At 38.4% G+C, this 279,064-nt stretch overlaps 1 protein-coding gene across 1 annotated transcript; it reads left to right on the top strand.

Annotated features, from left to right (window-relative positions):
* Positions 1 to 46,290: 46,290 nt before the first annotated feature.
* Positions 46,291 to 238,609, top strand: HMCN1 (hemicentin 1; the record flags this gene model as incomplete). The annotated part of the gene is made up of 107 exons (XM_080622289.1): positions 46,291 to 46,558; positions 78,243 to 78,313; positions 82,343 to 82,501; positions 84,349 to 84,471; positions 95,334 to 95,505; positions 97,171 to 97,277; positions 101,717 to 101,837; positions 102,396 to 102,659; positions 102,927 to 103,071; positions 106,806 to 106,927; positions 111,078 to 111,353; positions 121,726 to 121,867; positions 122,567 to 122,694; positions 123,412 to 123,525; positions 124,763 to 124,921; positions 125,638 to 125,832; positions 126,691 to 126,789; positions 128,252 to 128,379; positions 130,276 to 130,420; positions 131,918 to 132,030; positions 132,642 to 132,801; positions 133,587 to 133,761; positions 136,219 to 136,346; positions 138,734 to 139,006; positions 140,058 to 140,153; positions 140,559 to 140,753; positions 141,806 to 141,936; positions 142,613 to 142,760; positions 143,328 to 143,454; positions 144,317 to 144,471; positions 147,070 to 147,348; positions 147,919 to 148,200; positions 149,540 to 149,648; positions 150,273 to 150,442; positions 150,656 to 150,810; positions 151,580 to 151,703; positions 153,049 to 153,150; positions 155,296 to 155,472; positions 157,908 to 158,062; positions 158,830 to 158,953; positions 163,318 to 163,493; positions 163,803 to 163,899; positions 165,958 to 166,080; positions 167,760 to 167,921; positions 168,655 to 168,936; positions 170,180 to 170,347; positions 174,053 to 174,166; positions 177,651 to 177,737; positions 178,109 to 178,300; positions 179,047 to 179,220; positions 182,441 to 182,554; positions 183,938 to 184,083; positions 185,992 to 186,142; positions 187,593 to 187,796; positions 188,451 to 188,564; positions 189,576 to 189,763; positions 190,259 to 190,355; positions 193,328 to 193,489; positions 194,527 to 194,640; positions 194,773 to 194,975; positions 195,210 to 195,291; positions 195,422 to 195,553; positions 195,773 to 195,922; positions 197,306 to 197,465; positions 198,042 to 198,166; positions 199,919 to 200,102; positions 200,267 to 200,364; positions 200,759 to 201,037; positions 201,686 to 201,876; positions 203,051 to 203,132; positions 203,898 to 204,034; positions 207,366 to 207,507; positions 208,560 to 208,704; positions 209,531 to 209,658; positions 210,051 to 210,207; positions 210,382 to 210,503; positions 210,704 to 210,868; positions 211,049 to 211,156; positions 211,540 to 211,677; positions 211,842 to 211,976; positions 212,246 to 212,515; positions 212,873 to 213,063; positions 213,415 to 213,628; positions 214,195 to 214,329; positions 214,812 to 215,002; positions 215,923 to 216,004; positions 216,837 to 217,106; positions 217,914 to 218,084; positions 218,290 to 218,460; positions 219,466 to 219,636; positions 220,860 to 221,030; positions 221,608 to 221,778; positions 223,412 to 223,582; positions 224,035 to 224,184; positions 224,517 to 224,654; positions 224,982 to 225,103; positions 226,590 to 226,827; positions 227,697 to 227,759; positions 228,807 to 228,926; positions 229,172 to 229,306; positions 229,764 to 229,877; positions 230,147 to 230,272; positions 231,074 to 231,202; positions 233,643 to 233,993; positions 236,271 to 236,390; positions 237,023 to 237,149; positions 238,243 to 238,609. The coding sequence occupies 107 exons, from the start codon at positions 46,291 to 46,293 to the stop codon at positions 238,607 to 238,609; spliced, it is 16,923 nt and encodes a 5,640-aa protein (XP_080478415.1).
* Positions 238,610 to 279,064: the final 40,455 nt, after the last annotated feature.

Consider the following 279,064-nt stretch of genomic DNA (forward strand, 5'->3'; position numbering starts at 1 on the left):
ATGGTTGGCTTTCTGAGTTGTGAGTGCTCACTGCCAGCTCATGTCCATTTTCTCATTGAGCAACACCCCCAAGTCCTTCTCCGCAGGGCTGCTCTGAATCTCTTCTCCACTCAACCTGTAGCTGTGCCTGGGATTGCTCCAACCCAGGTGGAGGACCTTGCACTTGACATGCTTAAACTTCATAAGGTTGGCATCAGCCCACCTCACAAGCGTGTCAAGGTCCCTCTGGATGGCATCCCTTCCCTCCAGCGTATCAACCGAACCACACAGCTTGGTGTCATCGGCAAACTTGCTGAGGGTGCACTCAATTCCACTGTCCATGTCACCGACAAAGATGTTGAACAAGACCGGTCCCAACACCAGTCCCTGAGGGACACCACTCGTTACTGGTCTCCAGCCAGACATCGAGCCATTGACCATAACTCTTTGCGTGTCGTCCCCCAGCCAGTTCTTCATCCACCGAGTGGTCCACTCATCAAGCTGATGTCTCTCCAGTTTGGAGACAAGGATGTCATGTGGGACAGTGTCGAAGGCTTTGCACAAGTCCAGGTAGATGACATCAACTGCTCTGCCCCTGTCCATCAGTTCCGTAGCCCCATCATAGAAGGCCACCAAATTGGTCAGGCAGAATTTCCCCTTAGTGAAGCCATGCCATGCTGGCTGTCACCAACCACCTCCTTGTTTTTCATGTGCCTTAACATGCCTTCCAGGAGAATCTGCTCCAAGATTTTGCCAGGCACAGAGGTGAGACTGACTGCTCTGTAATTCCCCGGGTCATCCATTTTTCCCTTCTTGAAAATGGGGGTTATATTTCCCTTTTTCGAGTCATCGGGAACTTCATTTGACTGCCATGATTTTTCAAATATGATGGCCAGTGGCTTAGCAACTTCATTTGCCAGCTCCTTCAGGACCCGCAGATGGGTTTCTTCAGGTCCCATGGACTTGTGTATGTTTAGGTATTTAAGATGGTCTTGAACCAGATCCTCTCCTACAGTGGGTCTAGGGTCTTCATTCTTACAGTCCCTGCGTTCGCCTTCCAAGACTTGGGTGGTGCGGTCAGAGCCTTTGTCAGTGAAGACCGAGGCAAAGAAGTCATTAAGTAGCTCAGCCTTCTCCAAATCCAGGGTAGCCAGTTCTCCCGATATCTTCCGAAGGGGGCCTATGTTGTCCCTAGTCTGTCTTTTATTTGCTACGTACCTATAGAATCCTTTCCTGCTATCCTTAACATCCCTAGCCTTTTTCCTCTGTTAATTAGCAGACCTAGACCAGCTCTGAAGGCATGAATTGGGAAAGATGGTTACATGACTTGTTTGCAGCACAGAATCTGAATTGGCTTAAGTCATGGGTAGATAGCGCACCTATTATAACCTCACATTAGTGTCACACCTTGTAATGTTCCCCTTTTTAAAGAAAACAGTGTCCACAGGAAAATACCTCCTTTCAGGTGCAGTCACAATGCCTAGCTCAGAAATCAGCTTGTGTTTATTCCCTACATGAAGGAGAAAGACTTCTACATCCTATTGGTGATAGTTACGGCTGCTAAGTCAACAACAATGTAATTCTGATGCCTTTCTATGTTGTTATTTTCAAACTCATGTCTTCAAAAGTGAGGCTACAATAACTTTTTTCTTTTCAATGTAAATTACGATTCTGTGTCCGAAAAGCTGGGAGCAGGTGAAAAGCCGGAAAGACTGGAGTAGCTACAAGATGTACTAACACTAGGGTGTTGTAATACTGCTTGTAGAATGTGAGGAGGAGGGCGTTGTGACACGCAAGTGGAAAAGACAGACTTTGTCTTGCTGAAAGCAATAGACAGGCCTGGCGTATAGCATAGCCAACACTTTAGAGCAACTTTGTCAGGGTGGAAATAGGCTGCCTTTCTTAATATCTTGCAATTACATGGGCTTTGTATTCCACTGTAGTCTGGTTGTGGAAAGGAGTTTGATAAAGAAATTAGCACCTAAATGAACAACCTGATTACTTTTAAAAAATAATAAGTGAACTGCAAAATTGCTGTATATGTGAAATGCATAAAACCTTGGGAGATATACTTGGTTCCTTCTACCTCCCCCAGTATTTGTCTTGAGAAATTTACTCTATTCTGCTGCTGTTTTCTAAGGTTTTGTGAGCCAAAAGCTGAGTAATGATGGCTTAAGGCATGTCTTTGAGTCCTTGGAAGTTAGCATCGTGTCAGCGGGAAGGAGTGCAAGATGTAGATTTGCAAAGGTCTCAAAAAAGCTATCCCTCCTTGGGCTGTGTTGGCTTTCTGATGACCTTAAGCCATGCTCTACCTATCTATGAAGTAACCTGTTTCTGAGTTATTTGCTTGGATGTCAGTTTAAGTAATATCCTGGTGGGTTATTTCTCTACTTCTAGTAACTTAATGACAAATAAAGAGATTTGTTCAGATAACTCAAGAGGATTTTACTAGTATAGTGCTTATAATAGTGTTTTTACAGAAAAGGAAGGAGGTAGCCTAAGTCAGAGCTGCGCCAGGGTCACCCAGATCTCTTTCTCTTGAGGTTATAAGTACAGTGTTAATGAATGTGTATGTCTATTCTCTAGGGGAAATCAGTACAATTTTTCATGGGTTTAGGGTATCATTTTCTTGAGGTGAAAAGAGACATATCTGCATATGTATTTTTGGCAGATCTAGGCTACTTAGTGCATCTCCTAATAATAATGCATATCACTTTGTTTTAGGAGAGAACTAGAGCATGGTTCATCTGCTTTTGTCTTTGTATTTGCAGTGTCCTCCTAGATAGTGTTGGTTAGGTGTTTGTCACGGATTGTGCAATTACAATGCAGCACATCTTTGTCTATAACGACCTAGAGCATTATGGAGCATTGCTGTACTCTTTAAAATGAATCTACATGCTCTGGAGACTATTCCTGGAGCACTAACTGTCCTCATTGTGTTACACGTACGTGCTCTGAAACATTGCTTGCTTTTGGTCTTGAAGCTACAAAGAAACATCTGATCATTTTGAAGTGGTGAACTGCACCTTGAGGGTTGTGGAATTGTACCATTGTTAGTGTAAGTCATGGATGAAAGGGCTGGCAGAAGTAAGGCTATAACTCTTAAAACTGTGCAATGGCCAAGACCGTAATTTTTCCCTGAGGGTAATTCAAAAAAAAAAAAAAAAAAAAAAAAGAAAAAGAAAAGAAAAAAAAAAAAAAAAAGATAAATGTTTGTGGTGGCTTTGAAATGCTTCAGTCTGGTCCCAAATGCCTGATTTCCTATAAACAAAATGGAAATATGCCAACACCTCACTGAAAAACAGCTATCCTCCAAATGTGCTAGTACCAGCCAGTTTGCCTGAATACATACAAATGATAAATAAAAAAGAGCCTCATGTCTGGCTGAATAACAGAACAATTAGGAACCTTGAATGAACATTTGCAGATGCTGGCTTTGCAATTTATGGTTTGCACATTCCTGTTCCTACACTTTCTGAAGACTAAATGAGAGTATTAGACCAATGAGGGCTGTCAGCGTATCCTAGTTGCCTTGATATCCTTACTTCTAGCTATTTTTAGTTCTATCTTTAGTACATGTTTAAAAAACAAAAGAAAGGGATTCCACACCTTGAAGCGTCCTGTTGTTTTTCATTTCAGTTATTTGCATCTAGGGCTTTTTTCTCCCCAACACTTCACTCTAAGATGCCATAAATCCAGCTAAGAGTCATGCCAAACAAAAGAAGACATGATGATATGAATTTAAAAAGCCCTTGAACTTGTGTTTCTCGACTTATATTCCCTATATTACCTTTTCCTCTTGCTCCTGTTGCCTCTGCTCTTCCCTCTCTGACCTGAAATGTTTCTTCTTTCCTTCTGTTCTGAAGGCTGCCAGGCAGTAGATATGTTTCTGCTAATCAGTCCTGCTTTCAAATGTGGTAGCTCATGGCAACTTTTCTTGTAAGTCTACTTGTTGTAAGTAACAAATGGCCATGAATTTCTGTTCTGCCCTAACAGACTGGGGTAAACAGTGGGCAGAGAAAATGTTAATTGGAGTATTGTCCTCTTTAGCTTATTGGAAGTGAAGAGAATTAAAGTGCAAGTGGAGAAGTGTCTTCTGAACTGTGCTTTCTCTTAATACTGGTGCAAAGGAATTCAGGATGTCTGTTGTCTATGACATGTAACGGCTGCCAGCATGTTGAGGAAGGACTCTGAATTGGGCTTCCAATTGGATACCTTCCTACTGTAGGGTGAAGGAGATGTCAAACCAAAGACGAAGAAACATAATATAACCCTAAAATGTGGCTTTCGTCTCCCCACAGAAAGCTGTATCACTGGAGAAGTATTTCATCATTTAGGGCAGCAGCTGACTATAAGTAGCACGACTGCTATGGCCTTGCTGGTTTATTTACAGCTAGGCTGCTGCACTGGAAGGCAGGGAGTGGGGGGTGTAGGGCAGGATCTTCCTCCACTTTTGTATCTATTCCCAGTAGCAGGATCAGTAGTCCAACTCTTAAGTCTTTCTGTCTGGTTTTCCATACCACCTCCCTCTCCAAATCTTATGGTAGAAGCGTTCAGCCTTTGAATACCAAAATCCAATTCTTACTACTCTTCTGGAGCGGAAATAAGGCTGTCAGCAAAGGCTGCACAAAGGGCCCAAAGCACAAAGAACTCCCAGCAGTAACAAAGGCAAATCTGGCAGTGTGGCTCCAAGACCTGGAGGAATGCAGACATGTGCATTGCACAACAGCTCCGCTACTTGAAATTGAAAGTCAGCTCTTCAGCTGGGCTGGATTTGCAAGAGCAAAATGCTCACAAGCACATGTTTTTTGCATACTTTCACACACTACTTCTAGCAAAACACAGAGAAGCTCATTTGTGGGTGTAGGAGTTCTGTTTGAGTCTCTCTGATCTCTTTGTACCCGAGAATCAAGGTTAGTGTACCAAGTGTGCGATCACACAACTATGGGACAGTGTCAAGCTCGGAGTCCCCCTGACTGGCATAAAGAACTTCTATGAAGTTCCATATAATGTAGCTGCCTCTGCAATAGATGAAATCTTTGCCTTATGATAGTTATGCAAACAACCAGATGTGTCCCATAGCTATACAGGAGGCTATTAAGATACTTCACCAAATTTCCTTTTCCTCTGGCAGCGAGAGTGTATTTGCAACTGTTCATATCAATAAGAATAGGAAACAGTAAGGTGCTGCATACGTATCCTGGTAAAAATATTATTTGAAACCAGGTGGATGAAAGGAGAAATACCAAATGCAGACACTGTCTGGCATTTGAAGCTCATCTTCCATTGAGATGAAACTCGTGCCATTGAAAATCCCTCTAGAGTAGATGTAGCACATAAAACTCTTTTTAAACTTGCCTCCTGTATTTGCAATTGTAGCAAAATGATATAAGATTTAATGAGTTGTTTTGAAATGCAAATACATCTACCTTCAAAAAAAATAGAGCCAAAGCATCACCCCAGCAAAATCTCTAACCTCATTTACTAAGAAAACTTTTGTTTTAAAGATGAGGTGATTTGTACCTGACTTTAGATATATAAGAAATGTTTATTTATGTAAGGATGATAAGTAGCTTTTCAAATAGTGTGCCATGAACATGAGCAACACCCCCATTCTTCTCACTTGGAAGTGAGGTGTTTGTCTACAATGTGTTATCTGTATGTGTTATGGTATTATTTCAAATGTATTGGAATAAGTCCTATGGTGTTTGCCTAATCAAATATATTAGTAAGTAAGGAAAGGAAAGGGGGATTTCCCTTTCCATGGTACATCACCACAGTCTGCTACCTGACTGGGTAAGTCAAACAATCTCTTTTTTCAAGTTTGATATTCTGATGAAAATAAACAGGTCCTGGGGGAAACAGGGACTGACAAAACATTTTCTACTGATTTCCTTCACAACTTAGCATATCTGAGAGACTGGTTATAAACCAAATTATATGGGTATATGGCAGTCATGACACAGACTTTCCCTTTTTCTTTAGGTTTTCACCAATTTTTCTAGTACTGCTTGCTCTATTTACAGCTGATCTTGAAAATACGCCAATTGATTCATCAAATAAAGTCCCCCTCCACCCTCTGCCCCCCCCCCAAAAAAAAAGGCTATGTATGTATCATTTTCTCAAGCAAATGATTTTTCATCATAATGTCTTGAACTCTTCCATATCACCACAGTGTAAAATCAGCTGCACCAACTGTATTAAATACTGCCAAAACCAGTACTGAGATTTTTCTGTTGAAATCAGTACTGAGAATTTTTACTTCACGGAACAGGCATACTGAGGACATTTGCACATCTGAATAATTCCAATGTCCTTTGCCTGGCATCTTCCAGAATATGCTAAAAAATGAAATGAAACTTTTTTATGTTACATGAAAAAGTAAATTGTTCATTGAAACACAGAATAGGAGCTAAAGTCTATCCAACTGGTTGTCCATCCATCTGAAAGAGTAGTTAGATAATCAGATTCACAGGGATATAGTGAATAGATGGTTCTTTACACAAAGGCTGATAAAAAGTGGAGTACCACAGATACGTGCCATTGGATCTGTCCAGGACAGGAAGGAAGCTATGGAAAGCAGGTCTCATCAAGTTTTTAAGTGGCATCAAACTGGGGGTACCAGGTGACAGCCTGAGAGCAGGGCTGTCAATCAGAGCAAGCTAGACAGCATGGAAGGATGGGCTGAAAAGAAGCTTATGGAATTCAGTTCACCGCAAAGCCCTGTCCCTGGGAAAGCAGTCTTTGGCAACAATCCAGTCTGAGCCTGCCTGGCTGGGCAGCTCTACAGGAAAGGTGCTGGAGCCTGGGGGCATCAAACAGAGGGAGCCCATAGTGGCCTGGCAGCACTGAGGGCAGCATCATGAACAGGGGCATGGTCAGCAGATAAAGGTGGGGATTATCCCCTCTCTTCTCAGCACTCAGTGTATCACATCCAGATACTGTGTCCAGTTTGGGGTTTCTCGTACAGGAAAGACTGAAAGCTGAATTGAGTTCAGTGGAAGACCATCACCAAGATGCTCAGGGCTAGAGCACTTGCCATGTGAGGGGGAGATGAGGAAATAGAGGTTGCTAAGTTTGGGGAAGAGACAGCTTTGGGGGGATGTCACGGCAGTCTTCAGTATCTACGATGAGGTTACTGAGAAGCTGGAGTTCTTCACAGAAGAGCAGGGTGGGAGGAGCATAACTTAAACATGAGAGGTGCAGACCGGATATAAGGAATAACTTTTCCACCATGAGAATTTTCAAACCTTGGATGTTGTGCAGTCTCCATCCTTTGACATTTTCAAAGCCCCAAACAGTCTGGTCTGACCTCAGAGCTGACCCTGCTTTGAATAGGAGCTTGGACATCCCAAGGTTCCTTACAACCTGAATGATCCTATGAAAATTTCAAATTGGAAGGATCTCTGGAGGTCCGCTGGTCAAAACAAGGTGAGTTTAGATAAGGTTCAGTTGAGCTCTTAGTATTTCCAAGCATGGAGACTCCATCAGCCTTGCAAGTCGATTTTTTTGCCTACTCTCAAGCATGACAAGACTCTTTAAGCAATTGGGATATAACACATACTTCATGTCTTTAAATAAAAGGTTTGGTAATATAAGGTCAAGGTGGGGTCAATATGGATAGGTAGGGTAGGTAGTATCAGTATAGATAATGTGGCACAAAACCTCAAGATACTCTTAAGAAGTGAAATAAGATTATAAGTTTGCATATTGCTGATATTATAATTGCTGATCTGATAGATTGTCTTTTTTTCATGTATTTAGATGCATTGTCATAGTGCACTTCTTGTTTTCTGTATTCATTTCCTACAAAGTCCATGTTCATGTAAAGCCACTAACATAGTGGATTCATGGTGGATCTGCAGCTCAGGGAGTTGTCAGAAGTGATTAAAGTCTGTGCAAGCAAATGTTTTCTTCAGTTAGCAGTTTTCTTTGTGTTGGAGTTGGTATACACTTATTGGGCATGAAGAAAGACTGGAGGAATTTATATTACCTCAAATGGTGCTACACCGGTGCAGGACAGTAGGACTGAGTGCCAAGGGTGTTTGGCATGTCGAAGAGTTTTTGTGTTGGAAGCAGTACGTACATCTGGAAGATTTTATGTCCCACTCTGCATTGTGTTACAAATATCTTTTCTATTATAAAGCTAACACGTAGTTTAATAAATCATTATGTGGTATCTGGGCGGAAAACTGGTCAGTGTAAATAGAGAGGTTGAAGATCATTTCCATAATCTTCATTAATTCTTTCCTTTGAAGTAAAAATATTTCAAATGGCAGTAAATGTCCTTACAGCATTTTGGCACTAGCAGCCAGCCTGTGGTGTCTTGAAATTCATTGCTCCATATGAATAGATGTGAATGAGCAATTTAGAGTAGGGTGTTATAGTTCCATAGGGACAACAAATAAGAAAGCAAAACAATGGCTTTGCGTGACAGCCCACTAAAATCCTGTAAGAGTTTTTCTATAAATAGTGTGTGTTGTTTTCCTCAAGCACTTTTGAGAAAATATTAAATCCATCAGGGCTGGTGTATAAAATCCTACCTTTGGAAAATTATAAATGTTGTTTCTTTCTAAAGAGATACTAGAAAGTGGCATAAATGTAATTAAGGTAATATAAGGGTTGTCACTGATCTGTGAGAATATGAGAGGTAATGTGTCGTGATGTACAGTTTGCATGTTTTGAATGACATTAGGAGATTCCAGTGTGGGAAAGAAATCACAGCAGGAGAGTACCTTTTTGCATCCACTGTGTTCATGATTTAGTAGCAGTGCTGTCATGCCTGCAAGGAAAGGCAAGCAAGATGTGAAGGTAGAGTCAATATTCCCTAGGAGACCAATTACTGTAATTGGAGAAAAACAAGCAAAGGTTTGGTCAGACGTGCAGTTCTTGAGGTTTTGATGAGGCAGTGCTGCTGATTGTTTTTAGCTCATTTAAAGCATTAGCAGGCAAGAGGTACTTCAGAGTTAAGCAATTTTCATTCAGGTTTGACAGTTTGGGCCTGTGAACAGTGCATAGAAAAATGCAAAAAGTCTTATCTAAAGCCCATGGAATATGTGGGAATAAATAGATCAGTTGGTATATCTATGGTCTGGTGGTGGCACATGAGGTTTATGAGTGCTATTACTGACAAGCTGAAAAAGAAGAGCAGGTTCTCAGAGAAGATGTGTGAATCCCTTGCTAATAGAGTTAACCTGAGGTAGACTTGAGTTTGCATGTGTCTGAAGTTTTGTCCTCTAAAGATAAAAAAACAATCTACGTGAACTGGTTGTTGAGACAGAATGGAAATTCAGGCTAGTCTGGTTTTTTTTGGTAAGAACCTGGAGACTGCATTTTCCTTCACCCTCTTATTACAGAACACAATTAGTGTATTTATACATACCTCTAACTTCCATTCTCCCCTGAATTCCCAGGCTGGCTGCAGAGAACCTTCAACAAGGTATGTTTACTAACCAGATCTAAAAATACCTTCCCTTTTGATAATTTTGAGTAATTTTACCAAAAACAACAGGGGTTTGCCCATAGCAGCCTGAAAGGTTTCTTTGATGCACTATGCTGAACAGATTTCAAAGTTAAAATGTTACAAAACAGATGGAGAAAGACCACTTAAATGCAAAGCCTTCTTTCTTTTGGTCAATTAACATTGGTGAGATTTAGGACTCCTTCAAGGTGCAAGCTGGTTCTGGGACGCATTCAAGGTAATGCTGATGAGTGAATCTCTAAACTTCCAGATACTCATAGAGTTTGGATAATCACCACAAAGTCTGGATGTTTATCTGAACAATATTCAAGCCATTCCAATCCCTTGGGTCTGCAAATTTAGGTTGGAAATCTTTTACGTAAGGCTCCTGGTATTTCCTGTTTCTGACAATGCCAGATATGCTTAAGTGTCTCTTTGAGGTGATATTGTCTCCTGTTTTTACTATCATTTCAAGGTTATCAGGTCACCATTCTTGGATTCAGGTTCAGGAAAAGACTTCAACATGTTCTTGGTTTTAAGTATAAAGCAAAACAACAAAGACTAGAAAATGTGATTTAAAGGAATGAAGGAATGAGATAGACAATACAAAAATATATCAGAGACAGAAAGAAGTTATGACAGCTGGGGTGCATGTGACTGCTTTGAGACAGCAGACATCTATAGATCATGAGCCTTTCATTAGTTAGTGGGAGAAGATAAAAGCTGCTTATAAAAGATAAACGAAAAAATTAAGAATATAAATGAACATGAAAAAGTGCATTTATGTTAAACTTATGGTTTTCATTAAACTTTACCAAGAAAGGAGGAATGCAAATATTCTGAACAAAACTATAGAAAATGATTAAAAACTGCATTCACCTTTGTTGGACTTTAGAAAGAAATAAATCTAAACTTACAGTACAAAAACGCAGGAGTTGTAAGGCTACATGTTTGTTACTCTCTGCTCTCAAATGAGTTTGTCATCTTAATCAGGGCTCGGAGTTCAGGCTTGTGGTTACTGATAGTATGTTTTCTGGGATTTCTAAAATTACAGGTTAGGACATAATTTATGTAGGACTTATCCAGAGTCAAATTGCTAAGGAGTCAGAAGAGCAAGCATGTCTAATCATTCCCCAAGATTTTAGGAAGTGCCTTGAGCAAGGACATTGGCATCTGAACTCCTAATGCAACAATCCTGGCTGAGGCTTTGTGGAAGAAAGATGCAGTTGTAGGGCAAAATATTAATCTCAGCCAAACTGAGAACAAAGAGGAAAGAAGTTCTCTTTGTAAATCTAATAAAGGTTTTAAAACAAGCTAACTATTGAAGAAGTATTTGAAATTTGCCTTTGAACTAGAGTAGCTTTCATGTAAACTCAAGTCTTCTATGTGATAAAGCAAATAACTTTTTACTAAATAGATACTATTTTAATCTTTGTCCTTGAAGTTAACAAATTAACTTTCTCTGTGATTTGCCCATTTGTGACAGCCTCTGGCTGTGTTTTTAATGCCGTAACAGCTTCTGGCAGACTGTGTGTCTCTCACATTCACTACAAAGTAAACAGGAATTTTTTCCAAGGGTAACTGGCTGGCCTCCAGTGGAAGAATGCAAGTTATTCATAAGTTCTGGTAGGTTCATTTCTGCTTAATAAGGTCTGGTTTTATTGTGGATTTTATGAAGAGAAAAAGTAGTTGTGATTTTTTTTTTTAATTCCCCTGGGATTATTTTCTTCAAACATGTGGGAAATCACCTACCCCCTAGCCCCTCAGCGCAGAATTACATTGCTATTTATCCTGACCATATTAATCTTTTTTCCACCTTTGGGCACAAGAGGATGCCAGAAGGTTACCAAGATGCAGCTAGGACATGTCATACTATTCTGAGGACATAATTACTGCTGCAGACAGCAATCCATCACAATTCTGGTGAAGGTCTGCTGGAGTGCCGGCAGCATTGTCTGCCTTGCAGATTTTGCTTCCCAAGCACAGGCAGCAGCAGTAGGAAGGGGTTTCTTTATGCCTGACGTAACTCTGTCAGAAAAGGGAGAAAAGTACTTTAGAGGTTCAACAGATTCAATATTAATGACACAGACCAGGGTCAGACAAACCCTGCTCAGTGAACTGTCTTTTGCTGACTATGGCACCAGCAGGTCCCAGGTACCCATGCAGCAAAACTTAGTTACTGTGTTTTTCCTGCTTAAGTCTGTTTTGATCTCTAGAGCTGCTAGGTTTATTTTGTGGTTCTTTCTGTTCAAACAAGCTGAGCAACCCTTTGGTGATTTCCTAGGGACTTACTGGGAGTACATGGGATCATTCTTCTCTATGGATAGAGCTGGGGCAGGGTACATACCAGTGGCGGAAAAGCTCTAAAGCCGAAGGCAGATGTTGACATAAGAACAAAAGGATATGAATTGTCCAAGCATAAGCTGGAAGTTGGATGGAGGCTTCTAAACAGAGTAATGAAGTTCTTAGAAGATTTCCTAGTAGGTAGAGTGAGGGATTAAGAAAGGGACTATATGATACTTTTATAGAAATACTGTTTGTGGCAAAATTGGATGAACAGGGAGGTCCATTTCGATCCTGGAACTAGACTATAATTGAGGACTATCAACACTTTGTTGACTTGGCAAAATGGGTGGGTTGTTAAGCCAAGTGAAAGTGTTACCATAACTCTAGCCTACATACTGGATAAATCAGCTAATTGTAATTGGAAACAGCACTACACTCTAGTCAAAGCAGTTTACATGTTAATGGGTGTAGAATTCAGAACAACATTTCATTAAAACCAATAATAAATTGAGTATTTCACTTTAATATTGGTAATGTTTCTGTAAGACTTTTTAGTTTGAAATTTCAAGCTGCTTTACTATCAATACTGACTTAAATATTGCAAAAATCAGTATATAAAATGTATTTTATCTGGTTTTGTGTATAAGAAATTCACAAAAAATGTTATTTCTCTGAAGTTACTCCTGGAGAGCTATACAAGGGAAGCCACAGAATATTTTAATGTTGGATTTTTCAGTGGAAGTCATCCTATAGAAACTGCATGCAATGAATGATGAGCATCAAACTTAGCACGCAATTGGTCAGGGCCTGATGGTAAGCTTCATGGGATATTTTAGAGTATGGAACTCTGTCTGGGGACGGGTGAGCAGTCGACAGAGAGTTTGTGGGTCAGGGTTAAAGGGAGAACAGCTATGGGGGACATTACTGTGGGGATCTGTTACAGACCACCTGATCAAGAGGAATCTGTGAATGAAGCGCTCTATAGACAGAGAGGAACAGCCTCACGCTTGCAGGCCCTTATTCTCATGGGGGACTTCAACCACCCTGACATCTGTTGGAGTGAAGGTACAGCCCAGCATAAGCAATCCAGGAGGTTCCTTGATTGTGTGGAAGACAACTTCCTTCTGCAAGTAATAGAGGAACCAACAAGCAGAGGTGCTATGCTTGACCTGGTGCTCACCAACAGGGAAGGGCTCGTTGGAAATGTGACGCTCCAGGGCAGCCTTGGATGCAGCGATCATGAGATGGTCGAATTTGAGATCCTCAGGCCAGTGAGAAGAGCGTGCAGCAAGCTCACTGCCCTGGACTTCAAGAGAGCAGACTTTGGCCTCTTCAGGAACCTGCTTAGTAAGGTTCCATGGGATATAGCCCTAGAGGGCAGGGGGGCCCAAGACTCTGGGTTGATATTCAAGGATCACCTGCTACAAGCTCAGGAGTGTTGCATCCCAACTAGAAGGAAGTGCAGCAGGAGGGCCAGGAGACCTCCTTGGATGGATAAGGAGCTGCTCAGGAAAATTCAAAGGAAAAAAGAGGCTTATAGAAGGTGGGAGCAGGGACAGATGGCCTGGGAAGAATACAGAGATGTTGTCCGGGAAGCTAAGGCCCAGTTAGAATTGAACTTGGCTAGGCATGTTAAGGATAACAGGGATAACAGGAAGGGATTCTATAGGTACGTAGCAAATAAAAGGCAGACTAGGGACAACATAGGCCCCCTCCGGAAGATGTCGGGAGAACTGGCTACCCTGGATTTGGTTCTTAATGACTTCTTTGCCTTGGTCTTCACTGGCAAAGGCTCTGACCACACCACCCAAGTCTTGGAAGGCGAACGCAGGGACTGTGAGAATGAAGACCCTAGACCCACTGTAGGAGAGAATCTGGTCCGAGACCATCTTAAATACCTAAACATACACAAGTCCATGGGACCTGAAGAAACCCATCTGCGGGTCCTGAAGGAGCTGGCAAATGAAGTTGCTAAGCCACTGGCCATCATATTTGAAAAATCATGGCAGTCAAATGAAGTTCCCGATGACTCGAAAAAGGGAAATATAACCCCCATTTTCAAGAAGGGAAAAATGGATGACCCGGGGAATTACAGAGCAGTCAGTCTCACCTCTGTGCCTGGCAAAATCTTGGAGCAAATTCTCCTGGAAGGCATGTTAAGGCACATGAAAAACAAGGAGGTGCTTGGTGACAGCCAGCATGGCTTCACTAATGGGAAAATCTGCCTGACCAATTTGGTGGCCTTCTATGATGGGGCTATGAAACTGATGGACAGGGGCAGAGCAGTTGATGTCATCTACCTGGACTTCTGCAAAGCCTTCGACACTGTCCCACATGACATCCTTGTCTCTAAATTGGAGAGACATCAATTTGATGGGTGCACCACTCGGTGGATGAAGAACTGGCTGGGGGACGACACGCAAAGAGTTATGGTCAATGGCTCGATGTCTGGCTGGAGACCGGTAACGAGTGGTGTCCCTCAGGGACTGGTGTTGGGACCGGTCTTGTTCAACATCTTTGTCGGTGACATGGACAGTGGAATTGAGTGCATTCTCAGCAAGTTTGCCAATGACACCAAGCTGTGTGGTTCGGTTGATACGCTGGAGGGAAGGGATGCCATCCAGAGGGACCTTGACACGCTTGTGAGGTGGGCTGATGCCAACCTTATGAAGTTTAAGCATGTCAAGTGCAAGGTCCTCCACCTGGGTTGGAGCAATCCCAGGCACAGCTACAGGTTGAGTGGAGAAGAGATTCAGAGCAGCCCTGCGGAGAAGGACTTGGGGGTGTTGCTCAATGAGAAAATGGACATGAGCTGGCAGTGAGCACTCACAGCTCAGAAAGCCAACCATATCTTGAACTGCATCAAGAGAAGCGTGACCAGCAGGTTGAAGGAGGTGATCCTGCCCCTCTACTCTGCTCTTGTGAGATCTCACTTGGAGTATTGTGTGCAGTTTTGGTTTCCTTAACATAAAAAGGACATGGAACTGTTGGAAGAAGTGCAGAGGAGGGCCACGAGGATGATCAGGGGGCTGGAGCACCTCATGTATGAAGACAGGCTGAGAAAGTTGGGGCTGTTGAGCCTGGAGAAGAGGAGGGACTATTCATCAGGGACTGTAGTGACAGGACAAGGGGTAACGGGTTCAAACTTAAACAGGGGAAGTTTAGATTGGATCTAAGGAAGAAATTCTTTACTGTGAGGGTGGTGAGGCACTGGAATGGGTTGCCCAAGGAAGTTGTGAATGCTCCATCCTTGGCAGTGTTCAAGGCCAGGTTGGATGAGGCCTTGGGTGGCATGGTTTAGTGTGAGGTGTCCCTGCCCATGGCAGGGGGTTTGGAACTACATGATCTTAAGGTCCTTTCCAACCCTAGCTATTCTATGATTCTATTCTATGATTCTATGATTTTGTGGCTAGCAGAGAAATGTGGCTGAGCAGAAAATGTTTTTCTTCATCTGCCCTTTGGTTAGAGTTGAGCAGACAGGTTAACTCAGTCCAATCTGTTCCAATCACCTCTCTTCTCATTTTTTGTTTTTCCTTTGACTGTCCTGCTGCCTGTCTTTTGTTTCAACTAATGCTCAAAGTGGAGGCTTAATTTCACATGAAAGAACATACTGATGTGTAATGCCAGGGATTTATACCAGCATTGCTGACATACTCAGCTCTGTATTTTGGCTGCCTGTATGTATTTGGAAATTGGAGGATTAAAAAGAAAGGGGAGACTATTCATAATAATGCTTAGCATTACATGGCTCTTCTAAATGTTCAAAGCACTGTCCAGACATAGTCTAAATAATCTCATGATCTTTCCAGGGAACAGGAATGTAAACAAAGTTTATCTCCTTGTCTGACACTGAAGTAAATTGATCCCCTTCTCCTATCACTGCCTTCCTTCTAAAATCATGTACAAATACACCTCTTCAGGATTGGCATGGACAGTAGAATGAACAAGGGAGGGTTGTTAGGGAGGAAGGCAAGGCGCAAGCAACTCAGAGATCCAAGTTCCTTTTGGCTGCATGTGTGATAGATCAAACTTTTTAATACATATAAAAGACTGCTAATTAATGCTAAGCAAGCCTTCTTCTTGATGCCTTTCTTAATCACAATTTGAGTTGAGAGGAAGTAGACCCATATGTTCTCTTCACTGAATGGAAGGAGTATGACCAATTATGTAAAGTGTTCATGATACACAGCTGGAGAAAACAAGAAGAGGTAGTCAAGAGAGCAGATGTACTCAACCCATTGGCCTAAATGGAGAGCAATATTTAATTTCTTTTCAGAGAGAAAAACAGAGAAGCCAACTTTATGACACAGATACATTATTTCTAGATATCAGTGCAACTCCTGTATCCCCCAAAACTGAAGGGATTCCCTCTATTAACAAACTGTGTGTGTATTTATTTACTTTTTAAGACTGAAGAATAGGTATGCCATTCAATTTAACATTTCTGCATGAAAACTGTAAAATGAATGTATCTTGATTGCAGACGTTGTTTATGAATAGAGTACTGAGTCTGCCTGAGAAGTAATGCTACATCATGTCTGCTCCTAAATGAGAGAACAGTGAAAAGCATGTCTTCAGGCACCAGGATTTTCATGCCAGAAAGCTTTATCCAAAGGTGGTCACAGGTCAAGCAATATTTTATTTCCTCTCCTTCACTTTGTAAAGAATAGCAGATGGGGGGAAGTATTCCTACATGGAAGATATTCTCTTTATAAGGTTTTGGGAAACAAAAATATTTTTGAGGCAAGCTATACCAAAGATGTGTTTAATTAAGGATGAAAGTAAACTTCTTTTCTTCTCATTAAAATGGAGATATATGACATTGCATCTGGATGAAAAACACCCTTTCTAATAATTTCAGTAAAAAATGGGGATACAGTGTGGTGTGTACCACGTGATGAGATTACAAATCCAAGTAGGTTGGCTAGTGTTTGGGGTTTTTTTCAACCTATACATTTGAGGTAGAATCAACATGTTGAATTTTGAAGTTCACTTAGGCTTGACTTTTCAGATTAGTTAGAAATGAAGGTCTTGATGAAATTGGTGGGGAAACCCACCAAACCTTCAGAATCAACTCCACTTTGCCATCAGGCTGCTTTTAACCTGTCTCAATTCTGTGTGCCCCCAAAGAGTACTGTTTTTTTTTATCCTGGTTTGTATATAAGCCTCTCAAAATGCTGGTTTTGGTTCAATGCTGTGACTAGACTATGACATTCTTTGAAAGGGTTTTGAAGGGTTTTAAACATTTTCTCTTCACTTACTTTTCTATTGTTCTCTCATGGATGTTCATTCTTTTTCTCTTCAGCTAGAGAAGAACTAATAGTCAAATATAAGGCAGATTTAAGCCTTCCTGCTGCTTGGATACAGCCCATCTCATTTTATTTTATTTTTTTTTTAATATTGAAAATAAATTTTAATTCCACAGAAGTAATACAAAAAGTCACTGGATTGCTTCTCTTTAAAACTGTCCTGCTCTGCCTCTCTCTCTGCTTCTCTTCCTCCTCCCACGACTTTCTTTTAAAATAATTTCCTTTATTTGCTCTGGGTGTTTTCATCCACTTGTGAAATTCACTAATGAATCATTTGTGTAAGTATTAGCCTGATCATTCAAGCCATAAATGGGAATAGAAAAAATTACAAAGCCAGAGCTCAGGTTTCTGTATTTCATACAAAACAGTTAGTAACATAATATTTAAAGCACAGCATTTTCTTGCATCTGCTTTATTGTTACTTAGGTGTTGCTGAAACTACAGCTTTATATTAAGCTGTTGGCAGACATAGGTCTCTCCAGCAGGAAGTTCAGACATGAGGAAGGTGTAACAAAAGATGAAGTAATGGCTCATTTTTAACCATTTAACCATCTCAAAACCTTAGTGTATGTTGATAGTCCGTCCATTTGGGTGAGGAAGTTTTCAACTCTTCTTCTGTCTTCCATTCAGACCACACAGGCTTAAAACATTTCCCACTTGCATGGATTTAAAACTGTAAAATTTAATGAAGTAATTATTTATTTACCAGATAGATAGCAGGATTCTTTTATACCAATGGTACAGTGCTGTCATGGTTATGAAATTTCTGGTCATAGCAAGAATTAAAGAAGGATTTTTAAAGGTGGCTTCTTCCAGAAAACTCAGAAAGCGCCTCACATTCAGCAAGTTGGCCATTCTCTCAGAATCAGTGCCTTGGTACTTAATCATTTTGATAATCCTTTCAGAAAAAAAACAATGACCACAAAATTCACTTCCCCTTCAGGAAGATTTTTTATAAATAACTTCTTTTAATTCCTAGAAAGTACATTTTTCCTGTCTGAGGCACGGGAAATACAGCCCCTTCTAAATAATAACATCATCTGTATATTTAATATTTTGATGTAAAAGTAGCAGCTCTATGTTTGAGAAAGGACCTAGTGCCTAGGTCAGCCCTAGCCATCTATGGCTAATATACGTGCTCCTGTGGTTTCTCAGCCATTATTACCAATCGATGCCTAAAACCAGATCAGATACGTTTATTCATGCAACAGTGCACAATACTTTGTAGCACACATATAAACCAGGGATGAGAAACAAAAGATGTAACACCAAAGTAGAAGAGTTTGGCAAAATTGGTCTGCGTAGCACATAAAATCCAGTCATTTTGGAGCTCTAACAATTATCCAATGCAGATTGCAAAAAATTTAATGTGACCTTAAAATGGCCATTATACAGCAAAACAGTTTTATTGCACAAGAGAAGAAAAAAAGTTTTCCCCTCTAAGTATTGCCTGTGAATATATAGTTGCTTCTCCTTAAGAAAATTGTGAGAAGACTAGGTTTCTTCTGCAATGCAAAAGGCTTATAGAGTTACTTTATAAAATATTTCCTAAATATTTGCTGATAGAGTCTTCATTGTACCAGTGAATTTCCTGGATATTGAAAGGCAAATTTCCTAAGTTTCTCAAGGAGAATAACTTTTGGATTGTTCTTGTTATTTAAATCAAGTTAGAGTTTAAAACAAAACAAAAAAAAACCCCAAAACAACAGCAAGAAATCCCACTTGGGAGCATCATAAACACACTTGTTTAGTTTCTTGGAGTTTTTTTATACAAAAGATAGACACAACAGAAGATAGTGGTGTTTGGTTTTAAGCAATTTTTGCACACTTGCTGAATGTTTCATTCCCTGCTTCCCTGGGTATGCCATGAAAGAGCAGTTCCCAGAGAGATTTCAGTTCCTGTTTGGCCTCTATTTCATTAATATTTATGTACACAACCATACTGACATGCAAAACAATAGATCTTTGCATAGTGCACTAACGCACATAGGCGTATGTGCTGCCAGCATATTGTTTTCTACATGGCAGGAAATAATTGCTAAGCAATTTGCAGTTAGCTGGGAAGAAATGAAAAGTTATAAATTCTGCTGCTTATCCCTATGTGGAGTCAGGAAGATATTTCTTACTTGTTTTACTGGATAAGTTCATCACTGGGCATGGCGATTATGAGCGGGAATGGTAGGACTTTGCTGCTAGTATTGGCTACTAAAATACATAGACTTTCAAATAGGATTGAGGTCTGATTTGTTTCCATGTTTTGATAGCCCATGTTCCTTTTCTTTAAACAGTTCTCACCTGAGGAAGGACTGGAGTCACAGCAGCCAGATTCCCCTCTGGTTTCCTCACAGTAAGTGTAGCTTTTCATAGGACAGTATTCTCTTTGTTCAATACAAAATTTTAAAGTTAAATTCATAATTGTGACAACTAATTGTCATTCTCTCTTTGAGCCATTAAAGGTTGAAGTTTCACAGATAAAGTGGTCTGGTCAACTTTTGTTAGGTTTGATGTACTTGTCTTCCCTCTGTAAATGGCACAAGTTCCTTGTGTTGTTCCTTGGGATGTAGATCAGTTTTTGTAGAATCCAGGTGTTTCTGTTGCATTTGCACTAATCTGGCTGTGCTAAAGAGCTTGTGGAATGCGAACATACCTGCTTCTTTGAAAGCTTCCCATGCCACACACCTCCTGCCTAAAGGACAGATACCTACTTCTAATTGAGAAAAATAATAAAGTAAAATAAAAGACTGGATAATACCCTAAAGTTTCTTGCAGGTATTGGGAGTAGTGAAGAGTGAAACCTTTTCATTGTGTCTGGGTGTCTTGCTTTTCCTAAGTTCCTAGGAGCTGGACCTTGGGTTCGGCTCAGTATTGATGTTACCTTCCAACCACCAGAAAGGCTGGATAGAGAAAGATAGCAGAACCTGCCTGTGCTGACAAGGACTGTTTTACTTAAAGGCCCCTTTTCACACTTCCCCTCTCCCTCCGTTTCTCATTTTCCTCCATTGAACCAATGCCTGGTTGGTTCATTCATCTCAGAGAGGATGTAAAGTAGCATTAGTGTGAAAAAAGTCTGCATTTCAGTTTGACCTGCTCTATCAATGGGACAACTTTATCATCTGGAACTATCAAGCTAGTAGCTTTTAACAGGAGGTCTGAAGTAACTAAGGAGGGGAAGAAATAAAACTGTCACTGAATTGTGAGCCAATCTTCCTATAAACTAAGCTAAGTTATTCAAATATCATCTAACCTCAGGCAAAATAACTCTAAAAGCAGAATGAGTTTGAAAGGATGAGGAAGCACAAACAGAAACTGGAGAGAGGAAATGTCTCCGCTAAGCCACCCCCACGTTCACCCTCAATGTTTGCTGTCTCACATTTTAATTACTTGATGCAAATGGGAATTAAAAATATGCTAGGCATGCTGACAATCATGGAAAGCAGAGTTGTGTCCTTTCTGTGTATAGAGCTTACAATGTAGATATTCGAGACATATATCTCATTTTGGAATGAAAAGGATTTAGTGAACTTTTGGGAATATCCCCAATTCTTTCTCTTCCTTAATACTAACAATACTCTTTGGATATAAAAGTGTAACTCTGCTGTGAATATAGAAGTGCAGATAATCTGTCTTTATTAGCTGCTGGTGGTTGGCTCTTTGTCTCCACAATTCGAATTTTACTGAGTTTCTCTTCCATTTCTTTCAGCAAGAACTATTTGCTACTTTACAATAATTCCAGGTGTGCAGTGGTTTTCAGAGTACAACACACTTTACACTGTAAAAAGACTAAGTTTTGACCTTAGAAGTTAGAGTGGCATAGGCAGACTTTGAAAGGCTATGTACTGAGGGAGGGTTTTGAGAAACATTCTGCCTACAGGTGAGAAGAGATGGCAAGAACACTTCTAGGGGAGCAAAGCAGGAATAAAGCTACTCCACTAACAGAGTAACATTTTCTGAGACTGTAGTCTGGAAAGCTGCCTGACCCCTTGCTGACTGAGCATATTCACTCTTATTCCACTTGCATTCCAAACCAACAACCATCCAAAAGTTTTTCCTTCAGGCATTTTTGCCATCTAAAAGTTGAGGCAGATACTTGTATAAGAGGAGGAGTAGGCTGAGTAGCAGGGAATTGCATATACCGAACTCTGTTTCAACATCGAACTGCAAATTGTGACTCTGGTGAGCTCTTGGACTGCTGGTTTGGTTTTTTTTTTGTTCAGTATCTTCATGAATAAAATGTGCTTTGGGATCTCTAAATGAAACAAGTTACATAATAGATTGAATTTCAGGAAAGAAGAGACAATGGAGACTATTTTAACATAAATGTACTATCTCAGAGCAATGAAACTGTTAGGATATAAAATGAACACTGCACCTTAATTCAAGCAAATGAACAAGTCTGTCTTCTCTATTGTTTAATGAAGTGGATCTTTTTTATTTTTATTTTCATTATTGTTTAACTAGGTTTGAAAGGTAATTGAAACAACTCTTCAGGAAAATAACACCTAAAACATACACAGTAAAATTGTGTGAGCTGGGGCTTCTTGCCAGAAACTAGGTAATACCAGTGTAAGAACACAAAATGGCCTAGCTCACAAAATTTAGTACTGTATTTGGAGGTCATTGGAGTATGAGTATCCTTGGGCTTATGGCTGCTTGCAAATATATCTGGATTCCCACTTAATTTTATATTCAGAATACTACTTGATGATATGGAGTAGGAAAATGAACTATGCTATTCAAAAGGTAATGAATTAATCACTGTTAAAGTACAGAAGTTGAATTTACCTTGGATGTGTTCCTGGAGAAGATTGAGCTTGGCATTTGGCAAAAGTATAGGAAAAAGGCCTAGGGAAAAGAGAAAGGTGGTATGTCGGCACAAACTACCTTTTCCTGCTTTTTTGGTTCCTGGAATGTTCATCTAAGAATAAAAAAATAATTGTAAGTTAATCACAGAATAATTTACTGGAAGGGACCTCTAGAGGACATTTAGGTCCCACTTTCTGCTCAGAGAAGATCCAGTTAGGTCTGTTTACTCCAGGCCTTGTCCAGTCTAGGTCTGATTATCTGCAGTAACACGGATTTCACATACTTTAGAGTTTTTTGCCACTATTGTGAAAAAGACTTTGCTTGCATGTGACTGGAATTTCCCATATTCCAGCTTGTGTCCTTTGCCTCTTGCTATATCACTATGCACTTTCAGAGAAAGTCTGTCTTCATTGCCACAGGTCCAAGGCTGAAACCAGTACACAGAAATCTTGAATTTCAGTAGTTGTCCTGTAGTCTGTCTTAGGAAATTCTTCACAAAATAAACTTTCAGTGGAAGTGGTCACTTGTTATTACATTGCTAGATCAGTTTTTAGGTCTGTCTTTACCAAAAGGATGGCTAGATTGATAAGATTATCAGTAAACCACATGCTAATACTTTGCAAAGAAAATAATCTTACTTAAGCAATCAAAGTTGCAAAAGTACATGAAACACAGAGGCTGACTATAGTGAAATGCCTGCGTACCACCTGCGGCCAGCGAACACATACCTTGTTAACTTGAAAATATCCTTTGGTTAGAGCAGCATGATGCTCTGGCTTTGACAAAGCAGCAATGTATCCATTCTTGATCAGTGTGTACCATGAAAAGAACTGCTATGTTGTGTAAGAAGCTTTTGTAACAAGATGAGCTACATAAAAATCAGAAGCTTTATAGATTTAACAGGGTATTAAAGTGGGTTGACTGACAAAGCAGAGGGACAAAAGATAGCTCTGAATGGAATTGTTAAAATTTGAACAATAGGCTTACATACCACTGGGTTTAGTGCACAGTAGATGGGTATGAGTCACTGTTTTCAGATTTATTTAGATTTGTGTTGCATAAGGAAGGATCTGAGTAATTAAGAGAAAAGTTGTATGGTTGTAATTATTCATACTTAATCTCTAATCCCAGTGATGATTAAGTCATATGGCAGGCTGCTGATCTTGTCTTGTTATTTAACTCTTGCAGTGGAATTCTTTCAGGCAGTTCCTGAAAAAAAAAATCTCCTGAATTATCTTTGAGAATAAAAGATAACGTTTCTTCAGAAAAGGGAACTCTGTTTTACTCTGTGCCCACTGTGTTTAACCTGATAAATTGATAAATTCATAGTGAGATATACAAGTGTTCATGGTTCTTGAACTAAAGTTGAAAATGCCTGAAATATTCTTACTGCCAGAACCTAGAAATGGAGAACTAAGAACAAAAAAGATCAACTTTTTTTTTGCTGATTTTTGTTTTGTTGCTATGTGTTACAGTGTCTGTGCAAGGAAAACTCTCATCTGAATGTAGTCTCTTGACATTTTTTGAGTCGGACATAGCTCCTCCTGGTCTTCGTATGTATACTGCGTAAAACCTATGCTATAGAAATTCTTCTTTTGCTGAAACCGTTGAAGTCTAATGGTTTGAGTTGTGTGTTCATGCCCTGCCTACCAGTCCAGATGTCCATGATAAGTGACACTTGTCTTGTCAAGCTATATAGATTTGTTTTGAAAGGAACTTCACAAGGGATGAATCTGAAGCTTGGGTATTGCGCTATTATTCCTAGTGCGTGAGTCAGAAAGAAATCAAATGTACCTTCCTGTTTTAGGCATAATCATATCCACCTTCATACCAAAACTCATTTTTAAATGGATCTTTTGTGACTGCCTTCATGACCTGTCAGTATTCTCAATAGCCTCTACCTTAAAGAAGGATTTCATTCCTTCAGTCCAGTAGTTCTGCATCTGACAGTATGCAAGGGCAATCTGTGGATTTTTTTGCCATTCAGTTTCATCTGTTTCTTACAAGTTTCAGCATAAACTATAAAAAAAAAAAAAATCCAGAAATTACCTGCAGACCTAAAATGTCCATTTGTCCACTGAATGATCAGCTCAGAGTTCAGTTTAGTACCAACTGTACTTACCTGGGACCAGCTGGTTGGCTTCCTGCATACTTGGCTTGGGTTTGTTTTTCCTTTTTTTTTTACTAATTTTTCCAATGTAAATAAGCTGCCTTCTTTTGTGATCTTTCTTGAAGACTTCTGCTGTACTTGCTTTCATTTGGAACATTTTTTGTAAGTTTATATGACCAAAATGAAGTCTCACAGTGTCAGTACAATGGTATTAGTACTTCTGTGGTTTTAATGGAAAGCTGCTTCTAACATGGCAACATTTGGATTTGCTTTTTTCTTTTTTATTTTTTTTTTTATTAGACATTTTTTTTCAGATTAATGCATTTAAATACATTTATTTATATGTTTATTATTACCAGCTGGAAATTTACATCTTGAAGTTTTGTAACTGCTTCTCAGGTGTGTGTGCGTGACTTTGTATTGTGAAATGTAATTCCTTTTGTACTATAATATCCTGAGCCATCCAGTTCTTGCTAAAAAATACTCTGATACTCCCCAGACCTAGAAATTTACTGCATCTTAACTCTATCTATGTCATCACTGTATCGCTAACTGAATCAATATTTTCATTTATTTTTAAGGGTTATATCTACGTCACACTTAACTCCAATTCCATTCTTGTTGAACAGTAGAAAGAGATTCTCAGTCTTTTAAAAGGAATTACTTAGACTTTCTGGGGAAAAACCAAAATATATGAATGCAGTTCATGCTGTATTTTTTCATTTACGAACAGCTAAAAATTAACCTAAATAGTTTCATTTGTTACTCTGTTTTCCTCTGTTTTACTTGTTTGTTTACTTGCAAGTGCGGGAATGTGTGTATGAGTTTGTTTTCCTGTGTTGTCATTTTGAGACTATTTGTTGATATGCTGAGGAACACTAATGGACCACAGGTTGAGCAGCAGTGATAGAAGAGATCTGTATTTCTTTTAACCAATATTTTAATATATTTATTTTTATAGCTTTTATTTTAAAACTTTAATTTTAAATCTTTCATTTTCATTTCATTTGCTAGGTCTAACTCTACTTCACATAAGTAATTTGTAATATACCATACACCAGGTCTCGAAGACTTGTTTATTGTCCCCATTCCTTTTCTTTTATGCTTGCATTTAATACTATGCAATCCTTTGCTCCTTTGATTAAAATAAACCCTAAGACTTGTACATATTAAAGCTCCTGACCTTATCAGTTCCTGACTTTAGTATGTGGTACATGTATGAAACCAGTCATTGAAAAAGATAAACTGTATGTTTAGAATACAGAAGTGTGTTGTACATAAAACTAATTGTAAAGGGAGGTGAATTAGTTGAGTAGAAACATGTGACTTGCTGCTGTTGCAAGGCAGGCTTTGTGGAATAAGGTTTGCCTTTGGTTTATTAAATCTATACACCCAGCATTCAGGAAAATAGTACTTTACCTAGGCAGAAGACCACCTGCCTAACCACACAAGCAGCGTTGTGTATGGCCACCCATTATTTCCTTTCTGTTTTCCTATTCATTTTTGTTTGTACTTACATAAGGAGACATTGTACATGGGGAAGGCTCAAGAATCCAAGAATTATACAGTCATCTTGTCTTGTATAATGTCAAAAGGCAGTACTAGAAATTGAATGTCTTTCTCTATGGGGTGTATGGGTGTATTTAGTCTTGACAACATATATACAAGCAGATTGCACATTGGCTCACTCTGTCTTAGCTTTAATGTCCTTCAAGCTGATTCTGTAGAGACATCCACAAAATTGAAATATTCCAGATCAACCAGTCATTGAATACTTTATGAAGGCCGTGTCTCAGCATAAGCTTTATACAACATTTAGGTTTTGATGTAAAACATGCTCCTCTGTAGCTGAATTTATGGATTCCTTTTCTGCTTGCTAGTCATGAGATAGTCCTTGCTTTCTATAGCAAGTAGGTGAGGACTTGTTCATGTATGAATATAGATCTAGTACAACTTCTGTTAAGAGTGATACTTTGCAGTTATTATGATCATGTAGCAATGTAGAAAAGTTAATTAGCGAAGTTAATGTAAAAAAGCTGGCTAGAACTTGCTTTTCCTATAGATGACATATTTTTGCATTATCTTTGAAGTGAAAATATTACTTTCCTATCTCTTTCTAGGTATATAGATGCGTCTTATTGGAGGTAAATGAATGCAAAGCTAATCTATAAGAATTAACATTTTGTATTGAAAAACACTTCAGCTAAGTAAACAGAAGACATAAATCCAAAACAGCTTCTGTAAGGAGCTAAGTAACTATTTCTTGCAGTTCTTATCATAATATTCAGCAATACAGAAAGGTTTGTGCCTTTAAAGGACACAAGAGATGTTCTATTAATTACTTGTCTATCTCTATAATTGTGCAAGATTTTAATCTTAAACAGTAGTCTTGAGATTATCTTTTAATGAGCACATTTGGATTGATTAAAGAAATTGGCATTACAGCCTTCGATTTATCTGTTAGGGAAATATAAGACAATGAATGGAAATGAACATTCTCGATTGCTTTCTGCTGCAGGTGCCTTCAAGGTGATTCAGAAGGACAGTGTCTCAGAGAGGGAGCGGCTGCATTTGTATCCCATGATTTATCAGTTGTAAGTATGCAAGAAACAAATAAGAGACACAAATGTTTAAATTGTAAATTTTGTGGTGGCTTTTTTTGAATTTTTTTCTTAGCTGGGTGGGGAAGGGCGTCTTTGTAGGACTGGCTTTTTGTGTAGCCATATAGATGCTCTCAAGGTGGGTGGTCTTCATAGTTTTGACTCCTTTTTTATTTATGGAAGTTTTAATTTTTACATGTCAGCTAGATCTGTGATCTGGGACTTGTTACAAAACATACTGAGACTTGGTAACTCTGTAAGTGTTTGATCAGCTATTGCTAGGTGTGTTAAATAGCACCTGATGGTGGTGGTGGGGTTTATTTGTAAAGAACAATAGGTTATTCATGAAAGAATGGGGCATGGAGGGGATATTGCCTTTATGGATGTGATAGTACTGAAGAATTCACAGTATGATTTCTGGTTTGGGTTTTTTTAGGTTTTTTGTTTGGTTGATTGGTTGGTTTGGGGTTTTTTGTTTTTGTTTTTGTTTTTTTTTTTTACATAAACAATACATCTTGTGTCTGTATTTCATATATATTGCTATATATATAAAGTGCTATATATTTCATAGCACTTTACAGTCAGCTAATAGTAGTTATCTCTTTTTTTTGCCAATTTGTAGACCACTTACGTTGAAGGACATTATTCCTCCTGAAGGGAACACTTTCTGTGTTTAATCAGATTATAGCGCAAAGATCTTTAGCCCTAATTTTTTTCCCAAATGCTGTGAAAAAATATTGTTTCCCACTACATTAATATACTTAATTCTAGAGTCTGCAATTATATGCATATCCTCCTACTTCCTATATATAGACTATTTATAATCCCAGCTAGTGGAATAATGGTTGATTCAATGTCAAAGCAAAAAATCAAACACAAGTGTACTAAATTTAATTTTCTGTTCTTCATGTAAAGTTCTTCTGCTAAGACAAAAATACAGTGTAATTCAAACCACTGGCGAAAAAGTGGGGGAAGTTGAAACAATTAGGTCTAGTTCAGATGTTTTCAATTTTACCAATTTCCTTCTGAAATTCCTCAGAAATGTTGGTGTTAACTGTTAACAAAGCCTGAAGAAAAAGGGGAAAATATTAATAGTTTGGAGGTTTGCAATATACTTTAAGTATTTAAAAAAGGTTAAAAAGATGACCCAGAAGACTACTGGACTATTTACTTGGTGTCAGTTCTGATGACAGTCATAGGACAGCTAATTCAAGACTGCATCAGTGAAGAATTTGAGGCTAAAAATACAGTTAATGCCAGCCAGCCAGTTTCATGGAAGGTAGGTCTTGTTATAAGAAACATAATGCCATTTTTTGGAAGAATGGTGGGATTGGTTGGCTTAATGTTGTACGGCATTGTGAAAGGGAAAAACTGCACTGGGCAGAATAAAGAGGCTGAATATTAGAGAAACTAAAACCTGCCTTACTGCAAATGTTTGATTATTACCAAGGCAGTGAACCAGGGAATGTCACTTGGGATCACATTTGTTGTCTTCATTCTGCAGTCTCCTTCTGACATTGTCAAAATCTGAAAGCATCTCTACAGTTCCTACCTAGAGCAAAAACTTGGGTAGGATTCCCTCAAATTCTAGTGAGGCCCTCGGTGATAACAACTCAAATTAAAAATCTGATGCTTAGTCTGTCACAGCTCTTCCTTTAAACCCAAGTTGTCAGGCATCGCTGACTCGAACTGCTGGTACTTATTCAGACCTAAAGTGTCTCTGTTAACGACTGCTGTGGAATGAAAAGGGACATGCCAGTCTGTCATCTTTCATAAGCATCTAATTTATATTTTTCCATACAATGTTACTAATATTGTTTTCACATTTTATCATGTTAGTGTTCTTTTTAAGTTTCTCTATACAAGACAAACAAGAATTTGACTAAACTTGTTGTTATACCAGCTATTTTTGCCAGTCTTGGGTTATGAACAATAACAACCTCAAATCTTATGCAAAACTTGTTCTGCCCATAGTCAGGTATTCTTTGGTTCATCACCACCTACCCCCCTTAAAGAGTTCAAGGAGGGCAGATGAAAGAGGTTTGGACAAAGGTGACATCTTGCAGTATGTCCTATTGTTTCTATTTAAGAGTAGGTAAAAGAAATAACAATGTTAATCCTCAACATTTTTAAACCTTGAAGGAAAAATCCTTTAAAATAATTTGTAACATAGCAAAGTATAGTACGATACCTGATTTACTGCTTGAAAAAAACACAGGTTTAAGTTATTTTTTCAAAGCCAAAAAATAAGTCTATTTTGGAAGCAGTAGTTTCTAGCTAACAATTCTCTTTTATAGTCACATTTTCCTGCCTCCACATTTTTTACTAGTTAAGGCAAAAGCATAGGAATAAAAACCTATAAAATAGTATGAATGGATATTTTCAAGAGCAAATCTTTAAGACCCAAGACACCTCTGCCAAAAAACAGAAAAATATTCCAGAAACACAGACACAAATGTAATGATTCTCCTCTACTAGTCAGATTACTCTTTGTGGCACAGAATGTCCCTTTCAAGCTAGCAATTACTTGGCAGAGAAGTACCACTCTTGCATGCTTTGTGTGCTGTGTGTGACTCTCAACTGGAGAACGTAGCACCTGATACAGCATTTCCCTATGCTAAGCTCTTAACACCAGCATTACAGGAGAAATTGCTCTTAGGCACAGATGCTAGCAACCCCAACTTCTGATTAGCAGGTGTGCATATTCACAGCAGCAATTACTGTTTGGACTAATCTGTTGTAAAGGTCTCCACCTTGTGGCTGCTGCTGTAAAATGCGCAGCCTTTTGAACCGTATGCCCCGTTAAAATCCTTTAATTCAAAACTTAAAATCAACCTCTACGCTTTGCAATCGTTTTCTTAGCTAAACAGCCTTCTGCAGTCCTTAAAAAAATACAGTAATGTGAAAGATGGCTTCAAAGTGGTGGTCTCCTGGGTTTTAGACTGTGCTCCATTTGCACAGCCAATTAGTTTCACACCTGCTGATTACCCCAAAACTGTAGAGAGTAATTAAAATACAATGAGACCTGCAAGCCCTTATTTCCAGGATGATTTGCAAAAAGAAAAGGTCCTGTGATTGGATTATAGAGCTGACAAGCAGAAAAGTTGTCTATGAGTATAGTTGGGATCCAGTAAGGGACAGTACACAAGCTGTGAATAATGCTATTAATATAGTCACTTTTTTAAGTGGATCCTGAGTGAAAAAAATTGCAGAAAAGGATAAACCATCTGCACAGAAATTGTCACTGAAATAGCTAACTTAAATTAAAACTTTGCTGGTTTAGATGAAGTCTGTGGTTGGTTCCTGCTGGTGGGTACTGAGACATAGCCTCATACCATTAGAATACTAAAACAGAAGAGTTATTTCCAGGACGGTGTGTGTAGAGCTGTGCTCAGAGGATGCTGTATCCAAACAGCCTGGTATTCATGATTAAATCTGCTATCATGTGCTTTTTTCTTTAGAGATGAGGATAAGAATGAGTTCAGTTAGAACAATACTAATCTACCTAATGACAAGCCAAGTGGCTGTATAAACCGGGCAGGCAAGTCATCCACTCTCATGAATAAGAAAATAAAAATATCCACCATATAACATGGAGCAACTTCCTTTCCACTTTCTAATTGTCCACATAAGTTACTGTCCTGGCTTCACCACTAGTAGGTTTTAGAAGCCATTGTTATAACACTTTGTTTCTATTTTGCCACTAAACACTGATGGTGGATGCTATAAAAGACTATAGTTTTAAATAGACCTAAGGTTTTGACTCAAATTATTGTGTTATATGGAATTCTTCTTTCTTGTTGATAGGGTTTTGTTAGAGATCACCTTGTAAACAATTTTGCCAGTTTTTCCCATTTGCAAGTGTTAAAGGAAAAAAAGGCGGTGGCTTTAAGACAGAGCAACTGTCTTCAAAGGCAGAGCATCATTTCACATCAATCTTTTCTGTGGTACTCCTACTGAGAGCTAAGGGATGCACCACAATGTTGGTTGCCCACTTAAGAACAGAAAGAAGCTACTGTGCTGCTGTTTAACGGACAGCACTGTGCTGTTTACAAGCAGTGGGTTGTCAAAGCACTTGGTGTTCAATGAAATGCCGCAGACTGGAAGCTCTACTGAACTTTTTGCTGAAAAATAATGCCACTGAGATATTTTGACATTTGGAGTTTCCAGTCACAATGGGCACACCTGTCAGTTCCCTGTCATGCTTATAGAGGGGATTGAAAAGAAGAGGAGGATGTTTGCATTACTTTGCATTGTTTTGCACACTTTACTTAACCTTTAGCAGACCTGTGGAGACATCAGTCTGGACTGGACATGCTGATGTGCTTTGTGATCCTATGTCTGTACCTAATTAGGCATCTCGTAAGTGTAGATTAGGACTGTAAATCACCAACTGCAGAAAAGAAGATGCTATGGTGGGGCAAAAGGAAAAGCTGCTGAGGAGTACTGGGGGAAAATACTTCAGATGGCAGAAGAGAGCTAAGATAATAGGACAGATTTTGCATATGGTTGTTGGCTAAGAGATGACATAGAATCATAGAATCATAGAATAGTTAGGGTTGGAAAGGACCTTAAGATCATTTAGTTCCAACCCCCCTGCCATGGGCAGGGACACCTCCCACTAAACCATGTCACCCAAGGCTCTGTCCAACCTGGCCTTGTAGAAACCTTTTGACTAGATAGTCAAAACTTGGTTGACCAAGTTTAGAAGTTAGACTAGACTAGACTAGATTAGAGTAGACTAGACTGAAATATTTCAGTCAGAAGGGACCTACGATTCAGGGCTGCACAAAACGTAAAGCATGTTAAGGGCATTGTCCAAATGCCTTTTAAACACTGAGAGGCATGGAGTATTGACCACCTCTCTAGGAAGCCTATTCCAGTGTTTAACTACCCTCTTGGTAAAGAATTGCTCCCTAATGTTCAGTGTGAACCTCTCCTGGCACAGCTTTGGACCATTCCCATATGCCTTATCACTGGATCCCAGGGGAAACAGATCAGCACCTCAGCCTCCACTTCCCCTCTTCAGGAAGCTGTAGAGAACAATTTTCTCTTATCTCCAAACTAAACAAACCCCTTTAAGACTTAAACAAAAGTTTTTTTTAAGACTTTAAAAAGTTTTTTTTTTTAAGACTTTAAACAAAACTTTAAAAGACTTAAACAAGTCTTTAGCTGCTCCTCATATGACATGCCTTCCAGCCCGGCTTGTCATGCTGTGTCTAATGCACCCCAGGATGCAGTTTTCTTCCTGGGCTGCCAGGGCACACTGCACTGCTGACTTCTATTGAGCCTGCTCCTGACCAGCAGCCCCGGATTCCTTTCTGCATGGCTGCTCTCCAGCCACTCCTCTCCCAATTTATACTTGTGTATGGTTATAATACCTCATGAAAGGACAGTGGAAACTGTGGTAGTACTAGATAATTATTCAATATTCCAGTTGTCATATCATGTAATTATTAGTGTAATATATAAGATGAAGAAAACTCATACCTAAAACAAGTTCTAAATGCTTTCAGAAAACATGTACTACTCTGACTTCAGAGCAGTCTTCTTTCCAGTATTTTAAGCAAGATTAAGACCACCTAATGACAGAGAGAGCAGCCTGAGCCAGAGGATGACTGAATCCCTGCTTCCTCTCCCAAACCCCGATTAGCCTGGCCTTCTGAAGCAGTTATGCTGTGTCCCAGATGTACTGTTTCAGAGAGAGGCAAACACAACTGTGGTGTTTTAGGCCACACTTTTTAAGCAGAACTTGTTCTTTCATTCTCACCTCCTCCATCTCTGGCCCCTGTCCCCAGGGAAATATGAGCTGATTCTCAGTACAGGACTTTATACAGCTGTGTTTTAAACAGTTGTGTTTGATCATGAAAGTTGGTATTCTACCGAGATTTGTATTAATTCTAGCTTCCTACTTAATGAGGTCTTTGAATATATTCTGAAAAGAGAGCTTTGTTTAAAAAATAAAATAAAATTGATCTTTGGAAGTCCCAAGGTATCCTGATCACTGAATATTCTCAAGTTCTATGCATTTTCTTGCTCTCTAAAAGAAAAAAATACACAAGCTTCATCAAGACTCTAACTAGGTTTAGAGGCATAAAACCCAAATAGATCCTCTTTCTTTGCCAAGTTAATTTAAAAAAAGGTGACAAATCTAAATTCTACAATTATTGATATTAAAAATAATCAGTGTGTCACTTCTAGATTTCATCCATCTAAACCTTCAGCAAGTCATGTTTGTTTCGGTATTACATTTCTGCAGAAATACAGTGAGAATATAACAATATGAAAATCTATGTAACTTTCATTTTTGTACAGATAATCCCCCTTATCTTCCCAGGTGTCAACTGTCTGTCAAAATTGCACTGGACTGAAAATGGCCACATCCCATTCTTTACCCACTGTTCCCAATTTGGTGCTCAGAGGAATATAAGTTCCAGTATCTTAATAATTGAGTGGCTGTGCCTTTTGGTTTTTGCAAATGTTACCTTGTTCTAGACCACAAGATGCAGGAAACATCTTTGCATTAGGTCGTATATCTAATCTATACCCTTGTTGTTATATCCTGGCCCAAGAGATACTCTGCATAGAAAGCAGAGTTGTAAAGGTGTTATGTAAGCAATATTTGTTGCAGCAGCTTCTGATTGGTTCATAAAAATGTAGCTTGATAATTTAGACAGCTATTAGTCATTGCAGCTGTATGACTTCAAGATATTACTTCAAAATCTGAACATGAGGTAACAAGAAACTTTAAAGCCCAAACATGAAAGCAAAGGCATACTGGAGAAATAACATGACTTTGTTAAGAGGTCAATTGTCTTGAGAGCTCAGTACACCCAAATTCCACTCAATATATAGAGAAAACAGATCTAATCACCAAAACAAAATTTTTAGTGGTGCCAGTGCACAATTTATATCTGATGTCTTGGCCGGACAATTTCTGTCTGGCTATTTCTGAAAGCTGTTTTGTTAGATAAATAGTTCAAAATGGTTCAGAACAAACTCAGAATCAGTGAAATAAATGCCTTTGTATAAAACCAACTACTGAAATCTTTGGATATTTTTTTTGCAAGAAATGGTAAACCTTCTGTTTCCAGATGGACTTTTTAATGGACGATGTGCAAGAATAGTCTCTCAATGAGACCATCTATGGTAGATCTTGCTCTAAAATGCATTTTAGATATTGCATACTAGTATTTATTAATCTACAAAGAAGATCCATTCCCAGATCCTTGAGTTACTAAGCCTGTGCTGGAAAAGTTACAATATGCACATTGTAGTGTGACAAATAACAGAAAGGGTTAGATGGATGTTAAGTGTTGCAATTTAGCTGTATATCATTTCTGTTATTGAGAGTATTGAAAGTAAATTTTCATGTTATTGAAAGTAAACTCTCATCGAGGTTGTTTGCCTTCCCAAAGACAAGAGTGTGTCTCTGCTCAGACATTGTGCTGTCATCTGAATGTGTGGATAGCAGGGTCTTGGCCCTAGGACCTCGGTCTGCAATTGCTCACAGATTCTAGCCTCTGTCACGGCCTAGGTGCTTCATGAGATGTCTCCATTCTCCCCATCTCACCATCATACAACCATGCAGGAGGAAGATTAAAGCTTGATTCCCTCTTGAAGCTCTGAGGGTGAAGAAAACCGTTGTTCAGGGAAGTAGGGAAGAATTGAAGTTCTTAATCAAGTATTGTGCCTGTGGTCTCCACATTTCTTGAGACCTCATCAAGATTTCACTATTTTCTTACTGTCAACGCTTCTGAATGGGTGTAGGCCATGGAAAACAGCAATGCTTTTAGTGCTGCTTTTTGTCTATGTTTATAAGTATGGATGATCTTCTTCACCATTCTGTGTATGTTGTCCTGGATATAATACATGTTTTCATCTTCCCTCATCTATACTGTACCTTAAAAAAAAAAATCTCTAAAAGTTTAGACAGCAATGAAAAAGTGAGGGGTCTTTCAAGCTGAAGATCAAATAGAATTAATGCAGTTATACTGAAAGATTAAGAAACACAACATAATGGGGCGTATTTTTGCCCCTCTTTCCTGTCAAGATCCTTCTCTCCCATTAATAAATTTATTGTACACACACTAAAGTTTATATTTGAAAAAGTTTATATTTAAAATGTGAAGATCTTACAAATCTTTGCAACAGCTCAGGAAGCCTCAGCAAATAGAATGTGTGTATTTTACGGACACTTGAAATGTGGGCAGCAATTAAATTTTGTTTGCTACATTGAAAAAGAAAAACAAAAAAAGAGGGTAAATGAAAGAGAAAGTTTAATAGCAGTAGTGACTTTTCTTTTGAAGTAAAATCCTTTTTGTGACTGTTAAAATTCACTTTCATTTAGACAAAATGTAGCTGACAGATGTGTAAATGACATTTTCATAGTCATTAAATTGTAGACTGGTTTGTGCTGGAAGGGACCTTTAAGATCATGTAGTTCCAACACTCCTGCCAAAGGCAGGGCCATCTTCCAGTAGAGCAGGTTGCTCAAAGCCACTTCCAACCTGTCCTTGAATACTTCCAGGGATGGGACAGCCACAGATTCGCTGGACAACCTCTTCCAATGCCTCATCACCCTCATATAGTGAAGAACTTCTTCCTAATATCTAATCTAAATCTACCTTCTTTCAGTTTAAAGCCATTACTCTTGTCCTATCACTATTTGATCTTATAAGAAGTCCCTCTCCAGCTTTCTTGTAGGCCCCCTTTAAGTACTGGAAGGCTGCTCTAAGGTCTCCCTGGAGCCTTCTCTTCTCCAGGCTGAACAAGCCTAACTCTCTCAGCCTGTCTGCATAGGAGAGGTTCTCTAGTCCCTGGAGGATCTTCATGGCCCTCCTCTGGACTCCCTACAACAGGTTCATGTCCCTCCTTTGTTGGAGCCACAGAGCTGAGTGCAGTACTCCAGGTGAAGTCTCATGTGAGCAGAGTAGAGGGGGAGAATCACCTCTCTTGACCTGCTGGACATGCTCCTTTTGATGCAGTCTAGCACACAGTTGGCTTTCTTGGCTGCAAGTGCACACTGCCAGCTCATGTTGAGCTTCTCATCAGCCAACACCCCCAAGTCCTGCTTCCGATGACTGCTCTCAGTCCATTCTCTGCCCAGCCTATATTTGTGCTTGGGATTGCCCCAACCCAGGAGCAAGACCATTGCACTTGGCCTTGTTGAACTTAATGAGGTTTGCATGGGTCCATCTCTCAAGCTTGTCAAGGTCTCTCTGCATGGTATTCCTTCTCTCCAGCATGTCGAACATACCACATAGCTTGGTGTTGTCAGAAAACTTGCTGAGGGCATGCTTAATCTCACTGTCCATGTCAGTGACAAAGATGTTGAACAGCACTGGTCCTAATACCCCATTCCCTGAGGAATGACATTTGTCACTGTTCTCAACTTAAACATCGTGTTGCTGACCACAACTCTTTGAGTGCTACCATCCTGCCAATTCCTTACCCACCAAGTGATCCATCTGTCAAATCCATGCCTCTCCAGTTTAGAGACAAGGATGTCATGCAGGACAGTGTTAAATGCCTTGCACAAGTGCAGGTAGATGATGTCAACCGCTCTTCTGTTACCCACCAACACCATAGCCCCATTATAGAAGGCCCTCAAATTTGTCAGGCATAATTGGCACTTAGTGAAGCCATGTTGGCTTTCACCAATCATCCCCTTACTTTCCATGCATCTTCACGTATTTTCCTGGCACATCTTCCCTCAGCAGGACTTTCCCTCAACTTTTACTAGTCTTCAAGCTTTGGAAAAGGGAGTTGTCTATATGTTTTACTGACTGGATTCTAAAACTCATGAAAATGATCATGTTTATTAGTGGGCACAGAAAGAGGCTGAAAGAACTCATACAGAGCTTTAACAGTGTACCTATGGACTTAAGCAGCAGTCCTACTAATCTATTCCCCACATCTTCTGAATTATTATATATGAAAACATACATAGCATCCTAATCAGTGGATATAGAAAACATAATAATGAATATTAAATGCACAAAGGGGAGAAATGGGAAAGTTTATTAGACTACTTCAAGTCTGTTGTGTAGTCTTTCATGCAGTCTCTCGTACTGAAGTAGCAGCTTGTTCTGAGTACGATCACATTGCCTGTATAAAAAACAATGATCTGATCCAAAGTTGGCTGAAAATGAAGAAGCCTGCTAATCTCAGTCAGTTTCAGTTCAAGCCATTAATGAGTTACTGTTTATATTTAACTGTAATCAACATTATTTCTGATGCCTTTCTACATAACAGCCTTTTGCTTTTAGACTCTTAGAAGCAAGAACTTGAACACACAAGGTAAACCTAACTGGAGTAGATAACCACATGACAAGAGTGGAAAATTTAAATAAGAATTTGTCTTCTTATGCATAGCCACAATAGTTCTCTTGCAGAAACTCAGAAACTCTTTTTTTGTGTATAGGCCAGCAGATGTAATTGCAGGAACAATTAGTTCTCCTGGCTCAGCTAATGTTAGTTATTCAGGATGTAAACTTATAAAGATCTACTGGACTTCTTAACAAAGGGCTTGTCATCAAGTTATACAAAGTAAGGAAAGGAAAATATGTAGCTAACTCTTTTGGATCAGGGACAAACCACAAGCAATGACCAAAGCGTCACTTGATGCTCTATTGAGTTAGGGTAGAATGGGCTTTCTTGTCTCGCATGCCACTGTGGTTTGGCTTTGAATCAAGTTTTTTTCTTGCAAGTTAGATTTTGTAAGAGATGTTTAGCCTGTGACATGGCACTGGCAAATCTCATTTTAAACCGAGACTTTGAACTAGTGACAGCAACCACTGCTGTGCTTTGACAGCGGCCAAGGGATTCAGTGACCACAGGAAAATTACTGTTGCTGCTTGTGACTGGCTTTAATCACTACATTGTTAGTACATGGAGGTTTTTGTCATGCTGTATCAATCTCGTGAGGGCCATATGGGACCTCATTTTACACTTACTATAGTTGCAGACAAGTTTGTTGGCTTCACTAAGTATTTTGTAAGGTAAAGCTGAAAAGCCTGCAAGGGCTGTGTAGACCAGCTGCAGCTGTAGGCATTTATGCAAACAATTAGGTTTTCTTGAGTCTTAGAAAAGGAGCTTGAAACATTGCCAACATAAATTGATTTATAACTTTTCAGATAACTCCTGTTTTTAGTTAGTCTGGAAACTTTGTATGTACAGAGCTTTTTAAGGGTACCAGGACTGGACTTCAGTTCTGATGAAATGCAGAAGCTGAGAAGCAAGCAGAGAGCAGGAGGAATGGAAGGAAGAGCTGCCTGACAGCTCTGAGCTGCACGGAGAAGTCTGGCTTCTACATGTCACAGCATCTTAATGAGTAGGTATGGCTATAAACTGAATGTAGAGTTTGTCAGGTAATTCTTTTTCATTCATCTGGAGCTTTGTGTGGCAAACCAGGTCCATTGGTTCAGTTTTCATTTAGGAAGTACTGCATCATTCCTCCCTGAGTACTTTCTGTAGTCTTTGTGAACTAACAGACTCAGTCTGAGCATCCTTACCTCTGGAATCATAAAAAGAAAAAAACCCCAACAACAACAACAAAAAACACTCTTTCTCATATTAACAGCTTTTACAATTACAGATTTGGTCACTAAACACAGTATATGATACCATTCTTTTTTTTTTTTTTTTTTTTTCTCCTATCCATGCCTGTTTAAACAGCTGTGTGTCATAAAAAGAACACCAAATTCTTCTAGTTGTGTATAGAGGAAAAGGTTTCTCTCCAGAGTGGTAGACTAGTAGGTGACTACTAAATAATATAATCTGATCCTTAATGCATCAAAATATATGCTTTAAAGGACACTTGAATGCTGAAATAGCATTGATCTGATAAGGGTAGTTGTTTCTATGCATCGTAGCACCCCAGTAAAGATGATGTGTGGTATTTGTTGCACAGGAGTTATCAAGAGTATGAAATGATGCATATGATAAAGTGTTGTATACAAGAAGACCTGTGACCATGAGACCTGTGGCTCATGATCTCCAGCTTTTATAGCTGGAGGGCTGTATGTCACTCTGGCTTCTTTTGTTGAAGCAGACATTTCTTGTGCTTCTCATAGTGCCCAAATGAAAGAAAATCTGAGCCACAGTTCTGAGTGGTAAGACATATTTTTATGTCCCTCCAGGGGGAGGGACGGAAGTATCTGACTGGTGGCAAATACAGAGCCTTGTAGAACTTACTAAATTTAAAGATTTTAGCCTGACTAAAGAATTCAATTTTCAAAAAAGTAAAATCCCAGCTCCTAATGACAGGGACCCGATTGCTAAGACTGCTCAGCTGATTCAAGAAGGTCAGGATCAGGGCTGCATGCCTGGATGTACTGCTGCAGTCTGGATGATGCTATTAGCTCCAGGCTGAGCACCTCACCCAGTACTGATCTGAGTCCTACTCTGGAGCACGGGTTGGGTTCTTGTCTGAGGCTACCCTGCAACCAAACAGCAGACATGATGAGAGTGGTATCAATCCACTTGTGCTGGCTCAGAAGTCTGTATTCTTTCCATCTTGGATGCAGAGGTCCTGGTACTGTTAATTCATACTTTGGGCACCATTTGACTCCCCACATTGTGCCTAAGTGTACTTTCAAAATCCATTCGGGAAAGGGTACAGATGATCTTATCTGGGGCAGTGAGTGCTCTTGGAAACACCGGAGTTCTTTTGGTTGAAGAACAACAAAGTTACCTCAAAGCAGGCATTTTTGCTGGAAAATTTCAGACCAGATCATGAATCTAACAAAAAAAACAGAGGCCTGAAAACAGGGTTGTAATGGAAACTGCTAAAATGGAAACTTGACAAACAATGAATTAGCCTAGCCATTTTTGTATGTAGTGTGTGCATGCATATAACAACTGGGTTTTGTAAGGGTAAGACTTTTTTATCATCCTTCCCTATGAAAAGCTTTTTATTCTTATTGTGAAAAAAAGCCCAAGCCCATTCTTATTTAACTCATACCTTTAATCCTAGAAAATTGTATGCCTGGCAGGAGTCCTTTGTTTCCCAGTAGAAGGAGCATCAGACAATAATGAAAAAAAAAAAAAACCGTGAAAACTTTGAAGTTTTAAGAACTTCTCCGTTATGCCAAGAAGAGTGTGACTGTGGAGAATATAGTCCATTTTGGTAGAAAAGCTAGCTCTCCACTACTTAGAGTTCTTGGGAAGTTATACTTGGTAACTACTGGTGAGGTACTAATTTACAATCTGGCAGGATTTAGAAGGATGCTTACATCTTTCTGGGCTTACATGCAAAAACTGAAACTGCAGACTATAAAAAAAAATCACTCAGAAATGATGATCTTATAAATTGGGTGACCTTGGTTTCTTCATGTTTCTTCTGGTTTCTTCATGTGCCTTAAGATATTAGTGTTGTCTTGCTAAAGACATTTAGAGGAGGATATTTAATAGTGTGAGAAATATTTAAATAGGCCAAGTCTACAAAAAAAAAAAAAAAAAAAAAAAAATTGGAACTGTGAGTTAATTTCTTTAACACTTTCATGGGGACGAGGATAGGTAGTGGGAAAAGTGCCATATAGTTTTCATCATAGCCTTAGCTTGTATAGACAGATGCCAGGAATCTGGACTTACTTTTTTTTTTTTTTACAAAATAAATATCTGTCATACTTAAAAGAAGCAAAGCATATAAATCTGGAGAAGTAAACATTTATTTTCTTATTTTCTTCTTTGTTATATGAATGGCACTAACACCTGAATGCATTTGTTGTTTAAGGGAGTAGTTCTTTTCATGATTTATGATTAAGGAAGTCTAGATCTCCCTTGCTACCACTTTGTTAGAATACAGCTCTAGGGCAGTTCTGTCAGAAAGATCTAGGCCTTTCTGTCATGAAGTGTTAATACAATACTGTACCTTAACTAACTCCTCCTGAGAAATTGATTAAAGAGTACATTCCAAGGCATGAGGTGTAGTAATTAAGCTCATGGGCTTTAATCCTCCAACTGCATTCCAGAGGATAGCTCCTAGTATGAAAGGAATGGGATGCTTTTTGATGTTATCTATTATTTAAGTATCTATCATTGGCTCCAAAATAAGCTTAAACCTGTGGACCGAAGTAGCAATGCAACTGACCTTCGTAACAGAGGTTTATGATACCTGAAGTAATTTCCTCTTCTTTGGGGAATTTATTCTGGTTGTCAGCCAGGAAATATTGCTGCTTGCCTGCAAGATAAAAGATTGAAGAGCTATATTGCTAGACTAATTCTGTTAGAACTGTATCAAATATCTAATCTAAGGTTTTTCTTCACTGTGTATGACTTGCTTATAACAAGATAATTGAGAATAGTTCTTCACACTGAAAGTTGCTGTTTGCATGTTATAGGCTGTAATGTGATGGAGTTCTGTAGTTTTTCAAGATTCTGTTGTAAATAATTCAAAAATATTAAAAAGACAATACAAAACTACTAACAAATGGTAGATTTTTCTCTGGTCAAGTAATTAAACCAATGTATCATTGGGCCAGCTTCGTAAAAATATGCCCTAAATTTTTTTTTTAAATATAACCAGTACAATTGTTTTTTGAATTCCCATATCACTAGACTTTCTCTGTGCAGCTAAACTTACTTTTCAGAAAAGCTTTCCTGTAGAAGAGATTTGTGTAAATGTTATGTACTAGACATTTGGATATCAGGATGGTGTACACGTGTGTGTTTCTGTTAAATTCTGCTGATATTTCAAGATTGTTTTCAACCTTAACTGTGAAAATTAATTTCGTGTTATATCCCCTAACCTTATTAAGGGTAAAAATCCACACTTTTCATAACCTCTTGTCAAAACATTTCAGTGTAATTTACCAGTAGAGGGAGATGGTGTTCTTGAAGCTCAACCTAAAGTTGCTATTTTCGCAAGGCAGCAAGGGTATGTTATTGTTTGTAAACTCCATTAGAAATCCTGATTTGGCCAATAGAATACGTTGATATTCTTGAGAATAAAGTCATTGCCAAGGACAAAATTTTAAGAATACATTATAATAATGCTGCAGGATTTTTGCAAGCAGTGAAAAAAGAAATGTGTTGTAACATTAAATTATCTATTTTGTTACATCTAAACATCTAGGTCTCTATAAATTTGATTTTGATGAAAAGTTCATGAGTTCAATTTACTGTACATACATGGGCATTTCTTGGAGAAATCAAATGGGTGACTTGGTGATTCATCTCATTGAGACAGAAGATCTCCACTGTATTATGTTGCATGCCTCTGTTGTGGTAGTCTCTGTTTTCTCTTATAGTTGCTATGAAACCATCTAGTACCACTTCATGGAAACCTAAGTTGGAAAAGATTTGGAAAAGTTATTTTTAAAAAGACCTTCAGGCAAAAATACTGAAATGCTTTATAAAACCCTGTATCAAAAGTTTACATTAAAACTCAGAAATGAAGAGATCTGTAAGTAAAACAGGAGGGACACATACAGTGGCATAGAACTGTTACTGTATGGGTGGCGTTCCTCACCCATATGCTAGATGTAGTTATCTGCTGCGTAAGTATCTCTATCTGAACTGGTCACCTCTGACTCCTTATTAACAATAAATTAAGGCCTAGCTGCCATTCACTATATTGACCTGATCCTGATGGACTGGAAAAGGTGCTTAGGCTGGATGTGGAGATACTTACATTTTAGGTGTGATGAGGCCCACACTGCCTCATGCACCATATTTAACCACAGTATACACCATATACAACCAAAAGTAAGACGATAATAAGACTGGGTACAAATAGTTCATAATAATGGATAATTAGCATGTATTTCTTGTATGGAGAAATTAAAAAAAATCAAGTATAAGATTTGTTTTCATAAGGAAATACATTAGCTTTCCCATTAGTCATTTAATATTTTGAAATGATAGAGATTCATTCAGTCTGATATTCTTTAATCTGATAGAGATTAAAAAGAAGTATATTCCTTAGTAGATCTTCAGGCATGGTGTAGTTATTTCTAAAACTGGCAACATTTGGACTGCAGTTAAAAGCCAGAAGTGATTGTGAGTATGGGAACTTAGTCAACAGAATGCCACCAAAACACCTCTCAAATAATAAGGAGAAGTTTAGTTTGTGGTAGAAACTAAGCTATAAAACATTTTTCAAAGAAACTAGGAAAACTTATGAAACTTTACAATGGAAAAACGTTAGTGAAATATAGAATGTTTTCACTTTCAAGGCCATCTCTACATCAAATAACAGGTGTTTTTATTTTGCTGGTGTTTCTCTTCCTGCAAAAATTCAAGGCAGAAAGAGATGTATAATCCCCTTTTAGTACCAAAGAATTGTGAGTTACAGAGAAAGGAGAAAAATGATCTCAAGTGAAGTGAAATTTAGGTCTGTTTTCCTCACTATTTCTGCTACAGATTTCCTGTGTGACTTTCAGCAAGTTATTTAGTCCTTCTCTGCTTTCATTCCTCATTTGTATGATGGAACTATAGAGCTCAAGGTTAGGAAACCCAAAGATTTTGTAAGGACATGGTGATACAAATGTGTTTGTGCTAAAGAGTGCCTAAGCTATAATGCAGAGAATAAAGATTGATAAAGATCAAGACTGCTTTATCCAGTAGGTACAGGCCTCATACTTTTGATTATTCTCTTTTTTCATTCATCATTTTATCTACTCTTTTTTTTTTTTTTTTTTTTCCCTCAGCAGAGCAGTTCATAACTTGGTCGTGGTCTTGAAGCGTAACTGTATTAATAAAGGCAGCAAGTATGCTTCTCAGCCAGAAACAAAACTTTTGGCCCCTAACTTTTATTTCTATGTCATAATCACAGGATGACCTGTTCTATGAAACTAATGTTTTATAACCAAAACCAAAGTGATTTCATCTTGCAGATGGGAGATGATTCAGTCCTGTAGCAGGGTGAAATGGTCTCTTGGCTCAGGCGCATGGTTTATTAAACAAACTACTCCAGTTGCTACAGCTACTTACTGCTTGTGTCTAGCTCTTTTTCATTATTATGTGACTTTTGAAATGTGTTGAATTGTAAATCAAACTAACATTTATATTTAAACAAACTCCTGTGAAACATAGAAAGAAGATTGAAAATGGCAAAAGATTATCTCTGTGGGACTTCTAGGTTCTTTACAATGTAAAACATAGCATCTTAAAAAGATCTCGGTTTTATGACATTTTCCATTAAAAGCTGTCTGTTATCTAGAAATGTTTGCAGAACACATAGAAATGCTAACATTCACCTGTCTGCTCTGATTTTACTATAAAGCATTAATTGTTGAATCCATGAAAATTACCAGCGTTGCTATGCTCATGATGCAGACTTGAGTTTAAAAAGGAAGCAGTAACCATAAAATACAGGATGGCCAGAATTCAGCCAGAAATTTTTATAGATGTGGACAGTTCAAAATACAATTCTGTTTCCGGCTTATCTCTTTTCACTGAAGGGTGGGAGTAGGGAATATAGCTCATAGCTTGATTTCAGATTTAAACAAGCCTTTTGGAAAACTAAAGATCAGAAACTTGCAGTTCTTCAGAATATGGATTATCTATTGAAATCATCAATTCCTACAGAGAGGTAATCATACTGAAAACCCGGGGTTTGTTTTCTTAACAAACCCAGGTGGTTTCTAGTCGTATGGATTTTGGAGAAAACTTACAGTACATGACTCCTGTGAAGACTCAGAAGCCAGAAGTCAAACAAAACTTACATACATGATATTTTTATATTAAATCATAGGTTTTGCATTGTTGGCAAAGGTATCTCACAGGAAGATGTGTATTTACTGTGACTAAAACACTATGAGATTATTTGGTATAAAGACTATCTTATTCTGTCTTCAGAACAGCTTTTAGCTGTATCAAGCAAAGTGCCTTGGTCACAGAGAGGAAAGACGAGTACTGAAAGCATACTGTCAAAATTTAAGAGCAGCTGCACAGTGGAAAAATAAAAGTCACTGGTTGGAAAAAGGTCAGTGTTTACTTATCACTTCAGAGTTTGAATTCTCATCATATAACAGCATTTGTGTGACAAAATCTTCCCCCAAAAGTAGTGTTCGTCTTTTCATGGTCTTTGTAGATGAATGTGAAGATTTTGCCACATCTAACCAAAGATTAATCTATCAGTCCCTTCTTTTTTCTGCCACATGTTTATCTTTCCTTGCAGATCTTAGTAGCAGCTCTAGTGAGCTGGCTCCCCAGCATACCTGCTAATTCCTGTTGTAGCATTTCTCTCCTAGGATGGTATTTTAACCCTGTCATTCCCAAAAGCAATAGTTCTACACACTACTTCAAAGCACAAGATTTGAGACCCAAACAATATTTTCAGTTTTGCAGTAGTAAATGGCTTTGATAAATACAAAGTTGTATCTCTCAAATGAAGGACTAGAGTGCCTATATATATAAAATACAAAGACAGGACTAAGAACTAGCTAAGAAAATGGTCTGTGTACTGGAGAGACCTTACAAAACAGTATCTGTACTTCTCACAGAGAGAGACAAAGCCAGATACCTGAAACAAATAGTAACAATTCCCTCTTTTTCCACAACAATTAATCAAGTTCAAACAAAGAGAAGAAAAAAGGGATGAAAGGGACTTTGAGGAGGATTGGGAATAAAAGCTTTAAATGTGTACAGAGTTCTAGTGGAAAAACATATTGTCAAATGTCTGTGACAAAACAGTTCAGAGTATCTGGTATACGTGCAGAACTTGCTGACCAGAAAAGAGGTGTCGTGAGAAAGAGCTCTACTAGATGCAGCCTGCTGAGAGTGGTCCATGGGATACCAGGAAGAGAATCTGTTTTGGTATCAGCAGTTTGCTCTGTAATTAGAGAGTAGCATCAGCTTTAAAAACAATCACTTTGATATTCTCCTTCAGATGGAAACTTCAGGTTTTGAAGTGCATGCTTCTTTACTATATACAAGAATGAAGTTGGCAGCTTTTTTTTTCATTGGGAGCCATTGAATAGTATTTTTTTAGCTGCAAATTACAAAATGCAGCAGATTTGCACACAAGACCAAGGGGTGAAAAGTACTTTATTTCCTTCCCAATATTCTAAACAGCCTAGCCTAGCCTAGCCTAGCCTAAAGCTGAGGAAAACATTCTGGAAGGGGCCTTCAGGAGGTACAGTCTCTGGTTTTCACGTAGTGGTTTTGGAAGCATCACCGAAGCGAGAGGAAAACCAGGGCATCAGTACGCGTAGGAGCGATTTCAGTCTCGTATCAAGTGTTCTTAACAATGTAACAATAAATATACTCCTTTGTCCTCCTAGGGACAAAGTCAAGTCAGCACCTCCGTTTTCTCTTTCCTTGCCAGGAGTTGCACAGACCGCGGTCCGTGATGGGCGAAGCGGGGAGGCAGCAGGCAGCCAGGTATGGGGAGCGGCACCGGCCCAAGAGCTGCCCACTACCAGCCGCCGAGGAGCGGGCCTTAAGGTGAGGGGAGTGTCCGCTGCTGGACGAGGGAGGCGGGGCCGGGGTGTGTACCGCCTCTGTCCCTAGCCGGAGCTTCGGAGGTGGCAGTCGCAGCCGTGCCGGCAGCAGCTCACGCACCCCGCGGCATGTACGGGGCTCAGCTTTCTCCCTCGGGACGGCGCTGCCTCAGTCCTGCCCGATAGGAAAGGCGGAGCGAAGCAGCAGCCGCGCTCAGACAAAAGCTGCCGCGCTTCCTGCCCTTCGTGCTGAGGGGAGAGGGAGGTGGGCGCCAGTGTCCGTGCTCCTCCGGGAGGGGCGTTCGAGTGCCTTTCTTGGCCGCCTCAGGAGCTGCGCAGGCTGCCGGGGAAAATGGCTTTCAGCGGGAGCATCGGAGCTTGGGTAGCAGGTCTGGATGCGGTGCTGCTGCTCGCCTTGTGCCCCCAAGCAGCACCCGAGCTCGGTGGCGACGCGGTGCCGGAGGGAGCCTCCACCCTGGCATTCGTGTTTGATGTGACCGGATCCATGTATGACGACCTAGTACAAGTTATCGAGGGGGCATCCAAGATCCTTGAGACATCGTTGAAAAGACCGAAGAGACCGCTTTACAACTTCGCGTTGGTGCCTTTCCACGATCCAGGTAGGGATGTCTCCCTGGAGGGTACGGGCGGGATGCGGGCAGGGAAGAGGGGGCTTCGCCGCCTTTTCTCGAAGGACAAAGGTGGGCTGGGGACGGAATGGGCAGCTCGGGAGTCCACTGAGGGTCAGCGGAGGAGCGACGGTCCTGCTGAGGGCTGGCCTATATGGACGGAAGGCTGAGTTTCCTGCTGTTCTAGGGAAGAGTGAGTATTTTTGTCGCATCTTAGCCCTCCTTGCCACACGCGTCTCCGCTGTCCTCCTTGGTGAGCTTGCCAGGAGCGAGTAACACTTTTTGCACCCCCACCCTGTCTCCTTGTGGGCAAATACCAGCAGACCTTCCAAGAGCCTTCAGGATAAACTGAAGGGGACTCTAGCCGCACTGTATGCACAAAAGAGTAGTTTAGGGAGCCGAATACACCACATAATAATTCTAATATGAACTGAAGTGGCTTCTGTGACTGTCTCTCTTAGTAGAGAACATGTATACTAGTAATGAAGCTACTGGGTTTTTTTTAGTGTTATTCTATGGGAGCACACTCACATACTTAATACAGTTGTACTTTTCCTCCAATCTTGCCCCATGTTTACATTCAGAAACTTGCACTGAAATTATTTACATAGTTGTGTTTTTCAGTTTGGGTTCTTACTTCTTTACCTCACTTTAGGTCTTTTCTATGGATTTTTTTCTTCCTTTCTTTATGCTGTGCATTATGTGTTCCTGTCTTTCAGCATCTGTTTTCTATTCCCTTCCTATCCCTTTTCTCTGGCTTTCTTCCTCCTTCCTTGTCAAATATCTTCTGGTGACTTGAAGAGGAAATAGGATCAGAATACTCCAGGCCGGTGATGCATGCTGTACTATCCAGTAAAACCTCCTTAAGATAAAAAAAAAAAAAAAAAAGAAAAAAAGAAAAAAAAGAAAACACAAAGAGTGGGGAAAAGCCCTTGGAAATTACCTTTGTGGTTCTACTTTCCATGGGATATCTCAGAATATGATATTCCAGAAGTTAATTCTTAAGAATTCCATTTTGCAGGGATGTAATCATATGAAGACTGATACATCTTCTATGTTCCCTTAGTCATAGATACTTCTGCTTACAAGATATGTGTTTGCTATTGTTATAAATACCTTAAACAAAATGCTTGGAAAATTCGAGAAAAACTTGTCTTCACAAATTTTGCCATTTTGCAATCTGTAAGCTTCTATACGTCTTCTAAGGTTTTTTTTTTCCTCATAAAGAATCCATCATTGTGGTATCACAGTGTCTTGTCACAAAAGGGTCTGTTTATATACCTTACTGTTTTCACCTTTGGTGTTTATGGAACAAACAATTATGGGACTTAAAAAGCATCATACCACAGAAGTAAGCAATAAGGAAGAGATTTTGGTCAAGTGCAGAGCCTAGAACTCTTATATCCTTTTGGAAAACCAAGCTGAGTGTTCTCCTTGGAACTCTTTCTCCATGGATGGGGCAGCAAAATCTATATGTTGGTTTGGGGGTGTTTTGGTTTTATTTTCTCCACAGTCGCTTTATGCATCTTCCCTTTTTGTTCCTAATGTGATTCACTGTAAGAACTGATAGACCTCTTTATTTTAGGGGGCTTAGTTATCTATACCAACCATAAAAGTGTGGTGCACTTCTAGTTTTCAGGTTTGTCTGGATGGTGCTTTTTCTTGCGCATCATCAGTAGAAAGTTCCAGCTTTTATATCACAAATAGTTCCAGTGCCTAGGTTACAACATGGGCCACTTTCAAACCCTTTGTTTCAAAAGCCACTTTTTTCTTTCTTATCCCACATGTACTCTCTTCCTCATTCAGTTTTTCACCTGCACATTTTCTCCATTTAATTCATTGTCTCCCATCTCCTTGACCCTCTTGGGCTCTTCACGATCCTTGCTTCTGTTACAGGTCAATTCCTTTAATCATGCTTTGCTGTAGCACCACCTGCTTGCTCTGCACATACCTCACTAGCAGCAAATCCACTGCCACTTTCCTCTGCTTGATTCACACTTTTTCCTTTCAGTCTTCTTGCGTCCTTGCTTCTTCCCTCATTCGCACTCTTTCCACAGAAGATCCCTTTCTCTGGCAAATGTTAGATTTCATTCAGTAGAGTAACTGAAACTTAAACCTGCAGAGTGCTGACCTATACAGCAAAGAACTGCTGGCAAACATGTATTGGTGTATCCTGTTACATGTCTCTATATGGAAGTCCAATTTCCCTGCACAGCCAGAGGGGGCCTTACTTTTTAGCACGATGAGTAACTTTAGAGGGCATAAATGTGTTTGAAAGCAGAGAACGTATACTTTTAACTTCACTTTGTCTTAGTTCCTGAAGACTATTTCTTTCTATGTCCTTCTTAGAGTTAGAAGACACACTACAGTCTAGTGTCTTGAATTTTATGGGTGTAGCAGTTCAGACTGCTGGTAATCTGGTATCTTGCATCTGATGATGACCAAGCCTACACACTTGAAAAGAAACTGCAAAAACCACTGTTGTGACCATTTCTTTAACATCTTTGTTTAATCTATAGAGAAGTAACTTTTCTCAAAAATCTAATAAAAAATATTGCTTGGATTATATTTCATACCATCCATTTAATTTGCCTGGTGATGTTCTTTCTGAAGACTGCTCCACTATATCAATAAACATGATATCATAGTTTCTTGTTGTTTGGTTTACACACACACCCCCCCCCCCCGCCAAGTTGTCTGGTTATTTGCTGAACTGATCATTTTTCTTCAGAAAAGAGTGTTGTATATAGCTGCCACACAGACAAATTTTCTTAATGTTTTTGTAGGGTATCGTGCCCCATGAGGCAAATCAGACACTACAAGGAGTGCAACATATAGTTGGATCTCAGATCCAGGGACCTTCTTTTTTTGTAAAGCTGCCCTGACCCAGATACACTCTTTATTGAGAGGTAATTGTCCTGGGTTCAGCAGTAGCAGTCATTTTTTTCTCCTTCTTAGTAGCTGGTGCAGTGCTGTGTTTTTGACTTTCGGCCTGGAAACAGCACTGATAAAACCAATGTTTTTAGTTGCTGATCAGAATGTTTAGTCTGACCAAGGACTTTCTGAGTCTCATGCTCTGCCAGGGAGGAGGGGAAGCCAGGAGGAAGCAGAGACAGGACACCTGACCCAAACTAGCCAAAGAGGTATTCCATACCACAGGACGTCATGCCCAGGATGCAACTGGGAGTTACCCGGAAGGGCTAGATCACTGCTGGGTGGGGGGCAAGGTATCGATCGGCGGGTGGTGAGCGGTTGTATTCTCTTCCCTTGTTATTTCCCTTATCATTATTGTTACTGGTGGTAGCAGTAGTGATTTGTGTTATACCTTAGTTACTGGACTGTTCTTATCTCAACCTGTGGAAGTTACATTCTTTCAATTCTCCTTCCCATCTCTCCAGGAGTGGGGGGAGGAAGGGGAGGAGTGAGTGAATGAGCTGCCTGGTTGGGTTTAAACCACGACAGTAATTAAAATATAACATTGGTGTGGATTTGGCTTTTAACTCTACTGTTTTCCTAATCTATGTTGCACAGAGTATGCTGAACATTGCCTCAGTCACTCATCTTGCAGTACTGCTTGATTTGTACTGATTAGTGAAACAGCTCAAGTGCTCTCTGAGCACCATGAAGAAAGAGTTGTTGACAAGGAGAGTGTATTCAACAAAATTGTGTATTCAACAAAACCGTGCAAGAATTTGTCTTGGAAGTGTACTTGACATCATAAAGTATGACTGAACTAAAAATTATTTGAGTTATTTAAAAATCCTCCTATATTCTACTATTCTACTGGACTACATTGTTACCAAAGTGCTGCATATTAATGCTGCGTTGTGATACACCAACATACTGTGGTCTTTGATGGTAGATTTAAATGTAGTGTTATGACTATTGCTATGGTATTTTGGTAAGAGTAATAATTAACAAGTATATTTAGTACCAAACCGGAGGGTTTTGGCATAGAATTGCAGCCTACAGGAAAAAAATTATAATGGGTTTCACATTCTGATACTGCTGTACCATCTGGTGGTATGCTGAGATCTCCATTTTGAAACAGCCTTTTGTTTTGGATTCCGCTTCATGTGGAAGCATGTGCAATGCTTTAACACATTGCAGGAATTTTTTATTGTGTTTTTTCAATGCCTAAACATGACCGCAGAAGTTTTGTAGATAGTGAAAGGCGCTGTTGACAAAGAAATCTTTTGCCAGACTTGTGTTCAATGGAAAAACTGGAGAGGGAAAAAAAATGTCCCAAATTAAGAAGAGTTGGCAAAGGAAAATTTTGAATTGGAGCTAAAGCTTAAGATCAGCAAATGCTTTTGTAGTTGCGTGTTGTGGATCCTGATCTCCTACTAACTCCCTTTGTATCCTGTGGAAACAGGATTGGACTTGGAATGTCTTTATTTAACATCCGTGGCCAGCTTTTTTTTCTTTTTCTTTTTTTTTTTTTTTTTTTTCTTTATGCCATTAAGGAATTTTGGAATGGAAAATAAGCCGAAGTGGACAAATTCTTCTCTAGTATTTTTCTGTAAAACGATTGGACTTGTACCAGTAATAACCGATTTTGCATGATTTCATCAAGCATGTCTTTAGTGTGAATGACTATTTTATAGACCAAACTCAGTAATTAATTTTAATTACAACAAAAATGAAGGTAATATATTATCTCTGGACTTCCTACTGGAAGTCCACTTCTGGCACAGGAGGATGTTTGCCTGTTAATACTCTGTCTGTATGGGTGACATACCAGTTTGGAACAAGTTCAGAAGGCCACATGAAAGGTCTGAGAACTCTGCTTTTTGCAGGTTTGATAGTTGTTTTTTAGAAGCTATAATGAAGAAGAAATTATGTTTTTTCCAGAGGAGAAAAGTAAGAAATTAAAATTGGGCTATTATTGGAATTAAGAATTTTCATACTTCCTGACTAAAAAGCATTGTGATTATACAAATGGATAATAAAGGGAGATGGAAAGCTGTGTGCGGAAATGGAGAAGTAAAGTTTTCTGCCTTGAAATACTCACTTGCAAGTGAAGAAGAATAAAATTGTCCTCTGAGGGTAGCATTAAAACTTCTACCCCTGCTCAGCTGAAATTCTGCCTGAAATTCAACTGCAGTGGCTGCATGGCCAGCCTTCCCAATATGAACCACCACTCTGTCTTACTGTATCTGTAAGTAATCAGTATCACTGCCTCTTCACTGCCCAGCAGATTTCTTACATCAGACTCTTCTTGATAGCTTTTCTCTAACATGATGCCCTACACTTAGTATTTTGCATTCTTCTGTCACATGAGGTTTTCAGCCTCAGGCTTCACCCTCAGTTATAAATCAGTTGTCTAAAACCTTTTTCCATTCAGGAAAGCTGAATGTTCCATTTGGTGTAGCCTGAAGAAGGTGGTCAGTGTCTTCAGCATTCCCTCTGCTTTCTTTGGGTGGAAGAAGAAATGCTTCAATACTTGATATTATTTTTACTAAAGAACAGGCATATGGCTGTGGAGTAACTGTGTGGCAATAGTTTTCAAAGCAGGGAGGATAAGTTTAAGGGAAATGTGGTATTTTGTATTGGTATCTGAGTTTGTCCGCTCCACAAGTGGCATTTGTACAAGGCATGGGGGCAGCATGAGTAAAGTCTAGGAGCTTCTTTGGTGTGCCTTTCCTTTGTAATTCTCATTCTGGGGGTCATGTAGACCTGTTGATGTCATTGCATTTTTGGATAAGTAATAGCACTTATTTGAGGTTGGTTTGTTATCAGCTAGGTTGTGGTGTGGTATAAACTTCTTTAGTACTTGGTGGGTGATATTCAGCATTATGTGATGTAATATAGTGGGGTTTAATTGTGTTTTGAGTACACTGTGATGGAATTGGAGAGATTAGAGAAGTGGTGGGGGAGAGATGTTTACCAGTGTTTTACAGTGTATCCTTTGATTAGTAAAGAGAAAGATTCAGTGGGTTGTTGCTGTGTGTGTGTGTTCTGGACAGACCTCATGTGAGTCTGTTGCATTCTACAGGCTACATAGATGAATTGGGAATTTCTGCCCATCAAAAATTGAGGACTTGGTAGAGTCTGGGTAGGTCTGCTTGTCTCTGGGTAATAACTCTTTCTGCCCACATTCAGTGGGTCTTCTTACTTTTATTGGTAAGTAAAACAGTTTTAAAGCTACTAGAAAAATTATAAAGTTGACAAGGAGGAATAAACTGCTTGCCGATTAAGCTCCTGTAGGCAACTGTTTTGCAAACACTGTGTACTTAACAAATTCCCATAGTTTTTATAGGAACCAAAGAGAAGAGTTGCCCCCACTCTGTTTGGCAAGAGTAAGGTCAGAGGCAAAGAAATTTATTCCCTCCACTTAATTCTAGAAGTCCTCTTATTTTGAGAGTTTCATATTTAAGTGGGTTTCATATTATTTCCAAAATCCAAGGTGTGCAGGGAGGGATATGGTGGTGGAAATGTGCTAACTTAACAAATCTGATCTCCATGTGCTGGTGCAGTAGCTCTACTGATGCATCCCAGAATATCAGGTTATAGTTATCATGGTTGATCTTTCAAGACTAGTGTTCTTTGGTGGCCCCAGGAATTTCGGAACACCCTATCTGAAAAAGTCAAGTTAGGTAAGTTGTTATTTTCTGGGGGGAGGAGATTAGGGGATGGGATTGGTTTATTTTGGAATTCCTTAGCTATACAGTGACAGCAATAACGAGTGCATGTTCAAGTTGTGACTTTTTTTTCATGTTTTAAGAGATACAATATAAATTTATAACTGTTCAGTGCTGTCTTCATATCTGAAGACAACCAGGACTGGGCATAATAATTGTTAAATCTGCTCTTTTGTGCCATAACTGTTGAAGTGCCACTATTACTTGTTATTTTACCATTTACAATTTTGTCAGGAAATACTCCATTTCCTTAAAGCCTAATTTCTGTGTCTATGTTGTTGTTTCTGCTATGAAGTTTTATTGCTGTTGTTGTCAGTTGAATGACAGTCACCAATACTGTGACTATACAATAGCAAACAAGTCCAAGTTGGTAAGGATAAAGTGTAAAGCACTTACAGATATTTTCTATCTCTGTGACTTCTGTGAAAACCATACTGATCATATACAAAATTATTATTTTGAAACCTTATAGTCATCCTTAATGGAGCCTTCTCTGGAAGGATTTGTTTAGGGTCCCTCTAAAAGTAGCTGTTGTAGATTACAGAAGATAGTATTGCCAGTACCAGAAGTTAAAAATCTGTGAAACAGTCAGAATGTTGTAACATCATCCAAAAACCTACTAGAGCATCACTTTAAACATTTTTCTACTGTCTTAACTCTGTCTCTCCAGCCCCTAAAGTATGTACAAGAGTAAACTTCCCCTCAGTTTCTTGAATATTTTTTTTGCAAGGGAAAGGATTTTTATCCCTGTTTTTACTTGAAGATACAATGGTGATTGTAATTTCCTTTAGGAAAAAAGTGATAATGCCTCAAATCTGCTATTCTTTTCTGCTTTTCATTATGATTTATTTTTCATGTCCCATTTGAAATTGTTGGCTACTGAATTTATGCAGAAGCTACTTGTTCTATTTTGTTTTGCTGTCCCCAGCTCCAAGTGGTGACAATTACATGAACAGCTCTGTAGCTCATTAGTAATGCATCCCAATGTTATTCTGTCCCAGTAATTATTACTGAGGTTGTTCAGCAAATGAGGCTTGCTGTTTAGCTCTGTATGCCTGTTCTTCATAGCTTCTGGAGTTTGCATAAAGAATACTTGACGCATTGTGTCACAAATGGCAGTAGCTATCACAGTGCCATTGCCAACTCAAACATTAGATATGCAACAATGTAGCAAACAATTTTACAGAGTTTTAAATTAACTCCTGAATATGGTGTTTTTCAATGGGAGAGCTTTCTGTCTGTTGCCTTAAAATTTTTACTATTATCCATCCTGAACAACTTTAACTTCTCAGAATGGTAGGTTTTCCTTCGTACCACTTACTATCAGTAGATGGCAAAATGTGGACTTCAGAGGATCACATAGCTTGCTGAGAAGGGAAGGGTGATGTGTAGGTTCTGTAATCTCTCCTCCAGGTAAAATTGTGTCTTTAGATCATCTACAGGGAACTGAACCTGTTGAGAAACCACTGGTCACTGTTCCTGGGGACATGGGTATAGAAGTGTAGGCATACATCACAAAATACACATTTGAAGAGCAGCACAAACCCGCACAGTGACAGAATGAAGCTGTGGTTGGTCTTTCAGCTGCTGCTGTTCTGTGCAAAGAGATTTGTTCCTGCCTTCCCATTAGAGGCTGCTGCCCTATTATTTCTGCTACTTTAACTATTTGCTGATTGATCTCAAAGTAAATATCACACAATACTGAACCAGATTAGAAAGCGATTAAGCTGGTGTCAGTTAAATTGAAACAGTGAAGCCTTGTCCCGGATAAAAAATGGCTGTGTAGTATATTTCATCATGTCCTGAATTACCCCAGAAGTGAGTATGGTTTAATCACTCTGAAATGCAGTGTGGAAGGAGGACCTCTGCCAGTCTGACTCTCTGCCTGCCTGGCCAGCTGACGACTGTGCTTTCTTCTTCTTGTAAAATAGGAAATGATACTCTTACCTAAGGTTGCAGTGTCTGATAACCAGAAGCAGTGGGGAGAAGGTAGATACCAATGGTGTAAGAGTCTTCTGACTGCTCCCATCCTCCTTCTTCCCTTTTTCCCCCCACTTTGAATTTATTTCTCAAAAGTTACAATAGTTTTTTTCCACACAGTTGTGTATAGAAGCCAAGTTAGTACTATCCATCTCATTAATTGTTAAACTGTAGGCCATGTTGGCTACAAGTATTGATGGGAGCTCTAAGGTATGGCAAGAAAAGAGAAATTTCTGATGATGTATGCATCTACTGAATTGGTTTAAGTATCCACACATCAAATTTCTAATGATTTATAAAAAGCAGGTGTTTAATGCAAATCCTCAATTGCTTTTAAGCCATGATTAAGGCTGTCTGTGAGATTGATATATTGTCTCTCATCTGGAGAAAACAGTTATTAAATTAACAAGGAGGCATAAATATCGTATAAATCTTTAGCTCACTTTAACTGAGGCAATAGTGCTCATTGTAAGATGAATTGTCAGTGAAATATACAGAGGGAAGTTGACAAGGAGGCTAACAAAAACATATCTGACTTTTGAACTGACAACCTTGTTCTTTTAAATTGCAAATGCTAGAAGATCATGGAAAACAATGCCTTCTGTGATGTGGAGTTAATAGTGAATGCCTTTACTGAAGAGGGGAGTCTGAATTCTTAGAGAAGAAGGAAGAGAAAAACACCCAACAAACATAAGAACGGAAGGCTGCTGAAAGTGAGACTAACCCTTAATCCTTGCTGAGTGCATATTCACATGCCTTTTGAAAGTTCTATACTATGTGAAACAGAGCTGGGGCACATGTTAACTGCAAGGGGTAAACAATATTTGTCCTATATAGGGGTACATGGAGTGATGGGACTCCGTTTGCTGGTACAAATTATGTTTGAACTTGTCTTAACCAACGGTGATCAAAATGAGCTTATATTGGGTTGGTACTTTGCCGTGTGACTGGGACATTCTTTGTCCTGCCATACCAACTTGTTAGGAACCTTGGAGCTACTTTTCTGCTGCATAGACCTGAAGTATGTGTCTTTGTAGTCTTCTGATTGTGCTTTACAAGCTTTTTTTTTTTTTTTTTTTGTGTGTGTGTGTGTATTGAAGGCTGCTTGGAATTTATACTAGAGGGCATTCAATTCAGTCAGTTGAGGATCTGGATAAGCTGGATTAAGGAGTATGGAAAAGGAACACATATTTAATTTAGTTAATAAATTTTGAATGTGGCCTAAAGAATGAAAGGAGGAACCCTTTAGACAGTGAAAGCCCTCAGATGCCAGTTAGTATATGTTTTCCTGTCAATGATTTGATTTTTGGCATATGCTGTCGATGCATACATCAGAGAAAATATTGAGAACATATGTTTTTCAGTTTGCAAATGGCAAAACAATTTCTCTGTTGAAAGAGACTGATGGTGTGACTTGATTGGCCTGCCATGCCTTGATTGATCTGCCATGCCTTGATACATTTTGTTAGAAGAAATAGGATGGATTTAATGAAATGTGTTCTTGGCTGTCTGCTTCATTTTCTTTCCTTACTACTGCCAGTGAGAATGTGTTTTACCCCTTAAATACATTGTTGAATATAGCGAATTTTTTATAACATTTGCCAGTGTTCAGGATTTCCCGTTGTAAGTGTGTTACACTCAGGTCTGATTATGAGATCTTTCAGTTCTGCCTATTGTGAATTCATGCTGTGCAGTTGTTGTTGGGTGAACTCTGGGTCCAAGATTTGCATTTTGTATAAGGATAGTTTGCAATGTTACATTTTTAAGCAGGATCAGAGTGGTTTAGGTCACGCATATGCCCTTGTGGTCTATGGTTAAACTTCTTGTTGCTTTTTTAAGAACATGTGAAACCTATTCTATGGTAACTGTAGATGTGAACTGAGCTTTTCCGTGTTTCTTGCCAGAGGAGAAGCACAATGACCTCATGTTCCTAAAGTACTTAAGTGGGATCATGTCAAGATACATAAACCCATGATACAGAGGACAGGATTAATCCCATCCATCAAGCACTTAACTGAAGAACCTTTGCTGAGAGCCTAGATACCCAAAGGTTCCTTCTATAACTGACAAAAAGAAACTGGCACTTTTGTGTGGCAGTTCATTGCTTGTGAATCTTTAAATACTCTTCGGATGTCTCATTTGGTTTTGCCAGCTGCAGAGGGAACAAAAGTTAGTTCAGCTGAAGACCTGAAAATAGGAGGCATGAAGTCAAGTGAGAGGCTTTCTCACTTTTTCTTGCTCTGGAGCTGACTGTCCAAATAATAGCACCTGAGATTTGATTCAGACTGTTTTTCATCCTGCCACATCAATACTGAGTGCTCAGATGAGACTAGATCACTGGGAGAATAAGTAGTGTTTGCACTGTGATGTCTTCCCTGGTTCTTCAGTCCAGCTGAAGAACTTTCCTTGGCAGGGCATTTTGAGCTAAAACTGAGTGACAACCTGTGAAGTCAGCTCTAGCATGAACTGAGGCACTCCTGCAAGTCTGTTTTGCCAATGGTGTTGGTGGATGCCTAGTGATGTGGCTAATCAGAATGTCTTACACCTCATTTGCCCTTACTGCATGTTGTCAGCAGTTTGAACATTGGGTGTTCAGCAGAGACCATTCTGTGTAAGCCAAGGGAGTAATACTAGTAGCTAAGAGGCTGATAATCATTGTGGGGAGAAGCCACAAATGGGGTCCATGGTGCACACTGTTAACGTGTATTGCAAATGCAAGCAGGCTGTGTGTATTTATAAAGATATGTTAAATTTTTGTTCTGTATCCTATGTACCCTTCCATCTTGATATTCTTTGGTACACCTCTTCACAGAGACAGTGTGTGCAGTTTTCAAGCTCTGCTCAAGTTGTAGCCCTTTTCCTAAAATATACTTTGCCTCAGATTTCAGTCTACAAGACACTAGTGGTAAAATATATGCATATTTAAAATTACATATTCCCAGACACCAGGCCAACAAGCTGCATACATCACATGCAACAAAATATAGTTGAAAGTGTTAAATTTGTTTTTAGTAATGTATCCCTATTAGCAGTCTCATCTGTTCACTCTGGAACAGTGGCTTCCTTACCATATGCTCTTGGTAATACAACAGTTAGTGTGTGATGTTAGATACAATGAATCAAGTATATAAGTGTTCAAAGCCTGGGTATAACATAAAGGGACTCCCAAAATAAACTTGGATGTATGAGCACTGTGCAGAGAGAATTTTAAATTATTCTTTTGAGGTGCCTTCATAAGCCAGCTATTACAAAAGACAGCTGGACCCTTCATGGTGCGGAGCCTGTGTAGAATTGCAATTGAGAGAGTAAATTTTATCTCAGTGTTTTCATGGGAGCTGTAATGCTTCCTTCCTCTGTTTGTTGTTTGTTTTTTGTTTTTTTTTCCCAGCCATAGGACTACAAAATACGAAGACAACTTTAAAAGACAGTTTCACGTAGCCTGATATACAGTAGAGCCAAAATCCCAGTATCAGCTTTAGGACTACAGGATAAATTACAACCAGTAGAGCTTTTTCTGCAATGAGATGTAACTAAAAGCAGAATGGGCCTCCAGGTTTCAAAATGGAAAAACCCTGCTAAAGTGGAGTGAGTGGGGGTGGGTTTGCATAGTTAAGTGAAAATGAAGGAATGTCTTGTGTTACTATAGTCCCAGCTAAATGTAGGGTCTGTTTGCTCAGGATAGCAGCTCTAATCTATGACTATAGGTTACTGCTGGATTCCTGCCATCTTGTTTAAATTACATCCATAGCCTGGGGGAGGTAGGGGGTGTAAGCAGGAAGCCATTGTAATTTTCATGCTTTGGACACCCGTGTATTTTCATGAGCTGAAGCAAAGTGTCTCTGGGGATGCTGAATATCACTGAAACATTTCCTGAGTTCTCTTTAGCTGTACAATGGTATGTCCGAGTCTGTTTTCCAAAGGACAGAGCTTTTTTGTTTTGTTAGTAAGGTCTTAGTTCACTGAATTAATATGCTTTCGCACTTATAATTTATTGAGAAACGGAAGAAGATTAAAGTTGTGCAGGAAAAATGAAGTCTTCTGCCTTAGAACAGCTAGGAATACTGTGGTTTCTTTTATGTCCCCATGTTCCTTTATATTTCTGCTTAATAAAATCCTCAAAAGGTTGTGTCTTTATAGCTACTGTGTCAGACCTAGTTTTTTGGACTGTAAATAAGTGAAATTGGTAGGCAAGCACGTGCTTTTAGGTAAAAGACCAATAGCTGAAGTACCCAGTTAGAAGAAATTGGTTGCTGCCAGTCTTTGGGCAAATCGCTTTGCATTATGGCACTTCTTTTCCATTTGATGTTGCTTAGCTTGTAGAGCACCAACACAATAGTAGTGTGGTTTTAATTAGAGATCTTTATCATCACTGTGCACACACTAACCACTGTCTTTTGCCAGTTTGGGTATAAGAAGTACTGCTAGCTGCCAGCAAGTGGCAAGGGCAAAACCAAACATCACCCCTGGCAGACGGCTGAAGTGACACATGATGTGCAGTGGTTGGTATAACGTTTTATCTGCTTTTCTACAGCATTTGAAGAGCATAGTATGGTGCTTAGGCAGCGGTGCTTGTCCAGGATTGTTCCTTCCTGATTTAACAGCATAATACTTAAAAATCTACATCTTCATGGTTTCTTTTTGTATCTGTGGGTGTGTTAGGGTTGTGTGGTTTTGTTTGTTTTGGTTTTGTTTTGGTCATGTCTTCCCCTTTTAGATTTTACATAAACTAAATCAAAGTACAGAGAATTCATGTGACTTACTCCTGAGTCACAGACCTCTGTGTTGACCACAAACCCTTCAATCACTTACTTGTCCCTGTAATGTTTACTCCTCTTTTTCCTTTCTTTCCTAATCTTTCAAACTCCCACATCTTTTTATCTTTTTCATCTCTGCCTTCAGCCCATCCCTTCCTCAAATTTTCCATTGACACGTTTCTCTCAGAGGTTCAGTGTTCCTTCTTAGTGCTCCCTTTATCTCAAGATATTTTGGCAGTCTGGAGTATCTTTCACATATGCAGACTGTATCCTAGTGATGAAATATGTTGGTGCTAAAGGCAATATATTCTTGCTCTGAAAGAAGTGCTGTGTTAGCTACAAAGAGGTTTATGCAGGAGATGATGGAGAAATCTTTCTCTTGCTGCTTTCAGTGTGTCTGATGGCTGATGCTTGCCTATGCATGAATGAGGGTGGTAGCAAGGACTTGTATTATTCTCACTTTTCATATTGGCCTTGCAAGTAAGTACTTCTCTAGAGTTTGTTCTGGGTATGAACTGGACTGACTGACTCCGACATTTTGTTCTCTGAGACTTTGGCTGAATTTGTGGGCATACATTTTCTTAAATGTGTCTCTGTATTCGAAAAAATTACTGCTCTGCACTGCTATCTGCTTCCCTCTTTGAGGTTATGGCCTTTTCTGATCCCCAGCCATGAGGGCTTCTTCTGAATTCCAGGTTCATTCCAAAATGGTCCAGGTTATAAGCTTGCTAGCTTGATTACGAAGAGTGCATGAGCAACTTTGCTGCCCAGTGGAGGACGTGATAACTTGTGTTAGGGCTGTTCTGGATAGCAGGGCTGGTAGTTTGTTCAACTGGCATAGCTGTAGTGAGAAGGGAATGAATGTCCCTAGTGCTAATGAACTGAATTGAACTGGAAAGATTGAACTACACAGGAGCACTGTTTATGTAAATCTAGATTGTCAGCATTCACAGAGACTATGGGAGAAAAAAATTGTGTGCTTTATGTATCAAGCTTTGTTCTAAATATTGTTACTGTAGCTCATGCCTAGAGTGTGAAAGGTGGAGATCATGTCATTACTGCAAAAACTCAGCCCTTTCCCCATTCTTGAAAGTCTAATTGTAGTGTCTGTTACCTGAAATGAATGATGCTATATGAAGACAAAAATAATGCGCATTGGCTAAATTGCATATTAAGGAATTTGGCAGTTTTATCACTTCAAGTGAATCTTTTAAGCTCCTGGTGGTTTTGCATAGCCACTTATACTGACATGTACCCATATTTTTTCTTTTGGAAGGGAAGCACAGAATGCCAAGCTAGTAGAAGTGTGTGATAGCTTATGGAGATGGAGCTCTAGTTTAGAAAGTGGTATAAGAGGATAATTTTTTTTCTGTAAAGTTCATGTGGGAAGAAACTTCAGATTTCCTGTTGTATGCCTATTTTACAGGGATGAGTCTTTTTCCATCTCACTCCATACCCTTTGCAAAACCATTAAGAAAAGCCCTAAATAAGTGAAGCATATTTTATATTAACAGTTTAATTTGCATTAAGCTTGTGTAGAGGCAGATATGAAATACATAAAACCTTTCAAAGCTTAGAAATTTTTGCTGTAGATAGTTACGTGATAACTCAAGCACATCTCACTTCTTGTTTTGTAACTACCTAGCATTAAACAGTTTCTTAGTTGCAAGGAAATGTCCCATTGTGTAGCTATAAAAGTCATTTTCCCACTTCATTTTTGTCTCATTGAATGGGTTTTGATCTCAGTTAAATGGTGTAAATCCAGCGTAATTCCATTACAGTAAGTGATGTTAGTTTGGACTTACATCAGTATAACTGAGGTCAAAGTCTGGCTATATTAATTTGCTATGTATTACATATGTCCCAAATACCATAGAATCGTAGAATCATAGAATGGTTTGGGTTGGAAAGGACCTTAAGATTATCTAGCTCCAACCTCCCTGCTGTGAGCAGGGACAACTTACACTAGACCAAATCACTCAAGGCCTTGTTCAGCCTGGCCTTGAGCACTGATAGAAACGGAGCATTCACAACTTCCTTGCTCAACCTGTTCCAGTGCCTCACCACCCTCACAGTAAAGAACTTCTTCCTTTTATCTAACTTGAACTTCCGCTGTTCAAGTTTAAACCCAAAGCTATCCTTTCACATCTCCTCTTCAAACCTTACTGGCTTTTCCTACTTCCCCAAATTCCAAGTGTAACAAGGTAGGTGAAATTTACTTGATGAAGAACTGTTTATGCAGGGTCTGTTTTTATTAGTTCAGCTGGTTTTGATTCTTTTCAGCACTGTTTGAAGTTTCATTGTACTCTGGATAGGATCTGAATTCATCATGCTTTTCCTACCTGACTCAATTTTGTCAGAAGTATGGTGTTTTAAATTATAGAGTGCTCTCTCACGTTATCATTAAGATTTGTATGCCTTGGTGATATTTCAAAGCAGTTCTTAAAAGATTAGAAAAGGTTGTGCCCTAAGATATTATTGTTAATCAGCAACATAATATGTTTGAAAGAGCTTAGTAAATGCAAAATGTGACTTTGGAGAATGAGATGAATTAATTTTTCCCTGTTTTTGTTTATATTTCCTGACATGATGCTATCTCCGTAGAAGTGTACTCTGCACTTTATTACAGAGTATTGTAATTCACCATGTGTGAGACACATCTGGAAGTTTGTCTGTTCTGTTAGCTAAGTTTGGATTATTGTTGAAGTTTAGATGTTTGGACAGTTTTATCTGTGTTTATATAGTTTTAGCTGATACTCTGGGGTCTTGGTCTATATAGTTGGACCAGAAATGAACCCATAATTTCTGCATTAAACTCTTTACAGTTGGTCTTCTACTGGTAGAGTGTCTCTGCCTTCACATGATGATAAAAATCCTGGCCAGAATATTCAGCTAGGGACGAAGAATGGATGGGACATGGGAAACACCATGTCCCTCACAGTTTGAAGACCCTGGCCACAAAGAAACTGTCTGTAGTTAAGCAAAGCAGGAGGGACAGTGGCAGATTTAAACCGGTCATTGCTGGCTACCAAAGGTCATTTACCGAGGTGAGTAGCTCCAGAGAGGATGCCTTCAACACCAGTGTGAGGGGAAATACAGTGTCCAGAATAACAGAAAGGGCTTCTATAGGTATGCAGCAAACAAAAGACAGACTATGGATAATGTAGGCCTTCTCCACAAGTTGTAGAGAGAACTGGCTACCATGGATTTGGAGAAGGCTGAGGTTCTCCATGACTTCTTTGCCTCAGTCTTCACTTGCAGATGCTCTGATCACACCACGCAAGTCTTGAAAGGCAGATGCAGGGACTGTGAGAATGAAGACCTTAGGCCCACTGCAGGAGAGGATCACGTTCAAGATCATCTTAAGAACCCAAATGTGCACAAGTCCAATGAGATCTGATGAAATCCATCCACAGGTCCTGAAGGAGCTGGTTTGAATGAAGTTGCTAAGCTACTGTCCATCCTATTTGAGACATCATGCAGTCAGGTGAAGTTCCCAAGAAGTGGAAAAAGGGAAATATAATCTTCGTTTTCAAGAAGGGAAAAATGGATGACCCGGGGAATTACAGACCAGTCAGTCTCACCTCTGTGTCTGGCAAAACCTTGGAGCAGATTCTCCTGGAAGGCATGCTAAGGCACATGAAAAGCAACAAGGTGCTTGATGACAGCCAGCATGGCTTCACTAAGGGGAAATCCTGCCTGACCAATTTGGTGGCCTTCTATGATGGGGCTACAGAACTGACGGATAGGGGCAAAGCAGTTGATGTCATCTACCTGGACTTGAGCAAAACGTTCAACACTGTCCTGTACAACATCCTTGTCTATAAACTGGAGAGACATCAACTTGATAGATGGAACACTCAGTGGATAAAGCATTGGCTGGATGGCTGCATGCCATCTTTTTGTTTTGTTTTTTGTTGGTGTTTTTTTTTTAGCACTATTGGAATGTTGTCAAGCTCTCATAGCATATAATATTGACTGAATTTAAAAGGTAAACTTTCACTTTGCTCTGAAGAGCTGAGGAGTGCTCACTAATATGCCAGTAGTTATGAACTACTTGAGTTAGTTGCTACACTAACATTTAGGACAACTGCTACTGTTTAGTAAAACTCTTAGGTCTTAATGATATTGGAAGATTACACACTTTGTGTCAGTCCAAAAAAAGAATGAGAGATGAGAAGCCCATGGAGAAAATATAAAATAAAGAAGCACTGAAACCATGTCCCTAGGCATTTCATTCTTTGATAGCACAAATAGAGTGGGGAAATTTTGATAACACTGAAAACGGCATCAATTGAGAGCAAACTTCAGCTGATGCAATCAGGCTGTAAGCAGCTGTATTTCTACTCAACAGCAATAGTGAATGACATATTTCAGGTTGCATTAAAACTACACTGTTGGTGTTCACCATGGCATCCTTAGCTAACGTACTTGGCTGCCAGCTGCAGCAACTAAGAAATTAGCACCTACGTTTCACTTGTGCTGACTTGCAAGGGGAGTGGTTACCACTTAAAATATTTTCATGGTGGTTTCTTGTTTGTTTGAGTTTTTCTCTCCCGAGGTCTGGGTTGTGCCTGGACCTACATTAACAGTACAAGTCAGGCTGCAGCACTGATTTTTGGGAGCTCGGTGGCTTCAAGGCCACAGATCCAAATTCTCCAAAGAAGAAAGCTTTGTGCTTTGTGTGGTACAAACAGGCTAAACAATTTAGCAAAAACAATCATGGTAAATGATTCCATTTTCTAAATTTAATACTTCTTTCAAATTTGGTAATTATGTAGTGATTCATCTATTTAATTTCCATGTGAGAATTCCATGTTTTTCCAGCAGTCACCTGAGTACATTCCAGGTAGTTTTTGGCTCAGCCATGTACAAGGTGAAATTGGGAAATATATGGGAGAAAGGCAAAGAAGTTTAAGCTAATTTCTGTCTAACATAAATAGTGGCATTAATTTGGGCAATTTTAAAAATATAGCAAATAGAAAACAATGTTTCTGCATAATATATTCCTGTTCAATCAATTTAAGTTATCCTCATGAAAAATGAAAAATACTGTTTTGTTTAGGATGAAAAAGTTAGTGTTCTCATATTTATTTATTTTTTTTCTTTAACTTTTCCCTCCCTCCTCACATCTGCTTTCTCTATTAGTTTGGAGCATGCTTGCATATTTTTACCAGTAACGCTCAGTGGAATTTAATAATCTACAGACAATATTTAATGTTACTCTTTACTTCCACAGCTTTCTGAAACTACTGAACACTCAAACCTGCATCAAGAGCAGAAATATTCTCATGACTTCTCTTTCTTCTTCCAAAGCCATGGAACAGCTTTTCTAAAGCCATAAACCTCCTGTTCTGTTCAGATGTCCCACTGCACATTTGGATATATAATGTCATGGTCCCCGCAGTCAGTGCCGGGGCAATGAGCCTTTTTCAAAGGGGTAATAGAAATCTGCACAGAACATGGTTTGGCTCCTGCCAATGCTGCTAATCATAGCCAATTGCACTGAACTGTGGTGTGTTGATAGGTGTGGTGTGGGTAAATCTGGATGGATTAGTAGCTACTCAATTAAGCTCTCATGAATCTTGCTGTAATGAGCTGCCTAGAATTACTGCTTGAGTAGAAAAGTTGGCAAAATGCGAAATACAAAATGTATTTGTGATCTGCCAGTAAGGAAGAAACAAATGCCACTTCTGGGACTCAGATGGCATCTCGGTTCTAATGCAGGCCAAGTGGCAGGGCCCTGTACCCTACATGTTATTTTTGAGCCATGCTCTATGGTCTTAAAGTTAGTTTCTTATTAAACACTTCTAGTGGCTTAACTCTGAGTTTATCCGAAGCCAAACCTACAGGCCTTCTTGAGCTGGTAGCTGCTTACCCAGTGAGGGAAGACATTGCACCATAGTACTGCTAGTGGTTAGCAAAGGCTATTCCTATACCTGCTCAGAGGGTGGAAAGGAGTAACAGCCAAAGCTGACAATCCGTTTATTTTTTTGCTGTGGAGTCCAAAGCATTGATAGTCTATTCAGCTTTAAGCTATACAATTTATGAAAACCTCGTGTTTATCTTTTCTGTGGAGACACCTGTAATATCCTTCAGCTTAGTAGGGCAGCATCATCTACTTCAAAAACTTCTCATACTCCATAGATTTTTAGGTAGTCTGAAAGATGATGAATAAAGTGTCTGATGACCTTTTAGGGTGCTGACTCCTGAATGGAGCTAGCTCATACTGAGATAGTGGCATGCTCCGCCACTGCATGGCTGAGTTCTTAATGACGAAATCCTGGAGCTGCTGTTCTACAGCTGAAGAAACAAGCTGAAATTGGTGCTGTCTGAACGAGTGCATGACTCTTTTCCACCTTTGGTTTTCTTCTGGTCTTAGTTGATTTTTAAAATAATTTTTTTTATTATGTTTTGCTTGCTGAGATCTCAATGTTAGACAATGAATTATTGTCAGTAGAAATGATGGACAGACATAAATTGGGGAATTGTTTATGTACCATGGAGCTTACATCAGGTCAGTGAATTTGCAGATTATCTTTCCAAAGTTAACAGTAAACATGTCTGGCTTGCAAACAAATCCTCAGCAGTGCAGTCAGAATCAGACACTTCTGTGCAACAGGAATTGTTTAACAAATATCCTCAGATTAATTGTGTGACTCTGGGGGGGGGGGGGGGGGGCAAGTTCTAGCTTTTGATTCTTCCACCAGATTAAAAGGATGAAGTAAGTGCAGTGCTACAGAGGGGAGAAAAATATTTTGTTACTCCCATGTGGTTGTTAAATGGCTCCCAGCTGCTAAAGTCATGGGAACTGCAATATGCCAGTTGGGAGAGTTGACTGTGTGGCTGGTCCTCCCCTGTGCAGCCTGCACTGCTGTCACAGAGCCATTTGTGCATTGCTGTTCCAGGTCGAGAAATGGGGAGAACCGGAAGCTACACTGGCAGATGTTTTCTCAGGTTTGGACTACAGACAGCAACAACATGCATGGGACCCTTGTCACCACCAAGCTGTGTGGAGAAACTCCACAGCCCAGCCATGTGACTCCTTACTCTTTACCCTGAGGTTGTGGTGGCCATTCAGGTTCCTTAGGCTTGATTCCCTGTAGTTCTGCAGTAAGTTTATCCCTTACAGAATGATACATGTTGCTTAAAAATGCTTGGTGCCTTTTAGAAAATTACACAATGTCGTGGTTTAAGCCCAGGCCGTAAATCAGAACCACGCAGTCTACTTCCCCCCGCGCCTTTCTTCCCTCCGCTCCTGGAGGGACAGGGAGGAGAATCGAAAGAATGCAACTTCCATGGGTTGAGATAAGAACAGTTTAATAACTAAGGTATAACACAAACCACTACTGCTACCACCAATAATAATAATGATAAAGGAAATAACAAGGAAAAGAGTACAACCACTCACCGACCGGTACCTCACCCCCACCCTGCAGTGATCTAGCCCTTCCAGGAACTCTCAGTTCTACATCCTGGGCATGACGTGCTATGGTATGGAATACCTCTTTGGCTAGTTTGGGTCAGGTGTCCTATCCCTGCTTCCTCCCAGCTTCTCCTCCCCCCTGGCAGAGCATGAGACTCACAAAGTCCTTGGTCAGTCTAAACATCGGTGTTATCAGCCCTGTTCCCAGGCTGAAAGTCAAAAACACAGTGCTGCAACAGCTACTAAGAAGAAGAAAAAATGACTGCTACTGCTGAACCCAGGACACACAATTACAAATGGTGCAGGCAGAAGTTAAAGAATGGGGGAGAGCTGCTTCCAGCTGATCTGCCAGTTACCAAAGTAAACAGTGCTTTAATGAAGATTTTGAGAGTTTTGTTTGGCCATGAAAAACTTGCAGTGTCTTTCTCTGTAAGTTGTCATTTAAATCCAAACCACGTTATTTTCAAAAATAGAAGTAAAATGTTTCAGTATTCTCTTCTGCCCAGATTGGCTCTGTCAGATACCCAGTCTTGTGGTCATGTTTTCTGCAGCTTTTTTCCATTGCTTTCTTGTGCAATAGACTTCTACTACAGCCCAGGTTGAAAGAGACCTTGAAAAATCATCTGACCCACCTATGAAACAGAGCCTCACCAGGAGTAAGAAATGTGTCTGTTAAGTAGAAAATGAATTATTTAAAAATCTTCACTGTTAAAATTAACAATGGTATTTTTAAAAGGACCAAAAAGTTCACTTTAATCTGGTACACCAGTAACTGACCTTCTGCTAACATCTCTAAATAAGTGCTTTAACTTAAAGTAACTGATGCTTCTTTATTCATAATGGTATTTGAGGCACCACTGAACCATTGCTAAAGCCCTGGGGGTACTATTCAAAACTGGGTATTGTCAGAGTGAATAATCAGTGTACACAAACAGTGTTATTTTTGTTATGCTTGGAAATATCCATCCTCAAAGGATGGCAACTGGATACATTGTAAAGCATTTTTTAATATTAAAATGAATATGTTCATGCATGTGTGTGTATATATATATACATACACGCATGCACATACACAAGACGTCATCTTGTAGATGTTTGCTTTTATTCTCCTAGAATCTTCTTAAAGATTGTTTTCTTTTTCCTCTGTACCTTTATGTGAGACATGTGGCTTGGTATGAAAACTGGAGAAAACTTTAGTTGTGTTTTAATCACGCAAGTGTAGGTAGGTCTGTGGTTAGTATCACCTCTTCTCTTTGTTTAGGGCTAATTGACTAATTATGTGGTTTGATAATTTGCAGAGCAGAATTTATTTAAGTATCTTTTAAAGGATTGTGCCTGGCATCTGGAGGGATTTTAGATCAGCCTTTTTTCTTTTGTTTCTCTTATCCTCTATGAAGGGGAGAAGAAAAAACCCAAACCATGAAACTTACTGTGCTGTGTAAGAGCTTTGTATCTAACAGTTGTGCTGTTCTGTTTTGTCCCATGTCCTGTAACTCCTTCTTGTCAAAGAAACCCCCAGACCCATATAAGTTTGATACACCATATTCCACCCCTGCTTCTCTGATTTATATATATCTTCTCTCTCTCTCTCTCTCTTTTTTTTTTTTTTTTTTTTTTTTTTTTTTTTTTTTTTTGTCTGGTGCTACATGAAGGCATTACCACAGCATAAGCCTGTTAAAGAACAACATTGTATCAGTATGGTAACTTTCACTGGAAAGTCCTTGTTTTCATGGTCTCTTGATGGTTTTAAGCACCAACAGATTAGTGCTGTGACCTCCATAAAGTTTAGTAGAAGAATGGCTTCATGAAAGCACTGACTCCCAGTTTATTAACAATTAGGTAGTAATTACACATTAAGTACTGCTCCTGACTTGGGTTATTGCTATTTTGTAGGAAATGTGACTGTGGAGTATTTCTCATCATGACAGTACTGGGTTGTCCTTCTCTTGGGATGCTCAAGTTGTTGTTGGTAACTTTATTTGCTGAAGTGGTGTGTTTTTATGTAGATGTGGGTGCTGAGTGTGTTAGTAATTCTATACCCTTCATGAAAGCAATGTGGCTGCAGTTTCAGCAGGAAAGAGCCAGTTTCTTTTTCAGTTTTGATTATGTCTCATGATCAAAAAGCTGACTTGGCTATAGTAAGGTAGCCTTCTCCAAGGATCTTCCAAGTCTCTTTGAAGGAAGCAATCTGTGAATATAATCTTCAAAGCAGCAGAAGTTTTTAATTAGATTTCATAATTGGATTTATCTGTTCTGAAAAATAAAAGAAGCTGTGACTTTTTGCCGATCAGCCTGTGGACCCCTCCTAGGGTGACATACATCTGGGGACATGGTGGGAACCAGATTATAGTGAAGAAAGAGACGGAGCGTTATGGGCAAGCTTGCGGTAGCCTGCAGTGCCAAGAGGCTCCCGATGGTGGAGCTCGGATATTCCCAGCCGGCAGCCCAGCATCCAGCGGTGTGGGCAGCAGCTCAAAATGAATCTTTGCTAGATGTTGCAGTAAATAAGTTAATTTTGTAATGCAATGCCAACCATAATTTTTAATTAAAATTTGAGTTTTAAATAGTATTTCACTTGAATCCAGCTTGTTAAGGCTATTAATCACAAAACAGCACTGTAAAATTTGTAGTTACATTCATTCCTGCCCTTTTCTTTAGTGCAAGCTCTTTATCCAGTGCTGTTACAAGTGTTGAAGGAGTATTGCCAAAATACACAGATCAAGAGATGAGACAGAAATAGACCTGGACTGAACTGGAATTCAGTCTGGAGAAAGAATTTAAAGAGCATTATGAACTGAATTGTGCTCAGTTCAGATTGTTGTTAACAAGGGGAAATAAACAAAACCAGAAAGTAATCTGATGACCTTTTCAGATGTTCAGCGGGAGCTGAAAGCTCAGGCCAGCTTCAGTAACTGGTTGCTGCTCCTATGCTGTACAGTAAGGAAGCTGTGGTTGCAGTCCTTATCAGCTGTTTATTCTTTACTGTAGACTGAGGGAAGCACATTAGTCAAGCTTGCATGCTGTATAGTGTCAGCAGATGTTGTCTGTTGTTCCCCCTTCCCTTGTGTCTCCTGGTGCTTTGTCATCTTTGAAAAGAAGCAACATTAACTTCTGTACTATTTGCAGTACTGGACAGGCAAGCATAATAGAAGAGATGCATGAGAGTATGAGCAACAGTTCTGTATGCACTTAGCTCACTGGGACAGCTCAAGGCTTGAATGTAAGGGACCACCTAGTTGTATGACACTCATAATCTCCATGGCCTTTCCAGTCCTTTGGCCTCTTAAGGACTCTTAGCTGAGATGCCAGCTGTGGCTGTGTGTTTTGTGATTTGGGCAGTCATCCACTAAAAGCTAGCTGGAGGCAGATGAAGTCATTTCAGAAATGAGGGCTGCTGGCCCCCTGATGAGAACGGGCCTCCGGGGTTGTTCACATAACCAGGGGAAGGGAGGAGGAAGGTAGGTCTCCTGCAGATGCCAGGATTACAGAATCTGTATGCTTCCTTGCCACCAGAAGTGTGTGTGTGTGTGGAATAAAATTTGCTGTTTGTAATCTGTTTACACTTGGGACCTTACGTAGCCACTGGCATGACTCCGTGTGGTTAAATTTTAGAGTAGAGTTTTCTGTTGTCTTTGCCTCTTATTTGTATACCAGCTATAGGCAAAATCTTCTGGCCTGCAAGTGGAAGCAGAGAGGGGGTGTTCAAGTTGATTGTTTCCTTGGAACAATAATCAACCCATAGATCTATTTAATTCAAGCTTTCTTCTTATTATTATTCCTAGGAAGATGGTGGTTCCATGGAGTGTGTGATGTAGTACTATTTGTGCAAGGGTTTTGCAAAGCTCTAAGGCTGTTTTGTGCATCACCCATTCAAGATAGAATTTGTAGGGAACAAATTTTTTTAATGGTTGCTGGGTAGAAGGGGTTACTCTGCACATTCTGCTGGTTTATTACTGTAGCCTTTTAGAAGCTGGAATTAGCAGTGCGCTGGTGGTTACTGTGCTGGGCAAATCTGCATCTGATTTTTGTATTTTGTTACAGCATTTTGTTATAATTTTTAGACAACTGCACTTCAGATCCATAAGCTAAACTTAGCACTCATTGTAGACAAAAGATGGTAATGGATTTTATCTGCTGTAGGTCTCCAAGCTAGCTTTGCTTTTCCAAGAAATGTAAACATATATAGTGCCTTTTTTTTTTTTTAACCCTTGTTATCACCCCTTATTATTATTTTTTTCTTTAAAGACACAGGCTCATGAATCTTATAACAATGGGAAACAACGGTACAAACGCGGTATTTACGGAAGCACGTTTTTAATAAAACTTCTGTCAAATCTTTGGTCTCTGAGTTTCATTCGGGCTTTGATCACTGCTCTGAGGTGATGGGTGAAGAATTTGCAGAAGCATGCTGAACATTGCATCCATGAGAATGGAACTTCAGTAGTGCTCTCTTAATGCTAGGTTAGGCAGCTTAGCAGCGCTTTGCAGTTTGTGGTGTGGACTATCTTTCTGGTTTTTATTTGAAAAGCAAACTACAGAAAAACTGTAGACAGTCAGACTCCTTCCAGTGCATTGATCTCTTAAGCTGATTTCTGCATATTAAAGTGAATTGTTTAAGTCATGAAGCTGAAAAAATTATTTAAAGGGGAACAAAAAAGTGGTTACACTAAGGAAACATGAGCTTGCTGGGGCTGTTTGGCTTTTTTTTCTATCTGATTAAGAATTTGATGAAAGTTGCTCACTGCAGTCCTTGGGCTCTTAAAAAAATTAATTATTCCCAGGTTAGAGTTTGAAAACTAAAAGCAACAGGGTTGTGAGGGAATACAATTTAGGAAAAAACTTTAAATAGCTTATTACATGTTCTAGTGCTAAGCACTCTTCCACTGGGAGGGTCTTTCTAGTGGCGTGTGTGTTAGCCTTGGTTGACTTATGATTGTAGGCAGCATCTCCAATGCTGCTTGTTCTTCTAGAAAAAATTAGCAAGGAGTTTATCCTCTCAGCTCTCATTATGTTTAGTGTAAGTTGAGGGTGTTCTTTACTTCAGAGCAGAAGACGTTATGTTTTGTTTGATTTTCTTAGAGGGTGGTTAGTAATACCTGTCTAGCTTATATTTTCAGAATCAGTGCTTGGTTTTGGTAATCTACTATGGAAATGTGCTATCACTTAGAAATGAAAAAGCATTTTAGTTGCTTTAATGTTTAAAACAACAGTAAAATATATTCTGAATGTATGCGTATGACAGCTGTCTGAGGAATAAAAATGTTTGCTGTAAATTCACATGGGAATTTAAAGTATTTTTCATTTAGTTGCACCTGTGAGTGATACTCTGGTGTTAAAAAGGATGAGAGAGCACTGTGAAACATTTTTGATGGCTGCTCATGAGTGATCTGTAGTGGGGTGAATTCCTGGTGTGTAGGACTCAACTTGCTATTAGAAAATTAAAGGTTTCTGTTTATGTGCCCTTAGGACAGAAAGCTGGCTGGAGGCTGTTTAAGAGTAACAGTGTCATTATACTTATTTTCTTAATTCTTCACAGGTAGATACTCCTAAAAGTCTTCAGAAGACTTATAAGTAAAGGTTTACAATGTGTTGGAGACTTATAAGTAAAGGTTTACAATGTGTTGGATACAGCGAAGGAAGCTTGAGAATTGAGCATTAAATCAAATCAAGCTCAATGCTCAGCACTGCTAATAAACAGCTCTTATGGAATAGTTGCTCACAAACTTTTTTGGCAGCAGTCTTGTCTTAAGCGTTTCAGCTGTCCCAGCTGATCGTTCTAAATCCTTTATCATATCTTCACTTCATGGTGATAGAAGTACTTGAGAATACTTGAGGAAACAAGACTGGAAGGCAGATCTGATATAAATAAAATATGGACAGGCAGGGGTGTGTATGTATATATGAAACCCATGTTAGCCTTCTGATCTCAAAAACTATCAAAACTGCTGTAGCTGGGAAGCAATACTCAGATGGAAAGGGAAGATGGGAACTGCTTAAACTGGCTCTAGTCCTGAAATGAATGTAGGTAATCATGCCCGGGGTGTGATTTTTAAATTTTTTTTTTTGATTTTTTTTCCTCACTCTCAGACATCCATCTCAAAAGGCAAGTCCTGATGTATGTTAGAAATGTATGCTAGGGTGCCTCCACTGGGTTACCTGAATCAAACAATTCAGTGTTCTGAGTGGATGAGAGGTGGGCAAATGGCTTTTGTATTCCTTTGTTAGACCTCCTAAACCATCCAGCTCTCCAGGACAGATAGTTGGTGCAGACATCTTACATGGTCAGGATTAAGGGAGTGCCAAATTTGTTATTACTGTAAGTATTAATTATGTGTGGTTGTATGTAATTGGGTAATTTGTGGTTTTATAAATGTGCTTGCTGTTCAGCCTGTATATAAACATGTAGCCATGTGACATGTGGCAGAAAGTCATGGAGAAATGTCACGGCCTTTCAGAATGGAGAGTTTCTCACGTTACTAGGGAGTTTTCTCCTTATTTACAAAGGAGATCTTTTTTAACAGATTTTCCCCAGAAAACAATTATCAAGGTTCTTAATCTCTATCAAATGGACTGGTACTCAGCTTTGTTGTCATAATTGTTTAATTACTTATGTGCAAAGTACATATGCTCAAATACCATAGTGGTTATGTTGAATGCTGTGATTTCAGTTTAGGAAGTCAGGGCTTTGTTCAGTAAAGTGCAGCCATTCTTTTAAACTATGTTCCCTTTCTTATGTTATCAGTTTTGTGTGTATGCAAATCGTCCTGAAAGAACAGACATTTATGTTATATTTTTGAGACAAGAGAGTTTAGTTGCTGCCTAACAAAGACAAGCTGTCTTACTGTGTCAGCACTAAGTTTTTTTAGCTTTTTCAGTCTAGAGGACTAGGGACAGCTTTGGACTAGTGAGCAATTGAGAGACCTCCATAAAGAACTAGTCCTGAATATTCCTATATCGGTGCCTGAGAAGGGATTAATATTTCACCATCAGAACAGACATATTCTATTAGAGTATTTCATGTGCCAGCCTTTTTGCCTAAAGAACTTCTGCATTCCTGGGCATGTTTGCAGGATCTAGTTTCTGAGTAAATATTCTGTCTTTAGAATGATACATTTGTAGCGATACATGTGATACATTTGTAGCAATACATGTGATACATTTGTAGCAATACATGTGATACATTTGTAGTGATACATTTTTAAGGATACATTTGTAGAGATACATTTGTAGCGACACACTTGATACATTTGTAGCGACACACTTGATACATTCATAGATACATTTGTAACATGCTCATTTGAGGAATGTTGGTTGTGTGATTGCGCACTTGATTTCTACATGCAGTTATTGATGCTGGTCAAATTTGGATGTGGATAAATATTCAATTAGACCTATGAGTTTACTGGCTATGTGTGTGCCATTAAAGATGCACAAAAGAACAAAGTTATGCTATTCCTGCTTTTCTTAGACACCATAAGCTATTTTGAGTACCACCAGCACATCAGTCTTCTTTTTGCAATTTCTACTATTTTCTGTTAACTTGGCTGGATGCTCTTTTGATGTCTTAGTGTAGTTTAATATCACAAAGCTTTTCAGCATTGTTTAGATGAAAGCTCCTACACAAGGTGAACTTTTACACAAGGTGAACTTTTACAGTGTGGTACTGTAAAACTGTTAAACCCTTTAGAGTTCCTTCAGAACTTTTCAGGTTGGACAGGGCTTTGAGAAACTTGAGCTAGTGGATGGTGTCCCTGCAAGTGGCAGGGGGGCTGGAACTAGATGATCTTTAAGGTCCCCTTGAACCCAAACCATTCTGTGAAATTCTGCCTGATCTTATGCTTCCTGGTTAGCATCATGAAAGTGCTAAGAACAATTCTCCATCATGGTCTTCATAATTCTTTAACAGTGCTGTAGTTTAGCATTACACAGACATTAGTGTTTCAACTACACTGAATCTCAGATCTGTCTCTCTTCTTCAGAACCAAGACCATATTGATGACTGAAGCTTGATTTATACTTCAGTTTTTTAGGTTCTTACTGTATCAGTAGTTTAACCTTCTATAATAGCTTTCTGTGGTCATTTGTGAGATCTTGCCATTCTTTCTTGAAGTCCTTTTTAGAAATAGTTCCTCTTATCACTTTAATCTATTTTTGAATGCTTTGAAGGCCTGTGTTTACCTGAATTGATGAAATGGTCTTGCTTGGGGTGCACTTTAAGGCAGCAGAAAGAGTATATAAGGAAACGAACTTGGTGAATGCTATTACTGCTTTTTTGGCAAGGGGATCATATAAGCTGGAGGCCCAGCAACATGTAAAAGGTAGTAGATGCTCGCATTTTTGGTACAAGTTGGTGAGCATTCAGATGGTGTGAATCAGGTAGGTCATCATTTGGACTTTGAACAGTGGCCTTGTGAGCTACATGGGAAAAGTACTGAATAACCTTCATACAGCTGAGAGAAGATCAGATTATGTAGACAGGGAAGTGATGTTAGCCCAGAGTTGGATGGTTATTGCCATTGCAGACACCTGTATCAGTAGCCAATTAGCTTAGTGCTGACAAACTGACTGTACCTGTGGTAAGTTTACATGAAGTACTAGCATCATTGCTTACAACTGGAAGTATTCCTTATGTCCCTCAAATAAGAGCTCATTGTAGAGTGACATGGTTGCTGTCCTACACAGGGAGTGTTATTGTTATTCATGTTGCTGCTGTTTGTTCCTTACAGATTGTTATTGCCGAAGCTGTGAATGACTGTTCACTCCTTCTGGGGCTTTGCTCAACCTCAGCGGAAGTTGATGAACTCTGACCTTCTGCAGAACTCGCTGGAGAGATCTGCCCTCTTTATGACCCTTGTGAAGTTCTCAGTTCTGTCCTGACAACAGAGAACTCCCTATTTGAGGCTGAGTAGGCCATATTCCCTCTCTAATCTTTAATCTAGGTGCCATTTAAAATAAATGGCTCTTATGTGAGTTTACACCAGAGGGCGGCCAGAGCTTTGGTGTGATCCTGCTGGCAAGGGCTTGGGTTTGGCATCCATGTGTGCTACCTGCGGAGAAACAAGGCAAAATTCTCATCCAATCTAAACTGGATGTGCTGTTTGAGCCTCCCTGAAGTGATGTTGCTTTTCAGACCTTTATTTTATAGTGGAAGAAAGCCTTTCCAAGGGATTTACTGCTCTAGAATTGAAAAATGTAATCCCTCAACTGACAGGGAATAATGGAGCTAGTGGCTTCACTGTATGTATAAACCCCATTCTGTTAATGCTTTAGAACAGTGGTTGGGAAGGGATAGATTTGAAGCAAAACAATTTGGAGATAGCTTTATTACAGGCATTTATTTCAAAGAATACTTAAAGGAGGATAGTATCGGATGAAGTGGTAGGAGCAGGGGCATGGCATGATGAAGTATGTGGAGGAATGGCAAATCCCTTATAATAGTTCTTTCAATGACAGTGTAACACTTCAGTAAATAACATTCACAGATAAATTACTTGAAACCATACCCTACCCTGGCCTGCTTTCCTTAAAACCTTCACCCTTCCTTAAAACCTTCACCCTTCCTTAAAACCTTCACCCTTCCTTAAAACCTTCAACAGTTTAATATTCTTAAAACAGTTTAATATTCTAAGAAAGATTTTGTGTGATATCTTGGGTGACTCTCAAATAAATTAGAACATACACTTAGCAAAAGGCACTCAAAAATAGTGGCCCCCAAGCAAATGCATGTGAGATTATAGTAGACTTCAGGGCTGGCTGTTACTCAAATACTAGTGAAATAAAAATGTGGACTGTTCAAAAAAGAAAAATGTCTAGATTATATGGAATATAATTACATATTACTTTTAGAGAGCTTGGAAAGCATTGTATGGTCGCCTAAGGCAGCAATTCCATGTAAGCTGCAGCTGTATTAAATTGGTATCACTGCAGTTTTATGACAGCATAATTGTACCCCATTTTATGTGTTGGTACTCAGCTGATCTCTGAGTGGTTTGGAGGCACTAAGCCGGCAAAAATCTATTCACTTTTTTCTTTTTGTATCTATTTATTTATTTATTTTTGGCTTAGTACCCTAATCCAGCTTGCTGAGTGAGATGAATGCCATTACTGGCACAAGGACAGGGCAGGAATGCCTGCCCAGGACAGGGAAAGAATGAAGTGTGTGAGTGCCAAGACAGATTAACGTTAACTGTCAGGAAATCACAGCCATAGGAAAACAGCTGGTTAGAATTGCGTTTGATACCAATTAGGAAGGCAATTGTTGAAGGGGCAGAGGGAGGGCTTGTGGTACAACTAGTGTGACTGGGAAATGCTCAAATATGTGCTGCCGTTACACACCCTGGTCCACAGCCCAGTCAATTTCAGTTTAATGTCCTGGTGTTTCTCAATATGCAAACACATGGCAAACACCACAAATAAAGTTGATTTTGCTTCAGCTTTCTGGAAAGTGCTGCTAGATATGCTGAGGTTGGGCACTGGGCTCGCACCAGGCTTTTCCAGTTAAAGCGTATGTTTTCTGGAAAAATATATGATTTTTTGGTTTGGGGATTTTTGTTCCCTTCTGCTTACTAAGAGCAGTTAAATGATTGGTCAAAATCAAATGCAAAAGAAACACAACACAATGCTTTATTGCTTTATGTGCCTGTAGATGTTTAAGACATCTAGAAACTGGTAATACTGGAATGACGTTATGGTTACTAGATTTGGAATTACAGACTCTAGTGCTGGGTCTATCATTCTCAATTACTTCTTTCTGTTAAATGCTTTTTTGACTACCAGATTTTTATGAATCTGAAACAGCTCTTTACTTGAAGTTGACTTTGTGTTTTTCACATAATTTTTCTTTCCTTTTTTTTTTTTTTTCCCCATCCTAGAAATTGGCCCAGTGACAATAACCACAGATCCCAAGAAATTTCAATTTGAACTTAGGGAACTTTATGTTCAGGTGAGTAACCTCTTTGCTCTCCACATGTTTCTAGCAAAGGCCCTGTTTCCTTCCTCTAGTCTTTTATTTTATATTGATGTTCTTGCTATGTTTTTTCAGGACATAGACCATTTATATCCGTCATTTTACCTGCACAAACTGTCATTTTCCTGTTCTCTGATCGCCTTAATTTATCGTTATGATCAATATCTTTGTCTTAGTTTACATCATTGTATGGGGACTCAGTTCAATAACTCAAGAAAGAATAGTTAGATAATGCTAATATTTATTTTGCATTTTAGTTAGTCCTGCCACTTGTTCAAACACTTATGAACTGTTTTACTGTGTTCTGGAACTCGTTTCCCATGAAAACCCTTCATTAGCTGTAATTAACTAATTTATGTACAAAATGACTGTAAGACTCAGCAAGTATTACTTTAGTACTGCCTTGACTGCCATGCATTACTTAGCACTTACTGATTCAAAGGTATCGAGTTGACTTGGAAATTCTTGTCTTATTCAAACCCTGTGAATTTTTTCCATAGCTGTGCTCAGGAGACAAGTGGCAGTTTTTGTACTAGCACACCGGCCTGTCTCACTTGTTGGATTTTCTCTATGTGAGAATGAACCACAAATGACACCTGGACCACGTGATGGAAAGAAGGGGATGCATTGCAGTGGCATTACGCTTAATGAAAGGAAACATGATCCTATTGTCTTTTCATCAAGCAAAGTGCTCCTGACCTGTGGAGAACCTTGCTAGAGTCAGAGCTAGGCAGGCTCTCCCTTTGAAACTGGCACATGGTGTAAACCCTGTAGTAAAAGATTGCTTGAGAGCTAATAGTGCTAGTTTGTGAAGAACACATGGCTCAAAATTTGGTATAAAGATTGAAATTCAGAGAAAACAATAGTCAATTTTCAAGGAGGCAGAAAATGCCAGCTGTTGTGCTTTTCTCTTTCACAGAGAAATTTAAATTTTAAAAATCCTTCCAGTCTTCATTTTTTGTTTTTCTAAATAGCCATACTGCAAAATAATTGCAGCTATTTGTAAAAGGTATATGATTTAGATGGAGCTTTCATTTACAAGCAAGTTGTTTAGAAGTTAATGAATTTAAGGTTTTTTTTTCTCTAATCCTGATTGATGGCATATTTTGTAATTACTTTCAACATGTGCTCGTTCAGCTAAATTAAGATATTCACTGTCTTGCATTTGTTCATTATATTGGTGAAGGGCCAAAATATAAATCTAAAAAATAGTTAGAGCAGGACCGATGGGTCATCTTCCAGAAGTTCTCCCAGAAAATGTGAACACTTTGTACATGCTTGTTGTTAGTATTTTTCCTAGAAAGCCAGTTAAAAGATACAGGGATTAATATTGTGGAGGTAAAGGAAATTTTAAGGTAAATTCACTTTGAAAAAGTGCGTAGAGTAAATATTAATGAACACATATGTAAGAGTTCTTGAAATAAAACATATTAGATCAAAATATGCTTTCAAAGAACATGGCAAAACTTGTCCTCCATGGATGTCATGATAAGTCCAGCTCTTGTTTTCCAACAAAGTCCATCTGGTTGCAGAACAACTGGCAGGGTCTGTACATGACATTAGAAGTAGGCTTTTGGCTGGCATTTGACATGAGGTAAAAATTAGTCTGTATGCATCTCACTGAAGAATCTAGGCTCTGCTTCTTCTGCATTCAAAGTAGCGAAGAAAGTATTCCTTTGACACCTCATAAGTTGATCCTATATTGCCTAGGTTTCATCTGTAACTAACCTTGAATCATTCTTATGGACAGCATGACAATAACTCGTACTTGGGTAGCAGTGGCTTGTTAGTGGCCTTTTTTTTTTTTTTTCCTTTTATTAAATACAGTTTTTACAATGGACACCTATTTGCATAAGCAATATACTTAAATCTTGTCTCCATAAAAATCTTTTAAAATATATTCACATAGTTTGGGTGTTACATGATCCTATAATACAGATGCCAATACTCTTGCATCAACAGTTATGGAAAGGCCTTATTTGAGTATATCTTGGTATAAAAATGACAATGAAAGTAGTATTCTGTAAGAGTTGTTGATAACACTTTCTGAATTGGATACTAAGCTTATCTTTTTGTAACTGGATGCAATGCCATTTAAGTGGACACTTATATGGATATTTAAATTTAGACATAAGAGATGTGAATAGTACAGATGAGCTCAGCTAACAACCTAAATTTTTGCGTGCCTGTCCAAACTGAATGGAGAATGAGACTTGCTGAGCTTTACTCACCTCTGTCTTGCCAGAAAACTTCACAAGGTAATTGTAACCATATTTAACTGCAATTTAGAGAGAAGGACAGGAAACATCTAAAAGAAATTTTTATTCTTTTTTTAATAAAGCTAATACATTTCTGTTCCATAGCTCTACTTAACTGCATTTTCAGAATACCCTTCCTCTACTTTATGAAAATAAAGAAAGTTCATGCTTGTTTTCTGAATAACATTTAGCTCAGCAGTGCTATTTGTAGAAAATAGATTATGTCATATAGAATATTACATGAGACAATAATGTAGTAGACTTAAAGTAGGAATATAGATTTTCTTGTTCCAAGTAGATATCTGTAAAAATTAGCTATTATCTTGATTTTGCTTACAAATTAAAGCTTTCTGTGGAAGAGTCTTTTGCTAAATATGATGTTCCCTTTGCAAAAGCAGGAAAGAAATAACTTGGATATACTGATCTGTCCCATAGGATTGTTCAAACACTGCCAAGGTAAAGTTCTGATGTGTCAAAAATGTTTTTGGAGAGCTATCTCTTGAATTTCAGGCTGTCTGAAGTCGACCACTTGCTTTTCCCATACAAATAAGACTACATTTAGAAAGAATCAACTTACAGAAAGAACAATGGTGATGTACCTATCCTTTAACATAGATGAGAAGTTTATTGTTATTCTTGCTTTGAAATGGGATTAAAGATACTGATGAATTAAAAGTCATTACTGACATGAACATTTCATTGGGGACAGATGAAGTTCTTAAGGGCTGGAGACTGTGGAAGGCCAGGTATTTGGTTTATGTATCTGTGTGAATGTATATTTCAAAACAATTTTTGATGGCATCTCAAGAATTAAAATCAGATGCAACAATTGCATTATCTTTTTTCTTCCTTCCCAGGATTTGTATATTAGAAATAAAAGAAATAACTTTCATATTTAAACTTGAAAGTGCAGAAATCTCTTGCTGTTTGCTGGGGCAGGTTTTACAGTTTCTATTCAGCTCTTTAGAAAGTTCTGTCTTCAATATGCCAAGTTAATTTTTCTGTAAGTTACAGCGTAAGTTATGTAAGTTTCATTTAACAATGTTTTCCTCTAATTCTTAATTTAGGAAGAGATCCTTTTACATAAAGTTGAATAAAGGCATTCTTGGAAGCATTTTGATTGAACACATGGTCTGAAAAATCTCCAGCTATGTAGCTGTCTACTTAGCAACACAGGTCATAGGGAGCAACTCACCTGTGCCCTCTCTGCTAATCTTCCTGCACTGGCTCCCCACAGTATGAAATCTAGGTCAAGTTCTTACTGTTCTGGTATCTAAAGGTCCTCTTGGAGCTTGGTTGGTTGAGAACTGCTTGGTTGTGATCATTTCCCATCTGCTTCTATGACCATGACCTCCTGTGACTGCTGCATACTACAAGAGCAATTAAATTGTCAGCCAGGAAGGGAGCGTGTGATTATAGGAAATGGAGCTGTCACAAGAGCTGCAACTAACCAAAACACGGTACTCCCAAAGATAGGACTGATTACAACACCAAGCATTTTCAGGGCTGACCACAAAGCTTCCTTTGACTTTTATTTCCTCTAAGGAACTGTTGCAGTTGCTGCTTGTGAGTGTGAGTCTTGACAGCAGTCTGCAGAAACTATACAATGCTTAGGATAAAAAAGGTGAATAGGTTATTAGAAGCTGAGAAAGTATTTATGTAGTAACTTATTTGGTATGTCCTTTTTCTTTTTTTTTTTTTTTTTTCTTAAAAAAAAAAGCTTTGTTTTTCTTCTAATTTTGAACAGGGTGGTGGAGACTGTCCAGAGATGAGCATTGGGGCTATAAAGATCGCTCTAGAAATTTCCCTTCCTGGTTCTTTCATCTATGTATTTACTGATGCACGATCCAAAGATTACAGACTTACCCATGAAGTACTTCAACTCATTCAACAGAAACAATCACAGGTACAGGAGTGGTTTACATTTTGAGCTGGTTCATATATTTAATGCCCTGTTTTCTTAATATTGAAGGGTAAAATTTTTCTTATGTGAGACTCGGTGAAACCTTTTTACAGAACAGACCAAAATACTACTGGTTTTGGATTTATTTATTACTGACAATTATTTAATTAATAATTATTAATAATTTAAAAATATAAAATCATAAAAAATATAAAAATATAAATATTTAAAAATATTTAAATTAATTATTAATAATTAATTAATAATTATTTAATTAATTTATTAATTAATCTATTTATTATCGCTACTGGATTTATTTATTTATTTATTTACTTATATTTTTTAATCGAGAATTAACAGATCTGGTTAAGAAAAAGCTTGAAGGAATATTCCTTTTAATAATGTGAATTAAATAGGGAAGGGAAAATGTGGGCCCTCTCCTTAAGGAAACTGGGAAACCTGGTTGGCTGGGATATGGAGAAGGCTGAGATACTCAATGTTTTTGCCTTGGTCTTCACTGGCAAGAGTTCCAGCCATACTGCCTAAGTTGCAGAAGGCAAAGGCAGGGACTTGGAGAATGGAGAGCTGCCCACTGTAGGAGAAGATGAGTTTTGAGATCATCCAAGGAATCTGATGGTGTGCAAGCCCATGGAATCTGATGAGATGCAGGGTCCTGACAGAACTGGTGGATGAAGTTGCCAAGCCATTATCCATCATGTTTGAGAAGTCATGGCAGTCTTGTGAAGACCCCACTGACTGGAAAAGGGGAAACATGACCCCATTTTTAAAAAGGAAAGAAAGGAAGACCCAAGGTACTACAGACCAGTCAGTCTTAATTCAGTGCCTGGCAGGATCATGGAGAAGGTCCTCTGAGAAACTATGCTAAAGCACATGGACAGTAAACGGGTGATAGGTGACAACCAATATGGCTTCACTAAGGGAAAATCATGCATGATCAGCAGGTCATGGAAGGTGATTCTTCCCCTCTACTCCACTCTCGTGAGACCCCACCTGGAGTACTGCTTCCAGCTTGGCGCCCCCCAGTATAAGATCAATGTGGACATGCTCAATTGAGTCAAAAGGAGGGCCACAAAGGCAGGCTGAGAGAGCCGGGTTTGTTCAGTGTGGAGAAAAAAAGGCTGTCTAAAGATCTTCTAGCAGCCTCCTGATACCTAAAGAGGGCCTACTAGAAATATGGAGAGGGACATCTTATAAGAGGAAGTAGCGATAGGATAAGGGGGAACTGCTTTAGACTGAAAGAAGGTAGATTTAGATTAGATATTGGGAAGAGGTTCTTCACTGTGAGAGTGGTGAGATACTGGCTCAGATTGCCCAGAGAAGTTCTGGGTGCCCCATCCCTGGAAGTGTCCAAGTCAAGTTGGATGGGGCTTTGAGTAACCCTCTCCAGTGCAAGATGTCCCTTCCTGTGGCAGGGGGTTGGAACTAGATGAGCTTTAAGGTCCCTTCCTACCCAAACCATTCTATGATTCTAAGTAGTGTAACTGAGCGTACTACCTGTGTATTCTTGGCCAGCTTACCCCTTTTATGTATGTTTTTATGGTGTTCTGAAATAGGTATTCTGTGAAGTACAAGTACAGATAGATCAGTGTTACTTCTAAAGCAATTCTTGTCAGTTTTTCTTCATTGCTGTTTCCTTCAGTAGTGAGTGCAATATGGCTGTCCTTCCTGCAAAGTAATATGAACCCATGTCAAGGGATACAATTCTTTTGTCATGCCTTAATGTTGTCTTTGCAATGTTTTTGCAATGTTTTCCTGAAGTTTGCACGATATACCAAATGATATTTTTGTTGGTGGTTTGGGTTTTTTTGTTTGTTTGTTTTTCAATGTAGGTTGTATTTGTGCTGACTGGAGACTGTGATGACAGAGATCATATTGGCTACAAAGTCTATGAAGAAATTGCCTCGACAAGTTCTGGTCAAGTTTTTCACTTGGACAAAAAACAAGTTAATGAGGTAACTTTGCTTGATTTCTTTAATATATAGAGAATATAAGGTAGAGGCTTATACTCTAAATCTTTAAATGACCTGATCTTGGGTTAGGAAGCATAAAGGGAAATTCTATGTGTACTACTGTTGGTGTGTGGACTCTGATTCACCTTTCTCTTCCTTCTTTTTTATCTATTATATCACAATGTAATTCTGTGAATTTTATTTATGTTAAGCAAGTGTAAACTGCCATATCTGAACAGAACCACATCAACTCCCCTTTGCCTATGCCAGAAGGCTTCCAGGAGGACAGCCTTTAGAATAAGGAGCAGTTCTGTGCTCTGAGTAGTTCTGTGGGAGTGCAGTATTGGCTTAACGAGCATTTTGTTAGCAAGGAAAGAATTACTAATGAGCCTGGACAAAAGTGGTCCTCACATCATGAACAGATAGGTGTGAGCTAGCATGTTTCCACTGTTCACAAAGTGACTGTGGTAACTTTTTAATTGAGCTTATTGTTTTAATACTTTTGACAGCTCTGCTGACCTACTGGTAATCTTGATTGCTGACCCGTAGCCTTGAATTACTATTTTCTTTGAAAACTCCAATGAATCGTAGAGGCAGAAATGAAATTTCAATAGCTCATGAGAAAATAATTTGGAGAGAGATGAAATCACATGTTAGTTATCTGGGGAGCTGGAATTGTTTATAAGTGTTGTAAATATTTTTCCTTTGACTTCCTGGTATAAGGCAATAACTAGATGAGATTTTTTTACTAAAAAGTTACTTCAGTTTGTTCTTTTTCTTTTCTTTCCTGGAATTTGAACAATGAGAGATAAATTTGAACGAATGCTGGAGATAAATTGCAGTTTTCTACTGTTGTTGTCTAGAAATATTGAAGTTCTTATTGGGGATATTATACGGTATTGGCAATGATGATCAAAATGAGGAACTTCCCAAAGGATTTATCCTCCAAAAGTTAGTCTGAAGAAAAGAAATTAGTGATTGGAATTATGTAGTTCCTGACCTGCATTTTGCTCTTATTTGTGTACAAAGGGTAAAATATGTCTCTATGAGACTCCATGAAATCACTTTTTACAGAAGGGATACTGCCAATGGGAAATGCTCCTTGCCAGGATTGAAGTTTTAGGATAAAGTTTTTATTTGATTGCTCTGTTTTTGTTTTCTTCTGGTGTTCAGAGGAGAAAGGGAGCAGAAAAAGCCACTTGTAGGTGGTAGGCAACTTCATGTTCTTAAGTGTTGCTGACATGAACTGTGATGTTGCTGCCTATCGCTGGCTTCTGAATTTCTTGGCACTTTCCTGTTTCCAAAAAAACCAGCTTCTGCTTGAATGGTTTAGTCTGCCTTTGAGTAAGGTTTTAAGCAGAGGATTCCAGTAGCCACTTTCCCCTCCTGCCTGTCTTATCTTGTCATTTCCTTTGAGCAAATAATGGACTCCTCATCTGCATGCTAGATGGCCCGTGGTCTGCACAAGAGCCAGAGACTGTTATCAACAAGTGATGATGGCAGTAGGTGCTAATTCTCACAAGGATTTTTGAGGGAGAGGGAAGAACACACTGTTCCATGTAATTGTATCTTTTTTCAGTGGTGTGTAACAGATCGCCTAGGTAAAAAACTCCTCTAAATCACTTTCAGAAGTCTTTCACAATAACTGCTGAACAATTTGCATTAAAAACAAAACCAAAAGACTCTGAAATAATTTTAGTGATCATGGATCTTACATAAAGCTGTGTCTGGCCTAAGGGACTGTGAAAATGGGTTGACTAAAACACTCATCCCAAATAAGACCTTTGCTGCAGATTTCAGTTCTGGATCAGAAATCCTACTTCCAAGGAGCATCTCCACCAACAAGTGGATGAAAATGAACAGAAGATGTAGTAATCTGCATCAGCTGTTCATGCTATATCCTTCAGACAAGATTCAACAGAAACAAACCCTGCCCTCCTTTTTATCTGATTAGTCAAAATGGTGTGTAAAGACTGAAGTTTATAAATGCTAAAACATATTCACTGTTTTGGGCCTAGAGACAGCTAATGCCGAATTGTAAATTAGGAAAGATCTATAAAGTCACTGACTGAATATCCTGCCAAACCAGTGTCTTGTTTTGTTAAAACATTCTTGATTGCTCTACCCTAGAAAAACCCCAAACAAAGCTATTTTTAGCATATAAAGTTTCAAACCATTGCTTTCATGCTTGCCCTTTGTGCTTTAAGTGATGAATGAAGCAATATATGCTACAAGGGACACAACGAAACAATACCTGATACTTACCCAATGCCTGTGTTATCGAGAAGACTAAGACAGCTTATTGCCTTTTTTTCACTTCTGACAATGATGTTATGATCTCAAATATTACAATTAACTTGGTCACTATTATTGTCAATCGGGAAAGTTGTATTGGGTTCGTTCCACCAAAGCGTGTATATATGAAGATAGAAGTATCTTCATTTATTCGCTGAAGCTCTTCTAACAGTATGAGAGGAAGGTCATATTTTGACAAACTTAACCATGGTTTCTGTGCATTAGATTCATAGAATATTCTTAAAGTCCAAAACACAATTTTTGTTTTTATTATATAATTCTTTTAGATTTTCCATTATTTGGGGTATCAGGTGTACCACCATCTTCAGGGGTAATTCTATACTCAAAAACCATAATAGGTATCTAATAGAGACCAAATATGTTTTCATCATATTTGGTAAAATCTGATTAATTATCTGATTTCTGTAAGGGAAGAAGTGTATTTTGTAATCTGAGCCCTTAAAAGAGAAAGGTTTATGTTCAAATTTACTTTTGAAGTACTTTTAAAAACTTGAGCATGCTCCTGTACTTAAATTCCAATTGAGTGGTCTTTGCTTACTAGTTTTTTCAAGCTGCTCTCTAGTTTTGACTTTTTTTTGGGGGTTTTTTATCTTATCGAATTAGTTCTAAAATTAATGTCCTTCCATCCAACAGAACTGTACCATTCTCATTTTGGTTCCAGTGTCTTGGAAGGGTAGTTATACTTGTTTTAGCAAAGCATTTAAGTCCTGATCCTGAAAGGTGTTTTTTTAGAGTGAAATTTCCTTGCCTGTGGTGAGGTTGCAGAGGTTAAATTCTCCTGTTAGGAACAGAATCTACATTTTCATAACCATATGCAATTTAATTGTATCTTTCCAGAAAGTACTAATTTTGACTTGATGTTGTATGACACCACACTTACTTATTCCCGACATAATAGAGTATTGTAAGGAAATTCCTGTAAATAATTCTGATGCTTAAAGGTTTGAACTGATGTCATCACTGGTGTTAGCACGAACAGTGATCATCATCAGAGTATGAATTTGGTACAGCTTAAAAACAGTGATTAATTAGTCATTGGTGGTTCACACCATGCCTCCAGGTAATTCTGATTGTTTGCGGTTTAAATGAGTCATTACTGTGTCTGATGAATTGTATGGATAAAGCTGGGAGTTCACAAGAACAGAGGATGAATGGTAGTTTTCCATTTCTTCTAGTATTGAAACACTTACTTTATTTTTCTTATTCTAGCCTTCCTGCAGGAAGGGAAAATTTTCCCTAGGTTGCTTAAAAATGCAGCTTTCTTACTGATTTTTTTTGAAGTAGAAATAGATGTTCATATACAGAACATTGAGCTGAGGAGAATTGAGAGCATTGTGTTGACTTTGGTGGAAAAAGGGATTTTGCAGAGAGACTTGAAAGGTGGATGAGACTGAAGGGGTGGGGGATGGGGAAGAGTTTTGAATAGGTAAGAAATCTGTGAATAAAGTGCTGATGTGAATGAGAGGAGATGGGGAGGGGACTGAAGACAGGGATTGGACAAGACTGGTAACAGAACATGTTGAAAAGAACGGCACAAAAAGGTCATTCTTGAAAGGAAATTGCAGAAGGTTAATGTCTGTAAGATCATGTGGGTCTGAAATGGAATCCAGTATTCTTCACACTCATGAATGCTTTGCTGTAAATGCAAGTCTCTAAAACCCAATGGAAAAGCATCCTGTTTCTCCTGGCTGCTAGTTCTTGCACAGAATGGCAACTTGGGAGTAATGCTGACACAGCTTAGGTTAATGTTGGAGGTCTCTAGTGTGTTATGAACCAAGCGTATGTTTGGATGATGCTACATGAGGAAGAAATTGTAAATTTTGTTTCATTTTGTTAAAAACATAAAAGGCCCCTCCACTGTTTTACAAGAATTATAGGAAAATGACAAAGCCAAAAATTCAAAATTATACCTTAGAAAAAAGGTTTCTTGCATAGTCTTGTTTCTTGCCTTCTCTTCTCCCACCATCCAAAACAGTCAGTATTCATTTTCATAGGAAAACAAGGAATGGTTTCATGGGAGAGACAGCTGAATACTGCCTTGGATAGTACACTTCTGCTCTGAAAATATGTACTGTACAGTGAATGCCAAACAAGGAAAGGAAAAAAAAAAAAAAAGGTTACAGCTGTCTTTTCTCCATTTTATATGAAAATTGGGTTTTCTGGGAAAAAAAAAGAGACTGTGATCATGTGCATAAGGACTGTCATGAACCAACTGCAAAAGGATATTGTAAAGACTGTTGAAAGGAGGCATGCTTAATCCTTACGTTTCCTAACTTTGAGGAGCTTGAGATTCAACTCTAAAAATATGCTTTGTTTATGATTTATTTTCATAGTATAACTTTCACATGCAGTGAATCATATTTTTAGATATGCATTTGAGATCATTATTAAAATATTTTTCTCTTTGGGTGGAAGAGAAAAATAAGTGTAATAAGTGCATATACTTAAGCAATTAAACGGTTAACTTCAAATCCTGTTGCTTTGACTGTTGGAGAAATATTCTTGAGACCCAGAATAAACAAATGGGAATAGAGACCATGCTCCATAGATTTTTCCAGGTTTCAGTATGCATTCCAAGAAATGACCTGACAGCAGGGCAGGTTGCTAGAACAAAATCTCTGGAGGAATGTTGTAAATTATTTCTGTATTTGCCCTTCCCCCTCAAATAATATCAATCAAGTCACATTTTGGCAGAACAACAAAGCTGCTGTTGTTTTGGGGGCTTTCTATAAGAGTCTCAAGGGCGCCCCCCCCCCTCCCCCAACAATCTACTTCCAAACCAGTGTTACAACAGTATTGCAAACCTCTGAGGAATGACAGAGCTGGGAAATGGATCTCCCGGAGTTGCCTATTGAACTTTGGGGAAAAATTTAACTATACAAGCAAGTTACTGCCAGACTTAAGACAGCTGGGTTATTCTGTTGCTTTGCATTTTTATTTCTGAAATTGAAAAACTGTTAGAAACTGAAGTCGGGTTCTACTCTGAATTTAAGACTCCTACTTGTTCTCAATAGCTTCTACTTCTGCTATATACTTGAGTTCATACCAAAGGTGTTCTTGCTTTCTTTTTTCTGAAATGACAGTTGCACAATGTAATTCTTCCCTGGGAGGGTGCATTTTATTTTAAAGGAATTTTAGCTAGGGTTTACAGCATTTGCTGTCATATTTAAGTACTTGATTGCTTTATCTGTTCACATAACACTCCTGTGTGGTTTGGCTAATGCAACAACTTGGCAGTTATGCAAAGTAATCTCACAAACTAGAAATACAAGAATGAGGACAAAACCCTTGTCAACTTATTCTGTACAATTATAGGAACTGAAAGGTCTAAAAATAATACTTTATATAACTAGATCAATATGTATGTATACATAAATGTATATAAAAATACATTTCCATATGCCTGAGGTCAGTCACAGTTGGCATAATGTGTGCTTGAGAGCCCATGCATAAAGTTTAGTGTTGGTTAGACTTCCCTCAAGATCTTGAGCAAGCCCCACTTGAGTTACTGTGAATACAAAGTAAAAATATAAAACATATATGTCTGCTCTTCAGAGCTTCACAGATTTCAAAAGCAAACTCTTACTTTACTTTTTTTTTTTTTTTTCCCAAAGTAACAAATGGTAGGAGTTGCAGAAGTAGGAGGTACTTCTTTTAGAATCTTGGCAGTGATTTGTTTTCATGTCCTCACTACTCAGCTGTTGGAATGAAAGAAAAAAGATCAAACTCCCAGTTGTATGCTGGGTGGAAGAGTTCAATCCACTAACTACTAGCTCCTTTGGAAAAATCCATGACAGCTAGTCCCTGTCATCTTCCACTTTATGTGCCCAAAAAGACAAGGAAAGATAATAGAATTGTGTGTCATTAATACTGAAAGATAATCAGAACCAGAAGAACCTTATGATGTGCTTCAAGAGCACGCGTAGGTGTTCTCATTATGTAAGATGCACAGATGACAACCTATTATCCTTGAAATTTGTTGCACACCTGAGATGAAACTATGACAATACTTCTCTTTTAATTTTACATTTATTCCATTCGATAAATTATCAAACTGTAGTAGGTGACCAAAAGGGTCTACAATGCACTTGCATAGTGAAAGACTGTTTTCATTTATAACAAAAAACATCTTGGTGAAGGTTTAAAACAGAGAAGTTTGACTTTAGTCTCTGTTCACGACTCAGACTGGGTCTTGGTAAATGTTCAAATATTTTTACATCCCCAGAATTTGTTTTCATTGCCTGCAAATTATCTAGTTCCAGCAGGGACCACAAAACAGTGTGTACTCAGTTGAAAATTCCCTTAATTCAAACTCAGTTGGTTTAAATTGATCCAGAAATCCAAGACTGAGGTGTTTGTGGGGTTTTGTTGTCTGGTTTTTTTGTTTGGTTGTTTGGGTTTTTTTAACAGTCAGTTTGAAGCCTTCTGAAAGCAGATGGATATATCCTCACCTTGATTAAAACAAGCGTGGTCACATAGAGTGAATCCTATGTTTGATTGTCTCAGCAAAGAAACCAAGACCTAAAGAGTTGGTTGCCTTCCACACGCAGAAATGGCTGATGTCTGGTCACTGGGAACATGCCCAAGAGGTGCTCATGGTTTGTGTTTTAAAGAAAGGTGGCCCAGCAGAAGTTGAAACCAGTCTTTTTATGCCAGATAGGTTTCTTCTGTCCAAAGACCAGTAAACTTCTTTGAAAGAATCAGAGCAGAATCACATTTGCAAGTATACTGGTTTCAGCAGTGGATCTATGAAGAGTTGGGCTGCAACGTAGGCTCCTCCTTTCCTGATGCTGTGTGAACTGGTGTGCAGATTTTTGTGGTAGTGTTTGAATTGCCTTTATAGTTAACTGAAATGACTTCGTTGTCACTGACAGCGGAAAGGAGTATATTGAATTCATGTCACTTTCTTTAGTGAAAATTCCTTTTCTAATTTGAAAATGTTCTTTATTCTCCTGAAGTACATTAGACTGCTGTGCATCATTAACTGTTGCCTGTGTTTTCAGTGATAGGCAACAGTTAAGCAGTTAATTAAAGCCTCATATAATTAAGCTTTGAAATAAATGAGTGTTAGGAACAATTTCCATGGCTCAGCTCTCCTGTCTACCAAAAAGGGTGTCTGGGGCTCAAAAGTACCTGTTTTGACAGACTTTTTTTTTTTTTATTTGCTTGCTTGTTTTGAAATAAAGGGTTGCATCCTGATAAACTTTCCACTGCCTCCCACGTTTGTAGAAGTAACATGGTCCTGCAGATTGAAATGAACTATACTGTGTGAAAGTGAGATTTGTTTTAAAGGAGATCAATATAATGTAGTAGAGCAAAAGATGTAATTGGAGGAAAAAAACCCACAACAAACACACACAAAAGTTTTAGAGCTGAAAGGACCTGTCTAAAATTCTGTTCCTGAAGTTGTATACTGTGGGGTTTTGGTGACTGTGGTTTAAGACATTTTCCTCCTCTTTGATCGGTTGTTTTCAATCCAGTTGTTTTTAATTATTCTATGATTCTAATGATCTGGCTTGCAGCATGACCCCAGAAGCAGATAGGTAGGGGCAGTGAACTTTAGAAAGGAGAATGAGCAGTTGCAAGGAGGAAAGAGAAAGGAATTCTTTATGCTGGTTGCACCTCAGAAACAATTTCCATATTCCTGTAGAATGGTTTATAAGTTTCAGTAATGCTTACAGATTGATCTAGGTAGAATTGCATTTTCTTTCCACTGGTGTTTTCTGGCTTGTATTCACAGTGAAATAATGGTTTTAATAGAAAACTAAACAAGTGATAAAGAATCTTTCATGAGGTTAAAGTATGGAAACGCACTAAGTTGCTGAAAGCTTAGACTTTCTAACTCTTTCCAAGTGTGAGTACTAAGCACAGAACTAGTCCATGACTGCTGGAATGTGCAGTTTGCCATCTCCACCTTGCCTGTTGCTGTGGTTGGTGTTTGCTGCTTAGGAAGAGGCATGTCAGATTGATGGTCAGGAGTTGAAGATGAGGTAGTGATTACTAGAAGACCCCTAAAACGTGTCATGGGAGCTAAAACTGTTACCTGATTTTGTTGTTAAAACAAATGAACAAAACATCTGCAAAACAAAACCCCACAAACCAAAAAGTAATTTGGAAATAACAGATCAGGGTATTTTTCTCCTATCATATCTATGTTACACTGTCATTTTATCAAATTTTTAGCTTGTTATATTAACCCTTCTGAGCTTAGGAAAGAATTTTGTATATAATTATCAATGTTATTCCAATTCCTGTAATGATGCTTTTACCTTGTGACTTGATTTCATTAGGGACTGTAGTGATAGGACAAGGGGTAATGGGCTAAAACTTAAACAGAGGAAGTTTAGATTGGATATAAGGAAGAAATTCTTTACTGTAAGGATGGTGAGGCACTGGAATGGGCTGCTCAGGGAAGCTGTGAATGCTCCATCCCTGGTGGTGTTCAAGGCCCAGTTGAACAGAGCCTTGGATGACACGGTTTAGTGTGAGGTGTCCCTGCCCATGGCAGAGGAGTTGGAACTAGATGATCTTAAGGTCCTTTCCAACCCTAACTATTCTATGATTCTATGATTTATTTTGCTTAAGTTTCTTGAAATGACTTTCAGCTAGACTGGAAAATCCTTTTCTTCTGAAAATTCATATTTTACAATTAGTTTAAAAACTTACCCATGGAGTTAAGATTCTGGATTAAAAGGGAAACTTTTCCATATACCTAATACAAAAAAGTGTCATACTCATTTCTATATATACTGAGTAGAAGAGATTGACGTTTCTTTTGGAAGCATTTTTGGAACCAAATGTATAATTTCTAAAGGTAAAACTTAAAATTGGCTGGATCTTTTTGAAGCCTGTTGCAGGCTTGTCTAAAATAAATACAGTTCCTGAATAGCTGGTGTCACTAGCTGTTGCAGAAACTGTGTTTCTCTCATGGGTCATGTTACTTCGTGGATTTTGAGTAATTAATAGTTAATTTTACTGTTGCTTTTTTCTGTTCTTTTGAAAGCATATCCAAATACCTTGCTTGCTCAGACCCTTATGGAGAGGGCACACAGCTTGCTTGTTACATGGTCAATGCTGTTTCACTTCACATTGTGTTGGAAGCATTCAGCATGTCTCAGGTTAGACTTTACTGATAGGGGAGGACAATAATTTATGAAAATGTTCCCTCACCATTTCAAATGCATTTTGAATTATGCCCTTCACTTATTTAAACTTCTTTCACATTTGCACAAAGGTTGCTAAGCATTCATACTGTAACATATAAGAACAAGTACACTTTAATTTAAAACAGCCTAGAATCTAATTTCTATCACAAAGCTATCTTACACAGAAACAGAAACCTAGGGTATAACTCATATTTTTAAATTGAGAAAGTATGCAAATTATGCCCAACAAGCCAAGGAAAAGGCTTTTCTGGTCTAGTGTGTTGAATGGGGTCCTAGAACTAAGGATTTACTCTTCAGCCGTCTACTGCTGGTAGGTGACAGGTTAGTTTATTGTTGGTTTCCAAGTCTTGCACACTGACCAGTTGAAGTGGTGTAACTGAATGCTCCTTTAAAACATGTGGTTAACTATTTTGACAGGCCAGGTGTTTTCTGGGGGTAGGTTGGGTTTTTTGATTGCAGTGGGCTAGTCTTGACTAACACCTGAGCTCCCACTCAGCTTCTTGCTCACCCTCTGCAGCTGGGCAGGGAGAGAAAATAGGAGGAATGGGTGAGAAATATTCCGGGTCAAGAAAGACAGGGAAATAACTTACCAGTCACCCCTGAGGGCAAGACAAATTTGACTTAAGGAAAATTACTTTGTTGCTAATTGAAATAGATATTTAATTACTCATTCAGGTAGTGGGAAACAAACAAGTATGAACACCTTTCGCTCCCCTTTCCCAAGCTCAACTTCACTCCTTTGTTTTCTCTTGAAAAAGGTGATGCAGACCTCTGCTTTTCCCCCCTTTCCTCTCCCCATTCTCCTCCTCCTCCCTTGATAATCATTGGCTGAAATGTTTAAAGTTAAGGACTATAGTTCTGTAAGGCACACATTGTTCCCCTATACACTGACCTGCATGATGTGCCTAATAGTAATTAGTATCAGGTGTTTGGGGAGCGTGGGGTGGAAATTGAAAAAGTCCATAAACGCCAATTAGTCAGTACATATGAATAAGGGAGTTTTCCTTCTTGCTTCAGGTAATTAGTAGTTAGTTGACGATCACAAATATGCATAGATTTGTACCCTTAATTCCTTTTTGAAAGTGTACACTTGGGTGTTGTGTGGAGGTGTATCCAAGTATGTATCTGTACTCCTTTAAACATCATGTTGACTGTGGCTTCAAGTAGTATCTCCTATTGAAAGATACATCACTACTGTGTTTGCTCAAGTTGATGTGGTAGCTGTATGTCATAAGACAGTAGTATCATAGGTGGAAGTAGTGATCTATTATAATAGAAGTTAACATGGAATCTCTAGAAGACAGTAGAGACAGTATTTCATCAGAAAATATTTCAACAGCAAATACTGTTGACGGCATAATAACAACTTGTTTTTTCTTCTAGGTATTAAAATGGGTAGAAGAAGCCGTTCAAGCCTCCAAAGTGCATCTCTTGTCTACAGACCATTTGACAATGGCTGTAAATACTTGGCAGATCCCTTTTGATCCAAGTCTGAAAGAGGTTACAGTGTCCTTGAGTGGTCCTTCACCAGCAATTGAAATTCATGATCCATTAGGTGAAGTAGTTTATGCCTTCTTTTGTAATAACAAAAAGAGGTGAATGAAAAAACCCAAATCTCTACTGCCTCCAATAGGGAAACATTCTAAACCACTTCCACGTTCTGAAAACCAGTATCAGTGTTTCAGGATATTTTAAATTTTATTTTATTTTAAAAATATAGAATCTTTGGATATTGCACTACTGACATTTAAGTTAATCCAGGAGATCCAATTCTTTGACTTGGAGAAAACTGGAAATCTCCCTGTTCTGACCACTTCATTTCAGCTCCATCTACTTTCTTACTGTTTGTTCTTGTATTCCAAATTTCTAGACACTTTTGTTTTTCATGTATTTATGTAGGCACTGAACCATCGTTTAAGGGTTATACATGATGGTTGTATTTTATGTGATGAAAGGTAAATCGAGCTCTAGATTCTTTGAACCCTAAGGGTGCTCAGAATCAAACCCTGTCTTGTGCCCATCTCTAGCTGAACCATGTGTGAGAATGCAATGGCAGAATTGGATATCAATTTGTAATTGAAGGCATTTTTTTTTAACAAACTACTGTTTGTTCTTATGTTGATGCTTTAAGAACCCGGAACAGGAAAGAAATTCAGATCATACTTTATATTCTCTGAATGGCTATGGCTAAGGTTATAGCTTAAGTTTTGGTATCTTTGAAATATTTTATGCATTAAATGAGTTCCCTGCAATATAACCTGGCCTGTCTTCCACTGAGGCATTCTTGTTTGTTTTCAGGAAAGAAATTTGCTTATACAGTGTCTCTTCAAACCATGATGATGCACAATCCTGGGTGCAACTGTCAAGCTTAGATGAAGTTGACCCAATCTGTATGTTTTCCTTAGCTGCAGTTGACACCTCATCTGTATGTTTTCCTTTCTTATTGGTTAGCTCCATGCACATAAATCCACATAGTTTCACTGAAGTTAGTTGGGGCATATCTAAAAAGGCCTTAAAAATTGGTAATGGGACATCCCATTCTCAATTTCAGCTTTCCCTTTAGTGCTGAGGTACTTCATAGTTAGCCTTGAGAGAGAAAAATGCCTCTATAGAGAACCAGTGTCTGCATGCAACCATCATATATTTGTATGTACAGGTCTACACACAAAATGTGGTGCAGTATGAAAATTTACACTCTGTAATGGATATCTAACAGGCTGCTAATTCCCTGTGAAGATTTTGTTTGTATTCCTTCTTTTAGTCACGCTTACCCCCCTTTGCCAGGAGAACCTGGTTTGTCAGTATTTTTACTGTGGAATTTATCTTGCTTGAAATAAGCTTAGAGGGCGGAAGAGTAAGTGGGCTGGCTGTTAGGTTAGGGCAAGTCTAAGATATCCTTCAGGGGAGTTTGCTTCTGTGCTGCCTTCTTTCACTGAAAGTGGAGTATTTTCTGTGAATAAGACAAGCTACTTTTCTTACAACTGGATTTCCCACAGCTCTGTATTGCTGCAGGCTGTATCAGTTTTCCCAAGTGAATGCAAAGATTGAAAATAAATGAGCATTTTTAGTATTTTAACAAAGTATTAAGGGGAATTTTGACTGTTGTAAATTGTCATTCACTGCTGAATGTATCAAAAATCAAGTATCAAAAATGCATCAGTACAGAACAATAATACTGTAGTTACTCCCTGGTTGTTTTTTTTTTTGGTTTTTCTTTTAGGCAAGCAAATTGGTAAAGGATCAGGACTGAATGAATTGCTAAACATCCACAACTCTGCAAAGGTAGTAAATGTCAAAGATCCAGAGCCTGGAACATGGACAATTAAGGTAAAATTTTTGCAGAAATCATTTATAACTTGTCTTATAGCTTAAAAGAGGTTGTATACTGATTGACTACATTTAACATAGATATTCGTCGATAAGTTTGTTTTATAATAAATATCTTTTCTTACCTATATGTTGTGACTTATTTAGAAGGTAGTAGTACACAACCCTTATCAACATAGTAACATATTAGATGTTACTATCTTACATCAATTTCTTGGGCCATTCTTTCCTTTGGATGGCAAGAAGTTGAAGTGAGCACCAAAATTCTGGACTCTAGTGTAGAGGGAGCAGGCACTTTGGTAGGGTTTTTGCTGTGTGTAACATGTTTGGAAGATGGGGAGAGGGAGATGATGTGCCCTTTTCAGGCCAGAGATTACATTAGAAGGTTCTTGAAGTCAATAAATATACATTTAATTTGAAATCCTTATCAGTAAAGTATTTCAATACTACAGTATGGTAAATAAATTTGTCCATGTGAGAGCTATCCTAGCACATAGAGTTGCAGAATGCACCCTAAAGGAACTGGAAATGTTAAGAAGTTAAGATAAAAATGATCAGCAGTTATACCCAACAAGAATCATAAACTCTGCTGAAATGGTCTTCTAGAAACTGACTGTAGTGACCCCTAAACTAAGCTCCCTATGTGAAAGGTTGCTACTCCTACAACAGAATGTAAGAAAGTTCCTTGAGTTTTGCTGAAGGATCCTTACACTGGTCACGATTAATATGTACTGAAAGAGATGAAGAGCAATCATACTGGCTGGTTGTGACAGTTGTAGCAATCAACCAGCTCCTGGTTAATGATAGATTAACATACTTGCTTCTGAAATGGAAGAACAAAATGTCTTAGTGATGAAAGGGCCATTTGGAACTATGGTTCTAGAGGATTTTCTCTGGGTGGCAGTGCTATTTCAAATGTTTGCTGTTGGTCACAAGTGAGTGCTGTATCATGGTTGTGAGGCATGTGGTGAAAATGTGTAAAGGCAATAACCTCCAAAAGAGCTTATGACCTGCTGCTACACAAAAGAGCATGGGGCTATGAGCTGAAGCCAGGGTAGCTAAGAACTTTACCATTCATAGATCAGTAAATGTATATATAAAACAGGTATAACTCAGGAACAGAAAGCGGATTGTTTAGATCACCCTTAACCCTAATTTAGCAGAGATTCAAGTTAAGACAGTTTAGCAGGCCAAAAACTTGCATACCTGAAACCATAACAGGAAAAAGGGATGAGCAAGAGCACTCTTATTATAATATAGTAAATTCTGAGACACCTTAAAATCTCTGCAAGGCTTAACTGTTTATGTAGAAATCACACTTTTTAACTATGTTTTGTGGACAAATTATCTTCAAACAAATGCAGTTGAATCTGTACCTTGAGCTGGTTTGTAGGGGACAGCATGTTGTGACACAGGTGCTTAGGGTGGGGGAGAGGAAGGAATGCATAATGAACTACAAGTTTTCACATAATCTTTTCAACTCTTGTGTGACTGTGACCTAAATTGACTTGTGCTTTGTCTTATTGTTATATACTTTTTTATGTAGGTAAAGCAGCATAATCGCAGCTTTCCTAAACTGCTCTGGAAAAAAATCATACTGATATAGGTCCCTTCCAACTATACTATTCTATTCTAGAAGTGTAAATACTATAGCGTCATTTTTGAGGAGGAAGTCAACTGTGTAAGGTACCTTCATAGCCACATTCACAATGAGGTATACTGAATGGATGCATGCTGCATAGGGCTGTGTCCATGACATAAGCACAGAAGGAATTTGAAAATTACTATTAATTCAAATAAAGCACTGTAGGGACCTATTGATACTGTTGCAGAACTGGAGCTAGAAAGCATGTTGAGCGCAGCAACTCTATGGAGAATTGTTCAGATATCTGACAATGCTTCTAGGACCAGAAATGCAGAAAAACCTGGTACAGAGATAGCCTGGTGGTCTAGTAACATCAGACATATTGGGAACTGAGAGAACTTCTACAGTCAGTTGCTTAGTCTTCAACTGTGTAGCTTGTTGCAGTCCTTTAGGTTAAGCATGCAATCCAGCAAACATTCAGTGCCCTGCAGCACAGAGAAACAATGCAGAAAAAATCAAAAGCCCAGCATGATCTCTTTCTGACCCTGCATGGCTGTTGCTAAGCCGAGACCTTTTTGGATGTGAGCTGAGCCATGTGGAATTATTTGTGTATGCCTGCACTGTGTTGCCCAAATTTCTGGATTCCAGTAGTTGCTGGAAGAGGAGCTTATCACTCTTTTAGGCTCAATGTGTAATACTCAGTGCTAATAAGGTCTTCAAAAGCTGAGCCTGGCACTCACCATGGTGCAAACTGCCAAGTCGCTCAGCTGGAATCAGGCCAGCATGCTCAGCTAGATGCAAACCAGTCCTGGCTAAAGCATCAGGCTGCTCCTGCAGTGAGGGCCTTTAATTTTTTTTGGTTTTGTTTTTCTAAAATCAACATAATGCTGTCTCCAATTCTGTGGAGAATAAGGCATTCAAATGTAAGCATTTTTGGGTAAAAAACCAAAAAAAAACCCAGTATGGAAAACAGTTGAAATATTGTAATTACGATAACTTCTATGAGTAAACCAGGTCTTAATTAGGCTTGTGCAAAGAGTTTATATAGGAATTTGTCACTGGAAGTGCACAAAGTTATCATTCTAGTATGATAACAAATCATGGTGAGCTAAACAGCATTAGCCACTGCTAGATCAACTGGAGAATTATAAAACCAAGAAGATTCCACCGTAATCCACAAGCAAGTGTTGGTGTTATTTCAGTGTTCAGTGAATTCTTTAAATCACAGCTTTGAGTATTGTAAAATGCATAGTATGCAGTCCGATTGCCTTCTGTGCTGCAGAACACCTCTAGTTGCCTTGAGGTATTGGAATTATGAGGACATCAAATATGGGTATGTATTTTATAACTAAGTTTTCCTTCCAGGTCTGCTTCATTACAGATTTTTCTGAGGTGAAAGGCTAACCAAATAGAAGCAAATAGAGGTTGTTTTAATCAGGTAGACATCAATTTGTCATACTGACTAAATGGCTGATCCTAGAAAGCTAGTTACAAGAAACAACTGTTCAATATTCATATGCAGCTGTATCAGAGGTGGTTACTAAACTGAAGAAATTGTGTATTTGAGAATGGATCAGATAATACTCTTTAGACAGATAAAGCCCAGTGGAATTATTTCATTTTAATTGATTTTCTTTCACATTGCAAGTCTTGTGTGCTGTATCATCTCCCTGAAAAAAATATCTGTGTAGGTTCTAATGCAGATTTGATCTTGGAATAATATAGTTTAGATATCACTCTTCACAGCCTCTTGATTCTTACCACACTTCCCCCCCTCACACCCCCCACTCCCCCTCTCTTTAAAATTGTCCATAGTTTTGTCATTGTTAAGTCTGTAAAAATCTAACCCCATGCTCAGTGCAGTGCAGCAGTGGTGGGGTTTTTTTTGGGTGGTGGCTATGTTTTGGCTTCTCACGTCCCCAACACTCTAAGGGCCCCTGTGCACCCTTGGCAAGTAGCAGCTGTCCTTTTTCTTTCTCAGCACAGAATGATAGAAAGTACCATAAAGATAAATTGAAACAATTGTAAGATTGAGGACTTGCATAAAAGCAACTGTACCCTCAAACAACATAAAGCTCGAACAACATAAAGCTAAGCCTTTTCAAGAGTGGGTGGACAGGTGGGGGCTGTTTGTTATTATTCCACACACACCTCCCTCCCACCCCACCATTAAACCAGAATGATGACCTGGAGGTGAAGAGTAGAGATGAGAAGTACTTATGTATCTTGTGCTTTCCAATTGAGACCTTGGCTGGGAAAGAAATGAATCATTAATATACAGTATTGATTGAAGTTGGTCTCTATTTTTTCATGAAATGCAGTGCCTATGATGTCTGCACATGTCTCATGGGTAAAATTAGTTTTGTGCATGTTTAAAAAGGGAGCTTACTAATAAATGTAAAGGGAAGATAAATTATCATAGCACTGGAAATAAATTATTTATATATATTATCAGCAAAATTTTTACACTAATTAGTCTGTTGACTTGTGTTTCACTTACTGTTTCATAGTATACTTCATAATGATCAAAATCTTAACTTCTATGCAGTCTCCCATTACAGTAGCAGGCATGTGACAAATGGTTGCTGCTCTTGTGTATTTGTGGTATGATTTATCTCTGAGACAAATTGCATCTTTTTGCTGACACTACAATCGTAGGGTCCAGTATCTAAAAGTAAAACATTACTAAAGGCATTTTTACTTACAACTTTTGACATAAGCCTCCATACTATCTTTTGGGTTTTTTTTAATGAAAGCTGAAGTCTATCTACTGAACTCAGTGGCTGAATCAGAAATTCTGCAACTCCTGAAATGCTGATTATGCACATGGTCTTTCAATCTGTCGCTTTTTCAGACCTCAAGCAGTGGAAGGCACTCTGTTCGGATCACAGGTCTCAGCACTATTGACTTTCGAGCTGGGTTTTCTAGAAAGCCAACATTAGACTTCAAAAACACATCCAGCAGGCCAGTGCAAGGTTCGTTTCCATTTTAGTCCATGGTAAACAATATTCATTTTGGGGCCTACAAAGTGAAGTAGAACTCTGTGATGGTCTCTCTGGTGAACTTTAAATCTCAGGCTGCTGTTGGTTGGTTCTTGGGACTTGACTGTGAGAGCACAGCCAACATTCCTATTTTATCATACTACAGTATAACTTTCTATTAGTTTTTTTTTTTTTCCCCCACATAAATCTGGGTATTTTTAGCTATGAAATGCTTCCATATTGCCACACTGTTTCTCTTACTTTTGGAGCTTCAGAAAAAGTCTTTGGCTCTGAAGCACAGTGAGGAGTTAATAAAGAGGCTGCTATTTCAGAAACACCTGTTGGAAAACAGTAATTTAAATCCTAATCAGTGTTGTGTCTCTTGACAGCTAATAAGCAGAGCACAGCTTAGTTTTTTGCTGCTTAGTATGTAAGAGTTGAAGCTGAATGGTGCATTCATGGGGTAGTGAGCCATACATATGGAATTTAACTCTTCATTTTTAATTATTTATTTCTTTTAGCACTTAAAATAGCATGTTTCTGTTTTTCTAGGGATTCCTACCTTCGTGCTGCTAAATACCACTGGGATCTTTCTTCCAGCTAGAGTAGACAGACTGGAACTTCTGAGTATTACAGGGGAACTTCTTAAGACCTTGCCTGTGAAATACTATCCTGAAAGAAAGCCCTATGGACTGTGGAATATTTCTGACTTCATTCCACCAGATGAAGCCTTTTTTGTTAAAATAACGGGCTATGACAAGAACGATTATCTTTTTCAGAGAGTTTCAAGTGTTTCATTTTCTAGTATAAATCCTGGTAAGAAATTTTTGCCTGTCTTGAATTTATATTTCTCATATCTAAATCAGTTAAAATTGATATCTAGTATTTTTTTTTCAGACATACAAGTACTTTCTGTGCTGCCTCCTTCCAGTGTTCCATCTCTACATTGTGATGGACAAGCTAATGTTGCTATTTAGTAACTATAACTTAGTCAAAACCTGAATTTTCCTTTAATAAAAGGAAAAGATATCATATATGTTCATAACTACCAATAATCTTTAGGGGAATATTTTCTTTCTTCAGATGCTCCAAAAGTTACAATGCCCACCAAGACTCCAGGGTATTATTTACAACCAGGGTCTGTTCCTTGCCATGTAGAAAGTCTTATACCTTTTACTCAGCGTTTTACTAAAAGTGGAGTAAAACTAGGAGTGGATCAGTTCTTTAAGTAAGTATTGATTTCTTTTTTTTTTTTTTCTTTTTTTCCTTAATGCTGTTTTATTTCTGATTTATAGTTTATGATTTCCATTTATCATTTACTGTTATATACTGCTTATATCCTGTTACTTCCATTCTGTATTTTTTGCCGATATTCATTATGCATGTTTCAGGAGGGTGTACACTACGTATAGATGATGAAAACTTACGGTTCTAGCCAAAATCCCTCTCAAATGTGTATTCTTAAATTGTGGTAAACCGTAATACTGTGATAAATCTTAAAAGTTTTGTAAACTAGTATGGTAGCTAGTTTTGTTGGTGTTTTGTTTTTTTTGTCTTTTTCTTTGGAGCACACCACCGCCCCCATCCCTCGGATACACAGATGATTACATAACGTACATTCTAGCATTCAGTAGCAGGTACATGACTACCAAAATAAATATATTGAGACACTCCTTTGTACATTGGCAGTATGAAATACTGCAGCTTTTTTAATAATTATTTTTATGAGGTGCCATTTACATTTAGTCATTCCCAGCACACGCTTAAGCAGCTAACTCTTTCCATTTTATAGTTATCAAAGTATCCACTTCTATTCCTTGCTTTTCACATATCTGGCACCTTTATGATTATGCTGCTTTTTTCATTTTTGTATTACAGACCAGGTGAATGAACAGATTATCCAAGTTATTTTAACAAAATGTGTCTCAAGCCAAGTATTATTGATCACATTTAAATAGTCTCTAATTTGTCTTGTCTGTGTTTTATTAGTATTGAAGTTCCATACAGGATTTGTCCAGTTTATTATTTCAATGCAGATTTGAGCTGTATTATTGCTCTCTATTGATTGAGTTTGAGTTTTGGTGACAAGTTGTCGTCTTTACTCAAATTTTTTATTTTCTTTTCTAATACATATTCAAAAAGTAAAAGGTTTGTAAGTTGAATATTATTGTTCTGTCATGACAGTTGACCATGTGAAAATACCGTTCAGATGAATATTCATTGTGTTCTTGAAGTGAACATACTCAGAATTTAGGGGTTTTTTTCTATTTTGATTTCAGAGTTACAATGAGCTGTAGTAATAATTGGTAACTTTAAATGAGTAACGTGTAGGAAAAAAATTCTCTAAAATTGCAGCAGCTTTGTTTTTCTAAATTTCTGTATCCTGTGATGGTCTAGTAAGAAAATTTGGATGTTGATTAACATCCTACTGCATTTCTGAGAAGTCTGATTTAGGTGACCCAAAACAGTAGTAGGCATCTCATTCCAGTGAGAAACCAGTGGGAACTGAGTACTAATATGTCTTTAATACCCATGGATTTTAAAATGCATTGTAAATGGCAGATCACACCCACCTTGCAGAGGTCAGAATCAGAAATATAATGTGTGAAATTCTGACAAGAAAGGCAATCCATGTAGTTAATTAAAATAATAACTATAAAAATAATTAGAAAACCCCACTCTGAATCAGCTGATATTTGTGGTCATTAGTCAAGTCCAGTATCCACTTTGCTAAACCATGCAGGACATATTCCTCCAAACTATGTGTTAACTAGTGCAGTACAAGTGAATGTGAGGTTTTAGCTCAATCATCTGAGCCACAGCCTGCTGCTGGCACCTTCCCCGGTGAAAATGTGATATGGAGTTTGGTGGTTTATGGTGACCAAGAGGTGAGGTTACCTATGACATGAATGTCACTGTACTCTCTGCCAGTGTTTATACAGCAACTAATAGAATCATAGAATAGTTAGGGTTGGAAAGGATCTTAAGATCATCTAGTTCCAACCCTCCTGCCATGTGCAGGGACACGTCCCACTAAACCATGTCACCCAATGCTTTGTCCAATCTGGCCTTGGACAAATAACTAGGATACAACTTGGTTAAGGGGGCATATTTGTATTTTGCAAACTGACTAGGTAAGCACTCTGATCAGTAAATTGAATATATTGTAAAGTGATTTGGGTAAATAAAGGACTTTGCTGCTGAGTTGTCCCAATAATAGATGTTACAAAGAGCTGTGTGCAGTTACTGCTTTTTAGAGTCAGTGGCAAAGTGTGCAGCAGATGCCCTGAGGTGTGTGTTTGTCATTGCTGCCATTGTTGCATCTAAATTGTATATCTATTTTCTAATAGACCACTGCAGGTCTCTGTTTGCCAAGCTTTTCCACTGGACACATTTACTTTCATGCTTCTATTCTCAAGGCTTCTATGTTAGACATCTGGTGTATAGCAAAAGTCAGGAATGAAGAATAAGATTACATAACTTCATTTTTAATATACATTCCATGAAAAGGAAATTTCTTTTTTTTTACTTGGAAGAAACATTACTTTAATCTTTAGTGTTGGCAGTTATTGCCATGTCCATTTGCTGGCACTGCACTATAAGAAGTCACAGATTTGATTTATGATATATTAAGTTATATATAATAAGTGTGAAGTAAGGGAGAATAAGTAGGAAGCCATTTAAGGTCACTATATAATGTTTTAATTTATGGTGTAGTTGGATTGTCTGTCTTATGGTGCTACAGCATTGAACTTTCATGCATATTCCAAGTCTCTTTCTCTTGTTCTTTTTATATCCTTTAAGGATTTGATTTATCTATCTATTCAGACAAAAAAAAGAGACTTAAAGGGTTCACTAATTCCATGTTTTCCCATAACGAAGCAATTACTTGCCAAAGCTATCATGGCTATTTTTGTGCTGATCAGTTTTGTTTATATGCCATAGCAACAGGCCACACGGAGTGCTGGAACACTGCAGAACAATCACTGTTTTTCTCATTTATGCCGCTATCTGTGTGTGTTGCATCATTAATTGTATAACATGTGGGTTTGAATCTTGAGAATCTGTAAGAGCATGTGTTTTTAAGCACTTGCAACCACCAGTCAATGTAGTTATACGTTTATCTTGACTTTGACGTTGTATGTGGTACATGGTGGTGTTGCCTATCAGCTTTGCCCTTGCTGTATTATATAGAAAAGCTGCAAGTACTTACACAAATTCCTGTTACACTTTCTTGCTCAAGTTTCTTCCCCATTTTCTGTCTTGAATGCATCAATTCTGTGTTGCGCTGTTTTTTTGTATGACTAGACAATCATTGTGCAGCATATCAGATTCTCACAATTATTGCTGGTAGTTAATTTCAGGGATGCAGCCGGCACAGCACCGGTCAGAGTCACCTTCATACCGCTACTTCACAATTTTTTGGATTGTAAATGTTTGTGATGGAGGTAGTCCCTGCAGTTTATAAAGTACAGAAAGGTCTCTCGATGTAGTCATCTTGTAAGAGGATGGGAGAATGTAGATTGTATCTGGTAGAGGATGGGTCTCCTTTATGTGTAGCCGCTATACGTACCTTTGAGTTTGAGAAACTCAAGGATGAACCCTTGTAACCCTCACTAAGTAAGAGCCACCGGTTTAGTACCACATACTGGCTCTAGGTAGGAACTTCTTGGTATTAAGGAAAGGTATTTTCTCAAGTAGTAAAATAACAAGTATGAGCAGCTGAGTGACTGCAATTACAGTGGTTTTAGCTATTGTGTGATTACCATTGACATATGTCAAAGGCATGTTTGTAGATACACATGTAAGACATTCTGCCAAAACCTTTCTTAATACTTCTATACATTGTCAAGCTGTTTATGTCATGAAAATCTCCTGTGTCTATAGTCAGGAAACCAGGTTCTAGTACTTTTTGATTCCTTCAGGAATTTAGTGATCATGCCCTTTTTTTTTTTCCTCCAGAGAATCATCTAGTATGAGCTGGGAAATTGCCAAGGTCTCCTTGTCTGATGAAGGTTTTTATGAATGTATGGCAACTAGCAGTGCAGGAACTGGACGTGCACAGACATTTTTGGATGTATCAGGTGGGTCCATCCTTTTACACTGAAGTACATTGTGCTGGAACACTTAACAGAGAGCAATGTCACTGAATAACATACATTTCCAATTCTAAGTATATTTTTAATTATATTTAATATAATACATATTAGTGTGTTTAATATTTTCTTACCCATGTACACAAGTGTGCTGATTGTTTATTCAGCCTGTTTTAAATATTCCCTTGCATATGTTTTGATTTATTCCCACTATCAGTTGAACTAGATATTGCCTGTAAAGCAGAAATTGAAATCTCAGATCTCGATTATTCTCACTTTTATTTCAAGCTGTAGCAATTATGCATTTACTTGATTGTCTGTATGTATTATCTGATAGATGAGTAATTACTGAAGTTGCATTAGAAAATCTTGTGTATTTTTTAAAAACACAATTCACTAAATTATTGGAAATCTCTTATCTATTACCTTGAATTTTTAAAAAGTGAATAACTACGATGGAGGTAGAATTAAATGAAGAATAAATTGGATTTATCAGAAAGAAAATTTTGAATAAATGGTAACATTCAGTTGCTAGCCTTAAAATGGCTAGCAGTCATTATCTATCCAATAGATAACTTCTATTAACTTTCTTAAAAATTTATTTTAAAATGTTCCTAACTTCATAAAAATCTCGATTTAAAGGACAATTACTTATAAATCTGGTCATCCATTTAGTATGAATTAGTGTACCTTATAAGTTAAAGCAGTTTCAAAGCATAAAGCACTGGTATTCCACTTGTTAAGGGAGAGGTAATTTTTATTATGTAAGTTAATGACCTGTTCAGACTTGGAGGGCTAACTGATTATTCCCTAGTAATTATTACTGAAAGTTAGTTGTGGCAAGAGAATCATTCCTGAAAAGTGAATAGTGTCATCCTGATCAACTTTTAGACATAAAAAGTTGGAGCTGGAGGAAGGGAGAGAGTTGGCCTTCTGTGAAGGCAAGTGTAAAGCTAAACTTCTTGTGTACCTGTCAGTCTGACCACTGGGAAACATGGTTGCTGACTATTGCCTGCAGCTTATGATGTTGGGAGTTTTAATTGCAGATCTGCTAGAAATGTTTCCCAAATTCAAACAACAGGCTTTACTTCACAAAGTTAATCCTTTTCTCTGTCAGAGGAATTTAGTTTAATTAACTGTAAACCAAGATGCATTACAAACACAGATGGAGAAAACATAAAACCAGGCATGGTCTTGAACTGCTCCAGCAGACACCAGTGGTCTTCTGCAGGAAGATGACTTGCAGCAAAAATTAAGAAGAAAATCTTGTTTATGCATGTGGGTGGGTGGACGAAAACCTTGTCCGTACTATAGCAAATTTCGTCACTGAATTTTTCACAGTTGCAATGTGGTCTCAGGAAAAGGGAAAAATAATTTGTTTTGAGATAAAAATCTGTTCTGTATAGCTTTCTGTTTGTTGATCAGACATCCGTCATGCAGAAGTGTAAACTATTGCTCTTGACTAGGGAAAGCAGTGGAGCTGAGTCAGTTAATTTAGTGGCAGTGAGGATAATAGAGCTCAGAACAGCTGCTTGAATTCAGCCTTGAGGTTTTATATAATGGCTTGAAATTGAAGTCTTTTATCTCCTATAGTAGTTAATTCAGGTTAGTTAACCCATATTATGAAGCACAGAATCATAAAACAATTTAGGCTGGAGGGACTTTTAGAAGATACTTAGTCTAACTCACAGCTCAAAACAGAAATAACTTATGAGCTTGATTACATTTCTCAGGAATCTCTCAAATCAAACCCCCAAGGGGAGAGATTTCACAAGTTCCATGGGCAGCCTTCAGTGCTTAACTATCCCCACTAGGAAAATATTTTGCACGTCTGGTCAGAATTTCCCCTGCTGAGTATTATGTTATGACAACAGACTCTCATCTTCTCCCCCTTTTCTTTTTTATTTTTTATTTTAACCCAAGAAGTAGTTGAAGAGGGTGACTATCCCTTCACCTTCTCTTTTTCCAGGTAAAAATGTTCCTCAGGCTGCAGTATTAGAAAATCCAGTGTCATTGATTCCATGTAAGGCAAAGTCTGTAGAGAAATGGCCCTCTTAGACTATGTGGTAAATTTGAGAAGAGGAATGTCCTTTTAGTCATGTAAAGTACTCAAGTAGAATGGAACAGTAACATCACTAATGTCCTAGCTCTAAAGCCCTACTTTATATTTTGGCTACAAAAATCTTTTAGGTGGACAGTATTCCTATATGCTTGTTTCAAATCATACTTTGGAGGACAAGAAATCTTATGTATTGCCCCAGAAATTGTGGGAATAAAAAATCTTGGTCTTGAAGTTACAACCATCTTCCTCCTCAAGAGGGATCAGAAAGAGAACCTAAACATTTTTTATGTGATATTGGTAGCCCTTGAAAGTCAAGAGTGATGAGGGGAAAAATTCGATAGAGCACTGAGAGATTGGCTGAGATTGCCTCACAATGTAAACATGAGTGATTAGGTCTATTTTGTGCCTTGCAGAGGATTAATGTGAGGGATTTGCTTTGAAATCCTTGTGTACAAATATTTGGAAGAAAATTACATGAAATGTCTGCTTTCAGCAAAATAAACAGTCTTTTCAAGTGTTCTTAGTTTGTCCATGTAACAGACAGTATATCACAGATAATCCATTTTGTCAACTGCTGTGTGAAAGGTATTGGAACTGTATCAGCATCTTCTAGTTGCTGAAGAAACAAACACTTGATTTTGACTTCATCTTACTAATACAAAGTCTTTAAAATGCCAAATGGCTTGTTAGCTTGTGCAGGGACCTTAGCTGAAGTGCCAGTAAAGAAGTGCTCTAAATTCAGCTTAGAGTTTGGTTGGGGGTTTGCTATGTCTGTGCACTATTGTGGTAAGAGACTGGTGTAGCCTAAAACATGTCATGCACAACCACAGGGTGATTCAAAAGATGGGGATTTTAGTCTTGTACTGCCTTAATCTCTCTCCAAGTTTCTTTAAGTAAGTTGGTGGTATGCTTATGGAAAGCATTAGATTTGTCTTTTCTCAGAAGCAAAACCTAAAGGGCAAGGGAGAAACTCCATTCTCAGTAAGCAGGTGTAGCTTTTCTTCAGTCTCCTCTGCATGTGTTGAAATGCACAGTTTCAGTACTAAGGGTGACTGCTGTTAGGGTCTGTGTGCTATAGGGAAGCAGAGCTGCACACCCAGCACGCATAGTGCCAGAACAATTTGTTACTATGCAGAGATCTAGCTTGAAGCTTGTGAACCTCGTCTGGGACCCTGCATGAGACCTAAATAAGCAGCAGCTATGGCTGCCTCTGAGCGCAGGGGTAACATTCACTCTTAATAAATACAGAATTTTTAATTCCCTGTTATCCTTCCTTTTCTTAGGATAAATGTGCTTTAGTATATTGGTAAAAATTCGATCTTGCTCTTACAGCTGTCTTATGTCTGCTAAGGCATCCCACTCAGAATATTATTCATTGCAGATCTTTCTTTTCTCAAAAAACAGTCCCAGTCTGGGGAAAACCAAATGGAGCGGGGGGTGGGGGGAGTGTGGGAGTGAAGTATTTTCTACCAGTTGCAAAATCTCTGTGTACTGTATTTATTACCTCCCCTTTTCCTTATCCCATTTGACAAGGTCTTTGATCAGATGAACTTAAAAGAACAGATGTTTCTCTCTCCTTTCGTATTCTCTTGTAGAAATCATCAGGGAAAGAACTCAATAATGATGCTTAGAACAGCTGTTAACTTGGTTTTATTGTTGCTATTAGAAGAGCTTGGTAGTAACACGATTATTTTTTTCATACACAAGCCTGTAAAAATCTAGTGTGTGTTTAGTTCAGATTCCACCATGTGTGGTCACATCTCAGAGATCAGACTCTGGGGCGTGATGGTGGCTATTTTTCATCTGATGTGATATAGTTTTGACCTAAATCAGGTGCATTCTTGTGATGTCAGCTCCTGTCAGGTAGCTTAACGTCAGCGAATGAGGATGCTGCCCTGGTTCTGTTTCATGGCTTCAGCAATGTGAAATAAAACTCATTATTAAACCATTTTATTTTTTTTTTATTTTTTCCCCCCATTATAATGTACTTGAGGTATCAAGAATCCACAAATGAAGCAAAGGTTCTCAAATCTTTTTCTCTTATGACTTGGTCTTTATTCTTTTCTTCCTACACAGAACCTCCACCTGTGATTCAGGTTCCTAACAACATTACGGTTGTCCCTGGTGAAGGAGCTATCCTGACCTGCCTAACTTTAAGCACAGTGCGTTACAATCTTACCTGGCAGAGAAATGGCAGGGATATAAGACTGAAGGAACCCCTGCGAATAAGGATGTTGAGTAATCTGTCTTTAGAGGTGAAGACTGTAAAGCTCATGGATGCTGGCGAGTACAGATGCATTGCTTCTAATGAGGGTGGATCTACCACAGCATCAGTTTTCCTTACAGTGCAAGGTAACAAGGAAACTGCATGTTAAATATACTCTGTCGTGGTTTATGTTTTATTTGCATTGTGAGCTATCCTCTCAGTAACTATAGATAAAACAACTTGGAGACTGACAGAACATTACCTAGTTCTTCACTGTTTGAAAATGGCAATGGGAGTCACCAAACAGCACTAGTGCTTATTTTGCAAGACTGCTTTTTGGTGTGTGTGTCTCATCAGTGATTTTATCCTTCTCCTTTAACTGTAGTTCAACTGCTGTACAAGTGAATGGAGCATGAAGTAGTTTTGTTGTTAGTGTCTCTTTCAGAGTAGAACACAGAAGTACCTACACATGCATGCACACACACACCACTCTCCAATGTCTACAGCCTGCTTCTAAGTAGAGAAAACTTACAGGGTGGCTAGGTGGTTTTTTAAGGTTCCCCCCCCAACCCCCCAGTGAAACTGTAATTATAGTTATGTGTATGTAACTAAATTGGTAAAAGTTTCTGTATTAATCTTTATAACAGAATAATACTTGTAAGTTTTTCTATGTAATATGCTATTGTATCTGTTTTATAATGATGATGTATGAAGAGCTAATCACAATTCTATGAAGGACTAGTTTTTGAGGACTTTAAAAATATGTCAAAACTGCAAAAGGTAGTGTGCGCGAGACCAAGCAAGGTTTAGACTGGACCTGTTGCTGCATACCAGGAAGAAATTGGGAAAAAAAAAAAGTATTTATGCGGTAATTTCGCTTAAAGCAAATCTGTTTACAATTTGAAAGTACTGCAGGTTTTTCTGTTTGCCTTAGTCAAGTGGAGATTTGAGCCTTTGTTTCCACCTCTCTGTGGGTAAGAAGAAACTAAACTCAATGTTCTTGAAAATAAGAAAAATCCTATTCTGTCTACTTAAATGTGGCTGACAGGATATTTGCTTGCTAATGATATTGGGTCATGTTCTATGGGTAGCTTCATTAACTTTGCTGCTGTAATTCTAGTACTTTGTTAACCGAAAAAACAGAATTGTGGAAAAAAGAAACATTCAATGGGATCGCTTGGCTTAAAGTCCTCCAAAACAGAGAAAAGGTCAAAAGTGGAGTTATAGCACTTACTAATGGGATGTATTTTTTTCTTACAGGAAAAGCATGTTGGTTTACCAAGGTGGAATAAGTAGGTGTGCAATCAGTTATGTAGGACCTATTACAAAATATGGCAAGAATAAAGTGCTTCTTCATTGATCTCTTTGAGTTACCATTAGATGGCTACAGCAGAGTTAAATTGCTAAAACAGAGTTAAAACTGGCAAATTTCTAGCAAGGCTGATGGGGGTGGGGAGGAAGCCATGGAAGAAAAAGTCAAACCCCCCTCATATATTTGGAAGACTTAGTTTTAAATTCTACAGGATTTTTCCATTAAGGCAGTCATTCAAGCGTGTCAAAGGCAGCAATAGAAGCACCTCCATCCCTCACTCATTCATCTCTTCGTGAGATTTAGATTTTTCCTCTCTAATTTCTGTAGATCAGCTGAAAGCTTCAACACAATGACTAAATTACTTCTGCCAGGTTTTTGATAACAAAGCTAATGAAGTTTACTGCTGCTACAGCAAAATACTGAGTTTCAAATCACTTATATATGTAGAATGATTATATCAAATAGTTGTGAATTATGCTTTGGCTGGTACTGGTATTGTTATAGCTTTAAAACACATCAGAGAGAAAACTCTTAGACATTTTAGACAGGCTCAGTTGACAGTCTGAGTTGTGTTTTCTTTCATTTATGTTGAAAGACTCTTAGAACAAAATAAATATGTAGGAAATGCTAAAATGCAGCTGAATTGAGATTTACGCAGTAGTGTCTCTTTGGAAAAAAATAATTTACTGCCAACCTTTCAAATGGCTATACGCAGAAGCTGAATTGTATCAGAATGGTTGGATGCACTATTATTTGTGGTAATTTAATTTGCTTGGACAAAATGATTTTTATCAGATTTCTGGAGGTACTTTGTGTGATTGTCATGCACAATACAAGCACAATAGTGCTTGTTAGTATCTAAAGTGGTATTCAAAAGAGCAGTTTGTATTTGACAGCAAAAGAGTAAAGGGTGGTTATATGTAAGAAGCAAAAGCTTTATAGGGTTGTCAGTATTAACATCCTGAAGAGGAAATCTTGAAGTCTTGTTAGTTGATTGAGATGGATTCATGCTTTGTATAGTTGTAAGTAATTCAGAATGTCAAATTAAATTCATATTGAAGCCCTTTATTATTGTTGGAACAGTTCCATATAGATCTCTGAATTTAGGATCGCAAATGCTACTTTCATCCCCTTTTTCTTTCTGGAGCGGGAGTTAAGGCAGAGAACAAATGTTGGTAGCTCTAAAAATAACTCAACATCTGCTTTACATGCTTAAGTGGATTGTAGTAAACCGTTGTTTTGAAAGCTATCAGTTTGATGTTGCTCTTTGTGAAAGGGAACATTCATCTGATTTCTTTTTTTTTTTTTTGCCAGCAGCTGAACAAATACAGACTAAAATCTTGAATAAGAGTTGACGATTTCTCACAGTTGCATATTCTGTGCTGAGGAGAACATAGTATACTAAGTAACTAATTGTTCCACGCTAATAGTGAGCACAGACAGATGAAGATCCCTTTAAAACTTGTCTATTTGTGGTCTGGTGGTATACTGCTCAGTCTGAAAAAATCACTTAATGCAGTTTTATAAATTTTAAGGAATAAAAGCTCTTGAGCTGTCTAGGCTTGTATTGGTGCTTATTGAGTGCTATGACTAACTGTTACTGTAGACACTCAATTTTGGATGTTGTTAAATAGATACATAGTATGAACTGTTAAAGTCCTCCCACAGACTGGTCTTACATGGAAACAAATGAGCATTCACTACTTTTTTCAGGTACTTCATATAATTTATCAGAAGCCTGGAGGAACATATTGCAGCCATGTGAGGCTAGAGATTGACCAGGAGCATGAAACACTATATATAAACTTTTCAATTATATGTTTCACACTGATGCATGAAATTCCATGAGCATGCGAAGTTTTTCTTCCAGTTTGTTACATTCTTGTAGGCAAAATGTGTGCTATATGCATATTTATCAGGTTGAATTAATATGGTATGTTTTGGTAGCTTGATGGTTTTTTCTTGATGTTTTCATACACATAAAAAAGTATTAATTTGTGGGGTATTTTGAGGCATTTAGGCTTTTTTTTTTTAATTGAAATAATGAAATAATGTGCATACTAAAGAGATTGATTTGTAGTGAGTTTTTTGTTTCCTTTCCCCTCCAAGAACTTCAAATACACAATTAAAATTCAGATCCCTCAAATCTGGGTGATGCTAAATGTCTAGTATTGTTTTTGCATGTTTTCTGATGTGAGTAAGTAAGAGTAGACAAGGAAGCACTTCTTTTAATGATTGCAACTGTCTTTTGCCTTTATAACACAGCTGTATAGTATGTAGAAACTTCTATGGCTTTTGTGTGTGTTTATGTTGGTGATTAGGAGAGATGTTTGAGTTCAGTAATCTCAGTATACAATGAATTCCAGCAGAAGATCAACAAGAAGTGGAGCAACACTGAATATTTGTTCTTATTGGGAGTCACCTAAGGTAATCAAGTGCCAGCTGTTGTGCATTGAGCTCACTGATGAACAGCATGCAGGTCAACATACTATTCAGATGTATTTCTTTCTACAAGTAGAATAAAATCATACATACTGTAGCTGCTGTTCCATCCATAGTGGGTTCCTTTGCCTTTTTATTTGCTGAATATTTAAAAATGTTTAAATGCAGTCAGGTATCGCCATCGCAGCTGAAAGGCATTTTTAGTTATTGCTTACAAGTAGTGCTGTTAAATCATTCGAGCTGTGCTAGCAGCTAAGCCACACCTGCAAGAAATAAGCCCTGATGAAGTTTGCCAATGATACCAAACTGAGCAGGGTCGTAGACATTTTGGGAGAGCTACATTGCAGGGTGACCTGGATAGGCTGGAAAAGTGGGCTAATAAGAACCTTATCAAGTTCAACAAAGACAAGTGTAAGATCTTGCACAATCCAAGAGTGCAGCAAAGGCTGAGATCTACCTGGCTGGGGAGCAGCTCTGTGGAAAGGGACCTGGGAGTCCCGGTGGACAGAAGCTCAGTATGGGTGAACAGTGTGCTCCTGAGGCAAAGAAAGCCAACAGGATGCTGGGTTGCACCAACAAAGGTATCACGAGCAGAGATAAATATGCCATTATCCCACTCAGTGCTTGTCAGGCCACACCTGGAATTCTGTGTTGTTTTGGTACCCACTTACAGAAAGGATGTGGACAGTTTGGAGAGGGTCCAGGGCAGGCCACAAAGATGATCAAAGAACTCGGAAGCCTGCCATATGAGGAAAGTCTGAGAGAACTGCCTTTGTTTAGCCTTGAGTAAAGAAGGCTTAGGAGAGACCTTATCATCATGTTCCAGTGTTTAGAGAGTGACTACAAAGAAGATGGAGATTCCCTTTTTACAAGGAGTCACATGGAAAAGGTCAAGGGTAATAACTCCCTAGGGTTATTTGCCACTCAGGAAAATTAATGAGTGTCACCAAGTTTGTTTGCTTTCTCAGTGCAGCCACCATTGATAAGAGGTTCTTTTATTTTTATTTTGTTTGGTGAAGGTGAACTGATGGGGAAAAAATGTTTGCACTTTAGGCAAATCACTCTTCTGGCCTGATTTGCGTGAGTTGGCCTGGATTGTCTGGGAGGTTTTTTTTGATGATATTCCCGGGGTAAGATTATCTACAGATCAGTTCAAAAGCAGATAAAACAAAGCTCTCTCATCCATTTAGAAGTATCTTTAAATTTTCTGTTTCTTTTAGATGAATTGTCACAAATTCAAATAAATAAGTGATGATTAAGGTTTTGTATTTTTTTTATAGTATTCAGGTCATCATAGGATGAGTTCTTACTCCAAAGAATTTAAATCCTAACTTGATGGAAGATAAAAAAATTAAGTTATTAAATAGGAAATTAGTGTCATGCTTCTTAATTTCTGTCATTTGATTTCTTGCTCATTATTTTCTTGCTGCTTTCTCACAAACGTAGGCAAGTATTGCTACAAGGAGTTTTGGAGGAGTAGAACCATAACATTTTTAGAATTGGTATTTCTAGATGTCTTCTGACCTACACAAACCTCTGGCTCAAGGCAATATACCATATGGATGTCTTGGAAACTAGCTTCTTGCAGGATACTTGATCTCTGTTACTGTAACAGCTAATAAAAAGCACAAGGAAATAGTTAAACTATTAAATATTGTTTTGTTGCTATAAGAAAGGTGTTGGATTCATGATCCTTCCAGGGGTGTGCAGTCCTGGGTAATACATAGGAACATAAACAGGTTAAATTTACACTTCAAGAAAGAGAGCTGTCTCTCTATCATGTGAAGATGGGGATACTTCTGCTGAGAAAACCCACCAAGTTTCAGAGGTTGAAGTCCCCTATTTCACTTGCTGTAAAGCACTGGTTTTCAGAGATATTTCTTTATCTGCAGCATGCCAGTGCTGCTCTGCTGGAGCAGAAAGCCTGGCTTTTTTGATTTCACTTATAAAGGTGTTCAAGTATTTTTTCCTGAATCTACCAAATTCTAGGGCTGAGTACAAGCCTGAGATAGCGACATGAAGAGGAAGGAGCCCATTTCCTTTCCTTCTGAAGGGAGGTGATTGTAAATGCTGAGTATGTGGTGTGTAGGATGTCAGCTTTCTTTATGGCCTCTTGCTGACAGCTGGTGAATACTTATTGGGTGCTTAATTTTTCCTGATATAGTCTGCATGTGATGAGTGAATGCCAACTTAAAGGAAGTGAAGAGAGGTTATGGAAAATGATTTTGGTGAGAAGACCCTGACTGAAGTATATCTGCATGTCTTTTGGGGAGTAGTTCTTTTACTATAGGGAGAAACTGGGTGGTCCTTCCCCCATGTCTTTCACAGTGCATGTACTTTCTTAGGGCTGGGGTGGATGCTGTATAGTGTATGACAGCAGATCAACTTGTGCTACCCTGTGGTAGCGAAGAGTGCTATTGACACAGGTGAAATTGCAGCTTGTGCATACTCTCCAGCTGAACAAGAAGATCCCAATAATGCTTCCCCTCCAGCTTCAAGGAGAGTCTCACAAAAGCAACCATTAACATTACTGCTGTGCCTTGTTTACCTGAGCAGTAATACCATAAGCATACCAATACCATAACCTGAGAGTTTACCATAAGGAGATCTTTCTGTGATTTTTTGTGCAGAATCACCTTTGCAGATTGCCAGGGATGATGCAGGATGGCACACCTTGCACTTCTACATAGTTGAGGATGGATTGGGACGGAGATCAGTGAGAACTTGGCAGCTAAGTGAGACAGCTGGCAAGAGAATGAAGCAAGATAGTAAAGTCCAAAGACAATTTTCTTTTTAGTTAGGGTTGCTTGGTTGGTGCCAAAAGCACTGATGAATGTGACTGGCTGATTAATGTTGAAGGCTACTTTTTGTTTATCCCTATTGAATGTTTTGATCATTATTCATGCTGTAAGAAATCTGTTCTCAGCTTGCTATTCAAACAGGAGCCTTTCATTTTTTCTGTTTCTGTGCAACTTTTCTTCTACGCTTCTTTGATTTGGCTTGTGAGCAAAGTATAAAACTGAATATTAATTCCAATGCATATTGCTAAAGCGTGATTTAAACTTACTAGCAATCAGATGAACGGAGGTTTCCTTTTCAGAATGTAGTGATAGGTTATATGTATTTGTGTTGTTATTTCATAACTTAGGATATAATGTGAATTTTGTGGCTGATCTGACATCAAAGTGGAAATCTACACTCTGGGAGAAATTCTTCATAGCCTCAGTCTTCTGTCTCACCTGCTGACATATGTTAATAGCTATCATAATGATAGAGTTGGATATTTTTTTTCTCCCCTGTGCTTTCCCAGTATGCACTCTTGACACTAACACAATGTAGGTTCTTAGACAGTTTGAGATCAAAGCCATTTGCTTCCATTTGTATCTTTCCATGTGGAAAAACTAAGGCATATCCATAAAACAGTACCACAAGACTTTGTAGACATTGCTGTGGTCACACAGATCTTCAGTCAGAAAAGGATTAATTTTTCACACTAACCCTACAGTTCCTGCGTTATTAAAAGTAGGGCTTTGTGATAAGCATTTGCTCTTGCAGAATCCTGGTAGATATCTGCAAAAGTAGGTCAATTCAGACCCTTTTAATTGATGCTAACAAGAATGGGTTGTTATTATAGAAAACTCTTAGTGAGCAGACTGGACACAGAGATGGGGCTGTATCTATTCCTTGCCATTATCTGTGTGCATGTAGCTGTTCTTATTTAGCCTTAGTTAATGGACTATGTGTCAGTTAACATGTAATCATTCAATTTTCCAAAAATGCTTTTAGTGTAAAAGGCAAAAAAAATCTTAAGGGTGAGTATAAAAATATTGGTATAAGTAATGATTCAATTAAATATCATCTACAGGGTAGCTTTTTGGGAAATATTTCTGTTAAAGAAAAAAAGCATGCATAAAGTATTGGAAAAAACATTGGCAATGACTGTGGGTTTTTGCTAATAAAGGGTGATTTTTATTTTTTTTTTAATGTCGTGTGAAATAAAAATTTGATATTTGCTATCCATTTCTTCATGCTTAGTTGAGCTGCTTTACATGGCTTTAATGAACATTAGGGTCAAAACCAGTGCTTCAGACCTGGAAATCTTCAAACCAGCCTTCTTTCTGAAGCCTTACATGAGATCTATGTTGTTTAAAAGGTTTTATTCTACAACCTTGAAGGGGATTTGCGCTGTCAGAAGGTTGTGCTTCTCTGGCTTATGTACAAATATTCTTCCCTATGCTACAAAAAACAAAGCAAAAGAAGTCAAATTGATCTGTCATAAAAGAAAGCCCGTTCTGTGTGCCTGCCTTGTTGCAGGCCTCTCAGCACAAAAACAAGATGGTTAATTAGAGGCAAATGTAGCCTCACTGATTCTAGCTGGTAGCTTGTTTATTACAGCTGTGTATATTGACTTCTTCAGCTGATTTAATGGCTTATATGTTAAATGCAAATTCCTTTCATCATCTTCTGCTCACCTGATAATATCATTATATGGAAATAACTGCATGAGCAATGGTGTGTTGCCAAAGCATGATGAGTAATTGCCATCTGAGACAAACAGTTTCCTAATACTGACATGAGAGGGTGCTGGACCAGAGCATGCAGAATCTCTCCCAGTGTCTCTTGGCAGGATTTAAAACAAAATAAGAATAGCTGAGAAATCTCTGCACATCATGAATCACTTGAGGACAGTTCTGTAACTTGCATCCATTTCTTGCCTCTCCCTGCCCCCACTCCTATCTGGATTTAATTCTAGTACTTCTGGAACTATGGTTCTGCTTTCCTCTGGGAGTTAAGAGATCTCAGAGTTGTTATGAAATGTGGGTGGAACTTTTAGAAACCCTGCAGCTTTTTATTAGATCTACTTTTAGAATCATAGAATAGTTAGGGTTTGAAAGGATCTTAAGATCACCTAGTTCCAACCCCCCTGTCATGGGCAGAGACAACTCACACTAAACCATGGCTCTGTCCAACCTGGCCTTGAACACCGCCAGGGATGGAGCATTCACAACTTCCTTGAGCAACCCATTCCAGTGCCTCACCACCCTTACAGTAAAGAACTTCTTCCCTGTATCCAATCTAAACTTCCCCTGTTTAAGTTTGAACCCGTTACCCCTTGTCCTATCACTACAATCCCTAATGAAGAGTCCCTCCCCAGCATTCTTATAGGCCCCCTTCAGATACTGGAAAGCTGCTATGAGGTCCCCACTGCTTGTCCTAGAAGCAGCACGATTTTCTGCAGAGAGATTCTTCCAGGCCAAAACCACTGTGGTTTATTAGTTCACACTTTTTTAAGGAAATGGTATTACAACATAGAACTTAGACAATACTTTTCTTCCTTGTAGTGATAATGAAGAGAGTGCACTACTAGTTCTTCCAGAAGGGCATTTGTAATAGCACTCTGAATTGTTTCTGTTTGCATTATGGCAGACCAAAGCAGAAGGATTTATGCTGTTTGCCTGGAAGTTGCATAGCATCACACTTTAACCTTGTCCTTGATTTATGATTACACCATCCTATAGACTTGCACACATTTTTCCAGCCATGAAAACATGCCAAACATCACCGGAGTTGATAGGATAGTGTAATTTCTGCTGAAGCTAATGAAAGAGAACTATTCAGAGCTGCCTTAGATTCAAGATACCTCTGTGTTTAGCCTCTTTTATGCTCATAAAAAAGAGAGTTAGGCTTAAGCTTTTCATTCTATGGCTGCAAGTAGAGATTGTCTGCAGATGAATACATGTTAATACAGTGTGCAATTAGCAATAGGCAAAGCTCCCCAAAGGAAGATTACTTCTATTGATCTAATAGTAGCCAGTTTCATGCCATAAGTAAGATGAAGTAGCTGCAGTTAGTACTACGAGTTGCTACTTTCTCATCCATTGTGTGGTATGATTCTTTTTCTTGCCACCATAAGACAGAATCAAAGGTACTACAGAAGAAAATATCAGTTGACACAAATTGTTTTGGTGGTGTCTTTTTTCACTGAGGAAATCTGTCAAAGATAATGAATTCTGTGAAGTTCACAAATCACACTTCAGGTGAAAATGCAGCTGAAATGTGTAATATCCATTGGCATTGTTAAGGCTGCAGATTCAGTTATCTTCAACATGATTTTTGCTGTTGATTTCTTTGTGTGTGCACATATATTGTGGCCTATTTCCGTCACTCAGGTTATACTCTTACAATGCCTGCCTGAAGATTTATGCTCATTTGCTTTAATTTTCAGGAGTCCGAAATTCGTCTGGCTCTGTTGATGCTTTGCTGAGTTTTAAGCATGCATTAAAAATTCCAAGTTAATTGTTAAATAATTACTGCATTCAAGTTGAATTCATGTGAAACCACTAATGTTCTCATAGTTTCTCTTCAGAAAGATGACCTTGCACAGCTTACGCCTATGTCAGCCTGGCATTGTCACCTTGACGGATCATATTGGTGAACTTTGCTTGGTTCTGGCACTGTTTTGCCAGAATTGGTGCCCACATTTGGGAACTCCAAATCCTGCATCAAAGAGCAAACCAAACGGTGTAGGCATGTGAATTAATTTGTTCTCTGTACCCCAAATCCTGACTTTCTATCTTTTATAAAGGTATACATGTTTCGTGCTGAGGAACTGGTAGACTGTGCTAGACAAAGTGAGGAAAACAAGTGATGTCTGACATTTATTAGGATTGTTTTTTTCTATGGAGCTGTTTGAAAATGGGAATAAAATGAGTATTTTCTAAATGGCTTTTTTTTTAAATTGCTGCTTTTAATTTTTTTACTAGAACCACCTAGGGTTGTCATTTCACCTAAGAATCAGACTTTTACAGAAGGCTCTGAAGTGTCTATCAGGTGTTCTGCAACCGGTTATCCAAAGCCGACAGTAGTATGGACACACAACGATATGTTTATTATTGGTTCAAGCAGGTAGGGGTTATGGACTTCTCTTCTTTTTTTTCCTATGTGAGAAAGAAATTTTGAACAATGCCAAAATATTCTCACTAATTCTTTCACAGGAATCTGTGAATTTTGGAAACAGCATCTTAACCTTCATTTTTATAAGTCTTTAATTTCAATTTCCTCAACTATAAAATAGGAATATTTTAGTTCTCTTCTTCAGAAGGCTTTTCACAAGATTCATTTAAAAGCTTTTCACAAAATGCATGATATTTTCTGCTAGATATAATAATACTAATATTGTTGTTTAGCATGGGAAAATAAACCAGCAATACCTCTGGTGCGCAGCAACAGGGCAAGGAGCAATGAATATAAACTAAAACTCAAGTCGCACCTTAGTATGAAGAAGAACTTCTTTACGCTGAGGGTGGCAGAGCAGTGGAACAGGCTGCCAGGAAGGTTGTGGAGTTTCACTTTCTGGAGGCATTCAAAACCTGCTTGGACATTTTCCTGTGTAACCTGCTCTGGGTGGCCCTGGCTTGGCATAGGGGGCTGGACGAGATGATCTTCAGAGATCCCTTCCAACCCTAATGATTTTATGATTCTGTTATTCTGAAATACCTGCTCATAAGCCATCTGATTATCCTGCTGCTGTTACTGTTTGTAGTGTGGATGTCTTACTCTTTTTTATTTAACTAATCAAGTTTTTTGTGCCCTGTGTGTTCACAGGTATAGGTTAACCCCAGAAGGCACCTTAGTCATAAGAAAGGCAATTCCGAAAGATGCAGGAATTTATGGTTGTTTGGCAAGTAACTCAGCTGGGACAGAGAAACAAATATCCAGTCTTACATACATTGGTAAGTAAAAGAAACTGTAGGGAAATTAAAAAGTAAACTAACACATCATTAGGGAAGAACTGTTAAAATTAGTAGAACATACTGGTAGGAATCTAAAAAAATAGAAAATATGACGAATATTTTACAAATGTCCCTTTTGTTTTCTGTTCAAATCTGAGTAGTATTGTTAAGTGGCATTTGGGGCTTCATGTTTCTTATGCTGTTTTTAAGAAAAATAAATAAATAAGGGGTATTAAAGTGGGGTAGGCTTGCAAACCTGAGCAGGCCTTTGGAAAAGGAATCGTGATATTTCTGTGAAATTCTTGTAGCATGCTTAGCACTCCAGAGTCCAAATTGTCCAAATTGCCATCTAAATTGTCCAAATTGTCATCTAAACACTATGTTAATGCATTAATAGCAGAGTATTTAAATGACCAACACCTGGCTGGAGAGGGAGAATGGCTCTTAACCTTTTTACTTTCTGTATGATGAAACTTTTCTGATTTTGTCCTTAAATTCATTGCATTTTCTTCTTGTGATCTGGGTGCTCTGGGTAGACTTAATTTTTCATGTTTGCCAGTGTTTATCTCTCACCTTACATGATTTTTAAGCTTGTTTGACTTTAAATGCAAATATTTTTCCATATAAAAGAGAAACTAAGTATTTCATTGTTTATGTCTTAAAAATGGTGTATGCTTTTGATGAGCAACTGATTTTTTCTATATTGTTTTTTTTTAGAGGGCCCAACATTGACTGTAGTTAGAAGTGAAATTCTGGTTGCTCTTGGAGACACAACTGTTATGGAGTGTAAACCAACTGGCATTCCGCAACCCCAAGTTAAATGGTTTAAAGGTACACTCATTACTGCGTGTTTGGTGTATTTGTGTTAGCAGGAATAATGTTCTTGAAGTGGCTTCATTTCCTCAAAAATGTAGTATTCAGGCAAGTGTAATATTCAGTATTCAGTGATTGACCTGTGAAATTCTCTAAATCTAGATCATACGGAACTTGATCTCTAGGGCATAAACTCTTGCTCCTTTTTAAGTACAGTGAATTAACATACTGTAGCATAATTAATAATAATAGTAATAATAATAATAAAAAAGCTGAGCCTCTTGCGTACTGAAACAAGGTTCATTCTTCTGTCAGAAAATGTTTAGCCAAATGCCACAAAAAACAGAAGTAATTTTTCTGGTTTTCCCATTGGACATTTCTTCAAATTCCTTTGCAATACATTGGGAATTTTTATATGTTCCTTCTTCCTAATCTCAGAGGTATCTACTATAATTTCTTTAGTAATGTGTATATTTGGTATCAGAACTGCAGGAGTTTTTACAGAGTTAAATGGGAGCCAGAGAGTCCCACGTATCCCACTGAACATTTATTCCAGAGAAGGCAACTGGTTCCTGTGTGTGGTTGCATAAACCACCTGCTGATTTTCTGGAAAACCAGTCATGTTGTTAGGTAGATATTGCCACCAGGTAGCTTATCTAGTCCAGTATTTCATCTCTGACAGCAGTGGAGTGAAGCATGAAACTCTTTGTGGTCTGTTTGCAAATAACCTTCCCTCAAAGGAAGTTTCTTCTGAACTCACTGCAGTTAATGAATGGCTTGTATTTTAAAGCAGAGTCAGCAGACATTTGATATTCATCCCAAAGAGTACATGTGGGCCAATTCTGAATGTTACATATCAGTATTGTGTCTCCTGCTGAGCTTGAGATATAGCAGAGCTGTTTTCTAGGTTTGTGGAGCTTTCCGCTTGGTACAGAGCTGACAGAGAAGTGGCTGTTCCATGTAGCCTCTAATTTGGGAAGAAGAAATACAGCCTGGCACACAGTCAATGCTGATCTCTGTCAAAACCTACTTGTGTGTGTGTTCCCCTTGTGAAACAAATAAACAAATAAATTTAGAAAAAAGATTGTATCTAATGTAGTAATGATTTTTTCTGCGCAGTTGAGAGGAAGTCAGTCATCTGCTAAAAGAATACAGCCATATTGCAAACTAATCTCAAACTTGGACACTGTTTTGTTGGAATAATTTTGATGAATACCCTGTTATATTTCAGTTACTTTTTTCTGTCTGGACTTAGGTGACTTAGAGTTGAGGCCATCAGCATTTCTCATTATTAATACTCATCGGGGTCTTTTGAAGATCCAGGAAACACAAGACCTGGATGCTGGTGACTATACCTGTGTGGCTACCAATGATGCAGGGAGAGCTTCTGGAAAGATAACTCTAGATGTTGGCTGTAAGTAGCTTGCAATCTAGACAGTAAATACTCTAATTTCAGAGTTTCCCCATCTGTTGGTTGCTTGGTTATCTGAACGTCTCTCACAAATGGTGATTGCTAAGCTGTTTTCTTGTCCTATTTGGGCTTCAACTTTCCTCCACTCTTGCTTCTTTTGCGAAGTATAAAAGTTACTAGGAGGAAAGGAGAGGCAGAGGAGGAGGAAACTGTTCAAACCTCAACCTAACATAGCGCTCAAATAGACAATACTATCACACTAACTTAAGTTACTATGTAAGTTTTCTATAACTTAGCCCTTCCTCTCCTCTTTTCTTAATTTCTTCTAACTGCTTTTGGCCTGACACATCATGTCTTGTTAAATACATGTTCCTATCAGGCCCATAGAATTTCTGAAGCAATGAGCAATACTGTTAGAAGGAGATGAGTAACTTAATAATGCTAGCACTTGAGTATGCACTTTCATCTGATGGTGGTAGTTGTATCTTCATTTTTGTGAGACGTTTAGCCTACTTCTGAGCTCCCCACTGTAAGTACAAAGCATATAAGGCTGCTTTTGTAAGGTGTTGCTAGAGTTTGGAAACTGTTGTTAGAAGAATAATTGTGCGTATGGGACATAAATTTAGGTTGTGAGTAGTGTAAGCAGAATGCTGATGTCTTGTTGCAACCTAAATTCACATTGTTTATTTTTTTCTTTTTTTTTCTCCCTTCCCTACCAGCTCCCCCAGTTTTCACACAGGAACCCAGTGATGAATCTGCAGATATTGGCTCAAACATCACACTGCCATGCTATGTTCAGGGTTACCCAGAACCAAAGGTTAAATGGAGGCGGTTAAATGGTGCTTCCCTTTTCTCAAGACCATTTGCAGTTAGTTCTGTCAGTCAACTCAGAACAGGAGCTCTGTCTATTAATAGTAGGTAGACTGAACTTAAAAAAAAAATATTCCAGAAGGAAATATGACATATGCATTGCAATTAAGTTGCTCCAATACTTTATAAAATTGTTAAATTTGTAAAAAGAATGGATTTTTGTTAGAGATTGTGTTCCTGATACTGTCTTCATTGCTTCTGAAACGCAGTTCATTTACCCATGAATTGCGAATTCAGTTATGTGTGGTCATTGCCTTCACTGTTCTTCACAGAAATTATTGCACCTTTGTCCTTTGTTTAATTTTTTTTTTTTTTTTTTTGCAAATTGTTTCTGAACTGTTTTTAGACAAGTCCTAATTTGGGTAATATCTAAAAATCCTCCAAGTGACTTTGTGATTTTGATTTCTTATAGTATTTCAGTCACTTTCATGCTTAATGGTGTTATCCTGATTTCTTAATTAGCTTTTTTATTCCTTTGTAGACATAATCAGGCTGGGTGAAGTAGTTCCTCTCTACTGGACATACAGTGCAGTAGCTGATGTCTTTTGTACTATTTTGTTGGTGTCTCTTCACATACAGACACATTGCTCTACATAGTAAGCAATATTCTGTAGTCAGTGCATTATATGATATTCTATGTATTTCTTATACACATTAGTGTATATTAAATTATATGCCATAGATAAAGCAATGAAAATTATCCTGTATATGTATATAATGGGTTTTGTTACTCTACTGCTTGTATAGTCATTGCTTCTCTAGTTAGTGACAGATGGAAAAGAACCATCTGGCCAAACCTAAATATTTAACTGAAAAATGAAAGGATAAGGTATCCTTGTATTGCACACTTTCCAATATAATTTCAGATGCTGCAATTGGATTTACTTTTTTTCACCCTCTAGATTTGTGGGTCAGTGATGAAGGAACTTACATCTGTGAAGCTGAGAACCAGTTTGGAAGGATTCAGTCACGGCCAGCCATGATCACAGTAACTGGGCTGGGTAAGACTGATTAATGCCAGTGACAGCAAAGAAAGGGGAGACTGGCAGCATTTCAATATCTGGAGTACACTGGGGGAGGCAATAGTTGGTGGTGTTTATATAAAAATGAAGGTGTTTGTGGTTTACATTCATACATCGTGACATACTTATACTATATTTACACGTATGTGCACATACGTACACACAAACAGAATCAGAATGCACTTGTGTGGAATATTTAACTGATTTGAGTGAATCTTGCGCATTAAAACATTATCTTCTGACTGACTACATTAATTTGAATTAATTCCATCTTCATTTTATAACATGGAGCTTAAAAAATAATTTATCCTGTCTTCTGTTTCTTCTTCCTAAGTAAATTAATTCAGGAATGAAAAATCACCATAATGATGAATGCTAGTGATGGGGTTTTTGCCATTTAAAAAGAACAAAAAGGCAGCTATGAGCTTGCTTAGATCAGTGTGTTGATAAAACTGGGAAGAAATCTTAGTAATCCAAGAAGACAGTAAATGTCTAGCTTTGACAACAGCTGTGCTATTAAGGAGTTGTTTATTATCTTAGTCAGACAACTGGTAATAAAAAGAAAAATAATGCTATGGAATGTATACATTTGTGGGAGGGTATGAATGGAGTCCAACTGCCATCAAAGAAACCATTTAACTTAAAACACGTAGTGGGAATCTGTAATGCTAGTAGTATTTAATATATGTGTTTTTACCTATTTAAAAGTGTTATTTGATCCCCATTACTTAAAATTATTTGACCAAGCATGTGCTCAGGAGTGCTTTCTGTTGGCTCGTCACAGAGAATGCAGAGTTTTCTGTGGGGCTGTTGACCTCTATTCTAACCTTTTAAAATTTTATACCCAAAGGAAATTATCACTTTTTATTTTTGTCCTCTCCAAACCTGCTACTTCTGTTCTTTGGTTTTTTCTCAAGTAAGAGAAAATAATATATCAACTTGGTGTCAGGGAGCATGAGTTTTCAGGGAAATGCTGGTTTGAATCCAATTTCAGCTAGACAACATCTTCACTTTCTGCCATTCCTTAATCTTGAGATCACTATATGTGCATTCCTCCAGCTTCCTTTCTGTCCCATGCTACCCACCCCTTAATTTGTTTGTTTCTTTTTTTCCCTGCCTGCATTGTTGACATTTCAGATATCAGAATCCCATCTTCTATTTTTTGTCATAAAATTGAGTATGTTGGAACTCTCATGCTCTTTGTTGATGGCAACATTTTTTTCTTAACCCTTTTTTCCTTTCCATTTACACTGTATAGTTTTCACTGTAGGAAATGATTCTTGCTCTATATTTGTATAGTACCTTATGCAAGAACACCTTTGTCTTATGCTGCTGCATGTAGCATTAGTGACAGGACTAATAATAAAAATTAAAATTTAATACTTTTTATGAATACATAAAAATTCATAATAACATTTTCTAATTCTTTCTTTTGTTCAAGTTACACCTCTGATTGGAGTAAGTCCAGCCACAGCCAATGTAATTGAGGGGCAGCAGCTCACTTTGCCATGTGTATTGCTTGCTGGGAACCCCATTCCAGACCGCAGGTGGATTAAAAACAGTATGGTGGTAAGACTGCTTTGTTTTCTCTAAGATTTTTTGGCAGAGCAAATCTACAACTGACATTTCAAGCCACAATAACAACTTGGTTTTATTTACCGAAGTTGATGTATAAATATACTGGTAGGTTTTCAAATAAAAATGCCTCATGAGGTTGGACTGGCTCCCTGGAAGCAAGGATCTAATGTCATGGAGTTGAATTACAGCAGACAACCACCACTCTGTAGCAACTGTTGCCTCCTCAGGAGAAACTGGTTGGCTGTACCTGTAAGGCAATAGCTGCATCTGAGTTGTGCAGGCGCTGTCATTCAGAGTACAGCCATTTTCCTGAGAAATGAGTTTATTACTGTTCATAATACGAAAGTGGAAGTGTGGCATCCTGATAGTTAGGCTTCACTGATCACTGCCCATTCTTGGAAATATCTAAGTCTGAAGCATAGATGAGGATGTAGGAGATGGTAGTGGGAGACGTAAAGGTCTAGAAAAGAACTTGGAACCAAAGTATTTGTGAATTGTCCTTTTATCTTCTATCTTACTTTTAAAGCAGTTTTATATGTCCTTGTTAGCTCTTGAATTTCAGCCTTCAGCTCTGAATATAGGAATGCTAGTGGAATATACCTACCAGAATGACAAAAGAATTAAATTTTGCAGATTTAAGGTTTTTTAACTTTATGACTTTCATTGTTGCTGATGGAATGAGATAAATGTCAGTATCCCTATACCACATACTCCTTTCCTAGTGGTGCACTGCTCTGGGCATGAAAGAGTGTGGTTTTTTTCCCTCTTGGGAGCATACCATTGCCAGTTTATATCCTGTAGACAGAAAGGTGTTGTAGACACTACACTTTACTAGCAGTCAAACACAGATTTTAACATCTATATGAAGCTTTGCCTGCTAATATCTCCCTAAAGCCCTTGCTTCACAGCTTTAATTAAAATATTATAGAAATTTTTCTTTTATTTATCAACACCGGGCAGAACCCTGGCACAACGTGACCATTCGCTTGCTGGAGTTTTTTGCTCAGTTTTTGTATCACTGCAAATCATTGGCCTTTTTTTAGACTGCGTAAGTGCAAGTAGCATAGGTTGTAACTTCTGTGAGAAATACTGGCAGGATCCTCCTTGTTGAATTGCTAATTCCTCTGTATAGCAGTGCTAGTTCCTTGTAATTGTAAGCTTTTGGCAGAAGCTGCTCTCCAAGGACAGTGTTGGGGTAAGTTATGTTTAGAAAAGAATGCAGCTTTTTCTGAGCACAGCATGACTGGAACCATTTTGCATTCTAACAACCTTTCTGTAAGGCAAGTCTGTGTTGCTGAGTTCATGGATTTTTTGGGTGTTGCTATAACGTATATAACTTTAATAAAACCCTGCTCTTTCATGAAAGTTGGAACTTTTCTTATGTTTCACAATGGTATGCATCAGAGCTGATCTCTTCTACTTGATGGATATGGCAAGTTAGAAGGTTAAAGAAGGATCTATTTGTGGAAGAACGATGAGCCATTGCCCTCATCAAGAGCTGATCTATGATCAAATTGAGTAATCAATATTGAGTAACCAAATAAATTGGAGTAACCAATAAAAGCTGCAGTAAATTAATCCGTCTAAATTTTTTTTTTTCAGTGAAGGATTTTAAGCATGAGTGGCAGTTCTGTATGTGCTGTGGCAGAGCAGAGTTGCTGTTTCAGATCTTAATCTCGTTCCAACAGTAAATACTAGGTGCTACCAAAATTCTTATTTAAAATCAGCTTTTTATGACAGATGGAAAGTAGGAAAAGCTCTATTAAAATTCTCCAGGAACATATTTTTAAGAATGTGAAACAGTCAAGTAAACTTACGCTGCATCCCAAAATAAATATTATTGATGAGTATTTTCTTCAGTAAAATGCTACATCACTCTTTTGGCAGCTTGTTCCCAATCCCTACATTAATGTGCGCAGCGATGGAAGCCTGCACCTTGAAAGAGTTCGGCTGCAGGATGGTGGTGATTATACCTGCATGGCAAGTAATGTTGCTGGGACAAGCAACAGAACTACTACTGTTAACGTGTATGGTAAGGAATACTGTCTTGTTGCTTTTGTGCCAAATGTAAAATGACAATGCATTTGTTGCTACCAGCAGCTTTCACCCAAGCTTTTTTGTTAGTTATTCTAATTTCTCAAAAGTAATCTTTTGTAATGTTATGTTCTAAATTAACATGGTGGGAAATCTGATCCACTGCAGAGGAAAGAACCAAATGATTGAGACTTTTTAAAATAAAATTAAAATAACACCATTTGATGTTTGCAAAAGATTCTCATTTTTATACATCTACAAAGGTTGGGCTGTGCAGTCTTCATGCTTAGCTTTATTAACAAAACAGGCGCAAGTGGAAGTTTACTGGAAAACAATGACAAGTGCTGTCTAGTGGTTTCATAACTGATGTAAAGAGGCACAACTCATGGGAGAATTAGAACAAAAATGAATAATGAGTTTGGCAAAATGTGTTTAGTTGTTGGTTGGTTCCCCTCCACCTCCCTTTTTCTCTTTTGTTAAAACACACCAAAAATTACACTGACAGCAAGACAAAGTGTTAGCATTGTGGTAACCTGTCTGAAATTCAGCTGAACCTATTTGTCTTAACTCTGTGGGGGGTCACAACCACTTCATGGTTTACATCCTGAAATTTTCTGATGTGCTAAATTAATCGTGGGAGATCTATTTTAAGCTTCATTGAACTTGCTGGAACATTCTTCTATGCTAAGGCTGGCTATTATTTTTCAATACAGGCAAGTACTCAGTGTCTGATAAACTTAGTCTTCCATGTCAGCACTGGTTTTTGGAATATTTCACAACTTGAGAGCAGAAAGGAATATATTTGGAAGGCTTTAGAAAGATCTCATTTTTGATATTACAGACTTAAAGCTGATATTTTTTTCTGTTTTAAATTAAAAAATCAGCTCAGATACTTAGGGGAACTGTAGCTCTTGTTATCTCTCATTACAGATTTTGTGATATGATCTGGTATTTTTATTCAAGTTCGTTTAACAGACAGTCTCTGCAGAAATCATCACTGGAGTTAGCACAGCTTTGTGGTATTTATAACAAAGGGTGTGATTAGCTCTTTGCTTTCATGTCTACTCTGTTCAAAAGGTTTTCCATCAATGAAAATTGATTCAGCACCAAAAATGCTGAATCCATTCTCGTGATAGGTGCTGTGTAGGTTGAATCATATGCAGTCAGAGGATACTGGGCAAAGACTTTCTGAAACTATTTCATTCAGGTATGTGAAATACCTGCAGTTAGTTTAAAACTATGTGTACCTAATTCAATGATCAATCTGTGGCTGACATGCTTTAATATGAACAGGTACCTATTCTGTCATGAAAGACTGCAGAGTGGAAGGGAAAGTGGATGATCATTATCAGTGCTAGGATTCAGAGGAGGCTGAAATTTCCCAAGCCCTGCTGCCTGTATGAAGTAGTGATTAAATTTAAGGATTTTATTGTAAGATTTGTGCCACGGTTTGAAATGTTTTCTACATGTGTTTAATATTTGCATTTATTTTTAGTTCTGCCTGTTATTCAGCATGGACAGCAGATATTCAGCACTATTGAAGGAATCCCAGTAACATTACCATGCAAAGCAAGTGGAGTTCCTAAGCCATCTATTGTCTGGTCTAAGGTAATTTCTCAGTTTTCAGCTGTTTATGGTGAAAGATCGTGAATTGAACTATAATTTAGTTGTCATAAAAACTAAATGCAAGAAACAGAGTGAAAAGCATCAGTTCTGAGGGAACTGGAAATCTCTCTCTATTCGTATCTGCTTTTGTTTCTCAGAGCAGTGCTTTCTGGCCATGGCCCAGCCGTAGTTCGATGTTTTAGTCTTTGGAAGAGTTTGCTTATTACTGTATCTTTATGTTTTTAACACTATAGAAATTGTTCATATTCTTGTCATGAGTTGATAATTTGAGATTAGGCAACCTGCCAAAGATTGACAGTTTAGTTTTGGTTTTGAGCTTTACTTTAAGATGACATTTTTCTCTGAGAAAGCTGTGTCTAATAACGGCATTCTGGGTTTAACCTTAACTTTTCCATCCTTTCCTTGACAAGATGCCCAGTGAGGAGGATCTCAGCCTCTTTGGGAATTTTTCTGAAAGTCTTCCTTAGATTTTACTCTATTGCTGTAAACTTTAGTTTTTATTTGTTTTTATTTAGTTTTTATTTTGCTTTTATTTAGTTTTTATTGAATTTTATCCAGGCACTGTGGACTTTAATTTTTTTTTCTTTCCACAGAAAGGAGAAGTAATTCTTTCCAGCAATGTGAAGTTTTCTGCAGGGTCTGATGGAAGTCTGTATGTAGTTTCACCAGGGGATGAAGAAACTGGGGAATATGTGTGCACTGCAACAAATGCTGCTGGTTATGCTACACGGAAAGTCCAGCTGACTGTCTATGGTATAGATGAACTGAAATCAAATATAATGTTATTGTCTCTCTCCCTTCGTTGCATTCTACTTTAGACAGTAAAACCTGTGCCAGTGGATTGTGAAGTAGGATACCCACCATGCAAATGGGATTTAAATTTATCTCTAATTAGTGCTTTTGACTCTGTCCTAGATCACTGTCTCCACATACTAGGCATTTTTATAAATAGCTGATACTGAAAGGCCTGAACTTCAGGCATTATGATTCTTTCAAGACCTCCTGATACCTTTTACCTTGAGTTCAGGCACTAGGATCTTGGGCTGATCATAATTTCATCTTTTATGGAAATGGATAAGAAGTATCTGTATAGGAGAAGAATTTGCTTCCTACCATCTTCCAGTATTATGAAGAAAAAAAAAAAAAAAAGATTCAGGTGTAGGCTTTTATGACCTTTTATTGGTGCCGCAGTGTAACATAGTTCAGGTATTGTTTGCAAGCTACCTATGCAACACAGAGTTCGGCATACGAATGAGCTCCATGTGTATGTTGCTATCCAGCCTTTTGGGTAAATAGTGCCGTCTTGCTGGTATTTGTGGTATTGTATGTAGACATCAGCCAGTGTCTGAGCTACAGGGATTGTACATCAGCTTTACAATGATTTTTGCCTATTGCAGACATGTCATAAAAAAATGAGATTGTAATGTTAAATACCTGACTGAAAAAATAGGTGCTTAATCTGCAGTATAATTGTATGCTGTTATGTTTGTACAAATGTATATATTAATTGCAGCTTCCTAACATGTTCTATGTCCTAGTGAAACCTAGAGTATCCAGGCCTGGAGCACAGCAAGGAAATGCATATGATAAACCCATAGAGATCTCAGTAATTGCAGGGGAAGATGTCACGCTTCCATGTGAAGTAAAGAGCCTGCCACCCCCCATAATTAGCTGGGCCAAAGAAGTGCAGCTCATATCTCCATTCTCTCCAAGGTAACAATGTTTGGTGTTAAAGAAAAGTGAAATTGCATCTAAGCTAAGATTTTGGAAGAGTATATAATTTCTGATTGCCACAGGATCAATCAGAATGTATTAAGTTGTCCTGCATGAGGACCCTGTTTTATTAAGTCTTAGCACTCTTTTCCAAACCAAGCATACTTATCTTTACAAAGGAATACTAAGACCATGCACTACTGTACAGCTTCAATTCCAATGTGTTTATACGCAATCTCAAGAGTCCAAGATAAGGTGATCCTGTTATATCTGTACTGCAGTGGTGTACAGAGACCCACATAATCTGTGCCTGATTATAAAGGTTTAAAAACTGGTTTTGTTTTGTTAAGTACTTCATATTTATGCTTGGGGAGCATTGCCTGTTAATCATATGAGGTCTGGGCTGCCTGTAGAATACAGATGCTGATAAATGTTTAGGAGTGCTTACAAAGGCTCATTTCTCACCATTTTTTTTTTTTTTTTTGAATTTAGAAACTCTCCAGGCATTCTTGAACATGTGAAAACATAATTAAATGCTCATGAAAATGTTAGGTTGACAACCTTAGAGAATGAACAGGTGGGGACCATCTTGTATACAGCATGGGCCACAATATTGGAGCTCTTCCTTATTATTTTAATCTGGTACAAAATAAAGAGAGGAGACAAGTAGATGATTACTCTCTGTATGTTCTCAGTTGAAGTGCCAGGTCACAGGGCATGCTAGTGCATTCTAGTCTTCAAGATACCTCAGAAGAGGTAAAGGCTACAGCTGTATTCATAAATCAGGAAATGGAAATGCTGGCCAAATGCACATTGTAGCAATTGCTGTGCCCGTTGTTGTGTCTCTCAGTGATCCAAGTGGAGGGAATCAGGCTGTGTCTGAGCTGAATTAAGGAACTGTACAGACCCCAGGGTAAGGATGTTTCTCTTTTGGCCAAATCTGCCACCTCAAATCCACCCATTTCAGCGAGTCTGTGACTGCCTCAGCAACTGATAGCTGCTGGGCCACCAGATTTGGTAAGGGTTACTTGTACTCAAAGAGTTGATTTGTTAGTAATCTGTGGAATTTTCTTATGTCTTGCAAACACACTGCATGCACTAATGAATCTGCCTTCTTGGTCACTTGTCCTCATCTTATCTCAGGAGACATGGATAAATTAGGCTACTTGCTCATGGCTGTTGTGGAGAGATCCAAGTTGTCCAGGGTAACAGAAGTCCAGCTAACCCATTCTATAAAATTGTTTACAGATGTCAGCAAAAGTTAAAGAAGTAGCCCAAACAAAATTGTTTGAGACCACCCAAAGATCATGTTAGAAATCTGACCAGTAAACAAAAGAAGAGTGAAATTAGAAATGGACGAACTTTTATCACAAAGCAAATCTAATTAGTGGAAAAAACAGTGGAAGATATCTGCTGGGTCTATTAAGGAAAAAAAACAAACAAGCAAACAAAAAAAAAACAAGCAAGCAAACAAAAAAAAACCAACCCACAAAAATAATCCAACAACAAAAAAAAAATCCCTTCAAGAAAACCCAAAAAACCAAAACCAAACACTTCCCATCCAACCTGGCCTCGAACACTGCCAGAGATAAGGCAGCCACAGCTTCTCTGGACAAACTGTGCCAGGGCCTTACCATCCTCACAGTAAAGAGTTTCCTTGATGTCTAATATAAATCTACCCTCAATCATCTTAAAGCCATTACCCTTTTTTCTATCACTACATGCCCTTTTAAAAAGCCCCTCTTCAACTTTCTTGTAGGAGTAATTTTTTATTCCCTCCTCATTTATTTTCCTTATCTCTGTTACTTTAGTCTGCTACATAAGAAGACTTTGGCTTTGCTGGCCACTGTATCTTGTAATGTCAAAGGCCATGATCAGAACTGTAGTAAAAATTCATGCTATCTAATGGACTATTTACTGATGAATAATAATGATTTCTGTAAACACCAGAACTGGCACTTGTGAATCAGAATCCTCTTTGGAATTCTTTCTTCCATCATGAATCAACATAACATCTTTTTGCGAGTGAAGTAGTATCAAAAATGGTTTAACTTTCTGACCCTGGTGGCCTGGGCTAAGCAGTAATATTTGTCAGGAGGTTGAAGAGCTCCATCTTTCTATGTGTTTGTTGTTGTTGGTTTTGTGGTTAGGTTTTAGGTTTTCCCTCCATTTCTAGAAACAAGATTGATTTTAATATGTCCTGTAAGTAGCTAGAACAAATTTCATAATTTGGATCTTACATTTTAGATATTTGCTGTGTATTCTGAATGTAGTGGATCAGAAAAGAGTTAGACAAAATGAGTAAATGTATATCATATTTTAGTAATATGGCACAGGTCAGTGTGCCCTGTAGAATGGTGTTACTTTAGCCTGTGGCAATCATTAGCAATGTGTAAGTAGAGGTCATTCACCTTTCAATACGTGTTTGTACAATGTATATGCTTCTTATTTTTCCAGACACATTTTCCTACCCTCAGGGTCATTGAAGATCAGTGAGACACAAGTTTCAGACAGTGGAATGTATATCTGTGTAGCCACAAATATTGCTGGGAATGTGACTCAGTCAGTGAAGCTAAGTGTACATGGTAAGTTTTAACTTAAAGGATAATCGTTGGCAAGTTTCTGCATGGAATTTAGCAACATACAGAGCTTTTTGAGCAGTTTCCCTCATGTACATTAAATATTATTGACCTATATTCTTTCAGGTCATATTATCTTCATATTAAGTTGTTGTTTTTGGTTATGTGGAAACATACACACACACATCTGTATACATATGTACATGCACACATGCATACATACACCCCCCCCCTTCCTTTAATTTTCCTTAGACTTGTGGAAGAATTATACACAATATGATATCAAACTCTCTTTAAGTCAGCCAGAGGGATTTTAAGAACTGAAGACTTTTGTTCTAATTCACTTGGGTGTTTTCTGTGCAAGAGGTTTCTGAGCAGTAAGTTTGCAAACAGTGGCTAACAAAGTTAGTAAAGTGGGAGAATAGCAAAGTGGGCTGAGGCCAGGATGTACAGCTTCCCAAGAACTTGATAGGGATTACATATCCAAACTTTCTTGGTGCCAAATATTAAAAGTTGCTGAGGTGGTAGTGAAACCAGTGTGCAAGTGTGTCATCTGTGGATAGGCAGCCACTCCTGTTAGCACACAGCTTTATGCATGTACATTGTGCTGTACACACGTTTTCAAACTAATACCTTAACCTATCCTACTGTACTTCCCCTGTTCAAGCCAGTACTCTGTGTTTGTGCTCACCTTCCTCTCCACCTCAGTAAAGGTGTCTAGTCAGTGCTTTAGGAGTTTAGGACCTATGTCCTCTTCCCTCTCCTTTTTATCATAGAACATCACATTGTCACTCCCTTGTCTCTTTCCTAGTCTTTGCATACTGGGGGACCAACCACAGTCTTTTAACCACTTATACAGTGTCACATATTGTTAGCTCCATGCTCTTGCATTTATTCCTCTTCAACTGCGTCAGAAACATAGGTTGTGCCACATCCCTTCTGCCAGTGCTAAACCTCATTGGAGAGTGGGTGCAGGAGCCATGGCCTTGCACAGCTCACAGGAAGCTGATTGATAGTAGTTGTATAGATAGTTCTGTGGTTCATGTTCATGTAGAGTTTGGAAGTTCCTGTTGCCAGTACACATCTTCGAAGTGGATCACATACCTTGAATGTATCAAATTGAAATCCAGACCCCAGCAGCTCTAACTATGCTAATTCAGTTGCAATGGCTATAGAAGACTACTGTCTGATTATGTGTATACAGAAGGCTGATATCATTGCACGTCTTTGTTTTATCTTTGTAATTTTACATTAACAGAGAGTCTAGAAAAATGGCACTTGTTATTGTTTCAGACATTCTTCTTAAGTCTTTATATTGCCAATGATCCTTAGAAGGAAAAACATTGTGGCGAAAGATTTATGGAGGACTTATATTATTCTTTGGGGCCAGCAGAATCTCTTCATTCATTTTTATATCTTCTTGTCTGAACTTGTGTTTGGAAGCATACAAAGATCAGGGATTAGGAAAAGGAAATTAAAATGTCAAAAGGAAAATGTCATTAACTCTATCATAAAAACTTTCAAATTGTTTTGTGTTATGAAAAGCCAGTACCCATAGCTCTTCAAACGTGTGCAGTATAATAGTATTGCAGTATTCCTATGGATGTCATGCAGTAGATTTTGAAACATATCTTCTTCAAATAAGTTAAGCAAAAGGGTGTTGTATATCCTATTTCCAGTGCTTATAGGCTGGCTACAAAGAAAATGGAGACTCCCATTTTACAAGAAGTCACATTGAAAAGAAAAAGGGTAATGGGTAGAAGTTACTGCTGCAGAGATTCCAACTGGACACAACAGTAAATTTTTCACAGTGAGAATAATCAGTCATTGGAATAATCTCCACAGGGAAGTGGTGGATTCCACAACACTGGACACATTTAACATTTGGCTGGACTGTGTACAGGGACATCTAGTCTAGGTCATGCTTTGCCTATAAGAGTCGGACCTGATGGTCCTTGAGGTCCCTTCCATCCTGATATTCTATGATTTTATTATTCTGTTCTATGCAGAGAACATACAGGTCTACTTTCTTAGTCGTCTGCAGGAATTTGGTTTCAGTGAATAAAGAAAGACATTGCATCTACCACCTCTCTGGGCAACCTGCTCCAGTGTTCTACCACCCTCATCATAAAAAAAAAGTCTTCCTTGTATCTAGTCTGAATCTCCCCTCTTTTAGTTTAAAATCACTACCTTTTGTCCTATTGCTACAGGCCTTGCCAAAATGTCAGTCCCCATCTTTCTTATAAGCCCCCTTTGAGTATTGATGGGCCACAATCAATTCTCCACAGAGCCTTTGTTTCTCCAGGCTAAACAACTCCAACACTTTAAGCCTTAAGAATGATCTTGTACATAATTTTCTTCATGTTACTGTGGACTAAACTTTTCTTTATTAGTTCCTCCAAAGATACAGCGTGGACCTCGAGTTTTGAAAGTCCAATCTGGCCACAGACTTGACATACCCTGCAACGCCCAGGGGATCCCTCCACCAACAATCACTTGGTTCAAAGGCAGAAGTGCTGTGCCAGTAGATGGTGGGCAGTTTATCTACAGCCTGAATGGAGCTCTAGGCATCAACAGCGTCCAGCTTCCTGACGCTGGAAGCTACAAGTGTGTCGCTAGTAATGTAGCAGGCAGTGATGCATCAGAGATAACAGTGCAAGTTCAAGGTATTTGTAATTATGACTGTAATCTTGCCTCCTGCCCTGGCTAGTGCTGTCTGATTGAGTTTTGGAGAACAATGCTTTTTGTTGCTGAGTGTTACATAAAGAAAATCTGTTTTGGACGTTATGTTCTGATGTTAATTAAGAAAAATTAGAATATATAAATAATCTTAGAAAAGTTTGTAGAAATAAGAAAAAGAAATACTCTGTATTCAAGCTTCTTATGACTTCATTTTGCAATACACAATTAAAATCAGATTCCAGTATAGGAAACCTCTTTTTCAAATATTATCTCTGTATGTTCAGATGTCTCAGATTTTCAGAGACTGTCTTTGAACCTCAGAGCCTGGTATCACAGCTTTAAATAGAATTGGAATTTTTTATGAGCTGGAATTGAGCTCTTCACTCAATCGGTTAATATGCTATTGAAATGGTGAGAGGGGCAACAGTGGTCAACATGCCAATGTAAGTATTTAGTATAATTCCTCTCTTGATGGGCTGGCGTACATCAATGGAGCATGACTGACTTAAGCTAAGAAGAAAGTATTCCTTTGTAATAACTTAAAGGCAACATTCTGATCCCTTTGAATTAGAGATGCTGAGAACCACTTGTTACAAACAACAAAGAACTTCCAATAACTTTTCTTAACTATAAATAAAATTCTTTGTATAGTTTCAGTCCACACACAAGTTTAAATTGAGATGAATAAAGAAAGTGGAAGTAATACTAATATGTGGTATAAGGAAAAAAGTGCAAGTAGTATTTTTCAGATTTTGCAGAAACACTATCTCTGCCTTCAAAACAAATATAGCAGGTTTTAGAGAGAACCAATTTCAGTCAAACTTGAAAGCCTTTTTGTACTGCTTACTTCCTAAATATTCCCACTGAAATCAAGACTGCTTGTACAGTTCACATTTTGATAAATGTAAAGAGGGTTATTGGAATCTGAGCTTGCGTGAATGACAGAGACTTGGAAGCATTATGCATTGCCAGACTGTATTTTCATATTTGAAAGAAGAGGTCAAAAAGCTTTTTGGGGTCCTGATTTTCTTTCAGAGTCTCCTACTATTGAGGATCTGGACCCTGCGTACAATAGTCCCTTTCAAGTAAGAGTAGCAAATCAACGCACTGTGTTCCCATGTCCAGCAAAAGGTGTGTATCATTGTTACCACTTTTAGTGACAAAAGTATATTTTTGTGACCATTTTAAATACCAAGTTTCCTTGACATGGTAAAATTGTACAATCTGCACATTATTTTGCTTATGTACTTTATGTGGAAAAAATCAAACTAACAGTGATTTAAATAACCACTGTGTGCAGAAGTTCTGGGAAAAGTCATTGTTAGCCAACAAGTATGTTATAATATTCAGGAGTAAGAATTTTAATATTCAAGTAGCACTATAACAGCCAGGACTTCCTCTAAATTTGAAAGCTCATGGCCTCCCTGTGCACCCTCCTTGCCAATATGACTTCCATCAAGCTGTGGGAATTGTTTGAATCTTTCTTACTCTGAGTTGAGCAAAGCATTTCTTAAAGTTTCACCTTTTTCTTGTTAGGTACTCCAAAGCCTGTCATCAAATGGCTACGTAATGGAAGAGAGCTGACAGGTAGTGAACCAGGGATTTCAATTCTGGAGGATGGGACACTGCTGATCATAGCTTCTGTTACACCTGCTGATAATGGAGAGTATGTCTGTGTGGCAACCAATGAAGCTGGAAGCACAGAAAGAAAATACAGCCTGAAGGTTAATGGTAAATAATAAATACAACCATCGAGGAAGAGGTTTCAAAGAACGTTTTTTCTTTTATTGTTGGAAATTGCATGCCACAAACCTGTCCATGTACAGCTAAATTATAAAATCTAGCCTGTGTACTTGCAGTTCTATTACTCTGATACTCTATACTTTTTATATTGTTCCTCTTCTCTGTTACTGTGCACTAAGCATCTGTTTTGCTCAAAGAGCTAAGTGTGTTCTCACTGGTAGAGGGCTCTCGTTGTACTTGAAAACTTTAATGCATATAACAAATGAAGACTTTTGTGCTGTAGAAATTAAAGATTGAGGGATAGATCTGCATTTCATATAAATATGAGAAAAGTTTTTTATCAGAATGAACACAGGAGAATTCTTGCTCCTGATAATCCTGAATCCCAATTGGAAAACAAAAACTTGACAGGTGGACTTGGGATATGTTTTGACATTTTGTTTCTTACAAAGTGCTTTTTTTCCAGCCTTATTCACTTCCCATGACAGTGGGCTCTGATGCCTGAGCAGGATTATATTCTTATCTTTATCCAGAGAAAAGGAGGAATTCCATTTTATGCCAGCAGGGCTCATCAGGGGGGTCTGAACCTTCTAATCCACTACATAAAACCATTCTCTTTGCATTCATAATGGAACAAATGATGGGCAGATCTTCTTGGGCATGACTGAAACAGTGAAGAGGAATGGTGTCTCTCTGGAATCTGCTTCCTTTATATGCTAAGCAAATAACATGATATTTTCAGATTAAGCTTAAATAAAATTAAATTTAAATCTTAAGATAATTCTCTTGACATGTTGATGGTGATTGCATTTGAATTAATTTCCCTGGAATTCTGGGCAGCAGGAGACTCTGTTTTTTGAGAAAGTGAAGAAAGGACACAAGGAAATACATCCAGAGCCAAGAGGCAAATGGAAAGCTGGGGAGGGAACGAAAAGGGCCTAAGAAATTCAGATTACAGTGGTTCATGACTGGGGAGGAAGGAGGAAGTGGAAAATCACTGGAATAGGAGGCTTAATACATGACTGTGTGCTTCCTTTTAGTTCCTCCTGAAATTAGAGATCAAGAAAAAGTGACGAATACATCTGTAGTTGTTAATCACCCTGTAAGTCTCTTCTGTGAAGTATCTGGTAACCCGTTCCCCATCATCTCCTGGTATAAAGAAGATATCCAGGTCTGTATGATTAACCTAAGTGAAGTAACATAGCCATCATCAGCCAGTTATGTGTTGACTTTTGAGTGCTTGGTATGAGAACTCATTTAAAATAAATGCTCATACATGCCTCTATGTATATTTAAACTGCGCTAAGATCACTCACACAGAAAGCCAGCTACATATGGCTAATCCATTCATTCAGCTGTTCCATAAGTCAAAAGTAAACTCTTTATTTTTATGATTCCCCTGGGAATTAGACTTAGCAATCTTCCAGTATTGCAAATGCCAGAGTCCTTACAAGGGGGACCAATAATTGTATTTTCTTCATTCTATAGATGGAGAAATAAGAACTCTTGGAGGTTATTTGAATTCCTCAGGATTATTCTTGAGACTTACACTTCTACTTGAAGCTGATAAGTGATAGTTTAAATGAGGAGAGACCACTTTATGCACCTTTGTGGCTGACCATTTACTTACGAATGAAGAATTCCTCTGGTTTTCCCACTCCTTATTGTATGTTGAGCTGCAAGTCATATTGAATAGATTGCAGAAATTGCAGAGATTAGTGCTGTAACTGAAAGGGGAAACACATTATCCTTAGACTAAACCTATCATTTTCTTATAAAAATCCAGCTGTGATATTTGGCTGATGTAACTTCGATCATGCAAGTCAAATGTCTTGGGTTCTTTTAAGGTTGTGGAAAGCAGTACTCTACAGATTTTGCACAGTGGGAAGATACTGAAGCTCCTTAAAGCTACTACTGATGATGCTGGACAATATTCATGCAAAGCCATAAATATAGCAGGAAGTTCTGAGAAGCTGTTTAACCTAGATATATTAGGTTAGTTCCACGGGGCTTCTTTCAGGGCGGAGTGGGGTTTCTGTTTTGTTTGGGGTTTGGTTTGGGTTTGTTTGACTGGTTTTGCTTGGTTGGGTTTTGGTTTTGTTTTTTTGTTTGTTTGTTTGTTTTTTTTCCAAGTTGGTGCTGTGAAAACCAGTTGATATTTAAGAAACCAATAAATCTAAATTCATTATAGATAGATTCTTCCTCTCACTGCCCATAAAGTATTGGCTGTCAAAGAGCTCATCATGATGGCTTTTGGATACCTAAGATTTACCATTCTTGTAGTGACACAGACAAAACATTGGTTTTCATTTCTGGATTTTGGTCTTTGTGCTATGTTTTGTATTTTGGGTGTGTAAGAGTCATCTTAGAGTTCACCAGCACAAGTGTGGAAGTGCTTGTCATGGTAGAAATGGTGATGTGATCTAACAGAAGTCACTTTGCAGTGAAAACTAAAGTTGTTTCAAGGAAATACTATTATTCACTACTGCATTTCTTCCAGTTTCATAGCATACCTTCCCTGTCTAAATAAAGGTTCTTCCTGTAATATTTGTCTTTTAAAAGTTCCACCAAGTATAATAGCTGCTGATACCCCTGGAGAAATTTCAGTCCTCCTCAACCAGCATATCAGTCTGGAATGTCGAGCCAAAGGCTTCCCTTTTCCTGACATTCACTGGTTCAAAGATGGCAAGTAAGTATATTATAGCTTTTGGGGTTTGTGTTTAGGTTATTCCTCCCTTAGAACATAGAGGGTGAAGGTGTAACGTAAGAGTAAGCTCTGCTTTCAACTACTTAGTGTTGAGTTATTGTCATTGGCTATAATTAGTGGGGGTGTGAAGTGGCAAATTCTTTAACCAAAAGTTAGCATCCTGCTTTTATTCATGAACTGTCCTATAACTGACATCAGCACTTGCTAAGCTGATTTATGGTATTTGAAGCCAGAAAATGCTTGAAGCTTGATAATCGTAGCCATTTATTTGTGTTTATTCTGTCTGGATTATTTTAAATATAGAATCAGTTAAAATACAGTTGTTTTGCTGACATAATTTTTTCATTGGTAGACCATACCCATGTCAAATATGGTATGATGGCTTAAAGATTAGCTGAAAGCCAAAATGGGCTGTGTTTTTTTTTAAACAGCATTGGTATTTAACAGTGTAGTTCAGCATAGACATTGGCTAGTACTCACAGATATTCTGATGTGACAATTCCTTAAGCTTTGGTTTGATATGTTGACATTTCCACCTATAAACATTTTGTTATCAGCAAACGACTGTTGTGACCTATTTAATTAGAAAAAGGAACTGAGGTTAGTAGTGGGCCTCTGGCTGTACTTCTATGTTTTGGTTCATTCTAAAAATTAGGAATAAAGTTAATGATAGTAGTTTGTCACTTTATGGTCTTCAGATTAATGCCGTTACTCTAGTGCTAAATGGTACATATTAATGGTACAATTACTGCTGATAAAGGACCCCTTCTTACTACTGTCTGCTTAAATTAATGTTGAAAGCATGTGGTCATAGTTCTGTGAAGCAAAATAATCTTTATTCCAGGCCCTTGTTTTTGGGTGATCCCAATGTTGAGCTTCAGGACAAAGACCAAGTTCTACATATAAAGAATGCGCGAAGGATTGACAAAGGTCGTTATCAGTGCAGTGCCACCAATGCTGCTGGCAAACAAGTTAAGGAGGTCAAGCTGATCATCCATGGTAAGTTTATAGAATGCCAAATTCTAGAAGATCCTTTAATTTTACTCATAAGATTTCTTTTTTGAATGGAGATACTCAGACATATACAAAGTAAGGCTCTGATCCTGCAAAATTTGTATGTAAACATAACTTAATGCTTGCTCACAAAGTGATCTTTTTTAGTGTTTGTATGTGTGAAGATAAGTATGGATGTACTCTTTGCAAGTTTGGTCTTAAAGTAGTGTTTATGTTTTTTTGTGATTTTATTAGTTTCTAATTTGTGAAAGCCAAGAGTCTTGAAGGGCCTTCTCAAACTTTGCAATTAATTAGTTTCAACTTGCTTATTTTATTAACACATTAGCTTCATTATTTTGATCTTAGGGAGAGGAAAATTAATTAAGATTTTAATACACTCATGGTCTTATTTTTCTAAACCTCGTACTAGGAGTAAATTCAGCCAGGAATAAGTTAGAGTTAATGCAAAAGTGTAAAGCAAAGTGCAAAACCAGTAAAAATCAGACCACAATAGTCTTTGAAAAAGAATGTTCCAGATAACCTTCAGATAGTGTGGCATGTCATCTTGCTTAAATTGGTGCAAACGTCATTTCTATCAAGTGAGGTCATTTATAACTGGAAGAGAAGCACTAGCATGAATATAACCTTGTTAACATAATTATTATTATTTTTATGAGATTTATAGCACACTGGGTATACTTTTGTGTTTTTGAAAGCAGTGGAGTCTTACCAAAGACATGGAGAACAGTCAGTTCCTGTGATAAGCTTAATGTAAGTTAGGCTATTATCAGATGAGAGAAAATGAGGTGAAAAATTCATGGAAGAAGGAAGAGCTAGGTTTTGAAGAAGGACTTCAAAGAAGATGGGGAAAAATTTTTCAGTTTGGAAGGCAAAAAAGATGTGGAAGCCTAGTGTGACCTGAAAATTGATGGAGTACAGTGCTAGCAGAAATTAGGGGGAAACAAATACAGAAATCTATAGGTGGCATAACACACTAGTGCCTGGAGTGTGAAGGGTAGGAATCTGGATCTGTGAGCCTTAAGCTGATGAGTCCCTGTTTGCTATGGATTTGTTTCTGAAGATTGTGTGTCTTTTCTTCTGATAACTGTGAAATTATTATACTTTATTTCCCTTACATGAGGTGTTTCTGAAGCATGGAGCAATCACATGCACAGTAATATGACTGTAAGACCAGTCCCAGTGAAGACTTTTGCATCAGAAACAAAGAAAGTGCTGTAAGGATTTACAGGCAATTTTGGCTGCTGTGAGATTTGAGGAGTAAAAAATCTCACACAAATAAAATCCTTGCAGATGAGTAGACCTTCAGATTCCTCAGACAAAAGAGGTGAATTTATGACAATAGAATTGAATATCTCTTTACTTTTAAATTTCGCATTAAACTTGGCTGCCGACAAAGTAAGTGAGGAATGTATACATCAATTTTTGCTAGTTCTTACTATGTTTTAGTTGTTTAGCTCTACTTTTGGCTTGAAATTTTCCCAAAATACCATGCTAGAACTGTTCCCGATTTGCTGATAAAGGCGTTTGCCTTTGAACTGGGTGTGTTTCAGCATGTTTTTTTAGGTTTGTGTATTTTTGTGTATATTTAGGTTTGTGTATTTTGTGTATATAATTGGAAAACTATTTCATCATGGTTTGATAATCTACAAGACCCATCTCATAGGTGTAGATCCATTCACTGACACTTTGCTTTACAGTTCTGCAGTAGCATTTTAAAACGAACACTACAGAAATAGTGGAAGTCGAGGATATACTGAACATGTTTGGCAATGGAGGAGTTAATGTGTCTGCCACATGTGTCTAGTACTTTCAGCAATCATAAATTCAGTTGTTGCCAATTGCTCTGTGTTTTTATTACTTCTACAGAGATTTACGAACTCTTCATATTGGCTGATTTACACGAGAACTTGCTTGCTAGAAAAATCTGAGTACTGCTGCCTAGCAAGCAAGGGAAATGATCACGAGCCAGAAGTTTCAAAAGCAGAAGAATAAAGCTTGACTGCTAAGCTCATATTTAGTCTTAAAGTGACTGACTTCATCTTTGGAAGTTTGAAGTACTGAGCATTTCCCACTGCAGTTGTAGAGGCAATAACTGTATTTGGTACTTTAAATAGCAGGTTGTTTCTTGTTGCAAAGATGCACCTCCCAGGGTGTACAGGAATGGCTTTTCACCCTTCAGAGACAGGGAAGAGGCAGAGCCATAACCAAATGCATGGCAGGACACATGGAGGCCCAGCTGTCCTAACTTCGCAAATGTGGGACCCTAGAAGGTAGATGTTTCCAGGTACCACTAGGGAGGCAGCAATGCAGCAGTGCACCTCAGTGTTGCACTTGTTTCTTAAATACATGGTGGCCCTTTATGTTGTGTTCTTTTCATATTTTGCACTCTGTGTGTGCATAGAATGTACAGACAATGTATAACTCTGCTGGGGAAAAAAGAAAAAAAGAACGAAAAACAGCAGGAAGGGTTGGCAATCTGATTAAGCTAAAATTTTTTTATTCTTACAGCATTCTAATGTGTAATCCATTTAAATCTGCGGACTTGTGTACTAAGGATTTAATGTTGTTTTGTCTTTGAAATAGTCCCTCCTAGTATTAAAGGAGGAAATATTACTACAGAAGTATCAGCGCTTCTCAACAACCTTATAAATTTGGAATGCGAAACCAAGGGAATCCCTGTTCCTACCATTACATGGTACAAAGATGGATACCCAATTATTTCCAACCCCCAAGCTCTGTATGTGGATAGAGGGCAATTCCTGCAGATACCTCATGCCCAAGTGTCAGATTCTGCAAAGTACACTTGCCGTGTGACCAATGCTGCTGGAGCTGCTGAGAAAATGTATGATGTGGATGTTTACAGTAAGTGAGAGTTTATTGACCTTGGTTATTTGTCATTTTACAGGAAGCATAATAAAAGCTTTTCTGCTTCTGTAACATCAGCAACATTTGCAGTTCTGTCGAGGGCACACAGCAGTCAATAGCTGAATGTAAAAACTGGCCTTTGTTAGCAAGACTACGTAGAAGGAGCTTTACACTGTGTGTTTAATGTGACTCTTGAAAAGCTTTTGACTTCACAGGCCTTGATACCATGCTTTAGTGAAGCATCAAAACTATTTCTTCTCCATGTAAACAACACTTACCTGAAATAGTCACGCTGGGTAGGATCTTCAGTGTACTGTTTTAAGACCGTATTTAGTTCTTTCATCTCAAAGCCCTGCAGATCCTCAACTGGTCAATACTGAGCTCAACAGACTTCTCTGTTTCCCCTTTGTCTTGGCTTGCCCCAGCAGTAAATTCTCACATGAAACTACGCGTGACATAATGGCATATAGAGCGCAAGTGTGTGGGGAGGAACTAACCCATTTGCTCTTAATACATTTTCTAGCTCTAGAATTAATCGCTTGCAATATACTTTTTTCCTCTCTACAGTCCCTCCAGTAATTGAGGGTGATGCTGACACAATCCAGAACAGACAGGTGGTTGCTGGCAATTCACTGACGCTGGAGTGTAAAGCTGCTGGCAACCCTCCACCTCTCCTTACTTGGTTAAAAGATGGTGTGCCTGTGAAAGCAAGCAACAACCTCCACTTTGTATCTGGTGGGAAGAAGCTGGAAATTCTGAATGCCATTGAGGCTGACCGGGGCCAGTATATCTGTGTGGCCACAAGCATAGCTGGAGAAGAAGAAATCAAATATGAAGTTGATATCTTAGGTGTGTGAGCAACAGAAATACTTATTCATCAGATTTCCATTAACCTAAAAAATTATGGTTTTATTTTTATTGGTATTGTTATATGGAGATCTGTTAGACAACCTACGTATCTAGTTAACTCTGGGCACTGCACACTTTTTCTCTCCAGGGTTACAGGGCACTTTAAAGATTCGTACTTTTCAGGTTAGTTCTTAGAGAGTTTTTGTGCATGTGGTAGGTAAATATTATTCTCAGTAACCTTTACAATTCTTTTAACTTGCCTTCATAGAAGAATATCGTAGATATGAAAGATATCTGCTAAAAATAGCATTGGGTAGTTGCTTCTGGGGAGAGAACACTTTTCTCTTAATTTTGGATAATATGCAAAATTTGAACATTTTCTTGGAAAAGATTTATTTCTTTTTTTTGCTCCATTACCAAAGTCTGCCTGTCAGCAGTCCCTTCTGTATGTCTCTAGGTAAATGAATTGTACAAATATTAATCATACTCTGTGACATGGAAGGGTTTATTTAAGAACTTGATTTTTAGGCTTTGAACTGTTGTCATGAAGAACATTACATACTATTGCATGCAGATGTACAACATCCATTCTGCTGCTTGAGGTATATCTCAGTGGTCTTCCTGGACAGTGAAAGAGCTGAGAGGAGCTGTATGGCAGTGCTTCCTCATTAGCCCACTCCTGCAGGCGCATGAGATAAGGTGAAGAGGACATGAAAGAGGGTCTTCTGCACCCTTATTTTCTCATTCTGCTGACAAAGGGTGCTAAAAGTCCCTTGTAGTCATCCTGTCCCCTGTCATCCATCCCACCCCCCTTCCCATTCACAAGGTTGTTCTGACAGACTCTGGAAAAAAACCCAAACAAAGAAGGAAAAAGTATTATAAGAGTGAATTGAAGCTGCACAATATCATTGGGTAGATGTTTCCCTTCAAAAAGTAACAGTGGTTCGTAATGATCTACAAATCAGTGCATGCCCAAAGTGAGATAGATTTCAAGATTATTTTGGTTTTAGCATTATTATTTGAGATAGACTTTAATAGTTTTAAGATGTAAGAGTGTAGGTTTAGATCAGATATGAGGAAGAAATTCTTCACTGTGACGGTGGTGAGATACGGGAACAGATTGCTCAGAGAAGTTGTGGCTGCCTCATCCCTGGAAGTGTTCAAGGCTGAGCTGGACAGGGCTTTGAGGAGCCTGGTCTAGTGGAAGGTATCCCTGCCCACGGCAGGGGGGTTGAAAATAGTTGATCTTTAAGGTTCCTTTCAGCCCAAACTATTCAATGATTCTGTGGTATTTCTGATCCTTAAATGTTGGTTTTGATGGATTTTTTCTTTCTTACAGTGCCGCCATTTGTGGAAGGTGGAGATGAGCTCTTGGACTACATTGTGGCTCTCTATAGCCCATTGGAATTAGATTGTTCAGCAACAGGGACACCCTCACCAACTATCACGTAAGGAGATTGACAATAGAAAAAAAAGAAAAAAAACACCCCCCCACCCCCTCACCCCCCCAAAAAAAAAAAAAAAAGCTAGTTGATTAGGTGAGCTTGGAGGTAGTCTTTATGAACTGTCCACGTTGTTTAGTTAATGCATGGAGGACAAACTCCTGGCTCCACTGAAGACAGCATCAGGAACACACATGGCAGGATCAGGTTTTTATTTTAAAGCAGTTTGGTATGTTGTGCCAATATGCACATCCTGGCGATTAGGATAGATAACAAGATCTGACAAAACTCTTATTCCCTTGCTAATGCAACAGTGCACTTCTCATCAGCCACCAGTGATTGGTTTTGCTTTGAAGATTTCTGCCTGCCTCTGTTGGTGGTAGCAGCTTTCACTACTGCTTCCTACCTGTTACCTTTCTGATTTCTTTAGTGCATGTTCCTCTATCCTGCTTACATCTGATAAACCATTGTGGTCTGTGGCATTCAGAAAAGCAGAATGCTACCTACATCTCCAAACCTTCCTAGAAATGCAGTTACCAAGACATTCTGTTTAATAGTATTGTACATTTTTTAGTAGTGTTGTTGCTCTTACTTTCATAGGAATCTGAGACTGTACTTTATTTTTGTTAGGTGGTTGAAAGATGGCCAACCAGTTGAAGAGGGATCTGGACACAAGATCTTATTAAATGGACAAAAACTTCTCATCTCTCGAGCTCAAGTGTCAGACACTGGCCGCTATAAATGTGTGGCTGCAAATAAGGCAGGAAAACATGAAAAGGAATTTGATGTTACTGTGCATGGTAGGTTACTTGAGAGGAGGAGAAACAGCAGACTGTCTATATTTTATATTTCTAGCAAGAAGGTGCTCAAATTTTCTGTAAACATCTATTTATTTATGATGAGAGTAGATAAAATAAAAGTAGAGCTGCTTTTACCTGTGGGATATTGCTTCTACATATTTAAATGCATATGTTCAAATGATACTTAATTTATGTTTCTGGTGCTTCTTGCAGTTCCTCCAACTATCAAATCAGCTGGGACTTCTGAGAGAGCTGTTGTGATATACAAGCCTGTGACACTGCAGTGCATAGCCAATGGTATTCCTAGCCCTTCCATAACTTGGTTAAAAGATGGTCAACCAGTAAACATAGCCAGAGGAAATATAAGAGTAAGCACTACTCTTTTATGGGATCCAAACCATGAAAGACAGTTACAATAAATTATACATGTTAGTGCTTCTTTTCCTTTTGCTTCCCTCATGCTGTGATATAAAGATGCTAAAGATCAATCCTGGGTAGCAGTGGGCTTTTTACCTGTGTAGGACAGTATCTCAGATTGAATAGCAGTGTTCAGTAGACTGAATCCCATCAGAAGAGTCCATGACTGTAAATTCATCATGTGGCTTCTTTTAGTTGTACTTTAACCTTCAAGGTATGGTTGTTTGCCAGTTACAAAGTGACTCTACCTACTTGTGACTGTGAGGCAGGATTAGATGAGTTTTTCTATAGACACTGCCATTGCAGCACCTACCTATAAGTTCCCTTCTCACGGAGTTTCTGACTTTCAATGAACAGCCCTTCCCAGTGCTTGCATGCTTTAAGGTTTAGTGCGTGTAATGGCTTTGATCTACTTCAGGCTGGAGCAGTTTTTGATATCTTGCCAACAGCATCTCTCTCTGCCTGCAGTCTTCACTTTGCTTGCCTGTCCCTCTGCCATCTAGGTTTCCTTACAGCTGTGCAGCTAATAATCCTGATGTCCCAGGAGCACTGAAGTCCTTTGAACTGCCAGGACACCTCTTGCATGAATAACCTAGCCCAAGGTTAGAAGAAAGATGAGACTGGCTATATTCAGCGTAAACATCTGCTTTGCCATTACGCTTATTGCCTCTGTCTGGGATTGTTGTGTAAAGCGGTTCCCTGCTCTCTGTTTTGGTACAGCTGGAGTCTTCAGGCCGTATTCTGCAAATTGTCAAGGCCCTGCTAGAAGATGCTGGCCAATACACTTGTGTGGCAACAAATGCTGCGGGAGAAGCCCAACAACACGTTTGGCTTCATGTGCATGGTAATGTTTCTGCCTCCAGTTAGAAGCTAAATGTGGCTGGTTTAAGGCAGCTTTTGTACATTTGTATTCCCTTCTATTTTAAGCTATCTGTCATTTTTGTTGTCTCTGCACATTTATCTTTCAGTTTTCTTTCTTTGTCCCACCGCATTAGTAAGAAGTGAGGGCAAAAGCTGTCTTTCTTGGGATTTGGCTTTCTTCTGAATGCCTTCACAGTTAACCCTTCTGTTCAGAGGTACTCCAAGAAGCCAAACACATTGCCACTAACCCACCACTCAGAAGGTGGATGCATTCTGAGTCAAGATACGACATGCCACTGTTGGTATTATTGATTTGATTTTAAGTCTTCTGGGGATAATGGTATTCCCCATGACATTGCAATGGGGAAATTTTACAGGAATGACTTTTCTGAGAAAGAAACATTCTTTTAAGAGAGGTTGGGTTTTGGTTTGGTTTTGAGTTTTTTTGTCAGACTGCTTAAAAGGAATTTTATTTTGCTGCTAAAAAAAAATAAAAATAGAATCAGGGAAACTTGAAATGTTGTTTGCATGTGAATTGCATATGAATTTAATAAACGCTTTCACCATGATTTCTGCATATTTGCCTCCAAAGTTGTCACAAAGTATGTGTATTCTTGATGTGACCCAATCCTCAAAGGAGGTGCAGGAATCCTCAGGAGGTGTAGGAATGGACTGTGGCAAACTGCTCGTGATGAGCATGATTGTGTTGACTTTAATTGTCAAACTGCCTCAGTAACTGGAAAATATTCAACTGAAATGAAGAGAGATTGCAATATCTCCATGGATGAGACTTAGAAAGAGAAAACACTCCCATCTTATTCTATGGTGTAAGATCATAGTTAATTTTAGTATAAGTCCCATGCTCATAAATATCTCTTTTGCTCTCAGCCTTTATGTTCAAAGTGTCATTATCTGGTGTTTCTGTCATGTTTCAAATGTAGAAACTTTAGTAAAGAGTCTGGCTTTGTTAAAGTCGTCTGCAATATTCAGTTTAATTTTACCAGTCCAATTAAGATGAGCTTGCCGCATTAGAAGAATTACTGTTCTGCTTTGTACACCCATTTCCTGCAAGTCCATTTTAAGTGTTATTTTTCCTGAAAAAAAGAAATAAAATTGATGTATAATTAACACTAATGAGGTTATGTAATTAGAGAGTCATCCTAAGTTAAAGATGAACTTTTTTGAGAAATTCCTTTGCCATCCTGCAGTTGAAGCTTATGCAGTTCATTGCCCAAAGTTTCTCGGAGGGCAGATTACTTTTGAGATCAGATGTTTTGCTAGCTGGGTGGCTGAATTAATGAAAATCTGATGCCTTTGTCTTTCCCCAGAACCACCCAGTCTGGAAGATGCAGGGAAAATGTTAAATGAAACAGTTGTGGTGAATAATCCAATCCATCTTGAATGCAGAGCATCTGGGAACCCTCTGCCAGGTATGCACATGCACCTTTAAGAACATGAAACATATCTGATAAAAGGTTTTCACTTTTATGTGTCCTTTGAAAAAAATGGATATTCTGAACATGAAGTTAGTTCTGTGGCATTTAAGCTAGCTAGAAACTATTAAACACTATGCATAATAGAAAATGTTAATATATCAACAGGTGTGGAGTAATTATTAAGAAAATAAGTAATTCCCAAAATTTTTAACGAAACAAGTGAGAAACAGAAGGGTAATCCACTCCCTTGTGTACAGTGATGGCCTGTCTATAGGCAAGAGTACTGTTAGATTTCTTCTAAATCAGTTTTAAACACATCCACTCTCTCCTCCTGTCAGGTCAATAATTTATACTGTAGGGCAGACTTAAACAATGCCTTGAGGATTGAGTGTGCCTGTCAAGTGTGGCCATGTCTGAGACCTTATCTAAAGTCTACTGATATTAATAGGAAGCTTTTTGTTTGGTCTGAGTCACTTGCAAATGAAAATGAGTAAGTTTTCTTTGTGTGTACAGTGCTTTCTTTGGCTTGCACTGATGATAAATTACACATATGAATTTCTGGGTCCCTCTCAAATTTAAGCCAAAATTACACCATGTTTTATTTTTCTCACACTTTCTTGGAGTTGCAACATTTTTTTATTTTTTTTCAAGTTTCCTGTAGAAATCCTATATGTTTACGCAAGTGGAGCTCAAGGAGTTTGGCTTCTGTTTAGACTGATGAATCTGTTGAATTTTTTCTGAACTGGAAAGCATATAAAGTAGTCTGGATTTTCTGGATTTTAGTTATTTCATTGTTGGGATTCTTTCAGTGCTAGAATTCTTGGATCAGGTCTTTTTTTACAGTTAATCTCTTTGATGGTTTTTGAGATGTGTGGAGAAAAATTTTTTTCCTTCTCTATTTCAATGTGTGTTTTTTGTTTCCACCTTCTTCTGATGAAATACAAAATTCCGTGTTGATATAAGAACAATTTTCTGTGTTAATTATTGTACAGCAAAACTTGGGGAATAGCGTATTTCTAATAGCTTATATCTAATTTATAGCAACTTGCGCTGATGACAGTAACATTTTCAGAAGAAAGGTATTACTAAATTTCAGATGACTATACAGGTTTACTTTTTCTACCTTTTTAAGAAAAATGTCATAAAAACATAAGGATTTTATATCCTTTTTCCATTCTTGCTCCCCTGCATCTTTTTTTCCTCTGCAAATTGATAATTACTTTAGAAACAACAATTACTTTAGAACAATTACAGTGATGCATTTCAGATAATTTATACAATAAGAACAGTTTGGTCACCTCTTCTATGTAGGATGTGATGCCACATTCTAGTGCCAAGACATAACATTAGGTAAAAAAAGTGATAGCACAACACCACAGTAAAAAAGAGAGAAGATTGTGTGCAGTCTTATTTATCAGTCAGACCAGATTACTTCTTGAATATGAGTCTTTTGCAAAAAACTTATGTGTTACAGAAAATTATTCTGCAAGTAGCTGTTTCATCTAACTGAATAGTGAAGTGATCCCGGTAAAACATTAGTTACACATTTGACTGATGGAGGGTGCCATCTTTTGGCTGAGGCACAAATAAGTGCTCAGATTTTGGTGGTTATCAAGTTCCTATAGAGCACCAGTTTTCTGGTGTTTATTTTCAGTTTTTCAGCCTGCCATCTGAACTTTTATTTGGTTGTTTGCATTTTGATTCTGTAAACTTTTGTAGGTGGTTCAGTTTAATGTAGCAATACTTCATAGTAAATGGTGAAAAAATATATATATTATTGTGTGTTTTTAAACAGCTGCTGTTGACCTTGGTATGAGATGAGTAAATCCCCTATAAATACGATTTGTGTGATACTTTTTTAACTTCAGAACATTTTTTCATAAATATCTGATGCACATGCATGATAATGTCAGGTTTGCTATCGAAATCTGTGGGTGTAGTCAGTATTTTGCACAGTTACAGATTCCTCATTTTCTAACTTTTTTTTTGTTATTAATAATGATTAACATTTCTATTGGTTTGTAAATGTTGGTGTTATGTATCTGAAAACTTTAAAGGAAAGTTTGAAGCCTATTTGGTCCTCTTGTTTGTAAAGTGAGTACTTTCAGCATCTTTTCCATTTTTCCTTTCATTATGCAGCTATCACGTGGTACAAAGACAATCGGCCACTTACTAGTGCTGGGAGCACTGCTTTTCTGAATCGAGGGCAGGTTCTGCAGATTGAGGGTGCTCAGATCTCTGACACTGGTGTTTACAAGTGTGTGGCTGTCAACACAGCAGGCACAGCTGAGTTGTTTTACAGTCTTCAGGTTCATGGTAAGTATTATAGTACTTACGAAAAACACTTACATACAGTCATAGAGTCATAGAATAATTAGGGTTGAAAAGGACCTGAAGATCATCTAGTTCCATGTCTGGTTAGCAGACTTATTGTCATTCACCACACCATCATGCTGAAGAGACATGGCAGGGGTCAAAGGGAAGGAAATTCACTCTTCTGTTTTCCAGTTACATTAGAATATATGTTTTGAATTAGGAAAATATGGTGAAGGATGTCGATTCTAAGAAGAATGAGCAGAGATAACAGATTTGTGGAAGAAGTATTTATGTTATCACTTCATCAGTTTGAAGGCCTTGCAACTGCTGGGTTTTCCTGTAGATGACTTTAAAGCTCACAGCAGACAAAGAAAGGACACAGATCAAATCATAGTCCAAGAGTCTTAAAGAAAAATGTACTGTTTAGTAAGATGAAGTGAAAGTGTGGGTGTTTGCAGACATGGGAGACCTAATCAAAAGCCAAATTGGAGCTTTTCCACTGATTTCAGTGGCTTTTGGATGCAGCCATAATCCAAATTCTTATCTTTGATACATGCATATGCATGTGGCTGGTTTTCTGTGGAAGTCTCCCAAGCAAAACTGTGCCCAAATTTGGCACAGTGTCCCCAGCTGAGATGCACACAGAGTATGTCATTCCTATTAATTAACAAATAATGAGTTGGGCAGTATATTTCCACGGAATTAATTATCATCACGGGAAAAACTGAGAGATCAAGACATGGTCAAAGGCAATTAGCCCCACCCAGTGACTAATCTGCAGGAAATATTTACAGCTAAATTCATTATTCTGGTTAAACTGAAAAATAACTCTTAAGTATATGTGTGTATTTTTATGGGTGGCAGAATTTCAGTAGGTATGTCCAGGGTTTTCTGGGGAACTGTGCAGTTGCATTCAGAACTAATTGCATCAAAGGAAGCTGAAACACCTATCCATAAACATACTTAATTTACCTTGTGTTGTGTCCAGTTTACAATGAAGTGCTCTTTGAATTTACCATGAACAAGTTCATTATCCAATTTACTTAAGAGTTTGTGAGTTTCAGAAAACTTGAGTTTTTTTCCCTAATAGAAGAAAGAATGATTACTAAATAGAGAACAGACTTTGAAGTGTCAAGTACCAAAAGTTATGCTGCATTTACAGAAAGTCTGCTCTGGATTTCTGGGTGGCAGTTGGCATTGTGAATGAGCACCTGTGTTGGATGGTTACTGGTCATCGTTTAGCAGCTTCTGTTGTTAATAGTGTTGTGGATGCAGTAGCTATGGTAGAAATCATCAGATGATTTTTGCATTAAAAACAGTGCTTGATACTGCAGGCTAAACACTAAATGAAACTGGGCAGGCCTTCTGAAAGAAGCAGGTTGAATTCCAGTTTACTAAATTCGTATGATTTCATTGTATTATTTTTTCCACTTCTTTCTCAGTACTATAACATTTATGGCCATTTGAGAACAATGAATGCCATTGTACTGAAATAGGGGAACTGTGTGCATATACGTAAGGTAAAAAAAAGATGTTTAAATCACACTTGCTTTTTTCCCTGTCATTTCTGCTATTACTGGATTTATCTAAGAGTAGGTAGACCGAGTTACAGGCTGTTAGATGTTGATGAATTTATTAATGAATCTATTTTCAGTACAGAATTTTATACATGTGTTTTCCTCACATCGGATATGTATTAGAAGATCACACCATTCTCATCTCTTTCTAGGAGTATTAAGTTTTGTACTGATCCTGACTCTAAAGCTTTATTACTAAGTTGTTAGTAGTAGGAGCAAATTAAATTGTTTTGATTCTCCTGATAAATGAAACATCTCCCTTTTTAAATACTTCTTGTCTCCCTTTTTAACATAGCCCTGCAAAATTTGCTAGACTGTATACCTATAGTAAGTGTTTTGAGATGTTCCATTAAGATGATTTTTATCATCAGACAGGCAGATGTTATACAGTCTAATCTGGTAAATGTTCACATATGCTCTGCAAGGCCAATCTATTACTCTGTGTATGTATTTGATTTATGCAGTTTATATTATAAACTTCTTTCCTTAATCCCTACCACTCTTAATGCCTTTCACAAGGTCTAAATGGAATATTATAAGAGATTGAGGGAATATTTTCTATTTTATGTTGTGGTTCCTGAGTTTCACAGCTGTCCTCTGGGCTGTGGGCCCAGTTCTGCTTACCTTGCTCACAGTAGTTTTATTGAAGCTATGTAGCTGCTTATGTAAGGAAAGAGCAGGTTTTGGCACAGAGCAAGCAAATGACATGAATTCACTAGGAGTAAAATGAGAAATCATTCCAACACCATAGTTCTCTGCAGAAAGAGAAATACTGTGCAAAAATAAGAAGTCTGTTTAATCTCATCGTGATTTATGCCCTTCCATAGCTGTTACAGCTTTGTTTTCTTCTTTTTTCAGTCCCACCATCAATCTCTGGTAGCAGCGATAATACGGTGACAGTGGTGGTTAATAATCTAGTGCGACTGGAGTGTGAAGCAAGAGGCATCCCTGCACCTATTTTGACATGGCTAAAAGATGGTAGCCCTGTTTCCAGCTTTAGCGATGGACTCCAGGTACTAGGTCCAAATCCTGCTACCTGTGCTGTTTCCTGTTGTGGTAGGAGACTTTTAAGCTGGTGCAGTTTAATGAAACAGAGTAAATAAGAGGATTTAGAATGACAGTGTGAGGCCTTTTGCTCTAGATTATTGGTGCAAGTTTAGCTCCAGTAATTACTGTATGAAGTGGAAGATAGAGATATATTGAAAAAAGGTGTACATTTCAGCTGATTTTTTGTATTAAGAGTTCGCATCAACGAATTTTTCACTTCTGGCAAGAAGAGGAAATTGGACCACATTTCTATGCTGAAGAAATCCACAGAGCTCAAGATCATGTAATACCTAATTACCCAAAATAGTAATTCAGAAAACAAAAGACCAACTGCTAATATAAGGAGATATTTCAGAGTTAAAATGAGACGGCATGGTTGCTTTTTGAAAGCTAATTTGATCTAATTTTGATCTGAAAGGAAAATGGGGAAAATTGTGCACAGACAAAAGATGTGACAGAATGTTTAAAACTGGTAAGAGGGAGGAATGTCCAGATCTTGCAAAGAGTGTGAATGCCAAGAGTTCCCTACAGAATTGCATGGAGTTAGACTTCCACTTGTGCAAATCTCAATCAAAAGGGAACAACAGAGTGCAGGGAAGAGTGTAAGGAAGAGAGTGATGGAGGGAAGCTGTGGCAAAACAAGCATTTAATTTTGAAATGAAACCTAATAGTTCTCTCTATTTGTGTTTTACATCAAGGCATGTATTCTGAATGTGTCATGCTTTCCTTGCAGGTTCTCTCCGGGGGGCGAGTCCTGGCATTGACTAGCGCTCAGATTAGTGACACGGGAAAATACACTTGTGTTGCAGTCAATGCTGCAGGCGAGAGCCAAAGAGATACTGATCTCAGAGTTTATGGTGAGATTTTCTGACAAATCTCTATTGTTTTTTTGGTCATGAGAACCGTTTGTGGATCTTTAATTAAACACACTGTGGCCCAGACCTTTAGCAACATTGAATAAAAGTGGCTCCAACCCATAATGGAAGGCAAAGGGATGAGGAGCTGTGTGCATGTGTGTAAGTATATACGTGCACACACATACACATGCATTGAAGTATGTAAGTATGTTCTTCCGTGTACCCTTGAAGAAATGTAGCTGCAACAGTGAATGTGTAAGTTCAGTACATAAAGTTTCATTTATAAATGATAGGAGAAAATATGTGTTTGTGTAAAAAAACATGTAGATGCCATGGGCAAGAGGTATTTGGGCCAGAGTTCAGTTGTCTTTATGGAACCCGAATGAGTCGATGTGAGTTTGCCTTACAGTTCTCCAGTTTCCATTCCATTTTCAAGCCTTGCTATGCCTGCCTATATGGCGGTGACTTTTTTGGTGCTAAGAGTGACGCCGTATTGAGCCCAGTCAGCCAACTTTGTCTCTTTCAAGTAGTAGGAAATATATCTCTTCTTCTATTTTGTCAGTTTTCCAAATTATGTCTATAAGTTAATTCTAAAATCTTTTTGCCTAAACTCATGTAAATTAATCCTTCCTTCTGATTTCTTGTACCTTTTATGATCTTCATCCTGATTTTTTGCAATTTGTATGAGATGTCATCTTATACTGCATTCTTAGAGATCATTGGTGATATGCAGTTACCAAAGTGTTACATACTGCCAGGAGGAATGACAAGGAGTTTGGCTGTGGGAAGCTTTAAGTTTCCTTGGACAACTCAGTGGTTTTGCACACCAGTGAAATGACGATGAACAATGATCTGCCACTTGTTTTAGAAATCTTACGGTTCCAGCTGTGGAGAGAAGCTTTTGGCGTTGAAGAACCTTTGTGGTTTTGCTTCTGCTTTCAGTAGGTCATTGGAGAGAGACCTGTTTTTGCTCTGCCAATCTCTAACTAGCTTTATAGTAATCCTAAGAACTCTGGAAAATCTTGTGAGAAAAGCTAGAAGTTTGGATTGTTTCTAAGGTGACAGCTGGCCAGGTTATTTGTTTCAAGTTTGGCTTTCAGAATTGGTGTCCTTCTAAACGCATAGTGGTTAGAATACTTGTGTCTTGAGTCATGGCTATTTTTGTGTCTGCAAGTGGCAGTTCAGAAAGCCAGAACTCTGGCATGGCAAGTGAGCTCAAGGTTAACATAGGCTGGAACAAGGAATATCAAGGTTCCATTTGGAGTTTTAAAAATCATACATGGTTAAAATTACTGTTGTCTAAGAAGCTGGCCAGGGTTGAGCTCAGCTGCAAGGCCATCTTGAGTGAGGCTGTCACCAAAAATTAATATTACTCTTAGGACTTGCCTCATATGGGTAATCTAATTAAGAAGTTACAGGAAGAAAATAATCTAGAGTGCAGATAGAGCTGAGATGGCTGGAAATGCGCAGTGAGCTGGGCCAGTCTAGGAGTTGGAACAATCTGGGTAACATATAGTTACCATGAGCATAATTAGATTACTTTTAAACCCTGTTCCTTCAGAGACAGATGCTTTAGTGTCTGTCTGTCTCTGTTTCATAAACTTAGTTTCCTTTTGAACACATTTTAATTCATTTAGCTGAGAGGAAAAGTAATTAATGGAAAAGCATTTGGAAATAAATTTGCCTTCTGCAGTAATGGATCAGCTTCCAATTTTCAATTTCACAACACTTGCAAAGAATTTAGACCTTTGTGAATTCTACAAAGAAAGCAAGATAGATAGATTTTTTTCAGTTACTGTATTTCTTATCCACAGGGACCAGACTTTTCCCTAAAGTGTTTTCAAACTGTGAAATCAGCTGCAATGCTTAGTACTTCCTGTGCAAGAAAAACAAAGCTTTATTGTTAATGTTATTTTTCAGGACATCTTGAGAACTGTATTGCTGGTTTGCTGAGAACCACTTTATAACCTCACATGTACTAATTAATTCAGTATATTATTGTTCAGCATGAAACCCAGAGTATTTCTCACAGACAGTTCCACTTCTTCTCTTCTTCTTGTTTCGTATTTGGTGCAATCAGACAGGCAATTTCTAGAGTAATGGATTGCAAAACTAAAAAGCAAAAGAAATGTGACAATGAAGGTTCTTACAGATGTCCCTAGTCAACTTTTTTTGGGCAAACTGAACAGTCTTAGAACACAAAGAAGCATTAAGATCCCACTGGGTACATGTAACCAGACAAAGTAATTATTGCTAAGAGCGCTTTTATTTTGGAAATATTTTAACTGCTGACCCAATGTTGCCTTAGCATCAAGAGTTTACAATGAACATGCTTTCTGGTTTTGAATGATAAGAAAGGAAAGATCATCCTTATGGATTGTTTCAAGGATTTAAGAATATACATGTCATTAAGGGCATGAACGGGAATTCTCTTCTGGATTGTGCTTGAGCAGCCCAGTAAAATCACTTCTACTCTCTGCAGTTTGATGTAGTCACCTGTGTTAGTGACGCAAACAAAGGGACCTGACTTCTTGTGATGTGCATTACAAGTGCTTCCAAGTTCTGTCTCACTGGCTCACCAGATCTAGGAGAGGAAGCCTCTGATAAAGAGCTGGTGGTATGTAGCAGCAGTGCTGGGCATGGTAGTCTACACTATTCTTGTTATTTTCAGCATGTGCTGGACACTAAAATACTTAGAAACACTTAACGTGGAATGTTTTCTAAACAGCTCAAAGCTGTCTGAGGAGTATCCTCAGAAAATTTCCTGACTGATGGTACAGTGTGTCATTTTGAAAGGACATTCTGGTCAGCCATGGATACTGATACAAAGCCATAGATGGCAAGCAGTTTTTGGTCTTAAAGTTTTTTATTTAAGATCATCTTGTCAGCCTGATATTTCCTCCATATTATTTTTTACTCCAGCTGTCGTGGTTTAAGCCCAGCTGGTAACTCAGGACCGTGCAGCAGCAGGCTCACTCCGCTCCGTTTTATCTCCTCCCCCTCCCAGAGGGATGGGGATGAGAATTGAAAGACTGTAAGTCACATGGGTTGAGATAAGAACAGTCCAGTAGCTAAGGTACAATACAAAATCACTACTGCTACCATCAGTAACAATAATGATAAGGGAAATAACAAGGGTGGAGAATACAATTGGTCACCGCTCAGCCCAACCTGAGCAGCGATCTGGGCCTTCTGGGTGACTCCCTCCAGTTTACATACTAGGCATGACATGCTGTGGTAAGGAATACCCCTTTGGCTAGTTGTGCTCTTCCTCACTGGCAAAGCATGAGACTGAAAAGTCCTTGATCGGAGTAAACATTACTTAGCAACAACTAAAAATATCAGTGTGTTACCAGCACTGTTCTCAGGCTAAAGTTAAAAACACAGCATTGCACCAGCTACTAAGAAGGAGAAAAATGACTGATGCAGCAGAGGCTCTGATGCAGCAGAAACCAAGACACCAGCCATGAACACTTTCCCCATGGAAAATTGCTGATTTGCTGTGTTTCAAGGTTTGGTTCTCAGTTGCTTTGTTTTTCTCACGGTGGAAACACAAATGGTTTTTCAAATGGTGGGAGGAAGTTTTTCTTAGATCTTGACACTGTTCAAGAACAGCTAATAGACTTTGATTTAAACATCCAGAAGGATTTTTCCTTCTACACAGAAAACTGTCATTCAAAAAGCTGTTTTTTTCTTTCCCATAATTTGAAAATAATAGTACAAATCTAAACACAGTCCTCAGTGCCTATTATTGCAATAATTAACTGGCAGATCTAACACAAAACAGACAATAAACTAATTGTAGATTATGACTTGATGGTTAAGTCATTAACCCATTCATTTGGCTTCAACCATTAAGTTCTCCTTCTGTCTTCTTCATTTGGCATCTCTGGAAAAGCCTTTTTTAAAGTCAGAGTTCTCCTTGAAGCCATGTATCCATCTTTGCACTCTTTGGAACAATTTAAAACATTTTTCATCTTCTGAGCCTGATTATTGTCTTGTGAGCCTTTTCACTCATCAGATTTTTTTGTTTCTAGCAGGAATGTACTCCTCCATTATTTATACACAGGTGGTCTTCCTTTCTAGTTATATTTGAAGTATTATTTGCCTAGTCTTGACTTATTATCTACATGGTTTCTCTGTAGCTGATATCTTACTAGCATAAATCTTCTGTAGGGGATATTCTGTAAGTAACAAAGATTATTCTGGTGCTTTTTGTGATATAAAGGAGACTTAAGTTGTATGTCAGAAAGGTGGTAACTGTCATTTTGTTTTTGTTACATGAAAACTTTGAACTCTGCTCTATATTTACTTTGGGAAATCTGCAATGCCCGAAGGTTCTTTGTTTTGATTTATTGCTGTAGTTCCACCAAACATCATGGGAGAGGAGCAAAATGTCTCAGTGCTCATCAGCCAAACAGTGGAGCTGCTCTGCCAGAGCAATTCTATTCCCCCACCTGTGCTGACGTGGCTCAAAGATGGACGACCCTTGCTGAAGAAGCCAGGTCTTAGCATCTCTGAAGATGGAAGTATACTGAAGGTAAGCTGGGCAGTCAGGCTCTGGTGGCAATTGTTTTCTGGGGAGTTGTACCTCCCATGAAGGCACTAGGTATACCCATTAGAGTTTGGATAGCATTAGGCTCTCTGGTGCAATAGTAGTAGATGAGAGGTGAGGGAGGTCATAGGCACCTGGATGTTTGTCTACAGGTTTTGCAGAAGTAATACTGTATTATAGCTATTTTGGGAGACAGATGTAAACATAAAAAATGAAATCTGAGCAACCTCTCCTTGCAAGTTTCCTGTATAACAACGTAAGAAGAAGAAATCCAGGTTTTCATTTTCTTCCTAGATTGAAGGAGCTCAAATACAGGACACTGGCCGTTACACTTGTGAAGCGACAAATATTGCTGGGAAAACTGAAAAGAACTATAATGTCAATATTTGGGGTAAGATTTATTAAGCTTATTCCAAGAATGGGAACAAAGCTCAGAGTGAAATTATGATGCGAGACATTAAAATTCTCTGTAATTCATAAACACTTAATTGCTGAGGTTCATGCAGAAAGATGTTATTATGTTTGCTGTAGTTTAATAGTCCAAAAAAAGTGCATGCATTTTTCACATTGTTTTGGTTTGCTTCTAAATTAATACCAGCTACTTCATAGGTCTTTTTCAGGTTGGGTTTGCAATCATGGTTGTAGTCTAGAATTATAACTAACTTGTTTTATATCCATATCTCATATTTGTGCCTGTAATGCCATTTAAAGTAACGTACCAACTTTCCACTTTTTTTAAATGCTGAAGTGTGGAAATTCAGATAAATAAAAGTTGGTTTGCCTGCTTTTTTTGCTCTACAAAGTTATCGGTGCTGAATCATAGAGCTTTCATGAAATTTTTTTATGGCTACATGATGAATGTGACTTAGGACATTTATTTTAATAATTGATTTTGAATGCTTTTTATGCATAATCATTTTCTCCCTATACGCAATCTGAAATGTGCCTTTTTTGCTATTAAAAATTAATTTCTTGCTTTGAAATCACAGGACTAGAATCATATAACAGGGTTTGTAACAAAAAGCTGAAATGTTATTACAGAACACTGTCATTATGTGTTAAAAAGAAACATTCCTGGTGTTTTAATTAGAGGCGGATATTGTAGTACCATGAAAGACCACGAAATTTTCTCATGCTAAAGCGTATACCCATTTACTGTGTATGTTATCTTCAACTCTCATTTCTCCCTCCACAGATTTGTAAGATCTGCAGGGTTGCAGAGGACATTTGCTGCTGGAGGGCTATGGATTTGGTTTTTTGTGCAGTAAAGTTGTTTTAGTAGGATTTTGGAGGAGGGATAATTCTTTGCTAGTTAGCAGCTTCGATTAAATAAGCTTAATAGAAATCAAAAGTTGCCTCTGAAAGTCATCTGCGGATAACTGTTTAGAATTATAGTCTTCGTTTACACCCAGGGACCAAAAGTCCTGCTTGCCATATTTTTAAGTTTCAAATCCCAGAAATGTATCCTGCTGAGGACTGGTGAGATCCTGAGAGCTACCCTTGGTTCCAGGAACCAGCCCATGCATTAAATATAAGAAATACCTCCACAGAGAATGTCACAAAGATTTTGACTAGAAGCAGGGCAAATAAAGGTTCAAAGCCAGTATGGTACAATAAACCCATTTTCAGTCAGTCATTCTGAAACACATACATCTTGTTTCTGCTAAATACAGTTTGAAGTGTTAGAAGGAGAAGCTGTCTACTGTCATGTGCATAAAAACCCCTGCTTGATAAATTATTCACTAATGAGGTTTGCCAGTTTCAGCCTATATTCTCCTCTGCTTTTTTTTGATCTCTACCTACACTATATTCATCTGATGAAAATAGTTCCCCAGTTTCAAGAAGGCAATTATCCATACCCTTGTGATTGGTCTGAAGTTTTTTAATACTTTGAGAATCAGACTGAAAATAGTGATCCATTTTGTCTGTAACTGGTTGACAGTCATGGAGCTGTAGAGCAAAAGCTGGCACTCTGCTAGCACAGGGCAATTGAACGATTAGGTTCTTAGCGCTGGATGTGGCAGCCAGTGTGTTGATGCAAGAAAAAATTAAAAGGAAAAACTTATGCTGAATTTTCAATGTCACTTTCTACTTAATGGTGGTACCTGTAGGTTTATTAGCTAAGGCCATGAACGAGGCAGGCTCTTAGAGTTGTAGTCAGTTTACATAACTTACAGAAACAGCTTTGTTCTGTGAAATTCATTCAAAAGTCAGCCTGAAGCAGAATTTATGCATGTACCAGACCTCAGAGGTGGAAGGATAGATGCAGTCATTTGCAAGTATATTATTCCCTACCCAGGGTCTGATTTGCATTGTCAGCAAGAGAATACAACCCTTGTAACTTCTACAGAGCATAATGGGACAAATTTGTATGAGGGTCATTTGAGTCTTACTCTTGGCTGATAATGTTTTATTTCAAATGCTGCAATTACATGGCATTTTTTTTTAGTGTCACCAAGTATTCATGGCTCAGATGACATCTCTCAACTGACGGTAACTGAAGGGAGCTTGATAAGCCTGATATGTGAATCTAGTGGCATTCCACCCCCCAGCCTTACCTGGAAAAAGAAAGGTGGGTAACTGTCCATTGTCCATTTTATACTGGAAATGTGATAATTCTGACCTGCCAGATTTTCTTTTTTCCTGTGAATATTTTAGATATTATGTTCTGAGGAGTTCAAGCACACAGGTATCTAAACAGTCCTGCTATTGACGATTCTCTTTTCTCTAGCTGATCCCTGTTTCAATTAGGTGTCATTATCTCTAAAGGTGTGCAAGAGAGATTCCCGAGCTGATTTACAAATGGACTGTGAAACACTTAATGACTCTCAATATTCTTATTTACCACCATGCAGCAATGATCCCAGCTGGCAAGGCTGTGAGTCACTGTGAAGTCCTGTGGTGGTGTGTGTTGAGTCCTGTGAGCCACTGCATAACATAGATATATTCTCTGACTTATTTTTTAAATTTGCAGCCATGGCACACTGCCAAGTGTTGAAAATGCATCTAGTTATAGTAATCGCCTTGGGGATTTACTGAACCTTTCTCTCATCCCATCTTAATATTCAAATAGTCTGCACACCTTTTTGCTTTAGGGGTTAAAGTAACATTTACAAACACCTTCTTATGAATCAGTAGACAAAAGCAGGTATTTTTAGCACCTTTTTTGAAGCACGGACACTGTTGGAGACAGAATATGAGACAAAATAAGATGTTGAACTCTTCAGGTGTGGTTATTTTTGTGTTGTTAATCAGTCTTAACCTATTAATCTGTCTTTCTAGATGGCACGATTCAGTGTGGTATGTGCCTGCGTTAGTTAATTTTCATTTGTGGAAAGACCAGATTTTAATTACAAAATTACTTTAAAGCATAAAATTTTCTGAGAAAATGTTTATGAAGTTCTTTTTAAACCCTGAATCTTGGAAGCAAAAAAGGCATTGTATGACATGTTTTATTAAAGGTACCGCAAGGCTAAAGTGTATACACTTAAATGCAAGAAAGGAAACTTACACCTGATAAAAAGTCTGGAAGAGCAGTTAGAAAGTATTACAGTTTTGAATGTTATTCAAGAGCCAGATTTTCCATCACGCTTGACATGTGGTGCACTTTTTCATAGAGAGGATTTTAACTACACAAGTGGGAAATGAAAATTCAGCTTGCAAGAATTACCGGTGGCAGCTGTATTGTCATGAAATCTCCCTTCATCTTTGTAAAGATGAAGATAGTTACCCAATCTGAGGTCTCCAAGTCTGAAAACTCTGCTCAGAGAATGCAGGATTATTTTGCTGTCATGTTTCTGCTGAGGATTTCCTAGACAGAAGTCTGTGCTCATGCGCTGTGTGACACAGTACACAGGTGGTCTGTTTATGAAAACTGAATTCTATGCTTCTAAGCACTGGCTGTGCTGATTGAAATGATTCTACACTGGAAAATCAGTCAGATTTTATTCAAAGTTTTGAATTTGCTGCTTAGTGGAAGTATCCAAAACTTTCTGGATGGATGTGAGAGTTATTATGCTTTAGCTTGGGTTGCTGTGGTTGATGTAGGTCATGAAGTCAGCAGTTAATACAGGAAGTCCTCAGAATCTTCTTGTATGAAGTTTCTGCTATCTGGGAAAATTCTGATAGAGCAGTTCTAAAATGGACAATCATGAAGCTCCGTAATTTTTAAATGAGTGAGTGCACTTTACACCATGTGAGCAAGCTCATTATCATTTTCTGTGGTTTTATCTGAAAAAATGTTTCTTGCAGGCTCTCCACTGGTGGCTGATCTTTCAGGAAGGGTGCGGATTTTATCTGGAGGCAGACAGCTACAAATTTCAATTGCTGAGATGTCTGATGCTGCATCTTATACTTGCATTGCTTCAAATGTAGCTGGAAGTGCAAAGAAAGAATACAGTTTGAAAGTATATGGTAAGTTACCACGAACAATTCTGTTCATAGTTCAACAGTTCTGCAATAGAGTTACATTATTAAAAGTGTTATCAGCACACTGATGTTAAGCTGCAAGATTTTCAGACAGCAGTGTCTAGCTATAGGACAATTTAAGGGTACTCCAAGAAGAATGTAGAGCAATTAAAATGTTGGCAGCTTAGACTTGGAGCTTAACTAAGACATTGCATGTATCAGTTGAAAGTGCTTTTGACCACAGGTGATTACAGAGATGTAACTCCCTTAGGTAATCTAATGTTTCTTGTCCCTTAACTGTAGTGACGAAGACAACAAATTGAACCTAGATTTCTCTTAGATTTTACTGCTACTTCTGTATTTTGGTCAGGAATAAAAGGAAGTACTTTTAAACAAACATCTTCAAGATCTTTAACGATTTTCAGTGTTTGGGGCAGTCTTTTTGAATTATTTTTGTCTTCTGTTTGCATTTTTAAAATTGTAAGCTACATTTTAGAACACATTTTTACTTTCTGGGATGGTGGTGGGGAGGAGGTCATTCATGTATTCTTTGTCCTGTGAAAAATGCTATGAGCTGCTGAGTGACCCTAAATGGTTTGTAAGTGGTAACTTGCAATAACTAGTCTTTATTAAAATGTTGATCTGTCAAACTTGATTATCGTTCTGTTCAAAAATAGGTGATGATCCTGAAATGTAGCTTCCAGTTGACTTCCATACTGTCTTTCTTTTTCTTTCATAGTTCGACCAACTATAATAAATAGTGGTAGCCACCCATCGGAAGTTGTCGTCACCCAAGGAAACGAAGTTTCCTTGGAGTGCATGGTACAGGGCATTCCAGAACCATCAATAACATGGATGAAGGATGGCCATCCACTGGTTAGTGGAAGGGACATAGAGATACTTCATAATGGTCGCTTTCTTCAACTAAGAAATACCCAGGTGTCAGACACTGGCCGCTATGTCTGTGTTGCTGCCAATGCGGCAGGGCTATCTGACAGAAAATATGATTTAAATGTTCATGGTGAGTATGTGCAAAATGGGACAGGCATAACAGAAACAAAATAGACATGCAAATTTACCCACAGACAAGCAAGAAACAGTTGTGTAGCTAAATGAATCACCTATATCTATTGCAAGCTTTACATGTGATGTAGTGTCAATTGCAGATCAGTGATGCAGTTTCAACTGCAATCTTAAAAAAATCTAAATCAAATTTTTTAACTCCAGAATATTTTAAAATCTTACCTCTGGGACTGATAATATCAATCCATCCCCAGTTGCTCCATCTCCTGAGGAGAAAAGCAAGATATGGTAAAATTTCATAGAATACTGGTTGAGTATCATGGTGGGAAACATTCTATTGTGGGAGATAAAAAAAAAATCAAGATTTAACCAAGAACACCCTGCTCATGGCCGCTGCTAGAGGATTTTACCTGAAGATCAACAGTTTCTCAAGTGTTTGATTATCAGGTTCTCCCATTTTTCACAATCAGAAGAATTTAAAGACGGTACCTCCAACTGTAATTCATCTCCATAATTTGACATAATAGCATTGATCAGGACATTATCTTACAGTCACTGTCACACTTTTGCATATGACTCTTTATGATTTGTCAAACAGAATATTTATGTTTTACAGGAATTCTCATTATTGAAAATAAGAGGCCAAAATTATTTCCCAGGTTTTTTGTTTTTTTTTTTTTTTTTTTTTTTTTTTTTATTTGATGCATTTGCTGTACTGTATTATCAGACTTCTGGGTAGTAAAGAGAAACTTCAAATCTCCGCAAGCTGCTCAGAGTGCTGGAAGATGTTTGTCAATTCTTGACCCCAGGCTTCATGTTTTAAAGTATGAACTGTAGAATTGCAGAACTGCTTCCAAAGTGAAAATATTCTTATTCTTGGCAAAGAAAAGCTAAATTAGTGGTAGTTATTTTAATAAGGATTGTTCTTTCCTTTAGAAAAAGCATATAATTCTGTCTGTGTTAGAATTTTCCGTTGAGTTTCATTAGATACTGGAAATCATAATTAGTGTAGATGGGCAGAACTCCTATAAACTGTTATTCACTGTGGATCTTAAGCCATAAAAGTAGTAGAACTAATAGAATTTAATTTAAGTATTTCTATGCCATTACACAATAAGAAACTGTCATTAATATATAGTATTAAATGTCTCAGTCTTGTTGCACTTTACTTGCCAACCTTTTGAGATCAAAATTATTTTTTATTTGTTCTGAAGCATGGCTTTCTTTATTCTTTTCTGTAGTTCCCCCAAGTATTGCTGGTTACCTGCAGATGCCTGAAAACATCAGCACTGTGGAGAAGAATCCCATCTCTCTGGTTTGTGAAGCTTCAGGAATTCCCTTGCCAACAATAACATGGCTCAAGAATGGATGGCCTGTCACTTTGAACAACTCAGTGCGAATCCTCTCAGGTACAAAAGTTGCAGTTATTTAAAAAAAAAAAAACAAAAAAACAAAAAAGAGGAAGGGGACAAAGGGCCCTCTGCATCTACATCTACAGTGCAAGTATTTCACATGAAAGAAAATTTGATTTAATAATCTGTAAAGACAAAGAGAGACAAGAAATAGTTTTTCAATGTGAAGCTTTTCAGTAAATGTGGTCAGATTAGCTGGAGTGCCTGATGAAAAGCTAACATAAATGTTCAAAATTATTACCAAACTTTGTGTGTATGGGCCAAAGGCTGGGAGCTGTTTGGTCATTGATTAAGCCATTTCTCTGGCTGCTAGCGTGTGTTAGTCTAATCTATATTACCAGAGATATGTCTGCTGGTAACATCTTGCTTTGTCAGTGCTAGAACATATACTGCATATGCTCTCTCATTTGATCAGTTTTCTCTACCTGTTTGCAGTTATTTTACCTTTTAAAGAGGAAAAATCTTTGAGAGAATGAATACAAATGGCAGTAAACAAAATACGTCTTTCATTTCTGTGAGTCCGTATATAAAAATGAAGGGAAATATTCATGAACCTCATGAATTTCTGTTCATGAACCTCAGAAATTAATGCATGTACATACTTCCTGGCCTTGCAGCTATTTACAGCTAACTGCTATAAACTGAATCTAACAGCTAACTGAATCTGATCTCCAGAATGTCATCTAATAAAAGTTTGAATTATACGGTCATTCAAATGCAGAATGCTGCATTAACAAGAAGACTAGTCCTAGAGATCTGGATAAACTTATGATAGGCAAGCAGAGAAACAGATGCAATTCATCAGGGATCTTGATTTTCAAGATGTAATAACCTACAGAGAACTAGTTCAGGTGCCTTTTTAGGACAGTAGTAATTGACAGAGACATCTGAAATATGAGGGGCTTGGTACCTGTTCCTGTAAACCATTTTCCTGCAATACCATATAGAAGTGAGAATACTTGATCAGCTGCTGCAGTGATGTTAAGGGTTTGTGTTTACAATAGGAAATTGAGTTAGTGCTCTTGAGATTATAAACAGAAAATGCATACCAAGCAGGCAACATATTTTGCATTGAATTCACGTGTCTGGGAATCAGCTTTGTGGACTGCACAGAAGTAATGAAGTATCTGGTTACAACTAAGGCATGTAGGTGACAATTCAGATTTTTCTTTGATCTTGGGTTTGCTACTCATAGCTAGAAATTTAATGAAAATAAATTATGAAGAATTTTCTAATACTCAGACATAGCCACCACGTAAAGCCAAACCATCCTACAGCATGAACACAAGAAAACTATGAAAGGTAAAGGAACTGGATGTGTTTAGAAGCTCAGCTAAGACTGGATTTGAAGCTGAAATTTTTCAGGATTTTTTTAATTAGTGTAGCTGATGAAAAGTGTAGCTTTTTGATCAGTGTAGCTCTTAACATTACAGGTAGTCCTGTCCTCTACTTTCCTATTTCTACAGATGGCACATGGGAAAAGGAGTAGTGTCTGATTATCATCCAGTATAAATCTGACTATCTGAATTGGTATGCACTCCTTTTTGTGTGACACTGCCAGTAACAAAAACGGTGTTTTCTGGGCTTGATTGTTTCTGTCCTGTCTGTTGATTTCTACACCCACACTATTATCACCACCCAGATTGTGGAGTCAGGAAGGGTGCGAGACAAAAAGATGTTTATTGTCTCTGAATGTTAGCTGCAGTGGGAGTGTGGAAACAGGCCAGAACTCAGAGTTTTGTTTTCCAGCAAACTTTGTGCTTTAAAAAACTACATTGTGGGGGTAAACTGTAACCAACATGGCATTTGGAACTTTATTTGTGTTTGTACAGCTGTAAAAAAACGAAGCAGCAACAACAACAACAAAATCCCCCTTTTCAACTAATTAAGGAGGTAAAATGCTTTGCCAAAGCAAGATTTTGGTTCTGTTGATTGAAAACATACTTGGCATTGTAGATTATTTAAATGTGTGGACATGCTGCTGGCAACTTTTAATCTTTTAATTCAGATGCTGATGTTTCCTTCTGATGATGCTTCTTACATATCCTTTAGGGAAAAAAAAAAAAAAGGAAAAATAATATCCACCACTGTTTTCCTTGCAGACCATGCACTAAGTTGCACACTAGCTTTGGAAGGAGAAAGGTTTTGATTAGGTTTTAGCTAAATGTAGAAAATCGTATCCTGCCTCAGCACTGAAGCCCTGGGTGTGCTATGGTATGTGATATCAGAGAAAGTTACAGTCTCCTGCAGGAAGATATCTGCTTCATTTTGCTTGTTATATGGCTTTGTTCAGGGTGTGGATGGGAGAAGGAATTAGAGTGCTGCAAAAACTGAGGCTGCAAGACCTGAGCCTTCTGCTGTCTCAGTATTCCTTTCAGCAGGTAGAACCCCTTGGGCAGGAGCACATCCATTAACCAGGTCAGCAGTTTCTTCCTTCAAAGCACATGATCAGGAACATAATTTTCTGGGATATATCCCAATAATGAGACCCTGTGGACATCCTCAGGCAGGAGATGCATAGTTCAGCTATGATGTACTGTGTGGTAATGACTGCTAATGTGAGAGCTGCTAAAGAGAAACTGGGAAAAAGCTGAAGGATGGCCACTTGTTTTCACATTTAAATGCTCACTGGTGTTTGTTTTCTGCCAAAAAGGAAGAAAAGATAAGTTATTCTGCTATGGAAAAGCAGGAGTATTCTTGATCTTTTGGTCAAACATACTTGCAAATCTTCTTCCTTTTAAGCTAGCGTGCCTGTAAAAAGTTTTTCTGACAACAGCTCTGCCACAGTATCAAAAGAAATCTGCTATTTTAAAACATTACAGGTAAACCAGTACCGTTGTTACCTGTTACTATTATTAATGGCACAATTAATACAAACGCAGTAAAAGAGGAGTGGAATTGTATTCCTTATCTGTATGTGTGGAAATACCTTCAACGACTGTTTGTATGTGTTTATAAAAATAAACTTGTTTTTATGTGTACACACACCCTCTCTTCAATGAGGCTCTATTATTTTTTACTGTACAGCCATCTAGATATATTCTCAGTATAGCAAAGTACTTGTGAATCAAAATCTTGCTAAGACACCATAGTCTGTCAAAATTTCCTGCATAAAAGTATGAGCACTACTCCTGCATATTGCAAACACAATGTTCCTGATACATCCAAAGTGTCTGTGCTGATCAATGAATTACTGTGCCTGTGCATATAGTTTGAGTGACCTGTGAGGAGCAGGTTTGATTTTCTCTGTGTAAACTCTACAGACGTGTCTCAAAGTACTCAGTGATAGTTCCAGTTGTCTCTGACTTTATCCAGAAATCCTCAGAAAATATCCGAATGCCTCAAAGTTCACTTAAATGTAGTTTCTAGAGGGAAGAAAAAAAAAGGCCGGGGGGTGGGGGAGGGAGAGGTGGTTATGTCAGGGTAGTCTGGAAGTTGCTGACTAGAAAGAACAGGATGATCAATGTGAAGCACAGATCTAAAAGCACTGGGAAATGATAGGAGTAGGAGTAAGGTTAGACACTTTCTCTTACTCTTTGTTCAACAAAACAAAGCACATTAAAAATTAAACGACATGAAAAAAACCAGCTGTAAATTTAAGCAAACCGTAGAAGATTAAGAGATAGCACAGACAATTTGGGAGCATGTGGTTGGAGAAGGACTTCAGTGATTGTACTTTTTCTTTTTCCACTTTCCACTCAGGGGGCAGAACTCTCCGTTTGATACACACAAATGTAGCAGATGAAGGTCAATATACTTGTGTAGTGACCAATGCTGCGGGGGAAGTGAGGAAAGATTTTACCCTTTCTGTTCTAGGTAAGTATGTGGTAATTTTTGTTACAGAAGAAGAGAATCTAGTGTATACTCTGATAATACTTTAAAAATTATTATGCCAAAATGTATGTCCTTATGGGGGGAAAAAGCTAATTTGATAACTTGGTCAGAAAATAAAATTTTAAAGAGAAGTTACCTCTACATGTGAATTTGTTGTTTCTTTTGTTTTTAAAGTGAATATTCTTCAGATGTAATTTGGAATAACTGGCAGCTACTTGTGTTTTGTGGTTGGTTTGTTTCCTTTCTGAAAAGGAACTATGTCAACGCAACTGCCTTCAGTTAGGTTGCTATTTCAGTCAGATAGAAGTCTGGGAGATGCCCACAGCTGGACTCCCATCCTCTCTTCATTTTCTTGTTGCTCATAGCTTCACTCTCCTTTGGGTGTGATGAATGAGGTGAATCAGTTTATAAGTGATCTGGAAAAGTAGGGGGTTTGTGTTTTCCTAGTCATGTTAGTTTTCAGACAGATTAGTTCCCTGCTGGTTTACCACAGTGTTGGTGAAAGGAAGATGACAAGAATGAGTGGTCAGGGAAATAGTGCTATTTCTTTTGGCACAGGCCAGAATTTAAGCTGATTTGAGTCAAAAGAAAACTAGCCCCAGGAAACCATATGAAAATCATATGAATCTGCATAACACTGGGTATAGTATGTATAGGTAAGTGTCACGATGGTAATAATCTATTGCAACAGAGATGTGAAGGCAAAGCCAAGATGGACAGGAAGATTAAACACTGGAGCTGGGATTGTTTTTGCAAAATAGAAATCTCAGATCCAGTGGAAACCTTCAGTCAGTAAAGCCTTTGGTATTTTAAGGGTTATAAACCAAGTGTGGTAGTGGGTGAGCCTGCTAACATGTTTAGACAAGTACAGGAAGCTCTTTAGATTGCTATTTAGAACGATTAATGTGTAATTTTTTTCACATTAACTGTTCTAAAAAAAAAAAAAAAAAAATCCCCACACCTACAGTATTTTCCCAAGAAATGCTGCTTTTTTTTTTTTAGTAACTATTTGTTACGAAATAGTAGGCCTGATGCAGGTTGTCTTACATTACTGTACATCATTTTCCTTTAGTTTCTTTTCTCTAAGGTGCTGACCACTGTCAGCTTCCCTTTCCTTCTGCTGACTTATGCACATTCAGCCTGTGAATGATAACTCACATTCATGTCAGTTCATGTTTATTTGATGAGCTCACGGAAGTGTAAGTCTGGTAGAATGGAAGAAATGGATAAACACTGAAAAGCATTCATTGTTTTACTGTTTTCTTTGGAGGCTTTTAGTGACAGGGTGTTCTCGAGGGTTCTGGGAATCTATTGCATAGGCTTTGTTTGACTTGAAGAAAAATGCCCAGGGAAGCTGATTGTAAGTGGTCTAAGTGGAAAATTCTATTGTTCAGTCCTCTCTTCCGTTCCCTCAGTAATTCCTTTGTCTTTCTAGAGGAAAGTTACTGGAATGTGTCCTGATAGTAACACAGAATATTCATTGGCTCACTGTAAATAGGAACCTTACAGAGACTTACCAGTGTTTCTCTTAAATTGTTGTAGGAGGTGCAACAGGAGAGCCAGTTTGCATGGAGAGCTTGATGTAATAAGCATAATATTTATATTTGCAAAATGTTTGGTGTGGCTTTGTCATATTTCTGAAATTAACGTGTATTGATACCTTATGGTATTATTTTGGGGCCAAACTGATGAATTGCTCTGTTTGTTTATGAATAGTAACTTTTGGCCCATCTTTAAAGTTCTGAAGTTTATTATTTTAGGTTATATTTATCTCCCCTCGTATAATTCATTCAGTAGTTGATGCGTCTTTGCCTCATTGTGTTTGAACATTAGAACCCATACAAAAGTCTGGTTTGCATTGCTTGCACAGTCACAAAAGGGAATTTGATTATAACTGCATCACAAGCTGGTAAGAGTGCCAGTACTGGCAGCATCTTCCTTCCTGAATGCTAAATTCTACTAACCCACATCTCACCACGTGTCCTGTTCAGAGGCCAACTTTTTAGCCATACTGAAGCGGTATCTTTGCCGTTCCAGTCAAGTGAGATGCAAACCTCTTTCTTTTTTTTTTTTTTTTTCAGATTTTTCACTGTAGTTTGTACTCTTCATTAGTATCTAAATCTAGTGTAGCAACATTTTTCTCTGTGGAAATGAATTCTTCATATTAACATAATCCTTATTTTCATAAAACTTGCTTCCACCTTAGTGATAGATCACAAATAAGCTGCTGAATAAATTTTAATACCTTCTTTTTAGGTCTTCTACCTAGGCTGAGTTTGCATTTTGTAGGCTTATTAAAGGGTAGTATCTGGCTCCCTAGTCCCACATTTTTGTTACTAAACTTTCAAAAATCTCTTGGACGTTAGGCTGTCATTCTTACACCTATAGGCCTCCTTTTCAACCTGCTTTATTCCATGCCTACTCTGATTTGTGATGCCATTTTATTTTGGCCTGAATCTAAAAATGTCTCTCCTTTGAAATAGATAGTTGATTGGATCTTTTAACCATCTTAACACATTCATAATCTGGCTTTTCTAATCCGAAAACACATGAGTCTGTGTAGTCCTATTGACTGAGATTATTTGAAAACATGTCATCAAGTAGTCAGCCATACAGTAAGAAGTAAGAGTTTCATTGTATTGAGTTAACAATTTGGGGTGTGGATGGGCATTTGAGGGGTATTTTTTTGTCTTCTGTTTCCTAGAGACACATAATATGTATCTCTGCAAGATGCCTTTAGACCTATACAGTTTGCTCATTTGCTGTATGGAATTGGCTGTATTTGCATAAAATATATGTATGCTTTTACACAACATCCACTTTTTGGTAATCTATTGTATTTCTTAGAGTGTCTTGGTAAGGAAAAAAAAACCAACATGGTACGTAAATAGGCAAGTTGTCTCTTTTTTATAAATCTGTTGGAAAACAAGCAACATGGTAACAAGTCTTAAGTACATGGTTTTGAACAGATAAATCACTTGCTTAATATGGGTGACAGAATTTCTTTACAAACTCAAAAAACTTTCCAGTGCATAAAATCAAATGTGGCTTCACTAACAGGTGCTCATCATCTTTGCCCTACTGCTCATACTCAGAAATATTGCCCTACAGAACATATTCCTCAGCACCCTGAGTATCTCTCTGGCTCTGAAAATGAAGTGAGATGAATACTTTATGGGTCTGTGGTCCTCTCTTGCTTTTTGCATGTGCTGGTATGGTTAAGGGGTGCAGAACATAGTGCTAGCAGGTTAGTTCTACAATGTCTCACACCTGGACCTGCTTCTGGTAGATCTGAGTCATTTACTGATTAATGTGATTAAGGGAAGCATACACTGAGATACTGTCATTACTGTATTTAGAATCATAGAATTGTAGAATAGTTAGGGTTGGAAAGGACCTTAAGATCATCTAGTTCCAATTGGTTGCAAGTAATATTTGCTGATGTTTTTGTCTTGTCTGTTTGCAGTGCCTCCAGGGATTGTGGGTGAAAATAAATTGGAAGACATGAAAGTAAAAGAGAAGCACAGAGTTACCCTAACATGTGAAGTGATAGGTAAAAGTATACAATATTACTAATGAAACCCATGGTGTCAATCATCATTTATTCTGAACAGCATGTTTTTAATGGAATTTATGGTTCAGTGGAATTTCAAAATTTCAGATTTAACCATGGTGCTTTTAGCAGGACTAAGGTCTCCTCCTTACAAATGTTACATAAAATGTAACATTTGCTGTGATATTTCTTTTCTAAAGGCTGGTGGAATTTAAGAGGATGTGTATATTACTTCAAGAGGTTCAATAGAGTGCATATTCCAAAATGTTTCCCTAAATGATGTATTTGAAAAGGGTATCTGAAATAGCTTTTGTTTGTTTGGAAATAACTATGCCACAACTAATATTTATGATTTTCTTTACTCCATTAAGGGAACCCTGTACCACAGATCACCTGGATAAAGGATGGGCAATCTCTGACTGAGGATGAGAATCACAAGTTTCTGTCCAGTGGCCGTTTCCTGCAAATCACCAATGCTCAAATCACTGACACGGGGAGGTACACATGTATTGCATCCAATACAGCTGGAGAGAAGAGCAAAAGTTACAGTCTTAATGTACTTGGTAAGACAGCTGGGCTGACTCTTGCAGAGAAAATATTAATCTCAGGAAAAAACAGATAATCACATTGGAATTTTGTAGTACTTTAATTACAGCAATGTGTAAGCTGCCTGTATACAATTAAAATTTTATATCTTAGTAAATTATAAATAATAGTAGTTCAACATAAACAGCAGTTCTTTGCTTTAGACAATGTAGAGCTAGAGAATTTGGAACTATGACAGGACTTTTCTGAATGGAATGAGCAGGACAGTACATTGGCTTATTGTGATTCAAGGAAGAAGTATCTGAGAGCACTTCAGGTTGTGATCTCTTCATAAAAGCTGAAACCATCTGCAGTTCTGTTTTTTTTTTTCCATGATGGTTATTGCATAACCACATATAAACAATGGTGAGTTTGTTTACCACATCCTCATTTCCTAGGATCATGCCTCCTACCAATCTGCTGCTCACAGGATCATTACGCAGTGGGTCTGCCAGCTGCTGCGCAAGAAGTGATGGCTGGCTTCCTGGTGACCTGTGTTTGACAAAGGCTAAGGGTGGATGATTCCACTGACATGGGCCAATTGTTGACTTCAGGACAAAAGATAAAACCAGATGAATGTTGTCTCACTCTGGGTTTCAGCATGTCTCATAGGAATGCCTTCCAGCTATTTAAGGCTGCAACCAGATTCCTAGACTGAACAGGGAAAAGAAAATTGGCTTTTCATAGAGGTCCTTCTTCTGGTTAATGATTTTGTTGTTCCTAGTGTCTCCAACCATTGTGAATGCAGACAGCCATGGAAATGCAGAAGATGTCACTGTTATTCTCAACAGCCCAACATCACTGGTTTGTGAGGCTTACTCTTATCCTCCAGCAATGATCACCTGGCTGAAAGATGGTAATCCTTTAGAATCAAACAGAAATATCCGCATTTTGCCAGGTAAATGTTTAGTTGTTGTTGAGAAAAAACACTTTACTTTTTTATTGTTCAGTTTCCTGTTACAGATTTAAAAAGAAAAAATCAAAGAATGTATTTCTATTAAGTGCTACATTTGTCCTTGGGACAGTGAGAAGAGCGTGCAGCAAGCTCACTGCTCTGGACTTCAAGAGAGCAGACTTTGGCCTCTTCAGGAACCTGCTTAGTAAGGTTCCATGGGATACAGCCCTAGAGGGCAGGGGGGCCCAAGACTCTTGGTTGATATTCAAGGATCACCTGCTACAAGCTCAGGAGTGTTGCATCCCAACTAGAAGGAAGAGCAGCAGGAAGGCCAGGAGATGTCCTTGGATGGATAAGGAGCTTCTCAGGAAAATTCAAAGGAAAAAAGAGGCCTATAGAAGGTGGGAGCAGGGACAGGCGGCGTGGGAAGAATACAGGGATGCTGTCCGGGAAGCTAGGGACTAGGTTAGGAAAGCTAAGGCCCAGTTAGAATTGAACTTGGCTAGGCATGTTAAGGATAACAGGAAGGGATTCTATAGGTACGTAGCGAATAAAGAACAGACTAGGGACAATGTAGGCCCCCTCCGGAAGATATCAGGAGAACTGGCTACCCAGGATTTGGAGAAGGCTGTGGTTCTTAATGACTTCTTTGCCTTGGTCTTCACTGGCAAAGGCTCTGACCGCACCACCTAAGTCTTGGAAGGTGAACGCAGGGACTGTGAGAATGAAGACCCTAGGCCCACTGTAGGAGAGGATCTGGTTCAAGACCATCTTAAAAACCTAAACATACACAAGTCCATGGGACCTGAAGAAACCCATCCACGGGTCCAGAAGGAGCTGGCGAATGAAGTTGCTAAGCCACTGTCCATCATTTGAAAAATCATGGCAGTCAGGTGAAGTTCCCGATGACTGGAAAAAGGGAAATATAACCCCCATTTTCAAGAAGGGGAAAATGGATGACCCGGGGAATTACAGAGCAGTCAGTCTCACCTCTGTGCCTGGCAAAATCTTGGAGCAGATTCTCCTGGAAGGCATGTTAAGGCACATGAAAAACAAGGAGGTGGTTGGTGACAGCCAGCATGGCTTCACTAAGGGGAAATCCTGCCTGACCAATTTGGTGGCCTTCTATGATGGGGCTACAAAACTGATGGACAGGGGCAGAGCAGCTGCTGTCATCTACCTGGACTTGTGCAAAGCCTTTGACACTGTCCCACATGACATCCTTGTCTCTAAATTGGAGAGACATCAATTTGATGGGTGGACCACTCAGTGGATAAAGAACTGGCTGGATGGCCACACGCAAAGAGTTGTGGTCAATGGCTCAATGTCTGGCTGGAGACCAGTAACGAGTGGTGTCCCTCAGGGACTGGTGTTGAGACCGGTCTTGTTCAACATCTTTGTTGGTGACATGGACAGTGGGATTGAGTGCGCCCTCAGCAAGTTTGCCGATGACACCAAGCTGTGTGGTTCGGTTGATACACTGGAGGGAAGGGATGCCATCCAGAGGGACCTCGACACGCTTGTGAGGTGGGCTGATGCCAACCTTATGAAGTTTAACCATGCCAAGTGCAAGGTCCTACACGTGGGTCAGAGGAATCCCAGGCACAGCTACAGGTTGGGCAGAGAAGAGATTCAGAGCAGCCCTGCGGAGAAGGACTTGAGGGTGTTGGTCAATGAGAAAACGAACATGAGCCAGCAGTGTGCGCTCGCAGCCCAGAAAGCCAACCGTATCCTGGGCTGCATCAAGAGCAGAGAGACCAGCAGGTCGAAGGAGGTGGTCCTGCCCCTCTACTCTGCTCTTGTGAGACCTCACTTGGAGTATTGTGTACAGTTCTAGTGTCCTCAACATAAAAAGGACATGGAACTGTTGGATCAAGTCCAGAGGAGGGCCACGAGGATGATCAGGGGACTGGAGCACCTCCCGTATGAAGACAGGCTGAGAAAGTTGGGGCTGTTGAGCCTGGAGAAGAGAAGGCTGCGTGGAGACCTCATAGCAGCCTTCCAGTATCTGAAGGGGGCCTACAAGGATGCTGGGGGTGGACTATTCATCAGGGACTGCAGTGACAGGACAAGGGGTAATGGGTTCAAACTTACACAGGGGAAGTTTAGATTGGATATAAGGAAGAAATTCTTTACTGTGAGGGTGGTGAGGCACTGGAATGAGTTGCCCAAGGAAGTTGTGAATGCTCCATCCTTGGTGGTGTTCAAGGCCAGGTTGGATGAGGCCTTGGGTGGCATGGTTTAGTGTGAGGTGTCCCTGCCCATGGCAGGGGGGTTGGAACTAGATGATCTTAAGGTCCTTTCCAACCCTAACTATTCTATGATTCTATGATTCTACTTTTGTAGCATTTAGTAAAATACCATTTTTCTAGGTCATTAGTAGCTCGCCATTTTTAATTTGTGAAGTGACTCTTACCTAACACATCAGTGGAGGTGGAAAACAGGAGCAAGCTTCGCTGGTGACACTGAAGCCATGTAGATTAAAAGAAGGTTAGCATTGTTAACTGCAAGCATTCAGAAAAAGAATAAGTCAGTACTGATAGCAAGGAATTGAATAGTAATTCAATTGCATTTCTAGGAATGCAGTCTAAAAAGAGCTGCAGCCAAGTCAAATAGTGGCTCACCTCTGAGAATGCAGACAGTATAAATCTTAAGTCAAGTGGGTACTATGGGAAGTTAATTGATGGATTTCAAAGTTGTAGAGGCCACTTGAACTCTTAAATCCTACCGATTCATTCATATTTGCACTTCTGACATTGTGGCTGTTGCTTCTGTCCATTCTTCAGGAGGAGTTAAGGGCCTCTTTCATATGAAGAACTACACTGAAACAGAAAGGCAATTCAGGAGCTCACACCCACTCCATATATTGAATAAAGTCCTCTTGCTAAATCTTACTGATTATGCCTCCTTTCCCTTTTTCTGTGAATGAAATCTGCAGAACCCCAAATCACTTCCTTCTGTCTGAATATCTTTAAGGAATTTCTTGCAGAGAACTATGTTAACAGATTTTCCAAGAATCTGTAAGCAACAGGATTTGTGATCCAAAGCACTCCTGCAAATTATACAATCATTTATTACACAGTATACAGGGCAGTCAGGTTTTTATGATTATCTAAAAGCAGAATTTGGACCAAAGGGTTGAAAATATGCTGCAGAAACTATTTAAATAATTGGAAATCAGGAGTAAATGTAGATCTTATTAAAGAATTATGTCTTTTGGCAGGTGGTCGAACTCTGCAGATTTTAAATGCACAAGAGGACAATGCTGGAAGATACACCTGCATAGCCACAAACGAGGCAGGAGAAACTTTGAAGCACTATGAAGTGAAAGTCTACAGTACGTAAATACTTCCCAATAATATTTTTTTTTTTCATTCTTCCATTTTTTATGCCTTTGCAGTGTTACTTATCCTGGTGAATACAAGGATTTCTGTTAGTAGCTTTACATCTGCAATAGCTCATGGCATTGCTTGAGGAAGGATAATAGAATAGTTTCCTGTTGCATCCTTCACAAATGCTGCTGTTGGGATAAAAATCTTAGTACCTCCCAGGGGAAGACATTTAAGAAATGCTGAACTCCAGTTTCTTCTGAAATGCTTTTTTGATAATGATTTTCAAATCAGATAAGTACAGCACAATGAGAGATGTGAGCAGAGAATCTTGTGAGCAAAGAAACTGTTTTAGAAAAAGAGGAAGGGGGGGGATCCATAACATCCAATGGGAAACTTTCTTGAGTAAGATAAAACCAGAGGATAATAATTAAATATCCTTCCATGAAGCACCATATGCACAAAAGCTTTCTTATTCAAGGCTTCCTGTCAGCACATTGTCCTTTGAGTATTTGTGCCTAATGCTCTAATTTAATGCAAAAACTCTTCATTATGGGCTCAGTCAGGCATGATTTTTCATCTTTTTAAATTTTCTAATCTGAACTGCAATTTGGTTTACTCCCTCACAGTAACTGTGCTGTTATTTTAATGACACTAATTCCCTAATAAGTCCCCATTGGATTCAGAATAATGAGAAGATGACAAAAGAGATCATTACTGAAGTATGGCTATCTAGCACCATAAAGCTCCGCACTCCCAAATGCCACTGCAACTGTCAGTAATTACTGCTGTAACCGTTAGGGAGAATTTAAAATGTTCAATTGAAAAAAGAATGGAAAATGCTTTGAAAGCATTTAAAAGATATTACGATACCAGGGTGGGGGTAGCTGAAGAATTTTGAAATATTCCAGTTTCGTTCTGATTCAGAAGGAAGCAAGATTTTGCAACACTGATATTTCAATGGAATGGAAATGTTGAGTTTTGACTAGCTACTCTAAGCGTGGACTTCAGTTCAAACATGTGTTTCTGAGAATATTAGTTTCCATTAAAATGCTTTTCAATGATTGCATTACACTGAGCTTTATAGAATTCAAGCCAAACATACAATAAAGTTCTATAGCTGGGTAAGGCTATAGTTAGGTGTCCATGTCTAAAACTGTTAAGTACAGTTTTATATACTTTATATATAACAAATTTAGTAGAAATAGTTTGAAATACACACACATATATATGCATATTTTAAAAAAAAACAGCTATGGGGAAGATGCAGGCTACAGAGGAATGCACTTGCTTTCTCTGAGGTTATCATCCAGGTTTTCTCTTTGTCCAGTTAAATTTGAAATGCTGCCTAAGTCACAAAAATCACACTTGCTGTCTTTGGTTTTGCGCAGTTCCGCCAACCATTAACAAGGGGGATATCTCAGGGATGGGTCTGTCCCCTAAAGAAGTGAAGATCAAAATAAACCACAGCCTTACCCTGGAGTGTGAAGTTCACGCCATTCCTGCTGCTGCCATCAGCTGGTACAAGGATGGACAGGCCAGTCACAAACTTAATTTCTTCTAATGGACAGATTTTGTACAGAAACAACTGCATAATCACTATCACTGCTAACAAACATTCACACAGCCTCACAGGCTCATTTGCAGTGCTGAAGTCAGCAGGAAATCATCTTCCCACTGCCATGCTGGCATGAGCACCCCTCACACATCTTAGGATGTTTGCTGTTGGCCAGACCTCTGCAAATTGACACCCTTGTTTTTTTGTGGGTGCTTGGCAGTGCTACTGAGACATCAGTTTCCAGGGCCTGTTACCAGCTTGTGCTTTAAAGAGGGGGGCCCTGCCCAGTAGTAGCATCCCATGATACAACCACATGTCCCTTTGCTGTTGTGTAAAGTCCCCAAAGGTCACGTTAAAGAATGGCCTCATGCTTGGTTCCATTAAGTGCTGCCCATGCAGAAGCTGCAAAGAACCTCCCGCTTGGTTCTGGCAGAGCTCCCGAAACCACAAAGGCATCTGGATCCTCTGTGGGGGGGGAATAAGGCGTGATTCATGCCACACACAGTCTTCACAAAAACATTGGTCTGGAGAAGTTTGGAAGGACAATGCCACAGTACAGATGTGCATTTTACTTGGGGCTGGCTATAAATAAAACAGAAACTGTGCAACTCCTTTGTAAGAAATAGGCCTATAATCTCTTGCTTTAGCTGTTCTTGGTAGGGCACTTACAGTGTGGCAGGCTGCTGGACCCCTCCAGCTGGAGTAGCTCTTGCTGGATTTACAAAGCATGTCTGCCTGCTTTGAGCATATGCTGTAATTCTTGGATCTCCTGGGGGTACTGTATGTATTGCCAGTGAAAAATTATGCTGGGAGTAGTTGAGAGGTCCCCAAAGATAGATAGTGGCTGTAAGCAGCTTGCTGCCACTGTCAGAGCAGCAGCTTTTCCTTAGGTTGCCCCTAGGTAAATGGCTTTCAGTCACATGCATGGATTAACCTAATTGTCCCCTGCAGGCCAGGGGTTCAGTGTTGACTGTATAATGTGTTGTGTTTTCATTGAGAGGTACAGATTGCAGTAGTGTAGTCTCTACTGTCATGTGTGATGTAAACCCTAGGGACAGTAGCATCTAATCCTGTGTATCTCTGCATTGCTGCTGCATCCATTTTATGTTTACACTGTGCCCATAAGGGGCAGCAGATCCAAGTGGCTGTGTGGCTGTAGGGTGAGTTAGATTGAGTTGTTCACCTCATACAGAAAAGTATATGGTAGTTTTACATGTGTAGATTTTCCATCAGCTCATTGACTTGGCCAGTGAGTTCAGGGAATTAAATTAACCTGATTTAATCAGATGTCACAAAAGCCCTTGCCTGATGGGGGTGGCATTGATCCTTTACACAGCAACTTGCATCTGGGGTTATGAACGATGCAAAACCACATTCTCTTAGGAGATCAGCTACCAAGATCAGAAAGGTGAAGATGCAGAGTTTCTGGTAACCATGGAAAGAAAACCGTCTCCGGAAACCTGGAGCTTGATCAAGTCTACTCAGGCAGAAAAAGCTTTTGGCGTGAGTTAAAGAGGAACAGATGAGAGGAGAGCTGGGCTTCACCACCTGTGGCCAAGGCTGCCGTCCCAGGAGACCTGGTTTAGGATTGTGTCCTAAAGTAGTGACTCTCAGTAATCTGATGTCCTAAGTGACTGCTTTTTTTTGCATAGATTAAAAGCAGACCTTCCCGGAAGCATTAACAAAAATTGAAGGATGCTCTGTTGTTAGTGGTATCAAAGCAGATGAAATACCAAATTCTTACTCCTAGTATACTGCCTTAGGAAGGATTTTGAAACAACCTAAATTTGACCAAAAGAGAGATAACATCATATTACTTCTATGAATATGACTATTTCTAGTGTATGTTTAGCCAAGTATTAATTTCCATGTAAAATTACATTACAGCCACTTAAACCTGATGATCATGTCATTATCCAAGCTAGTGGCCATACTCTGCAGATTAAGGAGGCTCAAGTATCAGACACCGGTCGTTACACTTGTCTGGCATCCAACATTGCTGGAGAAGATGAAGTGGAATTTGATGTGAATATACAAGGTAAACGGAGTTCAGATAATAAAATTCTTCTGGTAGCCTCATTTTCTAATGTTCTGCAATGCTGGAATTTTTATGATTTTACACCTTTACACCTGTATCCTTTACACCTGCTTGATCTAATCCAATGCTTTTGTGTTTTGTGTGATTTCTATTTCGTATGTATTTTGTTCCTCTTTTAGAAATGCAGTAATGCTCCATCCTTGGCGGTGTTCAAGGCCAGGTTGGATGAGGCCTTGGGTGGCATGGTTTAGTGTGGGGTGTCCCTGCCCATGGCAGGGGGGTTGGAACTAGATGATCTCAAGGTCCTTTCCAACCCTAACTATTCTATGATTCTATGATTTGTTTATTCTTTCTATTTTGTGACATATGCAGTGTTTTGGAAGTCAGTAGAATGACATGGTAACTCTCATCTTCATCTAAATGACTCAAACAAGTTTTTAAGTTAGCATAAACCAAGATACCATATTGTATTTGTCTGTATTGAGTAGTACTTAGAGGTCCCAGACATAAGCATTTTTTTGGTCTTGTCCTGGGTTCAGCAGTAGTAGTCATTTTTTGTTTTTCTTAGTAGCTGGTGCAGTGCTGTGATTTTGACTTTCGGCCTGGGAACAGAGCTGATAACACCGATGTTTTTAGTTACTGCTCAAATGTTTGGTCTGACCAAGGACTTTGTGAGTCTCATGCTCTGCAAGGGAGGAGGGGAAGCTGGGAGGAAGCAGAGACAGGGGACCTGATCCAAACTGACCAAAGAGGTATTCCATACTACAGCACGTCATGCCCAGGATGTAAACTGAGAGTCACCCGGAAGGGCTGATTCACTGCTGGGTCAGGCTAGTTATAGGTATCAGTCGGCGGGTGGCATTGTGTGCTCTTCCCTTGTTATCTCCTTTATCATTATTATTACTGGTGGTAGCAGTAGTGATTTGTGCTATACCTTAGTTACTGGACTGTTCTTATCTCAACCCGTGGGAGTTACATTCTTTTGATTCTCCTCCCCATCCCTCTGGGAGTGGGGGAAGGAAAAGGGGGGAGTGAGAGAGTGACTGTGTGATTTATGGCTGAGCTTAAACCACGACAGGTCTACACACTGTGTAAATATAAAAATCATTCATAATTTATGAAAATTTAGAGAAAGTTAGAACCTGAGTGAAAGCAGATAGCTTACTGTTTAAGTATTATTCCTGATTAATACTCTCTGTGCTTTGTTACCAGGTTTTCTTACACTTATTTCTTAGTCTTCAGTAGATATTCAGTAGATTGTTCAATGGTTCATTCTGACAAAAACAACTAGAATTTTCCTGTGTAATTTAAATTGGAGGAGAGGGGTTAATTTAATACACTTATTTTTTATTGCTGCTATTTAACAATCACAGTATCTTCTAATGCATTGACTTTTAAACTAGTTATTTCTGCTGTAAAATTCTAACACACTTTTCCCCCTTGGTTGTAGTTCCTCCTAGTTTCCAAAAGCATTACAAGGAATGGGAAGCTGGTAACACAGTAGATACAGGAAGAAGTGGAGAAAGTAAAGATGTGATTGTTAACAATCCCCTTTCACTGTACTGTGAGACCAATGCTGTTCCTCCTCCAGTTCTTACATGGTATAAGGATGGCAATCCTTTGAGCTCTACTGATAAAATACTAATCTTACCAGGTGAGTATTGAAATGTCACTCTCTGACACTAAGGAATGGTGTTAGTGCTAGTATTTGTGTAGTAATAAGAAACTGCTCCACTTCAAAACACTGCTTTAATATTCTTTTCAGAATTTCTTGACTTTTTTTCCTGTCTATTGCTCATCTGTTGGGAGACTGATGACAGCCACTCTCAAAACATATTCCTTATTAGGTCCTCTCTCTGAAGCTGTTTACATGGCTATGCTTTAAATGAGGAACAGTGAAGAGTACCTATAGGCTTCAGAAGTAGATTTTCCCAGTTTGGAACAGGTTTACTGGAATATTCTGTGTTTGTATTTCCTTCTGCCTATTAGTTGTCTGTCACCTTGCTGAAAAATATTTATGGTTTTGATTGAAGGATGTCTGGCTACATGTTGCTGAGTGGAAACGAATGTTATTGCTTTATGTGGAATTAATTACTCTTTTCTAACATTTCAGTATGAACATTGTTGAATTCCAATTGTCTGCCAGTAGAAAAAGTAGCTTGGAAATAAAGTCTTTAGTTACTTATAATTCAGAACAAATGCTGACCATTCACAAATTTGCTTGCTCAGGTCCCTAGTGAAATGTGATGTGGAAATGATGGAAACTGCTTGATACTGCATTTAAATCTTGAATGCATTTTCCTTCCAGGAGGCCGAGTGTTGCAGATTCCACGGGCACAGGCTGAAGATGCTGGGAGATACATGTGTGTGGCAGTAAATGAAGCTGGGGAGGATTCCATTCATTATGATGTCCACGTGCTCTGTGAGCTTTCCTGCCTCTGTTTTTAATTCCAAAATGAGTTCTGTGGAAACTAATGAAGCATTATAGTCCAGGTTTACTTAACTTTTAAAAAGTTTATAAATAAATATTTTTAAAGTATAAAATTAATGTATTTATATAAGGTGCTAGAGTTTTGTAGAAGTTTACAGAATTGAATGAAAATAGTGTTAATGTTGTTAGTAAGTTTTTAGGTTATTGCTATTGGAATTCAGTTGCATTACCCCCATCACACTTCACCAAAAAGAAAAGTATAGGTAGAAATCCAGGTTTTATTTTGTTTTTATTTTATTTTTATAAAATTTTATTTTCTTTTTAGTTCTTGTTCCCTAATCAATTTCCAATTCAAAATTCTGACATACTAGATTTTTCTCTCTCCTTATTTTGGTCATCATTTTCTAAAATATCTGAAAAACTCCCAAAGGCTTAAGGAAATCAGTGATATAGATCAACTATTGAATGCCTGCAGAGTCCATATCCCACGAACTGTTTACGAACATTGCACAGAAAGTTTTGTACACTGCTTCCATTGTCTGTTTATGTACTCAAGGTTTTTGCCTTGGGAAACGCTTTTTTCTTGACTTCTATTTCTGTATATATCACTAAAAGGACTGATTTATTGTTAGGAAGGGGTCCTGCCTTGGAAATCCTCTTTTGTTCTGACAGCAAAGAACACGATGAACCAACTGGAAAATGAACTTTCACCTCTTCTTCATTATGGCTTCTGTGTATAAGTGTAGTTTTCCTCCAGTCCTTTGAATTATACTGATTTGTTCTAGCTGAACTACTCTTGGAATTTTATTATCTATCACTGTATCACTGAAAATTTCACTACTTTCTGTTAAAATCCCAATCTAAAGGATTGGTCTGTAATCTTAAAAAAACCAAACCAAAATAAATGAAAAAGAAAAAAACAAACCTCAAAAACACAATCAAACAAAAGACACCAAGAGGTACTAAGTCACATTATTCATATCACATTTTGCTGTCTTATAGTACCACCATCCATCAATGGAGCTGATGGTGATCTGCCTGAAGAGGTGACTGTGCTTGTGAACAAGGTTGCAGTGATGGACTGTGTTGCAAGTGGCAGCCCTTCTCCAAGTATTACCTGGCAAAAGGATGGCCACCTCCTAGCAGAAGACAACAAATACACATTTTTGTCCAATGGAAGGAGGTTACAGGTAACTCTTACTTAAACCCTCAATTTTAGCATCACGAACACTGTACATAAAGACAAAACTGTTTAGGTTTTCTGAGTATGCAACTTTGAACTTTTTCTTCTACAAGGTACTGCAGACCTAAGGAAATTTTGTCTCTTGTTGCTATCCCTCGGCTGCTGCTTCTCACTGCTGTGTAATTCCTTCAGTTGTGTTCACCCAATTGTTTGTGAGGTCATCCTGTGAACTGCATCAGTGAGGTTACTTGGTTTAAAGTAATGTTGAATGTTGTGGAGGACATTCCCTGAGAGAATTTAATGATAAAGAAATGCAGTGTTTTGTTTTGTTTTAAGAAAAGTGTATTCTGAAGAACTGTCCCTTCTATCAATGAATGAAATTGGATGAAACTATTAAAACAGTGCTGAGCTCAATTCTCTCTATTTGTTTCTTTGACAGTAAGTTGTCTTACAAATTAGATCAACAACTGGTTGTTTTGGTTTTTTTTTTAATTCCCCTTAGATTCTGAATTCCCAAATAACAGATACTGGCAGGTATGTCTGCATTGTGGAAAACATGGCTGGAAGCGCCAAGAAGTATTTTAACTTAAATGTTTATGGTAAGTAATAATTTTCTGATTGTCATCTTTCAAATGTTAGTTTAGCTTGACTGTGTTAATTTTAGCAGATTAATTTTTTAGCAGATTGCTTAGCGACATACTTAGCTTTTTGTGTCTAAGTCATCTTATTGGGTGTAATGGAGATTCTGACATACTAGAAATCAAAAATAAAGTATGTTGGCAACCTATGGCTTTCGATGCCACATGGTTTTAGTTCTTTTTATGTATTCCACATGGACAGAAATTATTGAAGGAGCCTTGGGTAGTGGCTGTGTGTGTACACTGTGTACAGGCTGCAAAGCCCTGAAATCATGAATTACAAACAGGTTGCATTATAGCATATTTTGATATGTTCATAAAATGCTTTTTCCAATAAAATTGATTAGAAAACATTGAACAGAGAGATATTGCATTGTCAAAGCTTACCTTTTTTAGATTCCTTTCTATTCTCTATTTTTTGCTTTGTTGTGAAGTTAGAATAGGGTTAAAATAAATTTTGGCCTTTGGCATCACAAGTCTAACCCAAATACAATAAAGAAATCAAGACATATTCCACTGTTAAAAAATAGCCTCTCTACCACCTTCCGTTAACTCTCCTAATTAACTTTTCTGAGTGAAACCTAACTTCCCCTTTTATTTCTGCCTACTCTTCATGGCACCACTTTCATCTTTCTGTTCTGAATTGAAGATCCAATAAGCATTACTCCGCATCATCTGCACCATAACATTTTAAAACCTATCAAGGAATACTGGTACATATATCTTTATCTGCTTTCACAGTAAAATCTGGAGTCTTCTATATATGATCAGTATCTTTTATCATATCATTATTAGCTAGCTAATCTTCTGTATTATATGCTAGTTAGAAAGCAAGTGCTGTCTTCTCTCTCACTTACATATAGCACCCACATTGCAGGAATTATTCAGGTTATTACATACAGGAGAAATTTATCTTTTTTTCTCATTCACACATGTAGAAAATTTACACGCTAAATGAAATAAATTTAGAGTGCTTCTTTTCTCTACTCAGTAGTACAATTAGCCAAACATAGTGTTTCATGGGAAGAATTTGCCCTGGAGTCATTCTCTGAGAAGTTATTTTCTTTCAGTGGAGTCTATCCAGATATCCTGATGTCTGAGTTTTAAATCCAAATATTTCACTTTTCTTGACAGTTGTGTTTTTTAAAACTTCTTGCCTGTAATTATTTTTTATTTACTATAGTCTAATGTTACTATTTTAAAGGAAATATTTGCATGAAATTTCAATTATTCTTTATGAATGCATTTTCATTTGATAAATTAGGCTATAGTTCAAGAAAGGACCACACATGGTGATGCACTGATGGAAATGCATTATCTAAGCAGCATGATCTTTGTTTTGTCACTGTTGAAAAAAGGCTATTTTCCAGCATTTCTATATGTTTCTGATGGAACTGCTTTCACTAATTTAAATAAAATTTGAGGATAATGCTCTTTAATAAGCTGGAAAATCACTTCTTGTCTCAAAGGTAACAAAATTAAAATAAAACCTTCTAAAACATTGAACATAAGCATCCAGTTTTAAAATCTTAACCTCTAATCTTACTAAATAGGTGATTTTGACATCAAATACTAAAATTGAGCCCCTTAATGCATCTGTATGAACATAGAAGCAGATTATGCTACGCAGATATGCAGATTACCTATGGTGTATTTGTGAGTGCTTTTTGCACGCTGTGGGGGCCACAGAATTTGAAACCTGCCACCTACATAGTTTAAGTAAAATTAATTAAAAGATAGCTCAGATTTGGCCCTGTATATTAGATTGCCCTCTGTATTGAATTGCCCATAATCACATCTGTGGGAAAGTAACTGGAAAAGTAAATAAGCATAAATAACTAAAATGTCATCAGATCAGAATTCACCATTTATTCTAGTGAACCATTTTATGCTTATCATCAGGAATAACCTTCAGTTATTCCAAGTTGAAAAATATGGACTAAATTCACCCAATTACATTGATTCTTCTTGTTTCTGGTGTGTCACAGAGGAGCAATAAACTTGGCTTAATGACTGTTTTGTGTCATTCAAGTGACAGAAAACAGCTGGAGTATTTCTGGTGGATCTGGTCCAAAATACTTTAACATTTCTGTCTTTGAAGAAGAGGATTCCATGTGTTCTTTGGAATGATTTTTTCACCTAATAGAGCCAAGAACATGCTTTTGCTTTCCTCTTAAGTGTTTTATATATCCACACTGGAAAAGCAGGGAAACTAAAGCTTGGGCTTTATTAAAAGGAAGAGATTTACAGTTATTTCATTTTAAATGGTTCTTGTAGAAAGGTCATATGTCAAAATATTCTTGTATTTAAAAATACTGGGACTTGTAAACATAAAAATGCACCCCTTAGAGCAATGCTTGTGTGCCAGAATGTTAAACTGCTTAGCGCACTATGAGACAAGTTTGTCTGTTTAACAAAAGAACTCTGAACTGTATCAGAAGGAACCATTTTGATTCTCTATGATGAGAAAATGGACTATATCAGAAAGAATATGAATCAGGAAGAAAGCATACTTAGTCATCCTACATATCCTGAAAAGATAAATTTAATCTGTCCTGCCTTACATAACAAACGTTCTATGAGTACAGTGTTTTAAAATTGATAGTGCATTAGTCAGGAACTGCAGGATCTCTTAGAATTTGATCAGCCTTCCCAAAAACATAGACTGTAAATGAAATCACTGATTATTTTTTTTTTTTTTTTTTTTTTTTTTTTGTGAATTACAGTAACAGGAATCACCATTAGGTTGGCTTTAGTCATATTTCCAGGTATACCCCAAAAACAATGTATCCATTCATAGGATGTGAAAGATTTTTGCGACTTTGCCCTTTGGCTAAACTCAGCAATTCAGCTTTATTTTAGTAAATCAGGATCTTGTGGAGTATTGTTTATCGATGCTATGATAGATACTATTAATGTATTTATCTCTACAGTTCCTCCAAGTGTTGTTGGTACTAATCCTGAGAATTTGACTGTGGTGGTGAATAATTTCATCTCTCTGACTTGTGAGGTCACTGGCTTTCCACCTCCTGATCTCAGCTGGCTCAAGAATGGGAAACCTATCAGTTCAAATACCAACACTCTTATTGTGCCTGGTGAGAATTCAGTTATTTCTATAGCCTTTCAACCAAAGTTCTGTCAGTTTTGTCTTGATAATGGCGCTGTTTATGGAATCAGTGTATTCTTAGTATTGCTTCAGTGAATAGACAAGACACTCAGCCTACTGTGTTTAATAATTTTTTTGTCTGCTGGGTGTGCTCATTTTTAAGGAAAACTGGCTGAGACTGAACACTGCACTAAACTGTGTGGAAAAGACTAGAGGGCAAGCTGTGTAAGAGAGGTGCTCTGATATAGGTATTCATTAAAGTTGAGCCACTTTGACTCACCTTTCAAAGAAATGATCAGAAATTGTGTGGAGTTAAGATAAATTCTGCTGGCTTAGATGACAAAAGTAAGAATCTTCCCACTGACATCAGTGGGAAACTGGATTAATCCTCCTGAACTCTCAGGAAGAAATCCTTGTATTCTGAGGTCTTCTTAACCATTCAAAGCTCCTCACTAAATAAGGTCCAGGAGTGTCTGTCATTTTACTGCTGCTGCTTATCTTCAGCCCGGGGTAAAAAGTGAAGATCACTTGCTGTGCTGCTCAGTCCTGTCGTGCTGGTATAACATGACATGTGGGCTGTGTTACAGCATAGTCTAAGGCACAGAGATGGAAATTGCTTTATGGCAGTAGAAGCATCTGTGCAGATTGGTAAAGTAGGCAGAGGCAATAAGCTTCACAAGTGGAGACAGGTGAGACTAAGAAATAAAGAATGGGATAGTGACAAAGCTAAGTGGAAAGGGTGTAATTATGTTAAGAGACAGTAGTTAGAAGTTATGAAACAAACAGGTCTAAAAGGAGCATTTGTGGTCCAAGCACTCATGAATTTACCGTAAAATTTTAGTTCTCTTGACTAGATTTTTTTTTTCTTTTAAGGACCCTAAAAAAGGAATGACACTGCAGTGCTTTTTTGAATTAGAGGTTAATTTAGTGCCTGTGTTCAGTCCGTTGGACCTGCTATTTTGAAATACATTTGAGATTGATAAAACAAGCACAGAATAAATCTCAAGCCTTCTGTCTTCTCTTCAGGTGCTCGGACTCTGCAGATTCCCCGAGCCAAGCTACTAGATGATGGTGAATATACTTGTATTGCCAGAAACCAAGCTGGGGAAAGTCAGAAGAAGAGTTTCCTAACTGTCCTTGGTTCGTTTTTTACTAATTTTTGAAATAATATCCATTGCTTTGAAAATGCAGTATTTTGTATTTATTTTTATTAGGCTGGTTTTTGCCCTCTCACAAAACAAAGACAGAAATAACTCTGAGCTGCTTCTACAGTGCCTCCAAGCATCAAAGACCACAGTGGGACCTCGCTGACAGTACTGAATGTAAGAGTGGGAACCCCAGTGATGTTGGAGTGCGAGTCCAATGCTATTCCGCCACCAGTCATCAGCTGGTACAAGAACAGGCGCATAATTTCAGAGTCTGCAAATGTGGAGGTCTTAGCAGATGGGCAAACGTTACGAATCAAGGGTGCAGAGGTAGGCCAGACTTGTGGGATGCTCCATCTGTCACTGCTCTGCTACCGTTAAGCTATTATTTTGCTGTTTATTGATGTATTCTACTGGCTGTACACAGGAGATGTATTTGCTGGGGAGACTTTCATTCTGTGAAAAGGACCTTGAAATGGCAGAGGCAAAGGCTGTTAATATCTCTAAAATGTGGCATTAAAATAAGATTCGATAATAAGTTTTATTTATTTACTTTTATTTTAGGTTTCTGATACAGGCCAATATGTGTGCAAAGCCATAAATATTGCAGGGCGAGATGATAAAAATTTCCATCTTAATGTTTATGGTGAGCATACTCTGCATTATCTGCAGTAGTTATCATAATACCATAGATATTATAGAGTAGACAATTCAAAATCAGGCTACAAAAATATTTGGTAACCAAAGTATTCTTATTGCTTTCATTCAATTCTTAGTGCCACCAAATATAGAAGGCCCTGAAAAAGAGCTGGTGAATGAAGCTGTCAGTAATCCTGTTACCTTTGTGTGTGATGCTACTGGAATTCCTCCACCAACATTAGTGTGGCTTAAGAATGGAAAAAAAATAGGTATCATTCTCTCATGTTCTTTACCGCTCTTTTTTCTCGCTTTGGAGTACCACTGTGCTATTTGCTGTTTATTTCTTGTTTCTTCTTCATCTGTCCCTAGACAGACTGTTACTTTAACTGACTGGAACCTTTGTTTTGAAATTTTGATGAAAAATATCTCAAGATATGTTTGCTCTCTGTGGTCTGCTTTGGAATGACTGTTTGTTTACATATTTGCAGAAAGTTCCGACTTTCTTGAAGTTCAGATTTTATCTGGTGGAAGCAAGCTTCAGATTGCTCGCTCTCAGCTTCTGGACAGTGGGACCTACACATGTATTGCCTCAAATACAGAGGGAAAAGCTCAGAAAACTTTTGTGCTTTCTATTCAAGGTAGGCATTAGAGTGCTGTGAGCAGAACTAATTAATGCTGGTCGAGAGTGACACTGTGTCTGTGCTAAAGACACTGAGATAACATAGATATGTAGAAAAGTGGAGAATTTGGATCGTTATTTCTGTCATCTGCAGCCAGTGAGGAAAAATTGTAAGAGGATTATATACTTAGAAATTTACATGAAACAATATTCTTAACCTTGACTTGAAACCAGGCAGAAGGGCTGTGAGTTTTTGCTGCTGATCACATCCTTCCTCATGCACACTTAAAATGTATTGGTTGGTTGAATGTGGAGCACCACACATTTATGCATGAAGAAGCAGTGATACTTCTAGCCTTTTTTGCCATAGCAAATAAGAGATAGCAAAGAAATGCAGTCAGAATTTCCTTATGATTCCCCCCCACACTCAAATGAGAATCCTTTGTTACAGAATTGACTCCTGCCGTGCTGTTTGTCACCGTCATGCTTCATCTGTCTTGTTTTCTTCTGTTCCTAATGACTCATCCCCATTAATTGTGCTAGTTCCTCACCACGTCCAATAACACATCTGTTGTATAGCATCTCCAGCTCTCTGCCATCATCCCTTCCCATGCCAGCAATTGCTAGTTGAGGAAGAAGAAGCTGCATCAGCTGTGAGCTGAGTGTGGTGGCACGCCCATGTGTGGCGGCTGGCCATCAGCAGGCTGAACAGATCTAGTAACTGTTTGTCACAGTGATCATTCTTTGGGGCTGCTGGTTTTGTGTGTGTGCTCCTTCCCTGCTAGTTTTTCCCCAAGTTTAGGAATTTAATATCAAGCCGCTTGTTTGATCAAGTGTGACAGAAATTGCTTGAAATGCTCCAAACTTACCATTGGGACTGACGGTCTTGGTGGATAGCATGGCTGTCATCCTTGTTCTTTAAATGAACAGGTTAAAAATGGCTGCTGGTTAGGATGGAATATGTGGCTGTTAACAGGAATATGATGGTTATGATGCAATAGAACATTTGACTGTGCTCTAAGCATATGATCAAGAGTTAAACAGGCATTCAGTCATTACAGTGTGTTGTGATGTTTAATGAAATGGGATTTTTTCGTAATATTGTTGCACATGTTAGCATCGTTTGAGGAGAAATCTGTAGATATTAAATATAATGGCAAAGATACATGTTTTTTATGATTTTGTGAATTGGCTGTTTTAAGGAATTATTGAAGTGCCTTTGAATTTATATTTGCAGAACCCCCTCTAGAAACAATATAATCATGTACAATCTAAAATAGATTTGAATGGAGATACTGCAATAGATGCTAGTTACTAGTATAAGCACCTGCAGTGTAACTTCTTATAGTTTAGATTGTTTCTTGCTGATGAATCTTCTTTTCCCTCCATTATGCTTTTCTAGTTCCTCCTAATATTGTTGGCTCTGAAATGCCTGGTGAGATCAGTGTCCTTCTGGGAGAAAGCATCCAGCTTGTCTGCAATGCCAACGGAGTGCCCACGCCTGTTCTGCAATGGCTTAAAGATGGAAAAACAGTTGCCAGCGAAGATTTACAAAGAATAAGGCAAGGAAAGATAAGCAAACACTGCATTCTCTTCTACAGTTTTAAACCTCAGAGGGTCCTAAAGAGGGAGCATAAAAAAGGCCCCTGAGGAAGGAGTGTAAAGAGGGCCTGAGTCTTAGCTTAGGTTAAGAACATCATCTCCCTTTGTAGCTTCTATAAAACTTCTTTTTTTTTTTTTTTGCATAGAGATAAGTATATGAAAGCTATTTCTTTCTCAGTTAATAAATTCCATTAAAGTTCATCAGGTTCATTAAAGTTTATTCAGGTCAGTAAGCTCCATTAAGTTTCTTCTAAGGAAAAAGATCTGAGACATGGAAACATTTTAGTCTTGATGCTTTTCATTATGGAATCTTTAAAAACCTGTTTGGAATTGAATCCCAGTGTGAGGTTAAACAGATCATCTCTAGGAAAAGATTTCTAGACTATCTCTAACGAAAATATTTGCAAAAAACAATGGTTCTGTCACCAAATTCTCAAGAGGATAGAGATAATTGTTTTAAATGTACAAAACTGTTTATTTGCCAGATCATAGGAATACATAAACAAATTCACTGTGGTTTATGACTTTCCTTGTAGAGTAACTCCAGATGGCAGCACATTAAACATTTTCAGAGCTCTCAGTTCCGATACAGGAAAATACAGTTGTGTGGCTACTAATCCTGCAGGCGAGGAAGACCGAATTTTCAACTTGAATGTGTATGGTGAGTTTTCACAGATGTGAAACTGAAATCTAGTCTGTAAACCTGTCTTTGTGATCACTCCCAAGAGAGGACCAAGAAATTAATGCCTGTCTTCGGTGTAATACTATATGCATGTGTTTCCAATTTCATGTACTGTAGATATCACAGTATATTAACCAGGATGTTCTGTCAATGACAATGATTGAAATTGCTGGAAATGTGTTTTGTGATAAACAGAAATGAATTCCTTTGGTATATTTGAGCATGTCATAATACAGAAATTTTACTTGCTGTGAGGTTTTTTTTTGTTTGTTTGTTTTTTTTCTCCCTTGTAAAGAAAGAGAAACTTAGGGATGATTTACTATGGTACCGCTTTTTTTGCTGTAGTAGTTTATCTTCACTAATTTCAGTCAAAGCACATCAGCTGAAACCAGAGTAGCATGGTAGGGAACTTATAGTTACAGGTTCCTAGAATTTTAAAGAAAAAATGTTTGAGTTTTGGATTAAATTCTTCTCTTGCACATTTTGACACATATAAGATAGTGAGCATAACTCTTCTTTAGCAGTGTAGAGACTGGACATTTTATTTTGTGAAAAAAGTGTTCATTAAGTGCAATGACTAGTGTGAAAGAGTGAAGAATTCTTGTTGTGGTTCAAGCCCAGCGGTGATAGAACCATGAAGCCTCTCACTCAGTCCCCCACTTCTTCCCACCTGGCTCCTGGAGGGATGGGGAGGAGAACTGAAAGAATGGAAATCCCACAGGTTGAGATAAGAACAGTCCAGTAACTCAGGGATTATACAAAACTGCTACTACTACCACCAATAATAATAATGATAAGGGAAAAAACAAAAGGAGCGAATATAAAACTAAAAGGGGAAAGGAAAACAAACAATAAACAAAAGTGATGCACAGTACAATTGCTTACCCCCTGCCGATACCCGGCCCGACCAGAGCAGCAATCTGGGCCTTCCGGGTAACTCCCTCCAGTTTATATACGGGGCATGACATGCTGTGGTATGGAATACCCCTTTGGCTAGTTTGGGTCAGGTGTCCTGTCTCTGCTTCCTCCCAGCTTCCCATGACCCTCCTCACTGGCAGAGCATGAGATTGAAAAGTCCTTGATTGGAGTAAACATTCTTTAGCAACAACTAAAACATTGGTGTGTTATCAGCATTGTTCTCAGACTGGAGTCAAAAACCAGCTACTACAAAGGAGGAAAATAACTGTTACAGCAGAACCTGGGACATAGACATAGGCAGCACTTCAAAGTGGTGTAAACATCTGTCCCAGTTACACAGAGACTCAGAATCAATCAGAGTATCAGCATGAGCAGAGTAACAGGAGATGGCCTTTGATATAAGTAACAATATTGAATGACCACGTCACATCTTCTGGGGACAGAACAGCACTACACAACAGTGGAGACCTTTTTGATTGCTTTGTATTGGTTGAGATTCAAGCAATAATGAACTTAAATGGTCTTATCTATGCAACTCTCATGGTGTATGATGGGAACTAAAGTCAGCCAATGCTTAGAGCTGCGTGTGCCTGGGCCTTCTTTACATAGTGAGTGGGTAAGTCCCCTCTTGCCCCCAAGACCAAAGCTTTCAAACTAATCTATAAAACCCTAATTTACTCTTTAAAAAAAATGTGAATCTTTTTATTGAATTGCTTGTGGGGCATTAAGTGCAGGATTTCCTGCAAAGTAATGCGTGGAATGATTTTTAGAGCCGGTTTTAATATCTTCCTTTTCAACATTTACAAAATGTAGTTCCTCCAACAATAGCCAATAATAAAGATGAACCAGAGGACCTTACTGCCCTTTTGGAAACCTCCCTAAATATTGAATGTGCTGCTACTGGAACTCCACCACCACAGATAAACTGGCTAAAGAATGGCCTTCCTCTGTCTGTCTCCTCCCAAATCAGGTTGATGTCAGCTGGGCAAATTCTCAGGTTGGTTTTCATCTATTTTAACTAGCTGAGTTTTCTCTTCTCTTTTGGTATACCATCGCAATTCAGCTAGTATTTTTTGAAGCAAGAATAAGATTTCACCAAACCGATACAATAATAAAGATAATGTTTTCCATTACACCTTGCTTAAAATTATTTTTCTTTAGATTTGCCAGAGTGCAGATATCTGATACTGGTGCGTACACTTGTGTGGCATCTAACAGAGCTGGAGTGGACAACAAACATTACAACCTTCAAGTTTTTGGTAAGTTTCTCTGAAATGCTTATGTAAAGAACCTTATTTCTTTATTTCTTAAACCCAATATTCAGTTTTCTTTCTCACCAACACAAAGTTGCAGACACAAGTATATCTTAAATAACTAATCATTAGGGAAATATTAACTTTTCAATGTATGTGTTTGGGTTTTTTTAATGGAACGTGTTTAACTTTAGAGGAGTCCTTACTTGAACTGGCACACAGAATGTCACAGTTTTTTTAGAAAGAATAATAATACATAATTTCTAAGTGAATTTTAACGTGTGCTAAACATGAATGTAAGTGGGAAAATGCAAAAGGGTAGCTGCATTCCAAATTTTAAATATTTAGAATTGATATCTGGGTTGTACTCTGTATGAATCAGATCTTTGTTTCTTGGCAGTACCACCAAGTTTGGATAACGCAGGAGGAACAGAGGATCTGACTGTAGTAAAAGGCAGTTCAGCTTCCATGAAGTGTCTTACTGATGGCACTCCTGCCCCTACTATGTCTTGGTTTATAAATGGACGTCCTTTAAGCCTCGGAGCTCACCTAACATCAAGTAACCAAGGAATGGTCCTTAATTTTGTAAAAGTAGAGATCAGTGACACAGGCAAATACACTTGTGTAGCATCCAATGAAGCTGGAGATACCAGCAAACATTTTTCCCTGAAAGTGTTGGGTAAGTGTTAACTTTTCAGTTGAACAAAATGTAAGCAGTAAATGAGTATCTACTCAGGACAACATTAAAAAGTCTCTAGGGATAAGGAGTATTTTCAAGAAACATTTAATGTGATAAAAGAGAAAAATAAGGAATTGGAAGATACCTTAAGATGTGTGAATGAGTAATCAGTATATTTTTTCCCCAGTGTTCCCAGAGTACTGAAATATGCTATAGTTAATAGTAAAATAATTTACAAAGTAATTTGTTTTATATTAATAATTTTAGTTAGTAGAAATACAGCTTGAAAGGATCATACTGCAGCTTAAGGCATTGCTGAAGGTACAACAGCTAAAGGGCTTATATATTCCATATATATATATAAGGGTATTATGCAATATATTGTGATATTATGCAATATATTATGCATAATATATTATGCACTATATTTTACCTGCGATTATGAAAATATTTTCTAACTAATAATTCCACCTTATAAAATATGCAAATTAATAGACAAAGGCAGATGGAAATCTCATGAGATAGTGAGTTCGTGACAGAAATAATACTAATGTAGAGTAATTCTACAAGCTCTAATCATAAGGCTGAGTATCATATTTTGTAGGATTTTTGACTCAATAAAGAACTTGAATGTTCTTCCTTCCACAGAGCCACCCCACATCAATGGTTCAGATGAACCAGAAGAACTCTCTGTCATTGTTAACAACCCTCTTGAACTTCTCTGCATCTCTTCTGGCATTCCGGTGCCCAAAATCTCATGGATGAAGGATGGGCGCCCACTTTTGCAGAATGATAATATTCATGTCCTAAGAGATGTCCTTCAAATAACCAGTGCTCAGGTAGAGTATTTATTTCAAAATAGGCTCAGTTTTGCAAACCCTAGAGGAGTGTGCAGAACTACCTTTTATTAGGACCATCCGAAGAAATGTCCTGAAAACTAAAAATCATCCACCTGCATTTGCAGTTAGAGGATATATTTTTTAAGACTTGCCTTGCAGTTTTCCATACAGAACAAGCAGTAGTATTATGGATTGAGAGTGTCGAAGCACTTCTGCTTCTCCTGATCATTATTACTTTAATTTCATTTCAGAGTTCTGTATTTTTCAATTTATCGGTGTTTCTTGTTATAAAGCAGTACATTAATGCTGGGGGCTTGTCTTTTTCTGGGGTTAGTTCTGGTTTTAGTCCGTGTCTGTTATATGTTCTTGTTAATTTCCTACCCATTTGACTCTCATTACTATCTCTTGCTGTTCTTTCAGGTTTTATAGTTCCTCCTCAGGCTTTCTTCTCTATCTAGTAGCCCAGATTTTCCTAATATCCATTTGTTTCTCACATTATAAGCCATATATTGCAGAGAAAAACTGAATTTGCAGTCATCTGTGTTCAAATTAAGAAAAAATAAATAAAGACAACAGAAAGACTTTTGGTTTAATTCAGATAATAATGGAGTCCAGGGGAAAAGAACCTTTAAAGACTTGCACCTAAGGCTGTATTCAGCTGTGAAAAGCCAGACTGAATTTCATCAAACAGAAGTAAGACAGGGCTTGGGACTGTTTGCTGGCTTGTTTAGCTTGTAAAGCAATTATTTCTTGTCATTACAATAAAGAGTTTACAAGAAGGATAAAGCATAAAGGTATTAATGATTATGCGTGCACAAAAAGATTTCCTTATTACCCAAAACCAATCCTTGCTTAGGTGGATACCTATAGCTAGTTCCATCTTTATTGATTACCTGTTGTAAAAAGCATCACAAAGATAAAGGTTCTTGCTGGAGGCACATTATCCGGGGGAATTTATGGGGTCCTGCAACTCCTAAGACATCTTTGTACAATCCCACCATGCTAAATAAAGTTTTCTAGAACTTCATTAATTTATTTTCAGCCATTCCTTTGTTATTGTGTTTGTGGTCAGGTGCTGCCTGTTATATGTTGTTGCCCATGTTTTTATTTCACAGTTTTTCTGAATTGTTCCCATATTCTGAGGTTTCTGCTGAAGTTATTTGTGTGTTTTTAGGTGGAAGACACAGGAAGATACACGTGTTTAGCATCTAGCCCAGCAGGTGACGACGATAAGGAATACTTAGTAAGAGTGCATGGTAAGTTTAATTTAGGGGAAAAAATATTCCTTTAAATATACCACTAAGGTATCTATCAGTATCTCATTTTACAAGTTACATGTTACTAAAGAATTACATGTTTTGAGAAAGTGATATTACACCATATGATCATAACTAATATTTCTGAATAAGGGTAACAATTCTGAACATGATACACAATTAAAAAAGAAAGTTCCACCTGATGCAACTGGTTTCTGTTATAATTCCAAGTCTTTTATTTTGAATACTTAGGAAGTTTATAGATACCAGTATTCAGTTGGATTGAGTTTATTGTGCTTACTGAAAAAGAATGTGAAGTATACTGACATCTACCATAATCTTAAGTTTTCAGTATAAAAAGGTAAGAAATATTTTTAGCAATGAATATGTAAAATATAATGACAGTAAAGGAAGGATAAATGGGACTTCTGCCATTTCTTGAAGACTATAGCTCCCGTGTTTATCGATTAACAGTTTATAGAACTTTAGTGATCTCTGCTCTGTCTGGTTTAAATGCCAGTACTCTCACTGAGAATGGACTTTAATTTCTCTCACAGTAGTTTCCAGTGTGTGACTTAGGAAACCTGTTCATGTGTTAAGCAAATGTCATATATTTAACACAAGAATTAAAAAGTAGAGCTAATTAATGATACTGTAGTTTTCTATTTATTTTAAACTTAAGAAAAAAATTGGAATTTTTCAATTAATAATTTTAATGGAGCCCATATGTGTGGTGTTAATTTTTTTTCTAAATTCTTGTAACAGTTCCTCCTAACATTGCTGGTACCAGTGGTCCACAGGACTTCACCGTGTTGCAGAACAGACAAGTTATACTGGAATGCAAATCTGACGCTGTGCCACCTCCGACAATCTCATGGCTTAAAAATGGAGAACTTTTAGAGGTATAGTGGTTACATTACCTGTACTAGTCTTTTGTTCCCTTTATTTTTTTATACACACTGCTTGAGGTTTCTTATTCTGCTCACTTGCCCCTTCAGTGCAGTCCAAGTCACGGTGCCTTGAATTCAAGAGAAGCTGAGTAGCCCCAGTACAAATATAGTTAGTCCTAAATGAGTACCTGAAGCTAGCAAGCATGTGAAGTGGCCATCCCGCTGTTACTTGTTCTTTTTTCCTTTAGGGAGATCCCTTGCTCCTCCTGGATCCTCTGAACAATGCTAGAAGCCTTCGGTATACTCCTGAATGGCTTCCCAGGAAAGGTAGCTGAGAAAAGACTACACTATATGTTTCCTTTGGGTATATTATGAATCCTTATATTATAGTAGTTTTTAGAAAGGAATTTAAATAATTTGTACTGGAAAAAAATTAAAAAATGGGTTGCTAATCACCATAGTTTTACATCAAATGCATCTTTTTCACTCAGAATTCCATGTTAAGGCATCAAGTCTTTGCTGGTTGAGAGACAATTAGCAAGACGAAGATGGTTTATACAGAAATAAATTTTTACTTCCCATCCTCTTCCTTGAAATCACTCAGAAACCAGGTGATTTCTAATTGAACAATTGCAGTCCAGTTGTCAATTAATTTATAATTTTCCCTCAATTGCTCTTTATTCATTAATAAAGAGGAAACAAGTTCAGCTTATTAATTGTGTCTCCCTTAACTATAATCCATCAGTAGTCTTCACCCAAAGTTCTGCTCATTTGCTTTCCTTCTGACATGTCATTCTTCAGACTCTATTGTAGATTTAGAAGAATGAAATATTAGTGGAAGAAATACGATTATGGTGGGCGATTATGTGTTATTAAGTGCTGCTAGGGAATGTTGTCTTGAATGTAGCACAGGAACTAGCTAGAAACAAGACTAACTTAAACACTCTTTTTCTGAATGGTGAAATAGTTAATTCGATAGTGATTTTCAAATATTTTTTTTTTAATGAAAGCAAGGTTGAACAAGGATTGGAAGTTCAGAATGTGAATCATTTTGCCTCAGTCTTTCAAGAAAGCTTGTGTTCTAAAAGCAGTGCTTAACAAAAATAAAGCATGAAAAGAAGCCACTGCTTTATGGTGAAAATTTGTAGCAGAGCAATTGAGGAACATTATGATAGACATAGGTACTCAGCTGATAACCTTTGGATTAACTTTTGTAATATTAGTTCTCTTGCCTCATGAGAACACACATGTGTTATTATTTATTATATATGTTATTATTATTAATTATATGTTATTATTAATTATATTAATTATACTTATAATTAATATTAATTATATATAATAATATATTATTATTGTAAGTATATATTATTATATATATTATATATTATAAGTATATATACTTATAATTAATTTAATTATATATATTTAATTAAATATAATTAATATTAATTATATATGTTGTTATTATTATTAATTATCCTCATTAGTTCTCTTGCCTCATGAGAACACACAGTATGTGAGGGCTGAGGCACCTTGGTTGTGTGGTATAGTCAATCCACTGCCTTAGGTTTAAATAGAGCAGGAGATTTCAATCTCTAGAGATATCTTCAATCCAGCACTAAATTTAAGTTATGCATTTATTTCAGACATGGTACTCTTAATTTGTCATGTGTACTTTCAGTAACAGAATTAGGTTTATTGTGTTTTCTACCATCCTTTTCATTCTTCAGCTTAGCTTATATAAATATATATTCTAGATAGCAGGAAAACATTAGTGTCTTCCTGAATGCCTGGTTGCTTTCTCAACTTTGAAGAAATGTAATAGCCTACTAATACTAAGCAGCTGGGAAAGAGCTTTCTTTGGGTATGGAAAGAGGTGCTCTGTGGCATATTCTCGTCTTTATCTTGGAAAAATTGAGGTTTCAAAATGACAAGAGAGGATTGGAGAAAGATTCTCAGGCTGCTGTGTTATTTCAATTTAAGTCATCACTGTTTTTTGTAATGTAGCCTTGTGGTGGAGGGGGTAATTCCTCCTGGTTTTGTTACCTTCCGTTGTGCAAATTTTGAGGTCTAATTTAGACCTCTGTATGCTTAATGGTGTAATTGTGCAGCACCACCATTCTTGGTAACACAACCATAGAAAGATCTAGCTTCTAGTAGCTTTGGAGTCCTTGTACTGTTCACTGGTATGAAAATCCACACTGAGTGTTAAGAAGTAGGTAGGGGCATCTTGACCTAATCTGGTTTCATTTAAACACTTGGAAAATTGCTGAATCTGTATTGTTTCAAAGATGGGTTTTCTGACATGCCTTGAGAAGAGTGTAAGGACTATGTGATAGCTTCATTGTCTGTCCTTTGTTGTCAATATGCTTCTATGTTTAGAATCCATAGGATAGGCTGTTTATCCAACAGGAAATACCAGTTATTACACAAAATCTGACTGTCTATAATCTACTCTGGTGGTGTGTCATTTCACCTGTGGCTCTAGCACTCCTGTTTATTCTGCATTGGTAGACTTTCTGAGTTGGTGCTTAGTACAAGACCAGTGTACTATGGTACTAGCGTAGAGAAGTGCAGAACCAGCAGAGTTTCACCTATCTGTTGTAGCTGTTATTCTCAGATCTTCTCCCCAAAAGAGTAGATGGGAATGTCAGCTTTCAATTTCACCCAAAGTGCGGGTAGCACATACTGGAAAAGTCTGAGTTTCTGATATTTTTCAACTGTTCTCTACTCAGTTAAGTTCTTGAACACTTGTAGTTGATATCACCATCAGTCATTCACGCAGATATGTCCCAGATAGGTTGTAGCAAAAATGCCTTGATTAAAGGGTTACCTAGCAGGTGCTGTAGAGTCATTGTAGAGCTGAGAGGAATGGTATCCTCATATTTGGGAATGCTGGCTAGTAAACTTAGTAGCTAAGTTTGTGCTTAGATCAAGACTGTGGTGTTTGAAGAACAGTGTGCAGAAACTTGTATTTCTTCTGCCTTTAGTGTGCATGGATTTAAAAAAATAAATAAATAATTCATCGTGTTCTATTAGTTGCCCCTTTCCATGAAAACTCAAAAGCCCTTTGGCTGCACAACCTAAAAAGCTCTCTTATTCAGGCACAAGTCCCAGTAGGGGTTCCAAGGGGGAATCATTATACAATGATAATTTTTAAAACTTTGTTTACCCTATTACCTTTGCAGATGTAAACAACATTAAGCCAGCAATAAATTCAGTCTCTGGTTTATCTTTGGCCTTCTTTCATGGCTTTTATTACTCTGCAACAACAGAACGTTCCATCTTCATAAGGAGAAGAACAGTAAAGCTAAATTTGTCAAACTCTCTTTTCCACTAGGGAACTCCTCGAGTTCGAATATTATCCAATGGGCGATACCTGCAGATCAATAACGCTGACCTCAGCGATACAGCAAGCTATACATGTGTGGCAAGTAATATCGCAGGAAAAGTGACCAGGGAGTTCGTGCTGACAGTACATGGTAAAATCATGGATCCAGTCTTGTGCATTTTGATCTTTGCATGGTATTTCTGCAGGAATTCATACAGCAAGAACGAACCTTTAATAGTCTTTTTCTAGACCACTGTTGGCCACTTAGGCTGAGTCTAAACTGTGGCACCCTGTGTATTACCTTGTGTGTGCCACCATCTGAGTGCACAGTTGTCCCCCACACTAAAGGACCTGTTGGGGACTCACCATGGTTCACTCACTGTACAACTGTTTATGCTTCCTGCTAATGGACGGTGCTCTGCATCTAGCCACCATCATGATAAAGAGTCAGGATACATCCAGAATGATGAAGGACTGAGAAATATCCTTGGACAAATTCTGAGAAATTCTTAAAAGCACTTGACTAGCACCTTGGGGACTAGGTTTCATAGCTGGCTTGGCCACCGGTTTTGCAAATTACTTGAAAACTGGTTTCTTCTCTGCACCCGTAAGCAGGAGATAGTAAGATAAGGCTTGAAGGGTCCTATGCATCTAGATGCTTGTCCTGTATTACCATAGACCCGAGTTTCATTTTAAACCTATGTATTTTCTTACCTCTAGTCTAATGAGAAGCTATTATATTCTCACACTTGGGTGATGATATGAAACTTTTTTCCTGTTTCTGTTCACTTCACAGCCCAGTCATATGTACCTGCATTACATTGTTCCCCCAATGACTGTTCTTACTGGTCCAGATAAAATTCTTTTTCTCTTCTTAATTTAAAATAAGAAAAAAAGGATACCACCATAGCCTTACTTTGTTGAACTAAATATGCTGAACTCTTTTACTGTTTTAGCTGTATTATATCCTTTGCAGTAATTTGCAAAGATGATCTTTAGAATGAATTTCAGACAAACTTTTTTTTTTTCATTCCCTGCTGCATCATGGCAATTATCATGCACTACACAAAATGGTAAGAAACTTATTTTTGTCTTTGCAGTGATCCCCATACCTGTTACTACATCTATTTTCATGTGTTTAGGGTTCAATCATTGCAGTGTAAAGTTTTTTCTTTAGATAACAAGCAATTTTTGGCTTTACAGTGGCTCCTACGATCCGAAGCAGTCCTCAGACTGCTGTTGTGCATATAAATGCTTCTGCTCTTCTGGAGTGTATTGCAGAAGGAGTACCAACCCCAAGAATTACATGGAGGAAAGATGGGGCTATTTTTACTGGAAACAATACAAGGTATTATCCAGAAATCAGCATAAATATTATTAATTGGTTTTTAAGAAGGTATGAACCACAGAAAGATTAATTTGACATCTGTGATTGATAAATTGGTTTTACTTTCACAAATTAGAACTAATATTTGTACCATGATCTCAAATAGACACAAATGTGGAAAATATGGTGATAGAAGCAGTAATATAAAGAGGTTTCATACTTTTATTGTTAAGAAGGACAAAAAACTTCTTTGACAACCAAATATAATAATAATTCTTCTGGTATTAAAGATTTTGAACAGTAAACGTGAAAGATTTTGCTATTGTTGTTGTTATTATTATTACTATTATTTTTATAATAGTAATATATAAATATTATGTAATATATAAAACTTTCTATATCTGTTCCAGTATCAACTTTCATTACAGTGAATAGTTTCCATCTTTTCATTGTTCTAAGGGGAAGTAGTTGTTATTTTCTAGAACTGAGCAAATGCTAAAGAATTCATTTCTATTTCAAAGAAAAAAGTACAATCATTAGGCATTTTTAAAGGCTAAATGCGAAACCATAAAAAAGAGCTTTTGGATATTTTCTGCAAATCTGGCATCATTTATATGGAATCACTATGTCAGCTAAATTTCATGATTTCTCTGGAAAATAGATGTGCTGGAAAAAATGAAGTCAGAATAAATGCAATAAATGAGAAAACTCTATATGCCCAAATTAAGACATCATGTGTCTAGGCTATTTGTTGTGTACTCTGAGTCATGTTTTCCTTCTGCACTACCAAGATAGCCTATGGTTCTGTTAATTGGTAGTAGAAAAAAAATATATGGCTTTATTTCAGATATTCCATGTTAGAGGATGGATCTCTACACATACACTCAGCACATGTTACTGACACAGGAAGATATGTGTGTATGGCAACCAATACAGCTGGCACTGAACGCAAACGAATTGATCTGCAAGTTCTTGGTAAAAGTTTTGGGTTTAGATAAGTATATGTGCTTGAAGTCCAGTTTCATCATTGTTCTTGTTTTGACAGATAACATTTTAAGTTTAGCCCCTTTTTAGCTGCCTGCTTAAAAAAGTAAAAAATGAACAATAAAAAAATAAAAAATAATGATATTTGCGGCCTTAGGAATATAACCCAAATGTTTATGAAAAGAAAATATTTACTCCTTATGCATTGGAAATAGAAAGACTTGATACATCCCATGCTGTATGTTTAAGAAGTTTATTACTGTCACTCTTTATAAAAATCAAGTAAATGTATTTGGCAGTTCAGGTCCATATAAAGGTATGAGAGGAGTCTGTGGGCATATGTATATAATTATTCTGAATAATTAAGCTTTGTTTGTCCTTAGTTCCTCCAGCCATTGCTCCTGGACACACAAATATCACAGTTACCGTAAATGTGCAGACCACATTGCCTTGTGAAACCACTGGAATTCCAAAACCAGCAATTAGCTGGAAAAAGAATGGGCATCTGCTTAGTGTTGACCAAAACCAGAATATATACAGGTGAGAGATGTTTTATTTTCACTGTGGGTTTAAAGTTTTCAGGGACGATTTTGGCACTTTAAAAATTTAGCCATTCTTAAATGTAATCTTTTATAATCAGCAAAGTCAGTGGCCTGATTACCTGAGAAGAAATATTTTAATGTCGTTTACTTTCTTCTCTTTTTTTTTGTTCAGACTTCTATCTTCAGGTTCCTTAGTAATCATTTCTCCCACTGTGGATGATACTGCTGTCTATGAGTGCTCTGTGTCAAATGATGCAGGAGAAGATCAAAGAGCAGTTGAGCTCACTGTTCAAGGTAGAGGGAATATTGCTATTACATCTGTATGGCATCCACGATTTCTTTGCTGCATTCCAATGTTGAGATCAGATTTTTATATCATGCTTTTCTGATACTGATATTCATAAGTCTCTAGTATTCCCAAGAAATATGTTATATCCAAGAATTCATAAAAATGAAAACGAGCAATTAACATTTATACTGATCTTCATTTTTAGTGCCCCCGTCCATAGCAGATGAAGCCACAGACCTTTTGGTGACAAAGCTGTCTCCAGTAGTGATTTCCTGCACTGTGTCAGGAGTTCCTGTCCCCTCAGTTCATTGGACCAAAAATGGCATAAAGTTGCTTCCCAGAGGAGATGGCTACAGAATTTTCTCTTCAGGTACTGTGGGTGACTGGAGCTCAGCCTCACATCTAGAAATAATGACTTAAATAAATGCAAACAGCCCCTCTCCAATTTCTTAGAATAAAGATACAGACCTCTTCAGATGGATGCTGTATTCGCAGTGAAACTCTCCTGTGGGATACTGCTGTATGTTGTAACGCACCCTCTTTGTTGCAGGTGCCATTGAAATACCTGCTGCTCAGCTAGCACATGCAGGACGGTACACCTGTGTGGCCAGGAATGCAGCTGGTTCAGCTCACAGACATGTTACTCTTCATGTTCAGGGTAAGATGGGAAGCTAATGAGAAAATGCATTCTGTAAGTAAATGTTGTCGATTTAACACATCACATATATGTGCTGCAGAATAATGGTGAGGCCAGAGTGGACTGTCACAAATAGTGTCTTGCTCAGCCAAATTGTCTTGCAGATGCACTGATTAATCACAAAGTCACTACTCTGCATGTTACAACTTTGGTACCTTGAGTAGAGTCTCCCAATCCATGCTGCACTACTTTATTTTTGTGAGATTTTTTGTTTCTTTGTTTTTTGGTAAGTTAAAATTTATCTGTGATGGCAAATTGCAAGAAGTAAGGCTGTATTCTATACCTTCTCAGACTCTCAGATGAGGCAATTTTAGTATCTCCTGTATTTTAATTTTGTTCCACAGAACCACCAGTTATCCAAACTCAGCCAGGGACACTGGATGTCATTGTGAACAATCCCATTCTGCTACCATGTGAAGCGACAGGTACACCTCGACCCATAATAACATGGCAAAAGGAGGGCATCAGTGTAATCACAACAGGTATCCTCTTAACTTCAGCCTACTTGCTGTAACTCAGAAACTTGTTTTCCTTTTTCTGAATGTTCAAACTTAGATATAAGGAACTTATTCATTTAAAAACGAACAAACAAACCAAAGAAAAAAAACAAGCCAGAAGTTTCATACTGTGCTTATATTTGTTTTAGGAAACAGTTATATGGTTCTTCCAAGTGGCAGTTTACAGATTGCAAAATCAACTATTGAAGATGCTGGCACTTACATGTGTGTTGCTCAAAATCCAGCTGGCACTGCTCTGGGGAAGATCAAACTGAAAGTTCAAGGTAAATCATCTTTTAAACTTGTAGTGATCTACAGAGAAGAAATCTGTGTATGCTTTCTGTTAGTCAAAACACAATTCTGAGCAATTGAAATGGGCTTAATGCTTTCCTGTTTGATGACACTGAATAGAGCCCAGGCGGCCTATTCCCTTTTGTTGTCTGTCTAATTTACGATCAAGGCACGCTTTTAGGATTATTTTCACCAAGAACTGAAGCATTCCATGCTTCTTACAACATCTAAGTATTTTAAAAAAATTCCTTATTCTTTTCAGTTCCTCCTGTTATCAAGTCTCACCTCAAGGAATACATTGTTCCTGTTGATCAGTCTGTCACTCTGCAGTGCGAGGCTGAAGGCTACCCTGGGCCAGAGATCAGTTGGCATAAAGATGGACAGCAAATAACAGAGTCCATTAGAAGAAGAATTCTTAGCACTGGTGCTCTTCAGATTGTGTTTGTACAGCCTGGTGACACTGGCCTTTACACATGCATAGCAACAAACCTGGCAGGGTCCAGCACTTCTAGCATGGACCTTACTGTACATAGTAAGTGGGACTGTATGGAAACATCATGCATTATCACAGCATAAACCTACACAGGCTAAGGAGCTAGGATGTAAGGGAGAAACTCAGCAAAATTGCATTACTTAAAGGGTGGGTTTTACTGGGTTATAGTTGCTTGAATTTACAAAGAGCTTTACATTTGTCTCACTTAGTTTATACTTTTGTTATAAGTAGTTCATGCATTTCTCTGGTTTCCTTAATGGTGGTCATCGATAGGGACTAAAAAAAATAAAGAAGATCCAGACAATGGTTTCAGGTATTCAGTGCAGTATAGTATGCTTTTACAGTAGTGCTTGGATAATACATAACAATAAATCTTTTTAATATACCTTCTCACAGTTCCACCCAAGATTCGCAGGAGTGATGCTCAGTACACAGTCACAGAGAACGCCCAGGCTGTTCTATCTTGTGTGGCTGATGGGATTCCAACACCAACAATAAACTGGAAGAAGGACAATACACTGTTAACAGAGGTAGTAGGAAAATATCAGGCTATGCCAGATGGAGACCTCATTTTGGACAGTGTTGTTGTAAGTTTCCTGAATCTAAGCTATGCCTCAACAGGTTTGGCAATAGTAAGACTCTGTTTCTTTTCATATACACCCACTTTTGGATTAATCTTTGTTTTATTTTGTTTTCTTGCTCTTAATGTTCCAAAGTAAACATTCAATTTTCCACTGTGGAGTAAAATCTGTAAAAAATTTAGAGTGATAAGGAAGGATAAAAAGAAGGTCATCTTTCAAATTTAGAGGAAGTGAAAGAGTTCAGATGAGCATTTCTTCTAAGTGTTTGTTCCAACATTTTGAGATCTCTAATTGTTACAAGGGTAGCATTGTGTAGAATATATCATAGTTGAATTTCCCCAATATGCTTTCTTTTAGCATGAAGATTCTGGCAGTTACACCTGTATTGCGAAAAATGCTGCTGGAGAAGACACACACACTGTCACCCTGATAGTTCATATGCTTCCAGCTTTTACTGAACTGCCTGGAGATGTAGCTTTGACTAAAGGAGAACAGCTCAGATTAACTTGCAAAGCAACTGGGATACCAGTACCCAAAATAACATGGACCTTTAACAATAACATCATTCCAGGTAGGTGAGACCGGGTTTTACTGGCCATTCCGCTCTGCAATTGTTTCCACACACACAGCATTGCAATTAGTTTAGGATAAGGAAGAAAAATAATCTAGAGGTAACAAAGTTGATAGGCAGAGATTGTGTGAGGAATATCTTCAATATTGTGCAGTCATGTAATTAAATTGTCTTTGAGACAAAGCTGTAAGGAGGATAATTAAGAAATCATTCCTCTTCTGTAACCAATAATGTAGCACATTAAAAAAAAGTCTGTATTTGATGATATTTATTCAGCATCTAACACCTAATGCTATTTCTCTTAAATTTGAAGAAAACCTCAGCAGTTCATAGAATGTAGATGCACAAAGCCTGAAATTAAGGGACAACTTAAGTGAACACAGGCATGTGGGCAAAGTGATTTTTCTGTGCATTTCTGAGGTGTCTAAGCAATTAAATGGTTCAATGCCATTGAGCTGTGTTGCTGAATAGCACTGTAATTCAAATAGTCTTACAACATACCAGTCACTGAGATGTACACATTTAAAATCATTGGAGTAATCCTTTGCTGTGTGTTTTCCCTTCAGCACAGTATGATGATGTAAATGGACACAGCGAACTTGTTATTGAAAAAGTGTCTAAAGATGACTCTGGTACCTACATCTGCACAGCAGAAAACACAGTTGGCTCAATCAAAGCTATTGGCTTTGTGTATGTCAAAGGTATGTAAAACATCAGCAGTTATGGTCACTGTTGGTCACTGTTGGACAGTTTCACACAGCCATCTGTTTTGATAGTAGAATCCCAGGATGGTTTGGGATAGAAGGGACAGTAAAGGTCACCCAGTTCCACACCCCTACCGCAGGCAGGGACATCTTTCACTAGATCAGGTTGCTCAAAGCCCCATCCAATCTGGCCTTGAATACTTCTAGGGAGGGGGCATTCACAACTTCTCTTGGCAACATGTGCCAGTCTTGCCACCAGTAAATAATTTCTTCCTAATAGCTAATTTGAATTTATCCTCTTTCAGTTTAAAACCATTACCCCTAGTATTTGGTACATTGTCTATGGCTAAATGGGAAAAATTAGAACGGTTTGAAATTCATACTTCAGAAAGTCAGAAATGAATGATCCCTTCCAGCAATTCCATTAAGGGCATTTGATTTTGACTCTGCTATTTCTTTGCCATTACTTGTGTTCTCAGAGCCTCCAGTCTTCAAAGGCGATTACCACTCTAGCCAAATTGAGCCCTTGGGAGGCAACGCTATGTTGAATTGTGAAGTCAGAGGAGATCCACCTCCAACCATCCAGTGGAGCAAAAAAGGAGTTGGCATTCAGATTAACAATAGGATCCGACAGCTTAACAACGGTTCTCTCGCTATCTATGGCACTGTAGTGAGTCACTGATCTGTTACAATGTGTTTCTGCATTTTTACTTGATTAATAAAGGTATTCCAGATAATGTTATTTTGAAAGGCCGAGGCTTGATGTTTAATGCACTTTTGCTTTTACCTTTAACAAATGTTTTTTTAATTCAGACTAGAATTAGACTCAAATTGTTCTGTCAAAAAAAACCCATGGGGCTATCCTTCTCTTAATTGTCAGAAAGACACCATACTAATCATTGGTGTGTGAAATTGTACCCAATTATGTGGGGCTTTTACTTTTGACCTTAAAAAAGCCTTGGTTCTACAACAGGTCAGCTGAAAATCAGTTGTGTTCTCCATGTGATATCATTTGGCATCTAAATTCCTAATGTAAATTGCAAGACATGTTGTTTTTCCCCATAAACCCATGTCTACATTTTGAAATGGGGTTAAAAACTACAGGCAGGGAGGGACATCTTCCATTAGACCAGGTTGTTCAAAGCACCATCCAACCTGGCCTGAATACTTACAAGGAGAGGACATCCACAACTTAATCTTGGCAACATATGCCAGTCTTGCCATCATCACATTAAAGAATTTCTTCCTAATAGCTAATCTAATGAGAAGAGGTCCTATTAGATTCTTTGTTACACACTCATTTAAACAGCTCCTTGAGTTTTCATTTAAAAAAAAAAAAAAAGATCCTCAGCATTAAGGAGATGAAGATTTTATTAAAAATTAAATACTAAAAATAATCCACAAAATTAATTTAATAATAAAGGCAAAATTTTGAGATACTCTAGAACCTAACAGCATTCCTCTTAAGGTCCAGGGCATGCCAGATTGTGTTGAAGAAAATTCACTTATAGGATGTAATGTACTGTAATGCACTGTAAACAGAAACCATCATTATACCAACATATTGAGTATTTGCTTTTTGCTCTTTAGAATGAAGATGCTGGTGACTACAAGTGTGTGGCTACCAATGATGCTGGTGTGGTGGAACGCAGTCTGACACTAACGCTTCAGAGTAAGACTCAAATTGATAAGTTTAATTTCACTAGACTGGAGCAATATCCACCTTTGGATAGATGGATGCAGCTCCCATTCAAGTTTTTAAGGCTGGGCACTGCACTGTAGGTTAAGATTCATCTCACCTTTCATTATTTATATGTTTAGAGTCTAGTTTAAGGTAGTGATTGAGGTCAAAGAAGAGAAGCATGTAGAGGATTATTCAAGCTCATTTTAGAAACCACCTTAGAGTAGGGTAAATCATCTTTTGAAAGGGCCTGTTTCTCTTAGTTGACTAGAGGGCATGTTGATAGGACTGGATAAATTAGACTTTTAACTTTTACATTAAGAAAGTAACAAGACATGAATCTTTCAAGATTCTTTCAAGATTCAAGACAGCTTTCACTGTCAATATTTTTTTTTTGGCAGAAAGAATATTTTAGAATTTTTTTTCACCAGTGGTAGAATTTCTGAACATCCCTTTTCTGTGGTAACCTCAAGCATTGTTGTTCTGTTACTTATGTCTCAGTTGCCTCTGGACATAGCTAAGTGCATCTTCCTACAGGCCTTACGAAAAGCAAGACATTTAGCAATAAAGACGACTGTATATGCTCATGTAGTCAGACCTCAATCCCAGCTTTGGCCCTCAGATTGCTTCTTATTAAAAACAGCCTGTCATTATAATTTTAACTTGATATATTTTGACAGTGAAAGATCAACAATAACAATTTTAGCTAAAGTAAACTGACATCAGCTTTTTTTTGCCCTCATTCTGACCAGAACTCTAAACAATCAATATAACAAAATAAAAGTAATCATGTGCCATTGCCTAAAGAAACCTTGTCTTTCAGGTCCTCCAGTCATCACTGTTGAACCTGTAGAGACAGTTATAGAAGCTGGTGCCACAGCAATGCTGAACTGCCAGGCAAATGGGGAGCCTTCTCCAACCATCAAATGGTCCCGTCAAGGCCATCCAGTTGTGGGCGATGAGAGAGTGACTGTCCTGTCCAATGGCTCCTTGCGTATTGTTGCAGCACAGAAGGAAGATACGTCTGAATACGAGTGTGTAGCAAGGAATCTAATGGGATCTGTTCTTGTTAGAGTACCACTGACTGTCCAGGGTAGGTGCACAAAATACAGAATCATAGAATGGTTTGGAAGGGACCTTAAAGATCATCTAGTTCCAACCCCCTGCCATTGGGCAGGGTCACCTTCCTCCAGACTAGTTTGCTCGAAGCCCCATTCAGCCTGGCCTTGAACACTCCCAGGGATGGGGCACCCACAGCTTCCTTGGGCAACCTGTTCCAGTGTCTCATCACCCTCACATTAAAGAATTTCTTCCTAATATCTGATCTAAATCTACCCTCTTTCAGCTTAAAGCCATTCCCCTTTGTCCTACTACATTGCTTATAAAAAGTCCCTCTTGAGGATAGGATAGAGACTACCGAACTGGTAGATTACAGCATTAATAGAGATAATATACGATCAAGATTTTATCTTATCCATATTTTATGGATATTTAATCTTACCTTCCATATACACATAAGTATATGTTAAGCCTAGTCTGAGATGTCAGTGGGATTTTGTTTCATGAAAATTTGTTCCATTATATTCATCCAGCTGTGTGCGACAGATGAGCATGAAGCAGTGATGCATGTAAAGAACGAATCTTGAGCTAGATACCATCCTCAGAACACATATCACAACTTAATAGTGCTTTAAAGAAAAGCCCTTATGAGCATAAGCAATAACTATTTCAGAGCAGCTGAAGTATTCTCAGAACTGTAGTAGATATTTCTGTAGTAATAAAGATGGGAAGTGAGTTGGATTTCCAAGTAATGGTTTATGAAGTGCACTTTTCACTTTGCTGTATCAATCTAAGAGAATTACAAACAGAAGCATGATACAGAGCATTTTTCCCATTGCAGTGCATGGTGGATTTTCCAATTGGCTTGAATGGAGAGCTTGCAGTGTAACTTGTGGTCAAGGTGTTCAGGAACGAGTACGTCAATGCAACAACCCTATTCCAGCAAATGGTGGGAAGAGGTGTGAGGGGCCTGATACAGATGTACGCAGCTGCCACAACAAGCCATGTCCAGGTATTTCTTTAGTGAACTGATACTTTAAATGTGCCTTATTTTAAGTGCCGTAACAGTGAACTGTTGTCACCACAGACCTTCGTGACAGATTAATCTTGCTAAGAAGTTCTAATTATTTTTTTCTTTTGTGGAAAGGAAGAGCAAATTTCAGTAAATACTGCAGAAGTATTTTTTGATTAAAACTGTCACGGTTTCTGTTTCTTAGTGGATGGCAGCTGGTCGGAGTGGGGGCTATGGGAAGAGTGTTCGAGGAGCTGTGGACAAGGTAACAGGACCAGAACCAGAACCTGCAGTAACCCACCAACTCAGCACGGCGGGAAGCCCTGTGATGGCAGTGCTGTGGATTCAGTCATATGTAATATAAGGCCTTGCCCAGGTAAGAGAAGAGTGGTTTAAAAATAGCTGCACAAGAGGCTTTCCATATAAGGATTTTTTTAATTATTATTTTTCTCCAAACCCAAATTCTTTCAGCTTATTTAAATTATTAAATTATAAAAGAATTCATCTCCCCCCCTTTTTATTTTTTGGGTGGTTTTTTTTTGTTTTTTTTTTCAATTGTTTGTAATGTATTGAGTGGCACTGGTTCTTGGAGACAGAAGTCACAAAAGCGCATGGAGAATTCTCAGCATTTCCCCTCTTCCCCCCAAAAGAAAAGTGAATTTTTTTTTTTTATTTTACTGTTTTCCAGTACTTGTTACCCATGTTCTCACAGAGTAAACTCACAACCCTGAACATACTCTGCAAATCCAGTTAAAAGGGAAAAATAACCAAACCCACCCAAGCAACTTTTAAAAAGCCATGTAAATCATGATAGTTTAAGACATTACCTGTTCATTTTCCCCTGTTGTTTTAATTTTCAGCCACATCTTCCTCATAACTAAGCTGAATGTTCACATTTCTTTCCTGTCTTAATTTTTCCCTTTCACCCTGGTTCTGCTACCACCACAATGCCAAATGTTCATCCATCAGCCTAAGATTCAGTTCTCTAGATCTTGGCTCCTGCTTACTGGTAGTCACTGAAGCTGTGTGCCAGTTTTTAACTAGCATGGCTCTTCCCCTGTTGAGACCTTCAGCCTAGCACAGGACAGTCAGAGCCAGGTAACTTATGAAAACACCAGATTTGATCAAGTGTTCAGTTCTGGTGTTTCAAGACTATAGTATGGTGAAGTGACGTATTTGGAAAATGAAAAGGAAAGAATCTTCTTTGCAAAATGTTGATCCACATTGGCTATTGCTCAAGGCAATGGCCTTTTCAAGGGCTTATTCAGGGTATTTATTGATACTAAGCAGCACAGCTTTTTGCCTTAGGCTGTGAAGCTGTAATTTCAAGTTAGAGCAGCTGTACAGTTTCAACAGTTTTATAGCTGTGATGCCTTTGCAGTTGATGGTGAGTGGAGTTCTTGGCTGCCATGGGGTCCTTGCAGTGAGACTTGCGGGAAAGGTACTCAAACACGACTGAGGCTCTGCAATAACCCTCCTCCTTCACACGATGGATCATACTGTGAGGGGTCTGACACACAGATTCAGGTTTGCAGCAAGAGACGCTGCCCAGGTAAGATGTGTTGGACACAAAGGGAATGATGACAGACTTGTAATTTCCTTTCCCAATTCTATTGAAAATTTTCCAGTTCTGAAAGTGCAGTCCCTAGAAAAATTCCATTCAAGCCTTTAATTTTCACTGGTCCCTGCCACTGTCTTTAACATCCCACTATAGACCTAACATATGGGGTTTCTTCTCCTGTCCTTGTCTCTCTTCCCTTACCCTGTGACTGTGCAAAAGCAGCATATTTAAACCTTGGCAGCTAAATTACAGGTTTCCTAAACATTTATTTTTGATTTTTTTTCTTGATTCTGTTATTCATTTATCCTGTTCTTCCACATTTCAATGAGTCCTTCATGACGGAACAGGTGAATTCACAGTTTTGAAATACAACCTCTGTATTTGGCTGCAGGCATAATAAGAGGGAAATTTCATTAAGTGGAATGTGCAGTAGTTCAGACTAGATCCTTCTGGCTTTGTGCTCCATTTTGCACATGCCAGACCCTGTGCTGAGTCCCTCTATAACTATCAATGCGTAGAAGAGAATACTGACTGCCTTTCTGGGAGTCAAGCAAGTGAGGTTCAATGTTGCACATTTACCCAGCTCCACATGCTGCTGCTTGAGGATGTTATTGCTTTCAGCTAGTTTGTGACTAATTGGCCTGTTCTCAGCCAACAACCTAAGTGCTCACACAGATGTAGCTGTAACAGTTTGCATCACCATGTCTTGGAAAATCAAAGACCCTACTACTCAACTACTTAGACCTGATTTATGAGAGATTATTTAGTAATAGCTCCTACAAAGAGCTGAGCCAGTAAATGAAAGATTGGTTAGAAAGGAGAAGAGTTACATCTTAAGACAGTGCAGCTGCAACCAGAGGAGGGTGCACAGGCGAAAACTGGGGCTTTGGGGTAGCACTCGTCCCAGCCCAGTGTGGTAATTTCAGGTACTACTTTGTATGTGGTTCAACTTGCTTACAGGTATCTAAAAATGGGAAAGTGTCTGAGCTTGAGGACTGAGTGATCCCTGACCATGTTTCTGGTCAGGCTTATAGGTTATTTTAAAGACAGGTCATGCCTTTCTCCAGCTTTACTCCCAGAAATCCTTATGTAGCTGTTTTAGAAAGAGAATCAGTAACATCCTACATCAGTTTTACCCTAATGTAGGACTGATTTACTTTGTCATTTCTAATGTCAGAGACACTAAGTGTACCATGCTATGCCTTTCTCACCAGTGGATGGGAAGTGGGCCACGTGGAGCAGCTGGAGTGCCTGCACTGTGTCCTGTGGAGGAGGAAGCAGGCAGAGAACGCGCCACTGCTCAGACCCAGCCCCACAGTTTGGGGGTCACAAATGTGAAGGAAGTGACATACAAATTGATTTTTGCAACAGTGATCTTTGTCCAAGTAAGTGCTTTGAATTAGGCTGCTTATCCACTCACTGGGTTTGTATATATGCATGAGAGGAACAAAGCCCTCCACAAATCACAAACTCCCACAAAAATTAGGGGTGTCTGAACACAGGCAAGTCATATTAGCTGCCTGGCAAGAGTGAAAGCATCTCTTCATCATTCAGTATGACTGGGGCACTTCAAACTTAACCATTAGGAGGACAAACAGCTACAGGCCATAAGGTCCTGCTAGACTGTCAGATGTCATGCACCTCTCTAAAATGACAGCTGTCCAGTCAGAAAGTATTGCAAAGTGAATTTCTTTGTATCTCACAGTCACATGCAGTGACTCATTTAGTTAATAATATATGCTGCACACTTTCTTACAAACAATGATGTTCTGGAGTTACTCAGAAATTGCTGAATGCTGTACAAGGTAACTTTCTTAGATCTTTAACTGTCTGATTCTTTTTATTTTGGGAAAATACATGAACAAGTTACTCTTCAGTAGCAATATTTTCCTAGCTTGACTTTCTGGTTTTAAGTATCTGTTGTTAAGAGGAAGACAGATAAAATCTAGTATATTTTTACAGTTCATGGAAACTGGGGCCCATGGAGTAGCTGGGGAACTTGCAGTCGAACATGCAATGGAGGCCAGATGAGGCGATACCGGACCTGTGACAATCCTCGCCCTGCCAGTGGTGGAAGGGCATGTGCAGGGGCTGACATGCAGATCCAGAAGTGCAGCACTGACCTGTGCCCCGGTGAGTGCTCAGACTAACAGACATTAAATGCAGCTTTCACTGGAAGACATCAAGGTGTACATAAGTGAGATTTACATATTATGAAAGGAATGTAGAGCATTCTGTAATTATTTATAATTTAATACAAAATAATAATCCACTCTCACTTTTTTCTTTAAATGACTGTCACCTTACAAAGATTTCCTCCTTCATGTGTTAGATTTCCCAAAAATAAGGTAGAATGATGCAAACCAAGAAATAGCATATGAAAATTTCTCCTACATCTAGTAATTCTACTTTTTACAGTAAATACAGTTTATAAGGCTCCCATATAAACTCTCTTAATGTATTCCAGAGCCGGGAAAAATGCTAAGTTCAAATGCTTTAAACAAAATGGCGATCAAAGCAGTAAATTGATTTATTGACAATACATAACTAAGGGGTAATTGATGAACTTACACATTCAGGATCAGTGTCAGCAATACAGAAGATAAACCACAATGCTAGAGGCTTATTAAATGCCTATAAATTTCTAAACATCCTTCTATAACTCTCCCCAAAAGGATTATTATTATATTATTTTTAATTCTGATTTAATAATTTTTAAAACTATTAAATCCCTGATCCACCTGTTGGTTGTTCTGATGTTCTTCAAGTAGCCCGATTCTTGGGTACGTGAGCATCTATATACTTTCACAACCAGGTTCTCCAACCAGGCAGTGGTATCTTGCCACAATGCAGCAGCCCAGATGGATTTACCACAAGCAAATACTACAAAGAACCATGAAATGATAACCCTAGTCCAAGCCCCATGGAGGATGAACATCACCACCGGGATGTTTTAGCATGCTCTGGTCAGACCTGTCATTATCTCAACCCTTTGTGCCCCATGTGGGGTACCAAAAAGATTGTTGTGGTTTAACCCCAGCCTGCAGCTAAGTACTATGCAGCCACTCATTCACTCCTTCCCTACCCCTGGTTGAATCGGAGGAGAATCAGGGAAAAAAAAAGGTAAAACTTGCAGGTTGAGATAACAACAGTTTAATAATTGAAATCAAGTAAAATATATCAATTATAATAATAAAAGGAAATGGAGAGAGGGGAATAAAACTCGATAAAAACAAGTAATGCACATTACAGCTGCTCACCACTCACTGACCGATACCCAGCCCAACCCGAGCAGCAATCACTCCTTTATGGGTAACTCCCCCCTGTTTATATACTGGGCATGACGTGCTGTGGTATGGAATACCCCTTTGGCTAGTTTGGGTCAGGTGTCCTGTCTCTGCTTCCTCCCAGCTTTTTGTGCCTCTCCTCACTGGCACAGCATGAGAGGCTGAAAGTCCTTGATCAGGGCAAGTACTACTGAGCAACAACTGAAATATCAGTGTGCTATCAGCATTGTTCTCAGACTAAAACCAAAAACACAGCACTGCACCAGCTACTAGGAAGAAAATCAACTCTATCCCACCTGAAACCAGGACACTGTTGGGAGAAGTGTTCCTATCCATCCTACACATTATGATGTTTTTGTCATCCTTTGAGCTATTTCTTTAACACATTGATTCAATCAAGGAGTGACACTGAAGCATCACTGATGCAGCCTGAAGCATTTAAAATGACAAGTTGCTTTTTTCATTCTTCATTTATTCAGTGGATGGAAACTGGGGGCAGTGGCAAACATGGAGCCAGTGCTCAGCTTCTTGTGGAGGAGGAGAGCAGACCCGAACACGCCTGTGCAGCAATCCAGCCCCATTAAATCGTGGACGTCCTTGTCCTGGAGACTCCTCCCAGATATCCAGGTGTAATACTCAAGCATGTCCTGGTGAGTTATTTACAGCCTGCATGCAATGAAATATTGTGTGGCACTCCTAATTTGACTGGTACTCTTCTGTGCCAATTTGACTGATTTGATTTCAATTTTTTGGCTTAAATCTCCCCTGCAACTTCAGCAGGAGTATTTTTTTCTTTTTTTTTTTTTGTTAGCTTTTTACATAGCCCTAGAGTATGTTGTTAAACAATTGTTACTTCTCAGAGGTGAGTGCATAAGGTGATTCCTGTGTTACTGTGAATCTACCTCAGACCATATATACGGAGACACTGTTACTTGCAGGTTGTGAGCTTTACTCTTGCAAATAATGTAGTAACATATGCAGAAATATCCTTACTCCTTAAAATGCTGGACAACATTTCTGAATTCTCTCCCTCAAGATATCAGGCAGCAAAGTTTTCACATGGGCATTTTTTTTCCCTTCCTCTCACTCCTCCCCTACACAGGTGGGCCTTCACGTGCCAAAGGCAGCATCATTGGCAATATTAATGATATTGAATTTGGAATTGCTTTCCTGAATGCCACAGTAACAGACAGCCCTAACTCTGAAACTAGGGTAATACAAGCAAAGATCACAAATGTACCTCGGAGCCTTGGTAGGTTTTATTTTACTTTTTATCACTTTTGTTCCTTGAGCCAGGCTAAATTCTGTGCAGTCAGTTTTCACCACTCAATTTCGCTAAGTCTCTCTGAAGAAATGAATCTGAACTTTTTATAGATAAGGAGTAAAAAGGAATCGTCAATATTTGCTTCTAGTACATTAATATTTGTAAAATGATTCCTCTGAATATACCAATACATACTTTTTTTTTCTGGTTTAAATCTTCACGGTTACTCTAGTTTTAGGTCTTCATATTCAACTCCTACTGATGTGGGCTGCTTGATGTTTGGAAAAAAGCTCTAAAATATTATGTCACATTTCTTTCAGGTCCAGCAATGAGAAAGCTCATTTCTATACTCAGCCCAGTTTACTGGACAACAGCGAAAGAAATTGGAGAAGCAATGAATGGGTTTACACTCACTGATGCGGTCTTCAAGAGAGAAACTCAAGTGGAATTTGCGACTGGTTAGTTCTCTGTGATATACCAGCTCAATCTCTTTCCCGTAAGCTTGAGAGATACTGTATTTCCTCAAAAATAGCACGTAACTGTTGCTGAACTTTGAGTCTTGTGCTTACACCAGTGTTTTCCAAATGACATGGCTTTCTGAGGCTTAAATACAGCTTTTAGGGCTCTCATTTGAAATGTAATGTTTTTTATTACTGGCATGGTATGCCTTAAAAAAGTACTAGTATAAAATAACTGGTGGAGGGATCCCAATTCAGATACTGTGTGGCTAACATAACTCTCTGGTTAGAATGGTTTATGAATCAATGTGCTCTTAAAATTCATAGGTGAGATTCTTCGGATGACTCATATTGCCAGGGGTTTGGATTCAGATGGATCTTTGCTGCTGGATGTTGTTGTGAGTGGCCACATGCTGCAGCTCCAGTCAGTAGCTGATGTTAACGTGAAGGTAAAGCTGCTCAAGACACTATCTCCTTCTCTCATCGATACATTTCCTCCCTCTTCTATATTAAAGCAGTAGACATTGTTTTAGTCTTGAAAGCTGTTGTATTGCATTGTAACTTGTTTTGTGTCTGGTTTAACTGACAGATGTTAACATTGCCTTTGAAAACAAGTTATCATCAGGAAGGTAGTATTGATAGATGTTAGAAGGTAGTATTGAGAAGTGTCTTTGGGGCTCGTTACCACAGGCAGGCATGTCAGGTGTTGCTTTTGACAGAGCTATAAAGGTGCATCTTAAACCTCTCTGACTTTCTGGCTTCCCCAAGGAGGACACCACCTCTTTTATACCATGGCACCTCAGTATAAAAGGTGCTGATAATTAGTCTACAGATACAGTTATGCATGTGGTGGTAGACAAACATTCCTGTGGCTGATAAAGTTGCAAAGACAGGGATTAATAGATTCTGATTCAGATTACATCATAAGGTATTTTATGTTTCTTATCATGCACGTTGCTATGATGCTGATAATGATGTGCTTCTTTCTCTGCTATAACATCAAACCTTTGTCTTGTGGAGATACCTATTTTGGCAAACAGTCCTATTATGCAATCCATCTGAAATATTTTACAGAATTTGATTTTCAAAGAATGACACTTCTCTATTAACTTTTCTCAGGATTGATTAGAGGGCAGTTTGCATGATCGTATAGCAAAAGGTTATAAACCTGCTACTGAATTGCTCTGCCTGTTTTTTCCAGGAGATATTCTCTACTGCTCATAGTAAGATAGTTTCTATCACTGACCTTGTACTCCTGATAGAAAGATGGAGTTCAAAGGAACTATTTTTGGTGTAGTGTAAGACATGAAAAATATTTTGTTTATACCAATATGTGGTATAAAAGTTTTGGTTTAAAATCAGGTTCTTGATAATTGGATTTACTGTAAAAGAAAGAACATTCTTTGAAGTTGTCTCTGTAAAGGTGATAATCAGTCAGTGATAGGTAACCAGTGAAAATGTTTTAATATATTAATCCCACAGTATAATACATATACATTAAATTCTTGATATTTGGTACACTGCAATATGTAGCATGTCCAATATTTATATTTTTTCCAGTGGCAGAATTTTCTCTTATTGTTTAGTTAGCACATTGTCAGCATCTGACTTAGAATATGAAAAAAATATTTAGATCTCAAAAGATTGTTACTGAACAGTAAGATCATTTTCAGGGGTTTTTTTTTTTGAAATGCTATGCTGTGGCCTCCATCATCAGGAAGCTCAGTACCACAGCCTGTTTCTTATTCAAAGAAATATACCAGATACTGTTAAGATTCAACAGTTAAAAGTAAAGTAGGTATGTGTTGTGTGAAATACACTTTGTTCAGCTGTTAAGACCCTTTCTCAAAATACATCTCATATCATTTTAAAATGCAAAGACCGCAGTGATATTGGATATACTCAGCGCCTGAAGCCTAAATTTTGCTGTTTCAGGATTATACAGAAGACTATATTCAAACTGGGCCTGGGCAACTGTATGCCCATTCTACTCGTCTCTTCTCTGTAGATGGAGTTAGTGTTCCCTATACATGGAATCACACTATCACATATGATCACACTAAAGGAAAGATGCCTTTCTTGGTGGAAACTCTCTATGCTTCCTCTATTACAACAGAGTACAACCCACTGGAAGAAACAGTGGCTTTTAAAATCCACGCTTCCATTGCAAAAGGTATTGTTCTAATCTTTCACAGAAAGAAAACAATGGAAAAATAATATCCTGTCTTTGCAGATTCCATTACCTATATGCTCAAAAGTTGCTATGGCTTTGAAAGAGGAAATTCTGTGAAACTTGGGTGACTTCATTGTAGATCCTGGGATCTACATGTCTTGTTATATATACAAGACATGTATATATGAGTATATTATATGAGACATGTATATATGAGTATATTATATATATAATATACTCATAGATTAATACGTAAAAGCTATTGCAGTTCGCACTTACTTTGTCTGTAGTTCTCATTGATGAGGTATATCTGCTTTTGTTGACACAGCTAATAGCATCACCAGTAGCTTCAGACATTCAACCTAAAATATTTTCCCATTTCTTTGCATGTACCTTTCATTCTGTTAAAGAAGAAAATTCAAAAATCAGCACAAAAATGGGTAAAATGTCCTAAGTCATTTCTCAGATTGAATTTCTCTGGATTATTTGTTATATACAGAAAACACGATACTGAGCTTCAGCTTGAAAAATTTACTGGTACTTTATGGATATTTTTTTTTTTATGTGAAGCAAAAAGGAATAGTCTTTATTCTTTTAATAATGAAAACTTTATAGAGGAACTTTGGAGGATGTACCAGGCTTGGATGAAACATCCTGTCACTCTAAGGCACACCCACACATGCACTTGTTTAAGGTTTTTCAAAACCCATGTATTACAGACTTTCAATGCCCAGAAAGAACACTCACTAATAAATCTTCTATAAATAGGTGGGCTGCAATTCTCAATGTTAAAGTGTTGGGGGATTTTTAAAGTAATAAATTGGCCATATTTTCATCCACAAATAACATGTGCTTTCTTTGCTATACAGGAGATCGTAGCAACCAGTGCCCTGCTGGGTTTGATTTTGACTCAACTGGGCCCTACTGTTCAGGTAATGACATGACAAAGGTAGTGTGTAATCACAGATTCACAGAATGATCTGGACTGGAAGGGACCTTTAAAGATCATCCAGTTCTAGTCCCCCTGCCATGGCCAGGGATGCCTTCTGTTAGACTAGGTTGTTCAAAGTCTCTTCTGACCTGAGCTTGAACGCTTCTAATGATGAGGCACCCACAGGTTCTCTGGGCAATATGTTCCAGTGTTTTGTCATCCTCATCATAAAAAAAAATTATTCTGTATTTCCAATCTAAATCTACCCTCTTTTACCTATCTGTTCTGTTGAAGAGACTCTCTGAAAAAGATTGTACCAGACTTTCATTTGTCACAGTAGTGTCCTGGGTTCAGCAGCAGCAGTCAGTTTTTCTCCTTCTTAGTAGCTGGTGCAGTGCTGTGGTTTTGACTTTCGGCCTGGGAATAATACTGATAAAGCCGATGTTTTCAGTTACTGGTCAGAATGTTTACCCTGACCAAGGACTTTGTGAGTCTCATGCTCTGCCAGGGAGGAGGAGAAGCCGGGAGGAAGCAGGGACAGGACACCTGACCCAAACTAGCCAAAGAGGTATTCCATACCACAGCACGTCATGCCGGGGGATGTAACTGGGAGCTACCCGGAAGGGCACGTCCTCTTTTCTGTCGGGCTCTTTTCCGGCGGGTGGTATCGTATTATCTTCCCTTGTTATTTCCCTTATCATTATTATTATTGGTGGTAGCAGTAGTGATTTGTGTTATACCTTAGTTACTGGACTGTTCTTATCTCAACCCGTGGGAGTTACATTCTTTCGATTGTCCTCCCCATCCCTCAGGGATTACTACGACAAGTAGTAATCCAGTCCTGCAGAGCTAAAGCAAGATTCCAGCAAGCTTAGTTAGTGTAGATTTGGTAACTGTAAAAACGAGAGTGGAGAATGCACTGCTGAACCATTTCTATGAAGCTGACCTATTGCTATATCTAGCTTTGCCCTGTGGGCTTTACCAGATATATAACCCTTAGAAAGGTTTGTAAAGTCTTGTGAAGTCTCACTGGTTTTCCTTGTTCCAGATGAAGATGAATGTGCTGTGAGAAATCCTTGTTCCCATACCTGTCATAATACCATGGGTTCTTACTACTGCTCCTGTCCAAAAGGCCTCACTATCTCTGCAGATGGTAGAACATGTCAGGGTAAGATAAGCATTGCTGTGGACAGGCTGGATGCAGAAAGCCCCATGGCACTTAAGCTGCTAGGGAAATGTTGTTTTTGGGCTGGGCCATTTTCTTATTGTAAAAATATAATCTATTGGTGGTATTCTAATTACTTAATATATGAATATATTTGCAATCAAGTATTTCATAGCTGATCATGCTCAAGACCCTGCTTTGTGTTTCATTTTGACATTGTGAGGTTTACAGCTTGTTTTTAATTATAGATATTGATGAGTGTGCGTTAGGTGGACATACCTGCCATGCTGGTCAGGACTGTGAAAACATCCTTGGCTCATACCACTGTGTGGTGAGATGTGGGAACGGCTTTAGGAGGACAGCTGATGGATTTAGTTGTCAAGGTATGGATTGGTCCTTGGTTGTTAGCTTTCATAAGCTGATAATGCTGACTTTCATAGGAGTGAAAGTAACTTTTTAAAAGATGCACCTCCAAATACAGTGTCTTTGAATCGTCATTATGAAGATTGTGATGTGTCGTTTTGGGGGTTTTTTTGGTAGTTGTTTTGTTTTGTTTTGTTTTGTTGGGTATGGTTTTGGTTTTTTTAAGGCCTTTGCTTTGTCCATCTTTAGAAATAAATTTAGAATCCTATCAGGGAATAACCTAACATTCTTGCTTTTGTGTTCCATGTGGATTTTCTTTTACAAAGAAGTGAGAAGTGAACACTTCTGAACGTACCTCAATAGCGTAATACAAATCAAATCAGAGTCCAGAATATTGACTCAACCAAAATACTGTTCAGGTAACTGATGACAAGGCAATTCACAGCTATGGTATCAAGGATTTGTATTGTTCAACAGATGTTAATGAGTGTCAAGAGTCCAACTCCTGTCACCAGCGTTGCTTCAATACTATAGGAAGTTTCCACTGTGGTTGTGATCCGGGATACCAGCTGAAGGGCAGAAAATGCATGGGTATGAATGAATTTTTGAATGTTCATTCCTTCTTTAAAATGACCATAGTTCAACATTTGTTTATTGCTGTATTTGTTGTTGGAAACCATTATAAAAGAAAATCCTACTGTGGATGATAGTATGTATTCTGAATTTGTTTGTAAAGCAATACTAAAAGCTAGGGGAAGTCGGAACTGGGCTGACTGATAAATATGAATGAAATAAATTCAAATTCATGTACATAAATGACTGAGTTAATTTCCATTCTTGCCTTTTTTTCTTTAAATAAGATGTAAATGAGTGCAGGCAGAATGTATGCAGGCCTGATCAGCTTTGCAAAAACACCCGTGGTGGCTATAAGTGCATTGATCTGTGTCCCAGTGGAATGACCAAAGCAGAAAATGGAACTTGCATTGGTGAGTAAAGTGCTAATGTCCTGTATAATGATGGTAAATATAGGTACAACAATGATGTTTGGGGTTTTTTTTAATAATCTTGGAAATAGTCTGGCTCCAGTTATTAAGACCTGCACATATTAAAGGCATCAACTTCTTTTCATTTATGGGAACATATGTATTTAACCTTTTCGTAATTGTTGTTAAAAGAATAGAAGTATTCTTGCCCCTTCCAGTTCTCCATTGTTTTTATGAAAGAACAGTAAGGCTTTTTTTCCTCAGCATCTTTTCTGCATTGTCACCTTGAATTCTACAAATCATTCATTGACTTGTAATGTTTTGTTCCATGTGTGAATGCTTCTTTAGAGTTTGTCTCAGTGGCTCTGAATCAAGATCACAGATCCTTGCTGCTTATCAGGGGTGCTTTTAAACACAACCAATGTTATATATACTACCAAATCTTTTTTTGTAGTGGGATGTGACAAGAAGAGGGATTATGTCTCGTTGCAGAGTAGCTGATCACATTGGAAACCTCAATGAAAAGTTTTAACAGAAAAAGTGTGTGTAAATACAACAGGGTTGAAAAATTTATATATGTACCTGCTCAAAATCTGCTTACGAATCACAAATTGTGATTCATAACACACTGTTATAAAGTAATGTCTAGTCATGGCATCAGGTAAGAGAAGTGTGTGTTCAGAGGCCACATCTATCTAGAGGGCCAAATTCACTAGTGCTTAACTGCATTCCTTCTGCATCAAGAACTTTAAAGCTGTACGGAATTTCAAGAAAAATCTGACTCCCTTGCCTTGTTGCTTGCAGACGTTGATGAATGCCAGGATGGAACCCACCAGTGCCGCTATAACCAGATTTGTGAGAACACACGAGGAAGTTACCGTTGTGTGTGTCCTAGAGGATATCGGTCCCAGGGAGTTGGAAGACCTTGTGTGGGTAAGCTATCCAGTCACATTAGTATCATGCGGCTACTTTGGGCTGGGCTTTCTGTTGGAGCATATCCAACAATGTTATCAAGACTATGATATATAGACAAATTTGTTCTGAAGTTCAAAATTACCTATCTAAAACAAAGCATCCCATTCAAAACAAATAGTCAAAACTAAAAGATTCCAAACAGAGATTTTTAGAGATCCATACTGTGAAAACAAATCATACAAGGATCTTGGAGCGCTGGTGGGTGAATGTGACAAGCTACCATTCCACAGGAGGCTTCATTTATAAAAATCAGGTCAGATGTGTTAGTTGATGGGACAGTGAAATGTGCCTGGCTGTATACCCTGGAATGTACTGATTCACACCTGAAGGCAGTCAAGCAGGGAGTGATATGTATTCCCTTAAAGGAGAACACCCAAAGGAAGTGTGTTGCAAGAGGCACGATACACACCCACCAGCTAGAATTGCAAATGGTGTTCCCCATATGGGTTAGGTAGAAGAAGCTAATACCTATTTATCATCCAACACTCCCCTTTCAGGTTTGGGTGGATCATAGTAGGGAAGGAGTATTCCTGTCAGTCACAGGCATCCTGACTATGTAGTCACTCTCCTATGCTATCTATGTAGAAAATTCTGGCATAAAAACGTATAGAGCTTTCTCCCATGCACAGAGCCTTAGCATTTGAAGGATACTCTCATAGCTCTAATGTGGATAGTAGGACAGTGTAATGTACAGTGTTAGTGCAAGCGCCTAAAACACATCCCCTGGTATTTAACAGCTCTCAGGATGGCACTAGGATCATATAGATTCACCCCTTCCATATTTATGTAGAATATTTAAAATATAATAGCTGATCCACCTTGATAATGATTTATGAATGTCAGTGTATGACACTAAGTGAAGTTTGTTTCAGTTGCTCTCATGTATCATATCAGAGAAGCATTCCTTCATGATGACTTCTTCAAGATTAGCTTTCCTAAGAGATAAAGAGCTGCTTTGGAGAACAGGGCTTTTCCTTTTAAACAGCTGAAGATTTTGGACTACCACAAGCCAGGAATTTATTTTGGGGTTGTTTTTTTTTTTGTTTGTTTGTTTAAATTAAAGAGACTAAATTGCAGTAAGGAACTGCTTGGTGTAGACGAAGACCTTACTTCCACCAGCTGCCTCTCTTTTAAAATAAAATCAATCCAGCCTCCTTAACACATTAAAACCATCTGAATTTCTGACAGTAAGAAGCTAGATAAAGCCTAGGGCTACAGATTTGCACAAAACACTAGCTGCTCTCCTAAAGCTGTCTTCTGACCAAGGGCTATTGAAAGCTCCCTCTTAAAGTGTGAACTTTACACACCTTTGAATTTCTATCTGCTTAAAAACATATTTAAAATATAGATTCAAAGGTATCAGTTCACATGCATTAATCAAATTCAGGTTTTATTGTTAATGTTTCCAGTGAGCATAGGGAAGATTTGAAAAGTAAGTAGGACCCCAGACTGAAGCAGAAGTATTGAACCTCTGCCACTTTTACCCTGGGTAAAGTCCTTTGTGTCTTATGCCCATCCAACAGACAGGGAATTATTACACTCATTTCTCATCACAACATACATAGATATATGCATGCCCACTTAACTGAATAACAATATTTCTGTGAATTATATTAGATCTCAATAATCATATTTTTTTCATTGTACAAAAGTTGTCTCCAAACTTTCACAGCTAATGACCAATAAGAACATCAAATGTTAGAACACAACTGACTTCCTTCCCCTGCAACCTTGTGACACACCCTCGAGACCTAATTTTTCCCCTAATGCATAGTACAATAATGGTATCAGATCTTATTGAGCTTCCCTCTGTGCCAGTTTGAATGCTGTACTTCTCAAGAATGCTTCATATTAAGTATCCTCCTTTAGAGGAAGGGCCCAACAGCATCTCCCACCCATCCGTGGAGCATTTAAGAAGAACAAAAATTACTAAAGTAGCAGTGAACGGCATAAGCTGAAATGATGAACAGAGGGGGTCCTAAGGGCACCTTAATTTCTGAGAGCATCTTTTCTGGCAACCAGCAGGGACCACAGCCCTGCTTCTGCAAAAGGAGGAGAACAGACTTAGGGTCCCCATTTTATAACCACATCTTACATTCAGTAACACTTGAGGCACAACCTTCAGCAGAGCTCTTGTCCTGTGTAAGCAACGTCTTATGTCACAAGAAGCCTTACAGGAAGAAAAAAGGTATATTACTGTTCTGGCTAGAGAAGCCAGCCTACTTGGCATTGTGTTTGCCATATTTTACTGTCTTCAAGTTCTGACTTCTATGTCTTCAGTTTGTTCCACAGACTGAGATAAATATATATGTATATATATACATATAGTTATGTGTTTTTTGTTTGTTTTTTCTCCTTTCCACATGGTTTGTTGCTCTGGATCATGTCACATGAGCAGACATTAATGAATGTGAACAAGTGCCTAAGCCCTGTGCATTTCAATGCACCAACACCCCCGGCAGCTTCAAGTGTATCTGTCCACCTGGACAACATTTATTAGGTGATGGGAAATCTTGCGCTGGATTGGAGAGATTGCCAAATTATGGTGCCTATTATAATAGCTATAACTATGCTCAATTCTCCCCTGTGAGAGACAACTATCAACCTCAACAATATTACAGGCACTCCTCAAATCTCTACAGCTCCTTCTCAGAGTATAGAAACAGCAGAATACCTTTCTCCAGGACTAGAAGGAACATTAGAGAAACTTGTCCTGAAGGCTATGAGGCAAGAAATAACAGATGTGTAGGTAAATGTCAGTCATATCTATGCAATTGTCTTGTTTTGGTCCTTACTGTTAGGTTACTGTTTAATATATACAAGGGGCTGATGGTTTGTGGTGCTGTGTTGGGGTTTTTTTTCCAATTACCCTGATAAATATTTAGAGTTCTGCATGTTCTTGTCTCCTGAGCACGTAGCAAAACTGTTTTCAAACCTCCTCTTTCGTAACTTCTTATTTTAATTGTGCTGCTTATTGTGTGTTTGCAAATTATCCCCCTCTGCTATTCTCTTTCTTCTGATTATGGTAGGTCAACTTTGTGAACTTTCTCACGCTTTAAAAAACACCATCACACCCAGTCTAGTCCTGGGGATGTTGCTTATATCAGACTCCTGCTGATGGTAATAGTAATTAGGTTTCAAAAGGTTTTGAATAAACCTTTAGAACTGAACATACGAGGGCCAATGCGCAGTGCTACAATATGTTTAGTCACTGCAATACAGGTGATATAAGCAGAGATTGTAAGTGATCTGTAGTTATGATAGCAGATGAGAGTGGAGAGACTGATTATAAATAAACAAATAAGGGATTTGTCATAAGTTGTGACAATGACTGCACTGCCCTTTCTTTTTCCCTGATGAGGAGAGCAGGGCAATTGTGGTAACTGGCAAGCTCTGCCCCAGGTTTTTGGGAGATAATGAAAAATTAATTAATTTTCCTAAATATGCTCCTCTTAAGCCAGACTTTGCCAACTTCACTCATATTTTGAGTATTTTAAGAAAAAAACCAAACATTCCTTCATTTATTGTGACAATCCTGCTGCATTCAGGTCTAACAGTGCCACAGGCTAGGCCTTATTACAGCTTGTCCCAGTGCATTTTACATAGTACTATATAGTACATATGTACATACATATAGTATGTAGCTATGTACTTCACCCTAGCGTATATACTACTTCATAGGAGACACAATACCCTTCCAGGATAAATAGTGATCTACAGCTAGATTCTAGCAACTAAAATTATTGCTAGGTTACATACCAATATGTATTATATAATGTTGGAAAATGTGAGTGTAATTTTATTAATTATGGATAGGCAGACATTAAACCTTATATTTACATTATAAATACATTTCAGTAGTTGTATATATGCAGTTTGCTATAGGTATAGCAGTTTAATTGAAAGACCTAGTAATATAGCTACCACTATTAATTAAAGGGTTAAGCTAAAAATCAATCATCTTCACTCCAGCTTCCAGTTTGAATTAGTTAATATTCTTGTACTTCCATTTTATTGGAATAAACACCTAAATTTCAAAAATCACCGATTAATATGGAAAATGCACAAGAGTGAGGCTTTATAAAAAGAAAGTTCTTTCAACAGACAACTGTTAGGATTTGATAACAGCATACCATAAATTTCTAGTCACATCTGTTCCTTTTCTGTGTTTGCATTTTTATCTAATGCAACCCCTGTAAATCAGACAAAGAGAGGGGAAGGAACCTTCCTTCCACTATTTTAATCATGCAAGTCTTGCTGCTTGCCTGAGATTAACTTTAGTAAGGTCTCTATTGCTGTCCTGAATTAGGCAGATGTTTCAAAAGATTATAATTATATATGATCTGTGTCTAAATCACACTACTCTGCTTTGAAAATTTTACATAAAGTGGTCTGGTACTTCTGTATCTGAGAGGGGAATTAAAAAAAAATAATTAAATTTAAAAGCATTTAATGGTAGTATTCCCAAATACTGAGCTTAATTCAGCCCTGTGGCATGGGGAAGATCAGTTTGGAAGGGAAAGAGCTTTGCCTGAGGAGGGATTAACTGTAAGAACAACTCTCCCACTGTCAAGGCTTCCTCTGTTGAGATAACTAATCTGGATGTTTCCTAAGCATATTGCTTAAAACATTATTACCAGGCACCACAGCTTGCTTTCTGGGGCAAGACTGTATTTATATAACCTTGTTGATGTATATAGATTACACATCCTCCTTTCTCCCCAGAACTCTGTATCACAACTGGTCTCTTCAGCTAGAGTATGTATTATGGTATGGCTGCTATTAAAAGAGGTGATGACCCCTCAAGGCTGACTTTAATTATTAAAAAGTTACAAGGAGTGGCACAGGTAAGGTGCGAAAGGACTTGCTAGTCTTAGATGTTCAACCCCATCAGAAAAGAAGGTCCAGACAACTTCCACCAACTCTGTGCATATGCTTGTGCCTAAGTAAGAGGAAAAAAAAAACCTCTGTTCGATACCAGGTTCAAATAATCCTGATGTGTGCATGTTCGTGTTTCTTTCCACAGACATTGATGAATGTGAAACCAGACATACATGTCAGCATGAATGCAGAAACACCCTGGGAAGTTATCAGTGCACTTGTCCATCTGGTTATCGCCTTATGCCCAATGGCAAAACCTGCCAAGGTACAGAGGTCCCTTTGAGTGATCAGAAACGTATTCAGAATTTCAAGTTTCAGAAATGTTTATATTTCACATCTTAATGTTTAGTAAAACAAAGCAAATTATACAATAGCAGCTTCTCATTCTCTGAGGTTCTCAGGTGACCTTACATTACACATCTAATTCCAAGCAAGTAGATAACAGCTTCAGGGTCAAACCCAGTATAATCCTTAACCTGTCTCTGTCAAAAAAGGGTACTGTGGGTACTGTCAGATTTTCTGTTCCCTCCCCCCCCACCAAAAAAAAACCAAACAAACACCAAAAATCCCCTGACCTAATCAGCTCTATTGACAAGACAGCTCTATTAACAAGACAGCTCTATTAACAACTACAGTTTATGTTGGATCAAGACTGAAGGGCAGCTCTTGCACAATATGCCATCCAGCACAGTAATAAAATGCCAACAATAATAAATGAATAAATGTGCAGTACTGGAACTAGCAGCTCCAGTGTCTCAGACAGCAAGATGGGATTCTGAAAGATTTCACTGTGCGTAGAGGTACACTCTGTAGTCTGCTGAGCCTTTACTCAGCTAGTTTTTAACCCTTCAATTCTTCTACCAGCAACTTACCATTTGCATGGTTTTTTACATTCAGATATTGATGAGTGCCTTGAACAGAACATTAATTGTGGATCAAATCAGATGTGTTTCAACATGAGAGGAAGCTACCAGTGTATAGACACACCTTGTCCACCAAACTACCAGCGAGAGCCTCTTTCTGGGTACGTTTTATTTTCACCTACTTTTCACTTACCCCAAGCTCAAATCCTTAATCTGTATTCACTAAACAAGAAATTTTGACACCAATAAAGCTCATACTAGCAAAAGGTAAAGCATTGACATTCAAGACAAGCAGCAATATCCATGTTTCCCCTCAGCACAACCAGAAAGCAGTGGGTGCAGGTGAGCTGGCTGGTTCTCAGTATCCCTGCAGCATTACTCTGTTAGTTCAAAAGGAAATGGCACCAGAATGTTCTTTCACTATAGGAACCCCAGCAGGCAGCACACCACAATTCTTCCTGCTGATTTGGTGTCATTCAGTTGTCACTTATAGACTATACACACAGACTATAGGGCTGCCTTTGCATCTGAGGTGACTTCTCTAACAGCCTAACATGTTTCAAAGCATTTAACATATTCTTTTAGTCACGAAAATAATGCTGTCATTCATGGTAAATTTTCCTGGGTTTAAGTTATTCTGTTTCCCTGTTTTTTCCCTGATAAAACATTAATTTCTTGTAATCTTTTAATATACTCAAGGAAATAGCTTGCTTCAGTCAGAAACCATCTTTTGTGATCAAACTCAACTGGAATGACATGTTGAAATGAGTGATGTTCATTGAACTCTGTTAGCACTGACAAGCAGAGCTAGCAAAGATCTTCTAGTTTGACTTTTGATTAATAGAAGCTCTTCTTCATACCAAATTCTTTATTTTATGATCTAATGCACAAACACCTCAGATGGAGCTGCCTGGTACGTTTTAAACCAACCTTTCCAACTCTCATGTTTAAGACCAAGGTCACAGAAACATAGCACCACTGACTTCAATAACAAATATTGTATCTGCATCTTTATATTGCCTTTTGGCACTTTCTGAGATGATTCTGTTGAGGTGAAAATGGGACATTAAACTAGGCTGAGACTTTAAAGGAACAATGGATAAAGAGTGCATGAGCATATTATTTTTATACAGAAGTTTTAATCTGCATACTGCCACAGGGTAAACAGGGGAAGATTTTTCTCCTTTAAGACCTCTTGCAGTACTTACAATATTGTGCCTTCTTCCTGAACTAAAGTGCTCTGCTTATTCTTAGGTTCTGTCTCAAAAATTGCCCAGCCAACGACTTGGAGTGTGATCCGAGTACCTACGCCTTGGAATACAAACTCCTTTCACTCCCCTTTGGCATAGCTGCTGGCCAGGATTTAATCCGGCTGGTTGCCTATACTCATGATCAAGTCATGCACCCAAGGACAACTTTCTTAATGGCAGATGAGGACCCAGCAATCCCATTTGCCCTGAGAGATGAGAACTTGAAAGGAGTAGTGTTCACCACCCGACCACTGCGAGAGCCAAAGACTTACCGCATGGGAGTCAGAGCTTTATCCTACAGTGTTGATGGAAATATTGAGTATCGGACAACTTTCATTGTTTATATAGCTGTGTCAGCCTACCCCTATTAAACACCCAAACTACTTGACAGTAATCACACTATTTTAACCACATTTGTAAATGCTGGTGGGTATTACCACTTCCAGACTGACTCTAGTGCCTGCCAAACAGTTGTGAACCATGTAACTCGAAAGTGGTGCTATTCTCTTTTCCTTCTCTGAGGCTGCCTATCCAGTCCCATTATTCCAAATCGAGAGGAAAATCCATGGCTTTGAGGACCTGTTACTGCTTTCTTTATTTATTACACTGGAGTAGTCATTTTCCACACTTTTTCTGAAAACCAGCAGAAAACTGAAAGTATGAGCTGAAGTACGAGGTCAAAACAGTAAGCAAAGAGCAGCCTCTGTTGAAAGAAACTAAAGAAAAGCCTAACCAGAGGAAAAAAAATCAAGTGGTCTACCTATTTTAAAGATTGCTGAGTGTTTTACAGTTTAATCTCTATTAGATTTTTTTTTCTTATCAAATACCTGATAGAATTAGGGCTGCAATATATTGTCATGTGCACAAAAAAGCAAATACCACTGTACCTAATGGTTGCAAATACTTAATCAAATGATATTTAAGTTTGTTTTCAGCTAAAGAATCTACAGTTGAATTGGGAACTGGTGCAAGTTTAAGGATGCTCTATTTTTTGGAACAACCAGCAACATGGCTCTACTTCTACTTTATACAGCAGGTATTCTATAACTTTTTTTGTTTGTTTTTGACTGACATTCTTGTATAACCATTTATTTAGCTCAAACCCATATCCAGCTCAGTATTCCCAACTCAGTTAAAATGTTTTTGGGTTTTGTTTCTTTTTTTTTTTTTTTTGCAAATGGAACATTTTTCTCCGAAGATGATGTAAGTTTGGTTCAGTAATGTCAATACACTGTACACAAGTAATTTTGCTGAGATGTATTCTATTTTTATGAAAGTGTATATATGTTTTTTTCCTATATGTATTTTCTATGCAGTATCTCAAGAGTGTTTTACAGTTAAGTTTGCATAAAAGGACAATGTCAATACAGTGAAGAAAATAAAAATAAAGGTTCCAGTTGCCTTCGGGATTTGCTGGGAGTTTTGCCTTTAAAAAAAAAATCTTTCCCATTTGTAATGCACTTGCCTTTAATGGCAGCAGAGAACACAGACAGTAGAGTGTTCAGCAAACGAGGGAGCAGCATGCACAAATGCAGCCATCTCCTGCTTTTTTGTGCTACTGGCTTCCCTACATACTTCAATTTCTCTGAAAGTTAGGAAAACTGCTGCACTTACTATAAGACCTTTATTTAAAAATTACTTAAAATCATTTTGCTCTTTATACAAATTTATGCAAGTGGCAGACTTCAAACAAAGCAGGTTTTTTTTCATGGAAGTCTGACTCAAAAAATAAAAGCAATTTAGGAAGAAAGAGAAGGTAACTTTCATGACAAAGACAAAAAGGAAGGAGAAATAAGAGTAAGCTATGCTAAGTACAGGTAGTCATCTCATTTCTTTCTTTTAAAGGTAAGAATCACACTGAAAATAATATTCTAAAGGGAATTTAACTCCAGTTTGAGACAGGAAGAAAATTTCCATTATGATATGTTTTATAAGAAGAAAAAAAAACCAACAAAGACACAGACACACACAAAACCAAACCAAGCTAAAACAAACCAAAAAAACCCCCACCCAACCAAGAGCTGACAGTCTTTAAAGCAAATCTGTTACTTCTTTTAGGGTTAATCACTTACCAGACGGAAGTCACTTAAGCAATCCCAGACATATCCACAGCTTTGTTTCCACTCTTTGTTTCCTCATCCTGTGCTTTTAATCTTGTTTTATATTACGAATTTCCAACCTCTTTTCTTTAATAAGCAAAAACACCCATTGCAGATCTACTACCACACACTATCTTTCCCTCTTATTAATAGGCTGAAAAGTCTGTTGTTTATAAATTTTATAAATACAACAAATAGAATATCTACTGTATTTATTACTACTAAAAGTACTACTACAATTAATACTAAAAGCATAACGCTAGCAAAATCTTAGATGTAATTTTCATTGTCTAAGGGTTGTAAAGCTGAGCCTGCTGTCACTTTGTCCAATCCCCTCCATTAGTCTGTGGAATTAGTGTAAAACCACTGCACTCCTATGGCAACATGATATAGTCTCTGTATCACTTGTCGCAAGACATTTTGCAAATGTACCCCTGTCACAAACATGCCTATACAAAACTGTAATCTAAAAGGCTGTCTATACAGAAGGAAATGTAGGCGACAAATGGGACAGACAACATGCAAATACCTAATTCTGAGTAATTCCACCTGCAGGTATAGTCCAGACTACAACCAAATCGTTGTTCCCCGTATCAGTAGCCACCACACCTCTGTCAGAGAGGTTGAGACTATAAGGATTTTGTCAGCAGGCAGGCAAGCTTGTTTAGGGGGAATTTAAAAGCCAGCTGATGTCCTATTGACAACCCAGACACATCATCAGGCTTCTTCATCACACTCTCAGTAGCTGGGTGTAACTTGGCATAATGAGGGCTGGTCCAGGAAGCAATCCTGGATTTTCCAGAGAAACTTCATTTATGTGCTGAATTATGTGCATCCCATCAGTGCTGAAAGGGAGCTGCTGCTCTCTGCTGGCTTTATCTCAATCACCATAATACATTTTAATTAAAGAATGCATCAAAGAATGTTGGAAATTAATGACTTCCTAGTTAAGAGGCTGCTCATCATTCAGTTTGAGGAATACACACAGCCCTGTAACCGTTTCTTGAAGATCAACATTATATAGCCACAGATGCAAAATAGGAGCAAAAAACCTGAGAGTGAAACCACAGGAAGCTTCCACTTCCAAAGCAGTGGAAGAAGAAAGAAACCAAGGAGTCTTAAGGTGTGATGAAAGGCACCATTGAAAGCGGCAGGAGCACTGTTACACAGTTAAACTATAGCTGTGATCTCTTTCTTTCCCAGAAAGAGTGAAAATGCCTCTGTGTCTACTTACTTGCAGAGCAAGCTCTTCCTAGCATAGAAAGAAACCAAAACCAAACACCACACCACTCATACAATAAACAGTTGTGTTGGTTTTGTCTTTTAAAAAAGGAGGTCCTAGCAAGAGCTATTGTTTTGAGGTAGTTCAGAGATGTGCTAAATAAACATAAAATGCCTCAGTGCTACCTGGTGCCTGTACTACCATCCTTTCGTACAAGCCTACTACTTGCACTGCTTATTTGACTCCCTGGAGAGGTAAAGCAGCACTTCCATATGACCTTATGCTTGAAACACCACCCCACGACACTGGCTACCTCCTCCATTCCTAGGCACAAACATGCAAAAATTTTATTCACTGCAATATCAAGATTAAATGTACCCTATAAGAGATGGAAATGTGTTTTTCTACATTAGAGAGATTAATTTATACATACTGGTAGTTCAAGTGTGAAATTTTGAAGCATTCTAGCAGCATATAGCTGGGCACACAAGTCTCTCTGAAGATCACCTCCATGTGAACACACATTAGATACAGGCCTCCTGCTCGTTGCAGCACTTCCCAAAATGACTCAGTCCAACATGTATTCCATGTGAGACTTCTATGAGGGCACAAGTCCCACAAATGATCCTTCCAAATCCTTCCTTATTAGAGCCTAAAGGACACTACATGGTAAGTGACAGCACTTTGCAAAAAAATTACACCATTCTTTCCAAATATAAATTCTAGCAGAGAAGTAAGGCATGAATAGGAGTTCACGGATGACACCAGGGCTAACTGCCAGAGAGGAAAGAAAGTCTGCAACCACCACCACTGGTTACATGGCAAGCATTCAGGAACTGAAGACAGATAAGGTACCCAGCATCATACCTTCTGCAGAGATACAGCTTACCAATACCTTGAGAGCAGAAATACACTGGGGTTTTGCTTTAATTCATACATTGGCTGAATATAAAAGCTATTGAATGGGTCCAGTAATTAACCAATGCTGAATACATAGCCCTATATGTTAAAGCGAAAACAAATTATCAGATGAAAACAATGCTCAGAAAAGACAAGAGTAGCAGTGCTTGAAGTGTCCACTTGGCAAGTAAGATACAGACAGTCAATGCTAAACAAAGCAGAAAGACAATGAGCAAGGCAGTTATCATCGCTCTCATATCGGTATGGCAGTTACAGGCAGGACTCTGCTCTTGGATTGCAAGTGGGAGCTCTGGTGCCCTTTGACTTCAGAGGCGTTTCTGGTTCTGGCAGCTCAAACCTAAGGTTGCTGCCAATAAAAATTTGGCATATTATGACCTTTGAAATCTAAGGCTTAGCTTATGAGGCTGGAATCCAAACGCCCATGTCCCAGTTGCACACAGGCGGAGAACAGGACATGCAGGACTGTGTGAGCGGATACGCATTGCCAGCACCATGTTGGTTGCAGTTATTCGCCCACCCAAAAAGATGCAGAAGATGTCTAGCACACTTCCACTTAAAGTAATTCCTGCCCAGATGCTGTGTTGTACAAATGTATATATGGATGAGGGCTGCTGGGCAGGTCCCTGGGCTTTGTTTCTGTAGAAAGCCTGTGGGCAGATGAAGGCTCCTCCAGCCTTCTGGGCTTCAACCTCTGTTTCAGATGAGATTCTTGAGTCACAAAAACGAATTGAGACACAAAAACGAATAGATAGAACCACACTGAGCAATCAGACAGCAAAATTTGGAAATTTGTCTGGAAATCTAAAACATCTTCTACACGAATGTTCACTAATGCTGAAGAGCCTGAACAATTACTTGCTTAAGCACAGGTGTATCTCTTCCTGCGAAATCAGTCAGTTTCAGCTCCTTCACACAGAGCAATGCTCTGGAGCTGCTGCTCCACATGGGCTGTGGGCCACCTTTTATTTGCCCTATCTCTCCCTGGACAAACTTTGAGGCACAGCGTAGCTCTGGGTGTAGGCTGAAACAGAAAGGAAACACCAGAAAGTGCCAGGCAATTAAATGCCAGAGCTCACTGGGGTGTGACACATCATGCATCCAGTAGCACTGCACTAATAAATGTAACATCTGAGCACAGCATATCAAGCCATGCCCTGCGAATAACATTAAAGGTAATCCTCAACTGGCAAGCACATTTTTATAAACACATTTCCATGTCTGGACACACTGAACTGCAATCGCTTTTCAGATCAGTGAGTTCTGCTATTCAGCAACTTCGGCATACAACTGGTGCCAGCCAATTCTTCTGGTTTGATAAATTTAGTATTACAAGGGGAAACAAAGAATACCTGCCTACAGCTAAAGGCATATGGATAAACAGAAGTGTATTTTACACAACCATAGATTCAAATGAGAATTTACAAACAGCCAAATGCTGGGCACATCAGAAACATGATCAAGCCAAGAAGTTATTCAAGATTACAGAGCAAAGGTTAACAACTGCTCTTCAGAATGCTGTGCGATTGTTGCAAGGAGAAGAGAATCTCAGTTAATTTTTCACTGCAAGTGAGGTTTATAAAACTGTGGCCATTGTGGGACTGAGAACAAGCTCAGATTTTTTTTTTTTTTTTTTTTTTTTGATAAAACACGCACTAGAAGCAAACACAGTGCGTACATTTAAAACCTTTCCTAAAATGGGAAGAGCAAAAATACGGACTTCATAACTTCTGTTCTTGACAGCGTAACTAAGCAGCTTGAAATGTAGTGAGATGCAGCTGGCTTCCTCATTAGTAACTTCTGACCCCACTTGAAGTTACAGACTAGTTTATGTACAGGTCAAAAGAAGACATAGAATCATAGAATAGTTAGGGTTGGAAAGGACCTTAAGATCATCTAGTTCCAACCTCCCTGTCATGGGCAGGGACACCTCACACTAAACCATGCCACCCAAGGCCTCATCCAACCTGGCCTTGAACACCGCCAAGGATGGAGCATTCACAACCTCCCTGGGAAACCCATTCCAGTGCCTCATCACCCTCACAGTAAAGAATTTCTTCCTTATATCCAATCTAAACTTCCCCTGTGTAAGTTTGAACCCATTACCCCTTGTCCTGTCACTACAGTCCCTGATGAAGAGTCCATCCCCAGCATCCTTGTAGGCCCCCTTCAGATACTGGAAGGCTGCTATGAGGTCTCCATGCAGCCTTCTCTTCTCCAGGCTCAACAGCCCCAACTTTCTTAGCCTATCTTCATACAGGAGGTGCTCCAGCCCCCTGATCATCCTCGTGGCCCTGCTCTGGACTTGTTCCAACAGTTCCATGTCCTTTTTATGTTGAGGACACCAGAACTGCACACAATACTGCAAGTGAGGTCTCACGAGAGCAGAGTAGAGGGGCAGGATCACCTCCTTCGACCTGCTGGTCACGCTGCTCTTGATGCAGCCCAGGATACGGCTGACTTTCTGGACTGCGAGCACACACTGAAGCCGGCTCATCTGGTGTATCATATCTCTTAAGTATGATTTTTAAAAAAATAAATTAATCTGTATGTTGCCTATGAAAACACAGAATAAAAGGATAACAGGAAGGGATTCTATAGGTACGCAGAGAATAAAAGACAGACTAGGGACAGCGTAGGCCCCCTCCGGAAGATATCGGGAGAACTGGCTACCCAGGATTTGGAGAAGGCTGAGGTTCTTAATGACTTCTTTGCCCTGACCCTGACCGCACCACCCAAGTCTTGGAAGGTGAACGGAGGGACTGTAAGAATGAAGACCCTAGGCCCACTGTAGGAGAGGATCTGGTTAGAGACCATCTTAAATACCTAAACGTACACAAGTCCATGGGACCTGACAAAATCCATCCACAGGTCCTGAAGGAGCTGGCGAATGAAGTTGCTAAGGCACTGGCCATCATATTTGAAAAATCATGGCAGTCAGCTGAAGTTCCTGATGACTGGAAAAAGGGAAATATAACCCCCATTTTCAAGAAGGGGAAAATGGATGACCCGGGGAATTACAGAGCAGTCAGTCTCACCTCTGTGCCTGGCAAACTCTTGGAGCAGATTCTCCTGGAAGGCATGCTAAGGCACATGAAAAACAAGGAGGTGGTTGGTGACAGCCAGCATGGCTTCACTAAGGGGAAATCCTGCCTGACCAATTTGGTGGCCTTCTATGATGGGGCTATGAAACTGATGGATGGGGCAGAGCAGTTGACGTCATCTACCTGGACTTGTGCAAAGCCTTTGACACTGTCCCACACGACATCCTTGTCTCTAAATTGGAGAGACATCAATTTGATGGGTGGACCACTCAGTGGATAAAGAACTGGCTGGATGGCCGCACGCAAAGAGTTGTGGTCAATGGCTCCATGTCTGGCTGGAGACCAGTAACGAGTGGTGTTCCTCAGGGATCGGTGTTGGGACCGGTCTTGTTCAACATCTTTGTTGGTGACATGGACAGTGGGATTGAGTGCGCCCTCCGCAAGTTTGCCGATGACACCAAGCTGTGTGGTTCGGTTGATACGCCGGAGGGAAGGGATGCCATCCAGAGGGACCTCGACACGCTTGTGAGGTGGGCTGATGCCAACCTTATGAAGTTTAACCATGCCAAGTGCAAGGTCCTACACCTGGGTCGGAGCAATCCCAGGCACAGCTACAGGTTGGGCAGAGAAGGGATTCAGAGCAGCTCTGCAGAGAAGGACTTGAGGGTGTTGGTCGATGAGAAAATGAACATGAGCCGGCTTCAGTGTGCGCTCGCAGCCCAGAAAGCCAAGCGTATCCTGGGCTGCATCAAAAGTAGTGTGACCAGCAGGTCGAAGGAGGTGATCCTGCCCCTCTACTCTGCTCTCGTGAGACTTCACTTGGAGTATTGTGTGCAGTTCTGGTGTCCTCAACATAAAAAGGACATGGAACTGTTGGAACAAGTCCAGAGGAGGGCCACGAGGATGATCAGGGGACTGGAGCACCTCCTCTATGAAGATAGGCTGAGAAAGTTGGGGCTGTTCAGCCTGGAGAAGAGAAGGCTGCATGGAGACCTCATAGCAGCCTTCCAGTATCTGAAGGGGGCCTACAAGGATGCTGGGGATGGACTCTTCATCAGGGACTGTAGTGACAGGACAAGGGGTAATGGGTTCAAACTTACACAGGGGAAGTTTAGATTGGATATAAGGAAGAAATTCTTTACTGTGAGGGTGGTGAGGCACTGGAATGGGTTTCCCAGGGAGGTTGTGAATGCTCCATCCTTGGCGGTGTTCAAGGCCAGGTTGGATGCAACATCAAAGCTCCTCTCTGTAACAGCCTTCACAGGATTTTAGCTGTGTTGCCTCTAGAACCTGATGCTGCAGATGTAAAAGGTGAGGATGGAAAAGCTGAGAGAAGAATGAGTTCCTAAATGCCACAAAACCAAAAAAAGTGCACCAGCTCTTCACTGAAACTAGGTCAACAAACACAACATCTCCATGTCCAAAAAGGAAAACACAGAGTGCTCCAATGCAACCATTTGAGACTGAGATTGAAGCAGCAAAAATACCATGAGAAAGCAACATTAAAAGCACAAACTGAAAGGACTACAGAAGCCTTAGTGATACACTGCTCAGGGCATGGCATTCCTGCACCAGAACAGCACTGTTTCTGCAAAAATATCCTGAATCCTGACAGTTCATCACCTGTAGACAAATCTTACATGCTGGAAAGCTTATAAGTAATAAGAGATAAGCTGAAAATAGGTTCAAATCTGTGACAGAGCTATCAATCACCTCTATGGCTTCTCTTCTTGTTAAAGGAACTAGACTTTGAATGCAAACCTTGTAAATAAATCCGATTACATCAAATTTTGTTCATCCTTCATCATCGTCTGCTTACAAAATTGGCTCACAAATCTACACATATTTACCACCATACAGGTCAGACTGCTTCTCTCCACTATGGCCTTGTTTCAAAGAAAATTTCTGTAGTTTGCTTACTGGTTCCTCTGCAGTGCTCTCAGTGATGTAAAGACTGATAGAGAACCTCAAATTGGGTGTAACCCTGCAAAGACTTTGCCAAAATATTACCGCTAACATTTTGCGGTTCATATTTGGAAAGATTCTGGATGCATAAATGATGTTGCCCTTTAATAGATGAGGCTGCAGCACAACAGTAGTTTGTTTTCACCAAGTGAAACACACAGCAAGGTGTCATGATGTTTTTACCATGTGTGGTAGCTTTACTATAGACAAACAAATAGCCATAAGTGAGGGTCACATTAAATCAAAGTCAGTCACAACCTTGCCCAAAACCCCTGACTGCCTTAAAATTCAACACCTCATTTAATTGAAATACCTCTTAATCATAAAAACAGTTCTCAGCAGATACTAAGAACAATAGCAAAAGTTTTACTTACAGCTGAGGTAAAAAGAATTTTCCTGATAGAGAACTGAAAATTATAAACAGGACAAAAAGTATACATCACAGAATGAATTACCACAGCATGAAAAAGAGCATGTGCAGAGCAGTTAATAAAAACAGCCTGCATTTTGCTGAGCACTAGCTTTTTGGAGAAGTAGAAGTGTTATATAAAAGGAATTACACTGAACCTGCTTAAGCAGGCAGGTTCAGCAGTGAAGTTCAGCCTTTGCCAGACCAGCTACTGTTTGTTCGTAAGGCCCTGCTGATTATCTAAATAAATCACATAGCACTGGTTTTGATCTCACCTTGTGTGCTTGAAAAGAATAGAAAATAAAAATCACTGGGTCTTCAGCCTGAAAACTGAATCTAAACCAGTCATGCTAATATCTTGAGACATTGTCATGATTTAGAGACGTGAATAAATTAACTATCAGTAAATTTTTTTACCAATGTTTGCATGAGTGAGAACTGGCTGTGTCTGGGTACTTCATTTGCACACTACTATAATACACGCTGTACTCTCCTCAACAAGATAGCACTCGAGGCCGATTGCACAGCTTGTTACTATACATCTCTAAAATAATTTATTCCATACTTTACAGAACTCATTTGTGCCATGGTCTGGTACTTAGCTAGTTTTCCCACAAAGAGAGTCCTAAAAGTGGAAGATGCAACCATTGATAGGATTTTGACAAGACCTCTGACGACTTAAAGCTGAGGTGAAAAAAAACCCATACCTTTTCCTTCTAGCTGGAATAAATCTCAGCCTGACATCCCCCGATGGATGGATGTCTGCTCAACATGGCAAAACAAAACTGTCTTTTCACTAGCTTTTCTACCATCACTTGTTTCTTTCAGCAAATGCTTCTGAAACTCTGATACAGAACCCAGATAACATCTTTAAGTTAGATATTTGTTCTGAATTACACTGAAGGAAAAGCCATCTCTATTCACACCTAAAAAAGCTGCAATGACTATTACAGCATGAGCTTTATATGCCTAAGCATCGACTTTCCAGCTGTCTCTCAATAATGGCAATAACTATTTCTCTGACCAAATCCTCTCCCCCTTCCCAGTAATTCTGACTGCTGATACAAAGATCTTTACCTTAGTTTAATAACAGAAGCTACTACCTCTTTGCTTTTGAGTCCTCTACAGCCTTTCCTTACTGTCAACAAACAGCTTTGCTAGACTTTCAAATATGTTTGCTATTCCTCTCATACTGGACTTCTTACTTGGCAGGAGTTCCCCACACACAGAAGCACTGCGTTTTGCTCTTTAAAATCTTTCTGCAGAGTGCTTCTTTGTTAGGATGCCATTAGAGATAAAAGATAGTGAAATGCATGAGGAAAGGAATCTAACATAATTTTCTTTAGAAATTATCTAAAAACTTTGTTTTGGAAGATACTAAATATCTTCCAGTTTGACATCATGTTAGTAACGACCACTTTTATAATGAAAGGGTAGGTTACTGTTTTTCTTTTTTCAGTTCTAGAAACTCTGTATCTGAAGTGCAGATAAACTCCATTCCATCAGCCAGAAAACGCCCAAGATGTGCGTGCATGGATTTTAGGACCTATTCTTCAATGTGCTCCTAGGGAAAGGTCATGGAGGTCCTTTGGGTCACGGTCTTAGATATAAATGATATACTGAAATTTGCTCACTGATGCTACACCAAAACTTGTGATGCAGAAGAAGCATTCTTGAAAATATGAACACTGCTGTCAACAAAAACAGAGTTTTAGCTGGCAGGATATGACTAAAATGAGTTCTTGTTGCTGCTAAGTACAAGCACACAGGAGTGGACAGTGACAGATTACTGGTTCCATAAGGAAGGACCCAGACTGGTTCAATAAGCTTTGGGCTGCCGGTGGCCCAATTAGACTTTGCCACATACTGCAAGGAACAGCTACTGCCACCTGCATTTGCAAGTATCAAATGGTGGCCACAGAGAAGAAAAACTCCATAGATCAGTGAACACCAGCGAATACGATTGTCTCACATCGGTACCAAAAACCCCCAATAAACAAAGACAGACCTTCACCACATTTAAATCAGAAAGGGCATGAGCAAATACTGGAGCATATTTCATATTACACCATGGATATATAGATTTAGTCCAAGTGAGAGCTATCACCGACTCCTGACAACTTCCTGAGCAGCAATTTACAAAGTATGTGAGCACTTACAAATGCAAACACACTTCCACAGCACACTGGGACAATTTCAAATCAGAAACCAGAACTTCAGTCCACATTTGCATCCATAGACAGGATTTTTTTTTTTTAATATGTTAGGGATTCCATTATGTTGTTTTATTTATTCCAATGAAAGCAGAACACATAGAGGATTAAAAAGCTTTTAGTTTATTTGCTGTTAAAAGTTTGACCTTAGTTCTGAACTTCTGGGGTGAAATCCTATATTTTCCAGTGTTGTGCCAAGCACTGAAGGAATATGCACTTTTAATATTTATAAGACTATCAACAGAAATAAGCACCTGACGCTTCTTGCATTCAGGCTTCTAAAGTGGAGAAAAATATACAATCACAATACAACATAAGGGAGGCAACAACAGATCACACATTTTGTACTCAGGTTTACCAAGCCAAAGTTCTTTCAACTGTTGATTTGGTTACAATCTGTCTGGAATTTTATGTTCAACAGAATCTTGCAAGGGCCAGTTTCAGTACCTAAGTTATGTTTTTATTAAGGATCAGGCAGGGCAAATCCTAGCAGATGACACGAAAAGCAGAAGACAAAATTAGGATTAAAGTTGCAAAGTTGATCAACTGAAGATACTTCCCCAAAAAACAGGATGCTGTTCAAACATCAAAACTGACACATTTCACATTAGATGGGAAAATACAATTGTACAAATATAAGATGCAGAATGCCTGGTTCCTGCTTTTCAAAAGGAACCAAGGTATTACTGAGGATCACCAGCTAAATGAAAGTTAATGTTCTCACATGGAAATAGAAAAAGCTTCCTACCGATACATGAACAAAAGCATTGCATGCTAGACACACTATTTGCTCTTCATTTATTTTTTGTTAATTATTACACAATTTCATCCGAAGTATCACATCCAATTTTGGCCCTACCTTTCAAGCAAGCTGCAGATCACCTTTGAGAGACTCTGACAGGAAGAATAATTATTGCTGTTGCCTGAATTATCACAGGATAAATAGATCTTTTCTGTTGCTAGATGTTCTCAAAAGACATTGATTTATATTTTTTAGATTAAATCTGATGTACTACAACACCAAAAAAAAAAAAATCATGTATTATGAAAATCGTAATTTCTGCTTTCAATAGCAGCATTAATATGACAGTTACTCAGTGAATTGTCTACTCCAGTTTTCCATAGATAGATTCTGTAAGTAAAGAAAGCATTTGATTACATTTACCTATTATATAGAAGGGTATTTTAAGCTGTTTTGGTCTTTAAAATAAGTTTACTTTACAGGATGAGCAACAGTACTTGTGAATCAGAACATCTGGTTAGATCCTGCAATCTGCCAGACAGTCTTGTGAAAGCGCAATCACTCCAAATACAGTGTTATTGCAATGTTCTTTAATATTATTCCAGACACAGTGATTATAGACATGTAAAAATCTTAAAAGGGTGGAAGTAACATCATAACCCTGAAATCATCACCAAGTGTCCATATTTTCTGAAGTTCACATATGAATCATGAGCAAACTACCATCCCGGCAGAAGTCAAAGGTCCCAGGGGATGAACATGCATGACGTTCACAGGAAAAAAATAAAAGGAGAGAAAACTATAGATATTTATCATGCTCTATGGACATCTTCATTGTCCAAATGATTATTCGTAGTTTAACTGAGACAGCTAAATTTGAGACTCATGAATTAAACTGCTTTATTAAAAAATGTAAGGTTGGAATGAACTTCAAAAGAACATAACCTTATTATGGTTGGGCTAATATGACTATTTCCTTTCCTTCAACAGTTATGAGGAAGGACTAATGGCAAATGTGTACATTTTCTCACTCTCCACTATTTAGTGATGTGATTTTGCTACGAAATATGTGTACTAGGAAAGCTACATTTAAATTAACTTGTTTTAACTTAAACTGGTATTTCAGAGATATTTTTCAGAGAGATCACCTTTGTCATTAAGAAGGTACACATTTAAATTTAGCTTTGGTTCCAAAATTGGAGTAAAAGACAGCATTGTACTGTGATCAAGATGGTGTAAGAACATTACCTGCAACAATAATATAATCATCTGAAACATTCCTTCTGATACTAAAAGACAAAAAACAAAACTAAAACTGTGTGGGAAACTGTTGAACAAAAAGAATGAGTAATTTTTATCATTTTATATGACACAAAGCTGCTGATGCCATATGCCTTATCTTTTACTACTACTGTGCTACCCATGGTTTTTACCCTTATTCTCATCAAAATTTACTTACATTTCATGCTTAGCAAGAGAAACCAGAAAGAGAAACATGGAGTTCACAGAGCAGAAGGACAAAGTTTAGAGGAACAAATGAGAAGTGCTACTCTCCTTACCCCGGGTACCACAAACTACTGTAAAAGCTACAACTACTCCCAGAAGGAAGGGGATTGCAGTAAAATATTAAAACCATTGACATTTGTGCCCCAGCATCAAGAAGCTGGGAAATGACTGTTGTTGCATCTCCATATAATTATGTAATGGCAAAATTTTACAGGCTGCCCAAGTAAGACTCTTCAACAGATGGCTGTGATACATGACTTAGTAACTGGAAATTAATCAGATCCATTCACAGTGAAGTAATGTCTCTAAAATAACTGTCCCTGCTCTACTACTTTGCAGTAATTGGCTTGCAAAAATCACAACAGGTCAATGGTACAACCTCAATTTCACTATTCTTTCAGTGATGTAGACTGAGAGGACAGCAAGAGAGAGACACCAGCAAGGAACTCATGTGTCACCGAGATCCTTCTCCCACAGCATTTCACTTAGTTGGAGAATGTACCCAACTCCATCCTAAAACTCATTTGATCAGAAGACTCTTTCAAATTATCAGTGATACAAAGCTTAAGAACCTTATTCTAATTTCCTGCATAATCTTTCTTACAAGTGGCTTAAAACTACTTGACTTTTGGTGGCTGCTGCTCTTTAAGTAACTCTCTCCACAGTCATTCCCCCCCCGCCCCCAATTCTTATCGCCTGAAGACATTTACACACATAAATCAAAGCCTTTCTTCGGTAGAATTAACAAACTGAACTCTTCTACGGTTTTCTTTTGCATCTTTCCATTACTTTGTTTAGTATTGCCTGTCTTAGTTTCAGTAACTTGTGCATGGGCAGTCAAAAATGTTCACGGTATTCCATACCACACCATGGGGTTTGGTTAATACTTTTAGACCACTTGTTCTACTTTCACTGAATCCACTGAATTTCACTGAATGGACCCTGAATTTCTCAAGCATGCTGGTCTAAATGTCACCAGAAAAATCTCAACAACATGTCACAATAACCACAAAGTTTTATCTGGCCACATAATTAACTTTGCTGAGTAATCCAAGCCCTCAGGAGAAGAAATCTAGGGTGTTGCCTTTAAGTAAGCCCAGAGCTCTGGAACAGAATGTTACGGATACATCAGCCCTAAAATGGTGCCAAACTCCTGCAACCTTTGCAAATTCCACAGCCATCTCACACAACTCCCATAGGATTTCCAAAGACAAAACCACAAACCTATCTGCTGGCAGCAAAGGCTATTCCTGTTTCCTTCATGACTGTATATTCCAGTTAGATCCCACTGCCTACAGTTTGGTAGCTGGTCACTGATGCCAAATTCTACTTCACCTCACACGTCCTGTGTCTGCAGCCCAACCCATTACCATCAACACCCTGTCAGCTAAACAAACCAATACATCATCTCCAATACTGAGGGATTCATTTATGCTTTCAGTCTTCAGTTATGTCTTCTAAGGTCTCCTTGAACCCTACTGCTCCAGGTTCAAGCATGCCTGTAACACCACTGCTAAACTTCCCATTGATATGTTTAAAATTACCTTAATTGTCTCAATTTGTCACTGGATCTAATGATGTAGCTGGTTAAAATAGAATATATTTGGTATATATATACTATATATCAAATATAGTATAACCTATAGTCATCATTTATTTCAGTAAATGTGAGGTGAAACAAAAGGGCTCATCCTATATCTATACCACCTACAGAACAGGACAGACAGATTATAGTGCCGGTCTGTCCTTCATGTTTCCCTCAAAAATACTTCAAACACACACCACGATAATCTCAACAAGACTATTCAGGATTTGTATGTATTCTGAAACTCTTTTACAATGGGAAAATACTTACCTTCTGCATAACTCCTAGGAATTTAAAAGCAAAGCAGTGTAAGGTTTAAAAATCTATTACACACAGAAGGAAAAACAAAAAAAAAAACAACAAAAAAAAAGGCTTGGATCTTTTGTAGGTTTTCACTAAGAGGTAATATGCCTGTATACATTACAATATAATGTATTACAATAATGTGTTATAATGTAAATAGTTAATTTAGGAAATTTCTCTACTTGATGCCTTTCTATGATCATTTAGTAATTACTTGTAGCAAGGTCCTAAATTAAATATTTATCATCACATTTGTAAATTACCACAAATAACTGAGTTTGTTTTTAATCCTGTTTAAATTAGGCACATTTATACACTCATTTTCAAAACACTTCTAGGAATAAGTGTTGAAGCTCCATCAGAGGTTGCATAATGTGCAAATTTGCCTGTCTTCCTTATATAAATCAAACTGAATGAAGCACAGGTTTGCACTATGTTAACACATGCAGATTTTAATTTATGCTGGTTGTTTACCAAGCTGCAGAACGATGTAATTTGCTGCCAGCTATAACGAAAACACAAGCAGTCTCAACTCCTTACAAAAGTGTTTGAATAGTTTCATGATTAGAAAGTCTTACATGAAGTAAAAAAGACAACACACCAAAAGCTCCGTTGCAGAGTAATGCTGATATTCTGTGTTGCTCGTACCTGTGTAATACTACGTCAGCCTGTCTGTCCATTTTCCTATGGTCCAGCGTGGCTTACAGACACAGTTCAAGCCACTGGGTTCCTGTTTTGGAGTAGTCTTGCACTTGCAATTTGTGATCTGCCCCTCTGATGACATAAGCTTAAAAAAATACCTATCTGTTTGTTTTGTTTTGTTTCTTTTTCCCAGAAATTTAACCCTTTAACCTGTCCTATTCTCACAACTCTAAGTATCTGGATATAAAAATCACTTTAATGCACTAAAATTAAAAATCAAATTGATCTGGAATTTAAATACCAAAGCCTGAAATAATTCAATTTATAAAACTGTTTCTAGCAAAGCCAAAGCCACAAATACACCTTTGTCGAAGCTTAATGGAGTTAAAAAAAATTTCAGATAAACAAATAATAGCATAAACACCCAAATGAAAAGGTCACAAACTTATGCCTAAAAAGCTAGAAGCAGTACCTTATCTCTATAGTTTACGTCCTGCTGGTTTAAACTTGTCTCATAATTTCACATGAGAACAGGTTTATTTTAAATACACTATCTTCACAAGAGCTCTTTCTTTGTCTGCAAATATAAGCTGCATATTTTTGAGCATTTTGAAATTGATTTCCTAGAATTTGACAGACGGTATGTTGTCCTGCTTTAGCTTCTCCATCCTGACACCTTATCTAGTAATTATTCCTATTAATCAACATCAAGGATTCTAAAGATCCTTTTGAAAGTGTGGAGTTCATATCGTGTTTACATAAAGTTACTTTACACATTTAAGAAAATGGCTGTTCTCCTGAAATTACTGGCAAATTTGGAGCCTATCCTTAATTGAAACATATGCTATATTCTTAGATACTTGATATGCCCACTCTAAGAATACTTGAAGAATCAAGATAAAAAAATTAATTGAAACATCAAGACACCTGAATTTCCATTAAGCTCGGAATGAAGGACTGAGAAAACTTCTTCCCTTTTCAACTCACTTTTCTTTCAATAAATTCAGGATAACCAAGAACCAATGATAAGGTCCCCAAGAGATAACAACTGTAACATCTTTCTTTGGGCTGTCTGGCATGCCTCATGCAGCACCCACATTCATCTCAGAATCAGTTTTCACTGTTATGTCCCATCATTGTGTAGTCACTAAGCTCACATAGGAGTTGGTTTTGGCATGCTGTTAGATTGAGCTCTCTCATTAAATTTGTCTGTCCATCCTGTTCATGTCTCATGTTTCTGGACTTAAGAACAGCAATAATTGGTTTGAATAATTTACTGAAGTATAGCAGTGACTGTAATGTTGGTTGCCAATATTTCAGCACATATACTTACACTTCATCCTCAATTATCTCAAGGTTTTCACTCTCAGCAGTAAAGGACATAATTAACTGAATTAACAATGCCATTTTATTAATTATATGTGTTCTGGAAGGTCATGGTTTTAAGCAGCATAGTTAATGTGTATTATTTTGGTTATGCAAAATCTTCAATTTGCAGTCTGATTAAGTCTATATAGATTTTTCCTCAGGCATAGCATCCATAAAGAAAGGATAAATTATGCTTTCTTAGAAGAATATTCTTATGTTAACACATATTCTTTATCAGTGTCCCTCAGATTTTCTCTTATTTTCTGAAATCTAACTTTGAGCAAAGGATGTTGACAATTCACTGAGTCAAATCTTTCTGGAATAGAACTGTCATAAGGCTGGTGCATTTTTTTATAGTTTTAATGTTTAAACCAATTGCTTTTTCTCACAAAAAACATATGACTCATTCTAAAGAGTATAAAAGAAAGCTGCCTGTAAGAAGACCCATCATCCAGATACATCTCTGATGACGTACTGAAATTAAGTCGTTAGATACACAGGGTGGGGACTTTTTCTTCCTTGTTCTGAAAAGCATCTAATACATTCTGAACATTATGAAAATATTACTACGAAACAATAGTAGTTTAAAAACCCCTGGTGCACTCAGGAATACTCAGCAGACAAAAATAGCCAATTCAAGAGTGCCCAGCGGAGGACAGCCTGCAAGGGAATATGCTAGCAGAGGTATAAAAGCCAAGGACAAGATTTTATTTGGAAGAACAGAAGTATATAATGATGACCTGCTACTTCCCTTAAACACTTTCTTGTGGCATCCCAGTTACAAATGCACCTTCTTCCTCATTTCAGATTCTAACATCCAAAACCTGTTCTAGTTTTTTTTTGGGGAAAAAAGGGAGATTCCTTCACACAGTCTACACTAGAAAGGCCATCTTCACAGTCCAGCCAAGGAAAGTAAATAATTTTTCAAACTCAGCTTTTATTAACGGCAGTTACTTATTGCCTATATACGTCCCACCCCATTCAGAGAGTGATGCAAACTCCTGCATTTTCTACTCACTGGAGAGACTTTCTGCTACTTGCAGTCCTCTACAACTCAGAGTCCCTCAAAAGGTTAAGGAGCCATCAGCAAACAGAATATTGTAACATGAAGAGAGCAGAGTATGTCTGGTGACACTAAGGTAGTGATTCATTCTCAGATGTTAGTTCCAGAAAATATAGGACACACTTGCCGGAATTCTGCATCCTGTCCCTTCCTTTCACAGTAATGACACTGAGCTGCAAAAACTTGTTGATGCACCAACACTTCAATGCTATGCCTTACGGAAGAAAAAAGTGTCTTTTCCTGTTGCTAACTGAAGATTAATCAAGTTCCAGAGCACAGAAATTGATAGCCATTAATCTTCTACTCCCATCTCCTACTTCATATTTTCTACAAGCGATCATCATTGTTCTGCCTTCAGATTACATAGACGTCACAAATTTCTGGCCTTTGAGTTTCCAACCCCTAACCCTAAGTACATTAGACATTCTCTCCTATTAACACCAAACCACTGCTTAAGCATGCAGTGTCTGTGGAATACAGTATGGCACTATAATCGCTTAAAAAATGAAACAATTTCTAATCCAAGTATGGTTTCACCCCTCTGTTTTTAACAGATAAAAACTCCAACCCATGTGCTCATGCTAAACTCAGTTATAAGAATGAGGCCAATCTTTGCAGTGAGTGACATGGGCAACTGAAACACACCAATATGTGAAAATTTAGCTTGAAACTGAAACATGTAAATCGAACATTCATGAAACACACTTAAATGCTATTACTAAGCATATATGGAATATAACCATAAATAAGGTTCCTAATGACATGAACCCCTGAACTCGGATGTCACTTTGGAGATCAATTCCGACAATAACACAGAAGATCTTCTTCAATCCTAAACTCTCCTTTTATCCTCTTAGTACCTGAGCTTCAAGCCAGAAGCCCTAAGTCTGAGCCCAAATAATATGCTTGGTAACATGGATATCTATCAATCCTAACAGTATATAGGTGTAAATAGGCCCTGCCAGACACCTTCCTAAAACTGAAAGCCACAAAGTTGGATCACTAGAGTCTTACAATCTAACTTTAATTCAAACCATAAATTAAATTTGAAGTCTAGAAGCAGAATGAATCATTTAAACAGAAAACCACCAATCCTTACTACTGCCAGTGTTCTTTTAACTCTTGGGGCTTTTAAAATCTATAGAGTTCTTGAAGACTCATCTTGCCAAAGCCTGACCTTGACCTCAACCTCACGCATCTCAGGAAGGATATGGGACTAGTTCAGTTGTCCAATCCTAACAATAGCTTTTAATTTTGGTAGCCCATGCTGTGAAAGAGGACTGTGTAAGGGAGGTAAAGAACTCCCAGCAGGAAGGGAGCTCCTAGCTAACTGTGCTTTTGAGAAACAATTAATGAACTTTCAGTTTTAGATTTCTAAAACCTAATATTATTTCAGTTCTAACCTCAGACTTAAATACAGGCAAACAGAGACCAATGCCTATAAATTTCCTGATAGACCAGAAAAATATTTGGATGATAAACAACTAAAGCTGGTTAAGTTTCTTCATTTTGCCTTGTTATTCGCTCAACATATCAGGTCCAGAATCCTGCATTTGCTGCAGATTATTCTTTTTTCAGACTTCGATCAGCGCAGCACAACCTGCAATGTACCATAGCCTTGCTGAATAATTTATATTTCTGCTAACATTTTACTTGTTATCAGAATCTTCCTGTTATATCTAAACTGCTAACAGGTTGCTGAGTCTCAGTGCCCTGTTTTGAGCTGCTGCAATCATGCTGTGTGTGTTCAGCTCTTGCTTGAGGACTGAGACCACCGTTGCTTGAATACGTAAGAAGTGAAAGTTCAAGAATGTGTTAAAAGGATTATTTATAGTAGCCCGAGTGTGATGTTTCAGATGAGTTTTCATGTTACAAGGAAATTACTTCATACCAAGTCTGAAAAAAAAAACCAAAAACCAACCCAAAACTGTCTGACACCTTTTCACTGCTATTTTGCCAAAGCAAGGCTGCTATTTTTCAGTCATATAAAAAGTGGTGGCTGTTTCTGGGTGTCTTTATTAACAGTCCTGTAGGTGGTAATGAAGTAACTGTGGCCTGGAAGAATTTTCTGCATCTTTCATTCACAAATTAACCAGAAGCCAGTGCAAATTCGACTGCTACTGTTAAACTGAGAATTCCTTGTTTAAATGGTAAGCATAACTGCTTGTTGTGAACAGACACATATAACATCTTGCTCTCTTAGATTTACGTTTTTCCTACCTGAAGCACCCTTTCTCATGTTAATTTTCCTTATTCTTCTTATCACGTGCCATCCTTCATATTAATCAAATCTTGCATGAAAATCTTTTCTTCCTACAGTTGAATCCCATTTTCTTCCAGCTATTATTAAGCAGAATTAGTCCATACACTGCATCAATTAAAAAAGAGCAAACAATATGGAATATAATTAATTTTGTGGAACATTTTAAGAGGCAGTAATCACTTTTTACTAGGCTATCTTGATCCTAATCAATAACCCTTTCAGTAAACCAAAGTTAAGAGGGGAATAATTCCTATACTGTGAAAGAAAGACAATGAATATTTCTGATTTAGTCAGGTGCTATCCTGCTGGTTGTTCTTTGAGAGATTTTCTCCTGTATTTTTCTGTCACTAAAAGTCTGCTCTGTTGTAAGAATCAAAGCACACATTCCACGCACAATGAGATTCCAACCTAGTGCAAATAAATCCACACTCTAGCTTTGGGGTAAAAACCTTTAAAATTCTTTTTAAAGGAAATTGTTAGAAGAATTACTATGACAGCTATAAAGACACAGTCTTGGTGCCAAGGATTCGAAGGAAGTCAACGTAGATACATTTAAAGATGTAACCAGCCAGCTGCTCTGCTTCTACTTCTGCTGCACTTCAAGATACTCAGTGATGTCTGCAGCTGTACTGAGTTTAAAGGCCCTTCCAGAATAGTTATATAAATATATACAGTTACCATACATTATATATATAATTACCATTAAAGTAACTCAAACATGCAGATTCTGTCCTTCTCATCCCCCTATCATCATAGGCTTATCTATTATCTCTGAGGACAAACCTATTTCTAAGTCATATTGTTCTAATTCTTACTTTCAAACAACTCTCTCAACTTTTACAAATTGGAAATGCAGTGAGCCTATATTTACATCAATGGATGATGCATGTGACCATCTGACCCTTATTACTGCAAGCTGTTGTAGCAGAATTCATTGCAATACCACTGCTACTCATAAATCACAGCAAACCAATTGTATTAATATTCTTTTGTCTTAAATGTCAGTGTATTTAGATGTTCTTAAAAATTAAGATTGTTTTTTTTCTATAATCAAATCATAGAATCATAGAATAGTTCGGGTTGGAAAGGACCTTAAGATCATCTAGTTCCAACCTCCCTGTCATGGGCAGGGACACCTCACACTAAACCATGCCCCCCAAAGCCTCATCCAACCTGGCCTTGAACACTGCCAAGGATGGAGCATTCACAACCTCCCTGGGAAACCCATTCCAGTGCCTCATCACCCTCTCAGTAAAGAATTTCTTCCTTATATCCAATCTAAACTTCCCCTGTGTAAGTTTGAACCCATTACCCCTTGTCCTGTCACTACAGTCCCTGATGAAGAGTCCATCCCCAGCATCCTTGTAGGCCCCCTTCAGATACTGGAAGGCTGCTATGAGGTCTCCATGCAGCCTTCTCTTCTCCAGGCTCAACAGCCCCAACTTCCTCAGCCTATCTTCATAGGGGAGGTGCTCCAGTCCCCTGATCATCCTCGTGGCCCTCCTCTGGACTTGTTCCAACAGCTCCATGTCCTTTTTATGTTGAGGACACCAGAACTGCACACAACACTGCAAGTGAGGTCTCACGAGAGCAGAGTAGAGGGGCAGGATCACCTCCTTCGACCTGCTGGTCACGCTACTTTTGATGCAGCCCAGGATACGCTTGGCTTTCTGGACTGCGAGCGCACACTGAAGCCGGCTCATGTTCATTTTCTCATCGACCAACACCCCCAAGACCTTCTCCGCAGGGCTGCTCTGAATCTCTTCTCTGCCCAACCTGTAGCAGTGCCTGGGATTGCTCCAACCCACGTGTAGGACCTTGCACTTGGCATGGTTAAACTTCATAAGGCTGGCAGCAGCCCACCTCACAAGCGTGTCAAGGTCCCTCTGGATGGCATCCCTTCCCTCCGGCGTATCAACCGAACCACACAGCTTGGTGTCATCGGCAAACTTGCTGAGGGCGCACTCAATCCCACTGTCCATGTCACCAACAAAGATGTTGAACAAGATCGGTCCCAACACCGATCCCTGAGGGACACCACTTGTTACTGGTCTCCAGCTGGACATGGAGCCATTGACCACAACTCTTTGCGTGCGGCCATCCAGCCAGTTCTTTATCCACCGAGTGGTCCACCCATCAAATTGATGTCTCTCCAATTTAGAGACAAGGATGTCGTGTGGGACAGTGTCAAAGGCTTTGCACAAGTCCAGGTAGATGACATCAACTGCTCTGCCCCTGTCCATCAGTTTCGTAGCCCCATCATAGAAGGCCACCAAATTGGTCAGGCAGGATTTCCCCTTAGTGAAGCCATGCTGGCTGTCACCAACCACCTCCTTGTTTTTCATGTGCCTTAGCATGCCTTCCAGGAGAATCTGCTCCAAGAGTTTGCCAGGCACAGAGGTGAGACTGACTGCTCTGTAATTCCCCGGGTCATCCATTTTCCCCTTCTTGAAAATGGGGGTTATATTTCCCTTTTTCCAGTCATCGGGAACTTCAGCTGACTGCCATGATTTTTCAAATATGATGGCCAGTGCCTTAGCAACTTCATTTGCCAGCTCCTTCTGGACCCGTGGATGGATTTTGTCAGGTCCCATGGACTTGTGTACGTTTAGGTATTTAAGATGGTCTCTAACCAGATCCTCTCCTACAGTGGGCCTAGGGTCTTCATTCTTACAGTCCCTGCGTTCGCCTTCCAAGACTTGGGTGTTGCAGTCAGAGCCTTTGCCAGTGAAGACCGAGGCAAAGAAGTCATTAAGAACCTCAGCCTTCTCCAAATCCTGGGTAGCCAGTTCTCCCGATATCTTCCGGAGGGGGCCTATGCTGTCCCTAGTCTGTCTTTTACTCGCTACGTACCTATAGAATCCCTTCTTATTATCCTTAACATCTCTAGCCCAGTTCAATTCTAACTGGGCCTTAGCCTTCCTCACCTGGTCCCTAGCTTCCCAGACAGCATCCCTGTATTCTTCCCAGGCCGCCTGTCCCTGCTTCCACCTTCTATAAATAAAATATAAATATAAATAAAATTTGCCAATAAATTGTCGCCAGTTCCAGCATGGAAGAAGTAATTTATTGTAGAAGGCAATACAGGGAAGCATTCTTCAATCAATTATCAGATGCCCCACAGTAGAATTAATTGTAATTCCATGCCCTTCTCACACTAGGGCTTTTACCTCCTCTACATCATTCTTCTTCCTTGCCTCTCCGGCACCATAAACCTGAAAGTGTGTCAGTCCTTCCTGCAAGAGCAAACGTTTTCTGTGATTCTTCATGATTTTTCTAAGTAAATCATTTAGTGATATTTCCAGCACTCTCACTTTTCTTCCAATTAAATTCCTGCTAGGTTAAAAATTAAGAAGAGGTACACTAATCAGGGAGTATTTAACAGATACAACAGTACCCAATACATACTCTTCTGTTTTCTTCACTCTTGCTCTGCTCAGATTCTCTATATAAATTCTTCTGGAAAGAATTTGTCTGCTCTTAGAGCCAAGATCTCACAAAGGTTCAGATCACTTCAAATGTAACTTTGTTTTTATAAAAATGAAAATAACACAGTATTTTGAGGATACTGAGGGGTTAAGAATGGGGTTCAATGATGGGACTGAAAAAGCAATAAAGCATTTGTCAGAGCAGATCCAGATTATCAACAACTGTTGCCTGGGATTTCACTGGCTTGCATTTTCCATGTGATCCTCAGTGAACAGGAGCACATCCCAAAACCACTATCATAAATGTGACTGACTGATGAGCTTCTAAAAAAACCAAGGCCTGAAAAAGCTTAAGAATACAGCTGAGCCACAGGCATCAATGTAAGGAATTCATTAATCCAGAAATAAAAAAGCACAATAATAGTAATCGTAACAGTGATGATGTCACTACACGAGCAGAGCAGGGTTTGTAGGGAAAGGCTTTGCTTTTTTCTTTTTTTTTTTTTTTTACTCTCCCTTTAAAAAAAAAAAAAAGTAATCAACAAATGAAGTTGAGAAATACAGATAAGATTTTGGATACATATGGCAAGATTTAATATAGAGTTTATGTTGCCTGAAACACTTGCCAAATTAAATGACTGGTCAGTTGATGTCTACCTGAAGCAAGGAAATATCAGATGAAAAGTAATGTTATCTCTTTCCAACTAGAGTGACTAAACACAATATTAGGTTCCATATGTTGCTCAAAGGCAAAATGAAAATGTGAAGCCATGTATCTTTATTTACTCATCAGGAAAGTAACAAGTCTCTTTTCCCTAAATGCAGCAGAAATAAAAACAAGGAAATTAAACATTGTCCTTTCCTTTTTTTTATAGCTCCAAATCTGGTTTTTGACCCTTCAGACAGCTCCCTGCTTACTAGTCATTGTAAGTCTTAAGACCCTTTCCACTGGCACACAAACCTTTCTTTGCGTAACAGTAGCAAGTAAACCCTGTCCATCATGAGCACCCTGTCTGTGACTATGTTTAAGCATATTTCTTATTGCCTCCCAGAAACCATAACAATTGTTTAAAGCAGGATTTCAAGGTCCATCTCTGAAAACAAAGGGAAGACCAGCAGAAGCTGTTCAGGTTATAAACCCCATTTCACTGCTGTCTGATCGCATGCTGTGAAGTGCCTGCTTAGATACCATTTTAATGCAAATGACACACTACAGTTTAAAGGTGTCTAAAGTGTTTTTCACATCCTGTTAATCCAGTCATAGAATTATTGTCTTCTCATCCCTCAGACTTTGGAAACCTGTCACCCCTGATGATCCAAAAACTTAATTTTTAAGAGAAATTAAATACAACCCTGCCAAAATAAACATATTGATGCCTAATAAATGAAGCAGCCAATCATAAGTACCCATATTTTCAAGTTCTGGATGTACCTAATTGTCTTCATATGACTTAACTTAGTACTGACATATTAATAGAAGCATGATAATAATTTTGATCATCTGTTACTTTTTATTTACTCTGTATTTATTTTTTCACCTCAGGTAGCTAGCCAGTAAAACTGTGACTCACAGCTATGAAATGATGGAAGAGTCAATAAATCTTTTCAATATCATGGATATCAAAGTAAGGATATACTCATGATGTACTCTTAAATGTTGTTCTTGATCAAATTATAAATTAAGTTTTGTACATTTTTGTAGATTTCTAAAAAACCTCTCATCATGTTGATCCTATTTAGCTACCCTAACAATTACTTCTTCCTTAGGCTTTAAATATCTATAGACAGGCACTTTTCTTCTCAAACCAGAGTTTCTTTATCAAGTTTATAGTCAGCCCCACTAAAGATAGTACTGAAGATATTATTATAAGACATGTAATATATGTTTCCTTCTATGTATTATCTTGAATAAACTCCATAAAATCTCAGATCCTTGAGTTCCCTTTTCCAAAAAGTAGAGTTACTTTAATAGTTACTTCATAAGCAGGTTGGCAGTAGGCAGAGAACACTGAATAGCAGATCAACATTATGTAGATGCTCCCACTTAACACCTGTCTAAATAACTCCAAAAACTTCACAAAGATTATATGTTTTCCTAGAGCAATGATTAAGCACTCTTTCATTGACTGGAATCAACTAATTGAAGCGTGGCTGTGATATGAAAGCAATTTGAAAATTAGAAATCCAGAAAGACTGAATGAAACTGCTTCTATTGGGATAATAGAGATATTAGAAAGAAATTCTAGCATTAAAATACTACAGTTGCACAAAGTGTGAAACATTGGACAAAGCGAGGAAAACATTCAAGCACATGCATAACTAAACCCACTTCTTTTCAGAGGTGTCTACATTATTTTCCTTAAGAGACTCAAGCTCATTTTAAGTGCTTTCCTCAAACGGGATGAATGCATATTATACCATACTTCTTATTTTAGTATAACAGAATTACTTGGCAATATCACAAGACAGAAGTATCAAAGTCCCCTGGCCTTTAGGGTAGTTTCTGATTAAAAAAATCCTTCCCAAACCCTGAGAATCAGGATCATTAAAAGTTTAAATGGAAACCTCCTTTAGCTCTGAGACAGAGTTACAAATAACCATTTCCAGTCTCCTGAATCTGGTATCAATAAACACAACCACCACTGAAAAAATTTAGGTCTCTGATTCATTTTGATTCTTTATATATAAAACATTCAATAAATTTGAGAGTCAACTGAATTCTTTGATTTCTAGCCAATACCTTGGCAAAATTTCCATTCAGTTCAGGAAAAAGCACTATATATTCAGTCTGGAACTATTGGATTACTAATGACTGTATGAATTAGATCTTAAAACTTTTTGGAGAAGATTCACCATCAGTAGCAGATGATACTGCAGGATTTCAGGCTACTGTCACCTAAGCTACATTTGACAGGAAAGAAAATATAGTCAGCTTTTGCCTATAATGATTTTTTTTATTGCTTTGCAATAATATCTAATGCCTTCCAGATGCATTCAGGACAATTTGTTCATCTCACTCTGTAATCAAAATGTGTTTTGACTGCTAAGTCCCTGTTTAGCTTTCTCTGTAATCATTTTTCTTAATGGGAGTATTTTCCAGATGTTGTGTCAGTCTAGTCATCCGGGACCTCTTCCAATTCTTGTGGAAAGTTTGCTGTCATAAGCTGTCATTGGCAGTTTTGCTTAACAAGCTCTCTAAATAGTTAACCCCAGCACAGTTACAAAGCAATATATAAGGCATCTGAAACATCACTGAGAGCAGACATATTCTTTGTTAGGTAAGTGTCACACATGTACTCTACTCAGAGCATTCTGATCAAAGTGCACTTCTTCAAAAGGAAAATGATAAACTGGAACGGAAAAAACACAAGTTTTCCTTTTGAAAGAAGACTTACTTTTATCCTGCATTTCCGTTTGACATATTTAAACACTAATATTTCAACGATAGGTTATGGCTTATAAAATTATGTTGCTTAATAACTAATGTATTTATAGTAGTTTTTCTTGCTTTACTTTTATATTTATTAGCATTATAACCTTAAAAACCATTGTACTGAAGTGCATCTATGCTAAAAAAAAAGACTATGTTTTTCAGATAATAGAATTCTGAAAAAAAATTACGTCCATTATTTGTTAATAATGAATTTTCCTAGTTATACTACAAAATCTAACAGCTAATTGACTAGTAAGAGAGAACCTATGGAGTAATTCTAAATTAACAATTTGTTCTTGAACAATTTCAGTATTAATTTTATATTGTTATTAGACAAGTATTATGCATAAAGATACATACTACATTTTTTTTAATTATGAACTGATTAATTGAACTGCATGTAGTGATGTGAGATTATTTCCTTTTAGGGATGATGTCGTACCTGAAAGTAATGGTCATATGGAACATACTTTGCACTTCCCTGGTGATCCTTTCACTACCCTTGATTCAAGAAGTGTCTTCTCAAGGTACTGTAACATACAAAGTTGAAGGGAGGGCGTCTAGGATATCTGATAAGTAGTAAGAATACTCCAAATGTATCTTCATAAAAATACTAAGTTCTAGAACTTTACATTTATTCAGACAGGAATTATGATTCAGCTTTATCATCAATTAATATTTTCATAAATATATCTTGGTACAGCATGGTCCTATTTTTTTGAGGAGTAACATAAATATGAACAGAGTACTAAATGCGTATGAAACCTACTTCTTTTTTGGTACACATATTATACAGATCCTGTTGCTCTCTGGCATATTCAGCCCAAGTGATTTGCAGCATGATGCAAGGAAGAATCTAAAGTTACAGTATCCACAAAACTTGTTTGTAATTATTTAAACATAATAGGCTCAGGGAAAGGAATGTCTATACTATGTTAAGTGCCTTGCCATTAAATGCACTGTTACTATCATCACAGAGGCAAATTTTGGCAATTATTTGTCTAATATTGCAGATTCCCATTTGTTTTCAAAGCTCAGTAATTGGCTTGTAACTAAAATAACACCATTAAGAAGAAACCAAAGAATTTGCACCCTGGCAAGCCTTGTGTTGTCATAGTTCTCAGGTAGCTATCAAGTTGTTATAGTGATAACACTGTGTCCCCTTTCATTTTTTTGTAAAAAAGTGGTAACAAATATTATACCTAACAGCTGAAAATCAAAATATATATAATTGTTTTTTATCACATGGTCTTCCTTCATACACACACAGTGTGTGTGCTGTTAGAAATTGTCTTTGGTGTTGTGCTGTGTTACATGTTATTTCTTGTTATTTTCTTGTTGTTCCTTAATGCTAATTATCTTAACTGTTTTAGCTTGCTGACTGTTCAGCTTCTTTGTTTGTATTTAGGGGCACTTCCCCTGTGGTCCTGCATGTTTCCCTTCCAGAAGAAGCTGTTAGCATGTTATATTAGTAGGGATTTCATGTAAGAAGGGGAGTTGTTGCAGGATGAATATCTGATCTGGCAGTAGAAGGTAGCAAACTGCTGCTGAGTTTGAATGCCTGCAGTTTGAAAGCAGACCTCCTAAGGTCTTGCTTAGCAGTTGTTTTCTGCACTATTTATTTATTATTAATTATTGTCTAGCATTTTCCAATCTGAAAGCATTCTAGCAGTAAAGCCACTGTGGAATGAATGTTTATGTTAATCTGCTAATAAGTGATTTCCTAATTAACAAAACAGAAAAGATACTTTATAGAAGATTGCAGGACTGGATCCCAACTGTTCCTAACTTCAGAATTGATACCAAATTCCACTCTGACCTCAGAAGAAAAAAACCCAAACATGTAGAGGGCAGGCAGATTTTGAAAATTTATTATAAGAATGGCTCCAGGGACCTCTATTTATTATGACAGTGCTCTGGAGATTTTATTTGATTATTACAAAGAACATTACCAAAAGTAAAAATCAGACAGACCTAATGGGTCTGTCAGGTACAGTTAGGCAGATGCACATCTACAGGTGAATTAAGATGGAGAATAATCTGCAAAACAATATAGTGCCTGGCTGATGTACTGCCTAAGTTAAATCTTCACCAACTAGTTTGGATGGCAGAACTGAGGTGGTCATACTACTGAACCAGGCCTCAAGGATTCATCGATCTAAAGAAGAAACAGGATATGATAGCCTCAGCAGAATACCCCTCTAACCTGAACGTGCACTAATGCTGGTTCTCAAACTGACTCAGAACAAACCTCTGATCTGCATGCTTTCAGGAGGGGTTGCACTCGGCCCACAGTTTCTGCAATATCAAGTGAAGAAATGGCATTCTGTAGAAAGAAAAGATAAATCTTACTACTTCCACATTTCCTAACATACCATTTTGGTTTGGCAATGTTTACACCAGTGTTGTGTGATTTTAGATTTATCAAGCTGTACAGGGAGATGTGGGCAAGGGTATTCTAGACAGCATGACTGCCAATGTGATTATAACTGTCATCACTACATGGAGTGCTGCCCCGACTTCAAGAAAGTCTGCACAGTGGGTAAGTTCCCAAATACAGACAATTCCTACTGACAAAACTTCCCCTCCCATTTGCTCAAGCTCCCTGCCACACCAGTGCCTCTTCTCTGACTGCTTAAATGTCTTAGTTTGCTGTGTCCTTGTTCTCCTCTCATACACGTATTGTTCTCCCCCTCAAAAACTCAGTGATAGCCTCTCACAACCCACTCAAAGAAAATTGTGTATCCACGAGTTATCACTGAGAAAAAAAATTTGTTTTTCAGAAGAACAGAGGCAAGAGAGGGGGAAACAGTTTACTTACTGCTTGCTGTCTTCTCCTTAGTGCATTTGTACCGTATCTGTTTGTCTCTTGTACCAAAAAAAAAAATGGAAACAGCAAATCTAGGGGTTTCCAGGAAGACATTCTGGGACATCCCAACTCAAACTGAAGAAGTGTGGAGGCTGTAAGGTCTAATCCAAAGTCAGTGTCCTTCCATCAATAAAAATTCACTCTGGATCAGAACCATGTCCAGAGTTTGATTGAAAAGATGGCTGGATGAATATTATTATATATGCCTTATTTATAAGCAAAACTGCAGAGTGTAAATAAGTACCAGTATTTCAAACTGTTTTATAGAGAGTTAAAAGGTATTTTATTATGAATCAAATGTCAAAAATATCAGCAATTTAGCTCACTGCAGCTTACTACACTACACTGCAGTTCTAGTAAGTTACAGGTGTAAGACTTCTTAGATCCAGCAATATAGCCCAAGAGTTGTTTAAAAGGCAGACACACCACTCCCTGAAACATAAATTCTGCCACTCTGACACATACAGAGGAAGCACCTTCATTGTCAGTCTTCCCAGCCTGATTCCCATTTGTGAGGGAACATCAGCATTTCTCATAACTGAAAGTACATACTGAGGTATTTTAATTATGTAGACCATTTATTTATTGTGGGCTCAATTCCAAAGTTACTCTGGCATCTATATAACACTTCATAAAATGCTTAAGGCTAAAGGAAGTCTTCCCTATTCTACCCTAAATGACTGAATTCAGGCAAGAACAGTAGGCACCATCCTAAAAGGATGCAGGCAGTCTAAGGACTGTTGCACAGCTAGTGTGTGATCAGTGCTGACTAAATTAGAGAAATGCCAGACACTGCTTATGAATAAAAAAATGCCCTAACATCATAAAATGAAACAATATTCACTTGTGCATGTGGGATAAATTCACTGGCATTAACAGACTCAATCCACATCTGCATTGGTGAAAAGAAGTTCAGAATCTGCCTATACAGTAATTCTAATTTTGATAGATAGTGATTCAATTGTAAGGTATGATTCGTTCCATGCATGCCACAGAGACAATGATTTCAATAAAGACTTATCTACAGAAAAGATACAGGACCAGAATAACAGATCATATGATAAATTCTGGAAATACCAAGTGATAGCCAATTATTGTCTCAATACCGTGAGATGCTAAGCATCCTCAAAAAATATTCACTTCAGATCTAACATAATCACTTCAACCTAACTTCAAGTTAACAGTTAACTAAGTACCTATTAAGGTACTACAGAATGTTAATAAATATTAGAGTGTAATGTGATGTAAATGTTTAGGGTCAATATTTGTCCTTGAAAAATACAGACTGTAGCAAAATATGCTTGCTGTAATACATGTGTACACAGTTTCCAAAACAATTTGGACATTATTTGATATGAAACAGAAGTATTGTACTTGTCAGAAATTAACCAATCATGAAATATTAAAAACACATGGTTATTAATTATGTCAAAAGACACTAGATACTCTTTCAATACTAATAATTTAAGAATTGTATTAAATAGACTGGGATAACATTTCAAAATTAGTCACTCTGTGCAGGTTTGTTAACTCATTCACACAATAAAGTTGCAGTATTTGCCCAGAGACACCAGGTACACTTGGTCACGACCTATTTGGGCAAATTATTTTCAGAAACGCTTTCTTAGACGCATCACTCGATGCAGAGTGGTACCCTTATGAACACCTTTTTGGGAACCCAACCCAGAATTTGAATCATTCTTGAGATAACTACTGCTTGATGAGGGAAACTGAAACCTTCTATGATGGGACCTATCTAAAGTGAACGTTGAGGTCATGCTTTATTCCATTATAAATTCTAAATGGTCTCAATATATTGCAGTTGCAAAGTGCAGTTCTGGTTGTATAGCCTGATCCAAACCCCACAACTACACAAACAAGTTCTGAATCAGATCAGGATAACCACTGGATTTTTTGAAATTGTTCTTTACATCAGCTGAAGCAAATGAATTCACTGTAGAAAGGTCCCAGCATTAAATGTGAGCTAGCCAAAATTACTCATTTTCTTGTTCTGCCTTAAGCAGCACTCTCCTGCAGAGGACGTTGCTTTGAAGCCTTTGAAAGAGGAAGAGAATGTGACTGTGATGTAGACTGCAGCAGATATGGCAAATGTTGCCCAGACTATGTGGAACACTGTAAAGAGGGTAAGAAATTTACTGTTATATTTTTCTTAGATGTATTTAAACAAAGATGCTTTGCATTATCATAAAACGTTAACTGCGCAGGCTTCTTAGGACACAAGAAGTTCACTACTGAAACAAAACCAAAACAAAACCAAAAAAACCAACCAACAAAAGCCCCAAACAACCCCCCAAAAGAAAAGAAACAAAAACCCCACCAAAAAAAAAAAACCTAACCAAAAAAACCCCCAACAACAACAAAAAAAACAAAAAACAAAACAGAAAGAAAGGTCTCATTTCAAAAATCAATTTACCATTTTCTCAAGCATGAACACTTTATGGATTCATACAGGTAGATATAATGGGAGTCATCACCAAGGTAGTTCAACAAAAATAGTCCAACACCCAACCTTGCTTGCTCTGAGTACTGGTTTGGCTATGAAAGTAAATACCTTGATACCATGGTCATAATCTTATGAGACAAAACTATGTCTCCTTTTGTAACAAGCTGATCACACATACCTGTGGCAGCTACCAGCTCCTTTGGTTGGATCAAAATAAATTCTGCAGGCTCCCTGAGCTCCATCATGCTTTTTTCACAAGATCCTTCTAAGAGGCTATGCCAGGGGGAAGAGAGAGTGTCACTCCCAATTCTACAATTTGACCCAGTGATACATTCTGGCACTTACTTGGATGAAACTGAATTCCCATGCAACCTTCAGAGTTGGAAAATCCAAACACAAACCTCGTTTCTCCTAAAACTCAGCCTACTAGACATTAGCATAATTCTTAGAACTTGTGTTGCTTCTTTAGTCAATGCCGCTTTGTAGCTCCTATCTCTTTCAAGGGAACTATTGCTTTTAAGAAGTCTCTCCAAAATGATCACTTGCATGGAATTATCACATCTGAAGTACTACAAAATAACTAGATCTTCAGGGGATTATCAAAGTAAATGCTTGGCTATTACAATAGCTCTCAGAGATCCACTATAGTGAGTTAGTCCCAAGTCACCTATTGTCAAAAAACTATGCTGCCAGAAAAATTTTTCAAATTTTTTGAACATAGAACTCCACTCAGAATTCATCTTTTTGTCACCTTAAAATTGCCATTAGCAAAGAAGGCCTTACCTCAGACTTTGGGGGAAAACATTTCTCCTGTCTGTAATGAAACTCTTAGAGATCCAAAGAGTATTTTTGCTCTTTTTCCTCCTGAATAATACTTTAAAGAATCCTGTAGGACAAGAAGAAACCTGCACGGAAGATGGTCACTGGAATTTTGTAATCACTTTCATTTTACATAGTTGAGACTGAGCACCTAGGAAAAAAAATGATCCCATTAACAGATTATTTTATTTCTTTCAGCATACACTGAAAAGTCACCACCAGAAGACAAATCAGCGTCTAAAAGATCATCCAAAAATGAGGAAAAGCCAGAGGAAGTAACACAGCCCCATGAAGTTATGGAAGGTAGGAAAGTGTATGAATGAAACAGGATGGGTGTTACCTGAAGGAACATTAAAGACCATTTTCCTGCTCTAGAAATAGAAAGCCAGTGTGAGACATTACCCCACAGTTAGCAGCCTTTGGAACTGCTCAGTTTATAAACTAATTACCTCACCTAGGCCTCAGGATACTGACTTTGGAGAGTTGACTTAGCACAGATGTTGGAGTGTGGTGATGTATCCTGTGTTTCTACTGGATTTTCAAATACATCTTCCAAAAACGTTACACAGTATTGTCAGTTTTGGACAAAGTCCAAACAGGACTGGAACAGGAAGGGTGTTGTATTTTGGGACAGTGATGAATTGGCAGGACCAAGACAGGAAAATCTCCTAGCAGGTTTCTCTAGCTTTAATCAAGCCAGGCTTCATGCTGCTTCAGAAAACATGTGATTTATTTTTTCTGAATGGAAAATATGTTGCTTTCCTGTGTACTTTGGTATTCTGTTCCAGCATTTTAAGTGATAACTCAGGTTCAGTCTGAACTTTAAAGCTGAAGTAACAAGAATTAAATGAGACTAGGAGTCAATTTTGGCCAATATTTTAACAGTCACTGTTTTGTTTTTTAATTTTAAATTTATAATACTTACCTTTCTAATGTAGCAACTTCCCATTATGAAAAAAAATATAGTGGGTTAAATGAAACAAAGTTAAGGAAATTCAAATAACCATTAACAGGATACACTTGGGTATTTCAGACACATTGAATGAAAGGAAAATCTATTCTGGAACTCTGTGCTCATATCATTTCTACAATACATTTACACAGAGATTACTCACACTGCAATATGATAAGTTCTTTCAGGCTTCTGGGAGAGAGACTGCAGAAACCAAACCAAACAAAAAAACCTATGTGAAAATAGAACTAAACAGCAAAACCTCAGAGACAACAGTGACAGATTAAAATGCAGAAACATTTACAGTTACCTTTTGCTGAATATAGCCATATAAACACTTTGACATGTCAGTGTAACTACATATACATTAACATGGCTCTTAAAGCTGTAAATCACATAAGAGGAAAATCATCCAAGATAAAGATACAGTAGGAGATGCAGTCAGATGTCTGTGTTCAGAAAGTTTGCTTTCTTCCTGTTTCCCTACCTTTCCTTCAGGTCTAGGTCATCAGTACAGGCTATCTTATAATGAAGATCACAGGAATAAATCAAAAGAACTGACTGGGAAGAGAAGCATCTTATTAGAAGGACTATGTTTTACAGCATAGTTCCCCCTCCCTGAAAAGGGATGGAAACAAGAAGTGGTCCCACCTACAAACACCGAACTAAAATCTGCCATGATGCATTCAGAGTTGTGACAGGTTAACCAATAGAATGACTTAAAAACTTAGCTGATCTGCTGCAAATTCCCATGCAGACAAAAGGAATTCATGTGTAACACAGTCCAGATTAGCTTTGCTCTTCTACATTATTTACCTTCTGACAATTACTTAAGTCCATAACTAGCATTTACCAATTTAACTTAGGTTACCACATATCCTTTCCCCCTACTACCCATTTTAAATTTTTTCAAGGATATTTCAAAGACAAATTCAGTGCAATTTTATACAGTTTTTAGAGAAAAAAACCATAAAAACAACTATTGCTATTCAAAAGGTAAATTGCTATTTTTTAATTGCTATAATAAATTAATATGAAATAAGTGCATGCACTGCAATTCCACTGTCTTAATATATATATGTTCTCATAGATAAACTACCGACAACAGCAGCGTCAACAGCCAAGGCTGAATCTCCCGTCACCTCCAAACCCGAAGACACAACCCCTGCAGCCACAGAGACATCAATAACTGAAGCAGACTCTCCCACCACCCCTAAACCCGAAGATACAACCCCAGAGGTCACAGAAGCACCAACCAAGGCAGACTCTTCCACCACCCCTAAACCTGAAGACACAATCCCTGAAGCCACAGAGCCACCAACAACCGAGGCAGACCCTCCCACAACCCCTAAGGTAGAAGATAAAACCCCTGAGGCCACAGAAGGACCAGTAACTGAAACAGAATCTCCCACCACGCCTAAACCTGAAGACACAACCCCTGCAGCCACAGAGCCAACAACAACCAAGGCAGACCCTCCCACCACTCCTAAACCTGAAGACACAACCCCAGAGGCCACAGAGCCACCACCAACAACCGAGGCAGACCCTCCCACCACTCCCAAGGTAGAAGATAAAACCCCTGAGGCCACAGAAGAACCAGTAACTGAAGCAGAATCTCCCACCACCCCCAAACCTGAAGACACAACCCCTGCAGCCACAGAGCCACCAACAACCGAGGCAGACCCTCTCACCACTCCCAAGGCAGAAGATACAACCCCTGAGGCCATTGAGGAACCAGTAACTGAGGCAGACCCTCCCACTACCCCTGAGGTAGAAGATACAACACCTGAGGCCACAGAGGAGCCAATAACCGAAGCAGATTCTCTCACCACCCCTAAACCTGAAGACACAACACTTGAACCCACAGAGCCACCAACAACCGAGGCAGACCCTCCCACAACCCTTAAGGTAGAAGATACAACCCCGGGGGCCACAGAGGAACCAACAACTGAAGCAGACCCTCCCACCACCGCCAAACCTGAAGACACAACACCTGAACCCACAGAGCCACCAACCGAGGCAGACCTTCCCACAACCCCTGAGGTAGAAGATACAACCCCTGAGGCCACAGAGGATCCAACAACTGAAGCAGACTCTCTCACCACCCCTAAACCTGAAGACACAACACCTGAACCCACAGAGCCACCAACTGAGGCAGACCTTCCCACAACTCCCAAGGTAGAAGATACAACCCCTGAGGCCACAGAGGATCCAATAACTGAAGCAGACTCTCCCACCACTCCTAAACCTGAAGACACAACCCCTGCAGCCACAGAGCCACCAACAACCGAGGCAGACCCTCCCACAACCCCTAAGGTAGATGATACAACTCCTGAGGCCACAGAGGAACCAGTAACTGAAGCAGACTCTCCCACCACCCCCAAACCTGAAGACACAACCACAGAGGCCACTGAGGCACCTACAACTACAACTAAGGCTGACTCTCCCACCACCCCTAAACCTGAAGACACAACCCCAGAGGCACTAACGACCAAGGCTGACTCTCCCACCACCCCCAAAGCAGAAGACACTACCCCAGAGGCGCCAACAACCAAGGCAGAATCCCCCACCACCCCCAAAGCAGAAGACACAACCACAGAGGCACCTACAACTAAGGCTGACTCTCCCACCACCCCTAAACCTGAAGACACAACCCCAGAGGCACCTACAACTAAGGCTGACTCTCCCACCACCCCTAAACCTGAAGACACAACCCCAGAGGCACCTACAACTAAGGCTGACTCTCCCACCACCCCCAAAGCAGCAGACACAACCCCAGAGGCACCAACAACCAAGGCAGAATCTCCCACCACCCCTAAACCTGAAGACACAACCCCAGAGGCACCTACAACTAAGGCTGACTCTCCCACCACCCCCAAAGCAGCAGACACAACCCCAGAGGCACCAACAACCAAGGCAGAATCTCCCACCACCCCTAAACCTGAAGACACAACCACAGAGACCACGGAGGCACCAACAACCAAGGCAGAATCTCCCACAACCGCTAAGGTAGAAGACATAACCCCAGAGGCATCAATGATCCAGGCAGACTCTCCCTCTACCCCTAAAGTAGAGGAGGTGGAATCTTCCACAACCCCTAAGGTCAAGAGAACTACCCCTGCAGGCACTGAGGCTGACACCACTGCCATACAAAAAACAACATCTATGGAAGTAACAGCTACTGATCCTGGATTAGTAACTGCTAAAGACATGAGCACTCAAAGTACTGTGACCATCACAACAACTACAAAAGAAAAACCCATACCTGGATCAGATACAACAGTTTTAGAAACAACTGAGAAGAAAATTACAACTTTTTCACCCAAAGTAGCAACCAGCACAACTGTGAAAAACACAACTACAGGCATTCAGAAGACAGTGGTGACTGAAACTAGGACTACTGAGATTATAACAGTAACTGACAAAAAAGACAAAACAACAGCTAAAACTGTTACTACTCCTATAACTGAAGGGACAACAACTAAAACAGAAACAACCACAGTGAACAAAGAGGTAACAACACCCAAGAAAGACAAAACTACTGTGCTTAAAGACATTTTAACAACGACAAGTAGGAAAGACACAACTACTGTAACTTCAGAGATAACAGCTAAACAAGATGACTCTCCTAAAGGTAAGGATGATATTCCAAACATAACTCCTACAGCTGAGCAAACTGTCACTACAGCAGCTGCAACAGAAACAACTACCATAGACAAAAAGATTACAACAACAGCTGCAGAAAAAGAAGTAACCTCAGCTAAACAGGACAAGACTCACATACCAAAAGAGACATTCACAACCAAGAAAGAAGAAAGCACCACAGGGACAGAGAGTGTAACAGCAGCTGCAGCAGTTACAACTCCCCTGCCCAAGCCCACTGTGTTGACAACAACAGCCAAAACAGATTCAACTCCTAAACCCAAGGAAATTGTAGCAACAAATAAAAAAGACACTACTACAGAAACTAAGCAGACAGTAGAAGCAGCTAAAGAGAGCATAAGTAATGCTTGTGTTATTGTAGAGACAACAGCTGGTAAAAAAGAGGTAACGACCACCAAAGAAACTAGCGTCACACCTGAAGAAGAAATGCCTGATGCCGCCGAAAAGGCTCCTAGTATTGACAACGGAGAGGAAACTACAGTTACCAAAGAAACCACTACAAGAGATAAAAAAGACACAATAGAAGAAATGTTTATTGTTTCTAAAGGGACATCAAAGCCAACTATACATTTCCAGGAGGTTACTGAGAGGAGAGAAGAGCCTCATCCAGCTGACCCTGAAACTCTGCCAGTAGAAGAGCCTGAGATAAACAAGCCTTTAATACAAACTGACAACTTGCCCATTTTACCTGGAGAAACACAAGGTAATTGCATTTCAGTAGGTACAAAAGCAACAATAACTCCACCAGAGTACAACAAAACACATGAGTAAAGGACATGCAAGTGCTTTCTATACAGTGTCACAACAACATGTTACTTCTGTCCCACCAGTAAACCATAACCAGGTAAACCATAACCAAGGTGCTGCAGCTGCCAGCATCCTGAATACTGGTACCTCAGTTTTCAGTTGTGTTGTTAATTAAATTCTTCATATAGTTTAGAATGTGATCTTGTTTGCTGAAAAACGTTTGCTGCAAGTACTGTAGAAGATGCAAACAGAAAAAAAAAAAAAATCAAGGAGAAAGAAGATAAATTTCTAAGTCCTATGGAAACATTGCAAGGGAGTAAAGCTGAATATTCATTACTTATGGTAACCAGGTGTTCTGTAGTCACATACAGAAAATATCACACAAGGTAGACAAAAAATCTCTTCCTGATATTCTCTTTCCTCTGATCTATGCAGATATGCATACTTAGTCATGTAAATGGCTGCTCTTGAACTCCTGAGGACAAACGAGAGAGCCAGTTTTTCCAGGAACATCTCTCGAATGAGTAATTTACCCCTTTGCACTTCAGAGAGCCCCGAACATCACCCGCCTGTGGACTCTGTGTGTGCGTGGGGTGTAACTCAATTATTGTTAAATGTTAAACAAACCCAATCCACTGTGTCTTGCAGCAGAGAAGGATGAGAAGGACTTGTGCAATGGGAAGCCGGCGGACGGCATGGTGGCGCTGCCGAACGGCACCCTGGCCGTCTTCCGAGGTGGGTAGATAGGCGGTCCCAGCCCCAGTCCTGGACCCCGCCTCCCTCACCTGCCCATGTCCCTGCCCTCTGAGCTACTGAAGAGCTCCGAACCCCTCACGAAGAGACTCATGAGGCCGGCGCCCTCCCCACTACCGCCCGGCCCGGCCGCGCCTCAGGGGTGCTGCCGGCTCAGGAGCCGGCTTACCCACTCAGCCGCGTCCGGAGCCGGGAAAAGGCTGGAGCGAGGGTCCTCGCTTGCAGTGCCTTTCTCCCTATGTCTATCTGTCCACAAGCGATTCACCGTATGTCCTTCCGCCGCGCAGGTCATTACTACTGGCTGCTGAACGGCAGGCGCCCACCAACGACCAATCCCCGCCGGATCAGCGAGGGCT

This window comes from Psittacula echo (genome assembly GCF_963264785.1).
Source record: "Psittacula echo genome assembly, chromosome: 7".
NCBI classification, from domain to species: domain Eukaryota; kingdom Metazoa; phylum Chordata; class Aves; order Psittaciformes; family Psittacidae; genus Psittacula; species Psittacula echo.